The 282791-nt window shown below is 50.2% G+C and overlaps 7 protein-coding genes, 2 long non-coding RNA genes and 1 pseudogene across 22 annotated transcripts; 4 read left to right on the forward strand and 6 right to left on the reverse strand.

Annotated features, from left to right (window-relative positions):
• The first annotated feature begins 1177 nt into the window (after window positions 1-1177).
• Window positions 1178-75250, forward strand: POR (cytochrome p450 oxidoreductase). 6 transcript variants are annotated; one of them, XM_082429583.1, is made up of 17 exons: window positions 1178-1280; window positions 3690-3849; window positions 47706-47897; window positions 63075-63123; window positions 66481-66609; window positions 68200-68349; window positions 68832-68956; window positions 69367-69456; window positions 69842-69940; window positions 70973-71089; window positions 71196-71314; window positions 73200-73381; window positions 73496-73645; window positions 73978-74248; window positions 74330-74475; window positions 74555-74640; window positions 74741-75250. In XM_082429583.1, the coding sequence occupies exons 3-17, from the start codon at window positions 47719-47721 to the stop codon at window positions 74883-74885; spliced, it is 2037 nt and encodes a 678-aa protein (XP_082285709.1). In that variant the 5' UTR covers window positions 1178-1280; window positions 3690-3849; window positions 47706-47718; the 3' UTR covers window positions 74886-75250. The 6 variants fall into 6 exon arrangements, with proteins under 6 accessions (XP_082285709.1, XP_082285708.1, XP_082285707.1 ...); XM_082429582.1 differs by lacking the exon at window positions 1178-1280 and having other exon boundaries at window positions 3838-3860; XM_082429581.1 differs by lacking the exons at window positions 1178-1280; window positions 3690-3849 and adding an exon at window positions 7577-7605.
• Window positions 25594-44872, reverse strand: LOC309646085 (large ribosomal subunit protein uL6 pseudogene; annotated as a pseudogene). The gene is made up of 3 exons: window positions 44761-44872; window positions 43738-43742; window positions 25594-28342 (listed from the first exon to the last, which is right to left on the reverse strand). The product of its transcript is annotated as a large ribosomal subunit protein uL6 pseudogene (transcript).
• Window positions 75251-75406: 156 nt separating the features above from the next.
• TMEM120A (transmembrane protein 120A) lies at window positions 75407-81291 on the reverse strand. 3 transcript variants are annotated; one of them, XM_082429594.1, is made up of 12 exons: window positions 81070-81291; window positions 79340-79458; window positions 78964-79080; window positions 77293-77352; window positions 76981-77076; window positions 76814-76903; window positions 76546-76611; window positions 76386-76447; window positions 76187-76279; window positions 75999-76063; window positions 75838-75906; window positions 75407-75688 (listed from the first exon to the last, which is right to left on the reverse strand). In XM_082429594.1, exons 1-12 carry the CDS (start codon window positions 81148-81150, stop codon window positions 75650-75652), a joined length of 957 nt encoding a protein of 318 aa, XP_082285720.1. In that variant the 5' UTR covers window positions 81151-81291; the 3' UTR covers window positions 75407-75649. The 3 variants fall into 3 exon arrangements, with proteins under 3 accessions (XP_082285720.1, XP_082285719.1, XP_082285721.1); XM_082429593.1 differs by having other exon boundaries at window positions 75407-75763; window positions 81070-81287; XM_082429595.1 differs by lacking the exon at window positions 75838-75906.
• A 1347-nt stretch (window positions 81292-82638) lies between these two features.
• Window positions 82639-145632, reverse strand: STYXL1 (serine/threonine/tyrosine interacting like 1). Of its 4 annotated transcripts, none has more exons than XM_082429598.1 (9): window positions 142448-145632; window positions 130981-131084; window positions 112997-113058; window positions 109294-109435; window positions 105650-105795; window positions 98706-98851; window positions 89971-90068; window positions 88353-88465; window positions 82639-82878 (listed from the first exon to the last, which is right to left on the reverse strand). In XM_082429598.1, exons 2-9 carry the CDS (start codon window positions 131081-131083, stop codon window positions 82747-82749), a joined length of 942 nt encoding a protein of 313 aa, XP_082285724.1. In that variant the 5' UTR covers window position 131084; window positions 142448-145632; the 3' UTR covers window positions 82639-82746. The 4 variants fall into 4 exon arrangements, with proteins under 4 accessions (XP_082285724.1, XP_082285723.1, XP_082285725.1 ...); XM_082429597.1 differs by lacking the exon at window positions 142448-145632 and adding an exon at window positions 141662-141897; XM_082429599.1 differs by lacking the exon at window positions 142448-145632 and adding an exon at window positions 141796-141852.
• MDH2 (malate dehydrogenase 2) lies at window positions 141901-155703 on the forward strand. Its single transcript, XM_082429596.1, has 9 exons — window positions 141901-142084; window positions 145639-145807; window positions 147331-147414; window positions 147907-148016; window positions 149371-149496; window positions 152523-152600; window positions 153454-153553; window positions 153896-154047; window positions 155391-155703. Exons 1-9 carry the CDS (start codon window positions 142019-142021, stop codon window positions 155520-155522), a joined length of 1017 nt encoding a protein of 338 aa, XP_082285722.1. The 5' UTR covers window positions 141901-142018; the 3' UTR covers window positions 155523-155703.
• A 16808-nt stretch (window positions 155704-172511) lies between these two features.
• Window positions 172512-227432, forward strand: SRRM3 (serine/arginine repetitive matrix 3). The gene is given in 17 exon segments (XM_082429578.1): window positions 172512-172590; window positions 193380-193644; window positions 200745-200846; window positions 208825-208953; window positions 209054-209134; window positions 209622-209651; window positions 210107-210169; window positions 210297-210332; window positions 212202-212252; window positions 212826-212930; window positions 213279-213456; window positions 223026-223396; window positions 223908-224132; window positions 224213-224350; window positions 224736-224781; window positions 224783-224815; window positions 225963-227432. Coding segments are annotated over 16 exon segments (2379 nt in total). The 5' UTR covers window positions 172512-172590; window positions 193380-193411; the 3' UTR covers window positions 226521-227432.
• On the reverse strand, window positions 184062-193369 carry LOC309645067. Its single transcript, XR_014254719.1, has 3 exons — window positions 193231-193369; window positions 192744-192930; window positions 184062-189309 (listed from the first exon to the last, which is right to left on the reverse strand). It is a non-coding gene; the product is annotated as an uncharacterized lncRNA (long non-coding RNA).
• LOC309645065 lies at window positions 202663-237572 on the reverse strand. Of its 3 annotated transcripts, none has more exons than XR_014254715.1 (4): window positions 237043-237572; window positions 229405-229566; window positions 228788-228842; window positions 202663-205496 (listed from the first exon to the last, which is right to left on the reverse strand). It is a non-coding gene; the product is annotated as an uncharacterized lncRNA (long non-coding RNA). The 3 variants fall into 3 exon arrangements; XR_014254716.1 differs by having other exon boundaries at window positions 202663-206109; XR_014254717.1 differs by having other exon boundaries at window positions 202663-206109; window positions 237040-237572.
• Window positions 234188-235851, forward strand: HSPB1 (heat shock protein family B (small) member 1). Its single transcript, XM_082429601.1, has 3 exons — window positions 234188-234689; window positions 235374-235437; window positions 235528-235851. Exons 1-3 carry the CDS (start codon window positions 234338-234340, stop codon window positions 235715-235717), a joined length of 606 nt encoding a protein of 201 aa, XP_082285727.1. The 5' UTR covers window positions 234188-234337; the 3' UTR covers window positions 235718-235851.
• A 13512-nt stretch (window positions 237573-251084) lies between the features above and the next one.
• YWHAG (tyrosine 3-monooxygenase/tryptophan 5-monooxygenase activation protein gamma) lies at window positions 251085-278039 on the reverse strand. The gene is made up of 2 exons (XM_082429811.1): window positions 277732-278039; window positions 251085-254498 (listed from the first exon to the last, which is right to left on the reverse strand). Exons 1-2 carry the CDS (start codon window positions 277816-277818, stop codon window positions 253842-253844), a joined length of 744 nt encoding a protein of 247 aa, XP_082285937.1. The 5' UTR covers window positions 277819-278039; the 3' UTR covers window positions 251085-253841.
• Between the last annotated feature and the right edge of the window lie 4752 nt (window positions 278040-282791).

Below are 282791 nucleotides of genomic sequence, written 5' to 3' on the forward strand. Positions count from 1 at the left end.
GCAGGTAGGGGCTGGAGAGAACATCAGGCAGGACACGTTTAGCTGTGAGTAACAAAACCCCAACTCAAATTGGCTTAACAAATGAGGACCTTCATTATCTCACACAGAGAGAAGTCCAGAGGCAGGTGGGCAGTTGGTGTGGTATGACCAGCAGTTCAGGAACCCTCTGCTGTACGATCCCCATCATTGGCTTTGTCCTCTGGCCAGTTCCCCTCATGGCCACAAGAAGGCTGCACGAGTTCCTATGTCACCAGTGGACATGACAATATCCAGAGGCAGAAAGAGGCCATTTCCTCTAGTATCTTTCTCTTGGGAGCCAGGAACTCCCTCCCTGCAGCCTCCCAGAAGACCTCCCCTCCTGCTTCATTGGCCAGAGCCAGGTCATGTGCCACTCCTAAGCCAGTCGCCATCAGGGAAACCACCTGGGCACAGGGGCTATTGGGAGGCAACCAGCCAGACCAAGAGGGAGTCACAGCCTGACCATGAGAGGATGTGGGGGACATTTATGGATGGAGCTGGGAAATGGGGAGAGACTTTGGCACGTTTGGATCAAGCAAGGTGAGATGTTGAAGAAATAAAGTTGCTAAGGATGGGTCTCCAGACCCCTCCCAACCTAGTCATCTTTCTATTCATTCATTCATTCATTCCTTCAATAGTGATTGAGTAGCTATGTGCTAGGTCCTGGGTCAATCCTATGAAGTGAGTATTATTATTTCTATCTTAGAGTGAAGAAACTGGGCCCAGAGATGGCATAACTTGTTCAAGCTCCCAGAGTATGTGGGAATTGTCATATCTGTCTGGCTCCTGATGCAAAGGTCTGAGTCCCCCCAAGACAGGACCGCAGGGAGCTGGGGAGGGTGTGTGTCCCGAATGGGCCTCACTCCTCTAGGCCCTGACCAGCCCCCCAGGAAGCCCGGGCCTGGCTGGCTGGGGCTTCTGTGCTGTTTGTAAGGGGCCAGGGCCTCAGCCAGGGGAGAAGCTGTCTGGGAATCAGCTCCAGCCTCAGCTGCCTGGCAGGGGCACTCGGGGCGGGGGGGGGGAGGGAGGAGGGGGAGGGGGAGGGGAAGGGGAGGGGAAAGGGAGGGGGAGGGGGAGGGGTGCATTTCTCAGGTACAGATACCGATACACCAGGCTCCACCCCTAATCCATCACAGCACACCTCTCTGTCCCATAAAAGGCCACCATGGGCTCAAGCCCTGGGAAGGCAGGACGGTCCTCAGCCCAGGACCTGCCCCAGTTGTTTGGCCCTGCCCAGGGCGCCCACACCTCCAGCTGCCCAGGTAGGTGCTTTCGCAGCATGCGGCAGGGCAGGGGGGAGGGGGAGGGGGCCAGAGGCTAAGCACTGGAGGTGGCAGTCTTGCCACTCCACCCCTCCTTGGCCCTCCTGGGAAGCCAGGTTCAGGGCAAGGAGGGCAGAGAGCAGGCTGCCCGTTCCTGGCAGGTCAACCCAAACTGAGACTGAGAGCAGCTGAAGGCAGGAGGTGTGAGGAGGCAGAGTAGCTGGCTGGGCTCTGCCCTGCCCTCTGTCCTGTCCTAGTCTGTGGGGGGGTAAGGAAAGGGGGGAGGAAGGAGCTGGTGGGGGGCCTATCCCCCACCTGTGTCCAGATCTAGTGGTTCAGCAGGGAAAGTCCTGGGCTCTAGTCCCAGCCCTGCCATTCATTTACTGTGTGACCTTGGGCAAGTGCTTCAACCTCTCTGAGCTGAGTTTTCTCATCTGTACCATGGGGAGGTTGCCTGTGATGATCTTGAAGACTCTTCAGGGCTGACCATCTCTGCTTTAAGTTTGTGGTGGGACTGGATGTGGGTGACCCGCCCTCTTCCATCTTCCGCCTCATCTGCTCTCACCCTCATCCCATCCTGCAGCCATTTCTGACTTCCAGCCTTGGGTCTCCAGGCCAAGGACTGGAGACTTTGGGTAACTTTTCAGGGCCTTGTGGGGCCCAGATCTTCATGGTCATCTTCTCTCTTCCCCGGAGGCAGGCTGGGCAGGCATTTTTATCAGAGAGAAGGGGAGCGGAATGCCCAAGGCTGCACAGCTGGGGAGGTACAGGCTTGGCCTGTGAAGGGCGTGGGGCTGAGTCCCTGGAGAACCACCCCGAATTTCTCTAGCTCTGTGCTTCCTGGACCACCAGCAGCATGCAAATGTGTGCACCTACCTGGCCCCTGGCCTCCTGAATGGGACTCCTTGGCATGCACGGTGCCTGGGGGATTCCTCTGCAGAATAGTTTAGAAGCCACTGCTCTGGAAGGCCCAGGAAGGGGTAGGTAGTGAGACTGAGTCTCCTCTGAAAGCAGCCCTACAGAGATGGATGGGGGTGACACTTGCAGCCTGGGAGGCTCCTCGACTCTCCGGGAGGTGGGCACCAGCAGCATCTGGAACTGGGGGCCCCCAGGCACCCGGCTTAGGCCAGGAGTTAGGGTGGTCTCTGGAGACCTTTTAAAAAGGGGAGGAGGGGACTTCCCTGGTGGTCCAGTGGTTAAAGCTCCGCGCTTCCACTGCAAGGGGCGCAGGTTCAATCCCTAGTCGAGAAACTAAGATCCCGCATGCTGCGTGGCATGGCTGAAGGAAAAAATATTTTTAAAATAAAAATAAAGGGGAATAAGTGCTCAATAAATATTGATCGAAAAAGATAAATAAATAAAAAATAAAGGGGAGGAGGATGACCTCGACAAAGGAGGCACCCTCTGCAAAGCAGGGCCCGTGGCCATGTGCAGGCTGGGCAGCCCAAGGCACGGAGGGAGTTTCTAGGGCTCCTTCCTTCTCCTGCTAAACACTCATCCCTCTTGAAAAATACATTCTGGGGAATGAGGCCAGAGTTGTTTTAATTTCCTGACCTACCACATCCTTTTCTCTTGGCAGACTTGGCAGAGCCAGTGTTGCTAAAATGATTAAAATAATCCTGTTATCATCCCCCTGGCTCCACTCAAGAGGCTTTCCTTCCTTGTGGGACATGACCCCCCAGAAGCGAAGGGTCTCTCGCAGGCCCTGGAGAGATACCTCTGGGGTTGAAAAGTCTCTCTGATCCCAAATGTGGGCACAGCCCCTCCCCCAAGAAATTGCATTGAGGCCCACTTTGCAAAGAATCCTGTGAAAAATAAGCCTGAAAAGCAAAACCCAAAAACAGTGATGGGAGACAAGGGGATGTTCCATTGTCTTTTTCTAGAGAGCTGTCCTCCAAACTCACTGGTTCTACTGGTTCTGTCCCAGAGCTCCAGCTGTGGTCTCCCCCAGGCAGAATGCTAAGCTGGGATTCACTTCTGCCCCTCTTCCCCTCAATAGAAACAATCAACCAGTTTCCCTCATACCCAGACTCCAAGCATTCATCTTCAGAAATCAGATAATATAATAATAATATTAATAACATAATAATATCTCAGCAGATGATTTCCCCTTCCGTTAGCTTGTTTAATTCTCAGACCAACTTTGGAAGGTGTCTAGGTTCACCCCCATTTTACAGATGAGAAACTGAGGCCCAGAGTCAGAGGCAGATTTCCACGAAGCTGAAGTCGCTTAAGTTTCAAGACCCCCATTTGCTGAAAACAATAATATATGTGAAATGATCACTGAAGGTGCACTAAGTGAGTTTTACCTTTTCTGTCCTTACAAACCATCCAACTGTGACTTTATTCAACAAAATGAAACACGTTCTGGAAGATCGTATTTGTAATGTCGTATTCTTTTTCTCGAAGGGGACTCCTGTGAAAACTGCTGAGGTCCTGCCAGTGTCTCTTGGGGAGGAAGTGGCAAGACGGAGGCTCCAAGTCAGCGATCTTTCCCTCCACCACCTCCTGCCCTTCCTCCTGCCCCTTTCTACTTTCACCTCATCTTGTTGTTCCTACTGTTTTCAAGGTAATGGGTTGGTATGTTCTACCTGCCTTGTTTATCCGCAAAGGTGGGTGGTAGATTCATGGGAAATAATTGGGATAGATTTTCTTACTTTAAAATAAGCCTGTAATCTCTGTTACGGGGGATTAGACTAACTCATATCGTAAAAGGTGGAAATTACACGGGGATGGATGTCAGCTCATTCAAAGGGAAACTTAAGCCCGTCAGAGCTTTCACAGATGGATGGGCTGCCTGAAAAGGCAGTGAGTGCCCAGTCACGGGATGTGGACAAAGAGAGGCTGGAAGTCATTCGTTGCCGAAGAGGTGATTCCAAATTTAGGGAGGTGGGTGTTCAGGCAGATGCTGTGTAAGAGGGGACCCTGAGAGTCTGCGGGGGCAAAAGCGAGGAAAGAGACCAACCTAGCATGCAGGTGAGTGAACACAGGAGAGAAGGTCTCAGGATTGGGGTCGGGCTTAGAAGCCTGGATGGCCTCGGCTGGGGGGCGTTATGTCAGCTCAGTGTCCCCACATTTGGGGCAGGTAGTTGTCACCAGGGCTGCTGTTCTTTCTGACCCTACTCCCAGCTCTTCTCCGCTCCCGTTGTGAGGTTTTCATTTCTGCCTGCATTGTCACTCTGCCCCGACCCTGCTGGACACAGTGTTAAGATACCTCTATGTTTCTCCAGCCAGGATCCAGGAAAAAGTATATCTGCTCATTACCTTATCACAAGTGCTGCAGAGGTAGAATTTGACACCGGGAGGGACCTGAGAATCCAAACCCTTCATAAGCTGTCAGCTAGTCTGCACACAGAGCAGGACAGAGCCTCCGTTCCCTCATCTGTGATACGGGAACAATAGACCCCAGCTCTTGGGATTGGGTGAGGTTTTAATTAGATCTGTGGTCCTCAAACTTCAGCCTGCATCAGCATCACCTGGGGGGCTTTTGTTAAAAGCCAGATTTCAGGATCCCCTCTCCCCCAGAATTTCTGATTCAGTAGACTTTGGAAGGAGCCTGAAATGTGGCATTTCGAACAAATTCAAAGGTAACGCTGATGTTCCTGGTTTGGGGACCACACTTTGAGAATCATTCAACTAGACCAGTAGATTCTCTATCTTGGCCCGGAGACCACCAGCCCCTTAAAGCCAGGGACCAGCTCTAACTCATTTCCATTTCCGCTAAGGCCCACGGTAGGTGCTCCCAGGCAGTGCCGTTGAACTGAATGTAGATGGAAGCCAAGCAGCCTTGCCCTCAGAGGCTCTTTCTCAATGGCTGTCACTGGGTTCTGGTTGCCGTGTCAACAGCTGGAGCTGCTGCAGCTGGGCGATATGGGGAACGTAATCACGGGGCTCTTTGCAATAGTGAGGAGAGGGGCGGAGGGCCTGACCTAGCAGCACGTGGACGAGAATAGGGAGGTAGGCAGGGAAGACGTGGCTTCCGAAACCTCCCGTTACAGAGTCTCCCTCCCATTGGCTTTGCAGCGGCCCCAAACCCAGGAATAATTTAAACCTTCGTTGCATAACAGAGAAAGGAACAAAGGGAAGGGGGCTGGGCGGGGGAGGGGCTCATATGTAGGAAACAGGAAAGAGGAAGGAACCCTGGTCCCTGAGAACCAACAGACACTTGGCTACTTCATGCCCACTAACCCATTTACTCCTCACCCAGACCCCAAGGGGCCGCATTACAAGGACCCACAGTACCCGTCCAAGGTTACACAGCTGTCTGGGCCTTGGCGGCGTCCAGATTGGGAATCCGACCTGCTGTTGCCAAAGGCTATGTTTGTTCTTTCATTTCAGGGCTGCCTCTGAAATTGTTGAACTTTGGACGAGGTTAGAGGACTAGGAGCGTGGGGTGGCGGGGAGGCTGTGAGGAAGGTCTGGGGAAATTTTCACACCCCGGGGAGCCAGGCCAGTCATCACCTGAGCTTCTCCTTCAAAGCAACCACCCCCTCCTCTTTATCTGTTTTTGCGTTTGGGTCCACCTGAGGTGTGCCTTGCCGTGGACATGCCACCCTCACCCCTGTTCTGGCCAAGTGAGCCCCATAAGGCAGTGGTTCTCATATTCCAGTGTGGATAAGAGTGAAGCTTATTCAAAATGTCAATTTCTGCCTTGCCTCTGGAGAGTCTGGTCCAACAGCTGGGGGTAGCGATGCCCTAGGAATTGGCAGTTTTAATAGGCCCCATGATGATTCTGATGTATGGGGCCTGTGAACTGCCCTTTGAGACATCCAGCCAGGGCCTCCGCTATCTCCTGTACTTTCACCGTCCCTTCTGGAAGCCCCCAGGTTTCAGTGACTTCTCATTCTAGCTCCTGCTGCCCCTGCCCTCTCGTCCTCTCAGCTGTTCCCTGGCAACAATTCACGTCGTTGCCAGACACTGTCTCCAGACAGGATATCCACAGCTGCCCCCCGCTGGCCAGCTCACCCTGCAGCCAGCAGGCCCACACACACCCAACTGGCTTAGTAAGCCCCGCAGCCAGGGCCTCTGCTCTTTCTCATAAGGACCTGGCTCCTGACCAGCCAGGGAGCCTTTGGGCAGACTGAGCCAGCTGCCCCTGAAATCAGAGGGAACTAGGATGTCTGCCCTTTGTAAAAGAGGTTTGGGCAGAGAACCATCCCATCAATGGAGAAAGAACAGACTTTGGGTGCACCAGCCAGATAGAGCTGCTTTATTTCGTTGCCTTAGTTTCCTCATCTGTAAAATGGGGGCAAGACCAAGTGCTCATCGGAGAACTTCAGGAAGTTCAGAGTCCCCCTAGGCACGAGGTCAGGCATGAGGTTTGGCCAGAGGCTTAGAGGTCGGGGAAGTGTCTTCAGGCTCCTCCCCTTGCTCCTCTTTGACAATAAGGCTCACCTGCGTCCCTGCCTTCCGCCCTGCTGTCACAAATCCATCCTTTGCTCATCACCACGAACCTCAGAACACCTGGGAGAAGAGGTGGGGCGGGACAGGGTTTTTCTCCCCATTTTGCTGATAAAGAAACTGATTTCTTATCCAGGGAGGCCGTGCATCTGGTTAGCAGTCAAAGCAGAATTTGGCTCCTGATTTCCAGATGGAGGTTCTGTGCCTCTGTGCTCTGGTGACTGCCGCATCCCTGGCTCTATAAGTAGACAGGGCAGCCCCTTTCAACACACCTGGAGTGAGTTCCTGCTCAAGGCAAGGGGTTGTGAAGTGGTCTCGGAGACTGTAAGACTGTGCACCCCGAGAAGGAGGAAGCCGGAGTCAGAGGGAGCAGGGAAGAGTCAGGCTGACTGGGACAGGGGCCCTGAGAGGCTGAACCCTCCAAGGCAGAACTGCCCTGGGTGGGGCTGGGGGGAGCCTCCACCAGCGTGAGAAATGGTAGCACTCCGAAGCAAGAGTGGCACAAAGCCCCCCTCCTAGGCTGGGTGAGTTCCCCCAGGGGAAAGGACGGCTTCCAGGGTTGGGGTGAAGTGGGAAGGGTTTGGATGTGCTTGACACGCTCACAGGTGGGTAGCAGGCCCCAGTCACAGTTTAAACACTTACTAGTTGTGGGATCTTGGGGAGCTTGGGACACATCCCCTCACCTCTCTGAGCCTCTGTTTACTCATCTGTCAAATGGGAATCATAGTGTATACTTTCAAGAGAAGATTTGCAGTAACACCTATAGACTACTTAGCACAGCGCTCGGGATCTAGTTGGTGCTCAATAAATGGTAATTAGCTCCTCCCTTCTGTCCCATAGCAAGTGGGAGCCCATTGCAAGTGCTCAGCGAACGTTTGGTTCTATAGAGCAAGGAAAGGCTTCAAGGGATCATGGCAATCAAAAGGTATGCATACAGGGTACAGTCCTTAGCTTTGTGGGATGTTTTACGTGTAAAAGCTTCTGCTGTGGAGAGAAGCTTTGCTTTAGGGGTCAGTTTCTGGCCCCCCAGCCCCTGAGCTTTCTGTCTGTTGTAGGTGCTCTGAGCTTTCAGGTTGTTCACATTCAGAAGAATCTTGTGGGAAGAGGGTGTGGGACGGCAGAGAAAGGCCCTATCCTGATGGCCCCCATCTCTCCCTTAGAAGACCACATCTTCCTGATGAGCCCTTAATGCAGTGGTGCCCGCACCTTCACCTGGACAAACCTTCTTCCATTCTGTTCAGTGGAGGGACACAGCCCTTCCAAAAGCAACAAAGCAGTGGCCTGCACAGGTCACAAAGTCCTTGTTCTGCCCTGACCGCAGTCCATTTCCCTGTCTCCCTCTCATTCCAGCCTTGGCTCTGGCACCCCTGCCCCTTGGACCCTCATTCTCGTTCACCCAAGCCCAAGCCCCTTAACTCCAGGCCGCCTTTCCTGAATCTTCTGTGGCTCATCCCGCAAATGCCTCCATGCTGCCTGCATCTGGCAGAACCTGGGGGTTGGGAGGCAGAGAGAGAAGAGGCTTCTGAGACAGACCTGCCCTGGAGACACTCAAGACTGACGAGACATGATTTAAAGAAGGAAATACTCTGGGCCTTGGAGAGCTGGACAGTAGTGAGGGAGCCATCACTTCTGGAGGGATCAGGGCATCTTCCAGAGGTGGAAGCATTGGTAGGAGATGGACATATAAACATGGAAGAGAACAACATTCCTAGTGGCTCAGAGGAATAAAAATGCACAGCATGTACAAAACTGGATTCATCCAGTTTTGCTACAGTGTAGAATTTGTGGACAACAGTTATAAAGATCAAGCTGGAAAGATACGTTGGGGCCAGATTTTGAACGCTCTTTCTGCATTCCAGACTAAGGCAATCCGTTCATTCCACAAACTGTTGTGCCCCTTTATGAGAACCGAAACACAGATAGGAATCAGCCTCGTCCTTTACAGTAACCAGTATGGATGGGGGCTGGGGTGTGCCTGAGAACCTTGGAGGGAGTCTCAGGAAAAAAGCTTGATACACCAGATCCCTGGAGAGATTGAGGATCTGTTTCTTTTAAATTGTGCCGGGGGGGAAGAAAATGAACTTTCAGAAAGAGGACGCACAGCACGAGCCCTGTAATCATAGGGGTGGTTGGTTCGGCTGTGCATCCCCTGTACAATGTGTCAACAAAGTCAGTGCTGCTTGATGACTTGACTTTTAGGCTCAAGGGACAAAGCAAAGAACATATTATGTACAATGCAAATGTTGTCAAGCTCGATAATGAAAATATGGAAGTTCAGACAGCTAAGTGGGGAGACAGAGGCGGGGGTACAGAGCAAAGGGAAGGGCAAGGATGCTGAGAGCTTCATGGTACGGCATGAAAAGATACTGCTTGCGGTGGATGGCTCAAGAAATAAAGGTCCAAGGCTATTATTTCAATTATAAAAATGATTAACAGAGGAAGTAAAATAGGTATATAAATAATTATGTTGACATGTGGGCAGGGGAGGTGGGCTGTGGTTTTAATAACCTAACTCACCATTAGCAGGACTCTAGAGGTAACACCTAAAATTTCAGACAACATGCAGCCACACAAACATTTATTTACCAGCATGGAAATAAGGACCAGAAGCAAGTGCGAAACGAGGTAAGAAGTGATTCTTTCCGAGCAGTGAAGATGAGGCGCAACAGAGGGGAGTTGGCAGGAAACTGTTGTCTGTAACCCCACACGTGTTGAATTTTGATTTAAGAAAAATGAAGGGGATAGTCACTGTTCTTTACCTATTGGGAGCCAGTCAAAGAGTTGGTTCTTTGGCCAGTGACAAGGTTGTTTGAGTATTTTTAGAAGTATTTACGTATTTGACTTAGAATACATAAAACATTCATAAGGCACAAAATGTGAAAGATACAAAGGGTGTACAGTGACGCTTCCTTTGCCCTTGGTCCCGGTTCTCCCATTCCTCTAGAGACAACCAATGCTATCTCTTTTTTTCTTTCCACAGAGGTCATACACATACAACCAAATATATATCCACAGTGTGTACATTTTTTCCTCCACTTTCCCCCACTGCAATGCTTTCAAAAACACCAACAGTAGCATTCCCTGCCTGTTGGCCATCACCTTGTATTTTTCGTTCATCAATTTATCTGAGAGATTGTTCTGTGTCAGCAATGAGCTTCCTTATTTGTCTTCTTTATAGCTGGATGATATTCATGTTTGGATGGGGAAACAATAAATGACAGTGTCTTTTTCCACACAGCTCCACCGACCCTGTGTCATCAAACTTTCAGATTTTGTCATCATTGTAGGTGAAAACCAGTATCTTGGTCAACTTTTAATTTGCATTTTTTCTACGTGTGGGGTTGAATAACTTTTCATATGGTTAAGGGCCATTTGTATTTTTTCTTCTGTGAACTGATGATTCCTATCTTTTGCCCTTTTATATTAATAAGTCTTTTCTTATTAATTAGTAGAGGCTGTTTATTAGACAAATATTTCCTCCTGGTTTGTCCTTTGCCTTTGGACTTTGCCTGTAGGTCTTTGTCACACATTAAGTTTTGATTTTTTTTTAATGTTTACCTTTTTTTAAAAATTTCGGCTGCTTTGGGTCTTCGTTGCTGTGCGCAAGCTTTCTCTAGTTGTGGCGAGCGGGGGCTATCCTTCATTGCAGTGTGCAGGCTTTTCATCGCGGTGGTTTCTCTTGTTGTGGTGCACGGGCTTCTAGGCACATGGGCTTCAGTAGTTGCGGCACGCAGGCTCAGTAGTTGTGGCGCACGGGCTTAGTTGCTCTGCGGCATGTGGGATCTTCCCGGACCAGGGATCGAACCCGTGTCCCCTGCATTGGCAGGCGGATTCTTAACCACTGTGCCACCAGGGAAGTCCCAAGTTTTGATTTTTATGTAGTGGTTTTCTCAGTCATTTATGGCTTCTAACTCAGAAAGTCCTCTTGGAGATTAACACAATTCTCCTATGGTTTCTTGTAGAACTTTTCCTTTTTCTTCTCTTTTTAAAAATTGTTTACATCTTTTATCTATCAGGAGTTTATATTAGTGTAAGGTGTGAGATGTGTCTCCAACTTACATTTTTTTCCCCAGCTGGCTAGTGAGAGTATGTTTTGAGGAGGAAAGTTTAAGGGACAGGAAGGTAGGGCACTGAGCAGAGCAGTATAAGAGGAAGTTTCCCTGGTATAGGTATAGAAGAAACTGGAGGTGGCATTCGAGTCAGGAACTGCTGAGATCATCCAGGTGAAAGGTGAACCCAGGTAGGCCTAAACTAGGGCAGGGAGAGCAGGAAAGATGAGAAAGGGGGAGGGTGGTCCTGGAGATAGAATCCCTAGGACTCAGCTACTGGTTTAATGGGAAAAAGTAAAAGAAGATGCCTGTCTCCTGCCTCAGAGATGCTATCAGCAGAGAGAGAGAATTCAGTGGTATGTGTTCTGGCTTCACAGAAGGCAGGGTGCAAGGATTCAGAGGCAAAGTTTGAAGCCTCTCTGGGACACTCAGGGAAGATTGTTCAGCAAGGTGGTGAAAAGGCGAGAGGGAGTATCAGAGATCTGGGGGATGAATTTCCCTACTGCTCTCTTGAGGGCCTAGCATAGGAGTTACACATTCAGTCCCTTAGTTAGACAGGGGTACGCCCCACCCTGAGGGCTACTGCATTCATCCAACCTGTTGGAGGGACTGATTCAATGGGGTGAATCAGACATGTTCCTGACAGACTGGAAAGATGGAAGCCTAAAACTGGGGCCACGGGAATAATCCTCTCCTTATATAGGCCTTTAGTATTTTCAAAGTAATTGGTTGTCGTTGGTGGGTACCATTTTTAAAGATGGAGAACGGGTTCTGAACGAAGTGAGTTGCCCACTGTTCCAAAAGGAATTCGCAGCAGAGTCTGTAATAATAATAACAACAACAACAACTTACATTTCTAGAGCACTTACTATCGCACTGAGCTAAATTGTTTATGAACATGAGTTATATCATCTAATCTTCATAATCCTGTAACATAGGAACCACGGCAGGAGGAAGAGGTGGGCTTCTTACCCCCGACCAAGACAGCCTATCTTTCCAAACCCGAAGTGCCCTCTGCCCCCTCCTGCCTCTTCGGTCCAGTCCTCGCCCCCTGCCTGCTCACTTCCTGCCCCTCGACCCAAGCAGGCCAGCATTCCAGTCCCAGGCTGGAGGGACCCCCGACACTGTTCATGCAGGTTCGCCATTTTCAGGCGAGGGCACTGAGGATCGTGGAGGAGAAAGAGTCGCGAACACACGCGAGCGGCGGCCGGCAGCAGGAGGCCAGACGGCGCGGCTCACGGCTATTGCCCCCACGGAACTGTCAAAGGCGTGAGGAGACTCCCGCCCCCTCCCGGACTACATGCTGGGCTCCGAGGTCCCTCTGCTGAGCTGGGACGCTGAGGGGGCGTGGCCTTCAGGGCCGTACCAAGAGCGCGGATTCGCAGGGGGGAGGCCTGGCCCCAGAAACAAGCGCACGGCCGGGTTGGGCGGAGCGGCGCCGCCGTCGGCCACGCTCCCACCCCCGCAGCCGGCGCGGGCGGTGGTAGCGCCTCAGTGGTGTGGGCCTGCGTCCTCCTCAGGTGTCCGTACTGCAGCCGGCCGACCGTGGTGAGTACGTGCGTTCGCTGGTGCTGGATTGGCGGGGTCCGGTCGCCAGGACTCTGGGTGCCCGGGCTCCGGGGCCCGACGCCTTCTGGCCGCCTCGGCCGCCCGGGCCCTAGGCATGGGGGCGGGCTCTTGGGCCGGGTCGCTGCCCAATTCGCCCGACGCCGGCGCGGAAAGCGCGGCTCCCATTTCGGCCCTTCTTAGGGTGGCCCTTCCCCTCGAGCTGACCTCTCGCGGAGGCTTGAGGGTCGTCGTTTCCACGGCCGAAGGCGCCCTACCGGCCCTTCGGCGGAGGATCGGGTCTCGGCGTGAGAGGGCTCCAGCCCCCACGCCGCCACCCTTGGGCTAAGCCAGTTTTCCTCTCCGAGCCTCAGTTTCCCCGTCTGTACAGTGGGCCTCAGGAGGCGGCCAATTATTGGGTTCACTCACGTAGGACGCGCTCGATGAGTGTGGGTGGGACCCGAATCTGACCCCGCAGCATCAGGTGGGTTTAGTCGAGCCCGCCAGCCCTGCCTCTCCTGGGAAACGTTCTGCGTGCCGGCGGCATCCCTGGGGGACAGTGCTCCTCGCGGGCAGGTGCCTTGGCAGGTGCTTTGCCGGGCTCTGCTGGGCAACCGTGATACCCTTAGCTCGTGGGAGCAATTGGGAAAGAGGTGGAGGTCTTCTGGGCGGCGGGGGCACTTGACCTCGACTTCTTGCTTTTCATTTCTCGATGAGAGTCACCACTGTGTGAGCCGGTGACCAGTACTGAGAAGTTTGGGGCCATTTCAAAGAACGTGGCTGCCTCCTCTCTTAGACCGACAAAATACAGCCTTCCTTCTGAGCTTGGCCGAAGTAGGGAATAGTGCTAAGACCAAGGGAGACAGGTCTGGAATGGGTAGTCCTCGGTTGGAACCTTGGCATCTTGGCAGGACACAACTTCTTGGAGCCTCTGTTTCCTACTCAGTAGCCCAGACAGTGATACAGCCCACCCTGTAGGCCCCCACAGGGTTGAGGTTCTGAGGCTCAGAAGAGAGGGTCTCGGAGGGTGACGTTGAGAACTGTGACATTCCACGTAAGTTGAGCAGTTAACTAACCCTCTGGGATCCAGTGTCCTCACTGTGCAATGCTGTAATTCACAGGCCCACCTGTTTGGGGAGAAATCATTGATTCATCAACCACTCACAAGTTCTGTCTACACAAGTCCCCTTTGAGTGGTTGTGGGGTTGGCTTGATCAGGAAAAAAGTCCAAAAGTCCCAGTTAGTAAAGCAGTGAACCCAGAAGAAACCACTTTCTTTTCTTTGTGTCCCTCTACGGAGTTCTCATTTTCCTTTTGAGAGAATGGTCAGTTCTTGAGCTTCTCATGATTTTCATACCACCTAGTTTAATCAAGTCTAAAAAAGTGGTCTGCATTTCAGAGAATAGAATATTGGCTTCCAGTTGGGTTGTAGTGTTGAAAACTTCAGAGTGATCGTTAACTCTCCCAAATCCTTCGTGTCTAGAACTTGAAAAAGTTACAGATAGGTTTGAGCACCTGGAAATAGCAACCTTGATTGCAGTCAGCATGAGTAAGGCAGGTGAAACTCCTGAGTGGTATGAGTTTGTAAACAATCATGAGGTGTATGAGGTGCTTGTTGCCAGACAAGCCTTAAATTTTAGGACATGCCAGTGACTCTGAATTGATCCTTCCTTAACCCCTTGAACATCAGGATCTGAGTTCAATAAAGTTCACGTGTACTTAGGAGATAGACTATTTGAAATCAGAACTGCTTGGCAAATCCAGAACATTTACTTGTTAAACTCATGGAACATTTCAAGTTCATAAAAATGTAGCTCTTAAGCAACTTTTTTTTTTTTTTTTCCTAATAGAGGCTTCTGTAATTGTGGGACTTTTCGTGGTTCCAGAGGGCCCAGCTGCCCCGGCAACATCTGCTTCCTCATGCTTTAGGAAGGAGGAGAGCCCTGGATGGGGTGGAGGGTGGGGTGTCAGAGGACCTGAGCCCCAGCTCGGGCACTAGCACTGTGTGCTTTTCACCAAACCACCCCAGGCCCGGGGACCTCAGTTTAGTGCTATGGGATTTAACTTACATGTCAGATTCATTTAAAAATTAAAATGAGAAAAAAGTGAAATGGAGAAATGACTTTTTATAAAAATAGATTTTATTCTGTTTACAAAATTACTAAGTGCTCATTATTTTTAAAAATACTCATATCAGAAGGAGAAAAACAAATACCGTATGCTAACACATATATATGGAATCTAAAAAAAAAAATGGTTCTGACGAACCTAGGGGCAGGACAGGAATAAAGACACAGACGTAGAGAATGGACTTGAGGACCTGGGGAGGGGGAAGGGTAAGCTGGGATGAAGTGAGAGAGTAACATTGACATATATACACTACCAAATGTAAAATAGATAGCTAGTGGGAAGCAGCTGCATAGCACAGGGAGATCAGCTCGGTGCTTTGTGACCACCTAGAGAGCTGGGATAGGGAGGGTGGGAGGGAGACACAAGAGGGAGGGGATATGGGGATACATGTGTACCTATAGCTGATTCACTTTGTTACACTGCAGAAACTAACACAACATTGTAAAGCAATTATACTTCAGTAAAGATGTTAAAAAAAAAACTCTTATAGAAATACTCAATATAATAGTGAACATTCCTCGTAGCCTTACACTGAGACAAAAAAATTACTGCTAGTGGTGTAGTATATATTCTCCAGATATTTTTCTTCACAAATAAAAACATGTATTACCTAGATTTTTTTTTTTTTTTACTTAAAACAGCAGGAATTTTTTACTATTTAAATTTAAAACACAGAATTAAGATGAAACTAGTCATGCTGTTCTGAGTCTTGCTTTTTATTACTTAACATGATGTCTTTCTATAGCAGTATGTAAAGATCCACCTCATTCCTTTTTAAAAACCTCATTCTTTTTAAAAATGACAATATCCCAGTAACCAATATTATTGAAAAAAATGTATGTTGTTTGCAGCCTTTTACTGTTATGAATTCTGCTACAATGATTAGCCTTGCTCTTTATCTTTCAGCGACTGGACAAATATTTTTGCATAATGAATTCTTAGAAGTGGAAGAACTGGAACATTTATGAGCTTTTAAATGTATTCATTTAACAGATGTTGATTACCTATGATATATCAGGCACTATTTGAGGTGTCGGGCCTATAGCAGTGAACAAAACACACAAATCCACCACGGCTCTGACACATGGTTTGTCAAATGATGATATAATTTCAGATTTAACTTTTTACTATGTGTCAGATTCATTTGAAAATTGAAATGGAGAAATGACTGTTTTTTATAAAAATGTATTTTTTCTGTTTACAAAATTATTAAGTGCTCATTATAAAAAGTCTATTACAGAAATGTGCAATATAGACAGCGAATGTCCTTCATAGCCTTACACTGAGACAGTTTTCAGATGGAGAAAAATAGTACAGAGGAGTACGTGTGTTTGTAAAAATGGGGTGACTTTAAACGTCAATAGATATTGCTAAACTTCCCTCCAAAACTGATAATCTTGTTATGTTCCCACCAGCAGAGACTCATCATTTTTTTTTAAATTTTATTTATTTTATTTTATTTTTGGCTGCATTTGGTCTTCGTTGCTGCGCGTGGGCTTTCTCTAGTTGCGGCGAGCGGGGGCTACTCTTCGTTGCGGTGCGTGGGCTTCTCATTGCGGTGGCTTCTCTTGTTGCAGAGCACTGGCTGTAGGCGCGTGGGCTTCAGTAGTTGTGGCACGCGGGCTTAGTTGCTCCGCGGCATGTGGGATCTTCCCGGACCAGGGCTTGAACCCGTGTCCCTTGCATCAGCAGGTGGGTTCTTAACCACTGCGCCACCACGGAAGCCCAAGACTCATCATTTTTTAATTCATAATTCTAGGGCCAGTTGCTAACTGCTAATGGCAGAGATGCTTTTTTTTTTTTGGCCACACCGTGAGCGGCATGTGACCTTAGTTCCTGGACCAGGGAATCGAACCCTCGCCCCCTGCAGTGGAAGCATGGAGTCTGAACCACTGGACCGCCAGGGAAGCCCAGAGATGCTTTTATTTCAGGAAAATTTATGTGAGACCCTGAGCTAAGTTTGTATCAGGTATATATATATAATATATATTATATATATATATATATATGTTATATATATATATATTATATATTATATATATATATATATATATATATATAACATATATATATATATTTTTTTAAGTTCTTCTGATGACCCCAAAGGCTGGTGTTTCCGTGCCCACTTCACAGCTGGGGAGGCTGTCTCAGAGATGAAATCACTTGCTCAAGTCTATGAGGGTGAAACTAAGGCCTCACATAGGGCTGTCTGCTTCCAGAGCCCTCCCTCCTCTTTTTGTGCAATGTTATCTCACATTTTCTGACTGTAGAGGATTTTGGCGGGGGATGGGGGGAGGGAAATCTAATACATGTAATTGCTTAATAACATGATTGTTCCTCGCTTCCAGTACCGCAGTGCGCAAGGATGTCTATCTTGTATCTCTCACTGTACATTTCGTCATAGCGTAAGAAACTTAAATGAGTATCTTATACAGAGATAGACAAAGCCAGTTCTTTTATTATTATTATTATTATTACCATTATTATCATCACCATGATTATATAAGCTACAGGACAAAACTTGTTATCTTGTGCAGTTATCTGGCATGTAATAGAAATGTAGGCTCACGGAGCAGGTGGGGAGAAGCTCCTGGGTCAGAGGTAGCTTTCTAGCTTATACAGGCACCAGCTTGTAGTGGTCCACACCGGCCTTACATTCTTCATCCGTCAAGTGTAGGAAAGAATCCCTGCTCCACCTGCCTCCTGGAACCGCTCAAGAAGTATTTATTTTCGGTAGTGAATTCTCTTTGTTCTTGGAAATGTTTCCATCCCTGAGAAATGACATTTTAAAACACGTTTTTGGGCTTTAGGGTCTAAACTTCTGTGTTTAGGGCCTGGTTTAGCACTCAAGCACTCTGACGGGGAGAGGACCAAGCAAAAGTGAACAACGATGACAGAGTGTGTCGAGTTCCTTCTTGAGACAATGCGTGCGAGGCGTGTCCTCTCGGTGCTGAGCTTGCTGTGCGCGCTGGGGAGCACTCAGGACGAGCTGACTTTATTGGGGAGGGCAGGTCCTGCAAGGCTCCACGGAAGACGGGACATTTGAGTTGGATCTTGGAGGGTAGCTAGGAGTTCACGGATCCCACCAAGACACACCTGCTCTGGGGCGTGTAAGGGTGTAGGTTGCCTGATGCTTGGAAATGACTGGGGCTTATCTGAAGGGGTCTTGTGAACCATGCTGTGTGATGGGAAAGCTTTTCAATAGGTCTGTGATGTGACTAGCACGGAACAGTGTATTCTTTTCTTAGGTTTGCGGACTTTCTTACTTCTCTCTGGATGAATTCATCATTTAGAAATCTTACTCTGCCTAAATCTGTGTCATACCATTTCAGAGCTCTACATCCTGAAAGTGTTTTTCCTCCCCCAGCCCCCTCCCCAAGTGAGGTGTTTACATTAGTTGTGTGCCTGCTGGGATGTGTGTGTGTGAAGGTGGCGGAGGAGTCCCATGGCGCAAACCATGGCTCTTTGCGGACTGGTGGCTCCTGTTGGTTGGGTCCACTGGAGCCAAATCCATCAGCCTCTGTTATGCCTGATGCTGGTTGGCATGGCAACACGCTCGGGGATGTCGTGAACAAAGCAGCTGGGGGACCTGGTCCTTCTTCTGGGTGGCTTGTGGAGAAAGCTGCTGACATAGGGGGCTTACTTGTTTTACTTATAAAGAGGTGATGTGGTGGGGGAACATCTAAGAATTATCCTTTACTTGGAGTGCTGGAGGGTGAGGCATTCTGGTCTGTACGCAGCTGAGAGAATTGTACACGTGCTTCCCTGAAATTAATCTGTTTCAAAGCTAAACTAGAATAAAATGATGAGCCAAACTGTGGTGCCATCGGCCGTAGACTGTTTCTCAGAGAACTGGATTCTTTGGGAGATGTCCTGTAGTAGGAAAATAGGATGGAAAAAGCTGAGTTTTGTCCCCTGGTTGTAATCACGGAGGAAGATGGACTCTGTAAGGACACTCTGATGTGGGGTTGTGTAATCTGCTTCTAGGTGAAAATCAAGAATGGCGTTCAGTCATTTTTTTTAAAAATCTCCCCTAGTTTTGTCTTCAGTGCCTTTTCCTGTGGCCCTGTGCACCCCATTCCTTTTGCCAGAGCAGCCTTTCATATCACTTCTTCCTTTGACGCTTAGGTAAGAGCACTGTGACCAAGGTAACTTTGATCCTCATGGCACACACCATCGTTGCCCTGGGTAGGCTGGGTCTGTACAAAGGTTGGAGGACTGGGTAGGAACACATGAACTCATGCTCGCCTTCCCTGAACCCGGTGTGCTGACTCTGTATCTATAGGTCACTTGGGGTCAGTTTTCAACACTGAAAACAGGGCTGACGGTTCTCGAAAACACAGGAGAATGGATCAGCCAGTTGTGCCCGGCTTCTTTCAGAGGTGGGGTTTCGGGTGGGACTGTGGTCTTGTGAAGAAGGGCATTTGTTGGTTTCAGTTAGGGTTTCAGAACCTTTGCGATTAGGAAACCACATGGCATTACCTGGACATGTTGGACACAGTGCCTTATGTAATGTGACTTGCAAACTCTAAAAGGTCATTGAGCAAGACCGTCCCGCCTATCTGAAACCCCCACCCTGCTAGTGACCTCACCGTCCCCTGGTCCCCGAAGCTCTAAGGACAAAAGACATTTTCCACTTTCCCCTTGTCTTCACTCTGGGGTGCCTCCACCACACAGTTCCAACAGTTTTTAGTCTTTGAATCTCCTTCCACTGCTGTGGTCTTATTGTGGCCCCTGTCATTTCCTGCTGCGCCAGCTCTCGAATTGGCCTCCCTGAGTCCATAATTCTCCCTCCCCGCCCCACCCCATCACTTCTTGTGATCTGTCCATGGTACCATTGCTCATGAAGCCCAACTCTTATCAACCCTCCTTTGCTCAAGAATTTACAGTCACTCTCACTGTCTTACTGTTTTCTGTTTATTTTTCCTTCTTCTCCGTCTGCTTCCACCAAGAATATGGAAGTGGCTTATATTAAAAGGAGTCTCATTCTCCCTATCCCTAATGGCAATATGGGGGTTGGAGAAGAATGTGGATTCACTGAGAACAGAGAATTCCCCATCATTTCCACGAGTGTAGGCCAGCACATAGAATAGTGCCGGGCATGAAGTAGGCCCTCAGAAATGCTACCTGGATGAGTGGCAGATGAGTGCTTATGGTTTCTCTCTCCTGAGTGTACTGCCGAGCTTTCTCCTGCATATTGACTGAGGTGCCAATATTGGGTCTGATCTGTGTTTTTTAAGATTATTCTAAGATGCAATATGAACTTTTTGTAGGATTTTAGTTTCCATCTAGGTGTGAAATTTTAAATGTTTCAAGTTCCTCCTGCCATTGATAGTTTATTCAATAATTATTTTTTAATTGAAGGAAAGAAATGACTTGTGTACTGCCCCTCCATCATAGTATTCTATGTCTTTCTGGATATTTCTAGATCAGTTAACCTGGATGCCAAAAACATGAATAAATTTGTTTATTTAAAAAATTCTAATGAAATGAATAAAAGGGATCTAATCTAACCTTTGAGTGTCTTTTGTATGTCAGGTGTTTCATATCTCATGTGATGATCATAACACTGTGAGGATGGTCAGCAAGGAGACCGAGGCTGAATAAGCAATGTGCCCAGGGTCCCGTGGCGTGTAGGTGGCACATCTGGGGTTTGAACCAAGGTCTGTCTACCTACATGGAAGGCCCATGAAGAACATGGAAAAGGCCCATGTTCTTTTCATGGCTCAACAGGGTTTTATTTTAGGTTTGTTGAATTTCAAGGCCCACACCCTCCTCAGCAAAACCAAGAACCGTGGAAAGAACCTAGTTATTGAGAGAAGGCCCCAGGAGGCAGGTAATTATACCAAAAGACAGTCAAGGGAAGTCATTGTGATGGAGCACAAAATTCATCTCAGAGCTTCGTGGAAGGCAAGGAAAGAAGGACAGGATTCACAGCAAACATGATGGAAAAAAGGAAGCGCATCAGTTTATCACAAGAAGCACTTGTCCTTGGGGCTTCATATAACGGTCACGGAGTAAGGCAGGGGGCAGCAGCCTCCGTACTCAGGAGGCGTTTGAAGAGCCCCTCGTGTGTACCAGGCCCCCTGTGAGGTGCTGGGACTGCACTGTGTGTGGACAAGATCGACAGGATTAGATAGATGGCTTAGGCCAGGGTGGAGGGAATGTTCTAAAGAACAGAGGAGTGTGACCACAGGTCACCCTTTCTGGGACCCACTGGGGTAAAGGCAGTGAACTTCACACTCCCTTATAATACTGTCAGGGCAGTTTTTTGGGGGATGGGAGCCAGAGAATAGACCCAGAGTGGTGTATTTTATCAGGCAGGGGTAGAGCAGGGGGATCTGGGAGAGCGAGCGTGGAGAGACCCTTTGCCAGAGGCGGAAGGCAGGCAGTCCACAGTGGAGGCCCTGAGCGCATCTTCCACGCTGTGTCCGGCTATTTTGCTGTGGAAGTTGGAAAGCCTGGCTTGGCTTCTTGCCCCTTATCGGGTGACTGTAGGCAGAGCCGGGAGTTCTCAGCAGGCAGCACTTGTTGTGGTTCAGTGCTCCCGGCTGAAGGGCCAGCATCCTGTACCAGCGAGTGGGAAGCGAGAGAGGTGCTGGAGCTTTTGTGGATTCAGTCACGCAGCGGGTAGATGGTGAGCTCTGTGTCATGCCAGGCCTCCTGAGCACGAGGGCTCCTGAAATGCAGGGCAGCGCCAGCCAGACACCAGCCCAGCAGTGCTGTCACCTGATGGTATAGTCAGGATATTAAACTGCCAGGTGAACCCCAGGCCAGGCAGTGAGGCGGCTTCTGTCTACAGCTTTGCCTTGTTCTACAAAGGTGGTGAAGGGCATACAGGTGGATGATTGAGTGGCTCTGACGCCAGTGGGTCTGGGTTTGAATCCTGGTTCTAACGCCTATCAGCTCCCAGACTTTGGACAAGGCACTCTAATCTCTGTGCTAATTACAGCTCCTGTACCTCAGAGCGTTGCTGTAAGGAGGACATTAAGTAGTAGAAAGTCATAGTGTGAATGCTTCATACCTGGTAACGGCTGTTACAATTAGTATTTATTTAGAAAAAAATAGATACGATGGCAGGTGGGGACCTAGGGATAAGCTAGCGTATGGCTGCTCAAGGCTGTTTGGATTTGTCCCGAGTTTCCTGATGTCCAGAGCAAAGCGTGGGGGGGAGGCCTATAAGGGGTGGGAGTGGCTGCTGATGGGTACAGAGATTTCCTTTGTGGGGCGGGGGTGATGAAAATGTCCTGGGGTTAGCTAGTGGTGCTGCTTGTGCGATGGGTGAACATACTGAAAACCACTGAATCGTACACTTTAAAATGGTGAATTTGGGGTGGGGGGGGCGTGAATTATATCTCGATTTTTTTTTAAATAAATATTTATTTATTTATTTATTCTGGGACCCTGCGTTGGGTCTTCATTGCTGCGCACGGGCTTTCTCTAGTTGTGGCGAGCGGGGGCTACTCTTTGTTGCAGTGCATGGGCTTCCTATTCGGGTGGCTTCTCTTGTTGCAGAGCACGGGCTCTAGGTGCGTGGGCTTCAGTAGTTGTGGCACGCGGGCTCAGTAGTTGTGGCACGTGGGCTCAGTAGTTGTGGCTTGTGGGCTCTAGAGCACAGGCTCAGTAGTTGTGGCGCACGGGCTCTGTTGCTCTGCGGCACGTGGGATCTTCCCAGACCAGGGCTCAAACCCGTGTCCCCTGCCTTGGCAGGCGGATTCTTAACCACTGCGCCCCCAGGGAAGTCCCAATATATCTCGATTTTTTAAAATCAGGTTTATCAGTCTCAAGTCCTTGAGCAGCTAGACTCTCACTAGTTGTGCTACTGAGTCCCCATCACCTCGAGCGAGTTGTGCACACCTGCGGCAGACACATTCACTGCTCACGGCCTATTTCTGTCCCCACCCTCCCATCCCTTAGCCCTCTGGAAGTTAACCTCAGCTAATGCCCTGTGAGTGGGAGCGTGGTGTGTCCCCTCTGCCCTGAAGCATTTAAGGTCTGGGACCAGTCCCCCCCAGTCTTCTCACCATCACAGAAGCCCTGCAAGTTACGTGTTGAGTTGGTGGCATCACAAGGAAAAAGCTGCTTGAAGCACCAAGTCCCCTTAAGGAGGCCAAGAGCCTGGCAGAGACACCTGGCCTCCACTGGACATCATGAAAACTTATGCATTACATCACTTGGGGCATAGGGCAGGGCTGGGAGGGGGACACCTTTCCCTGGTGCTGTGGCCTGTGTCCTCATAGCCCCTCCCTCATGCGTGCTGTGTGAGGCGGGTCTTTTCTAACCGGAAGCCACAGCCGATGCACTGGAACCCGAGCGTGTCCCCACTGCTGGCTGCAGCCGAGTTCACAGCCCTGGCTGTCAGCGGGAGCATTCAGCTCAGCTTCTGGGAGCATGTCAAGTGATTGAGTGTACCTGCCCCGAGTGACAGTGTGGTGTAATGTCAGGCCAGCATTTTGTCTGCCTCCCCTCTAAGAGAACATGGTCAGGCAATCAAAAACTCTCAGCAGCTCCTGGTTTAGTGCAGGTGGCGTAATAATCGTGGACACTTTCACGGACGCCGTGAGACAGTCCTCTGTCCCCATGGGGTCTGGTTCTTACTGACTCGCTCATGCTGTTCTGTTGTGACCTTCGATAACCCCACTGCCCACATCCTACCATTTAAAAGCATGGTGTGACTCGGCAGGCAGAGATCACGGAGATGACCTTCAGTTGGTGCTCAGACACACTTGATTGACACCAGCCTTTAACGCATGGCAGTGGCCTAATGTCAAGGCGAAATGCAGGCAGAGCTGGGGATCAAAACAGTGCCATCCAAGGCCCGAGCCTGACGGCGGTCTGGCCTGACCTCGTGATAAAAGCTGGCCCCTGGGAAGTGCGTGGCCACGTGTCTATCTGCCGTCCTCCGTCAGCGCCTCCATCACCGTGTGTAGCTGCTGCCCGCAACAGCCTTGTGTGGCTCCTGTCCTCGTCCCTCCCCACCCCACCCCCGGCAGAGACTCCGTCTTTGCTGAAGGGCACCGTCTCCTGCTGGCCAAACCTAGGGTGACAGGCCAGCCTGGGAACCAACCGGGACGAAGATGAGCCAGGAGTTGGGCCACCCCCTTGCTCGTCTGCAGGTAGATGATGACTAGAGCCGTGACAGGAAGTGACAGAGAGGGTCTCGTATGGCCCTTAAATCTCCCTCTTTGAGTTGCTGGCTGTGAGACCTTCAGTGATTTTCTGGTTCCTTAGGTCTTCAAGTCCGTGTCTGTAAAAATGGGTGAAATATTTATCTAAACAGGCTAATCATAAGAGTCAAAAGAAAGTGGTTGTGTAAAGCACCTAGCGCGGTGCTCAGCACGTGGTGGCCGTGGGGTCAGTGCTGTCCCCGTGCCCGCCCCCTGCTTAGCGAGTAGGCAGCGCACGAGGTGCTGATGAGGACTGCAGCCTCTCTCTCCTGCAGTGCTCAGTGCTGGGTTTTTGAGAACCACGGTCCTTACTCAGGTGACGAGTAAGACATAACTTGAGCTTCAGGAGCTCATAATCAGGTCAGAGAAGTGGACGGGAAGGTAACTGACTATAACCCGAGACAGAGGCTGCCAGGTGCCGGAGCTGAGTGTGAGCGTGAAGCCGGCAGCCAAGCTTTTATGGAGGAAGTAGCATTCGAGTTAACCCATTAAGATATAGCTTTGATGGCTACGGAAAGAAAGCGAAGAACATTCTTAGGAGGGAAAACAGTGAAGCAGAAACAGGCAGCAGTGTATGAGGTGTGTCTAGGGGGGCTGATAGGAAGGCCTCACAATAAGGATGCTACTGGATTTTTTTTAAAAAACTTTTTTGTTTTAAACCAATTTTTGACTTACAGAAAAATTGCAAAAATATTGGGTTGGCCAAAAAGTTCGTTCAGTTAGCGAATACATTGTTCAATAAAATTCTTGGCAAAAATGAAAAATATGTCTTTTATTTATTTTATTAATTAATTAATTTATTATTTATTTTTGGTTGCATTGGGTCTTTGTTGCTGTACGCGGGCTTTCTCTAGTTACAGCGAAAGGGGGCTACTCTTCGTTGCGGTGCGTGAGCTTCTCATTGCGGTGGCTTCTCTTGTTGCGGAGCATGGGCTCTAGGCGCAAGGGCTTCAGTAGTTGTGGCACGTGGGCTCAGTAGTTGTGGCTTGTGGGCTCTAGAGCGCGCGCTCAGTAGTTGTGGCGCACGGGCTTAGTTGCTCTGTGGCATGTGGGACCTTCCCAGACCAGGGCTCAAACCCGTGTCCCCTGCACTGGTAGGTGGGTTCTTTTTTTTTTTTTAATTTTTATTTATTTATGGCTGTGTTGGGTCTTCGTTTCTGTGCGAGGGCTTTCTTCAGTTGTGGCAAGCGGGGGCCACTCTTCGTCGCAGTGCGTGGGCCTCTCACTATCGCGGCCTCTCTTGTTGTGGAGCACAGGCTCCAGACGCGCAGGCTCAGTAATTGTGGCTCACGGGCCCAGTTGCTCCACGGCATGTGGGATCTTCCCAGACCAGGGCTCGAACCCGTGTCCCCTGCACTGGCAGGCGGGTTCTTAACCACTGTGCCACCAGGGAAACCCATGTCTTTTATTTCTACTTAAAACTGAATGAACTTTTTGGCCAGCCCCAATAGTTCAGCGTTTTCTTACATTTCTCACCCAGCTTCCCCTAAAGCTGGGTTAGCTTGTTAGCATCTTGCAAAATTATAATAAAGTTAGCAAGAACAGGCAATTAAGACTGGTAGAATATCATTAACTATACACCAGGGGTCGACAAACTTTTTCTGTAAAGGGTCAGATAGTGAGCACTAGAGGCTTTGTGGGGCCAGAAGGTCTCTGTCACAGCTCCCAAGTCTGTTGTTTTAGCAAGAAAGCAGCCATAGATCATCTGTAAATGAATGAGCATGATGGTGTTCCAGTAAAACTTTGTTTTCAAAAGTAGTCAGCAGGGGGGCTTCCCTGGTGGCGCAGTGGTTGAGAATCTGCCTGCCAATGCAGGGAACACGGGTTCGAGCCCTGGTCTGGGAAGATCCCACATGCCGCGGAGCAACTGGGCCCGTGAGCCACAACTACTGAGCCTGCGCGTCTGGAGCCTGTGCTCCGCAACAAGAGAGGCCGCGATAGTGAGAGGACCGCTCGCCGCAACTAGAGAAAGCCCTCGCACAGAAACGAAGACCCAACACAGCCAAAAATAAAAAAAAAATTAAAAAAAAGTAGTCAGCAGGCTAGGCTTGGCCTGCAAACCACAGTTTACCAGCCCCTGAACGAAACCCTGCCCCTCATTAGAGTTTCACCAGTCTTTCCTCTCATCTTCTCTCTGCTCCAGGATCCTACCCAGGACCCCGCCTGGCACTGAGTTGTCATGCCTCCTGAGTCCCCTCCAGTCTGTATCAGTTCCTTCCCCTTTCATAACCTTGATGCTTTAGGAGATGGCTGGTCCATCATTTTGTAGAATGCCCCTAACTTTGGGTTTGGTTTTGTTTTGTTTGTTTTAATATCTATTGGAGTATAGTTGCTTTACAATGTTGTATTAGTTTGTGCTGTACAGCGAAATGAATCAGTTATATGTATACATATATCCCCATATCCCCTCCCTCTTGAGCCTCCCTCCCACCCTCCCTATCCCACCCTTCTAGGTCGTCACAAAGCATTGAGCTGATCTTCCTGTGCTATGCAGCTGCTTCCCACTAGCCATCCATTTTACGTTTGGTAGTCTCACTTTGGGTTTGACCAGTGCTTTCTTGTGATTGGAGCGAGGTTATGCATTTGTGGCAAGAACACCACAAAACTGGTGGTGTGTCCTTCTCAGTGCCTTGTCTCAGGGGTTCATTACAGGTGATGCCTGCCTTGACCTCTTGGTTAGGTTGGTGTCCGCAGGGTTTCTCCACTGCGAAGTTTCTATTTTTCCCTTTGTAGTTAATAAGTATCTTGGAGGAAATACTTTGAGACTATGTAAATCCTGTCCTCCCCACCCTACCCCGCCTCAGGACTTTTTGCCCACTGATTTTAACACATCCATTGGTAGATCTTGTCTGCAACAGTTCTTACTGTGGTATTTGTCTAATGGTAATTCTCTGTTTTCCTCTTTCCTTCTACATTTATTCGTTGGAATCCTGCTGTGAGGAAGAGTTGTTCTTTTTCTCCCGTTTATTTATTTCATTATTTATATCTGGACTCATAGATGTTTATTTGTTCTGTGGTTAAAAACTCCACTAGCAGTGAACAATCCAAAGAGGAAATTAAGAAAACAATTTCATTTATAATAGCATCAAAAAGAATAAAATACTTAGGAATAAATTTAAACAAGGAGGTGCACGACTTTTACACTAAAAACTGCAAAACATTGCTGAAAGGAAATAAAGAAGACTTAAATGGAAAGACATTCATCTTCCTGGATTGGAAGACTTAATATTGTTAAGATGGCCTTATCCTCGTGCTCCCCACCCCCACAAAGCAATGTACAGGTTCAGTGCGATCTCTATCAAAATCCCAATGGCTTTTTATGCAGAAATGGAAAAGCTGATTCTGAAATTCCTATGGAATTGCAAGGAACCCCAAATAGCCAAAACAATCTTGAAAAAGAACAAAATTGGAAGACTCATTAATTTCAAAACTTATTTCAAAGCTACAGTAATTAAGACAGTGTGGTACTGTCATAAGGATAGACAATGGATAGGTCAATGGAATAGAATTGAGAATACAGAACTTAACTCATACGTATATGGTTAATTGATTTTTTTTCCATAAGGGTGCCAAGGCCATGCAATAGGGGAAAAAATAATGCTGGGACAACTGGGTATCTGTATGCAAAATAATGAAGTTGAACCCTTACCCCACACTGTATACAGAAATCAACTCAAGATGGATCAAAGACCTAAATGTAAGAGCTAAACTATAAAAATCTTAGAAGAAAACATAGGGGTTAATCTTCATGACCTTGGATTTGGCAATGGTTTCTTAGGTATGACACCAAAATCACAAGCAGCAAAAGAAAAAAAAAAACAGATAAATTGGACTGTTATGGACTGAATGTTTGTGTCCCCTTAAAATTCATATGCTGAAATCCTAACCCCCAATGTGGTGGTATTAGGTGGGGCCTTTGGCTGGTAATTAGGTCATGAGCATGAAACCCTTGTGAATGGGATTAGTACCCTTATAAGAAGAGACATGAGAGTTTGCTTGCTCTCTGCTCTCCGCCATGTGAGGATATGAGAAAGCAGCTGTCTGCAAGCCAGACAGTGGGCTCTCACCACACACTGGATCTACGGATGCTCTGATCTTGGACTTGCCAGCCTGCAGAACTATGTAAATGTTTGTTGTATAAGCTACATAGTCTGTGGTATTTGTTATGGCAGCCTGAGCTTAGACGCAGACTTGTTGTTTCTGTAGCGGGATAACTTAGATCTTATTCATCGGTCTGCCGAACTGTTCCTGTTTCAGAAACATAGATACCATCCAAAAATTTTTCTGATATCCTTGTTTTGAACTGTTGTGGCTCGTGAATCCACGCAGCCGACTTTGATACACGTTCACCGCCGCCTCCTTCAAGAACTAACTCATCTTCCTGGGCTTGAGATAGTTAACAGGCGACGCCTGGCCTCATCCGAACCCTGCGGATGTATTTTTTGCCCAAGAAATTTTGGATTTCAACAAGAAGACTACTTTTGAATGATAGTGTGGACGGGGAAGTGAGAGTTCAGAGACCTCATCTTGTAACGGAAGCCCAGTGTGACAGCCTTGATCGTGTTCTGTATGTGACTACAGATAGTGCCAGTGATAGCCAGGTCCTTTCTGTTTCCCCACCATTCGTCACCCCGGAGCCTCTTTCTCTTTCCAAGGAGGCCGAGTTCTACATTAATGTGATTGAAGACCCTCCACAGGGTGCCCCTGGGGCCCTTCACAATAACCGTGTGTCCCTTCAGAGTGATGTCCATGTTTTCTGGAGTGTTAATAGTCTGTTAAAACTGGGCTTCATCCCCGCAGTAGATGCAGCAGAGAGGACACAGCTTTTTTTTTTTTTTTTTTTTTTTGCCACACCACACAGCTTGTGAGATCTTAATTCCCCAACCAGGGATTGAACCCAGGCCCTCGACAGTGAGAGCACAGAGTCCTAACCACTGGACCGCCAGGGAAGTCCTGGCATGGCTTATTTTAATCTGCTTCTGCCCTGAAGAATACGAATGGGAGAGAGAAGTAATCCACCAAGGTTCTTTGAGTGCCTACCATGCATTCTGTGCAGTTTTACGCATATTATCCTCCCAGTAGCCCTTTCAGAGTTATCAGTGATGATGATTCTCCATTTTAGACAGGAAAGCAGCTGAGGGAAGTTGAGTGTTGCCCAAAGTCATAGAACTGTAAGTGGCAGAGCAATTTTGAACTCGTTTTTAGTTTTCTTTAGACCTATGCCCCCATTTTCCCTTTAGGCCCTTCTGGATCCTCTTCTCCCCCTGCCCCCCCATCACTGCCATTTTGCACCCTCTCCCATCAAGAAGCCGTCCTAAGCCAGCCCCTGCCCAACCGTGAGCTGCGCTGGCCAGAATCTGTACTGTTCATTTTGGCAAGGAAGTAACTGTGGGTCTTGTCTCTTTCCATAGAAGGGCAGGGGACATCCCCTGACCTAGTTTGTCTTCGCCTGTTTAGCTGGCAGGGTGCTAGGCACGTGACCTACCTGATGGACGTGGAAGAGCCACTCTTTTTTTTTTTTTTTAATATAAATTTATTTATTTTTGGCTGCGTTGGGTCTTTGTTGCTGCACACGGGCTTTCTCTAGTTGTAGCAAGCGGGGGCTACTCTTCGCTGCGGTGCGCGGGCTTCTCATTGTGGTGGCTTCTCTTGTTGTGGAGCCTGGGCTCTAGGCGCGCAGGCTTCAGTAGTTGTGGCACGTGGTCTTAGTAGTTGTGGCGCACAGGCTTAGTTGCTCCGTGGCATGTGGGATCTTCCCGGACCAGGGCTCGAACCCGTGTCCCCTGCATTGGCAGGTGGATTCTTAACCACGGCGCCACCAGGGAAGTCCCAGAGCCACTCTTGATATGAGTGGAGTGTTTCTCCTCAAGGCAATTTCACTTTGGACAGTTGTCTTCAAATCAACATCACCATCAATATTTCTATGGTACTTTGCGGAATGTTTCCACAAGCATCATTTGTGCAAAAGCCAAACAAGGATTAAAGGTCCACCTTGTGGGCTTCCCTGGTGGTGCAGTGGTTAAGAATCCGCCTGCCAATGCAGGAGACACGGGTTCGAGCCCTGGTCCAGGAAGATCCCACCTGCTGTGGAGCAACTAAGCCCGTGAGCCACAACTACTGAGCATGCGCTCTAGAGCCCGCGAGCCACAACTACTGAAGCCCGAGTGCCTAGAGCCCGTGCTCCGCAACAAGAGAAGCCACCGCAATGAGAAGCCCGCGTACCTCAACGAAGAGTAGCCCCCACTCTCCGCACCTAGAGAAAGCCCCTGCACAGCAACGAAGACCCAGTGCAGCCAAAAGTAAATAAACAAATTTTTTTAAAAAAGCCCACTTTGTTGGCTAAGGCTCAGTGAGAAGTAATTTGCTAAGGTGGTAGTCAAGCCAGTCTCCAAATTTGGTTCTCTGAACTGCTGCCAAGTCCCACACCCTTTTCACTATGTTCCCCTGCCCCAGTTTTTCTGTTTTATAATCCAATGGACTGGAGAGAAATCAGAGAAAAGATAGGGCTGTTTGGTTCCCCTCAATGTTATGGTCCCTTCTCTGTGAAACCACTTCTAGTTAGAAAAGTCATGATTTTTAGTTGAAATTCGAATATTACTTTCGGAAAGTGGTCTTGGTTTCCTATGATATGACTGAAAAATAGAGTCATATTTCCAGAGTCAATAGATGATTAAAGAAAAGTAGTTACTCCCTTTCTCTAGGGGATACTAAATGGAGGCATTTGGAAATTTGATGTAACACTGTCATTGTGAAGGAATAAATAAATAAAGGTAGGTAGGTTTTTATTTATTTTGTTTTGTTTTATTTTCCTGTGAAGATGGTTTGGAACAAGGACAGGTTACTCCTCACGCCAGAGCAGACAGGTGAGTTTGGATAGAGGTGCCATCACCTTTCCATTCTGGTCGGTGGAAGTTGACAAAGACTGAGCTGACCTTGTCTGCTGATGGTAGAAAAATGCGGACAGAGGAGCACCGGGGTTTGGCAGGGGTTCCAAGTCCTAACCTGTGTGTTCTTAAAGCCCAGAAGTGCTGTTGCTGTGCCTTTTTGAGTCATTTCAGACCTTCCGAGCTCTCTTCTGGCCTGCCCTCTGCCAGGCACCGTCTCCTGTCTCCTCACAGTAGCTTCTGGGGCCTGTGTCCACCCCACCACCTTCCATCCCTTTAGTTAGAGGACTTGTATTGCATCAGATATAAGGACCCAGATGTAAGTCAAGGTGAGCCCATCAAGAATGGTTGAAAGATGATGAATTGAAACTCAACGTGCTCCTGTTGGCAGCGGTTGGGGGAGGCAGTGGGGGAGGGAGGGGTGGTGGTCCTTCCACTGCAGTTCAGCCTGAGGCAGGTCTCGGGACGAGTCCTCTGATGGCTCAGGTTCCCTGAAAGGCGGGACGGGGCAGACTCTGGGAGCTCTAGACGTCAGAACCCAGATGCTTACTTTCCTCTCAGTAAAGGTCGGGTTTCTCCAGAGCTTTTGGGTGTCTCCAGACCATATTTCTCTAAACTCTTAAGGAAATCCAGGAGTTTCTGGGAGTCACCCAGACTGGCTTCCAGGGGCAGAGCTGACGTGTTCTGGCATTTACCCGCATCCTCCTGGGTGTCGCACATCCAGAACACGAGGCGCAGGACAGAACAATAGTTAACAACGTCTTTCCTTATGCAGGTGTCACACCAGGCGCGTGTATTGTCTTATATAATTTCAGCAACAGCCCCTATGAAGTAGTAATATTATCCTTGTTTTACAAATGAAGGCACTGAGGCTCACAGAGATTCTAAGATTCGTGTGTGTGTGTGTAAATGTCGTGACGTAGGGAGTTTAAACGTATGATCTGTTTTTAGACACAAATCATCTGTAAATGATTATTGAAATGTGCTTTCCCAGGACTCTGGTTCTTTCTTTCCGAGTCACCCACTGCCCTGCCTTGACGGTCTCCCCTCCAGCCTTCACACAGAGGCGGGCTTAGGGGACTAAGGAGCCGGTGATGAGTAACTCACAGCAGGAGGAGAGCTGAGAGGTGGAACTAGTGTGTCTCCAGGCTGTGGTCCCCAGGTTGGTGTGTGGTTGTGACCCTGGGCCTGCACCTCCCGCTGCACACCTTTCCCACTTAGTACCACAGAGGGTCTCGTTTACCGGGTATGGTTTCCGTGGTGGAGAGGGCCCATCTTGTCTGTATATCCATCTCTCCAGTTTCTTCTCTTTGCCCATCCTTCTGGGGCACAGGTGTTCTGGCCTCCCTGGAGTGCTTATTGATTCTTATATGTAGGGGTTTTTTTGTTTTTGTTTTTTAAAGAATCGATTTTATTTATTTTGGGGTGTGTTGGATCTTCGTTGCTGCATGCGGGCTTTCTCTAGTTGTGTTGAGCGGGGGCTACTCTTCATTGCGGTGTGCGGGCTTCTCATTGCAGTGGCTTCTCTTGTTGCGGAGCACGGCCTCTAGGCGTGCTTGCTTCAGTAGTTGTGGCTCATGGGCTCTAGAGCACAGGCTCAGTAGTTGTGGCACACGGGCTTAGCTGCTCCGCGGCATGTGGGATCTTCCCGGACCAGGGCTCGAACCGTGTCCCTTGCATCGGCAGGCGGATTCTTAACCACTGCGCCACCAGGGAAGTCCCCATGTTTTTGTTTTTTTACCTTACTTCCCTCCCAGCCTTCTGGGGATGCAGTGCTTTGTGGAGTTACTCTCACCTCCCCAGGTTAGCAATATGTCTTGCAGAGGGAAGGCTGCAGAGAAACGTTGAAAATAAATTGCTTTTTGGAAAATAATTTGACAGTGAGTCAAGAGTCCTAAAAATATTTATTCCCTTTGATTCGGAAATATTTCTAAGATATATTCAGAAACTCAATAATCAGAGGTGCACAAAGATTTATCTTGAAAAGATATCAGTTATCCTGTTTATGGTGGTGGTGTTTATAATAGTGAAAATATCCAGTAAGCTGCTCTATATTCATAGGCTGGAAGAACATTTGAGATTTTTTAAGCTTCACAATTTAATAAATGAAAAAAGCAGGACAAAATTATATGTAGTATAAAACCAATAATGTTAAAAATAAATATATTTTACAATATACACGTAAAAAATGGGTGGGACAAAAACAAATAGGTGTTTGGGTTATGTTTTCTTTATGGTTTTAAATTTAGCGTATTTTCTTCAGTAAGCATGTATGTATGTATTCATTTATTTATTTATTTTTAAAATTTATTTATTTTATTTATTTATTTTTGTCTGCATTGGGTCTTTGTTGCTGCGCGTGGGCTTTTTCTAGTTGCAGCAAGCGGGGGCTACTCTTTGTTGCGGTGTGCCGGCTTCTCATTGCAGTGGCTTCTCTTGTTGCGGAGCACAGGCTCTAGGCGTGTGGGCTTCAGTAGTTGTGGCACGTGGGCTCAGTAGTTGTGGCTCGTGGGCTCAGTAGTTGTGGCTTGCGGGCTTAGTTGCTCCGCGGCATGTGGGATCTTCCCGGACCAGGGCTCAAACCCGTGTCCCCTGCATTGGCAAGCGGATTCTTAACCACTGCGCCACCAGGGAAGCCCCACATGTATTTATTTTTAACTTTTTTATTTTGAAATAGTTTCAGATTTACAGAGAAGTTGCAAAATTAGTGCAAAGAATTTTTGAATACTCTTTACGCAGATTCCCCAAATATTACCATTTTACCTTATACTCTCTCTCTCTGTCTTTTAAAATTGAAGTGTAATTGACCTACAGCTCTATGTTAGTTCCAGGTGTACGACATATTCTATACATTACATAATATTTCTGTACATTACAAAATGATCATGATAAGTCTAATTACCGTCTGTCACCATGCAAAGACATTACAATATTATCGGCTCTGTTCCGCATGCTGTGCATTTCATCCCTGTGACTCCTTAATTTTGTAACTGGAAGTTTGTTCCTCTTAATTTCCCTCAGCTATTTCATTCATCCACCCGCCACCCGCCCTCTCCTCTGGCAGCCACCTGTTTGTTCTCTGAATCTGAGTCAATTTCTGTTTTGTTTTTTAGATTCCACGTATAAGTGAATTCATATGGTACTTGTTTCTCTGTCTGACTTATTTCACTTGGCACAGTGCCCTCTAGGTCCATCCATGTTGTTGCAGATGGCAAGATTTCATTCTTTCTGATAGCTGAGTAATGTCCATTTTATACATATACCGTCTCTTCTTTATCCATTCATCTATGGAAGGGCACTTAGGTTGCTCCCGTATATTGGCTGTTGTAAAAAATGCTACAGTGAACAGAGGGGTGCATATATTTTTTTAAATTAGTGTTTTTATTTTCTTTGGGAAAATACCCAGAAGTGGGATTGCTGGATCATATGGTAGTCCTATTTTTAGTTTTTTAAGGAACCTCCATAGTGTTTTCCACAGCGGCAGCACCAGTTTACATTCCCACCAACAGTGCACGAGGGTTCTCTTTTCTCCACATCCTCGCCAATGCGTGTCTCTCTCTCTTTTTATCATGTCTTTTCCTGACCTTTTTGAGGATAAGTTGTACATATGGACATATGAATTACTCTTAAGTACTTCAGTGTTTCTTTTCTAAAATTCAAGGGCACTTTCTTACATAGCCATAGTATAATAATCAGTATCGGGAAATTAACATTGATATACTATGTTGTCTAATCATAGCAGTTATTCAGATTTCCCACTAATGTCTTTTATAGCAAAAAAAAAAAAAAGATCTTTTTTCTTTTTCTTGGTCCAAGATTGCACTGAACTGTAGCCACTCTTCAGTTTCCTTTGATCTGGAGCAGTTCCTCAGTCTTTTTTTATCTTTCATGACCTTGACATTTTTCAAAAAGTCAGGCCATCTCTTTATAGAATGTCCCTCAGTGTGGATTTGTCTGATGTTTCCACGTGATAAGATTCAGATTATGTTTTTCGGGGAATGTCACAGAAATGGTATTTTGTCCTTGTGCCAGTATTGGACTTTGATCCCTTGGTTATGGTGGTGTTAGCTAGGCTCTCCACCAGGAAGTTCTGGTTTTTTCCAGATGGAATCAATAGCTTCTCATCAGACTTTTACCCACAGGTTTTAGTACTCATGATTCTTGTCTGAAACAGTTATTACTATGGTGGTTGCCAACTGGTGATTTTCTAAGCCCTTCATTCTTTCTGCATTTGTTAGCTCACATTCTACTCTAAGGAAGAACTTTCCTTTCTCACCTATGTGTTTATTTATTCATTTATGTATTTATATCAGTATTGACTCTTGCATTATTCTTTGACCTTTTGGGTTATAGTCTGTCACTGACGGTATTTATTTTAATGCTCAAGTTGTCCCAGATTTCCCAGTGGGAACCCCCTCATGTAGACTCCTGTGTTCTTTAGCCATGTCCCTGTCATTCTTCAAGCCCTTCCTTACCCTTTGGCACAGCAAGGTGATCCAGGTTCATCCACTACTTTTCCTGCCCTTATTCTCGAGTCAGCCATCTCTCCAAGGAGCCCTGGTCTCTTTGGATGGAGAATGATGTTTAGAAACCAAGATTTGGGTGCTAGATGGCTCCTTGCTCCTAGGGTATCATTACTTCTAGGCCCTCTCAGCAGACAAAACTAGGAAATACACACAAATCACATGCATTTCTATGTGCATCTTTATATATTAAGAAACCATTGTGTATACTGGTGTCTCCAGTTTCAGTCCAGCCCCACAGCGTTCATTCCCCAGTCTCTCTTCCCGTATTTGTACCTCCCTCCTTCAGCAGTAAGAAATCCAGCTCCCATGTATTTAATTTCAGAAGTAACACGTGAATACCAACCATCTCCTTAAAAAGAACAGACAAAGCAAAGGTCCCTTTAGACACCCCAATCATATTCTAGGTGTTTCCTAGAGGAAATCACTATTGTATATATCTTCCTGGATCATATTTCTGGAGAAATACCTAATTTTTCTTTTATTTCATTAATGGTTTCCTAATGAAAATATAACTTTCTTTTTTATTTAATATATTTTGTCAGTCTTGCAATGAGAGTACCATTAGCTCCGCTTAACTATTTTTTAACTGTTGCATAGCATTCCATTACTTGGAATGGAAAACGTAAGCATCCAGTTTGGGGCTGGTACAAGCAGTGCTGGGCTCAGTGAGAGGCACAGTTCAAGAAGAGAGTCACCAGACCCAAGGATCTGGGCATTTTTTTTTCCCCATAAGAAAACAGCTTTAAAAATATTTTTCTGATTAGGTAAATAGCCATTATTTTAAAAGAAGCAAGTAATACATTAAAAATAAAGTGGGAGTCTTCCCTGGTGGTGCAGTGGCTAAGAATCTGCCTACCAATGCAGGGGACACGGGTTCAAGCCCTGGTCCGGGAAGATCCCACATGCCGTGGAGCAACTAATCCTGTGCGCCACAGCTACTGAACCTGTGCTCTAGAGACTGTGAGCCACAATTACTGAGCCCACGTGCCACAACTACTGAAGCCCACATGCCTAGAGCCCGTGCTCCGCAGCACGAGAAGCCACTGCAATGAGAAGCGTGCACACTGCAACGAAGAGTAGCCCCGCTCGCCACAAGTAGAGAAAGCCCCGCACACAGCAACGAAGACCGAACGCAGCCAAAAATAAATAAATAAATAAATAAATAAATAAATTTATTTATTTTAAAAATAATAATAATAAAATAAAAATAAAGTGGGGGATAAAATTAAAATCTCACCCCTGAGATAATATTTTGGTAATCCTTTCACATATCATCTTATGTATATACATACATAAATATTTCTACATCATTGGGGCATAGTACCTATGCTGTTGTATTGTGGATACTTATTTTGCAGTGTGACTTATATACAGTGTATATACTTATATACAGTACGATCTTTAATGATGAATTCTTACGTAGATAAACTCCCCTGTAACTATCACCACAGATAAGATACTGCACATAGTCCAGCATGCCAGAACCTTCCCTTGTGCCTCTTCCTCCACTTATGACTCTTGACCCAAAGGGAACCACTGTTCTGACCTCTGTCACCGTAGATTTTTTGCCTTTTCTTGAAGTTCAGCTATAAGTGGAATCCTACAGTAAGGTACTCTCCTGTGTTCAGCTTCCCTTGTTCAGCGTTACGTCTGTGAGATTCATCTGTGTTACTGCGTGCAATAGTTCATTCTTTTTCATGTCTATGGGTACTTAATACTTCTTCTTGTTTACTTCTTGTCGTTCAAAGAATTTTTCATAGTAGTAACAGCTACATTTATTACAGCACATACTCTGTGCTAGGCACTGTTCTAAACCCTTTACAAGTTCAGCTTGTTTAATCCTCACAATAACCCAGTGAAGTGGGTACTACTATTATTATAATAACATGTCCATGACTCTTTATCAGGTTGAAGAAGTTCCCTATTATTCCTAGTTTACTGAATTTTTTCATCATGAATAGATGTTGAATTTCTCCATCCATTGATAATCAGGTGGGTTTTTTAAAAACCTGTTTATATAGTGAATTACATTGATGTTTGGATATTGAACTAACCTTGTATTCCTGGAGAAAACTCCATTTGATCATGACATAGTATCCTTTTTACATATTGCTCAATTCGATTGACTAATATTTTAGATTTTTGCATCTGTGTTCACGAAGCATGTTGGTCTGTAGCCTTCTTTTTTGTACTGTCTCTGTCTGGTTTTGGTATCAGAGTAATACACACCTCATAAAAGAGTTGGGAAGTCTTCTATTTTCTGAAAGAATTTGTACAGAATTGGTATAATTTCTTCCTTAAATGTTTGATTTAATTCACCAGTGAAGCTGTCTGCTCCTGGAGTTCACTTTTGGTGAAGGTTTTAACTAGTAATTTGAATTCTTTTAGAGAGCTCTTCAGCTTATCTGTTTTTCTCAAATGAGCTCTGACAGTTTGTGCCTAAGGAATTTGTCCATTTCATCTGAGTTATCAAATGTTGACATAAAGTTCATAATTTCCCATATTACCCTTTAAATGTCTATAGAATCTATTGATGTCTTTTTCATTCCCTATATTGGTGATTTACGTCTTCTTTTCTTCCTGATCATTCTGCCTGAGGTTGATCTATTTGAGAGCAATGTATGTGTCAAGAGTTCTAAGAATTCAAATCTAGTCAAGAATTTAAGGATTTTTTAAATTAAATTTTTTTTTTTTTTAAACTTTTGGCTGCATTGGGTCTTAGTTGCTGCGCGCGGGCTTTCTCTAGTTGTGGCGAGTGGGGGCTACTCTTTGTTGTGGTGCACGGGCTTCTTATTGCGGTGGCTTCTCTTGTTGCAGAGCACGGGCTCTAGGCGTGTGGGCTTCAGTAGTTGTAGCACGGAGGCTCTGTAGTTGTGGCTCGTGGGCTCTAGAGCACAGGCTCAGTAGTTATGGCTCACGGGTTCTAGAGTGCAGGCTCAGTAGTTGTGGTGCACGGGCTTAGTTGCTCCGCAGCATGTGGGATCTTCCCGGACCAGGGCTGGAACCCGTGTCCCCTGCATTGGCAGGCGGATTCTTAACAGCTGTGCCACCAGGGAAGCCCTAATTATTATTTTTTAATTTTTAAAATTTATTGATTTTGGCTGCACCGGGTCTTAGTTGCGACACGCGAGATCTTCACTGGGGCATGTGGGATCTTTAGTTGCGGCATGCGGACTCTTAGTTGCAGCATGCATGTGGGATCTAGTTCTCCGACCAGGGATCGAACCCGGGCCCCTGCATTGGGAGCATGGAGTCTTACCCACTGGACCACCAGGGAAGTCCCCAAGGATTTTTTTTTTTAAAGAGAAAGATTTTTGTTTAAAGATACTTTTCTTAATATTATTTAGGGAAGAAATCAGAATGGACGTCAGTAACAGACACACATTTTAATTCAAACTGCACCCCTCACCAGCTGTGTGACCTCAGGCAAACCACTCAAACCCACCTGAGTACTGATGTCATCGTTATAAGGAGAAAATAGTAATTTCCGTGTAGAGTGGCTGAGACATTGACGTACACCCCAAAAGTGCCAGGCCCCGTGCCTGCTTACATGGGCACCCGTGCATCTGTTACTCAGAGTGAGAAGTTGGAGACAACCCTGCCAAAATCACCCCTGCGTGCAGTGTGCCCACGTTTCCCTGGAGCAGCTACTCACTTCTCCCCTCTGTCCCCACAGCACTTTGTAAACAGTGGTTTTACAGCATTTCTCACATTTGACCGCAGTGTCTTCTGTGTTTCCTTGACCAGATTGCGCACTGCTGCACAGCCGGGCCATGTTTTTCTCATCTTTTCTCTCTGGTGCCCATATAGATTTAAGTGCTCAAAAATATTTTAATAAACGCAGAATAGGAAAGTCATTACATAATGGTACGTCAAATCAGTGGACCATCAGGCAGCCAAAGAAAATATCATTATAAAGGATTCTTTAGCAACGTGAAAAACTGTGTTACAAAGTAGAATACGTTTTATCTACTTTTTAAATGAGTGTATGTAGATGCGTGTGTATAATGTATTTATATATGGAAAAAATGAAAGAAAACTCTAGAGAGAAAACAGCCCTGTGGGTAGTTAGCCTCTGCCTGACCTTTCATCCTTTAAGATAACCATTTGAGCGGGGTGAGACTGAGATGGGAGGTGCTGAGTCCCCTGTCGCTAGAGGCTGTACAGGCACAAAAGGAATCACTGGAATCGCGGGGCACAAAGGGCTCTCGAGGTGCCTGGTCCAGGAGGCCTGAGGCAGGCATTCCTTCCCCGCCACGGTTTACCAAGTCCTTCCTCTTGGGGCCAGAAGGAGCAGTGAAGTCCCATCAGGGAGCAGCACTTGTGTCTGTGCAGAGGGAGTTGGGTTTGAAAAGATGTCATACAGACATGATGGTGGTGTGCTTGGGGGCTGAGAGACTCATTTACCCCTGAAGATGCTCCTCCTTAAAAGCCGAAAGCCCGGCTCTGTGGGAAGCACGGACTGTTCTTGGGACCAGTTTCTTAATCGAAAGAGTTAGTACTTCCCCCTTTTTTCAGAGTCTGCCCTGTGCCTCCCCGTCTCTCTTCCTATTTCCTGAGTCCTTAGGATGTGCCGTGGATCACATGTCACAGCTTCATTGTCTGCTTTCGCTTTCCATAGCTGCTCTTGTTTAACATGAACTAGAAGCGTGTGTGTGTGTGTGTGTGTGTGTGTTTCAACGCGCTCAGGGAAAGAAGATCCAGGAATCAGTGTTGAAGTATTAACTCAGGTCAGAGACTAGGGGTTTTCCTCCTGGCATCGTCACCAATCAGCCGGTTCAGTTTAATGATCATTAATTTGGCAGGTCTGTGTCCCAGGCCCCTGGGGTGGCAGGCACTCTGTCATTAAGCACAGTTTACCTAGCCTTGTGTTGACACATCTCCAGTGATGGAGGTGGGGGGCCACGCCTCACAACAGCTCATTTTCTTTCTACATATTTTTGTCAGAAAATTCTTCTTGGAGAGTGTGTGAACCTCTGTCTTCCGTTACCGCACAGGGTAAGGGCTCAGGCCCTCAAGACTGCTCCCCACACCCCGCTTCAGATGCCAGTCACAAGCCCAGGTTGTCACCTGTGCTTCTTACCAATCAGCTGTAAATGTGGATTCCCACAGCCGGCTACTCGGGTTTGATGAATTTGCTAGAGCAGCTCACAGAACTCAGGGAAACACTTACTTATATTTACCAGTTTATTGAAGGATATGATGAAGGATACAGATGAACAGCCAGGTGAAAAGATACATAGAGTGAGGTCTGGGAGGGTCCAGAACCCAGGAGTTTGTGTCCCTGTAGAGTGAGGGTCACTCTCCCAGCACATGGATGTGCTCACCAACCTGGAAGCTCTCTGAGCCCCACACTTCTGGGGTTTTAGGAAGGTCTCCTCATGTAGTCATGATCAGTTACTCACTCTATTTCCAGCCCCTCACCCCTCTCTAGAGAAAGGAGTGGAGGCAGGGACTGACAATTCCAAGCTTCTGTTCATGGCTTGGTCTTTCTGGTAACCAGCCCCTGCACAGGAGCCTACCCAGAGTTGCATTTGAACAAAAGATGCTCCAAGTGCTCTTATCACCTAGGAAATTACAAGAGTTTTAGGAGCTCCGTGCCAGGGGCTGGGGGCAGAGACATATATATATGTGTGTGTGTGTGTGTATACATATATATATGTGTGTATATATATATATATATATTTTTCTATTATCTCACAGAACTCCTGTGAAGTCTCTTGTACCCATAAATTGCCTTGTGCTAACTTTTAGTAGGGTTACTAAGTTATACCCTCAGAATGCCCCAGAGTACATTGCCTTAGGGGATCTGTGGGTTTGCCCCACTTGGAGTTCAGGCCAGGTGGCCGAGGCCCCAGAGAGGCTGATAGAAACAAGCGCACGTGGCTGTCCACGACCGGCTGCAGTTCCTGTGGTCAGCGCCTGTGGGGCTTTGTCAGCCGCATTTGTGCTGAGTGATGCTAGGTCTTCTGCCTGCTTCTCGCCGAGTCATGCTTTCACAGATCCAGCTCCCCTGGCTGCCTTCCTCTTTCACGTCACTGCATCAGACACAGTGCCAGTCATGCGTCTCCACATCCCACCCGTAAGCCCTGTTAAGTGGGGGAAAGGTCGTCAGCTGGGGCATTTGGGCATCTGCATGGAATGTTGAGAGTGTTCTAGTCTAGGATGCCTTGGTCATAGCTCCATGTCTGCATTGATCCTTTGGGTGTGACCACTGTTCAGGGTTACCACCCTATGACATGGTTCTAATCATGCCACACCCTCGCCCTGTCACCATCTGCAACCAGGGCTCAAAGACCTTAGACACGTAGAGGGCTCCTGGGCCCTTTGCAAACTGGTCTTAATCTGTTTTTAAAGGTCATTCTCTTCCTCACCAGCCTTTTACCCATACATACACATGCATCTCATCATACCACTCTTGAGTCACACTAGATTCTTGTAACTACTGCTCTTTTATCATTTACACCTTGGCATGTGCTTCCTCTGTCTGGAACGACTCTTACCTCCTTTTCTTTTTTTTTTTTTTTTTTTTTTTGGCTGCATTGGGTCCTCATTGCGGCATGCGGGATCTTTTCGTTGTGGCTCATGGGCTTCTCTCTAGTTGTGTGTGGGCTCTGTAGTTTGTGGCACGCGGGCTCTCTCGTTGAGGCACGTGAGCTCAGTAGTTGTGGCTCACGGGCTTAGTTGCCCTGCGGCTTGTGGAATCTTAGTTCCCTGACCAGGGATCGAACCCACGTCCCCTGCATTGAAAGGCGGATTCTTTACCACTGGACCACCAGGGAAGTCCTGACTCTTACCTCCTTTACCTGACTGTTGGACCCTGGTCATTTTTCATCACCCGGCTCAGAGGTTGGCCCCTGGGTGACCCTTCTTTGACTGTTTGGACTATCTGACCTTCTTCTTCCTCAGAGCTCCATTTTCCCCTACGCCTGGCCTCCCCATGGTGTTGAAAGCATTGGGATATGCCTACAAATCACAGCAATGAGTTGGTGCCCTCCATCTCCCACCAGCGCAACGGTGGAAGAGGCCTGACAAAAGAGAGAATTTAAATAAGATTTAGAGACTTATAATACCCAAAACGTTCGGGATACAATTTTAAAAATCACCATACTGAGAACTAGGAAAATCTCAACTTGAGTGAGAAAAGACAATCATACAAGATATAAAGAAGAGCCAAACAGACATCTTAGAACTGAAAAATACTATAACAAAAAAAAATAAAAAAAGAAAAGAAAACCAGAACTCAGTGTATGGCACCACGGCAGAATGGAGACGGCAGAGGGAATCACCAGTGAGCTTGAAGACAGAACAATAGAAATTAACCCAGTCTGAGCCACAGAGGGAAACTAGACTGATAAAACTGAACAGATCCTCAGGGACCTGTGGGACTAATAACAAAACACATTTATGTCATCGTGGTCCCAGAAGGAGAAGAGAAGGATGGTGGGACTGAAAAAGTATTTGGAGAAATAATGGCTGAAGAGTTCCTAAACCTACAGATTCAAGAAGCTGAGTGAATCCTAACCAGGATAAACTTAAAGAAAGCCGCCCTGTCTTGTCTCGGTTTAGGTGACTGACGAGGTGGACACTGTAGCCAGAGGGGAATGTGTGCCGGCTGCAGTGCTCTCAGCAGGCTGCCCTGGGGAGGCACTTTCCCCTGAGTATCTCTCAGGCCCTGCAGGATGAGCTATTAGGCAAGAGCAGGCTTGGTTTCCCGGAGGATTTCCCCCTGTCTTAGAGCCACTGAACCATGGACGAGTTTTGTGACTCTGAGCAGACCCTGCTCCCACTGCAGCTGGGGGGATCTGGGCTGCCTGGAGGTGGCAGTGCCTGTTCGCCTGGGCTCTGTGCTTGCTAAAGGGGCCGACTGACTCACTCGCTGGCTTACTTCCCTCCTGTTGCTGCATCCATGGCCGGCTCTCTGTGATGTCAGTGCCAGCTTGGTTGATCAGTCATTTACTGACCAGAAGTTACGTACAGCGAAGGCAAAGCCACAGATACTCCCTGGAGGATGATTTTACGCCCCTGGTGTTGTAAACAGTCCGATGGAGAAAGAGCCCTTCTGTTCTTGCCTCGTTTGCCCTTTCAGAAGCTGACGAAGCTCCCACCATGTTCTTGGCCTGGGCGGCCAGCAATTTGTCCGCCCTGCTCTGCAGGGTGTCTGGCTGCCTGGGGACTGGAGTGGCTGCCTTTGACCTTCAGCATCAGTGGGAACTGGCTAATTGGTGAAATTCAGGAGGAATAGCGCCCGTCTCTCTATCTATCTTAGGTATCTATCTATCTATGCCCGTTTCTGAATGTACATTGTCTTTATGATAAAAGTGAAAACTTACGTACAGACTTACTTTGTAATAAAAGATCGAATCAGACCTGCCCTATTTGGGGTGGGCGAGACCTACTTGGCTAGTCTTTTGATGTACCCCCTTTTTCTGTGTCTAACCTTACAGATGAGGACATGAACGCCTACTGCCAAGTAAGGGATTTGCACAGCTGGAGGCAGAGCTTTGGCAAGAGCCTGGTCTACTTAAGAACGTACTCTATTTTCTCACGGCCGTTTTGGGTTTTTTTGTTTGTTTGTTTGTTTTCTGTTGCTGACAAATGTTGCTTTTGGCCCCATGAGCTCTGTAGTGTTTGGCGTTCCTCCTTTCCACTAAGTGTAAAAGAATGGATGATTAATGGGCAGAAAGATCACACAGGGCTCCCAGAGGCTCCTTGGAGGGCCTGTGGGGACCTCAGACTGTCTCATGGTCACCCTACCACACCTGAAATGGAGGGACGCTCACCAAGCAGGATGGTCAAAATTTTCCCATCAGAATATTTCACACAGCAGAAGAGAGTGATTTTATGTCACAGGGTCTTGTTTCCCAGACTGTATCAAGGTGCCTCAAGGCACCATAGCCGGCGCCCAGAGGTTCTCAGGGAAAGTCCACGTCTGTCCTCGTTGGTGCAGCTTGGGGTGATTCTCAGTATCAACGGTGGGATCTTCTACATTCCTTTGATCTTCTACATTCCTTTTGATACTTTGTGTCTTTGCAAAGCTGGGTTTTCAGGGGTTGTTTGGATCCAACTACTCCTAAATGGAACGATTAGGTATTTCTCTTGGCCTAGGGATACCATGAAAATTTCACTGAAACACCAGGGGTTCCATGAGCTGAGAAAGTGTCCTGGAGGATTGCCACACGGGCACGCTCCCAGTCCCAAAGTTCTTTTCAGTCTGCAGGCTTCACGTTAGTGGTTCATGCAAATTTTACATTCTGTGTGTCGTAGTGAATTCACCGACTCCCTTCATTCATTCCACGGGGAGTCATGGAGCACTAGATTATGTGCCAAGCACTGTGCCAGGAAAGTGTGACGCCTGGAAGTGACGGTCGAGCCGAGGTCTGAAGACTGAATAGGAAGCAAGTAGAGGGGGGAGCATGCCAGGCACATGTAAAGGCCCTGGGGCAGGGACGCAGGGACGCAGGCTGGAGAGATGGGTAGGCGTGTTCGTGTGCCCTTCAACGTGACGATGATGGTTTAACAGCTTGTTCTCGGCTTCAGCCCCCACGCACGCTGCTCCGCTCCGAGTGGGAAGCGTAGGGTGAAGGTTTTTCCTCCCAGGTTGACTTCCTTCTTGCCAGCCTGCCAATCCTTCCTTCCCACCGTGTGCCAGGTGCAGAGGTGCCTCTGACACAGATACCCGTGTCCGCTCAGCCTCCCCACTTAAACGGGTAGCGAGCACAGCCCTCCCCTGGGAAGCTGGCGCCCCTTTCTGGTTTGCCGCTTGGGTGAGCTGCTTACCCCTTGGACCCTCCGACTCCCGGTTGTAGGTCAGATGCTCTCCAGGGTCCTTCCCACTGCCCTTCTGCAGCTTTTGTCTGTCTGACCTCAGAGTTAACGCTGCTGGGGACATTCTCAGGTCTGTGGAGACCTCAGGTCTGAGTGCTGGCCGTGTCCAGCATGCTGGTGAGGGCCTGCTGCAGGGGGCCAGTCACATTCCCTGTGCGCAGCGCCTGGTCGTCTCCGCAGTGGGGCAGGAATTCGTGGTGTCCTGACTCTGAGCTCAAAGGGAGAGGCCTGGGATGCTGAAGGAAGCAGCAAGTCAGGTGTTCGAGACAGAGGGAGAGGGGAGAAGGGTGAACATAGCCTCACAAACTGCACTGTAATCACGTGCCTGTGTTGTGCTTTCCAGAATCTAAAACCGCTCCATGATTGTATGCCACGCTTTGCCAGCCCAGCTACTCTAGAATCCGATGCTCATTCATTGAACAGTTCTACTCAGTTGCTATACCTGATGCTCATTATCTGCCCTTGTGGGCTGACCCTGTAGTCAGGGAGATGGCCAGTGGGGAAAACGTATAATATGATGTCAGGTAGTGATCAGGGCTGCGATGGGGGAAGGGCAGGGTGAGTGACCAGATACTATAGCGAGGCCAGGTCTCTCTGAGATGGTGACCTCTGAGCAGAGACCTGAATGAAGCGGGGGAGAGAACCCTGCAGGTAACTAGAAGAGAGTCCAGGCAGCCGTATTAACATGTGCAAAGGCCCTGGGGCACGAGCAGGCCGGGAGACTTGAGGAGTAGTAAGGAGGCCAGCGTGACCGTGAAGTGCGAGGAAAGGGGAGAGCAGTGAGAATCGGGGTGGGAGTGGTACCCAGGGGCGAGATCGAATGGGACTAATCGACCAGGTTAAGGATGTTAGATTTTGTGCTGAGTATGACATGAAGTCGTTTGAGGGTTTTGATTAGGGAGGTGACAGAGTCTGACTTACTTTTTCAAAGCCTCCCTCTGGCTACTGTGTGGAGAACGGCCTGTTAGGCACCTCTCGCAGGGTCGGGCGTGCGGGAAGGCCGCCACGCAGCTCCCCTTGCTCTGCGCGCCGTTGCTTTAGACACCTCCTCCAGGGCTGCGCTTTCTCTTCTGATTGCTGCAGTCGACTGGCGTGCCTGTCAAGAAACAGTCATTTCGTTTGGTGGGCATCAGTCCCCCCTCGGTAAAGTAAGGGGGCCGGGTGGCCTGAGTCAGAAAGATGGCCGGACAGGGAGCGGGCGGTCGTTGCTGCGATGTGAGGGGCGCCAGCTGGGGGCTCTCCGGAGTCAGCACATCGGCCCTGCCCGGAACCCCCAGCCGCTTCCAGCCGGGCTCTGAGATCATGTGGGACAGGTCCCCTCCCCTCCGCTTCTCCATGGCAGTAGGCTTGTGGGCCAGATGACAGTGCCACCGCCAGGGTTGGATAGAAAGATGTGACTAACATTGAATAAATATTCAGTGTGTTTATAAGTTAATGCTTAAATATAAACAGTACTCTCTGAGCACTAGATTGTCCTTTAACGTCAGATATCGAAAAGGGTAAGCTGAGATGACTCAGGAACTCAGCATGAGGAAAGCCCCTCAGATTAATAACGAAGCCAAGAACCAGGCTTGAGGGCCGTCCTGAACGGCCCGTTCCCGGCGGGTTGCACAGGTCAGCAGGGCTGATGCCCGGCCCTCCGATGACAAGGTGCTCGGCTGCAGGGCCCACCCTGTGGCTTCCTGGAGGCAGTGACAGCTAAGGGAAGTCAGATGTGAAGTAATCTCCCATTGCCCAAGTTGCCGAGCTGTGACTAAGGCATTCCTGACCGAGTCTGGAGCCGTGGTTGCAGTGAGAACCACCCACTCGGTGACAGGGCACAATGCCGCTTCCAGAGCCGAGCCCGGCCTCGGTGATAAGAGGCAGAAATGCGCTGCTGGGGTTTTAGGTCCTCTCACCTCGGCCTTTGTTGACTCATATCTACATACCCGTCAGGTTTCAGTGGTGGAAGGACCAGTTGAGCACCTTTCAAGGGAACTAAGTAGGTTGGTGTGCTGGGGTCCCAGAGACCACCCTCTGGCTCAGTGATTCACAAGGACTTGCAGAACTCAGAAAAGCTGTTTTACTCCCAGTCACGGTTTATTACGGCAGAGGGAAACAGACTGAAATCAGCAAAGGAAGGACTCCATAGGACAGAGTCTAGCAGGAGCCAGGCAGAAGCTTCCAGTTGTCCTCTGCCAGTGGAGTCACGCGGCAGTGCTTGCTCCTCCCAGCAGCCACGTGTGGAAGCCCACTCGAGCCTTGGTGTCCAGGATTCTTATTGGGGGTCAGTCTTGGAGGCATCGGGCGCCCAAGTGCCTAAGCTCACCTCCAGCACCCCAGAGGTGACACCAGTATGTGATTCAGAGCCCCAGGTGTTCCCCTAAATCACATCATTAGCATAAGCTATGTGCGTGACCCAAGGTCTCTGGTATATGGAGACATCTTATCAGGCGGCACATTCCGAGGCCTCAGGGGTTATTTCCTTGGAGCCATCCAAGGGCCAGTCCTGAAGACCTTTGGAATGTGCAGGGTTTAGGGCATGCCGGGCCTGCCACACAGCTGGGGAAAGGGTTTGCTGTGAAGCGACCCCTCTATCGTGTGGAAGCAGTGCCTCTGCTCTGTCCTTGTGGGGCTGGAGGATGCTGGTACAGGGAGTCTGTGGCTTCCGTTCCCAGTGTTCGCAGGGGGCCCAGTCCTAGTTCCAGCCTTAGCCTGCACCCAGGTGTGCCCAGGGCTGTGCAGGCACCGTGCAGGCCACGTGCCCTCTTAGTCCTGGTCCAAGGCTGCAGCTGCTGCCCCGAGGCTGCTAGTTGCTGCAGCCCCTGGGGCGTGAGCCCCAGACCAAAGCCTTCAGGGGGCTTCCCAGCAGGCCTCAGATGGACCCTGCTGACGTCTGTCGTTCTGTCTCCCAACAGTTTCTTGATCAACATGGGAGACTCCAGTGTGGAGGCTGGCGCCACCGCATCTGACACGGTGGCTGAGGAAGTGTCCCTTTTCAGCACGACGGACATGATCATGTTTTCCTTCATTGTGGGTCTCCTGACATACTGGTTCCTCTTCAGGAAGAAGAAAGACGAAGTCCCCGAGTTCACCAAAATTCAGACCACGTAAGTGACTCGCTCAGGATCCCTCGAGAGCACATCTCTGCCATCCCAGCAGTGCTTGGGCAGGAGCGAGCCGGCTGAGAGATGCAGGGTCTCTCGTATCGTGTTGGGCTGCGTCTTGGGTTTTGCCTTATTGATGGGCTCTGCTTTGGATCCACCTTCATAATCCCTTATGTTTACTCTGCGTTTCACAGTGTTCAGGGTCCTTTGATACCTGTTTCTTATTCAGGCTTCACAGGAACCATTCAGAGTAGAAGGCACCTTGCACAGACAGGTAACCTGAGGCTCAGGGCGTTAAAGGTCATCAGCGTAGGGCAAGGTGTGGGGAAGGGGCACAGAGCTTCCGTGCCCCCTCTGGGGTGCCACCCTCCCAGCCCCTCCATGTGTTTGGCAACCCCGAAACTCTCCAAACCCCATCCTTTTGGGTTTTTATGAAGGTTTTGTTATGTAGGCATAATTGATTAAATCATTGACTATTGGGGATTAATTCAGCCTCCAGGCCCTCTCCCCTCCCCGGAGGTCAGTAACCCTAAATGAAGGCAGTGACCCTGCCCTCACCGGGCTCTTGTGGGTGACGTTTATGACGTCACCTAGCACTGGTTCTGCCGCAAGGCAGCTGCTTAGTGTTTGTGTCAGCAAGTATCTCGTACCAAGCAGTACGCTGGGCGCTACAAGTATGCAAAGGTGGCCTTCACATTAAAGAGGCTAAGAAGTCAGGACATTGAAAGATACTTTTTGAAAAATGGTTTATGAAATGCTTTCACGTGTATGATCTAATCAGGGCCTCTGCGACAGCAGTGCCCACTCGGTGGCGGGGGGCGACGGCCTCATCGCTCATGATGGAGGGAGAGGCCAGGCAGCCGGGACACACAGGCTCTGGGGACTCCAAGAAGGACTTTCCCCTTGGAGGGATCGGGAAGGTGTGCTGCTGAGGGGGGCCACACCCCGAGGCTTCGAGGGCTTTGTCAGCAGAGGGCCAGAGGGAAGCTGGGAGGCTGGGCAGGTGAGCAGGGTCCAGCCTGTTCCCTCGGGGTTGGGCAGGCCCATTCCTGGTGTGGCAAAGTAGTTTTGCTGAAAAGATATGGCACTCGGGATAAGGGGACCAGTGTCCCAGGGCCCAGTTTACAGTAGCCCTGCGCTTCCTTGTCTGTAGGATGGAGGTGTGTCCCCACCCCCATCCCCGAGTGAGGCTGAGCCGCGGGACAGCGTGGGGCCGCCAGCCTCCCCGTCCCCAAGATCTCTGGCCTCGCAAGATGGACTTGAAACAAAACTCCTGGACTTGTATCTTGTGGATTCTAATTGTTTCTCTTTGCCAGGATGCTGAAGCGATAGTTCCCTCTTCATAATCCTAAAATTTTAACCCTATATGTTTAAATCCCCTTCTCATCCCTTATTATGTCATGGTGAAGACCCCATGGCCAGGGGTTCTCCGTGTACACTGTGCAGGGAAACGGTTACAGTGCAGTGGTTAGTAGGGTCTAGGCCCTGACACCGGGTAATGCAGGTTTGAGTCCTGACTCTACCATGTATTAGCCGTACGACATTTGCCCTCACTTAATCTTTTGAAGTCCGTGTCCTCAACTGTAAATTGGAGATAATAATGGAACTTACCTTATAGGGTTGTAAAAGTTAAACGGCATAAACCGTCATAGAGCTCTTTGCCCAGGTCCTGGAGCCCTCCAATGGTATGTATTTATGGTGCGCGGGCTTCTCATTGTGGTGGCTTCTCTTGCTGCAGAGTACAGGCTCTAGGGTGTGTGGGCTTCAGTAGTTGTGGCACGTGGGCTCAGTAGTTGTGGCTCATGAGCTTAGTTGCTCCGCGGCACGTGGGATCTTCCCGGACCAGGGATCGAACCCGTGTCCCCTGCATTGGCAGGCGGATTCTTAACCACTGCGCCACCAGGGAAGTCCCTATTCTTATTATTAATACCATCTCCAGTCTTACAAGAGCCCTCCAAGGACACCATTATTACCCCATTTTGCAGAGGAGGAAACTGAGGCACTAGTGATTGAGGAGTTTGCCCGAGGCCACCTAACTCACAAGTAGCAGAGCTGCCTTTTGAACCCAGATCTACAAACTCCACACCCCCTGTTTTCCCCGCTTTGCCATGCTGCCTTCCGTCTCTTAAGAGGTAGTAAATATCCCAATTTCAATGATGAGAAAACTGAGACTCAGAGAGGTCACTTAGCTGATACATCTGGGCCACCAGCTAGATGGTGGCCGCCACCTCCTGCTAGAAATCCCGCACTGTTGTCCCTGCCCACTCGTACTTTCAGTGAACACAGGTGGTTTTGGCCGCGGCACGGTGCCTCCCTTACCCCACCAGGTCAGTGGAGGGTGATCAGTGGGCGCTGGACGCGCCCAGGGTTGTACCACGAGTTCTCACCACGACCCCCAGTGGCTTCTAGTTGGTCTTCTAAGGCCTTTCAGGCCTTCACCACCTGGGGTGGTGAGTCCAAACCTTGGGGCATGGATGTTTTTTAAAAACCAAGCCAATGGGAACAATTGTGTCTGAGCAGCAAGCACAGGACACACACCTGCAGCCCCCTGACCCTGGACTTACAGGTGCAGGGGATTCAGAAGGAGTCCCTGTGTTCACAGGTGAATCTCCCAGGCATGCTGGCCTCTGGGGCCCTCACCACCAGGCCAGATTTGGCTTGAGAACCTCAGGAGCCCAGGGAGGGCTTAGAGGGAAGGTCAGTTCTGGAAGGCCTCCTGGGTTTTTTTCATAAACGATTTACTGAAGTACATAACAGGCAGACGTAAAAGTATACAGATCATAAGCACACAGTTTGATTATTTATCACAAAACGGATAGAATCATGTAAGAAACGGCCCCTCTTCCCCCTCCAATCCCACCACCCCCAGGTCACCCACTCTCCTGCCCTCTCGTGACATAGACGAGTGTTGTCTGTGTCCCGGGATGTGTAGTATTTGGCCATTCTTTCTGAGATTTCTCCATGTCGTGTGTAGTCGTAGTTCTCTCGTTATCATTGTTGCACGGTGTTCTGTTGTGGGAATAAACTGTAATTTATTCATTCCCATCATGATGGCCCTTTAGATTGCTTCCAGCCTGGGGCGCTGTTACCAACAGTCCTGCAGGAAACATCCTGGTACGTGTCGATGTGGTTCCCGTGTGGATGTGGCTCCCATGTGGACGTAGCTCTGTTGGGTGTGTGTTGGGTGTGGAGTTGGGGGTCAGAGGGAAGGCTCACGTGCGGCTCTGTTAGATATAGCCAGTTTTCCAGCATCCAGTCCCACCCCCAGCATGTGGGGTTTCAGTTGCTGCCCATCCTCACCAACACTTATTTTTGTCAATTAAAAAATTTTAGCCATTCTAGGGAATCCCCTGGTGGTCCAGTGGTTAGGACCCCGTGCTTTCACTGTCAGGGGCCCAGGTTCGATCCCTGGTCAGGGAACTAAGATCGCACAAGCCATGCAGTGCAGCCAAAAAAAAATTTTTTTAATTGAAATGAAATAAAATTTTAGCCATTCTAATGGGCATGTGGTGGTAATTGTTTTAACCGCATTTCTCTGATGTCCAGTGACCTTTTCATATGTTTGTTGGCCACGGAGGTATCTTTTGTGACGGTACATTCAAGACTTGGCCCATTTTTTTCCTGTCGGGCTATTGGCCTTCTTGTTGATTTGTTACAGTTCTTTGTATATTCTAGATCTGAGTCCTCTGTTAGATATCTATGTATTGTCAATATCTTTCTGTAAAGTTGCCTTTTTACTCTCTTCATAGTGTCTTTTTGTGATCAGACGTTGTGCCTTAAACTGGCCCCGTTTGTCAACCTTTTGGTTGGCCTTCACCTTTATGGTTAATGCTCTTGTGTTCAGTTTAAGAACTCTTATCTTATGGTCATGAAGCTTTTCTTTTGTATTTTCTTCTAAAAGATTCACTCTTGTAGTTCTTATCCTTAGATCTGCCATCCAGCTGAAATTGATTTTGGTATCAGCAAATTGTCAAGGAGCTTCGAAAATCATTTTTTCCTGTGGTTATCCATCCACTTGACCCAGCACCATTTATTGAAAAGGGTTATTCTTTTCTCACTGCACTAAAGTATCCCTGTAGATATAAATCAGGTGACCGTATAGATGGGGGTTGATTTCTAGACTACTTGTTCTGTTGATCTGTTTTCTGTCCTTTTGCCAATACCACATGTTCTGCTTTCTATGATTTTATAGTAACTCTTGACTTGGTAACTGGTAGTCTAGGTCCTCCAGCTTTGTTCTTCTCTTTTAAGATTCTCTTGGCTTTTTTTGGGCCCTGGGCATTTCCATATAACTTCTAGAATCAGCTTGTCCAAGTCCACCAAAACAAAAAAACCTTCTGTGATTTTAGTTGAGATTGGGTGGAATCTATAAATTAATTGACATCTTCCAGTATTGAGCCTTCTAATCAGTGAACATGATTTTATCCCCCGGGGAGGTCTTTTGAATGGTTCATAATAGCAATTAAACACTGGTTAAAGAGGAGCAGTTATGAGCAGCGCATTCTCTTAACCATAATCATTTTAAAAGTCGCTCTTTCATCTCTCCTCCCACTGGCTCCTCAGCCTTTGCTCAGCTTGTACCTCTGGGCAGAGCACCGGGGCCAGGGCAGCTCCTGATGGAAGGGAGCCCAGGGGGATGGTGGCTCCCAGAGGAGTCTGAAGCTCAGGGAACCTCTCCGTGCCCCCAAGCGCTTTGTTCGTGCATGTAATGCAACACCCCTCTGGCTGGGTGGGAATTTGTTTCTATTTCTGTCTCCCATAATGCAGAGGGAGCATCCCATTCCTGTCTGGGTCCCTCGCTCTGTGCAGGGCCTGTCGGAGTGAAGATACTCAGAGAAAGGCCGTTGAATTAGTAAATGCTAAACCTGCATGTGTGTCTGCCTCTAAGGCAAACTAGCTCACAGTCTGGGTGTGGCTTATGCTAAAATTTTTTTAATTTTTAAATTAGAACATTGAAAACCCTGGCAATTCCATATAAAAGTCACTTATAGCTTCTTTTGGAAAAAAAAACAAAACAAAACAGAGGACCTGACCCCATGGAGCCCACCGTGACACCTGCCAGCAGAGGCTGAGGCTGAGCGGGGCCACCCTTCTAGATGGGGGCTGCACCGCAGCCTGTGCCCCCCAGCCAGCCCTAGCTGTGCTCCTCCTCGGCTCTGCTCACAGCCCCCCCACCCCCCTGCAGTCTGCTTCACTTGCAGCACCTGAGTGCTTTAAAGAAAAACAAAGCTTTTTATTATGGAACACTGCAAGCAAACACCAAAGCATGGAGCATAGGAGAGGGAACTCACGCACCTGTCACCCAGTTTCAACAACTATCCGCTCCTGGCCAGTCGTGCTTCCTTCCCCTTCCCCACTGTTGCTGGATTATCTTAAAGCAAGCATGTAATTTCATAATTAACCCTATAATTCATATGAATTATGAATAAAGAAATCATATGATTTCCTAGGAAATTGGAAATATTTCCTATGAAATTATGTGGAAATATGAACTACGAGAATATTTCAGTCCTCTCAAACTCAGGGACTCCCCTTTTTAAACCTAACACAGAGCTATCCTCCCACCCCTGTAAGTTCACAGTATGTCTCAGTATCATTGGATACTCAGCCGGCATTGTTCGTAGCTCCCTGAGTGACTGATGAATTTTTTTTAACCTTTTTTTTTTTTTTTTAAATTCAGGATCTAAACCCACACGTTGCAATTGACTACCAAATCTTTTAAGTCTCTCTTTGGGAGGTCAGGTCTATTGAGGTGTAATTTACATGCAGTAAAATTCACCTTTTTAAAGTGTACAGTTTGACGCATCCTGACAGGTGTGTGCAGTTGTATAACCAGTGTTGCAGTCAGGATACAGGACGCACCACATCCCAGAAAGCGCCCCCCCCCCCCCGCCCAGGTCCCATTGCAGTCGCCACCCCCCAGCCCCACCTCTGGCAACCACGGATCTGATTTTTGTCCCTGTAGTTTTGCCTTTTCCAGACTGTCATGCAAACGGGGTTATGTCATCACAGCCTCTCGTGCCAGGCTGCTTCCCCTTAACATAATGTCAGGTCTCTCTCAGTCCATGGGCTTCCTTCCATCCCTGTGATTCCCTCGCGGCATTTTCGTTGAAGAACCCAGATCATTTGTTTCCCAAAGTTTCCCACAGTCTAGAATTTTGCTGCCTGCATCCCACTGGGGGTTGCTTCTGAGAAGCCACAAAAGAGCTCATTTTCCTCCGTGACCTTCATTTGACGGCCTGCTCTTGCCAGAAGGGCCGGGAAAGCCAGGAGTCAAGGGTACCGGCATCATCTCTATCCATCTTTATCTCCTTTTTCCACACCCAGCTCAGGGCCACTCTTTCTAGAGAGGGGTCCTTGGCTCTGCCGAGCACGACGATAGAAACACCAATGGGTTTTACAAAGAGAAGAGCGCAAGGAAAGGCCCCTGTGGCCGTGGAGGTGGACAGTGCCCCAAGTGTCCTGCATCCGTGGAAATGGCGAGGCTGTGGGCTCAGGACATTCACGCCACCCTGCAAGCACAGGCGTGGGTTTTCTGATGCCACCTGACCACCAAGGGACCTCTCCTGTCCCTTGATGAGATTGGGGTAGTTTTGCTGTTCTAGCCAGTGCCCGAAATCTTGAACGTGGCCTGTCTGGGAAAGTGATGCAGAGCCGAGTGTCATCGGACCTTCTGACCTCTCTGGGCATTACCAGGGCACTCGGTGCTGGTGGCTCCATCTCTGTGGGCCGGGCACCAGGGCACAGGGACATGCGGCATCCTCGGGGGCTCACATGCAGTTGGGGCACGTGAGGATGGTACAATGACGATGCTCGAACAGCCCAGGGCGCCACCGGGGAGGGGGCTATGTCAGGATGGAGGTGCCCCCCGAGCTGAGTCTGGGAGGCTGAGTAGGAAGCTGGGCCAGGGCTGCGTGTGCAGAAGCCCAGGGCAAGGAAAGCAGGGCCTGCTCTGGGAAGGACGCGTCTTGGTAGAGCCTGGGTGTAAGTCGCCAAGGGAGTCAGGGGTCATGAAGGGAACTGAGATAGAGCAGAGGCCAAAGGATGGATCTACAGGGCCTTGGGGTTTTATCTGACCCTCGTGGGGAGCCGACGGGAGGGCTGGTGCCAGGGCAGCCCTGAGACCAGCCATTCCTGAATGCAGTTTGGAGTGGATTGGAGGAAGGTCGTCGGGAGGCATTGGCGCTGACCAGGGCCCGCGGTACAGATGGCAAGCAGGGCACGGAGAGCAGCAGTGCCAGTGGCCCAGAGAGAGGATGTGTGCTGGGGCTTTCTAATACTTTAATTCTTGCACCCCTGTTTTACAAGAGGCAAAGCTGATTCGGGGGGAGGTGAGTAGCTTACCCAGGGCTGAGAATGAATAAGCCCCGGAGCAGGACTTCACTCCCCATGCTGTTGCCCCGACTCCTGCTAGCCCCCCGCCCCGGCCCTGTCGTCGTCGCCCCTCCCACCCCACTGTCCTTTCAGGGCCACTTTGTCTGTGACTAGAGCCACGTCATCCCAGTGTCAGAGGACGTGGCTTTTCCTCTGTCCTGGACAGGCTGGGTGACCCTGAGCAGTTTCTTGGGCCTCGGTCTCTGCACAGTAGCGCTAGCCCTGCCTGGCACCCAACTGGCCCAAGAGAGGGCAGGCCACCCGGGCCACGGCACGTTGTGGAGTCCCGACGGGCACGGTGGTGAACACGTGTTGAAGGCTGTGTGGGTAGGGGGTCCACCAGGGGACAGCAGCGCCCTCGAGCCCGGAGCAGCCTAAGTGACAGGGAGGAGGCTCCCTGGGAAGGGCAGTGAAGTGCGAGCGGCGGCTGCTGTGTCAGCCTCCTGACCGATGGGGTGGCCGGGCAGCTGCAGCCTTGCTCTGCACGGTGGGAGCAGATGCGAAGCCGCGGGGGCCCGGGGCTTTCACAGGCTTGGAGTTGCTGCTTCAGCCCCGAGCCTCACTCCCCTCCGCTGTCTAATGGGGTAGAATCCTTTGCCACTTCACAGGGTGGGGACAATTAAATGGAGTAAAATAAAAAGCATACAGGAGGCGCTCAGTAAGTCGTAGTTCCTATTCCCTTTTTTGTCTTTGACCAGCGGCCTCTCACACCTGCTTCAAGCTCCCACCTGTCCTCACTGGCCTCCATTGGCGCTGGTTCCCGTTCTTGGCCCCGTCAGTGGAGAGAGCTGCTGTTTTTTCTTTAAGCTCCAGCGGACCACTTTGTCTTCACCAAAGGCAGCTCTTCCAGACCGTTAGCTTTCTGCCACGAGGCTCCGGGCCGGCTCTGCCCCATTCCAGCCGCCTGCTCAGCTCTCGTCCCCTCTCCCGTTGTGCTGCCCTGGGGACCAGAGAACTTGTCGCCACACGCTAGGCTCTGGAAGGGAGCCGTTCAAAAGCAACTGCCCTGTGTGTCGCCAAGGGCAGGGGAAAGTCTCCGAAGAAATCAGTTCCGCTCTGCAGAAAATTTAAATTTCAGAATAACCCTTCTGAGCCCTGCCTGGGACTGGAAACAAAATGAATCACGCTGGGCCATCGTGGTTCATCTCTGTCCAAGTGACTCAGTGCTTTTGTCCACCCTCCCTCTCGCTTCCCCACCCGGCGGGCTGCAGTTGACTTCCGAAGCCTGAACCAGAGACACTCCTGCTCCCAATTTGGGAGCAGAGAGCCCTAACTGGAACCATCTGTGCTCCATTCTGGAGCCGCGCGGTCTCTGGGCTCCGTGCCTGGGTCGGCTGCGGCCTCTCCTGATGGGCCGTTTGTACTTGGATGCCTTCCAAGGGGGCTCCTTACTTGCAGACGTCTCAGCAGCGAATGCGGTGCCCACCTTGCTGGGCGTTCCCCGTGCTGCGCGACAGGAGGCCGACACGTGCTGGTTCCACAGCGCACTCTGCCCCCAGGTGACTGGACCCAGCATCGTAGGCTCTGTTACCCACAGTTCTTTTGTAGGGAGGGAGGTGGGAACCAGATCTAATTCAGTGTGATCCTGAGGCGCCCCGGCAGCAGGCTCACTGCGCTCCCTTTATGGGGAAACGGCCCTGCCATAGCGACCTGCACCACCGCCTTCCAGTGTCCAGAGGAGCTTTGTTCCGCCTGCACGACTTACTTTTTTTTTTTTTTTTTTTTTAATGGGAAAGGGGGAGGATGTGGGGAGAAAGGGCTCTGATATAAACAGTTACCAAGGAGACCCGAGCCGGGGTTGGAGAGGTTTCCTCCTTCCCTCGGTCCATACAGAAGGAGGAGGGGTGTGTGCCAGACGCAGGGGCTCACGGGAGGTTCCAGCCCAGAGTCCTGGTTCCTCCCTGCTGGAGCTGCCAGACGCAGCAGCTTTCCCAGGCTGCGGGGACCGAGGCAGGCAGGGGCTCAGCAGGGCTTCCGAGAGGACCGGGGTGTCCGGGAGGATGTTCGGTGTCCGCGGGCCGGTGTGCCCGCTGCCAGCACCGGCGGAGAATGGACAGAGCCCGACTCGCTAGCTGCTGGCTCCCCGCCCGTCTCCAGGAGAGCAGCACGCTGCCTTTTCCCTCCAGTCCAGAGGTGAGAGTAAGAAACCATGGGGTGCACGTACTCATCTCTGCAGGACGAGCCCATCCTGAGAAGGTCAGTTCCAGACAATGTCCGGGCAGACGGCGTGGAGGCCCGCGGGCACCCCTACTCAGTGTGGCTGGAACTTCTTCCCCGGGCAGGGATGCCCGGAGGCACGAGGAGGGCGCTGTGTAGAGTTGACCGCAGACTCGGGGCCAGTCCTGGGGGGCTCGCCCAGGCACGGCCACCCTGGCTCCTTCGGTCCCGGTTTGCAGGCTGCATTTCTCTGCTTCCAGAGGAAGGAGTTTAGACCGGAAACCAGAAGGGCCCCCATCACCCACTCCTCGGCCTGTGAAAGATCGGGTTCCGAGTGCACATCCGGCACGAAGCTGTCAGGAGGGGTGAAGCCAGCCGAGGGCGCCCAGGTGCGGACCTGCTCGGGGCCCGGCAGCCGGGCGTCGCGGTGGGCAGCGGCGGAACCCGCCTGGTGTAACCGGTGGGAACATGGGGAGCTGCCCAGCGCCAGGCAGTGACTAGAGGCACGGACAGTGTCTAGAGGCACGGACAGTGTCTTCCCCCCGCCTCCACGGGTTTGCCTTTTCCCTCAGGGGCTCTGGGCGTGATCCTCCTTTTCCCCACGGGCCGAAGCTAATGACGGGACCGGTGCTGCCTTCAGAAGTGCACGCCCTTCTCAGGAGCGCCCTTCCCCTGGGGGCGGGCGCCCTAGCACCTCCTGCCCGCCCTCCGACACCCCCAGCGAGACCCGCGTGGAGGGCCCCCCCCCCGCCCTTGCTGCCGGCCCGGAACATCTGCCCCGTGCAGCTGCGTGGGCACCCCCCGGCCCTCCTCCCCAGAGCTCAGCTCCCACCCGCTGCTTGGGTCTCATCCAGGAGCCCCTCGGCTGCCGCTGCCACGGCTTTCCCTCCTGGGAGCCGCCTTCCTCTCTGAGAACAGAGCGCAGCCCTTCCGAGGGGCCTTTGCTGGGTTCTGCGGCCACAGTGCCTCCCTCAGGAGCCCCGTGGCATGGCGTCCGCTCCGTCCATTAGGTCTTCGCACACTTCACCCTGTTGAAATCACAGAGTGACCCAGGCAGCTTTCTTCTGCCCTCCTTATCCTCGAGAGTTAGACAAGTTCCAGGTGCTGAGCGAGACCGTGGGGTGGCTGCAGACGCCGAGATGCAGTGTTTTCCATAGAGGAACCTGAGGCCTCAAGGGGCCCGACTTGTCCGGTCACAGGCCCATTTGGTGGCAGAACCAGAATTTGAACCCAAGTCCCTGCTCCTGGTGCGTGGCCCCTCCGCTTCCTCCGTGATTCTCCTAGGCTCTTTCTCCAGCCTGGCGATGGGCCCTTGGAAGGTAGAGGCTGCCTCGCGTTTAGTCTCACGCCCTCGGCACCGCCCAGAGCACACGTCACCCGGAGATGGAGAAAGGGCAACCGGGCGCTCCCTGGGCGGTGGGGTCCCTCTGGTCCCTTTCTTCAGCAAGGCCCCAAATCTGCTCAGATGTAGCTTCTGTGGAAACCTCTGTCCTTTGAGAAAAGAGAGCTTCTCTACTGACGTCAGACCCTCTCAGGTGGGTAGGGGGGCCTCCAAAGGCCTCCAGGCCACCTCAGCCAACCTTCTGCTGGGCAGAGATTCAGGACTGACCTCCCAAGAAGCCCATAAAACGTCATGTGCTGAGTGCCGGGCATTGTGCTGATTGCAAAGAGATACACAGATAGCTCCCCCCAGATTGTGAAACCCAGGCCTCAAGTTGAGCAATGAGAATACGCTGAGGCAAGTGCCTGGACGGAGGCCTGAAGACGTACTGAAGACGGTGACAAACAGCCTCATGCCTGAGCGGCAGGGAAAGGTGCTCTGGAGAGGAGCTTAGGGCTGGTGTCTTCAGGGATAAGCAGGAGTTGGTGGCAGAGGGTTAGAAGAAGGACACTCTAGGCCAAGGCGTGGTGGGTCCAAGGGCACGATGGAACCAGGGAACGGCGGGCTGGTCATTGTGGCCAGAGCATTTGGAAGGTGGAGTGGGGTGGATTCTAGACCGGTGGGCCCCTTTCTCTTACTTAGAATAGCTTCTCTGATGTGGGTCTCTACCCAGGGTGTAGCTACTCTAGTCATCCTCGCCAGAGCCTTCAAAATCAATCCATCTATATCCGCGCACAGCGTTTCTTAAAATAGCAAGTAATTTGTATCTTCTTAGTACAAAAGCCTTACATTTTCATTGCAGGAAAGAAAAGAGTGGAGGAGTTGGGAATAGAAATTAGCGAGAAAAAGAAACAAAAAAGACTCATAATTGCTCAACCTGAGGACAGAACAGCTCTTAACACATCAGCATCTACCCTTCTGTACCTTGCTTTTACACAAAAACGGGATTGTGTCACCTGTGTTACTTTGTAGCCTGCCTTTCCCATTTGACAGGAACGTCAGGTGATGGTCTGTGCTGTTCGGTACAGAGCGGCGTGCGTCACAAGGCACTAGGCTGTTCAGCCTCTCCCCTGTCTTCAGACGTCTGAATGTGTATTTGAATATAAAATGTATTTTTAATTATAAAAGTAACAGAAAACAAAAATTTGGAAAATTAGGGAAACCCTCTCACCCGTTATCCTAACGCTCCCGTGTCCTCTGTCTGAGATGCTGGTGTGTTTCTCTTCAGGCCACTTTTCTATGAACAGTTAATCATGTGCGTTCTACTTCTAAGGACACAGATTCTGCTTTTCCTAGAAGAGGGCAAGTGTGAGGGAAGATGCATTGGTTACCCTGCTGGCTTGTTTCTCGCTTGGCTTTGCGTCTAAATTTCTCCCGGAGCGTCCGCTGTGGCCCATCCACACATGGAGAACTGGCAACGGTCAAGAAATTGATGAAGAAGAGTTCCATATAAGTGAATATTCCAAAACTCAAGCCTGGCCCCTTTTAGGTGTCAACTGAATGCATTTACTTTGTTTTCATTTTTTTAATTGAGGTGAAATTCACACCCCTTAAAATTCATGGCTTTCACCATTTTACAGTGTATAATTCAGTGGCTTTTAGTGCAGTCATCGTGTTGTACAAGCACACCGCTACCTAATTCAAAACCTTTCATCACCCCAAAGGGAAACACTGTCACTCCCCACCCCTCCCCCCAGCCCCTGGCACCACAAGTCCACCTCCCGTCACTGTGGATTTGCCTATTCCAGACGTTTCCTATAAATGGAAATTGCATTTAGTTTTGTACCTGCTTTTTTTCTCATGATTTTTCATCAGAAACATTTGTCTAGGTTGCTGGTATTTAACCATCAGTTTAAATTTACATCTGATCTTATGTTTAGTGGGTAATATATTCTCATGACTCAGAATTCAAAGCTACTCAGTGGTGGAATTCGCGTCATCGTGCGCCTTGCTTCCTTTCCTAATGGTGTGTCTTGGTGAGCACGCCGTGTTAGTGCTCATACAGACAGACAGGGTTGTAGGTTATGTTGTAGTTTAGGCTGCACACAACTAGAGGGTTAGTGAAGACGCGGCCATTCGTGGCTGGGCGCGGGCAGAAGTTGGACATGTGGCCAAGATGCTAGACACAAGACCCCTTTGAAGTGCAGGTTGGAGCTGGGCGTGGGAAGATGGGGCCAGGCCTGAGCGCCTCTGCTCATTCGTGCTCCTGCCCTGGCCCTGCTGAGGTTAGGGATGGGCTAGCCTGGGGATGCCGGGATAAATGGGGAGTCGGGGATGGCCTGCTCTGGGTTCCTGTGCAGCTGGGCCCTCGCTGGGTGGGAAAGGCTGGGTGGCCAGCCCCCCACTGTCTCCCTGCTGCCCCTCGGGGGGCTGTTGCACCGAAGGGACCTCGGGACGAAGGAGGGAGGCTGGAAGTGGCCAAGCCGGGCACCGGGCCTCACCTCCCCCTGCGGCCTACTGTGATGTTATTTAATGCTAAGACCCTGAAAATAGCATTAGTCCTGTACCTACTGACCTAGTGAAAAACCCAGCGGGGGCCTAGACATGAAACTGCTGATACCTTTATGTTTACGAAATACCTGTCTGAACAGCTTCGCAGGGGCATCCTTAAAAGAAACCTTCAGTTACATAAGTCTTTCCACGGACTCCAGGCCTCTAGCTCTGACAGACATTGCTTCATGCTGTTGTGATGAGTGTGTGTGTGTGTATGCGTGTGTGTGTGTGCGCGCGTGCGTGTGCACACACACGTGCATGCTGGCACTTCACTCTGTTACACTCTACTGTGCACAGGAGGCAATGGAAAGAGCAAAGAATGTATGTCTTTCGCTCCCTGGGTATGAATGCAGTCTATGGGGCGTGTACCAGAGAGTGAATTGCTGGGCTGTAGAGTCACAGGAGGTACTGCCAAGCCGCGTTCCAAAGTCGCCGTGCCATATTGCCCTCTCCCAGCTGCGTGTGGGAATTCCCATTGCTCCACAACCCCACCTGTTTGAGATCTTGTCTGTCTTTTCAGTTTTAGCCATTCTTTCTGGGTGTATGATCTCACTGTGGTTTTAACTTCCTTTTCTCCGGTACCTAATAACGTCGAGCACCCTTCCCTATGTTCTTTGGCTGTTTCGATGCTCTCTTTAAGAAGGTACCCGTTCAAGCCTTTTGACAATATTTCTGTCGCAGTATGTGTCTTTTCTGATTGATTTGTAGGGATTTCTTATATTCTCAACCCTAGTCCTCGTCAGTCAGGTACGTGTACATTGCAGACACCTTCTCCCGTGCTGGGGCTTGCCTTTTATTCCCTTAATGGTGTCATTTTAAACAGAAACAACGGTATTTTAGTGTTCAGATTTGTCGCTTGGTTCAGACCGGCCATATTTCAAACATCCTAAATATTTACCATCCAGAGGTAAATCACCTTGCTGTCTTAGGCCTGAGAGTCCCTGGGGAGGCTCACTGGGTTGCTTCAGGTGGCTCTGCAGGCCTGGGGCAAGGACAGAGAGAAGGAAAAGGACCAGAAGTGGAGAGGGAGGGGCAGGAGGCCAGAGCTGGGAGGTGGAGAGTGGACGGGCATGCGGGGCAGTGGTGCCGCTCTCCGGAGGGGATGGGGTCCAGTTCAGGGCTTTAGAAGGTGACAGGGTCACAGAGAGGGGAGCAGGTAAAAGTGGTCCCAGGGCAGGGGAGGACTGGGGGGTGGGGGGGGCGTGTCTTGGGAATCCCAAGGGACTTGCTATTCAAGTGGGGCCTTGGTGGGGAACAGGGGTCTGTCGGGTGAGCAACTGGAGTGAGGACGCTCTGGGCGGAGAGAGTGGTGTTGACAGAATTCTAAGGACCATCATGGAGGGCTGGTGTGTGGAGGGGAGTGGCAGGCGAGGCTGGGACAGGTTCTGACGGGACTTGTGCACCCCTGGTCCTGTGGGTCATGGGAGCCATGGAAGGTTTCAGCGCGCAGCAGTAGCACGGTCAGAATCTTATTTGGGAAACTCCCGGTTGCCTTGAGGTGGGGACCATTGGCTGTGGATGGTGAGCGGCCGGGGAGTGAGCTTGACCCTTCGTTCTCGTGTTCTCATGTACCCGGGTGGGTCAGCCCTGGCCCTGCGAGGCGTTGGATTTGGACTTACCAGGCCCCGGAGCCTGGGTCCTGCCTCTTCCAGCCCCGGCACTGGACCAGAGGCGGCTGCTGGCGGGGGCACCACAGAGTGGAGCAGGCGGAGCTGGAAATGCCCCTCGCTGCTGCCATGTGCCTCCCGTGCCCATCAGACACTTTTATTTTTCAGGACCTCCTCTGTCAAAGACAGCAGCTTCGTGGAAAAGATGAAGAAGACGGTGAGTTTTCTCTTCGTGCTCGGCCCTGGTGGGTGTGCGGGGGCATCCAGAAGGCAGGCTTCACTGGACGGGAGGAGAAGCAGGCGGGAACCCGGCTCAGCTCCCTGTGTGTGTACTTTCTGGGCTAACCAGAGCCTCGAGGCTGCTCTGCTGTTGCTGGGACAGTTTACTCTGCTTTTTGAATGTTTACTTCTTGAACAAACCAAACTGTAAGAACAGACCCTCCCTCTGACTCAGATGCCGCCCCGTCTCCTCCCTCCCAGACCAGGCTGTGTCCATGAGCATGTGTAAACCTCACATAGCTGTGGTCCTAGCACAGCTACAATTTTATCTGTTTGTTTCTTGTTTATTTAAGTGTTGAATTTTATGACCAGGTACTTCATTCACACGGTGAAAATCCAAAACAAACTATTTAGTGGAAAGCTTCTCTCCTAGCCCGTCACCCATCACTGTCCTTTTAGTATTTTATAGATCCTTCTAGAGCTTCTTTATGCACATATAATAAAAACAAATATAGACTTTTATACTTTTTAAACACAAAAGGTGGCATATTACATACACTGCTATAGACCTTCATTTTTTTCCCATTTAATGATATGTCTTGGAGCTCTTTTCACAACAGTTCAAAGATACCTCCCGCATTCTTTATTATAGTTGCGTGATGATTCCATGTGTGGCCACAAGTACTATAATTTGTTTTAATACTGCCTTGTTGATGGGCGCTTGGAATATTTCTAATCGTTAGCTCTTACAGACAGTGCTGCTGTGACTGTGTAGGTCAGTTTGCATATTTGCAAATACAGTAAAATCCCAGAAGTGGAATTTTTGGATCAAAAGATATATGCATTTGTGATAGAAACTGCCAGATTGTGCCCCACCCCCGTAGAGGTCACGCCGCGGGACTGTCACTAACAGTGTGAGAACACCTGTTCCCCACAGCTTTGCCGACAGAGTCTACTATCAAAGTTTGGGATTTTGCCAGTTTTCTAGGTTACAAAAAAGATATTTCTGTGGAGTTCTAATTTGCATTTTTCCTATGAATGAATTTAAGCGAATTTTCACGTTATGCTGGCATTTCTTTTTTTTTTTTTTTTTACAGATTCTCTGTTCAAATCTTTTGCCCACTTTTCTGTTGGGATTGATCTTTCTCAAGGAACTCCTTAAACTTATTAGAGTGATTAACCCCTTGTCTGTGATATGAGTTAAAAATATTTTTCCCAGGTAACAGTTTGTGTATCATTCGGCTTATTGTGTGTTTGCTTGTTCGTTTTGCCATGTTAAAGTTCCTTAGTCCATTTAACTATTCTGTGACTTCTGGACTTCGAGTCATCATTTGAAAGGCTTCCCCACTCTAAAGAGATAAAGGAATTCTTCCATATTTTTTTCTAGTATTTTTATGATTTTGTTTTCCATATTTAAAATTCAATCTGTTGGGAATTTATCCTGGTGTAAGATGTAAGGTATGGGTCCAACAATTTTTTACACAGCTGTCTAAATTCCGTGTAATAAAGTCCATCTTTTCCCCACTAGTTTTATCATAAATGTAATTTCCATGGGTATTTGAGTGTAGTTCTGTATTTTCCTGTTCTGGTACTTTGATCTAGCTGTCTGTGTATAAACAATATCATACTGTTTAATTATTTTAATGTTGTATAATTATCATAACTTGTTTTAATATCTGTAGCACTAGGCACTTCCTCCCTCCCCCCCATCACTCTTATTTTTCAGTTTTCCTGGCTGTTACTTCATACGTATTCATTTATTTTAGGTAACAGTTTTATTGAGATATAATTCATATTCCATACGGTTCTCCAATTTAAAGTTTACACATCAGTGATTTTTAGTATATTCCCAGTTGCACAAACTATCACCACAATCCATTCTGACACTTTCATCATCCCCAGAAGAAACCCTATGCCCAGTAGTAGTCACTCCCCATTCCCCCACCCTGAGCCCTAAGCAACTATTCATCTTTTTGTCTCTATAGAGTTGCCTATTCTGGACATTTCATGTAAGTGGAATCATACAGTATATGGCCTTTTGTGGCATCTGTCACTTAGCATAATGTCTTCAAGGTTCATCCATGCTGTAGCATGTGTCAGCACTTCATTCCTTTTTATTGCCAAATGATGTTCCAGTGGATGGATTCGCACTTATTTTTCCACAGGATTTTTAGGATCAAATCGTTGATGAAAAAAGAGCTGTTCAAGTTTTTATTAGGATCGTGTTACATTTCTGTATTGATAGAGGGAGAACTGACATCTTGTACGCTGAGTCTTCCCGTGCAAAATCAGAGTGCCTTTCCATCTGGTTGAGTCCTTTATCACTCGGTAGCTTCTCACATGTTTCTTGTATGGCTTATTTCTAGGTACTTTATATATTTTGATGCTACCATAAATATTTAGCTACTGTTTTATATCCTGTTTTGCTCCCTTGACATCATAAGCATTATTTTAAAATACCTTTTTAAATGATCTTTAAATGATTTGTAGAAAATTCAGGAAATGTAAAAGGTATGAGTCCCTCCGTTTTATTTTGTCATTTGTACCTGTCAGTTAGGGCTCTGTGCCAGGCCAGAGACCCCTCTAGGCATTTTGGGCACTGGGAGGCTGCCGCAGAGAAACCTCATGTCTACAGAAAGGGACCGGGGAGGTGGCCTGTGCCTTGCTTCCACCTTCCAGATCTTGCAAAGCACATCTGGACCTAATTTGCTGCATCCCTGGCTGCAGGGAGTCTGGGGGATGGAGTTCCAGCTTTCCCAGAGTTGCTGCCGTGGGCACAGTAGGAGGGTGGGATGAAGAGCCTGTGAGCCAGTCTATACGGTACCTTTCCGCATTGTCTAGATGTTTATAAAGCATATGCGTTACTTTTGTAAACATCCAGAAAAACTCACCCATGATTCCCCCTTTAGAGACTCTTGGTATATTTCATGCCATTCTTTTTCCCTGTGCATTTATATGTATAAACACACACATATATGTGGAGTGGGTATGTAACAAAATTGGATTATGCTATACATAGTCTTTGATCACTTTTTTTTTTTTTTTACTGAATGTCATCTCTGCATTTTTACACATGTCCTTTAAAAATCTGCCCAGAGTGTGACTTTGAGCAGCTTGTGTGTGTAGGATTATCTTGATGGCTCCAGCTGAAGTCAGCTAGGTGGCCTCTGACCCCATCCGCTGCAGTGGCTGTGGCAGTGAGATGCTAGCCCCAGAGCGACTTAGAAAGGACCTGAAGCAGGCAGGAAAGAGGGTGCCCTTGAGGGACGTGCCTGCCCCTGTGGTCACCTAGAGCCTCCAGTGAAGCCTGTGGCCCTTGGCCCCCCACTGATCCCGCGTGTCTGCCCGTCCCTAGGGCAGGAACATCGTCGTGTTCTACGGCTCCCAGACGGGGACCGCCGAGGAGTTTGCCAACCGCTTGTCCAAGGACGCCCATCGCTACGGGATGCGGGGCATGGCGGCAGACCCGGAGGAGTATGACCTGGTGAGCTCTCGCCGCGCCCTGCCCCCTTCCTCCCATGCAGTGCAGTCCAGGGCATCAAGGAAGTCGCGTCTGGATCGTGGAGACGCTTAAAGGGCTGAGTTAGCCAAAGGGACAGACAGGAACAGGCGTCTCTTGCCATCTGTTCCAGCAGCCAGGTGGCCCCAGTTGTAAGGACATTAAGAACACCTGGCCCAGGTGTGCGCATACGCGCGTTCAGCAGCGCTCACGCTCAGCCTTCCAAGCCCTCCGTGCTGCAGGCTTTGCAAGTGCTGGGCAGGTGCCAGCAGGAGGGACTCGGGCACCTAGTGGATTGGTTGTGGCTTAAAAGATGAAAGGGTCTCAGCAAGTCAGGAGAGGAACCGTTTCTCATCTCCCCTCAACCCCCACCCGAGAACTGCAGTTCCAGGGGAGCTGGACCGAGGAGTCGGGGGGTCTTGGCTCTAGTGCCACTCTGCCCTGACTGCCCGTGTGACCCTGAGCGAGCGCCCACCGAAGGCCTTCCTTGACTCGTCTACAGAGAGGCGGTGAGGGTGTTGGGTGAGCCATCTCCAGGAACCCTTCAGCTGGGCTTTGAAATGAGGCTGTAAAGCCTCAGCTTTACACATGCTCGCATGTGTGGGCTTGGGGAGGGCCCAAGAGAGCCCAGGAATTGAGGGAAGGGCCCCCATCTGGAGCTGCAGGATCCCCGCCTTCTCCTGTCAGCCATCCTTGGCACGGGGCTCCTCCGGGCCAACACAGGACTGTCTGCAGGACACGGTCCCCACTTCCTGGCCCCAGCTGCACCCAGCCTGCCTCTGAGGGCGGTGGGGACCCGCTCACCTTGCTATCTCTCCTCCGCGCATCGGCTCTTTCTCCAGTCGTGGCTCTCCAAGGGCAGGAAACTTCCAGCAGTCTGCTTGCCTGTTTCTGAGACAGCCAGGCCAGCGGCCCCAGGTGGACTCAGTGGGCAGGGAAGGGGGGAGTGGCCCTTAGGCACCCAGGAGGGGCAGGGCTGGCAGGGAGCAGGCAGTCCTGGGAAGATGCCCCAGGGAGTTGCCTTCCTGCTTCTCCCCTGAAGGGTCATTGCCAGACATCGGGGTGGGGGAGGCAGTGTCGGGCTCTTGCTGCTCCAACAACATGATAAATGAACTTTCCCTTAGAACCACTCTCTTCTGAGGGCCAGCTGCTTCCCACATGTGCCACTCCGTCTCCCAAACCAAACCATCCCCCACCTACTCCACGCCCCTGCCTTCGGTCTTGGGGACGAGCACCACTACCCATCTGTCTTAGGACCTGGGTTTCGAGTTGGCGGACAGTTGGTTAGGAATTAGCGCGAGCCCAGGTCCTGCTGTGCCCCAGGGACTTTGTGGGATGATGCGGTTCTCCGGAGGTGGCCCAGGGCACCATGTTCCAAGTGCCAGCCCGTGGCCTGGAACCCAGCATACTTCTCTCAACACCCCAGGCCCTCACCTGTGCTCTTCTGGGCCTGCTGTTCCCTTTGCTCTTGAAATGCACCCCGTCCACTTGAACCCTGGACTCGCCCATCTGCACCCCTGCTGGGAGCAGGCTTAGTCTTGGTTGCTGGGCCTGGCCCTGCCTTTGTCTCCCCAGGGCGACCTGAGCAGCCTGTCAGAGATTGAGAACGCCCTGGCAGTGTTCTGCATGGCCACCTACGGCGAGGGGGACCCCACTGACAATGCCCAGGACTTCTACGACTGGCTCCAGGAGACGGACGTGGACCTCTCTGGGGTCAAGTACGCGGTGAGTCACCCGTGTGGGCTCATGCAACCTCCGGAACCCCGTGTCAAAGAGGAACTCCTCCAGTTCTCACCTCGTTTGATCAGCTAGGGCAGGCCCAGGCGCCAGGACAGGGGCTTCGAGCCGAGGGCCTGGTAGGGAGCTCGTGGCAGGGAATCCCAGGAAGGCCCCTCATGGGGCGACCCTGTCTTCCGCCCGGGCCTGGCCCAAGAGCTCCCCCTCCCATGCCCCAGCCCCACTTTGCTCGGGAGCATTTGCTACTGGAGACTGAAGGCAAGAAAAGAGCGGTGGGCTGACCAAGATTCTGCTGGGCAAGGAGAATCTTGAATGGGCGGGGTGAAACCCCCCTGCTGCCGCCAGGGTCAAGGCCGAGGTGGTTGAGGAGGGGCCTGGACTGCAGGTCACCAAAACAAAGCCGCCTCTGGGGCCTCACAGTGCAAGGGATCTGGCAGGGACCGCTGACCACTGGCCCCTCATCCACACAGGTGTTTGGCCTTGGGAACAAGACCTATGAGCACTTCAACGCCATGGGCAAGTATGTGGACAAGCGGCTGGAGCAGCTCGGGGCCCAGCGGATCTTTGATCTGGGGCTGGGCGACGACGACGGGAAGTGAGTGACCCCTCCAGGGCCCACGCCCTTGCAACCCACCCCCCCCCCCTCCGCCCCGGCTGTCGTGTGTCAGGAGCCACAGGTTAGGGCTGGCCGGGGCACAGGAGGGGAGGACAGAGCCATGATGTCAGCGCAACTCCGTGACCCGCCTCACCACGGGGGAGGGAAGGCCAACCCCCCCATCACCAGTCCCCACCTTCTTTGCTCATCCACACCCTCCCGGCTCACCCGGCTCAGATGGGGCCTCCCGTGGTTACTGCAGACCCTCTGGACGCTTCCTGACGCCCTGGGTTACATCACTGGGCGGGCTGGCGTGAAATGAACCCTCCAGCTCGGAGGGGTGATGGGACAGAGTCCGAGCTCTGCCGGCAGCCCCATCTGGAGCCTGGCTCATCCCCTCTCGTCCCCAGCCTGGAGGAGGACTTCATCACGTGGCGAGAGCAGTTCTGGCCGGCCGTGTGCGAGCACTTAGGGGTGGAGGCCACTGGAGACGAGTCCAGGTGAGTGTGCGCAGGTGGGCCGGGGCCTTGGGTGCTGCCTGCTGATGGGGGGACTGGCCTGGCGGGTGTGGTGGCGCTGGAGGAGGCTCCATCAGGGTGCGGGAGGCGCGCGGGCCCAAGCGCTTGGGCTGTGCCTGCAGGTGACGGTCAGGGCGGGATTCCTGGCCTCCTCTGGGCAGAGCCTCGGGCCTGCTGACGGGGCGCCCCGCCCTCCGAGTGCCGTGCTGGCCCCTCCTGCCTCCCACGCTCGCGCATCTCCTTCCTCGTGGGTCACGTCTGGCCCCGCAGCCCTCGCTGCACGTCCCATCGCCTCACAGCCTCACTCCCTCCTTGGGACCCAGCCCCCTCCCGGCCCCCGGCCTCACCCTGTGTCTCCCTTTTGCAGCATTCGCCAGTATGAGCTTGTGGTCCACACAGACATAGACGCGGCCAAGGTGTACGTGGGCGAAATGGGCCGCCTGAAGAGCTACGAGAACCAGAAACCGTGAGTAGAGAGCATGGCTGGGGCCGGACAGCTGGCCATCCCGTGCGTCCCTGCAGGGCCTGTCCTCCCAGGCCCCGTCCTGTGGGGCTTCCTTACCCCCACATCCAGGAGTGGGCCTGGGTGAGGGCACCTACGTTTCCATCTCCACCGCACAGGAGGGGGTGAGGCCTGGAGCAGAGAGAGATGGGAGGCTGCTCTGAGCCCGGGGCCCTGGGGACCCCTCCCCTCCGCTCCCAGCGGTACCTCCGCCCAGGGCGTGGCCTCAGGGGGACTGGCCCTTGCTCAGCTTGTACTTCATTTGCCCTGTAGATACCCTGGGGAGGGGGGTACCCACCAGTTCCTGGACCAGGACAGTGAGTTCAGCTCTGGGTCGAGGTGGAACTTGGGCAAAAGGGGTCGCGTCCTTAAAATCTGCCTCGATGTCTGGACGTTTTGTCCAGAAACATAGTGTTCCTCTCTGGGGTCCCTGACTTGCCCGTGGGTGCCACCCAGAATTCTGCTGGAGCCGCCCAGGAAAGACCTCCTAGAACCACCAGGCTTTGCGACCAGCAGCCCTGCTGCAGCTGTAGCCGGAAAGCCCGACATTTCAGTGACTTCACAGAGTGAAAGCGTCTCTCCTGTTCACGTACAGTCCTGGGCACCTGGGCGGAGGGGGCTTTGCTCCACACCGTCACTCGGAACCCAGGCCCCGTCTGTCTTGGGGAGCCACCTTCAAGGGCCTGGCCCTCCTTGTGCTCTGCTCACCAACGTGTACAGAGTGTGGAGGGTCCCCCAGGTTTTTAGGGACCAGCCTCAGTTTCCATGTCTGTAAATGGCGACACTGATAACCTAGCTCTACCCCCTTGCGGGGTGCCGGGAGCACCGCTGTGGATTAGGCTGGGAAAGCCCATTACCTAATTGGAGAGGTTTCCTCGTGACCCCTGGAGGCCAGCTCTGATGTTTCCTGTGTCCTATGTGGCCAGAAGTGTCCCTTGGGGTGGGAAGATTCAGACTGAAGGCCTGGCCAGTCACCGAGCTGCTCTCCCCACCCAGCCCCTTCGATGCCAAGAACCCCTTCTTGGCTGTCGTCACCACCAACCGGAAGCTGAACCAGGGAACTGAGCGACACCTCATGCACCTGGAATTAGACATCTCAGACTCCAAAATCAGGTATCAGCTGCTGCCACCCCCAACCCCCTCAAACCTTTCACTCAGGCATCCTGTTTGGGTGCAGAGCTGCCTTCCACCCTCCTCCTGAGCCTCGCATCTACCCCAGGTATGAATCTGGGGACCACGTGGCTGTTTACCCAGCCAACGACTCTGCCCTGGTCAGCCAGCTCGGCGAGATCCTGGGTGCCGACCTGGACGTTATCATGTCCCTGAACAACCTTGACGGTGAGTCCTGGGATCCAGGCCTCCCTACCTACCTGGGCCTGAGGTGGCTGGTGGGAATGGGCCCCTTGGCAAGGTCCATAGGTTGAGCTTCTGCTTAGGGCTAAAGCCTGGTGCCCTAGAAGCCCTCATAACCAAGACCCCAGTTACAGGTTGTAGAACAAACTCGGGGTCAGGGGAAAAGGTAGCTGCAGGGGCTGGCGCTCTCCCTTCTGGGGTTCCCCCATCCCCTTACTGCCATACTCCCTTGAAGGAGTGTGGGTGCCTGGAGACAGAGCCAGCCCCGTGTCCTACAGGGAAGAGAGCCACAACAGGCCACTGAAGGCCCTCTCTGGCTCCAGGGTCTCCTCACCTGTGAACCCAGGGATCCGAGTCAACAATCCTGACGGCCCTCCAGGTCCATTCAGGGTGCTCAGAGTGCAAGGGGCACTACCGTGGGGCAGGGCTGCCCGGCCTGTGAATGCCCCCAGTGCCCCCACTGTCCACTGACCTGGGGCCCAGCTCGGCCTGGCCCTGCCCCGCTCACTCTTGTCCTCAGTGACCTGAGCCTGGGCTGCTCCTTCTCAGCAGCTCCAGAGTCAGCCTTGAGAGGAGCTGCGTGAAAGGGGGCTGATTTCTATCAGAATTCATCGTGCCGGCAGTGGACGCACGGGAGTGCACGCGTGGGCCTTTCTTGCACTGGGGAGCACGGCTCTTGCGCCATCCGAGGCAGGACCTTGCTGGGGGTCAGGAGGGGTGTTGGTGCTCACTCTCCCCCAGGAGACTCCGGGCCCCTGTGAAGAGCCGTTCACTGCCAAGAGCTGCTTAGAGAGAGGGCTGCGGAGGCTCAGAACCAGAGGCACAAGTGGGGCTGCAGAGGAAGTGCCGCACCTGCCCCTGTCTTGCAAGGCCTGAGCCCTGCTTTCTGGGCTCACACAAGAGGGTGCCTGGGTGCAGGGAACACCTGCTGCTTGATGTAGGTGCTGGGTACACGAGGACTTTCAGTTCATGAAAATCCATCAAGCATTGCACTGTGACTTGTACACTGTACGTAGGTCATACTTCAGTACCAAGTTCAAACCCCTCCCAAAAATAGACCCAAACCCCTAAAGGCCGAGCCGTCCTGGGCCAGGCCCTCTCCTCTCCATGTGGCTCGGCAGCCTCATGGTGCCACGGGGCTCATTTGTGCACAGGAATAAACGCCCCTGCAGTCATGCCTCTAAGAGATGGAGTTGCTCCTGGGTCCAGTCCAGCTCTAGCCTGCTTGTGGGGAGCTGTCAGTAAAGCCAGCCTGTTGACTGTGGTAATGGAAGGCCCCTGGCAAGGGCTGGCGGGGGGTTCTGTCCCAGCAGCTGCCCCTGAGTGCACAGGATGCTGCCCCCAGAGCTTGGCCCTTGGGTGACCCATGCACAGACCTCCACGTGTGTCCAAGCATAAAAACTGACCTGGAGGGGGCTCTGCTGTCACAGCTGAAGGCCCGGTATTGGCATCGCACCGTCATGAGCCTGGAGCCCCCCCACAGTGGACCAGGTCCAGCCCGCAGCCAGGCAGGACACACGTGGGGAGCTCCCCCTCTGCAGCCCTCTCTCTGAGCAGCTCTTGGCAGGGGAAGGGGCCCCGAAGGGGCTGATTCTCCTGGGTGGGGCCAGCGACTGCCAGGCCTGCCCCGGCAATGCCCTGCCTCTGATGAAGACCGCCTGTCCAGCGTGACGCGCGAGGGGGGCCGAAGCCTGAGGCTTTGCCCCCGAAGTCAGGGAAGGACCAGAAAGAGCCGCTCTTGCTTCCAGTGTTCCCTGGGCTGCCCGCTTCCTGAGAGCAGGCCTGAGGCTTTGCCCACCCCATCCCGTGGCACCGTGCCCATCCCGGGGGCGGCCACTGACCCCGAACCCCGCCTGCCCTCTCCTTACAGAAGACTCCAACAAGAAGCACCCCTTCCCCTGCCCCACCTCGTACCGCACGGCCCTCACCTACTACCTGGATATCACCAACCCGCCACGCACCAACGTGCTCTACGAGCTGGCCCAGTACGCCTCAGAGCCCTCGGAGCAGGAGCAGCTGCGCAAGATGGTCTCCTCCTCGGGCGAGGGCAAGGTGGGCCTGCCACTCGCACCCCAGCACCCCCAGGCCATTCCCCAAGCTGCGTGGGCCCAACTTCAGCCCTGTCCCCTAGGTCCCCGTGTCTCACCTACGTCTGCCTCTCCCCAGGAGCTGTACCTGAGCTGGGTGGTCGAGGCTCGAAGGCACATCCTGGCCATCCTGCAGGACTACGCGTCCCTGCGGCCCCCCATCGACCACTTGTGTGAGCTGCTGCCTCGTCTCCAGGCCCGCTACTACTCCATCGCCTCGTCCTCCAAGGTGTGGGCTCCAGGCCTGCCCGCTTATAGAAGACATAGTGTTGGCTCCTTGGAGGGGCCGGGGTCCCTGGGCCACAGCCCCAGCTCTGCCCCCCGTGGCCAGGGCAGTTCACTCGAGACTCCTGGGCTGTGTGTCCAGAGCTGCAAACTGCTCTGCGGCCCCAGTGCCGAGAGCCAGTCAGGAGAGCTGCCAGGAAGGGGCCTTTGAACAGGTTTGGGCGCCGCGAAGGGTGTAAAGAGGCGCTGAGCAGGGACCCCCGCGGCAGGGTGGGTGGCAGGAGGGAGGGGGCCCGCGGCACCGCCACACTCACTCCGACCGTGCCGCCCCGCCAGGTCCACCCCAACTCCGTGCACATCTGTGCCGTGGCCGTGGAGTATGAGACCCAGTCGGGCCGCGTTAACAAGGGCGTGGCCACCAGCTGGCTGCGGGCCAAGGAGCCCGCCGGGGAGAATGGCCGCAGGGCCCTGGTGCCCATGTTCGTGCGCAAGTCCCAGTTCCGCCTGCCCTTCAAGGCCACCGTGCCTGTCATCATGGTGGGCCCCGGCACCGGGGTTGCCCCCTTCATAGGCTTCATCCAGGAGCGGGCCTGGCTGAGGCAACAGGGTGAGTGTACGGGCCCTGGGCGGGCGGGCGGGCGGCAGGGCTGGGACTGGGGTTCCACATCCCCGACTGCTGCCGCCCCAGGCAAGGAGGTGGGGGAGACGCTGCTCTACTACGGCTGCCGCCGCTCTGACGAGGACTACCTGTACCGCGAAGAGCTGGCCAAGTTCCACCAGGACGGCGCCCTCACCCAGCTCAACGTGGCCTTCTCCCGGGAGCAGCCCCAGAAGGTGAGGCCGCGGGCAGGCCCCCGCGGGGCGGAGGGCTGGCGGTGTGAGCAGCCCTCCTCACAGGCGCCCCCACCCCCAGGTCTACGTGCAGCACTTGCTGAAGAGGGACGGGGAGCACCTGTGGAAGCTGATCTACGACGGGGGCGCCCACATCTACGTCTGTGGGTGAGTGAGGGCAGAGGCGGGGCGGGGACAGGGCCTACCTGCCCGCGGGGGAGGGGGGGCCCCCACCCGGCCCCCAGCGCCACCTCCTTCCCGCCCGCAGGGACGCTCGGAACATGGCGAGGGACGTGCAGAACACCTTCTACGACATCGTGGCCGAGCAGGGGGCCATGGAGCACGCCCAGGCCGTGGACTATGTCAAGAAGCTGATGACCAAGGGCCGCTACTCCCTGGACGTGTGGAGCTAGAGTCACCCGGGCCCGCCCTGCTTTGCGCCTCACGCCCTACAGACTTGCTCCCCCATGTAATCGCTTTCCTCACTCCCTTCTGCCAGTCGCCTGGGTGGGTTCTGCTGGGCCCTGCCACAGGAGGCAGGCCCAGCGACTGACAGAGACTGCTCCAGGCCCGAGGTGTACCCTCGGACCCGCCGGCCCCAGGGGGCGTGGCTGAGGGTGACCGGGCCAATGCTCCGCGGACACCTCGGGCCCTCGGTGGCTGAACGGAAGGGGCGCCTCCTCTCAGCTGAGTGGGGCCTGGCCCCTCCCCGTGATTTTCAATGAGTGTAAATAATTTTAAATAACCTCTGGCCCTTGGAATAAAGTTGTTTTCTGTATTTACCTGGTATTGCTTGCATAGATCTGGGGCCTCCACCTGGGTCTCCTTAACTCAGACCCCAGAGAGACCTCAGGAACCCCCGGACCCCACGCTGTTGGTGGCACAGAGCCCCCAGACCCCTGTCTTACCAGCAGGAGAACACACACCAAGCCTCTCTGAGCCTCTCGCCCTTTATTGAGGCCGCTGGCCCCCGGCTCCCGCAGGCGGGGACACAGGCCCGGGTCTTCCTCTCCAGCGCCGCCTTCAGGGCCCACAGAGCCCACAAAACCCAGGGGAGAGCAGACAGACCCTCCCAGACGAGAGGAGCCCCCACCCCCTCAACACGTGGCGTTCAGAAGCCCCTTCCAGGCCGGGGGTGCCGTAGAGAGCTGTGCCGGCAGGCAGGGAAGGCCCAGCCTCATTCTTTCTTGCTCCCGTGCTGCTGGTGGTGGAACTTCTGGTGTACAACCCGCAGGGTGGTGAAGAAATTGCCGAGGAAGAGGAGGAGGAAGGGGAAGCCACACATGAGCACCTGGGGGAGGAATCGGGGTCAGGACAGAAGCCAGGCCCGGCCCTCCTGGCGTCCTCTCCAGGGGCCCGGCTCACCTGCCACTCCTTGCACTCGGGGTCCCGGGCCAGGTTGAACAACGTCAGCGCATTAAAAAGCTGCCAGAACTGGGAGGGAGGGCGGTTTTTACACACAGTCCCTGCTCGAACCAGAGCCGGGGACGGACAGCCCGATGGACAGGGACACTGGTACAACTTACGTGTCCAAAGAAGAGGAAGGGCAGCAGGAAGGTGAGGCCCCGCCACATCCAGGACTGGAAGCCCTCTGCGGGGGGCACAACCAGGACAGAGACGACCCCACCACTCAGACCCAGGTCAAGAGGAAAGGACTTTGCCCTTCCAGCTCCTCCGTCAGGATTCCAGAGAGGGGCGGCCACGCCCGACTCACCCACAGTGAGGTCCATGGTGTGCCTCTCGCCCAGGGCCCGCAGGCGGTACAGACAGCCGCTCTGGTAGTAATACTGGAGGAACTGCACAAAGCCTGGAGGGCAGGGGGACATCAGGACTGGGCTGGAGTCCCAAGTCCCTTTCCCGCCCCTCCCGAGGGGGGCCAGTCCTAAGCTCAGCAGGACCTCTGAGACACTCACTCTGGTACATGGAGAAGGACAGGAACTGGTTCCGAAACTTCTGGTACATGAGGCCATCGGGCCTAAGGCAGAGAGCAGAGGGAGGGGTCGGGGCTCGGGGATGCCACCTCTCCCTGCCCCGGCTCCCCCGGAGACCATGGGACCAAGCCGGCCCACTCACCAGGTCAGCATGACTCCTGACAGGAACGTGGACACGTAATGATGGAAAACCCACCAGCCTTTGATCCTGCATCAGGAAGCCACCGTCACTCCTGTCCCCTCAGCCCCCAGGATCAGTGCTCCGGGACAGGAGGTGGAAAGAAACCAGTACCCCAGCTTCTCACAGGGCCACGGCACCTGCTGCCCTCCCCTCCCCCGCTTTCTAGGGCAGCTCCAGTGTCACCCCCCCCACCCCCATCCCCGGGAGCCGGGCTCCGGCCCGCGCCCACCGGGAGCCGTTGTTGATGAGGATGCTCTCGCGGATGGTCAGGGTGCAGTAATACCAGACCAGCAGGAAGTTGAAGGCAGCGTCTGTCACCCTAGGGAGGGGTACAGAAGGTTGGTGCCAGAGCCTGGAGAGGGCACAGGGTCCAGCCCCGTGCAGCAGGACACCCACCTGGAGTTGAGGAGGAAGCGGCAGGTGAAGGAGATGAGGATGAGGATGATGGTGAGGTAGAGCTTGAACTTCTCGTACTCGTCTTTGTAGGCAAACCTGGGGAGGGGGGAGGGGTACACACTCGTGGGACACGCTGGGATGCTGGCAGGGCCCACCCACGCCTCTGGACACACTGCTGTGGTGGCATGGGGCCAGCATGGGGGAGCAGCCCCTGAACCCCAAGCTTAGCCAGGGAAGCTGGGGCAGACTGGAAGGGACCTGGGGCAGTGGACGGGGAGTAGGGTTGAGACCCCGCCCACGACAACAAATTACTTAGCCTGCTTGCTCAGGAGTGTCACGTTGACATTGCCCAGAACCAGGCTCAGATACAACCTGCGGGAGGGAACACCAGGTGAGAAGAGGTAGCCTTCAGCCCCAAGTCCACGGCAGCAACCCACACCTGTGACCACACCACCCTCCTCCCAACCCACAAGGGCCTCCTCGGAAACCCTGGCTATATTCTGACCCCCGAGCGCCCAGCCTCCCACCCACAAGGACCCTCTCCCTCGCTGACGCTCCCAGGCCCTCCTGACCCTGGTCTCCCTTCCCGAGCCAGCTGAGTCACCAAGCCCTCCTCCATTAACACGGAACCACTTTCTTGCCAATCCTTGCATTGCCATCACCTCACCATCTAAGCTTGTCTCATCCTCTGCCAGAGGAACTCCGTGAGGTGACTGTAGGTTACAGTCGTATTAAGCAGCTGTTCCCATATGGGCTCTTGTTCACGCTCGAGCCGTACGCACAGGCTCAGAGGGGTTCAGGGACTTGCCCGAGGCATGAAGAGATTATGGGGCACAGCTGGGGCTGGGGCCGGGCTCCCTCTCCCGTGCTCAGCTGTGGCCTTGTCCAACCCTCTCCCACATCCTCCATCCTGTCTCTCTCCGGGCAGGTGACATCTCCGCTGCCTCCTCACCCTCATCTCTGCAACCCCCCTCATCCCAGACAACAAGGGCCTACACCCACCCTTTCCCACCTCCCCAGGGACTTCCCTCCATTGTTTAGTGCACCTCTTCTGGGTCTCTCCCTCTGCTGGCCCACCTCTCAGCAGGTAGATACGCTCAAGTCTTTCCTATGTACAAAGTTACACACACATCCAAACAAAAGCCACTCCTCAACTCTCATGCCAAGTTCTAGTCACTGGTTTCTAGTTACCAGTTTCTCCTTCCACTCACAGCCAAGCTTCTGAAGCACGGCCTAAACTTGGCTGTCTCCTCAGCTCTTCTGTCATCCCCAGTATCAACTTCCACCCCTACCCTCCTGTGAAGCGGTTCTCTCCAAGGTCACCCTGACTTCCAGGAAACATTTCCCCTTCTGTATTGCATTTGACTGCCTCCCACGCTGCCCCGGGCCAACTGATCTGAGACTACTGGCCAGTCCGTCCTTCCTTGTCTTCTGGGACACGCTCTCTCCCAGTTGTCTTGCTGCCTGCAGTCTCTGCGGGATTGTTTTCCCTAAGCCTAGGCTTCTGCCATGTCCTCTGCTGTGACTGCAGCTGATCTAAGTGCATGATTGACCTGTCACTCTCCCCTGCCCACTGGGCCAGAGGGAAGCTCTGCAGGCTGGCTCCCCCTCTGGTCTCATTGCAACCTCTTACCTCCTACTGTGAGCTATGGCCATGACACCTACTATTTCTGCCTTCCCATGTCTGCCTGGCTCACTCCTCTTTATCCTTATGACTCAGCTCAGGCACCACCTACTCCAGGAGGCTTTCTCCGACCTCCCAAGTGGTTAGGTACCCCTCACTGTGCTCCCCCCATTCCCTACACTTCCCGCACAAAGCACTCATTGCAGTGAGCTGTCACTGTCACTCAGGCTGTCCCTGAGACAGGACTGTGTCTGACTGGTCAGCCCAGAGTGGGTGCAGGAAACCAAGCAGAGGAAGACGGTGCTTCAGGCCTCCCTCTCAGAAATGGCTGTGAACTGAGCTTGGGGGAGGAATCTTACCCATTCTGCTTGGGCAAGTAGGCCTCCATATCAAAGAAAAGGCCTTGTCGCTCCTTGATCTGGTTTTCCAGCTCCTGCGCAGCTTTCTCGGCCTCTGACGGGAGGGAGGGTTTACATCTGCAGGTGCGGCCACAGAAGCCAGAGTCAGAACAGGGGACCCCCACGTGTGATATCACACCTGACACCTGCGCGGCAGGAGAGCAAATGCAACCCAGAGAGGGGAAAGGCCATGCCCAGGGACATCTGGGAGTCAGTGCCAGCTCTCTACCCCACCAGGTCAGACACCCACCCCCAGTCCGAGGCCACAGGGTATGGGGGGGGTGGGTATGATGAGGTATGGGAGGGCATGAGGGAGTATATGGGGACAGGTCCTAACTTCTTTAGGACAAGGGCCAGCTCCTGGAGCTGCTTCTTCTGCCGAGTGATGGAGCTGGTACAGTTGTTCTGCAGCTTGGTCAGCTCCTCCAGCTTCAGGCGGTACAGCCGGTGGGTCTCCTGAGAACCAGGTCGGGGTAAGGCTCAGGCTGGCTAGGGGGCTCCCGAGCCAGAGCCTGCTGGGAAGGAGGTGGGGCATGGACTCCTCCAGGGCTCCTTGGGAGGGTCTCAGCAGGAAAGGAGACAGCCAGCTGTGCCAGCCCAGGGAACTCCCTGAGGGTACTCTCTCTCCAAGGCAGGCAAGGAGGCAGGGGTCTCCCTGTAAGCCCAGAAGCCCCCACAGTACCCCTCTCCCAGAAACAGGAGTTCTCTGAAGGTTTTCTTAGTCTCAGCCCATCTACTAGTTGTTCCCCCCCCGCCCCTCTGGCTTATCCTGAATCTGGATTCTAGGCTCATGGGTCTACCTTCTGGACCAAGCAGGCTACCTAAAGCCATCCCTGGCCCTCTCAGATCCTCCTGCAAGTGCAGGGGAAGATGAGGCTGTCCAAGATGCCTGCTGCTCTGGCACTCGCAGCATCTTCCTCCCAGAGTAAAGGTCATCAGGCTTTACCCCTTGGACCTCTTGCTATAAGACCATTCCTCTACCCTTCCCCCAACACCTTTGACCCAAGGCTTCCCAGAGCACTTTGCCCCAGTGGGTAAGTCTTGAGAAGGAACAGCCTAGAGATGGGGCAAGGGGCAGTGTGAGGAAGGTCAGGCAAGGGCTGAGACCAGGACAGTGGTGACCAGGCTGGGAAGCACTAATGGTAGCAGCTTGGCCGGGCCAGGGGCAGTCAAGCTTCAACGTGGACAGGAAAGGGCTGGAACCAGTCCAGGAGAGGCAAAGTCCTGATCAAGTGCCCAGCTGACCTGGGCTCTACCCTGCGTGGGTCTTGTTTCTCATGCCCAGGAGGGGCCACCTCAGCCTACCCCCAGCCACCACACTCTCCTGTCTGCCTTTCCACAGAACAGCACAGTGGCCCATACCAGCCAGGTCCAGACGATTCCTCCCTTGGCTTCCCACTGGTCTCAGAGAGATTCCAATCCCTGTCGAGCCCGTGAGGTCTCTTGGCAGGGTCTGGCCCACCCACTTTTCCCCTCACTCTCTGCAGCAGCCACGTGGTCCTGTCTCGGTGGGAGCTGTCCTTCACCCTGGATGGGCCCCGCCCCCATCCAGGGACTTCACCTAAACACCACTTCCCCCGACCTAGGCCAGGCTGCCTCCCGGACTGCTCCCCAGCCACACTCAGCCCAGACCGCGCGGCCCGAGGGTGGGGAAGGCGCTGCTCGCCGATCCGGCCCGGCCGGCGCCCACGGCGCATTTGCTCAGTGACTGACACAAGACTGGCCCCGGTCAGCTCGGACTCTCCTGGGAGGGGACCGGGTCGGAGTCGGGGCCTCTTTCCGAGGCCTCAGAGGGAGGCCGGAGGTCCGCCTGGGTCAGTGGGGTCACTCCGGGGTCGCGGCGGCCGCGCGGGGAAGAGGTACCGCCGCCGAACATTCATTTGAGGCCGAGAGGAGGGTCCAACCGGGGACACCAGGACCCGGGGCCTCGCCGCCGTCGGGAGCGACACCAGGGTCCCCGACCCCTGACCCCGAGCTCCCCGCTGCCCGACCCGGGGCTGCCCGACCCTTGACCCAGAGCCAGATAGACATGGCTCGGAACCAATGGGGGCCCGCATCAGCACTTACCTGGATGCCGTGGAAGTCCTGCTGGAGCTCCTCCCAGTCCCGCAGGCAGTCGCCCAACGGGCCCGGAGGCGGGGGATGCATTGCTGCCGGGCCGTGAGCCGGACGAGCCGAGAGTCGAGGACAGAGCCGCAACCCCGGCGGGCCCGAGGCGCCTCCGCCTCCGCCGCCTCCGCCGCCTCCGCCGCCTCCGCCCCCGTCAGCTTCCGGGCTCGAGCCGCAGCGACCACCAATGCGGAAAAGCCTGGAGCGGCGAGCGCGCTGGCCCCGCCCCCTGCCTGAGCCAATCCGGGACAGGGGCGGGGCCGGGGCGGGACCACGTGCTCCGAGGGCCGCTCGCCCGGCTGCTCCCAGCTTGGAGGGCGGTGGCAGCCCCCAACCGCGGCACTCCCGGTGGCGCCAACTGTGTGGTGCAGCCAGCAGTGTCCTTGCCTGTCAGGCAGGGAATAAACCAAGGCCCAGGGAGGTGCCACCTGCCTCAAACACTTTCTCCCTTGGGAAGCTGCTCTTTGGCAGGGAGGGAATTCCGAGCCTCTTGGATTTTTACAAGGGCCCCTTTACTGTCTCCCTGTCTCCAAGTTCACAGCTAGTGTCCCTTCCCACAGCCACCAGACTGCCCTGACTAAAACACAAAGCGAATCCCCACCATGTCCCTGCTGAAAACTTTACAATGGCTCTGCCCTTCCTGCCAGGAGGTCCCTAAGCCATCGCTCTGCAGCCATCCCAGGCTCTGTTCCAGTTCAAGTCCCGACTAAAGCCTGCACTGCCTGAAAAGCCCTTACCCCTCTGGCAAAACCCCAGTCTTTGAGGGCGTGGGCTCCTGTTGGGGCACAGGGGAGTGCTACTCTAACCCTCTGCAAAGAGTCCTAGGAGGCAACATGGCGTTCACCTGTATGTCCTCAGCCCTGCCCAGGTGTCAGGGAATGTTTGCTGGATGAACATGGACCGACATGTTAAATTCTCCATCAGTCCCCTTGTCTCCTGACTCCAGGCTCGTTCTGTGGGCGCTGCCAGCACTCAGAAGCACAATCACAGGAAAATTCCTTTTGAGACCAGAGGAATTTCTAGAAACCTGGTTGTGAGGGATGGGAGGGTGAGAATCTCTTCTTGGTGAACACAGCCAGGCAAAAATGAGTGAGGAGCAAGGAAAGGACATCTGTACAGGTGATGGAGCAGTAGGGAGTGCTGAAACTGGGGATGAGGCAAGGGTATGCCCTTGTGCCAGGAGCCTCTCAAAGCTGTGAAGCCTGCGGCCTGAGCCAAGGCTGAGCTTGGCATCTCTGGGGCTGGGGGATCTCCACCCATGGATGGGCATTGTGACTGTGGAGCAACACAAGGCTGGGGGAACCCTTGGAGCTCCCACCAGGCAGCCTCCAAAGGGTCCACGTTATGGGGGACATGAGCGGCAGCTGCTCTGGCAGCCAGATGCTCCTCCAGAAGCAGCCTCAGGAGTGCAGTGGGGGTGGGTCCAGGATGCCCCAGGGATGGGGGTTCTCGCTGAGTCTGAGCACCTCCTGTGCTGGCACAAATGAGGAACCTGGGAAGAACCACTGCGGGAGGCTGACACAAGGCTCCAGGCAGCAAAGGCCTTCTCATTCCTGGTTACACACCCTGGCCCACTAACCACAAAAAGCTCCCAAGGCAGGTTCTTCTGGACCCATAGCTGAGCCACAGAGAAAATCAGTAGAGTGGATCCAAGATGTCTGTGACGATGTCTCCAAGGACAACCTTCTCCCACTCTGACAGCTGAGCCACCAAAGCCCGATTTGGACGCATGTTGGTTTTACACTTCTTGACGTAGGCCCAGGACCTCTGTGAACCCAAGGAGAGAAAAGCAGGCTTCAGGATTGGACCTGGGCCCTTTCCACCTTGATCACAGCCAGCTCAGGAGGGACAGGAGGCACTTGCCCAGGGGTCAGCAACATAGCTTAAGGACAGGACAAAGAAACAGCAGCAGCTTGGGGTTAATAGATTAGGGCAAGGAGTTGTAGGAGCTGGCTCTGCCTGGGGCAAGCCCCTCTGCATTCTGAATATAGAGACAGAAATCATTCTTATGTCAGATGGCTCCAGTGAAGGTTGAGAAAACATATGTGAAACCTCCTGTGGACAGGAAAGCACCATGCCCATGCCTGGCACTCAGTGCTGCCTCAACAAAGATTTGCATTGTAAGTGGATAAATGAATGGAAAGGGGAAGAGAACTTTGGCAAATTCTCTGAAGAAGAAAAACTGAAGCTGCCTTCTTTTAGGTGCCCACCCCAAAATGCAGGAAAGGTTATTACATGAAGGAAGGTGACCAGCTGGTCTCCATCTGGATTGAGGATAGAGGAAAAAGGAAAAGGCAAAAGCAGTTCCTCAACAAACTGTGGAATAGAAGGAAACTATCTTAACATAATAAAGGTCATATATGAAAAGTACACAGGTAACATCATAATGGTGAAAGACTGAAAGCTTTTCCTCTGAGATCAGGAACAAGGCAAGGATGCCCACTTCCACCACTTCTATTCAACGCTGTACTGGAAGTTCTAGACAGAGCAATTAGGAAAAAAAGAAAAGGCATCCAAATTGGAAAGGAAGAAGTAAAATTATTTCTGTTTGCAGATGATATGAACTTAATGATCTTGTATGTTGAAAACCTTAAAGATTAAACACAAAAAAACTGTTAGAATAAACGAATGTAACAAAGTTGCAGGATACAAAATCAGTTGTGTATCTAACTAACAATGAACAATCCGAAAAGGAAATTAAGAAAATTTCATTTACACTAGCATCAAGAGAATAAAATACTTAGGAATAAACTTAACCAAGGAGGTAAAAGACTTGTACACTGAAAAATGCAAAATGTTGCTGAAAGAAATTAAAGAAGACTAAAATAAATGGAAAGACATCCCAGGTACATGGAATAGAAGATTTAATATTGTTAAGATGCAAATACTACCCAAAGTGATCTAAAGATTTAATGCAATCTCTATCAAAATCCCAACAGCGTTTTTTGCAGAAATAGAAAAATCCATCCTAAAATTCATATTGAATCTCAAGGAACCCCGGAATAACCAAAACAATTGTGAAAAAAGAGAGACAAAGTTGGGGGTCTCACACTTCGTTATTTCAAAACCTTTTAAGTTATTACAAAACTATGGTAAAAGAATGTGGTACTGGCATAAAGACATTTAGACCAGTGGAAGAGAATAGACAGCCCAGAAATAAATGCTCACATATATAGTAAAATGATTTCAACAGTGGTGCCAAAACTATTCAATGGAGAAAGGAGAGTCTTTTCAACAAATGGTGTTAGGAATACTGGATATCCACATGTAAAAGAATGAAACTAGTGTAACCTTACACCATGTACAAAAATTAACTCAAGATGATGGAAGGCATAAAGTAAGAGCTAAAATTATAAAACCCTTGAAAGAAAACATAGGGGAAAAGCTTCATGATATTGGATTTGGCAATTATTTCTTGGATGTGACACCAAAAGCACAGGCTATAAAAGAAAGAACAGATTGGTTTATATCAAAATAAAAAACTTCTGTACATCAAAAAAAAAAAAAAAACCTTCTGTGCATCAAAAGACAAAATCAACAGAGTGAAAAGGCAAGACAGAATGGAAGGAAACATTTGCAAATCATATACCTGTTTTATGTTTCAACCTTATTTCAAACCTTTTAAGTTATTATTACAAAACTATGATAAAAGAATGTGGTACTGGCATAAAGACAGACATTTAAGACCAGTGGAATAGAATAGACAGCCCAGAAATAAATGCTCACATATATAGTAAAATGATCCCAACAAGGGTGCCAAAACTATTCAATGCAGAAAGTGTTAATATGAGGAATATATAAGGAACTTCTAAAACTCAACAACAAAAAACAAACAACCCAACTAATAAATGGGCAAAGGACTTTGAATAGACATTTCTCCTTAGAAGATATATGAATGGCCAATAAGCAGGCAAAAAGATGCTCAACATCACTAATCATTAGGGAAATGCAAATCAAAACTATAATGCTATACTTCCTCAAACTGATTATGATGGTACTATAAAAGGAAAGAAAGAAAGGAAGAAAGGAAGGAAGGAAGAAAACAACTGTTGGCAAGGATGTGGAGAAATTAGAACCCTTGTGCACTGTTGATGGAATGTATTAAATGGTACAGCCTCTGTGGAAAACAGTATGGAGATCCCCCCCCAAAAATTAAAATAAGAACTACCATATGACCCAGTAATTCGTCTACTGGGTATATACCCAAAAGAGTTGAAGGCAGGGTCTCAAAGAGATATTTGCACAACCATGTTCACAGCAGCATTATTCATAATGGCTAAAACATGGAAGCAATCCAAGTGTCCATCAATGAATAAATGGATAAGCAAAATGTGGTATATACATACAAGGGAATATTATTAGCCTTAAAAAGGAGGGAAATTTTGACATATGCTACAACATGGTTAAACCTTGAGGACATTATGCTAAGTGTAATAATCCATTCATGAAAAAACAAATACTTTATGATTCCACTTATATGATGTACTTAGTGTAGTCAAAATTACAAAGACAGAAAGAAGAATGGTGGTTACCATGGGCTAGGGGGAGGGGAGAATAAGGAGTTATTGTTTAATAAATATAGAGTTTCAGTTTTACAAGATGAAAAGAGTCATGGGGCTAGGTGGTGGTGATGGCTGCACATTATGAATGTATTTAACACTACTGAATTATATTCTTAAAAATGGTTAAGACAGGGGCTTCCCTGGTGGCGCAGTGGTTAAGAATCCGCCTGCCAATGCAGGGGACATGGGTTCGAGCCCTGGTCCAGGAAGATCCCACATGTCGCGGAGCAACTAAGCCCGTGCACCACAACTACTGAGCCTGAGCTCTAGAGCCCGCGAGCCACAACTACTGAGCCCTTGTGCCACAACTGCTGAAGACCACATGCCTAGAGCCTGTGCTCCACAACAAGAGAAGTCACCGCAATGAGAAGCCCACGCACTGCAACAAAGAGTAGCCCCCGCTCACCACAATTAGAGAAGATAAAAACCATATGATCACCTCAAGAGATGCAGAAAAAGCATATGACAATATTCAACATCGATTTATGATAAAAATTCTCAACTAAGTGTGTACAGAGGGAATGTACCTCAACATAATAAAGGCCATATACGACAAGCTGACAGCTAACATCATACTCAACAGTGAAAAGCTGGAAGCTTTTCCTCTAAGATCAGGAACAAGACAAGAATGCCTACTCTCACCACATTTATTCAACATAGTATTTCAAGTCCTAGACAGAGTAAGAAAAAGATATCCAAATCAGAAAGGAAGAAGTAAAACTGTCTCTCTTTACATACAACATATATATAGAAAACCCTAAAGACTTCACAAAAAAACTCTTAGAACTAGTAAATTCAGTAAAGTTACAGGATACAAAATCAATATACAAAAATCAGCTGTTTCTATACACTGATAACAAACTATCAGAAACAGAAATTAAGAAAATAATCCCAATTGCATCAAAAAGAGTAAAATACCTAGGAATAAATTTAACCAAGGAGGCAAAAGACTTGTACACTGAAAACTATGACACTGATGAAAGAAATTAAAGAAGACACAAATAAATAGAAAGATATTCCATGCTCATGGATTGGAGGAATATTGTTAGAATGTCCATACTACCTGAAGCAATCTACAGATTGAACACAATCCCTATCAAAATCCCAATGGTATCTTTCAGAGAAATAGAATAAACAATCCTAAAACTTGTATGGAACGACAAGACCCCAAATAGCCAAAGCAAATTTGAGGAAGAAGAGCAAAGCTAGAGGCATCACGCTTCCTCATTTCAAACTATATTACAAAGCTATAGTAATCAAAGCAGTATGGTATTGGCATAAAATATATACACATAGATCAATAGAATAGAATAGAGATCCCAGAAATAAGCCCATACATATATGGTCAATTAATTTAGGACAAAGGAACTAATAATATGCAATGATGAAAGAATGGTCTCTTCAATAAGTAGTGCTGGGAAAACTGGACAGTCACATGCAAAAGAATGAAATTGGTGGGAATTCCCTGGCAGTCCAGTGGTTAGGACTCCGTGCTTCCACTGCCAGGGGCTCAGGTTCAATCCCTGGTTGGGGAACTAAGATCCCGCAAGCCGCACAGTGCAGCCAAAAAAAAAAAAAGAAACTGGACCACCATCTTACACCATACACAAAAATCAACTCAAAATGGATTAAAGGCTCAAATGGAAGACCTGAAACCATAAAACTACTAGAAGAAAACATAGGTGGTAAACTCCTTGACATCAATCTGGTGGTAACTTTTTGGATTTGACATCAAAAGCAAAGGCAACAGAAGCAAAAATAAACAAGTGGGACTACATCAAACTAAAAGGCTTCTGCACAGCAAAGGAAACCATCAACAAAATGAAAAGGTAGGGGCTTCCCTGGTGGCACAGTGGTTGAGAATCTGCCTGCCAATGCAGGGGACACGGGTTCGAGCCCTGGTCTGGGAAGATGCCACATGCCGCGGAGCGACTAGGCCCATGAGCCACAATTGCTGAGCCTGCGCATCTGGAGCCTGTGCTCCGCAACAAGAGAGGCTGCGATAGTGAGAGGCCCGCACACCACGATGAAGGGTGGCCCCCACTTGCCACAACTAGAGAAAGCCCTCGCACAAAAACGAAGACCCAACACGCCATAAATAAATAAATAAATAAATAAATAAATAAATAAAATTAAAAAAAAAAAATGAAAAGGCAACCTAAGAAATGGGAGAGAATATCTGCAAATCATGTAACTGATAATGGATTAATACCCAAAATATATAAAGAACTCATACAACTCAATAGCAAACAAACAAAAAATCTGATTTTTAAAAGGGCCAAGATTCTGAATAGACATTTTTCCAAAGAAGACATACAGATGGCCAACAGGTGCATGGATGGCAACAGCCAAAATGCACCTCCCTTGGAGAACCCTGAACAAACACTGGTACACAGATTGACAGCATTGGGGGACACACAGATGGTGCTGCTGGCCACAGCCTTGCACAGCCTGAGTCCCTGGGCCTGCCCTGTGTGCCCAGCCTCAGGTCTCTAACCCAGATCTCGGGTTGCCTCCCTTGGATGTGGTATGCTGGGTAAAGCCCTGGACTTGGGGCTCCCCTCCCTGACCCTTCCCTCCCAAACCCCCCACCCCCAATTAAGGCCCCAAGTCGGTGCTGGAGACCCATTCCTCTGAGGTGCAGCTCTGACCCCAACTCCTGGACCAGGGAATACATACCTTCAGGGTCTGCTCATTTTGGTGCATAAGGTAGGCCAAGATGGCCGCACAGCTGCGACTGATGCCCATGGTGGAAAAGACCAGGATGACAGAGCCAAGCTCCAGGTGAACTTCTGCAAATGGAAGGAAAGGTGTGAGGTTGTGTGTGGCCCCCTTCCTTGTGGGTCTGTAAGATGACTGGCCTCAGTGGGTCCAAGAGTAGGTTCAGAACCAGCACACCATGGTCTAGGCAAGTCACGTGACATCTCTAGGATACTGTTTCATTGCCTGGCAAACGGGGATCCTCAGACCTAGCTGGCAGTTCACGAGAATCACGCCTGGGCGTTCAGCATTATCATGCAAAGGCCTTTTCTGGGCTATGCAGCCTTCCTTCCCAGGAAGGTCTGCTACCAGTTGACCTCCCCAGGTGGGGATAAAAGGACTGTACCCCAAGGGCACTTGGGTGCTGATAGAGGCAGGGTAGCCTGAATGTGAATCACAACCAGTAAGTACTGGCTGTTGGGCTTGGGCACTCTAACCCACAGTTTCCTCATCTGGAAAATGTGATAACAGTATACTACCTACCTGATAAGATTTTGCACTGTGCTTAGCCCAGTGCCTGGCACACAAGTGTCAGCTAACCACACTCAATAACGCCCCTGGGACTGTCAATCTCACCCATTGAGGGGTGGGAAGGAAATCTAAGCTGGCATCTTAGGCTGGCTGGTAACCCCCAAGAACTGAAGATAAATATACCAAGTGCAAAATCACAGACTGTCAGAGCTGGAGGAGGACTCGGATGATTAAGGCCAACTGCCTCATTGTATGGATAAGGAAACTGAGGCACAGAGAAGTTAAGGGTTGGCTCAGAGCCACCCAGTGAGGTGGGGCTGGAGAGGGGGCTTCTTTGGGCCACAGGGCTCTGCCACCCCATGATGGGACCCAGGGCAAGTCTCAGTCTCAGGTCCTAGGCAAGTGATAGTTACAACCTCCCAGAAAAATACAGGATGTCTGGGCCAAAATGCCATTCTCGGGCTGGGGGCTGTGTTGGTGCTGAGCAGGCCGTCCTGGGGTGGGCCTCTAACCGGACACAACCTTGCTCTCTCCAGCGATCTTGCTCTCCTTAGGATGACTGAAAACTCCACCCTCAGTGAGGCAAGCGGCTGGTGGGCACTGCTGTGTGAGGTAGGAGAACAGAAGGGGCACTGGGCCCACACACTGGGGACCATGGAATTCAGAGATGGAAGGGCTCTGGAGTCTTCCTTCTACCCCACCACACCGACCAGATAGGAGGGCCGGGACAGAGTGATGCCGAGACTGGAGCTTGGCCAGGTGTGAAAGGGCATAGCGACCCATCCAGGGCCAGAGCACAGGGCACTCAATCCACAGTCTGGGGCTCTCATTTGGCCCCACTGCTCCCAAAGTAAACGCGTGGCTGCCCATATTGCCAAGGACCCCCCCCGGGAGGCAGGCTTGTCCCGGGGCTTGGCCACACCTGGCTGGGCATGTGCTGGGCCCTGCCCTTTTTCTCCTGAGTGCTGGGAGTGGCAGTCAGCAATAGGCATGTGGATGAGGTACCACAGCCCCTCTGCTCCCTGGGCACAGAACAGTTGCTGCCTGGTTAAAGAATGCTCCTTACCAATGAAGTGACAGAGGTGGCGTAAAAAGGGTGTAATGTTGGCTTCCAGGGAATCTTCTATCTGGATGTGCAGAAGCTTGTCGGCGTCACCTACAAAACTAAACGGAAGAAAAGCACAGGTAATCAGGCAAACTCACACAGAGCCCTACTGTGGCATCCTTCACCCACAGCAATGGGATCATAGGGGAAGGAGGCTGAACTAGCATCAGGGAGATCTGGGCAAATAAATGAACCCCTCTCAAAAAAACAGCACCTACCTCATAGGGGTGTTGTGTAGATTAAGTCAATTAATCTATGTAAAGCATTCAGCAATCTGCTTGGCACACAGTAGTGCCCAATAAATGTGACATTATTATTATTAAACAAACCTGGTGCTTTCCTAGAATACAGTGAAGATAGTGAGGGTGGAAAGGAATATGGAATGAATCTGCTATGTTAAATGGAGAAAGCAAGGTGAGAAGGATGGAGAGTGGTGGGCCTGCTGTTTTAGATAGGATGGTCATGGAAGGCTTTACTGAGGAGGTAACATTTGGGCAGAGGTTTAAAGGAGGTGACAGAACAAGCCAGGCAGTTATATGAGGAAAGAGTGTTCCAGGTAGAGAATACAAGTGCAAAGGCCCTGAGGGCAGTATGTTTCATATGTTTGAGAAACAATAGGGAGATCAGAGTGGCTAGAGCTTTATGAACAAGGGGGAAAGAGGAGGGAGATGAGGCATGTGGCATGTTTAATGAGAAGATGCCCGCAAGGATCTTGGCACAATGTCTAGTGTGCAGTGAGCACTTGGTAAATGTTATTTATGAAGACTAGGGCCTACTGGTGACATTCATTCACTGTGGTATGCAGAAAGTTGCAGTAGATTCAGAAATGAAAATATCCTGGTTTAGTTTCTGCATGAGCACTTGCTGTGACAAATACAAGCGCAATTCACCCTGCATTCATTCATTCGTCCATCCATCCTTCCCTTCCGCCTCATCCCTCTCTCCCTCCCCACCTGACCACCGATCCACCATCCATTCATCCATCTATCCCCAACCATTCATTCTTTCCTCAGATACTCACTCAATGCCTATTGTGTGCCAGACCTTGAGCTGGACCCTAGTGGACACAAGATGAATCAAATAGGGCCCCTCCCAGCTTCAAGGAGCTCCCAGTCTGATGCGGGAGGCAGACACATAAACAAATGGCCCCAATCCAACTGGCTAGGTTTTAGGATAAAGACCTGCACATGCTACTGAAGAGGAAGGGCAGGGAAAAGTCGAGGGAGCTGGGGAAAGCCTTACAATGGAGGAGACATCTGGGTGGAGAAGACTGAAGGATACAAGGTTAATATATACAAATCAACTGGATTTCTATATACTAGCAACAATCAGAAATTTAAATTTTATTTGATTTTTCTTGGCTATGCCGCGCAGTTTGCGGGATCTTAGTTCCCCGACTAGGGATTGAATCCAGGCCCCAGGAGTGAAAGCACGGAGTCCTAACCACCAGCGAATTCCCAAGAAATTTATAATTTAAATATACCATTTATAATCACATCAAAAATATCAAATACTTAGGAAGAAATCTGATACAAGATGTGCAAGAACTGTACACTGAAAACTATAAAACATTGCTGAAAGAAACCAAAGAGCAAAGTAAACGGAAAGATAGACCATATTAATGAATCAGGAGATTCAACATTTTTAAGATGTCAATTCACAAATTGCCCTATGGAATCCATTCAGTCCCAGTCCAAATTCCAACAAGCTTCTGTATAGAAACTGACAAGTTGATTCTAAAATTTTATGGAAATTCAAAGGAAACAACTTTGAAAAAGAACAACAAAATTAGAGGACTAACACTACCTGACTTCAAGATTTATTATAAAGCTACAGTAATCAAAAGTGTGGAACTGATAATAAGGCCCTACTGTATAGCACAGGGAACTAAATTGAATATCCTGTGATAAACCATAACAGAAAAGAATACGAAAAAGTATATCTATAACTGAGTCACTTTGCTGTACAGCAGAAATTAACACAACATTGTAAATCAACTATACTTTTTTTAAAAATTTATTTATTTATTTTGGCTGTGTTGAGTCTTCGTTGCTGCGTGCAGGTTTTCTCTAGTTGCGGCAAGCAGGGGCTACTCTTCATTGCAGTGCGCGGGCTTCTCATTGCGGTGGCTTCTCTTGCTGCAGAGCACGGGCTCTAGGCGCATGGGCTTCAGTAGTTGCAGCATGTGGGCTCAGTAGTTGTGGCTCATGGGCTCTAGAGCACAGGCTCAGTAGTTGTGGTGCACAGGCTTATTTGCTCCGCGGCATGTGGGATCTTCCCGGACCAGGGATCGAACCCGTGTTCCCTGCACTGGCAGGCGGATTCTCAACCACTGCGCCACCAGGGAAGCCCCAGTCAACTATACTTTAATAAAAATTTTTTTTAAAAGAGAAAAACAAGTGTGGGAAACTGGTATAAAGAAAAACATAGATCAATGAAAAAGAACAAAGAATCCAGATATAATCCTGTACACGTATGGTCAACTGATTTTCAACAAAGGTATCAAAGCAATTCAACAGGAAAAGGATCACCTTTTCAACAGTGATGACTTCCACATGCAAAACAATGAACTTTGTTCCATATCAGGCACCATATACAAAAACTGATTTCAAAATGTATCACAAGGGACTTCCCTGGTGGTCCAGTGGGTAAGACTCCGCGCTCCCATTGCAGGGGACGCAGGTTCAATCCCTGGTGGGGGAACTAGATCCTGCATGCATGCCACAACTAAGAAGTCCACATGCCACAACTAAGACCTGGAGCAGCCAAAATAAATAAATAAATATTTTTTAAAAAATGTATCGCAAAACGTGAAGGTTAAAACTACAAAACCTTTAGAAGAAAATATAGGAGAAAATCTTTGCATAATTCAAGTGTCCGTATATGCATGGGTCTGTGTTTGGACTCCATTTTGCTCCATTGGTTTATTTTTCTATCTTGCACCAGTATCACAATGCCTTACTTGCTGTGGTTTTTTTTTAAGTCTTGGTATCTGGTCAAGTAAATTTTCCCATTTGTTGTTATTCACTATTCAGCTATTTTTGCCCTTTGTATTTCCATATAAAATTTTAAATTACTATATCAATTTCCACAAATCCATTGGAATTTTATTGGCATTCCATTGAATCTATAGATCAATTGGGCAAGAATCAACATCTTTACAAAATTGATTCTTCTAATCCACAACTACGGTACAACCTCTGTTTATTCAGGTGATCTTTACTAACATCCTCTAGCTATTCAGATAATCTTTAGTAATTCACAGTAATGCTGTATACTTTTCTGTGTAGAGATCTTGCACATCCTTCAATAGGTATAATCCTAGATATTTAATATTTTTGTCCTATTGTAAATTATATGCTTTTAAAATTTCAGCAAACTTATTTAAGTCCAATAATTTATCTGCAGGTTGTTTTGGTTTTTCTGTGTATACAATTAGACTGTCTGTGTATAATGAAAGGTTTTTTTCCCTTTTGATTCCTATTTTATTTCTTTTACTTGCCATATTTCACCAACTAGAACCTCCAGTACAATGTTAAATAGAAGTGGTGATAGTTGCATCTTTGTCTTGTTCCCGGGCTCAGAGGGAAAACTTTCAACATTTCATCATTGTGACGTTTGCTATAGAGATTTTTGTAGAATTTTATTTTTAGATCAAAGTTCCCTTCTATTCCCAGTTTGCTAAGATTTTTTTAAATCATGAATGTATGGTGAATATTATCAAATGCTTTCACTGCATTTACTGAGATAATCCTGATTTTTCCTCTGCATTATCGATATGGTAAATTACATGGATGGATTTTTCAGTGCTAAAACCACCTTGCATCCTTGGAATAAACCCAATTTAGTCATCATGCATTATCCTTCTTATATATCTCTGTATTCAGTGTGCTAATATTTTACTTTAGGATATTTACATCTATATTCATGAAGAAAATTAGCCTATAATTTTCCTGTATTATAATGTCTTTCTCAGGTTATGAAATCAGAGTTTATGCTGGTCTCATGCGACAAGTTGAAAATTATTCCTCCTTTTTATTCTTAAAAAAAATTTTAATATTGGGTTTATTTCCTCCTTAAATATTAGGTAGAATTCATCACTGAAACTATCTAGACCTGGAGTATTCTCTATGAAAAATTTATATTAGTTATTGATCCTAATAAAATTTTCTATTTTGTCTGATGTCAGGTTTGATAGGTTGTATTTTTTTGTTCAATACATCTAAATTTTTATGTTTCTCACAATAAAGTTTTTATAATACCCTCAAGATATTTTTTATATCTGTAGGATATGGTAGAATCCCCTTTTACAGATGGTTATTTGTGCTTTCTCTCTTTTTTGTCAAGGGTTTATCAAATTTATTATTTTTGTAAAACTATTTTGACTTTCTAGATCCTATTTTATTGTTTCTAGTTCATTTTATCTGCTTTTATTATTCCTTCCTTCCTTATTTGAGTTTAGTTTGCTGTTTCTTTGGTAATTTCTTGAGATAAATGCTTAACTACTTGATTTTTAGCCTTTCTTCTTTTTAATAGATGCATTTAAAGCTATAAATTTCCCTCTAAGCACAGCTTAGCTACATTCCACAAGTTCTGATATATTCTATTTTCATTATCATATAGTTGAAACTATTTCATAATTTCCATTTTGAGTTCTTTTTTGATCCATGAGCTGTTTTAAAATTTATTTCTAAGCTTCTAGGAATTTCCTAGTTATATTTTCAAATTATTGCTTTCTACATTAATTCCACAGTGGTTGAAGGCCAACTCTATATGATTTGAATCTCCTGAAATTGGATGAATCTTGTTTTAGGGACTATCATATTGTCAGTTTTTATAAATCTATTTCTTTTTAAGTAAGTATTGGTAGCTTGAGTCTTTTGAGGAAATTGTTAATTTTTCAAATGTATTGACATAAAGTTGCTCATAATCTTCCAAATTATTCTATTTTTAATTAAAAATTTTATTGAGATCAGTGTAGATGATCATTTATAGTTTTTATCAAATTTGGAAAATTCTGGCCATTATTTCTTCAAATGTGTTTTCTGTCTCCCCATTCTCCTTTCCTTTGGAGATTCTAATTACACATGTTAGGCCACCTGAAGCTGTCTCAGTCTTACTGAAGTTCTATTCTAGTTTCTTTTTTTAAGTCTTTTTCTTCTCTATGTTTCATTTTGTATACTTCTATTGCTATGTCTCCAAATTCAGCAATCTTTTCTTCCACAGTGTCTAATCTTTTAATTCCATCCAGTATATTTTTCATCTCAGACTATACTTTTCATCCCTAATATAGGGCTAAGTTTTTCCTCACTACTGAAGCAGTAGTCTTCTGAGTACTCTGTATGATGCACTGTATACTGTAAGTTTTGTTTAATCTGACTGGAAACACAAACTCCTCCTGGTCCCACATAATCTCTGGGGATTGCACCACCTGTTCATTTCTATTGGTTTTTCTCCCTGCCTTGAGTAGTTTTCTCACATGCACGTGCTTATAAGTACTTAGCTGAAGACACAGGAGGACTCTCTGCAGATGTCCAGAGTCTTTCTTTGTACCCAGCTCTCTATTCTTCATGCAGGTCTCCTGCAAATTCTAGCCAACTCAACAGCTCTGAGTCCTCAACTCTACCCTCAACTCAGAAAGAATAATAGGATCTGTGTTGGCCCCCTCCCTGTACTGTGACCTGCAAACAATCTCCAAGCAATAAGCTGGTTTGATTGTGGAGCCCACCTTTTTTTTTCCTCTCAGGAATCATTGTCCTGTGCTGTCTGTTGGCCATTGTCTGAAAAACCCTCGTTTTAGATGCTTTGTCTGAGTATTTTTAGTTGTTTAAGGTGGGGTTGTAAATCTGGTGCCAGTTACTCCATCATGGCCAGAAATGGAAATTCTTCTCACTTACATCCTTTTTCTTAAATTTATTTTTGGCTGCACTGGGGCTTCATTGCTGCACGTGGGCTTTCTCTAGTTGCAGTGAGCGGGGGCTACTCTTCATTGCAGTGTGTGGGCTTCTCATTGCAGTGGTTTCTTTTGTTGCAGAGCACAGGCTCTAGGTGCATGGGCTTCAGTAGTTGTGGCACGTGGACTCAGTAGTTGTGGCTCACGGGCTGTAGAGCGCAGGCTCAGTAGTTGTGGTGCACGGGCTTAGTTGCTCCGTGGCACGTGGGATCTTCCTGGACCAGGGCTCGAACCCGTGTCCCCTGCATGGGCAGGCAGATTCTTAACCACTGTGCCACCAGAGAAGTCCTCTCACTTACATTATTGAAGGATATAGTCTCTGGGTACAAAATTGTGGGTTAGCAGTTATTTTCTTTCAGTGCTTTAAGATTCTATTATTTATTGCTGGATAACAAAATGTCCTAACACTCAGTGGCTTAAAACAATAAAAATTTATTATCTATCAATTTCTATGGATCAGGAATCTGGGAGCAGCTTATCTGGTTACCACTGGCTTAAAATCTCTCATAAAGTTATAGACAAGCTGTTGTCATCTGGTCTCATCTGAACGCTCAATTGGAAGCTAATTCACATGACTGTTGGCAGGATTCAGTTTCTCACAGGCTTTTTGACTGAGGGCCTCAGTTCATCACTAGCTGTTGGCTGAAGACCGTCAGGTCCTTGCCACATGGACCTCTCCATAGGACAGCTCACCGCATGGTAGCTGACTTCCTTCAGAATGAGTGAGCAAGAGAGAGTGAGCAATACTGATGCCACAGTCTTTCTGTGACCCAATATCAGAAGTGACAGCCCATCACTTTTGCTTTACTCTATCCATTAGCACACATCAGTAAATCTAGCCCACATTCAATGCTGTGAATGGCAGGAGGTGGGGAATCACCAGAAAGGCTACGGACTACAAAGACACATTCCATATTTCCTTCTAGTTGCAGTGATTTCTGTTGATGAGTCAGCTGTCAGTCTAATTATTGCTCCTTTGAAAGTAATGTCTTACTTCTCTGCTTTTTTTTTTTAATATTTATTTATTTATTTATTTATTGGCTGTGTTGGGTCTTCGTTGCTGAGCACGGGCTTTCTCTAGTTGCGGCAAGCGGGGGCTACTCTTCGTTGCGGTGCGCGGGCTTCTCATTGCAGTGGCTTCTCTTGTTGCGGAGCGTGGGCTCTAGGTGCGCGGGCTTCCACAGTTGTGGAACAGGGGCTCAGTAGTTGTGGCGCACGGGCTTAGTTGCTCCGTGGCATGTGGGATCTTCCCGGACCAGGGCTCGAACCCGTGTCGCCTGCATTGGCAGGCAGATTCTTAACCACTGCGCCACCAGAGAAGTCCCTCTGCTTCTTTTATTTTTATTTTTTTAAATTAATTAATTTTTTTTTTTTGGCTGCATTGGGTCTTCGTTGCTGCATGCAGGCTTTTCTCTGGTTGCGGCGAGCGGGGGCTACTCTTCGTTGTGGTGTGTGGGCTTCTCATTGCGGGGGCTTCTCTTGTTGTGGAGCATGGGCTCTAGGCGCATGGGCTTCAGTAGTTGTGACACACGGGCTCAGTAGCTTTCACTCGTGGGCTCTAGAGCGGAGGCTCAGTAGTTGTGGCGCATGGGCTTAGTTATTCCGCAGCATGTGGGATCTTCCCGGACCAGGGCTCAAACCTGTGTCCCCTGCATTGGCAGGCGGATTCTTAACCACTTCGCCACCAGGGAAGCCCTCTGCTTCTTTTAATATGTTCTCTCTTTCTTTGGTTTTCAGCAGTCTCACTAAGTGCCAGACGTGATTTTCTTTAGATTTACTGATTTTTATATAGTATTTTTTATGACCAGATGCCTTACTGAATTCTTGTGTTATTTATATAAATTCTCTCTGAGCTGAATTTTATTAGCTTTGATCAGGAGCTAGAAGAGGTAGGTTGTACAGTGCGGGGCCTTGGTGATCATGACTGGACACAGCTGGGAAGACACAGGCTGACAAGCAAGGCTGTGCAGAACTTTCCTGCTCTTTGAACAATGATGAGTGAGGGTGTGTGTGTGTCTGTGTATGTATGTTCCTAGCACCAAGGAAAATCTGAGGCATAAAGGTTGCTGTGTCAAATGTTTCTGTCCTCTCAAAATTCATACGTTGAAACCTAATCCCCAAAGTGATGGTATTTGGAGGTGGGGCTTTGGGGAGGTAATTAGGTCATGAGGATAGAAATTGAAACCCTTATGAGCGGGATTAGTGCCTTTATAAAAGGGACCCTAGAGAGCTTTGCCACTTCTGCCACGTGAGGATGCCATCTATGAACCAGAAAGCAGGCCTTCATCTGACACTGAATCTGCCAGTGCCTTAATCTTGGACTTCCCAGCCTCCACACCAGGAGAAAAATTCTGTTGTTCATAAGCCACCAGTCTACAGTATTCTGTTACAGCAGCCCAGACGGACCAAGAGAGGGGTCACTTCTCAGAGGGCCTGAGACAGGAAAAGCAGGGTAAACCAGGATATTTTACATCAGAATGTTAAGTACCAAGAAAGTATTACTTTTGGTAAGATTTAAGTATGGGGTATGGGGCAAGTGTGGGGTCTCAGTCAGGGGCAGAGGATGCCATGGCCATGCCAGGCAATGAAGTGCAGGCCAGGAATAGATGAAAATAAATGCAGACCCTACTCCAGTGTATGCTGACTTCCAAAAGCCCTTTCAATTCTGTCAATGCATGCCACTAGGAATCTTATATAAATAAATGATACTAATATTAAAAAAAAAAATGGTGTTTCTACTTACAACGGCCCTGTCTCCATGGAGACGTTGACATGTGCTTTGATTTTCAAATCCTTCTGAATTTTAGGGTCGCAGGCTTGCCTGAAATTTCCCAAGTAGATCCTGCCTGGCATTATCTCAACAGGGTACGGTTGGAAGGCATCCAGTTCCTGAGGTGGAGAAGGAGAAAGGCTGCTATGATAATAATCCCCAGAGAAGAAGTTGCTTTTGTTTCGTCTCTTGAAATGTGGCTCAGCAAACAAGCTTAGAAAGACAAACTGGGACAGTGAATGAGACTAACCCAATGTTCATTGTGGCACTATTTATAATAGCCAAGACATGGAAGCAACCTAAATGTCCATCGACAGAGGAACGGATAAAGAAGATGTGGTACATATAACACATGGAATATTATTCAGCCATAAAAAAGAATGAAATAATGCCCTTTACAGCAACATGGATGGACATAGAGATTATCATACTAAGTGAAGTAAGTCAGACAGAGAAAGACAAATATCATATGATATCACTTATATGTGGAATCTAAAAAGGTGATACAAATGAACTTATTTACAAAACGGAAACAGACTCACAGACATAGAAAACAAACTTCTGGTTACCAAAGGGGAAAGGTAGAGGGGGGAAAGATAAATTAGGAGGTTGGGATTAACATATACACACTATTATATATAAAATAGGTAGTCAACAAGGACCTACTGAATAGCACAGAGAACTCTGCTCAGTATTCTGTAATAACCTATATGGGAAAAGAATCTGAAAAAGAATGGATATATGTATATGAATAACTGAACCACTTTGCTGTACACCTGAAATTAACACAGCATTGTAAATCAGCTATATCCCAATATAAAATAAAAATTAAATTAAAAAAATTAAAAACAGGGACTTCCCTGGTGGTCCAGTGGCAAAGAATCCACCTTCCAATGCAGGGGACACGGGTTCAATCCCTGGTCAGGGAACTAAGATCCCACGTGCCGCGGGGCAACTAAGCCCAAGCACCACAACTACTGAGCTCACGCACCTCAACGAGAGAGCCTGTGTGCCACAAACTACAGAGCTTATGCACTCTGGAACCCGCGCACCACAACTACAGAGCCCACACGCCCTGGAGCCTGCACGCCACAACTAGAGAGAAGCCCGCGCGCCGCAACGAACAGCCCACGCCCCAACGAAAGACCCCTCATGCCTCAACGAAGATCCCACGTGCCACAACTAAGACCCGACACAGCCAAAAATAAATAAGTAAATTAATTAATAATTAATAAAGCTTTTTAAAAAAATTAAAAACAAAACTACCCTTTGATCCAGCAATCCCACTTTTGGTATATATCTGAAGGAAATGAAATCACCATCTTGAAGACATATCTGCACACGCCCCCAACCCCCGCCCGTCCAGGATCATTTGAGCATTTTTCACAAAAGACATAGACATGACCTAAGTGTCCATCAATGGATGAATGGATAAAGAAAATATGGCATATATATACAATGGAATGTTGTTCAGCCATACAGAAGAAGGAAATCCTGTCATTTGTGACAACGTGAATGGACCTTGAGGCCATTGTGCTAAGAGAATAAGTCAGAAAAAAACAAATATTGCATGATCTCACTCATATGTAGAATCTAAAAAAGTGAAAGTTGGGACTTCCCTGGCAGTCCAGTGGTTAAGACTCCACACTCTCAATTCAGGGGACACAGGTTCTATCCCTGGTCAGTGAACTAAGATCCCACATGCCACACGGCATGGCCAAAAATAATAATAATAATAATAATAAAATAATAAAATAAAATAAAAATAAAAAAGCGAAACTCATGGAAACAAAGAGTAGAGTGGTGGTTGCCAGGGGCTGTGGGGGTGAGGGAAATGGGGAGATGTTGGTCACGGTTATAAACTTCCAGATATAAGGCAAATAAGTTCTGGGGATCTAACGTACAGCATGGTGACAACAGTTAACAACACAGGGCTTCCCTGGTGGTGCAGTGGTTAAGAATCCGCCTGCCAATGCAAGGGACACAGGTTCGAGCCCTGGTCCGGGAAGATCCCACATGCTGCGGAGCAACTAAGCCCATGCGCCACAACTGCTGAGCCTGCGCTCTAGAGCCCGCAAACCACAACTACGGAAGCCCGCGCGCCTAGAGCCCATGCTCTGCAACATGAGAAGCCACTGCGATGAGAAGCCCGCGCACCGCAATGAAGAGCAGCCCCCGATCGCTGCAACTAGAGAAAACCCACGCACAGCAATGAAGACCCAACGCAGCCACAAATAAATAAATAAATAAATAAATAAAATAATTAAAAAAAAAAACAAAACAGTATTATGTACTTGAAAGTTGCTAAGAAAGTACATCTTAAATGTTCTCATGGGCTTCCCTGGTGGCGCAGTGGTTGAGAATCTGCCTGCCAATGCAGGGGACACGGGTTCGAGCCCTGGTCTGGGAAGATCCCACATGCCGCGGAGTAACTAAGCCCGTGAGCCACAATTACTGAGCCTGCGCGTCTGGAGCCTGTGCTCCGCAACAAGAGAGGCCGCGATAGTGAGAGGCCCGCGCACCGCGATGAAGAGTGGCCCCCACTTGCTGCAACTAGAGAAAGCCCTCGCACAGAAACGAAGACCCAACACAGCCATAAATAAATAATTAAATAATTTTTTTTAAAAAAGTTTAAAAAAAAAAATGTTCTCATCTCACACACACAAAAAAAATGGTAATTATGTGAGGTGATGGATGTGTTAATCTTATGGTAATCATTCTGCATATGTGTATCAAATCATCTTGTTGTAAACCTTAAATTTACACAATGTTATATGTCAATTATATATCAAAGCCAGGGGGAAAATTACAAAATTTGATCGTTTCCAAGGAAAGATTATTAGAGCACCAATCAGGTGTTTAGAAACAATTATCATCATATAATAAGACTAATCTTATAAACAAGTTGGAAAACAGCCAGAAAAGCATGCCAGTCTAAGACTGTTCTCAAAGCATGCCTCCAGGAGACTGAGAACTAATGAAAATTCCCCTAACGGTTTCTTGGGTGACCTATTACAGTTCAGATGTCTGTAATAAAACAGTGGCTACATATTTGTTGTTGGCATGGATTGAAAACTTACTTGTTACATTTAGTAAAATAAAACCTAGGCATAACCCCCAAAGAAAAAAAAAAAAGAAATTCACTAACATTGTATGAACTGATGTTTCTAATATGATCTGTTTAGAGACCCCTTTTTTCCCATCAGTTTTCCATGGGAAATGTTAACCTATATAATTTCAAAGGTCAAACCAGCTCTAAAATGCCTCTGGCTCCAAGTCTGACTCAGAAATAACATGTTAAGTACCTCAAGCTATTTTGCTGTCCACTTGAGCCTTTCAGAGCCTTCTGGCTTCAGCACACCTCCCCTCACCGTGAACCTACCACAAGCCCACATTCCTCCCAAACTCTTAGCCTCAAAAGCCTTTATCAATGAGCAGACACCACGCTGAGCCAACCCTCAAGTTTGTGAGACACACAGCCCTTCTACATGCAGGCAGGCCCACTACTTGCGGATGTGACCCAAAGCACTCCCCAGGGTTCAGGGTGACCCCGCCCAGAACGCTCAGCTTGCCGGGGGCCAAATGAAATCCTCCTGGTTTCATTCGGAAAATCTCACGCAATACCCACCACAAATCTGTCAACTCTTCCTGATGCTTTCGACCCAGCTTCCTTTCCTGCGGTTGTAACGGCTGTGGGGGAGAGGGTGTGGGACGGATAAAACATGCTCTGCCGTTAATTCTAGAGGACACGATTTTGACAACCACATTGACAAATGTAAAAGGAACTGGTATCACAAATTAACATGCCCAAACCGAGCCCACTGCCTTCCCCCGACACTACCACTGCCTCCTCCTGTGTCCCCTTCTCAATGAGCCACACCACTGGCCACCTGTCACCCGCACCTGAACTGTGGCATTATTCTAGACTCCTCCCTCTCCCAGGCCCCCCGCCCCATGTCTAATCAAAGCCGTTTCCTAAGTATTTCTTGAATCTGTCCTCTCCTCTTCATCCCTGCCTCCAGGCAGGTCTCCCCAGACCCACTTTGCCCGCATTGGTCTGGGCTCTGCTCCGCAATCACAGTTGATCTTTCTAAAGGGCAATCTAACCAGGTGCCCCTCCCCGGACTTAAAACCACTCGGTGGGGCTCACCAGCATCTCTCTCTAGTGTGGTCTTCATACGTGCCCTAGTCACAGAACCCCTTTGCTCAAAGTGAAATCTTATTTAAGGGGTGCCACATATAAAACGGGAAATTAGAAATCACTGTGTCTAAAGGAGAGGGGCAGTCTCAGAGCCCAAATTCTGTGCCTCCATCTCCCCTCGCAGGAGTTCCTTGGGGAGCAGAAGGGACACTCCTGCTTTACACTGTGTCAGAACACGTAACAGGAAGGGAGCGGGGCTTTCACTCTTACCCCTGAATTAGTAACAAAGGTCCCAAAGTAGGGAGTGGCAAATGCTTGGAACGTACATTCTAAAGAGGGAACAAGCAGAGTAGAACTCACCCATCCAGGCCCTGCTAGATACCACCAGCCACCACCCTACCCCTCTTCCCAATCTACTTAAGAAGACTGGGGGCAAGGACAAGTCTCAGGTGTATACACGTCAAAACTGACCAAACTGTACATTTTAAATAGGTGCAGTTCATCCTATGCCAATTCCACCTTCCTAGAGCTTTAAAAGGAAAATAAAGAAGGTGAGGTATCAGCATGTGGCGTCTGCAGACCAGAAAGACTCCCTCCCATCACTGCAAAGCCAGTAAGGGTGCTCCTCTAGGAGCGAGGAGGAGGGCCTGGCAGGACGGGGAGGCTGGCTGTACACCTGTTGAGCGGAACATCATAGCTCAGTGGAAGAAGGAGAAGAAGGCCTTTGGAGAACTTGACATATATACCCTGCATTTGGGAACAGGTATGACCCCAGACACAGGTCCCTACCTTTTCACACAGGCTGACTGGAGCAGCCAAGCCAGCAAGGCAAGAAGGGGCCTCCTTCCTCACTGTCACACTCCCCTGTGGCTCATTCTGGGATTCAGGTGAAAGAATGTGGACGCGGTGGGAGGTCATGAGCTACCAAGGGAAGGGAAGGGCATTGGGGGTACTCCTGTCAGGAATTCTCAGCTGGCTCTCTCTGAAGGATGCTCAGTAACAGTCGGGGCCCCCTGAACACAGCCCCAAGAAAACCAGCAACAAAGGCCAGCAGCAGCACACAGAACCTGGATGGGGCAGAATGAGAAGGCGGCACTTCCCCACCACTGACAAATAGCCAGTCATGCAAGACAGGGCCCACACTGGACCCCCCAGCACCAAAGGGACCAGACCCAGAAGAGGGGACGTAAGGAGGTGTCCATAAAGCTATCCCACACCCCTCCCCACTCCCAGCCCTCAGCCCCCAGCAAATGGAAGGCTGCCCAGCTCTGGAAGATGAGAAGAGGAGATTTGAGTTGAGATTGGAATGTTAAAGTAGCCTAGATTGTACTGGACTGTTTTTACGCCCTTTTCAAAAAATTACTTCAAAAACACACAAAAGTAGAGAGAATAGTATAACAAACCTTGGATCTATCACCCTTCTGCAAGCATTATCAACTAATGGCCCATTTTGTTTCATCTATACCCCTGACTTCCCAACCCTCCCCAGATTATTTTGAAGGAAATTCCAGACATCATATCATTTTAATTATAAATATTTCACTATGTATCTCTAAAAGATAGGGACTCATATTTTTAAAAACATAGCCATAATAATGTCATCACAACCTTAAGAAATATATAACAATAATTCCTTACTATCATGAAATTCCAGTTCATAGGCACATTTCCCCCATTGTTTTATAATATGACTAGACTGAAATTTTCCATAACCGGAAGCGGCCAGAAAGTATGGAATCTGCCCACGATGCTGCAAAGGGCAAGAATGAGAGCACAGGGCTTCCCTGGTGGCGCAGTGGTTGAGAGTCTGCCTGCCAATGCAGGGGAAACGGGTTCGGGCCCTGGTCTGGGAGGATCCCGCATGCCGCGGAGCGGCTGGGCCCGTGAGCCACAGTTGCTGAGCCTGCGCGTCTGGAGCCTGTGCTCCGCAGCGGGAGAGGCCGCGATGGTGGGAGGCCCGCGCGCCGCGATGAAGAGTGGCCCCACTTGCCACAACTGGAGGGGGCCCTCGCACAGAAACGAAGACCCAACACAGCCATAAATAAATAAATAAACCCAAAGTTTAAAAAAAAAAAAAACCTGGGACTGGAGATTATCTTTAAAAAAAAAAAGAATGAGAGCACAGTTGAAGGCAATTGCTGGAAAGAATGAAACCTCTGCAGGTTCACATTCCATTACATTCAGACCCTTCAAGAAACCAGATACTATAAAATGCCCCCAGGGACCAGTCCCTGCCTGCCTATCATTGCCACCCAGTGCTTGCCTTACCCTCACCCCATTCCCTTCTGGTTTGGCTCCAGGAAGTAAGTGCTCCTCTGGGCTCCAGACATCTGGTACATCCCTTGGCCACACCTTATTACAACCCCTGTCTCCCCCTTTTTACTGTATCCTCTGGACCCAGCCAGGGTTTGTGTGGCCAGACGGCTAAGGATGGCGAGGCAGCCTCGAATCATGATGGCCCTGCCTGCCCGTGTGACTTTGACTACGACCCACCATCCAGAACACCCTGCCCTGGATCCCTGCCCTCTGAACCAACTTCATCTATTAAACACTGCCCTGGATTTTGCCTGAACCTGGCGATTATAAATTCATCATACTGGACTGGACCTCCTGGCTGCCCCAGGTTCATTCCCGAGCCATCTTTGACATCTCTTCCATCTTTTCGATGTCATCTGTCTCCTTCTTCTCTTTCTCCAACCCTGCTCCCTGCCCCTCGGTCCCCAGGGGAAGGCCATGCTCCCATCCAAGCCTGCCTGTGCTCAGCACCCTGCCCTACCTGCGGCATCCAGATGATCTTCTGTGTCCGGAAGAAGTGGTACGTGGCCGAGAAGCTCTCGTAGCCTCCTCTCAGGATATGGATGGGGTGGCAGGTGAGGTGAGTCAGGGTCCTGCCACACTCAACGGCAGCTCCAAGCACAACTCCTAAGAGTAGAGACCAAAGAGATGAATGTCCCCTGCGTGCTCACCATTTGCCTAAAGGCCCGGTGGATAGGCACTCCATTCTGAAAAGCAATTGTCTAGAAAGCTGAAGCAAATATAAATAGAGATGAATGCTACAATTAAAATTTAAAAAGCAATTCACCACCAAGTAAGCTGATCTTTTTCTGTAAACTCCGAGATTTCATTTTTTTTTTTTCATATTGTCGCAAGGAAGGATGATTCAACATGAGGGGAATGTGTATGTATATATACAACATCACATATTATATACCATACAATTCATCTATTTAAAGTATATAAATTAATGTTTTTTAATATATTCACAGTTGTGTAACCATCACTGCAGTCAATTTCAGAACATTTTAATCACCCCCAAAAGAAATCATGTACCAGTTAGAGAGTTTCATTCCTCATTTCCCTCCAAACATCCAGCTCTAGGCAACCATTAATCTAATTTCTACGGATTGACCTATTCTGGACATTTCATAGAAATTGAATTATACAATACGTGGCGTTTTGTGTCTGGTTTCTTTCACTGAGCATAATGTTTTCAAAGTTCATCTATGTTGCAGCAAGTGTCAGCACTCCATCCTTTTTCATAGCTGAATAATATTCCACTGCGTGGCTCTCCACCTTTTGTTTACCCATTCATCTACTGATGAATATTTGGATGTTTCCATTTTGTGGCTATTATGAATAAGGCTGCTATGAACATCCATGTGCAAGGTTTTATGTGCACATGTTTAATTTCTCTTGGTATATACTGTGGACAAAGAATGTTGCTTGCCATATTAGTAAACAAAGGATGCTGCAGCCATCAAGCCATCAGCCACTGCAGCTGCCCCCGACTGTGCAATTTGCCATAAGTGGGCAAATTATACGCGTGTGGGTTTTGGTTTTTGTTGTTCTGTGGTTGTGATTTCTTACCGAGTGAGGATGGGGGCTCCATAGCACTAAAGTGAGGTCAGGTATAGACTGTAGAGGGCGTTGTCTTTACTGACCAACATTTCCTAGGATTTCAGGGTCCAGCCGACAATCCTAGGATTGCAGACTGGAGCCCAACAGGATGAGCTTAGGGAAGAGGAGACAATTTCCCGGCTAAGGACCTCCTGAGAAGACTGGTTTTATTAAAGGTGGAAGCCTAGCGCCACCCAGTGACTGCTGGTGTGAATGCCCAACCCATGGAACTCCACCCATACATATTAGTCACTGAGCCACAAGCAGCAGCAAGGGGTGGTCAGCCCAAAGCAGGGGCTGAATGGAGAATGCAGTGGAGCCTCAGTGAAGCAGATTAGAACTGACCACGTTCCAGCGTGTGGCTGGAGTGACTGCACTGTTCTCCAGCATCACTACCCTGGCCTTAGGAGACCAGACAGAGCCAAACTGCCCAGGTTTGAATCCTGGCCCCACCACTTACTAGGTGTGGTGGTTTAAAAACTCTCTCCACAAACCTAGAAAAATGGTACAGATGAACCGGTCTGCAGGGCAGAAGTTGAGACACAGATGTAGAGAACAAACATATGGACACCAAGGGGGGAAAGCCGTTGAGGGGTAGGGATGGTGGTGTGATGAATCGGGCGATTGGGATTGACATGTATACACTGATGTGTATAAAATTGATGACTAATAAGAACCTGCTGTATAAAAAAATAAATAAAATAAAATTCAAAGAAATTTAAAAAAAAAACTAATACTAAACTTTCTTTGGGTTATTTGTATGGAAATATGTTAATATAAATGTTTCAGACATTACATGAAATTCCTAAAAATCTTATATGTTCTGGTATAATGTTATAAGTCATAATTCTAGTAATTATTTTAAAATGTATGTCTCAGAAATAAATTTCCCTGTTAATTGCATTATTATGAACTTTCATCAAATCTTTAACCGTGGTCATTTTTAAGTCTTTTGTCATTTACAGACAGTTCTGGGTATACTCTGATGCTTTTGCAAAATTGTTCCTATAAAAGGGTTTCATCTTCAAGGAACTCATGGAAAACACTCTGACAAGTACAGGTTTCTGGCAACTGACTATACTGCTGAACTGGATGAATAAGCATTTTCAGAACTCTAATGGAAAACTGATGAATTCATAAAAGTGCTAACAGAAGATCAAGATGAAAAAAAAATTAATTACATGGGACTGAGTGAAATGATGAGGATGATTATAATTTTTGTGACTTTCCGTTTGAATAAAAAAAAAAAACTCTCTCCACAAATTCTTTCAAATGCCTCCCTTTAAAAGGTTGAGTTTAGGGACTTCCCTGGTGGTGCTCCCAATGCAGGGGGCCCAGGTTCGATCCCTGGTCAGGGAACTAGATCCCACATGCATGCTACAACTAAGAGTTCGCATGCCACAACTAAGGAGCCCGCCTGCCACAACTAAGGAGCCCGCCTGCCACAACTAAGATGGTGCAACCAAATAAAAAAAAAATTAAATATTTAAAAAAAAAAGTTGAGTTTTAATTCCCCTCTCCTTGAGGGTAAGCTGTACTCAGTGACTTGCTTCTAATGAATAGAATGTGGCAAGATTGACTATTTAAGTCCCAAGACTAGGTCATAAAGGGTACATGGCTGTCCCTTTCTCTCCCTCTTTCTTGGATCACTCGCTCTGGGGTACACCGGCTGCCCTGTCGTGAGGCCATCTAAGCAGCCCCATGCAGAGGTCCATGCAGTGAGGAACTGAGGACTCCTAGCTATTCCCATGTGAGTGACTCATCTCAGAGGCACATTATCCTGGCCTGGCCAAACCTTCACATGACAGCAGTTCTGGCTGACGTCATGACTACAACCTTAAGACAGGCTAGAACCTCCCAGCTAAGCTACTCCTGAATTCCACAGAAACGAGTAGATAATTAATGTTTATGGTATTAAACTACTGAGTTTTGGGGTAATTTGTTACACAGCAATAGATACCCATGGTCCCACACCTGGGGAATGAGTTACTTCACCTTCCTGGACCCCAATTTCCTCATCGATAAAGTGGGGATGTTACCTATTAGGGCATAATTCTCCATGGTCGTTCATGTTTCTACATATCCTCTGAACAAAGGCACTGGCTTTTCAAGGATATGTGTATAACAAACAGCCTTGGATGATAGAGACAGTTTCTGCCTCTAGAGCCAAGGGTGGGCAGGCTTTCTGCCCATTTGTTAAAAAAGATTCAGGCCCCCTAAGCTCAGAGTTCTCCATAATACCACCCACTGCATTCTGGCTACTCTTATTGCTCTGAGAAATAAAGCCCTTTGTCTCTGACCCAGGAGCCTCATGTCTTTTGCCAGCATCCATGAAACCACGGCAGGCTCACTTGTCATCTTGCAAGGAAGGAAAAAATCCCAGACCCTTCCCAGTTCCTGACATTGCCATCCTCATCGGGTTGCTCTGCAGATGGCATGAGGTGACCCAGGCAGAGCTCCTGGCCTGTGACCACAGTGCTCAATAACTTAGCTCATATTCTTGCTGCTGTTGTAAAAGCCCACCTTGATCGCCTTCATCAGTGTTGTCACCACCATTGTCACCTTTTAGGATTCCCTTCAGGGAGCTGGTGCTGTTATCATACACCACACAGTATTCCGCACACTCCAGATCCACAGACTCCGGGACAAGATATTCACCTGCCCTCTAAAGAAACCACAGAAGAAGGCTATTGGCGGGTGGGTTCGGCTGAACCCGTATTCCCTGTACACCAGCACTGGGAGGAGCCGGAGGCAGGACCCTGTCCATCTCCCTGACTGCACACAGGCACGGAAGGAAGCACTGAGAGTGGACCAGAGAGTCTGCTAAACTCCAAGGATCTGCCACACCCATATTCCCTCCTGGGGGAAGCTGACCACAGCTCACTGGGCCAGAGGTAACTGCCTGGCCAAAGAACAGTGGTCTATTGACCAGCCCACAGCCCATTAGGTGCCCTGGCATGAGTGCTCTGAGAGCAGTCGTGGCCACCTTAACTAATGACATTCCTGTCTGGGGGAGAGTGTTGGCGTTGGGGATCGAATCCAAAATCTGCCATGAAGAGGGCAGTAAGCAGAAGCCTTGAACGGACAGAAGTCATAAGCAAGCAGGTATAATGAGGCAGACTGTAAGCTCAAATGGAAGCTCTGAGAGAGCAGGAACTTTTGTCCCTTTATCGCCACTGATGTATCCTGAGCTTCCGGCACAGTGCCTGGCACACAGTAGGCCATAAATATGGTTAAAGGAAGGAATGGGCGAGGAGGAGCTGGGGACTGGCTGAGTCAGCATTATGCTGGACCACAAGGGCAGGAACAACAGGTGCCTTCTGCCAAGGAGGTGATGACCTCTCCCAGTACCACAACTGCCCAGGACTCCAAAGGCTGTCCCAGATCTCGGGAAGGCCCAGCTGGTAGCAGCAGAGAGGTGAGTCTTCACTTGTTCACAATGCTTCCTGAAAGCCCCCACTACTCAGGGAAAACTGAGCCTGGCTCTGTCCCTTGTGACCTGAACTGACTGTCGTAGAGGCCCTGACAGAGGACATTCAGGTGGGATAGGACGAGTGTGCATCTACTGTACTTCAAGGCAGAGCGGTAAGGCCCCTGGAAGTACAGACCCGGGACGTTCTCCAGGATTCTAAGGAGAGAAATCATATTCGTCTAACAGAATTGGGAGACAGATGGCGCTCAGAGGATGAGCAGGATTTAGACAGGTGATAATGAGGGGGTAGAAGGCTCTGGGTATGGAGGAGAGCATGAGCAAAAGGGGAAAGGTGAGCACAGCCCCTAGAGGCTTGAGCAGGTGGGAGCACAGGAGAGTTGTGGCCGAACATCCATTTTTACTTAAAAAACATTCATTGAGGACTCACTTTGCACTTACACTGTGCTAGGTTCTGAAATACGGAGATACAAAAAAAGAGAAAAAAAACAAAAAGGGAAATGCCTGAGTTGGCCTGGAGGACTCAGAAGGGCCTCATGGGACAGGAGGCATTTGAGATGAGGCTGTGAGGGCAGGTGGAAGTTTGCCACATGGACAAGGGCTGGGGGAGCATTCCAGGCTGAAGGGACAGATACCCATCATTCATTTTTTAGTTAACAAATAGGTCCCAAGCACCTACCGGATGCCAGGGACCAGAGTGAGCAGCCGGGATACAATGATGAACAAAGCATACACGTCCCTGGGTCACAGAGAGCAGTGTGTCCAAGGGACCACACATATTGTCATTTCCTAGATTGTAAGAGACCATTGGTTGTAAGATGCACCACCAATGTCATAACATCTGCAACCAGGAGTGTACACAGAAGGAGAGGTGTGTTGGCACATAACGCTACTTCAGGCAGGGCGGGGAGCAAGTGGTCCTGGGAAGACCTGAACTGGTGATCTAAAGCCCAGACCTCCCTCTTGGGCCCTGTTGCTCTCTGTGTCCCCTGCACACTGGGTTCACCTTCTCAGACCACTTCGTCCTGAAGCCTGAGTCACGACCACCAGCGACGCTCAGACTCCCATCCTCCAAACTCCACCACCAGAGTAGAAGGAGCAGCCTTCCCTAATGCCAGTTCTGATTTGCTGTTTTCTTCCCAGGCCAATCACCGTGGCCAGGGTCTGGATCCTATTCTAGGGAGCACCACTAGACCCCCATGATTTAAGCAGAGAGAGGAGGAGTTCCCCTCAAAAAAGTGGAAGTGCCAGGCAGAAAAACAACAGATGTTGGCCACATTCACTTTTGGGGGAAAAGACTTGTCACTTTAAGGTGCAAATCAATTGTAGGATATATTCCAACCTCAGAAGTGTTAAAATACAAGGACAAATGAGCATCTTAGAACCCAGGAAACACGGCAGGACAAGGTTGTGGAGGTGTCAGGGGAGAGTGGAAGCATGCCGGATGAGGCTGGAGAGGGAGGTGGAACCAGATCCGGTGCGTGAACACCGACTTGGGGGCTGTGTGTCCCGCTGATGCTGGGGTTCCCTTCCGGCCTTCAGGCCTGTAACCTCCTGGCCAGAAAGTAGGGGAGGGGAGGTGTGAGGTGTCAGCCTGGCTGAGGGGCTGAGGCAGAGGGAATGCCTCTTTTCCAGAGCTGGGGGTACTGCCAGAATCAAAGGAACACACAGATTTGAGAGGTGAGTTGGAGGCAGAAAGCCATACAGGATGAAGGGGCTCTGAATCAGCTGCAAAACACCAAGGAAGGCCTGAAATGGAGATGAAGAGCTAGGGTATGGAGCCGGAAAACTAAAAATCCAGAGAGGAAAAAAGCAGATAATGACACGCTAGGGCAGGGAAAGGGAGGTGTTAGGAGCAAGCTTATCCCAGAAAAATACTTGAGGCAGGGCACAGGCTCCCTGGCAAGTTGTGTGGGAAAGGGCCAGAGGTGGAGTGCATAGCAGCACGGTGGCAGTGGGAACAAGGAGAAGGGGGAAATATTGCAAGACAGAATTTTGGAAGTAAAATTGACAGGATGGCTAACTGCATGTGAACAGCTGAAGCTGTAAGCTTGGATGAAATCTCTGAAGAAAGTATACTGACCGACAGATATACAAGAACAGAGTAGTGGTTTCTTCAGGCGGCAGCAGAAAATGAAGCTGAACCAAAGAGGCAGAGAAGAAACCAGGGAAGCAAGGGAGAACCTGGAAGTCAAGGGCAGAGAATGTGGTCAGGATGGGAGGGGTCAAGGTGGAGCCCAAGTGAAGGCTGCCAGTCTCAGCAGTGACCAGAGAGAGAAGACTCCCCACGGGGCTGGAGGGAAGGGCTTCCCTGCAGGAGCGAGGCCGGTGACTGCCTGCAGGGCCCAGTCATTATAAAAGCTGGACCAGGAATAGGAAGACAGGATGGAAATGGAAGGGAGGGGAGGGAAGGGGCTTCCGTCTCTCGGTTATACTAACTATTTCTATGGCTTGCTGTCTGTTGCCCGAGTAGGAGAGATGCTCCCTGAGGCAGGGAGAATGAATTAAGGGCATCTTGTATTCTGTTGTATCCCCAGGGTCTGGAACATTGCCTGGCAAGTCAAGGAATTAAAGTAACATTTGCTTAATGAAGCTGTTGACCGTGGGGGGCAGTGGGGAGACCTTAAGGAGTGTGAAACAGTGTAGGAGACCCTCATGGTGGACGCACAAGGGCAGTCCTGTCTCTGCCGCCCACAGTGTCCAGTAGTAGGTGCTGCCTCCTGGACCTCGGACACAATCTCCCATTCTCCCCACCCTCCTGTAAGGTAGCCCCAGATTCTGACTCTGCCCATATACCTTCTTCACGAGACGGGCTGTAATCACATGGCTTTCATCATACTCCCGTTTGGAACGCACATCTGAAAAGGAAAAGTATTTAACTAATAACTGCACTTGCAAAGGAACACATGACCAAACTAGAGCACTTACATCAGCATTAACGTATATTTGTTTGGCAGTTAGGCAACAGTTGTCGCGAATTTAAAATTCAAAGCGTGTAGTTGTCCTATTCTAGGCTGCCCACATAACTCCCCTGCCCCCTCATATCCACACCCATATCCCCCGTAAGGAACAGTGAGACTCCGCATCTATGATTTAGGGGGAGCTCTCTCTGAGGCTGAAAAAAGCAGGGAGGGGAGAAATCAAAGTCAGGGTAGCCTCACACTAAATGCCCCATGGAATTTTAGACCCAAATTCAGACTCTAGAGCCTAGGAGTTGAGGTTCTAATGCCCCTGTGAGGACAGAAGTTGTGGTATTGATGTCCTCTAAGTTGGGAGGATCATGGAACATAAATCCTAAAAAGAACCGTTATGCATAAATCTTAAAAAGGACTGTTATCCAAAATACACCAAGGATTCTTAAAATACAAGAAAACAGTCAACTCAATTTTAAAATGGGCAAAAGATATGAACAGACACAGCATACCAAAGATAAATGGCAAATAAGCATATGGAAATATGCTCCACATCATATGTCATCAAGGAAATGCAAATTGAAACACGAGATACCACTACATGCCTATCAGAATGGCAAAAATTCAAAACACAGAACACCAAATGCTGGTGAGGATGCAGAGCAACAGGAACTGTCATTTGTTGCCGGTGGGGATGTAAAATGGTACAACCATTTTGGAAGACAGTTTGGCAGTTTTTAATAAAACCAAACATTCTCTTAACAGCAATTGTGCTCCTTGGTATTCACTCAAATGAGTGGAAAATGTATGACCACAGATGCTTATAGTAGCTTTTTCATAACTGCCAAAACTTGAGAGCAGCCAATATGTCCTTAAGTAGGTGAGTGGATAAATAAACTGCGGTACATCCAAACAATGGAATATTAATGAAACTGAAAAGAAAAGAGCTATCAAGTCATGAAAAGATATGGAGGAAAGTTAAATGCATATATTTGACAGAAGCCAATCTGAAAAGGCTTCATTTCACACTGTCCAATTCCAACTATATGACATTCTAGAAAAGGCAAAACTGTAAAGATCAGTGGCTGCCAGGGGTTAGTGACAGAGAGGGATGGATAGGCAGAACATACAGGATTTTTCGGTCAGGAAAACTATTCTGTGCGATATTATCATGATGGACATATGTCAATATATGTTTGTCAAAACCCACAGAATGTATCAATACATCAACCTTAATGTAAACTGTGGGCTTTAGGGGATAATGATGTGTCAATGTAGGTTCAACAACTGTAACAACTATACCACTCTGGTCTGGGATGCTGATAGTTGAGGAGGCTGTACCTGTGGGGTGTGGGGGGAGTCAGGGGTTATATAGGAACTTTCTGTACTTTCTGTTCAACTTTGCTGTGAACCTAAAACTTCTCTAAAAAACGTCTATTTTTTTTAAAAGACATAAGCAAGCACTAACCACAAAAGAAAACATTGATAAACCTAATCCTATTAAAATTAAAAATTTCTCTTTTCATTAAAATACAACATTGAGGGGACTTCCCTGGTGGCACAGTGGTTAAGAATCCGCCTGCCAATGCAGGGGACACAGGTTCAATCCCTGGTCCGGGAAGATCAACTAAGCCCGTCCGCCACAACTACTGAGCCTGCACTCTAGAGCCCACGAGCCACAACTACTGAGCCCACGTGCCACAACTACTGAAGCCCACACGCCTAGAGCCCATACTCCACAACAAGAGAAGCCACCGCAATGAGAAGCCTGCGCACCGCAATGAAGAGCAGTCCCCACTCGCCGCAACTAGAGAAAGCCCGCACACAGCAACGAAGACCCAATGCAGTCAAAAAATAAATAAATAAAAAATTTTAAAATACAACATTAAGAAAGCAAAAGGGCAAGCCAGAGACTGAGAGAAAATATACCTAATACAAATAACTAAGAAAATATCGTATCCAGAATTTCTAAAGAACTTACAAAAATTCAGACATCTGAAGATATCTTTATCTGAAGATACCTGTAATATGAGACACATTTAGAAACAGCTCAAGACCACATCCCTAGGCTGACTCCAGCCCAGTAAAGTGCCTGCCTGAGGAAACTCAAGGCTTCCAAAGAACTTTCTGTTTATTCCAGCCAACACCTGAAGATAGGACCCCTGTCTCCCAGGGCCCTGTGGAGCGTAAGAACCTAACTCAGATAAGCACCAGTTAGCAAACCCCCTGGGTTTCACATGGTCCAACTCCCATCCCCTTTTTGTAGTTTTTCGCTTCCCTGACTGAGTTCCACTCATCTCCCTCCCTACTCCCTCACTCTCCCTTTAAAAGGCCCACTTGCCTCTGTGCAAATTGAGGTGGAGTTCCATTCACACTGGACTCTTCCCTATGGCAATAGTATACTACCGATTAAACTCTGTGTTCACCACTCTGACTAGTGTCTGGCTTTGTTTATCTTTAACATGATTTAACAACAAAAATGAACAAACGACAGTATAGCTACATACCATAACATAAGCGAATCTTAATCATAATCTTGAGCAAAGGAAGTCAGAGACATGGTCTATATGGCTTAAAAACAAGTGAAACTGAGTATAGTATATTATAAGCTTGTTTCACTCATAAATATAGATGGGAAAATCTGAAATGAATAGGAAGCTAAACCTAACAGTGTTCACAAAAAATAATATAACATGATCTAGTAGGAACTCTGTCATACTAGAAAATCATACTAGAAAATCTTTAAGATATTAAAGAAGGGACTTCCCTGGTGGTGCAGTGGTTAAGAATCTGCCTGTCAAAAAGTTAAAAAAAAACAAAAAAAGAATCCACCTGCCAGTGCAGGGGACACGGGTTCAAGCCCTGGTCCAGGAAGATCCCACATGCCGTGGAGCAACTAAGCCTGTGCGCCACAACTACCAAGCCTGAGCTCTAGAGCCCATGAGCCACAACTACTGAGCCTGTGTGCCACAACTACTGAAGCCCGCACGCCTAGAGCCCATGCTCCGCAACAAGAGAAGCCACCACAACGAGACGCTCACGCACCACAACGAAGAGTAGCCCCCGCTCACCGCAACTAGAGAAAGCCTGCGTGCAGCAACAAAGACCCAAAGCAGCCAAACATAAATAAATAAATAAATAATTATTTTTAAGATATTAAAGGAGAAAAACTATGTTCATTTTAACAGATTAAGAAAATTTTCAATTCATGTCATGAAAAAAATTCTTAGTACATTAGGTATATATGGTAACTTCTTTAACGTGATAGGTAAATTACTCAGTATCTACAGTAAACATCATACTGATTGATAAAGTGAGAAACAAGACCAAATGCTCACTATTACTGTAACAGAGAAGAACAAACCTGACTCCATATTGGATCTATTCCTTTATCTCTAACCTTTGTGCTCTGTTGCCTCTGCTTAGTCATGCTGGCTCTACACCTTTGTAAAGGAATGTTGCCTATAGCATGAAGTATATATAATAGCCCTTTCTCAAGGTTCTGACTCCCAGGCTTGACCTTTAAAAGGTATAACGTTTGTCTTGTTGGAGGTTTACAGGAACATTGTGAGCAGACCTATGTGGACAGCTGCAAGAAGAAAGATTATTAATAATAATAATTATTATTATTATCCCCTCTGGAGTCTGGCCAGCACCAAGAAGTTTGCAATAACCAGCCACATGCCCTCCCCTTTTAGTATAAAAGGGGCCTGAATTCTAACTCAAGTAGGATGGTTCTCTGGGACACTAGTCCACTATCTTCTCAGTCTGCTGGCTTTCCAAATAAAGTCACTACTCCTTGCCCCAACAACTCATCTCTTGATTTATTGGCCTGTGGTGCAGTGAGCAGTACGAGCTTGGACTTGGTATCATCATTGTTCCTTTTTTTTTTTTTAAACATCTTTATTGGAGCATAATTGCTTTACAATGGTGTGTTAGTTTCTGCTTTATAACACACTGTTCCTTTTTAACACTGTACTGGAGGGCAAAGGGTATAGCAATGTAGTGAGATAAGAAAAAAATAAGTATAAGAATTGAAACAGAAGAAATAAAACTTTTGTTATAAGCAGATAAATGATTGTTTTACATAAAATCCAAGAGAATCACAAACAATTAGAATTAGTAGAAGAGTACATCAAGGTTGTTAGATACAATATATTTTAAAAATCAATAATGGTCTGAAAGTGGAGAAAAAAGAGAATGTTTTAAAAGAGAAAAAGGCTTGTAGTAATGTCTCAATGATCCAAGTGTCTACCAAAACTTGCAAATCAGCAACAGAGACTAAAGATGTGGATGTGCATACCGGCAATGATTCAGAAATCCTGTAAAACCAAGAAAAGTTACAAGAAAATAGAAGCTGAAGCCCATTCCATAAATGATCCTGTGAATGATGAAAAACCTATGACAAAAAAAGAAAAAGAAAAAGTTTCTACCAGAATAGTCAGGAAGTGCCAAAGGGTGACAGCAAAGTAGAGGAGAATAAAAAGAAAAATACCTGCATGAGAAAAAAAAGTAAAATGATAACTCTGGAAAGTAAATCAAGTTAAAAAAGCAGCAAGACTGCTCAGAAGGGGCCTGCTTGGGTGAAAACAACTCCTTCTACAGATCTTCTTCTTTACGTGGGGCCAATTCCCAAAAATGTCTCCTTTCCAAAAAGATAATAAAAAGGAAAAGTCCAACATGCAGAGTGAATCTAAAGTAAAATGCAGCATCTCTAGGAAAGTGCAGGTGCACAGGATCTCTTACCACGATCTCTTACCACTGCAGCCAAAGGAAAACTTAAAAGAGGAGTCAAAAGACCAAAAATTACTCTTCAAAGGGAAGAAAACAGGCTCCCCTTCAGAAAATAGCAGCAGAAGGGGCAGATAAGAGTCTTGCTGGTTTTGCTGCCAGTATAAAGGAATCTACTGGTACTTCATCCTCTGAATAAAACCTGAATTTCACCCAGGGGGTGAAATTTCAGATAGTTAACATCAGGCTGACATTATGCGCTGTAAAATGGAAAATGATCAGAACACAACAGAGAACCTCCCTGGTAAAAACTCAGCAGGTGGAGAACCAGTTTCACCACTGCTTCTTCTCCCACCAATAGAAAAATGTGGAGCAGTGTCTAGAACTACACTGGCATCACCTCCTGTTACCATGTCAATAGATGAGTCTCAGGATACTGATGAAGATGCAGGCATCCACAGTCATGATCGAAGTGACCTAAGTGACAACATGTCAGAGGGTAGTGATGATTCTGGACTGCACAGGGCTCAGCCAGTTCCACAAGAAACTAGTAGAAGAAACGCAAAGGAGGTCTTGGCAGTCTAAGGGACTGAAGGTGATTTTGTTTGTATCTTCTATGCTCCTTTTTTTAGAAAAGAAAAAGATCAGAGCAAACATTTCAATCATCCTTTGGTTAGTGTACACATCCTTGAAAAAGCAGCTAAAGGGAGAAGTAATTAAACTTTGGACAAGGCTTTAGTTCCTAGTTTGTAAATCTATTACATTTTATATTCATTCACAGTAATAGACAATCTTTTATTTTGAAAACTGCTTTGATAGTTTCCGATGTTGATTTTTAAGTGGTACTCTTTTCCTTAGGACTTTATGTATACCTATTGATTGTTGTATAAATTTTAGCAAATCCAAGGGAGTTAGTATGCTAAACCAGCAGACATCTAATCTGTTAGCTTCATGTGTTTAACTGAAATGAGAAGGCCAAGATGGCATTTTATTGCCTTGTGCAGCTACCACTTGTTTTTCCCCATGTCTATCTTTTCCTGTTTCACTTTAACTTATTCTCAGTTCCTTGTTTAGCATATTGGCATACTTAATAGCAAATTATTTGAAGAATTTGCCTGCTTTATATAATTTTAGCACTTAAAAAAATGTTTAGAGATGATAAGACATTTAAATTGAAGTAAACGTAAACCAAAATGTGAGTAATGGAGACCTGATTGAAACAAAAAGGTGCTTATTTGGGCTTTGTTAGGACTGCAGCCCAAGAGACACCGATTCAAGAAGCACTTGAATTGTGTTCCGCCAGATTACAAAATGGGGGAGGCTTATAAAGGGCAAAAAAACTTCACAAGGTTACATACATTGTTTGTCAAGAATTAGGATTGGAGTTGGCAAGAAGTAAGGGTGCTTGTTAAGCAAGGATTGGTTGGGGATTGAGATGATTACATAGTTTCAGTGCGGGAAGAGGGGGCTCAGACTTTGAGACTACAAGGTTGAAGCTAGCAGCTGCTAGCAGATACTGTTTTGAAAATGCTGGTGGTATCCGTGAGTTTTATATGGTTCAGAAAATTCAACTTCTCAGTGATGTAGGAACATGTCTAAAACCACATCCACAGTGGCCACCCAGATCCATTTTGGATGCCTGAACCATAGATACTCCATTTTCACTTTTAAATGATCTTAAATATGTCATCAAAAAGTTTTTCCAACAATTGACATTGTATCAGTCTAGGCATTTACTTCCTGAGTTTTGATCAATATTTCTTATTTGGGTACATTAATCACCATAAAAACAGTGATTTTGATCCATTTTTGCTGTTGTGGCTGCTATAATGGCTTAAGATGTTGCACATTGTCATAGTTTTAACCTATGTAGTTTTTTCTAGAAATAACATGTGTTGAACAGTAACACTTTATACCTATATACACATGTTTACTCTGGTCTCTTTGGAGGAATGCTTTTAGCCTTATTTGCAAAAGGTCATTTTTCTTTGCTGCAATTATCTTTTGCAGAATATTAGTGTGTGCAAGTTTGAGCAATGAAACACGAAATGTGCAAGTTCAATCCATTGAATTGATTTTCACATCTTTTCTCTATGCCAGAGTCTGTATTTTGTATGCTACTTATTTTGAATGGATGTAGTAAATTCACAGCTCTCAGCTTTTATTTTGCAATAACTCAACCCCTAGGCTCTATAGTGAAAGGATTTTCATCTCAAATACCAGCCATCAGTAATTTCTTTTTTTTGGTTGTTTCTTTTTGGCCTGTTTTGGTACAGCTACTTCCTAAATGACAGTGTTAAGTCATATATTTGAGAAAAACGGTTGGTGTCTATATGGCTACTCAACTGAATAAAGAACTCTAAGTGATATTTGGAAAGTGCAAACCTGGAATGAGGAGACATGATTATTCCTTCAAACTATACAGAATCTCACTTGTATAATAGCTATCTATGGCTTCAGAATTTCACAACAAACTCAGGATAAGAGAGACAGTATGACTGCTGGCAGACCAGCTGCAACTTCCTCTGAACACAATAAAAAAGACTAGTGAAACTCAAGTACATTCTAGATTAAAAATCCACACTTTCCCAGGGATCTTCACAAACTAGTACGTGTCCTGGTTGTCCCATTGAGACAGGCTGGAACCTGGGACCCTTTGCTGCAGTACTTGCACCTGGACAAAAGTCTCCTCCAGCAATAAATACAAAGAAACTATAAGGGACTAAAAATAACTACATGCATGCCCAGTTGGGGAAAATTATGAACAACAAGATACAAAAAGACCAAAAACCCAACTGCCACTTCTGAGGAGTTGGGAGCAAAAGCAGGGTGCTACACATGTACCCTGCACACAGCACTAACAAGGGGGCGGGCAGACCACCTTATTATTATAATTCAAATATATACTCTCTTACTGACAGAGTTGACACAAAGCAGAATTATAAGCCAAATATAGAAGATTGGTTCAAGATGGCGGAGTAGAAGGATGTGCTCTCACTCCCTCTTGCGAGAGCACCGGAATCACAACTAACTGCCGAACAATCATCGACAGGAAGACACTGGAACTCACCAGAAAAGATACCCCACATCCAAAGAAAAAGGAGAAGCCACAATGAGACGGCAGGAGGGGTGCAATCACAATAAAATCAAATCCCATAAATGCCGGGTGGGTGACTCACAAACTGGAGAACACTTATACCACAGAAGTCCACCCACTGGAGTGAAGGTTCTGAGCCCCACGTCAGGCTTCCCAACCTGGGGGTCCAGCAACAGGAGGAGGAATTCCTAGAGAGTCAGACTTTGAAGGCTAGTGGGATTTGATTACAGGACTTCGACTGGACTGGGGGAAACAGAGACTCCACTCTCGGAGGGCACATACAAAGTAGTGTGTGCATTGGGACCCAGGGGAAGGAGCAGTGACCCCATAGGAGACTGAACCAGACCTATCTGCTAGTGTTGGAGGGTCTCCTGCAGAGGCGGGGGGTGGCTGTGGCTCACCGTGAGGACAAGCACACTGGCAGCAGAAGTTCTGGGAAGTACTCCTTGGCGTGAGCCCTCCCAGAGTCTGTCATTAGCCCCACCAAAGAGCCCAGGTAGGCTCCAGTGTTGGGTTGCCTCAGGCCAAACAACCAACAGGGAGGGAACCCAGCCCCACCCATCAGCACTCAAGCGGATTAAAGTTTTACTGAGCTCTGCCCACCAGAGCAACACCCAGCTCTACCCACCACCAGTCCCTCCCATCAGGAACCTTACACAAGCCTCTTAGAGAGCCTCATCCACCGGAGGGCAGACAGCAGAAGCAAGAAGAACTACAATCCTGCAGCCTGTGGAACAAAAACCACATTCACAGAAAGATAGACAAGATGAAAAGGCAGAGGGTTATGTACCAGATGAAGGAACAAGATAAAATCCCAGAAAAACAACTAAATGAAGTGGAGATAGGCAGCCTTCCAGAAAAAGAATTCAGAATAATGACAGTGAAGATGATCCAGGACCTCAGAAAAAGAATGGAGGCAAAGATCGAGAAGATGCAAGAAATGTTTAACAAAGACCTAGAAGAATTAAAGAACAAACACCTAGAAGAATTAAAGAACAAACAGAGATGAACAATACAATAACTGAAATGAAAAATACACTAGAAGGAATCAATAGCAGAATAACTGAGGCAGAAGAACGGATAAGTGACCTGGAAGACAGAATGATGGAATTCACTGCTGTGGAATAGAAAAAAGAAAAAAGAATGAAAAGAAATGAAGACAGCCTAAGAGACCTCTGGGACAACATTAAACGCAACAACATTCGCATTATAGGGGTCCCAGAAGGAGAAGAGAGGGAGAAAGGACCAGAGAAAATATTTGAAGAGATTATAGTCGAAAACTTCCCTAACATGGGAAAAGAAATAGCCACCCAAGTCCTGGAAGCGCAGAGAGTCCCAGGCAGGATAAACCCAAGGAGAAACACGCCCAGACACATAGTAATCAAACTGACAAAAATTAAAGACAAAGAAAAATTACTGAAAGCAACAAGGGAAAAATGACAAATAACATACAAGGGAACTCCCATAAGGTTAACAGCTGATTTCTCAGCAGAAACTCTACAAGCCAGAAGGGAGTGGCATGACATATTTAAAGTGATGAAAGGGAAGAAACTACAACCAAGATTACTCTGTCCAGCAAGGCTATCATTCAGATTTGACGGAGAAATCAAAAGCTTTACAGACAAGCAAAAGCTAAGAGAATTCAGCACCACCAAACCAGCTCTACAACAAATGCTAAAGGAATTTCTCTAAGTGGGAAACACAAGAGAAGAAAAGGACCTACAAAAACAAACCCAAAACAATTAAGAAAATGGTCATAGGAACATACATATTGATAATTACCTTAAACGTGAATGGATTAAATGCTCCAATCAAAAGATACAGGCTCGCTGAATGGATACAGAAACAAGACCCATATATATGCTGTCTACAAGAGACCCACTTCAGACCTAGGGACACATACAGACTGAAAGTGAGGGGATGGAAAAAGATATTCCATGCAAATGGAAATCAAAAGAAAGCTGGAGTAGCAATACTCATATCAGATAAAATAGACTTTAAAATAAAGAATGTTACAAGAGACAAGGAAGTACACTACATGATGATCAAGGGATCAATCCAAGAAGAAGATATAACAATTATAAATATATATGCACCCAACATAGGAGCACCTCAATACATAAAGCAACTGCTAACAGCTATAAAAGAAGAAATCGACAGAAACACAACAATAGTGGGGGACTTTAACACCTCACTTACACCAAGGGACAGATCATCCAGACAGAATATTAATAAGGAAATACAAGCTTTAAATGACACAATAGACCAGATAGATTTAATTGTTATTTATAGGATATTCCATCCAAAACACAGCAGATTACACTTTCTTCTCAAGTGCACACAGAACATTCTCCAGGATAGATCACGTCTTGGGTCACAAATCAAGCCTCAGTAAATTTAAGAAAATTGAAATCATATCAAGCATCTTTTCTGACCACAACACTATGAGATTAGAAATCAATTACAGGGAAAAGAACATAAAAAACACAAACACATGGAGGCTAAACAATACATTACTAAATAACCAAGAGATCATTGAGGAAGTCAAAGAGGAAATCAAAAAATACCTAAAGACAAATTACAATGAAAACACAGCAATCCAAAACCTATGGGATGCAGCAAAAGCAGTAATAAGAGGGAAGTTTATAGCAATACAATCCTACCTCAAGAAACAAGAAAAATCTCAAATAAACTATCTAACCTTAAACCTAAAGGAACTAGAGAAAGTAGAAAAAACAAAACCCAAAGTTAGTAGAAGGAAAGAAATCATAAAGATCAGAGCAGAAATAAATGAAATAGAAACAAAGAAAACAATAGCAAAGATCAATAAAACTAAAAGCTGGTTCTTTGAGAAGATGTACAAAATTGATAAACCTTTAGCCAGACTCATCCAGAAAAAGAGGGAGAGGACTCAAATCAATAAAATCAGAAATGAGAAAGAAGTTACAACAGATACTGCAGAAATACAAAGCATCCTAAGAGACTACTACAAGCAACTCTATGCCAATAAAATGGACAACCTGGAAGAAATGGACAAATTCTTAGAAAGGTATAACCTTCCAAGACTGAACCAGGAAGAAACAGAAAATATGAACAGACCAATCACAAGTAGTGAAATTGAAACTGTGATTAAAAATCTTCCAACAAACAAAAGTCCAGGACCAGATGGCTTCACAGGTGAATTCTATCAAACATTTAGAGAAGAGCTAACACCCATCCTTCTCAAAGTCTTCCCAAAAACTGCAGAGGAAGGAACACTCCCAAACTCATTCTATGAGGCCACCATCACCCTGATACCAAAACCAGACAAAGATACTACAAAAACACAAAATTACAGACCAATATCACTGATGAATATAGATGCAAAAATCCTCAACAAAATACTAGCAAACAGAATCCAACAACACATTAAAAGGATCATACACCATGATCAAGTGGGATTTATCCCAGGGATGCAAGGATTCCTCAATACATGCAAATCAATCAATGTGATACACCATATTAACAAATTGAAGAATAAAAACCATATGATCATCTCAATAGATGCAGAAAAAGCTTTTGACAAAATTCAGCACCCATTTATGATAAAAACTCTCCAGAAAGTGGGCATAGAGGGAACCTACCTCAACGTAATAACAGCTATATATGACAAACCCACAGCAAACATCATTCTCAATGGGGAAAAACTGAAAGCATTTCCTCTAAGATCAGGAACAAGACAAGGACTCTTGTCACTATTATTCAACATAGTTTTGGAAGTCCTAGCCACGGCAATCAGAGAAGAAAAAGAAATAAAAGGAATACAAATTGGAAAAGAAGAAGTAAAACTGTCACTGTTTACAGATGACATGATACTATACATAGAGAATCCTAAAGATGCCACCAGAAAACTACTAGAGCTAATCAATGAATTTGGTAAAGTAGCAAGATACAAAATTAATGCACAGAAATCTCTTGCATTCCTATACACTAATGATGAAAAATCTGAAAGAGAAATTAAGGAAATGCTCCCATTTACCACTGCAACAAAAAGAATAAAGTACCTAGGAATAAACTTACCTAGGGAGACAAAAGACCTGAATGCAGAAAACTATAAGACACTGATGAAAGAAATTAAAGATGATACCAACAGATGGAGAGATATACCATGTTCTTGAATTGGAAGAATCAATATTGTGAAAATGACTCTACTACCCAAAGCAATATACAGATTCAATGCAATCCCTATCAAATTACCAATGGCATTTTTTACAGAACTAGAAAAAAAAAATCTTAAAATTTGTATGGAGACACAAAAGACCCCGAATAGCCAAAGCAGTCTTGAGGGGAAAAAAAGGAGCTGGAGGAATCAGACTCCCTGACTTCAGACTATACTACAAAGCTACAGTAATCAAGACAGTATGGTACTGGCACAAAAACAGAAATATAGATCAATGGAACAGGATAGAAAGCCCAGAGATAAACCCATGCACCTGTGGTCAACTAATCTATGACAAAGGAGGCAAGGATATACAATGGAGAAAAGACAGTCTCTTCAATAAGTGGTGCTGGGAAAACTGGACAGCTACATGTAAAAGAATGAAATTAGAACACTCCCTAACACCATACACAAAAATAAACTCAAAATGGATTAGAGACCTAAACGTAAGACCGGACACTATAAAACTCTTAAAGGAAAACATAGGAAGAATACTCTTTGATATAAATCACAGCAAGATCTTTTTTGATCCACCTCCTAGAGTAATGGAAATAAAAACAAAAATAAACAAACGGGACCTAATGAAACTTAAGAGCTTTTGCAAAGCAAAGGAAACTACAAACAAGACTAAAAGACAACCCTCAGAATGGGAGAAAATATTTGCAAATGAATCAACGGACAAAGGATTCATCTCCAAAATATAGAAACAGCTCATGCAGCTCAATATTAAAAAAACAAACAACCCAATCAAAAAATGGGCAGAAGACTTAAATAGATATTTCTCCAAAGAAGACATACAGATGGCCAAGAAGCACATGAAAAGATGCTCAACATCACTAATTATTAGAGAAATGCAAATCAAAACTACAATGAGGTATCACCTCACACCATTTAGAACAGGCATCATCAGAAAATCTACAAACAAAAAATGCTGGAGAGGGTGTGGAGAAAAGGGAACCCTCTTGCACTGTTGGTGGGAATGTAAATTGATACTGCCACTATGGAGAACAGCATGGAGGTTCCTTAAAAAACTAAAAATAGAATTACCATATGACCCAGCAATCCCACTACTGGGCATATACCCAGAGAAAACCATAATTCAAAAAGACACATGCACCCCAATGTTCATTGCAGCACTATTTACAATAGCAAGGTCATGGAAGCAAACTAAATGCCCATCGACAGACGAATGGATAAAGAAGATGTGGTGCATATATACAATGGAATATTACTCAGCCATAAAAAGGAACGAAATTGGGTCATTTGTAGAGACGTGGATGGATCTAGAGACTGTCATACAGAGTGAAGTAAGTCAGAAGGAGAAAAACAAATATCGTATGTTAACGCATATATGTGGAACCTAGAAAAATGGTACAGATGAACCAGTTTGCAGGGCAGAAATAGAGACACAGATGTAGAGAACAAAAGTGGCGGGGCGGGGGTGGGGGTGTGATGAATTGGGAGATTGGGATTGACATGTATACACTGATGTGTATAAAATGGATAACTAATAAGAACCTGCTGTATAAAAAAATAAATAAAATAAAATTCAAAAAATAAAATAAAATAAAAATAAGCCAAATATAGTATGGGCACTGAGGCTTTTCCCTTCTCTGTAGCCTCCCCAATCTGTTACCCTGAAAGGGCCTTTCCCACATCTAATTAACCAATAGTTGCTCTCAGGAAAGGATCTCATCCACCACTCCTTGGGAATATAACACTTAAGAATTCAGTGTATCATTTATTGTCTTGAAAAATGATAATAAACTTCTTGAAATTTATGACCTGGATATCTATTCATTCTCAGAGGGAATTATCATGTGTTTACTAAAATATACATGTTTTAGGCTGAAAATAAAAAAGCCCTGAACCTGATAGATTCACTGGTGAATTCTACCCAACATTTAAAGAAGAATTAATATCAATCCTTCTCAAACTTTTCCCAAAAGATTGAAGAGAAGGGAACACTTCCTAACTCATCGTATGAGGCCAGCACGACCCTGATACCAAAGTCAGACAAAGACACAGCAAGAAAAATACAGATCATATTCCTTATAAACACTGATGCAAAAATCCTCAACAAAATGCTAGCAAACCACATTCAGCAGGATTATACATCATGATCAAGTGGAATTTATTCCTGGAAGGCAAGAATGGCTCAACATTCAAAAATCAATTTAATTTACCACTTCAAACGAATGAAGGAGGAAGAAAAACTACATGATTATCTCAATCAATGCAGAAAAAGTATGAAAAAATTCAACACCCTTTCAAGATAAAAACACTTGACCAACTAGGAATAGAAGGAAGTTACCTGAACATAATAAAAAAACATATATGAAAGACCCACAGCAAACATTATACTCAATGGTGAAAGACTGAAAGCTTTTCTTTAAGGAACAAGACAAGGATGCCCACTTTCACTACTTCTATTCAACAGAGTGGTGGAAGTCCTAGACAGAGCAATTAAGCAAGAAAAAGAAACAAAGGGCATCTAAATTGGAAAGGAAGAAGTAAAATCATCTAAGTTCACGGAAGATATGATCTTATATGCAAAAAAATCCTAAAGATTCCACACACAAAAAACCTGTTAGAACTAATAAATGAATTCAGCAGAGCTGCAGGACAGAAAACCAACACAGAAAAATCAGTTGTACAGTTGACCCTTGAACAACATGAGTTTGAACTGCATGGGTCCACTTACATGCAGATATTTTTCAATAATAATTACTACAATACTGAACGGTCCATGGTTGGTTGAATCCACGAATGCAGAAGAACCACAGACACGGAGAGCTGACTATAAGTGATACACAGGTTAATCCCCACGTTGTTCAAGGGTCAATTGTATTTCTATATACTATCAATGAACAATCTGAAAAGGAAATTAACAATTCATTTTCAATAGCATTAAAAATAATAATATACTTGGGAATAAAATTTAACCAAGCACGTGAAAGATTTGTATTCTGAAAACTACAAAATGTTGCTGAAAGAAATTAGAGGCAAAAAAAAAATTCTGTGTTCACAAACTGGAAGACTTAATATTGTTAAGACGTCAATACTACCCAAAGCAATCTACAGATTCAATGCCATCCCATCAATATTCCAATGATGTTTTTTGCAGAAATAGAAAAATCTATTCAAAATTCATGTGGACTCCCTAGGGACCATGAACAAGACAGTCTTTTCAACAAATGATGCTGGGAAAACTGGATATCCACATGCAAAAGAATGAAATTGGATGCTTATCTAAACATCACATACAAAAATCAACTCAAAATGGATCAAGGACCTAAATGTAAGGCCTAAAAGTATAAAAATTGTAGAAGAAAACATAAGGCAAAAGCTTCATGACATTGGATTTGGCAACAATTTCCTGGATATGACAAGCAACAAAAGAAGAGATAGACAAATTGAACTTCGTGAAAAATTTTAAATGTTGCATATCAAAAGACAATATCAACAGAGTAAAAAGGTAACCCACGGAAGGGAAGAAATTATTTACAAGTCATTTATCTTGTAAGGAATTAATACCCAGAATATATAGAGAACTCCTAAAACTCAACAACAACAACCCAATTCAAAAATGGGCAAAGAACTTGAATAGACATTTCTCCAAAGAAGATATACAAATGGCCAATAAGCACATGAAAAGATGCTCAACATCACTAATCATTAGGCAAATCAAAACTACAATGAGATACCACCTCACACCCATTAGGATGGTTACTAAAAAAAGATAAAAACCCAGAAAAATAACAATGTTGACAAGGATTTCGAAAAACTGGAACCCTTGTACACTACTGGTACAAATGTAAAATGGTACAGCTGTTACAGAAAACACAATGGTGGTTCCTCAAAAAATTAAAAATAGAATTACCACATGATCCAGCAATTCCACTTCTGGGTATATACTGAAAAGAACTGAAAGCAGGGTCTCAAAGAGATATTTTGTACACCCATGTTCATAGCAGCATTATTCACAACAGCTAAAAGGTGGAAGCAACCCAAGTGTCCATCGATCGATGAATGGATAAGCAAAATGTGGTATATACATACAATGGAATATTATTCAGCCTTAAAAATAAAGGAAGGGCTTCCCTGGTGGCGCAGTGGTTAAGAATCCATCTGCCAATGCAGGGGGACACGGGTTCGAGCTCCGGTCCGGGAAGATCCCACATGCCACGGAGCAACTAAGCCCGTGCGCCACAACTACTGAGCCTGCGCTCCAGAGCCCACGTGCCACAACTACTGAAGCCCCTGCGCCTAGAGCCCGTGCTCCACAACAAGAGAAGCCACCACAATGAGAAGCCCACGCACCACAATGAAGAGCAGCCCCCGCTTGCCGCAACTAGAGAAAGTCCATGCGTAGCAACGAAGACCCAACACAGCCAAAAAAAAATAAATAATTTTAAAAAATAAAATAAAATAAAATAAAGGAAATCCTGACACATGCTACAACATGGATGAACCTGGAGGACATTATGCTAAGTGAAATAAGCCAGTCACAAAAAGACAAATACTGTATGATTACACTTATATGAGGCACCTGGAGTAGTCAAAATCAGAGACATAAAGTAGAATGGTGGTTGCTAGGGTTGCAGGGAGGAGGGACTGGGGAGTTATTGTTTAACGGGTAAAGGGTTTCAGTTTTACAAGATGAAAAGAGCTATGGAGATGATGGTGATGATGTACCACCGAACTGGACATTTAAAAGTGGTTAAGATGGTAAATTTTATGTGTATTTTAATCACGATGTTTTTAATTGTGGGGAAAAACATCATAATACAAGTTCACGCCAATCAGAGGGCAAAAAATTTAAAGGGTGACAAAACCAGGTATTGGTAGGTTTTGTTTCTTTCACTGCTGATTGGAGTATAAAATTGATACAATGTCTTCGGAGGGCAATTTGACAATAATGTAGTGAAGGTGAATGTGCAACTTGGTACTTCCATTTCTGGGAATATATCCTGAAAAAATTCTTGCACATGAATAGGGAGAGAGATACAAACTGTTCACTGCAGCACTGTTCATAATAGCAACACAATGCAAGCAACACATCACAATCAATTAGGAATGGATATATATTGCAACTACCAGTTAAAATAAACTAGATCTTCATATACAGAAATGGGGGAAACAGATGAACCAGTTTGCAGGGCAGAAACTGAGACACAGATGTAGAGAACAAACGTATGGACACCAAGAGGGGACAGCAGCGGGTGGGGGCGGGGGGGTATGATGAATTGGGAGATTGGGATTGACATGTATACACTGATGTGTATAAAATGGATAACTAATAAGAACCTGCTGTATAAAAAAATAAATAAAATTACATTTAAAAAAAAAGTAAGTTGCAGAATCACTGTACATTATGGTACTGTTTATGTAAATGTTTGAACCATACATTACTTTGGGATGCCTGCCTATGTAGTAAACGTGTAAAAATACAGAAGCAGTCATCTTCAGGGAGGGAAAGGAAGAGGATCAGGATGGAGTATAAAAGAGGGGTACATCTGTGTAACTTTTTATTATGTTAAATCTGAATGGTGGGTACGTAAGTGTTTATGTGTATTACTATGTGTTTGTTAGATGTTTAAAATATTTCACTAAAAACAATAGTAAGAGGACTCAAACATGAGTCTTCTGGGAACTTTTCTTCCAGATTTATTTAATCTGGCAATATTCCAAGTCATGTTACAGTTAATAGTAGCATTTTGAGCTATGCCTAATTAGTTTAATAGTTTTCTAAAGTAATTTATTACCCTTAAAAGTTTGTTAATTCATGAAAAAATAATCTTTGAAGGACACTGTTCACAACATTTTTTAAAGTACTTACCCAATAAACAGAGATAGTTGGGTTCAGTTAATCTGGATAGTTTTGTGACCTGATTCAAGATGTTGTAAAGCTCTGTTGGTTCACACAAAACCAAACCAGTCATCCTACAGGGAAGAATCAATCATATAAAAGCTTAGTGCATCTTTCTATTTTAGTTGAATGACCACAAAGTAAGATAATTAAACTCTTTCTTAACATGCCTTCAAACAAAGGTGAAAATAATCATGAATGTGATCAGGGAAAATTCCAAAATTTATAGTGAAATGTGTGTAGGGGAGGTAAACATTGCACACAACATATCTGAACCATATAAATACAAAGCAGGCTGTAAAATAGTCACCAATTCACTCTTTCTTTCAGTAAATAATTACTGAGCACTTACCACATGCCAGGCACTGGAAATAACTGTGGTAAACTAGACCTACCCTCATGAAGGTTACAGTATAGCATGGAATGCAGACATTGAACAAAAAAATACATTGTAAGTAGGAAAAGCGTTATAAAAGAGTCAGCATCCAGTGTCATGGGAGGTGCTAATAGGAGGGCCTCACCTAGCTGGGATCAGAGAAGGGCTGTCTGAGATGTGATTGCTAAGCTGAGACAGGAGGTTAGGCAAGACCTAGGCAGGTGGAGGAGAGAGAGAGGATGGAGGAGGTAGGAACTGAGAACAGGAGGGAACTTAGTACCTGAGAGATTTCAAAAGGAGCCTGGTGTGGCAACAGTGGGAAGAGAGTAATGAGTGAAGACCCTGGGGAGGCCGACGCAGGTGCCCTTGTGAGGGGCCTGTAGGGTTATGATGAAGATCATGATGGTCTGTGGAAGGAGGAGAATGGCTCACCTGTACTGACAGAACTGCCCAGCCAGCCTGGGCTCTGGCTCCTGATTACAGGGCTGCTCTTGGGACACTGGTTCCTTGGCACAACTGTCTCTGGTGCCCCATGGACACTGAGGGGGAAGGCTGGGCCTGTGCAGCAGCTTCCAGCAGAGAGGCTACCTTTTAGCTGGGGTGGGGGCAGCCAGAAGACCTCTGAAGGCCAGTCAAATCCGGGGGTAATCCTGCTCAAAATAGTTAGGGTTCCCTTCAGAATTACCAGAACAATGCTCCCCAGAAAGGCTAACCCCTGGACTTGGGCCCTGGATCCTTCTCACTTCCTCAAGGACTTCAGCTCTCAGCCTCCCCTCCAGCATCACCAGTTTCACCCTCCACACAGGTCATTCCCAGTGACACGCAAACATCCTCTGTACCAGTCTCTGTTCTCCTTTACAGCCAAGACTTCTCAAAAGGGTGGTGTTGACACTGCCTCTATTTCCTCACCTCCAAACTCTAGGTCCAAACCCCTGCTGTGCCACCTACTATTGGCTGCCTGACTTGGGGGAATAATTAGCCTCTCTGTGCCTCAGTTTCCACCTCTGTAAAATGGGGGTAAAAATAGTATTGCCATTTTGGTAAAACAAGGATAATAGTACTTGTGTGTGGAATAATGAAATTACACATGTAAGACATTCTGAGCAGGGAGGAAGTGTTCAGTAATTGTTAGCTATTGGTACAATCTTCTACCCTGGAACTTCTGACCCCAAACCACAGAAACTGTTCCTATCAAGGTCATCAAAAATACTCATCTTACCTAATCCACTAGTCATTTCTCTTTGTGCTCAAACATGGAGCCTCAGTAACCCAGCTGAGCGCTCCTCCTTCCCCAAACACTCTCCACTCCCAGGACACCCCACTCTCCAGGCTTCCCTCCTACCTCTCAGTTCCTGCTCTAACTCTCTTCATGAGAATGCCCTTGGGCATAGTCATCTCTTTTCTTCTCTATCTACACTCTCACCCTGGGACAGAGCTTCTCAACCTCAGCACCACTGACATTTGGGGCCAGATAATTCTTTGTCGTGGGGCCGACCCGTGCATTGTAGGATGTTCAGCAGGATCCCTGGCCTCCACCCAGTAGATGCCAGTAGCAACCCCACCCTCCAATTATAACCACCAAAAATGTTTCCAGACTTCACCAAATGTCCCCTGGAAGAGGGGCAAAGTCATTGTCAGTTGAGAACAAGCATCTAAGACCTAGAGTCTAGGTGATTCATCTAGTCCCTTGAATACCCCCTGTATAATAACGACTCCCCAACTATGGCCCCTACTTGACCTCTCCACTGAGCTCCAGGCTCCACTTGGACGCCTGATGGGCATCTCAAATAAAACATGGCCGAACGAAAATGTTTAAATTACACGTGCCCATACCTCCAATATGTCTTTTAGTCTTCCCTGTCTCAGTAAACAGCACCATTTAGCCACCTAGTTACTCAAGGTCACATCCCTAATCTCTCTTTCCCTCAGTCCCTCACATCCAATCTATTAGCTCTGCTACTTAAATATATTCCAAACCCAACTCCAGGGCTAGCATCCTAGACCAAGGTACCAGCATCTCTCTCCTGAGGATGCAATACTTCCCAACTGGGCTTCTTGCTTTCTCCCTACAGTCAAATCTTCACATGGCAGTCAGGGTGATCTTTGCAAAATATGAGTTTGTCTTCACCTGCATTATTGCACTCATTTGTTTGCTTGTTTTATCATCAGTCTCCCCACAGTGGAATATATGGCTCCTGAGGGTGCGGACCTTGCCCTTCTTGTTCACTGCTGTGTCCTCGCCCAGTGCCCAGGATTTCTGATGCAGACTAGTGCTCAGTAAGCATGTGTTGAATAACTACATTATTACTAGTCACCATTCCTGCCTTCACCAATGGGGCCATCCTGACCTGAGGCCATACTTCTAGATGCTACATAAAGATCCCTCCTAAGGACATCCCAACTCGTACCCCCAGGTCCTCTGCCTCTGAAAGTCCTGATCTCAGGCCATTCTGGAGGTGGTGAGCATAGGGGAGAGAGGATGGGTTTTGTGTCTAGTCCCACAACTTTGTTAAGCCAACCTAAAAGCTGGCTCCTAAACTATCTGGTCTATTGCTCAGAGCCCATCCTCACACTCCCACCCGCTTTCCCATTACAACCTCCATCTCTTTATTCACTAGCCAAGGGATTGTCTCTGGGCGTTCAGGTAAAGACCCAGTCCATGGGTTTCCCTGGTGGCGCAGTGGTTGAGAATCTGCCTGCCAATGCAGGGGACACAGGTTCAAGCCCTGGTCTGGGAGGATCCCACATGCCGCGGAGCAGCTGAGCCCGTGCGCCACAACTACTGAGCCTGCGCGTCTGGAGCCTGTGCTCCGCAACAAGAGAGGCCGCGATAGTGAGAGGCCCGTGCACCGCGGTGAAGAGTGGCCCCCGTTTGCCACAACTAGAGGAAGCCCTCGCACAGAAACGAAGACCCAACACAGCCAAAAAATAAATAAATAAATAATTAATTTAAAAAAAAAAAAAAAAACCCAGTCCAGCCCCAGCAATCAACTCCTTCAGACATCTCCTTCCCAAAGGGGGCACTCTCCCTTGTCAAGCAAGAGCTGCCTCACTGGGACTTCCCTGGTGGCACAGTGGTTAAGAATCCTCCTGCCAATGCAGGGGACACAGGTTCGAGCCCTGGTGCAGGAAGATCCCACATGCCACGGAGCAACTAAGCCCACGCGCCACAACTACTGAGCCCGCGTGCCACAACTACTGAAGCCCACGCGCCTAGAGCCCGTGCTCTGCAACAAGCGAAGCCACTGCAATGAGAAGCTCGCACACCGCAGCGAAGAGCAGCCCCCACTCGCTGCAACTAGAGAAAAGCCCGCGCGCAGCAACAAAGACCCAACGCAGCCAAAAATAAATAAATAAATTTATTTTAAAAAATAAAAAATAAAAAAAGAGCTGCCTCACCTGCTGGTAAACTTCAGGAGGGTAAGTACAGTCCTGAACCTAATGGCACACTTCTGAGAGAAGACGCATCCCTGTGAGCTGTGATGAGGAGGGCCACCAGCCCAGGTGGGTGGAGGACTGGACGTAGCTAACAGCCCTTTCAGCACTGCTCCAAATTCTAAAAGGTGTAAGATGTTCTTGGCTCCACCATTTGGGCCCTAAGAATATTTTGATGTTGAGCTTTTATATAGAACCATTAAACAAATGTTGATGAGGTTTTGCAAAAAGTATTTTTCTTAGATGAATTCCACTAAGCCAATTTAATCCCTTAATTGATTTTCTATATTTCACAGTTAACCAATTCCAATTTTTTCACTTTCAATTTTGTTTAGCCAAAATTATTTTTCCCAAGATCAAGTCTTGTTTCCCTGTGAATTTTACAATAAATATCTGATTCCTTAATCAGATTCTTATTGTATCGGATTTTACCGAGTATGGTTTCTGCCACTGTGAGTTTCATTTGTAATGATTATTTCTACCAAGTCTCATTCCCTGGTGATCTATTCAAAACAGTGGAGCCAGGATGGCAAGTTTAAGACATCCCCCTTTGGGCTCTTGTAGCACAGCACAGCTCTTAAGACACTTTCAGGGCATTTAGCGCAATAGTTCTTGCAAGGGTGATGGGGCAGGCAGGTGGGAAGGGAGGTCAAAGGGAGCACCTCCTGGGGATCTGGCTTAATAGGGTAAGAGGATACCAATCTTCCTATGAACTGACCCATCTGGGAAATCCACACAGATTTTTGCGTGGCAAGGAGCCACCTACTGTCAGGAGAGCAGGGTGCCAGCACAGGCCTCGTCTCTGCACACTGGACACCCACCAGCAGGAAGGTTCTTCACTGGCCTGAACTTCAACCTAGGGGGCTTGTGTGGGGCTCTCTCTCCGGGTCCAGACACAGCTGGGCTGGCGAGCTCAGCTCCAGTGAAAGACCGTGTCTATCTTTTAGAAGGGATGTTTCATTAGGGGTCATCATAGCCTGAGACTAAGGGGAAACTGGCCAGATCCAGGCCTTCTTGCCTCCTTGTGCCTGACCAATTCCATTCTGACTGATGGCGTCACTGTCAGAGGCTGGGCCTGACCCCATCCTTCTCACAGGCATTCCAGGGTACTGAGAGCTTGGTCTAGTGCTCAGGCCCAGACAGTCCAGGTGGACACAATTGATGGGCACTTGCTTCTAGTGGAAAAGAGGCATCACTCAACGCTCCTGGAGAAGTCAGACCGTAAGCTTTACTCTGGGTTCCTGGCTCGGGCTGAGCAGGGACCAGAGGACTGCACAGATATGAGTCAGGGTCCACAGCCAACCCCACTATGCCCTGGTCCTGCGTGGGAAACTGAGGCTGTGCCAGGATGACCCAGGCTTAAATACAGTGACAGGCATCAATGCTCTCACCTGTAAACTGAGGCAATAATACACACTGCAAAGGCTGTAGGAATGTTATGTTGAAATAACAAAAATAAATTGCCCAGAACTGGGCCCAGCACAGAGCAGGAGCTTAGGAAACAAGTTCCTTTACTCCTACTTTCTCTCTCTTTTCAATTTCGTCTAGGAGCCTCCGATGTCCAGTAGACAGAAAGCACCATTCAGAGAATCTCAGGCCAAAGACCAGAGCGGGAGCTGGCCAAGTTTGTAAGCAGGGGGGATCCAGTGATGCGGCCTGAGGGTCAGGCTCCTAAGCGATCTGGTATAGTCTTTCCTCAATCCCAACCAGACACCTTCCTTGTGGCCTGAACCCTGACAAAGCCAGAGGACACAGTCACAGGCCGCAGCACCCCAGAGCTGTGGAGGCTGCAGAAGTGGTCCTGAAACCATTTCTCAGCTCAGAGAAGCTCCAGGTCCTGTGGCTACTGAGCACCAGTATCTCCAGAGGCCCAGACCCAGCCACCACATCCCTGTCCCTTGTCTATCTTGCCTTCATTCCCATGGCCCCAAACCTAGGCCCACTACACCCCCAAGAGGTACCCTAGTGGTCCTGGGAGGGTGACAGGCCTACCCATGCAGCAATTCACCCATCAAAGGTAGCGGCTGGCGAACTGCTACACAAAGGCTGTGTGGCCACCAGGTCTGGTCTCACCTCCTCCAACTCTGTCTCCAGCACTTGTTTCTCCTCTGCTCAACTGGGCTAGTGCCCCACCTTCTGCACCTGACATGGGTTCTTGGACATGACCAACCTCTGGACTCAGCTTTGTTCTCACTTCCCTGACCTCTGGCTGGCCTGGAGGACTGCAGGCTTTGCTCCCGACTCAGATCTGCCACCATCGGCGACTCTCAGCTCTTGGGAGCTCCTTGCCAGCAGCTTCTTGCTGCCTCTGCTGTCACCAGTGCACCATCTCCTAGTTGCTCTGCTGGCACGTATCTTGGAAAACCACACCCTTTGACTTCCAGCGGGGCCACAACTGAAAGCTAAGCTATATATCTAAACAGTTCTGTTTTAAAATTTTATGTCCCCATTTCCCGATATTCTAGAGACCCTAGAGGAAAATAAAGAAAACTCTCATGCAGGTGGGATGATTACCACCTTTCTAATTCTTCATTTTATCTCCAGGGATCTGAAAGGAAAGATTTGAAATACTGCACTTTGAGGTACGATTTTAGGGTTGAAGAGAAGGTAGGTTAGCATAGAATATGTGCACCTAAGAGCAAAAATCTGACGGCTCGACTGTGGCCTCAGCCTATTGTAAGGAACAAAATGGTCAGTATAGGCACACGTGTGCGGCTTGTGTGGGGGTGTGGCAAGGAGGACATCGATGTATTTCTATACTGTGTATAAAAACATGCAATGAAGAACTATTGAAATTAATCTATGATGACAGAAGTCAGGAAGCAGCTGTCTGGGGGACTGGGGCATAAGGGAACTTTCTGGAATAATGAAAATGCTTCTATAGCTTGTTTTGGGTGGTGGTTAGAAGACTGCAAATTGTCAAAACTATCCAACTGCACACTGAAGATCTGTATACTGTACTGTATGTAAACTATATGGCAATAATTGTTTTTAATCCCCCGTATAGAACCATGTGTTTATGTGTTCAAGGATACAAATGTGTGGGTGTGTGGCCCACCTGTACATCCATGAACTTGGTGTGGGGTCTGGACTGTGAGAAGCCACATGAGCTTGGGCACACAGAAAGGACACACTGCAGACCTTCAGCTGGGCCCCCAGAGCCGCTAACGAATCCTTTTCTCACCGTTCCTGATTTTCCCAGCATTTCCCCAATGGCTACAACTGTTATCCAAACCTCCTCACCATGCAGCAACTTCTCTCATTTTCTAGGTCTTGCCTGGGAAGGCTAAGGCCACGGGACGCAAACTGCCCTACCTCACCAACTGCCCACTGGGTGCCCTTCAAGCTTCTTCCCAAAATCAAAGGGATAAGTGTCCTCTGACCTCATCTTTTCCCACCTAATCCTTTTCTCTCTTGACTTTTAGCATCTCAAAGCTCTTCACCTCTATCACAGCCTCTTTCTCCCTGATTTCAAATATTCACAAGTCTCAGCTTTCTTGAAGCAGTTCACGAAACCAGAAAGAAAACCCCTAGAATAGCTTGGCCTGTGCCCGCTGAAGCTTGTGCAGGCACAGAGGCTGGTGGTGGGCCCCTGCCTGGAAAAATCGGAGGCTGGTTAGCTGTTAGCAAAGAGTGGCAGCTGCATTTGAAACAGCCTACACCCCCAGAATTTGTTGGGGTGAAGGATACCTGTGTCTCTTGTAGACCAGATGTGGGCCAGGCTGGAGAGAGGGCCAACTAGAAGCAATCTTAAAGGGACTTTGCCCAAGAGGGCCACTTGGACAGACAATGGACCAATCCCAGGTACTGGAGGATTCCAGAAAACAGGGGTTGAGGGAGCAACTGGAAACAGCAAGGCTGAGGTGTAACCACCCAGGTCAAGGGAACTGCAGGTAAGAGAGACCCACAAAAGCACCACATGGAAGTGCCAGCCACAAACTCCCGTCAAGCTCAGAGAATTCTTACTAATGCCAAATGGACCTTTCCTACCCCTATCTTTATTCTCACAACCCCCCTCCACCAACACTGATCGGCCTGAAGCCTCAGTCTTCAGGGATGAGGGGTAGTGAGGAAGTAAGATGGAGAAATGGAGAAGTCAACCACTCTCCACTCCCAAGGTGGGAGCCTGAAGCAAGCTCAAGAGGGGAAGGGGAGAAGCTTTAACATTGAATTAAAGTTCAGAGTTTTGACTATTAACGTGAACAGGACATTTAGGCTATTGCAACAAATCTGTCCTAGTGGCTAGATGTAATCCAAGGGCAAGCAAAGATTTAAAGGAGGAACGGGGATGAAGACATACAGCCATTTTCTGATTGCACTAGGCTTCCTGAATGAGGCCGTGCATGTTCACTGTAACAGTTATACTTGCAAAGCAGGGCATGGTGCCTGGCACAAAGTCAATGCTTGATACAGTAGCTGCTAAGAGCGTTATGAACCATTTTGCGATTTAAAGGGAAGCAACTAGGAGCTGAATGTGAGGACGTTTTTCTAACAGTCAAGTGGCTGGGATGGCCCAAGTAGAGGACTTGGGAGGTAGTGATTCCCTGCTGTGGAGATGCTGACAGGGGCTGACTGACTTGGCAGGGATGGGGAGGAGTTCCAGCCCCAGATGTGGGAGTGAGCATATGAGAATGTGACTCTAGCTTCTCTCCCTTGGCCTCAACTCTCCCCTCTATAGGGATGACTTCAGCCCTGGCCTCTCTCGGGGGTTTCACAATCCCATATTTCCTCTTGGAGTAATTCCCCAAGTGTCCACTGATATTTCTATATGGACAACTCCCCATCCCTTCCAATGCAGCCCATCTAAAACAGAGCTCTTTACTTTTTCTCCAGCCAGCTCTCCTTCCACACAACCCCTGAATTCCCTGTTTCTGTACACATATACTTCTCTCAGGCTGGTTTCCCATATCACTTCCATTTGTTTCTTAAACCCAGATGGGCACAAACGCTTATCAATTCTTCCCTCTCCCTCATTTGGCCCCGCTTCACCATTTCTAAAACCATCACCGTAACTCAGATATTTATCATCTCATTAGATAGCCTCCTGAACAATCTCCCTGCCCTGCACATTTTTCCCTTGGAATCTTTAACATGCCAAAGTCAGTCTCATCTTCCTCAAACACAGTTCTGGTGGCATCACAAAAGCCTTTGATAAACACCTGCTTCCCGAGGAATAAAATACAAACTTCTCAGCTAACATTCGTTAAGTCCTGCACAATCTGGGTTTTCCAGCCTCGCATCTAAAACCACTCAACTCTCCCAAAATTCAGAAACCCACTCTCAGCCTGGTCAGGTGCTGGACAATAAAGAGATGAAAGAACCTGACTGTAAGATGCTTTCAGGTCTAGTGGTAAGATAGAGGGGTAAATAATCAGAAAGAACACAGTCAGTGATAAGATAAAGAACACTGTTTGTCCTCACGTCCCCTCTCCAACAGAAATTATCTGTTCACCGTCCCTTCCTCCAGGTTTTCCTTTGGGCTCTTTTCCCTTTCTTTCTCATCTGGACACTTCCCATTGTTAAACGCCCAACTCCTAGTGCCCCCCCTTTGGGAGATCCAAAGCCCAGGCAAGGATCTCTCCCTCCTGTGGAGGAGAATGGTCCCACTGAGAAACTCCTGCTCTTCCTTTACATCTCAGCTTAGACGTTTCATCCTCCAAAGTCCTCTCTCACACGGCCCCCACCTCCACCCCAAATCTGGGGTAGATGGACCTCCTTTGTGTTCCCACAGCCCCTCATAATTCTCCTAGTGTTGGCCATATCATGCTTCTTGCAGTTTACCTGTCTCCCCACTAGACTCTGAGCTCCCGGAAGGCAGAAAATGTCTGCATCTCGTTCATAGTTGAACACCCAGCTCCAAGATTGGACTGGCACATCTTAGTAGCTCAATAAACAAGGTAAAAAAAGGAGGGAGGAAAGAGTAAGCCAGTCACCATGCACTCCCTCCTATGGATAGGTTCTTCAGCACCTGTGCTAACTGTTCTTTTCACCGCTGGTTCCCCGACCACTGTTCCCAGGGAGGCGGTCACTGGTCCCCCCGCTGGGTTTGTACACTCCTCTAAGGTTAACAACCTGCAACACACCTACCTGTCCCACGTGACCCTGAACTTTTTGTGGGCAAGGAATTCTCTGTATGCCCAGAAAACAGCAGTGGGGCAAATGAAGCTTATAAGGATACTGATATATAAGCTTCTTGTGGGTAGAAACCGTATCTTTACTTTCTTTCTGGTAGACTCTGAACGAATCCACTTAACTGACCTCAGCCATGGTTTCTTGGTCCCTAAAGCAGAAACAGTGTGGCCAGGTTCACAGCACGGCTGGGCAGACCTGAGGGGCAGGGACTGAGTGACTTCGCAGGTTATCAGCTGGATACCTGTTTCCTCATCTGTAACGCGGAACTGCTTTCCTGTAAACTCGTAGAACAGTGTCTCGCGCCACGTCAGTGTCTCAGGGTCGGCCATTCTTGGTAGGGGTGTCTCTAAAGCTTTGTAAACTCTACTAGAAGGTCCTGGGCACCAGGAGGGACGACAACACTGGCGGAGGGACGACAACACTGGCGGGTGGACGGGGTGTGTGCGATCGGGGGGGGGGGGGAAGGGTGCACTGGAGTGACTAATTAGAGGAGCCTTCATCCTCCACCCCAACCCCGGGACTCTCAACCTCCCCTCCCCTCTTTCCTTTCCAGAGCTTTCCAGAGCTCTCCAGAGCTCGGAGCCCCTCCCGCCTCCAGGGACAGGAGGGGTGAGTTGGGCTGAGCTCGGGGGGCTCGGGCCGCACCCATTCTGTCGGGCCTGCGGCGCGACCTCAGCCGGTCTCCCTGTCAGAGCCTCGAGCCCCCACCTGCAAAATCGCTCCTCTAAGGCTCTTCCAGCCTAAAGCTCGTCTTCTTCCACCTCTAGGGTGCGGACTCTCCCTCCCACTCCGACCGCGTCTCCCCCACAGGCCGCACGGAGCCTCACCGCACTACGACCCACCCCAAGACTGCGCACGGGGAGCGTCCCTCCGCCGGCCTCCGCGACAGCGCGGACGCGGCCGAGATACCGCGAGATCTGGGAGGTGGGGCGCCGGAAGCCAGGCCACTCTCGCGAGGCCAGGCGGAGCAGAGCCGGGAGGTCCGGTGCAGCGTGGAGGTCGTTGGAGACAGTGTCCTGCTGCCAGCTCCTTCGCCGGCCAGTCCGCGCCCCGCCCGTCTCAGCCATGCTCTCCGCCCTCGCCCGGCCTGCCAGCGCCGCTCTCCGCCGCAGCTTCAGCACCTCGGCCCAGGTAGGTCCTGCGAGGGGCTGCCTGCAGGTGGAGGCTCCCCGACCTAGGCCACGTGTGTTCCTGGCTCGCGAGCAGCCTTGACCCCCGGGCCAGCCTGGACCGCAGGGCCGCCCAGTGCTGGTCCTCGGCTGTGGCGTCCTGGGCCGGCCCTGATACCGGGCAGGAGGTGCGGGGGAGAAAGCCCAGGAGTCGGGGGGGTGGGGAAGTAGTCCAGCTCCAGGACCGGGGCGCTTCTCCGAGCCTCCCAGTTCGCCCCCGGGTCCCCCAGAGGGTCTGCTCTTGACCTGTGCTCCTTCAAGGTGGAGTAGCCAGGTTTCTAGGGCCGAAAGTAACTTATTTTCCATAGTATTTTGAGAGACTAACCTCGTTCTTGCAGCGTCCGTACAAGCACTGTGTAATTTTTAACTCCATAGTGCAGACAGGCAGAGATACCGAGGGCAGAGCACTGGTCCAAGGTTACACAGTGTTTTGGCCAGAGGATTAAAATTCAGCTCTCCTGACCACTGTGAGTGACTTTTTTGGATCATCAAGCCTTTGCTCTAAGAACCTGAAGACTCTGCTTCCTCTTAAGGACCTTTTGAAGGCTCCTTCCTGCGGTGGGCGGACTGGGCCTGCCCCCGGGTGTTGTTAACTGCGCGGCTTGGCCTGGGACTACTTAAGCCTAAGCTATTTTTAGCTGTCTTCTAGGGTAGCGATTCTCAAACGCTGGTGTGTCAGAATCACCTGAAAGCTGGTAAAGATCAGAGGCCGAGGCTCATTGAAGGAGGGTAAGACCTGGGCCTCCGTGTTTTTTACCAAGTTCCCCAAGTGATTCTAATACAACCAAAGTTAGAACCCAGGAGATGCCCACATTGCCTCTTAGAGTACCACACCCCAAAAGGGAGGTGATTATTAAATGAGGTTCCACATTTCTTACTTAGCTTTTGTTCTTTAGATCAGTTTCCTGTGCATTCAGTTCATTCGAAAAAATAAATATACGAATGAGTACATTTGAGTATCCGTGTTGCCCAGAACTGTGCTGGGTGCTGCAGGTGATACCAGGATGAGTGAGAAGTGGCACTTGAGCCAACAGTGAGTAAACAAACTTAGGACAGGTGGAGGTGATAAAGATTGATGCTGAGTAGTGGGGGAAGGGGGATTAACTGCAGGTAAGACTGGGATTTGCTGATAACGATTTCATGAGGTGTATGGAGAGAAAGAGGAACATGGAGAAAACCAAGGCTTTGGGTTTTGGAGCTGAGATTTGCTGAGGTGGGAAATACTGCTAGAAGAGAGTGATTGTAGTGGGGTGGGTATCAGGAGCTCAGATTTGGATATGTTGAGTTTAAAATGCCTATTGGACGTACAGGTGGAGTTGTTGAAGTATATAAGTGTATAAGTCAGAAAGATGAGCTTGAGCCAGATGGTACATTGGCCTAGGGAGACTTCAACCTCAGTGTATTTATGTCTCTCCGTATGTACTAAGGTACTAATATGTATGACACAAAAAACAGAAATTTAAAAACCATAACAGATTAAAAAAAGCAAACTTACAAGTGAAGGAAGTGTTACTATATATCCATTTTCAAAGCCCCGTTGCTAAACAGTGTGCTGTTGACAACCACTCCTCAACGTGGAAAAAGATATGGAGTTTGGAAACAGCTTGTTTACAAAGAGATCATGAGCTAACCTGCAATACCAAAGATTCTTCTCATCTCACTGTAAAGATATCACCACTTACAAGTTATGTTTTTATAAATATTAACTAAGTTGATGAAACCTTATAATATACAAACAATAACATCACTTCATCACACTGAAAGCAATCCCCTCTTCCCTCTCCCTGTGTTGTGTTCATCTTGTGTGTCACATAGGACTGATTCACTTAAGGACCCTAGTTGAGAGCACCAGGTCAGTCAGTTTCTTGGTAGAGTTTAATTCTTCACCTGATAGATAAAAATAAAGACACAGCCTTGACATTGACATCCTGCACACCAAGGGAACTGTCTTATGCGCCCCACATTGGAGCCCTGGTCAGCCTTGGGAGCCAGGCCGAGTAATCTGGGCATGAGGAACTTGACAAGATTTTTACTCAAGGAAATGATTAAAACTTTGAATTTTTGGAAGGGTGGTTGAGAGGTGGAGCTGAGGACCTAAGTTAGATAATGGAATCAGGATGGAAATCAGGGGCAGGTTGGGAAGATGTTTGAGATGCCAAGTCCTTTCGTGTCCTAACTGGGTGTCTCCAATAAGGGAGGAAGCAGAAGATAGCTCTAAAGTTTTGAATTTGGTTGAACACACGTGCCATTTGGGAACAGGGATGGGAGAGGTAGTAAGGACAAATTTATTTACACAGTTGGGTTTGTGGGACCAGTGGTCTGCCTAACAGAACTGGGAATGTGGAGTTGGAATTTGAGAGTTCCTAGGATTCGGGACAGGATGTGGGAGTGATAATTGAAGGTCTGGAGGTGGGTGAGATGGCCAAACCTCAGGTTCTGGGTTGGTCCAGCTAGTTTTCTGTGAAGTCAAGGGTCCACCTTTAAAGCACCAACTTAAAAACAAACAAACGAAACCTGAATTCCAATCTTAGATGTAATATATGCTTTTTAGAGTTTTAGTTTCCTCGAGGAGATTACACTGTGTGTGGTTGTTTTGGTTTTGGCTTGAGTTTTGGTTTGTTTGGTTTGATTTTTGTTTTTGATAACAGAAGCCCATTATTACTAGCATCCGTTGCTGTGGAACACAGCGTGCAGTGATAATGTAAAGACCCAGAGTACACGGCTGCCCTAGAGGACTGCACGCCGTGCTTTGAGTTCTTGTGGCTGCTCTTCTCTCAGCTTGTCTTCTTCCCTGGCAGCTCCCTGCCTGCTTGCCGGGATAGGCTCCCCTTCTCATTTGTGAGTTTAGGTTAGAAACAGCCTCACTCGCAATGGTTAAGAATCCGCCTGCCAGTGCAGGGGACACAGGTTCGAGCCCTGGTTCAGGAAGGTCCCACATGCCGTGGAGCAACTAAGCCTGTGCACCACAGCTACTGAGCCTGCGTTCTAGAGCCCGTGAGCCACAACTACTGAGCCCGCGTGCCACAACTACTGAAGCCCGTGCGCCTAGAGCCCGTGCTCCACAACAAGAGAAGCCACTGCAATGAGAAGCCTGCGCACCGCAACAAAGAGTAGCCCCCGCTCACCGCAACTAGAGAAAGCCCGTGCGCAGCAACAAAGACCCAATTCAGCCCAAAATAAATAAATTTATTTAAAAAAAATAAAACTGCACATTGAAGGAAAGGCTTCTGTTACCAGTCGAAGTGGCGATTGAGTGAAGTTTGCTCCCCTTTCGGAGGTACAGGAGTATGCCCCTGACTGTCACAGCATCTAGAGACATGAGTTCTCCCCCATTTTCCTGAGGCAAACCTCTGAACTTCAGAAGGAAAGGGGACCTTTGGAATGGTAGGAATACGATTGCCTCTTCATTTGGTACTGCTGCAATAAGAGACCCAGTGCAGTACTCTGCAGTTTACCATGTGAATCCTTTTAATGCTGATTCCATCTTCACAGTCCTCTCTCTCTGCCTCTTTCTAGAACAATGCTAAAGTAGCTGTGCTGGGGGCTTCCGGAGGAATCGGGCAGCCGCTTTCACTTCTGCTGAAGAACAGCCCCTTGGTGAGCCGCCTGACCCTCTACGATATTGCTCATACACCCGGAGTGGCCGCCGATCTGAGCCACATAGAGACCAGAGCAACGGTAAAAGGTATTGAGCATGCCGACCCTGGAGAACTTACATCTCTCCTCCCCCGTAGGCCAGGATTCAGGTTTAGAGTGAGATTCTTAAGTGAAACTAGGTGTTCAGAGACTTGGGGTTTCCATGTTCATTTTACAATTAAATTTTATAAATTATTGCACCTTTTTTGACTTGAGTCTACAAAAATTTAAATAGTGTTTTTGAGAATAACAACGGTGCTCTCATCTTCCCATTTTTAATTTTTTATAATTTAACAAGTAATATGAGGATGGGGAAGAGGCAGCCTCCTGCAGGGGTGCGGGGGCAGTAAGAAATGCTGCCAGTTGCTCCCCACCCCGGGCCATCCCTCCACCCCAGGGTTTCCTTTGCCAGCTTCCTCAAAACATGGCCACCTTAGGAAAATCCAAGGGAAATCTAGGTATGTCATCCAAGAAGTCACTCATAATTACATATAATTATATATATCCTGCTTATTTTACCTTCACATTATAGCAGCATTTTTCCATGTCACCAAATTCTTGGTAAAATCATTTTTAAAGATGTACTATAATTTATCACTTATTTATTATTATACCCACACTGTTGACCATTGGGCTGTTTCCTGTTTTGCTCTACTGTAAATAGGTAAGCTGTGTAAACATCGTTATCTTTACATCTTGTTTCTTAGAATCCTTAAAAAAAAGAATCCTAAAAGTAGAATGAATAGGTATGACCATTGTAAAGCTTTTACTATAAAGTATCAGATTGCTGTGCAGAAAACTTATACTGCTTTCTGTCTCTGCTGTCAGTGTGAGACTGTTTGATGGTGTTTGCATGTATCTTCATTTGGTGTAGACAACACAGGAGATTGACTGTCAGCTCATTTGTTCGTGTGCCTTCCGTGGTCCCTCTGAATTAGTTTGCTCATTTTCTTTGGGCTGTATATTTGAGTTTCCAAAAGCTCCCGCAATAAGGGAGAAGTCAGATCAAAGCAGATTTTGGCCGATTTCCCTGAGATCTTTGAAAGTGGACCTTCTTTTCCTCAGATGATAGGAGTAAATAGAATGGATGCTGATATTTAGTCCCCGTTTATCAGCACGGGGATTTTCTCTCCTGGCCTCCACGGTGCCTTCTGATCTGACTCCGAGACAGAGCTTTTGTTAGGATGACCGTGACGTGGAATAAGCAGCCCTTACTGGGAGCCGAGAAGCACTTAGAAGTGCTGGCGAGTTGGGCTGGATAAGGAAAAGCAGCCGACTTGGCTGATTCTGTGGGAACTTGGGCGGTTACTCTGTTCCAAATCGGGGCTGGGCCAGTGAGGCTGGAGGAAAGTGGAGTGAAAGAGACTGTCCTGCCAGCCAGTGTCGTCAGGCCCACAGTGGTAGTTCTCCAGAAGAGGAACCCCTTCACGGGCGGGCCTTCCAGCCTGTCTTGAGGCCTGTGGCTGGCCTTGGACTCAGGTGGGCCCGTCCTACCCGGGCTCTGTCCCCACAGACGTGCTGACCTCTCCAAGTCGGAAGTGGTGAAATTGCTCACGTGGGTGTTTTTTCCAGGCTACCTCGGACCTGAGCAGCTGCCAGACTGCCTGAAGGGCTGTGATGTGGTGGTGATTCCAGCGGGAGTCCCAAGAAAACCAGGTGTGTGTTGAAAGCCTTGCCTAGCATCTCCCCACAAGTCAGCTGAGGATGTAGTTTTCCATGAAAAATGGATCTGGTCCGATCTCTGCTGCAGAAAAAATTCCAAAGGCTCCCCAGTGCCTGTGGGGTACGGATGAAGCCCTCCACCTGTCACTGGGTCCCCTCGCCCAGTCTCATTGTGTTCTGTGTGCACTTTTTTTTGCATGGAACGCCCTTCCCTCCACCTGCCTCCACCTTGGAAGCTGTACTGATCCTTGGTGATCCTCCTCGGGTGTAACCCCCCTCATTCCCCTCCCCACGCTCCACCCTCACAGACCTCTATCTTGGCACTTGTCACACTGGGCCGTTTTCCCTACAAGATAGATTTACTTGAAACAGGGACCCTGTCTCACTCATGTTTGAATTTCCCATAACAACAAACACACACAACTTGGTACACGTTTGGAAATTCGTCCTGTGCTTTATGAACACCTTGAATTGGATCGTTCGCAGGCATGACCCGGGATGACCTGTTCAACACCAATGCCACAATTGTGGCCACCCTGACTGCTGCCTGTGCCCAGCACTGCCCCGAGGCCATGATCTGCATCATTTCAAATCCGGTGAGTGCCGGCTGCTGATGCCTCATGAAAGTCCACAGTTAGCAAAAGTGTGCTTCTGTGCTTAGAGGGAGAACAATCAGGTTCATGTGCTGAAATGGATAAAGTGGATGAGCTAATAAAAGGCGCTTAGATTTATTTCCTAAGGATTCCTTCTGGCATAGACCAAGTGAGTTTTAACCTGGTTTTCCCATCGACCATGTGCCTTTGGGCAGATCGCTTCCCCTCTCGGTATCTTAGTTTTTCCACCTGGAAAATAAGCCCATTCCTGAGGCTGCTTCAGCCCTGATTGTGGTAGCCTGTTACCTCCTTTTACTGTGTTCTACTTGGGGTTTGCAATTCCTGCTTCCTGGCGTCCCCTCCCTCCTCACCCTCACACATGATCCCGTACGCAGCCCCCCAGGCCCTGCTTGCTGGTTTTTGCAGGAAGCTAGTTCTCCAGTTCAGAAACTCCGGGTGCTGTGTCCCTCCTGAGAAGTCGGCTGTGGCTCCCACGCCCGCCCTAGCAGGGCCTCAGGTTGCATTTGACAGCATCTCCTCCGGTCCTCCCTCCTGGTTGATCTGGACTCTGGTCTCCCAAGTACCAGAAGGATCTGGGTGAAAGTGCAGTGACACTGATGTTGACTCAGGAACGTGGCCGCTGATAAACACGCAGAGCTTGTGCCCGTGGCCTCTGAGAAGAGGATCCTGCCCTTTCCAACCAGCTCACCTTTCCTTGGGGGCAACTGGTCAGAAGTTCTTGGGGGGCTGATTAACCGGTGCCTAATATAAATCTCGCTGTTTTTGTCTTGTTTTTATTCTTTCTGTGTACCAGGTAATGTGTTAAGCACTTGCCATGTATTAAGTCACTTAATCTTCACAACAACCTCATGAGGTAGTTGTCTCCCGTTTTAAGAAACTGAGTTCTAAGGAGTTGAGGTAACTTGGCCGGGGTTACGACACAGAGTGACAGAGCTGGGACTGAGCTTGTAGCTTGTAGCTTCTTGCTAGGCTGTCTTTTTTTTTTTTAATGGCCATTCGGGCTAAGTCCCAGCTGGAGCAGAAGGTGCCTTGTGGAGCCTTCATCACATTTTTAAGTTGATAGTTGAAGGGTCATGTGCATGTTTGAACTTTGGGCTCAGAGGCCACCAAGGGGAAGAGTGCCTCCCTCAGTGAATGGTTTCTTCTTTCTCATGGCGGGGAAAAGAAGCAGTCTTTTAGAGTAGGGGGCCTTCCATCGTGAAGGTCGCTTATCAGGGCAATTTAATGTGACAGCTTAGGGCTTGTTAATGGTCTGACGAGAAGATTTTTCCTTCTGTCTCATGGCTCTGCTCTCAGAACGCAGGCAAATTGTGCCCCTCTCTCTTGGATTTACTAGGTTAACTCCACCATCCCAATCACAGCAGAAGTTTTCAAGAAACACGGAGTATACAACCCCAATAAAATATTTGGGGTGACAACCCTGGACATCGTCCGAGCCAACACTTTTGTTGCAGAACTGAAGGTAAGAGCTGCATCGGGCATCTTTCAAGTTACCTTTCTGAACCTCTCTGGCTATTCTTGGCTCATTTACGGGCATGGAAGACACCGGGGCCCTTACAGGTCACGTGTAACTGGAGGGTTTAAATGTCTTTATAGCTCGCCTCCTTGGTGGGAAGCAGCTTGCGCGTTTTCTTGGGGAACGCAGACGCAGGCCCCTGCAGGCTGAAACCGGCCAGCTTCCGTGTTGACCAGCTCGCTCTTCTCCCCGCTGCATCAAGGGTTCGGCTTTCCCTGGGTTTCTCACTGGCTAGGCTGGGTTGTGCTCTTCGTGTTCATCGGCTCGGCTCTGAAAACTGGTCCTAACAGGTTTTACCTGCTAATCATTAGACAAACGATAAAATCAGCAAATGTGAAGAACTTGGGAAAGTCCCTGAAATCACGTCAGAATTCTTGTCCCTGGTCTGTGTTCTGACTCCCTTCCTGGGTACCTGCAGTGACTTACCTCGGTTCTGCTCCCGCTGGCTGCCTGCTTCTTCCTGAGCCGCCAGGCTCGTCCCGGGGGGGGTTTGGCACCAGCGCCAGGTCTGGAGTCCTCGGTACCTTTCACAACTCGCTGTCTAGTCTGTTGGGTTATGGGCCCAGCAGAACCACTTCCTCTGGCCCAAATACATGTCCCTCCTGAGCTTCAGGCCATTTTTCGTGAACTTATGGGGGAGGGGGTCCTCCCAAGTCAGGAATAATTGTCGTGCACACAGCTTAGTGAGAAGGGCGCACACAGGACCGTTGACCTTCCTCTTCCTCCCCTGCGCCCAGCACTTCTCTTCTAGGGTGTGGACGGTACGGTGCCCCGCTGTGATTCATGCTCTGCTGTGTTCCTCAGGATCTGCTCTCCGAGTGGGGTCAGATCCCTGAGATGTGGCCCCGGGGCCTGGGAGCTCTGTGAGTGAAGCGGAAAGAGACACTTTAATTCCAGAGACAACTGAATCACCATTTCAGCGCACGTGTGTTTAGAGTGTGGTTGTCTTTGAGTCAGGAAAGGTTTTGCGGAGCGGGGCTCGGTGAAGCCGAGTTTGAACGCGCCCAGGCCGGGAGGCGGGGGTTCCGGCTTCCCGAGGCATACACCCCCGGTTCCTGGAAGCAGCAGTGCTCGTTCTCATAGGGCTCCTGTGGTGCTGCCAGCTCCGGGGGAAGCACACGTTTCCCCGGGGCCCCTAATCCTGCTGCAACAGTAGATACCTGTGGCTATTTGAATTAATTATAATTAAATTAGAAACTGTGGTCCTCTGTTGCACTAGCCACACTTGAGATGCTCCAGAGCCCCACGTGGCCGCTGTGGTCCCACAGAGAGTTCTGTCAGACCGTGGGGGCTTGGCCTCGAAGCTTTGCCACGTGACGCGGGGAAGCATGTCTCCGCCCTGGCCGGAGAATCTAGCGCCGGATGCGTCACTTAAGGAATGCGCCCTTTACCTCAGGCTGCCTGGCATTCTGAAAAGTTCCTGAATTGCATGGAGAATGAAAGGCTGCCCTTAACCTCGCAGCCTCTGGCTCCCCCCTCGGCCGTCTCCATCCCCGCCTTCCACTGGGCTTGCCCTTTGCACTTCATGCTCTGCTGATGGGACATGTTCTGTGAACCCCCAGGTCTTTGTTCTTTCTGCTCCTTTTGCCTAGAATACGCTTCCCTTGCTGGAGTCCTGCTCCTTCCCAGATGAAGTTAGGTCTGCCCCGGGAGGCCTTCTCCCAGGTGCCTTACAGAGCCACCCTGTGCTGGCTTCACCCATCGCATTGGAGTGTCTGTTTGTATCTGTCTCATTTTGGACAATGAGCTTCTCAAAAGCAGGGGCCCTTTCTGTTCGTGCCTGTGTCCCTGGTGACCGGCATGGTGCCCTGGCCTGTAGACACTGCCGTGCGTGTCCATTAACTCTGTGCTGCTGGGTCTGCCCACCCTTGTGGCTGGGCTCCCCAACCTAGGCAAGGCTGGTTCCTAACTTACGGTGTCTCTCTCTAGCAGCTGCAGCATTTGGGGAAGGTGGCAGCATTTTGGGGCTGCTCACCCCCTCCCGTTACTCCCACCAGCTTCTTTTTTTGACTGTGTTAAGAAATACCTGGTTCGACAGATGTAGAGAATGGACATATGGACACCAAGGGGGGAAAACTGCAGTGAGGTGGGGATGGTGGTGTGCTGAATTGGGCGATTGGGATTGACATGTATACACTGATGTGTATAAAATTGATGCCTAATAAGAACCTGCAGTATAAAAAAAACAAACAAAACAACTAATACTAAAATTTCATTGGGTTATTTGTATGGAAATATGTTAATATAAATGTTTCAGACATTACATGAAATTTCTAAAAATCTTATATTTGTATTTGTATGGAAATATGTATGGAAATATGTTAATATAAATGTTTCAGACATTGCAAAAAAAAAAAAAAAAAGAAATACCTGGTTCGCAGATTCTTGGGGGCATCGTGCCTCCGGTTTAACAGATGAATCAGCCGTCCCAGCAAGCCCCGCTTAATGAACCGTGGCGTTGTGACCCCTTTCAACTTGGTTTCCTTCTTTCTGTTCGAATCACTGTTTGAGTTGACAGCCTTCTCACCCCTGGGTGTTCTGGAATCTTGCTCTGATACGAGGGATTTGTCCTCTGTAACGAAGTGTAGGTACATAAGTCTGAGCTAATGCGTGGGGATGACATCAGGTGTGGGAAAGAGGATTGTCATCCTCTGATTCCAAGAAGCTATCGGACTGATGGGGACCAGTTGGGACCCTTCAAGAAGGCAGTTTTCAGCACATTGTGAAGGGAAAGCCTCAGAGTGACCTCACCAGACACCGAGTTACTCACTGCATGTGTCGAAACTGACGTTAGGCCGTGCAGGGGGGCCTAGTGGGACACGTGAGCACGGCTGGAGTCAGGCGGCCTCTTGCCTGGTTTTGTTGCGGGTTCTGTGGATTTTTCCGGTATTGGTGCTTTAGGTGCATATGACATGTTTTACACTCAAAGTGCTTGTTAAAAGTTAATCAAGCTTTACACTTTTGGTGACCAGGGTTTGGACCCGGCTCGCGTCAACGTTCCTGTCATTGGCGGCCATGCTGGGAAGACCATCATCCCCCTGATCTCTCAGGTGTGTGTGTCACCCTGCCCGGAAGCCTCAAGACCACGAGCACCATTCAGAGGTTCACTTTGGGGCCCTCGGAGCAGGCTGACAAGGCTCTCACCGTCTGTTGTTATTTTGAAGGGATTCCTGCTGTGGGGCTGTGGTCAGCGTCCACAGCTGTGGGAGTGAGTGTGGTCAGAAGGTGTTCAAAACGGCCAGTTCCTACACAGTGAAAACTGCCGGTGGAAACATCACTGCCTTCCTGATTAGGTCAGAGCAGGCAAAGCTGCTTTGTTTAAAAATGAGGAGAGACAAGGTAAACACCACTGAGAATAAGATAAATCACCTCATAACCTCAGGAGAAAATACTGAGGAAGCACCTTTTAAATCTAAGTTGGTGGACATCCTACAAAGCGAGCATTCAGTACCCTTGACAGATGTCCTGAAAGCCAGGGGAGGACTGCGGAAGCAGTCAAAGGCGAGATCCCTGGGTGCTGGTGGGTCCTGGGCAGGACCCTGAACAGAAGGGACGGTAGTGGAACAGTCGGTGACAGTTGAATAAGGTCTGTGGTTTAGTTAATTTCCTGTTCTTCATAATTGCACTATGGTTATGTAAAATGTTACCAGGGTAAGCCGGGTGAGGAAAATCTTTCTGCTATTTTTACAACGTTTCTCTAAGTCTAAAATTAGTCCAAAATAGAGAAAGTTTTTTTAAAATGAGTAGAGAACTCGCTACACCTCCCAACAAAGTTGGCTTTTTCTTCAAAGAAAAGGTCTTGATCTCCCACGTGGCAGCAATGCCGGGGCTCGCCGGGCGTGGGGCTGGGAGGTGACCGGAGCCTGGCCCTGCTCACATGATCCCCGTGACTTCCACTTGCAGTGCACCCCCAAGGTGGACTTCCCCCAGGACCAGCTGACCACCCTCATCGGGCGGATCCAGGAGGCCGGCACGGAGGTGGTCAAGGCTAAGGCCGGAGCAGGTAGGCTCTCGGGCAGCCCCGGGCTTTTAGAGGCAGAGCCGAAGACTCATGAGGGCCCAGCAAGGAGCGGGTCCTTTTCTAAGTTTCACGTCCATCTGCTTGATAAGCAGCCCCCCAGTCAGAGGGCAGCGCAGCTTGCTGGGGGGCGTGGAGTAGTGTTTGAGGTCAGCAGAGCTAATTCCATGCCATTTGCTGGTCTGTCATTTCAAGGGATACTGACCTAAATTCCTGATGAGACTGGAAAGCTGGAGGTTATGCAGATGGGGTTTTAGCTGGCGGGGAAGCTCACCTGGATCTTACGGTCGCCGCGCTAGCTTGGCTGACCTGCCTTTGTCCTCCTAGGCTCTGCCACCCTATCCATGGCGTACGCTGGAGCCCGGTTTGTCTTCTCCCTCGTGGATGCGATGAACGGAAAGGAAGGAGTTATCGAATGTTCCTTCATTAAGTCCCAGGAAACGGACTGTCCGTATTTCTCCACACCATTGCTGCTGGGGGTATGTATCCTGGAGGCCGGGTCTTGGCCGGAAGGAGGAGCATTTTCTGTAGCTGAGACTCAGCAGCTGTGCTCCGTGCGTTTGCTCCATGATTCAGATTTCCTTGTGCAGTAACTGCATCTCACCGCCTGGCCTGTGCTTGGATATTTGAGGGTAGAAGCATCACAGAATCAGGAGCAGGGAGAAACCTCAGTCTGTGGGGCTGACGGGAATCTCACGGCTCCAGCAGCTGGTCAGCAGCAGCCGCCTGGGTATGCTCCCCGATGAGACCCTCGTTGTGTCCCAAGGCGGCCCACGGACAGCCCTCACAGAAGAGGCTTCCCCGCACCAGGCTGTGCTTGTTGGTTCTCATTCTGACCTCAGGGCCTGCCGAGGCGTGTGCAGTTGGTAGGCTTTCCAGTTCAGGCATTCCTGGGTCCTGCTCCTCGTCCCACTGGTTTTCCTTCTTGAAATGCGCTGGGACGGGGCCCTTCTCTTCACCTTGCTGGCTTCAGCCAGGCTGGTTTTGGGCAGCCCTCTGGTCTGCTTGACTCCTCCCGAGTCTTCAGTGAGCAGGTTTCCACGTCTTAGCTGTGGGCACCTGCTGGAATCAGGCAAATGTGTGCTCGCCTTCCTCTCATGCCCAGAAAGAAGCCCTTCCCACAGACACCCTGGTGTCCAAGATCCCTGAGACCGACACTAGTCTCCAGAACTAACTGTGGTTAGCTCCAGAAGCAGCTGAGTGCAGGTGTGTGCAGCCTGGTGCGGCCTGCAGGAGAGGCCCCCGAGGCTGACGGTCCCGGTCAGGGAGGCTCCGAGGAGGCGGCCTGGACGCCAGCCTGCTGTTTTCCTAACGTCCGACCTGTATCTCCTTAATTACGTTGGATTCAGGTGGCTATTAAAGTGTTTCTTCAGTCCTTCACCAACTTGGGAAAAAAACTAGATCCCAAAAGTACACTCTGTGTCAGGGAGAATAACTCAGGCGCTGCTAATTATTGAGTTCTTCGTGTGCCAAGCAGCCTACATTGGTCCTCACAGCCTCCTGCGGGGTCGATAAGGAAACAAACTTGGTGGGTGCGTGACAGGTGCACACACAGTGAGTGCCAGAGCCCGGCTCCCAGCCCAGGGCTGAATGACAGAAGCTGAGCTCCTGGCACGGCTCACTCCCATCCTGCCCCATCCTGCCCCGTCCTGCCCCGTCCTGCCCCGTCCCCGGGGTGTGCGGCTCCCTCAGCAGGCTGCCCAGAAGCCACCGGTTAGACAGGCGAGGCAGGGCTGATGAAGTTACAAGCGGGATTTTCTGTAACAAACCCATTCATGGAAACTTTCTTGTAAAATCTTACCACCTCCCCTCTCTCCTTCAGAAAAAGGGCATCGAGAAGAATCTAGGCATTGGCAAAATCTCCCCTTTCGAAGAGAAGATGATCGCCGAGGCCACTCCTGAGCTGAAAGCCTCCATCAAGAAAGGAGAGGAGTTTGTGAAGAACATGAAGTGAGAAGGTGGTTAACGAGCAGGCCGTTTCCGTAACTTACTAAGGCGTCATGTCACCGTAAAGCCACTTCAGACACCGTTGTCTTTTCAATTTGCTTTGATGATGAGTATTGTATTAACGAACTACCCCTTCCAAATCTCGGGTCAGTCTGTCGGTGCATCAATAAAAGCAGGCTTTGATTTTCTTTTTTCAAGGTCTCCAATTAAATACTGCGCTTTCAGAACCCCGTTGGAACTGACTGCAGAGTGTGTGTCGGGCATCTCTTCCCCCCGAGTCAGAACTAGGGGTTATTTAAAAAGTAGACTGAAACGTCATGGTCTCATCCGTAGCTTCAAGTCTGTAATCTTCATCAGTAAGTGCTTCTCCCAGCCCTGCTCTTTGCACCATCGTGTCCCTCAGGTGTGTGAGCTGAAGGAAGGGCCAGCTTGGGTCTGATTCCTCGGTGTCCTCGCGCCTGGGCGGGTGGCAGCTCAGTGGCCGACGCTGGGCTGCTGTCTTCTGTCCCGGGGTCTTTCTGTGTGGTTTTCCTGGCCAAGCAAACAGCACCACTGGCTGGATTTCGTCTTCTTCTGATCGAGCCCTGATACTCAGTGGCAATGACTAGTCAAAGCCAGAATTGTGAGGAGGGCTGGGCAGGGGCAGGAACAACCAAACCAAAACACCAGCTGCAGCCGCAGGGCTGAGGACACAGGGGAGGTGGCTTCGTGTCTTCATCAGTGGCCAGAAGGGACTTCGTTGCATTAGCTGGGCTTAGGATACACGTGGGGAATTAAAGGGAGACCTGATTCCCTTCGGGTACAGTTTGCTCCCCAGAAGCCGTGGCCTCTGAAGTGGAAACTGAGAGCTCAATACCCAAGAAAGAACTTTCTGACAACAGGTGATGACCTTCCAGTGAAAGGGCAGGTGGTGATCAAGCTACACCCAGTAGACAGAGACCCATTTATCTGCAGCTTTTTTTTTTTTTTAACTAAAACTGAAGTGGATTTTATCAAGTATGACATCATTGTTTTCTTATATAAGTGATAATGTTCGTTGTTTAAAACCTAAAATGTAGCCAAATAATGCAGGAAATTATCGCCGATAATAGTATTTGTGCTCCTAATTTTGCATATTTCAAAAGTTGAGATAAAGCTTCTTGTGCCATTTTGCAACCTGTCCTTCTGGTTATTGCTGTGTAACACACACAATTCAGTTGCTTTTAAGCCAATGTTTTATTACGTCTCACGATTCTGTGGTTGGCAGGGTTCCGCTGGAAGGTTCTGCTCCTCCAGGTGTGGGGGGCTGGCCAGTCAGGCACGTTCAAGATGACGGCTCCGGCGCATGACTGCTGTTGAGGGGACGGTGGGACAGCTGGGCTCCACGAGGCCCCTACAACAGGGCGCACAGATTTCTTACTTGATGGCCTGGGGTTCCCAAAAGTGCAAAAGCAGAAGCTGCCAGGCGTTAAAGCTTAGGCTCAGAACCGGCACAGCATCACTGTTGCCAGATCCTCGTGGCTAAAGCAAGTCACCAGGTAAGCCCAGGTCCATGGTGGGAGGGGCCTCAAGGGTCCTTTGGGAGCCAACTCTGGAGATTCTCTACCACACGCGCACAATTCTTTTAAGTGTATCCGTGTCTTCCCATATCGATTGTTTAGTAGCTGGATGATCCTTAGGGTGAATGTGCTATAAAACGTATTCCACTGTTGGATCATTAGGTGGTTTAGGTTTTCTCTACTATGAAGACCATGGCTCTGAACGGCACGGTGCTGTCGGACTAATGCCTCCTGGAGGTTCTGTACGTGAGGCACTGTGCCGGCTCTGGGGTGCATTTGCTGCTTCCTGGCGTCCTTGTCACAACCCTGACAGGCAGGACCTAGTGTGATGACTCCGCAAGTGGTCTTGGTTTAGGGTGGTCAGGTCGGTGCCGGTCTCCGTACACCAGTGGTTACCACATAAGGCCCGTCCAAGGGGTTTGCTTAAAATGCAGCCCCCTCCTACACTGTTGGTGGGAATGTAAGTTGGTGCAGCCACTGTGGAAAACAGTATGGCGGTTCCTCAGAAAACTAAAAATAGAATGACCGTATGATCCAGCGATCCCTCTCCTGGGATATATCCAGACAAAACTATAGTTTCAAAAGATACATGCACCCCTGTGTTCATAGCAGCACTATTCACAATAGCCAAGACATGGAAACAGCCTAAATGTCCATCAACAGAGGAATGGATAAAGATTTGGTACATATATACAATGGAATACTACTCAGCCATAAAAGAGAACAAAATAATGCCATTTGCAGCATCATGGATGGACCTAGAGATTATCATACTAAGTGAAGTAAGAGAAGGATAAATACCGTGTGATATCACGTATATGTGGAATCTAAAATATGACACAAATGAACGTATCTATGAAACAGAAACAGAATCACAAACAGAACAGACTGGTGGTTGCCAAAGGGGAGGGGTTGGGGGAGGGATGGAGTGGGAGGTTGAAGTTAGCAGATGTAAGCTTTTATGTATAGAATGGATAAACAACAAGGTCCTACTGTATAGCACAGAGAACTATATTCAATGTCTTATGATAAACCATAATGGAAAAGAATATTTTAAAAAAAGAAAGTATACATATGTATAACTGAATCACTTTGCTGTACAGCAGTAACTAACACAACATTGTAAATCAATTATACTTCAATTTTTAAAAACATTTTTTTAAATGCAGGTTCCTGTGCCCACCCCTCAGAAGTTCTGATCTAGCAGTCTTGAGAGGAAGGACCAAGAACCTATAATATTCCAGATTCCTCCAGATTATGCTGAGGGGGATTGGGGTAGTCAGTGACCACACTTTGGACACTGGCTGCCCCAGAGCTCTTTTCACTATATAAGCCTCCTGCCTTTCAGGGCTTACAGATAAGTCAGGGACGGACGAGAGAATCAGAAAAATGCAGATCAAGTACCACAGGACTCAGAAGAGGACTAGGTTACTTCTGGACATCTTGGCAGAGGCCAGGATCAGAGAAGACTGCCCCATCAAGATAGCCAGGAGGGAGGAGGAGGAGATGGCATTTGAGCTGGCCCTGCAGGAGGGGTAGGATTCCAGCCGGCCGGCAGGGCAGTGTGGTCACGGCAGGCAGGCAGGCAGGCAGCAGAATCAGGCTAGGCTTAGGAGAATGGGCTCGAGAGGGTTTGAGGAATAGCCAGTGTTCTCACGATGAGGGGAGTGAGGCCATTTGGGGTTGGGGGGTGGGGCTCTTGAATGCAGGCTGCAGAGCTCGGACCTTGTCCTGTGGGTGGTGGCAACAGGGAGGGTAAAGGCGCTGAGCAGGCTGGTGACACGATCCTAGGAGGGGGCTTGTTAACATACAGATTGTGGCCCAGGAGCCTGGGGAGGGGTCCTGGTGATGTCCTTGCTGCTGGCCACACTTAAGTAGGAAAGATGTGGCAGCAGGGACTGCTCGGGACGCTTTGGCAGCAGAAGGGACAAGGGCCCGAAGCGGGGTGGCAGTGAGTGGGAAGGGAAGGATGACGGGCACATGGAGAAAACACCAGTATCTCCCAGCCCCATCTCTACCACCCAGAAGTCCATCAGCCCATTGGCAGCGTGGGTTAAACTAACCACACCCCGAATTTCAAGCTCCAATTATACACCTCCCAGTCTGTGAACTGGCTGTCATCCCCACCTTCCGGTGGCCTCCTGACACACGACTCCATCCCCCTCAGCAAGGAACAAAAACCCGGGGACTGAGTGGATGGTGTTAATGACCTTGATGAGCTGGCTGAGCCTTTGCCGGGGGAAGCCAAGAACCAGGGCCAACTATTCCTGGCAGCCCCTGGAAACCCCTATCGACTAAATCATCCCCCGAGTATGCAAGCTGTGTGCCCCTGTCCAGGCCGTGAGCACTTTTCCCTCTCTCACATTTGCTGAGCGCTCACTACTTCCCAGGCCTCCTAGTAGAGGCAGAATAATGGCCCCCAGAAATGTCCATTTCCTTATCCCTGAAACCTGTACATATGTTACCTTCCAAGGGACTTTGTAGATATGATGAAGTTAAAGATTTTAAGATGGGGAGATTCTCCTGGATTATCTGGGTGGGCCTAATGTAATCACAATGGTCCTCCTAAGAGGGAGGCAGGAAGAGCGGAATCAAAGTCAGAATCAAAGCAGTGGCTGTGATGGCAGAGGTGGTCAGAGCCAGAGAGATCTGAAGATGCTACATTTCAAGCCTTGAAGAGGGAGGGAGGGAGGGCGGGCCCACAAGCCAAGGAGTGTAGGCAGCCTCCAGAAAGTCAGGCAAGGAAGTATTCTCCCCTAGAGCCTCCAGAAGGAAAGCAGCCCTGCTGACACCTTGATTTTAGAAAGTCTGACCTCCAGAACTGTTAGATAATAAATGTGTTGTTTTAAGTCACTAAGCTTGTAGTCATTTGTTACAGCAGCCATGGGAAACTGGTACACCCTCCTAGGCATTTTGCACACATATTCCCTTTTATCCTCATCACAGTCCTCTAAGGTGGCTACATTAACAAGAGAAGTGATGCCCAGAGAGGTTGAGTAACTTTCCAAGGTCACACAGCAGGTAAAGGGAGCTGGGATTTGAACCTAGGCATTCTGGCTGCAGAGCTTCCCCTGCCCCAGTCAGCAAGGTGCCTGCAGCCTTGGGGAGGGCAGGGCCATCTGAATGTGGGGCGGTTCTGTGCCATGAAACCAGACCCTTGGATTTCTTGGGTTCTTGGCTCACCACGCTCTGATGTTTTATGTGCTTTGGGAGTTGGGGGGTTGCCCCGTGTGCCCCTCACTGCGAGACAGGATCTTGGGGAACCCCATAGAGGATGGGGCGAACATTGACCCCAGATCGGGAGCCTGAGGGGACCAGCCATTCCCAAAGGAGCTGGTGTGCCCTCAGGAAATCACAGACCCTGCCACTGCCCAGCTGCTCTCAAGGCCTGACAGAGAAGCCCCGCCCTGCTCCCACCCTGTGTGTCTGTCTGTGGGTGGGAGGAGGGGCTGTCAGCTCACACTGAGCCTTCTCCCCGTTTTAGAGCCATTTCACATTCTCCCAGCTGGCAACCCAGCCCAGTGGGACAGCTCTGGTAGGAAGTCTTGGCAAGTCCCTCTTTCCTTCTCTCTGTCCCCTCCCCTCCTGCCTAAGAGCTGGCCTGGTCCCCCTTAGGAGAGGCCACATTCAGGCTGCCTCAGCCCCTGACCTGAGCCCTCCATCACTCTGTGATGACTGCCCCCTGCTCCCTAAGCCACCAGCCCAGCTCAACTACAAACCCCACCTCCGTTGCCTAAAAATAACTCCTCCCCGCCCTGCTCTCTCCCTCCCAGGCTCCTGCTGATGCTAATATTCTCCCAGCCAGGCTGAGAGCCTCTTGCCAGGCAGACGCAGGCCAGTAATCAGGTTAACTCCCTTCCTGCCAGAGATGGAGGTCGGCTGGTTGCGGCTGGGGTAGGGGTGATTGGGAGTGCTTCTTTCCCGGGCTGGGGTGATTCTGCGTGATGTGTGTGTATGTGTGGGCTGTGTGTGTATGTGGGGTGTATGTTTTGGGGGACTGTAAGCTCTGAAAGCGGTGGCCGATGCCAGATGCACCTGGCCCGGGCTCAGGGAAAAGCTCTGGCTCAGGAAAGGGGTGGGGGGCAATGGGACCCTCAGGCGCCGCCCACTGAGCGCTTGGAGCGGACCAGGCAGTGCCTGTTTGCATCACAGAGCATCGTGTCCTCACCTGGAACCTTTCACGTCTCACAGCTGTTACAGACGGGAAAGCAGGGAGGGGCTGCCCAGAAGCACCCCCATTCCCCCCCCCCCCCGATGCGAGCCCAGTGCGGCTTCAGCCGCCTCTACCGGACGGCTACTCTGTCCCAGGCACCTCCTGGGCACGGGTACGTGTAGGATAATTAACAGACTGAGGCTCAAGTCAGGTGACCTTGTGGGTGGTGATTGGTGGGTGGGGCCGGAGCAGACCCCAGCCCGGGGCACTTTCCACGGGGGAGGCGCAGGGTCGTCCGCCAGCTGTTGGAGGGGGGACTGTCCCAGCAGCTGTGGGAGAGGCTGAAGGAGGAGGCCACCGCCCAGGCCAGGCCTCTCCCAGGGGCCCTGACCTGACTTAGGACGTTTATTGTGACGAGCGTCTCAAGGTCGGAAACGAGCTCATCAAGCCTGCCACACCCTGGGCAGCATGGCTCAGACAAGGCTGAGTACAAACAAGAACTGATTTCAAGAAAGAGTTAAATAGCAGCGCAGAAGGCACTCAGAGGAGCAGAAATGTGGAGACAGGACAGGAATTGCGGAAGTTTCAGTGGCACCGTGCTACGTTACAAATTTGACTCCATGCTTCCCAGTGCAACAGAACCTTCCAAAAGGGGAGTACAACAGGGCTGGAGTAGTCTAGAAGGACAGCCTGGGAGGTGAGGCTGCTGAGGGCCAGCAAGGGGTCACCTCACTCCAGACCCCAGACCTTCTCCCCATGCCCAACCCCCCAAGGCTGTGGAGCCTTGAGCAAATTACTTAACTTCTCTGGGCCTCGGCTTCCTCACTAGTAAAATTATGCCCATTCCCAGGCTTGCTGAGAGGATTTAGTGTCTAAAGTCCACAGCAAGGACTTCCCTGGTGGTCCAGGGGTTGGGACTCCGCCCTTCCACTGCAGGGGGCACAGGTTCGATCCCTGGTCAGGGAAATAAGATTCCGCATGCCACGCAGTGCGGCCAAAATTTTTTTTTAATTTAAAAAAATAAATAGAGTCCACAGCACACAGTAGGCGCTCAATAAATGGTGACCATCCTTGCCATGTTCCTCACTTGGAGGTCAGGGCCCTGCTGGGGCTCCAGGTCTGAGGGTGAGGGCTACTGGGAGGAGGGCTCTGGCCAGAGATAAGGAAGCCAGGATCCTGGGGACAGCCCCAGGCAGAGCACATGCGCGGGTCCCTCCCACCCCGCAGGGCTGGGCCAGCCTGGGCTTTGTCTGAGCTGGCCTCAGCTCAGGAAGCAAATTTAGCCTGCTGGGGTCCCCGAAGGGATCATTAAACACGGCCAGGGGAGAGAAAGAGGGAGGCTTTTTGGTAGTGTGCAATTAAATGCATCACATTTATACCAATCTCTGCGTGTGTGTACACACACAGGTCCCCCTGCCTTTCCCAAGTAGCCTGCTCTTTCGCCGTCCCCGCCTGACAGCCTGTCCCAGGCCCGCTGCCCTTTCCCCAGAGCAGTCGGAGTGGGCAGGCCCAGGGTGGTCCAGTCTAGGACCCTGGAGTTCCCCAGCTGCTCCCACCTGGCTCTGCCTTCCAGCCCTGGCCCCAGCTCACTCTAGCTGCCACTCCAGCTGGGGTGGGGCTGGGGGGCTTCTCTCGGGCCACTGAACAGTCAGGAAAGCCCCCATGAAAGAGATGGTGCCCAGGTTAAGACCCCCCTAAAGAGACCCTCAGTTGATCCCTCCTGCCTCTGGGTGCCTCGGGGGTCAGGTTCAGCGTGGGTGCACGCCTCCTACAAGCCGTCTCTAGCCATCTCCGTCCCAGGGTCTGACGTGTTGGTGGGTGTATTTATGCACAGACGCACATGTGTGGGGCCCATGTTGATGCGGGAGTGTGTGTGTGCTGTGTGTGTCTGAGGTTTGGGTCGTCCAGGTGTAGAGAGGTAACAATGTTCCTGAGTGTGTGTGTGTATGAGTGGATATGACATGTGTATGGGGCTGTGTACGGGACTTAGTGTATGGTGGGTTCAGGTGACTGGGATCACTTCTGCTGGCAGACGAATGTTGGAGATGAAACCGGGTCACAGCCTCCAAGACAGCCTCAGCTGCCATTTCTGCAGCTGCGTCCCCTCCCTGCCCGCCCTGTCCTGATCAGAACACATGGACCCAGGTGTGGCGCTCAAGGCCTTTAAGAAGAGCTCACTGCACACTCCTTGGGGTGGGGGTTCCCAGGCCAGGGGACCTGCCCATTGGGACAACCTGGATTCTTCCTGGACCTGGATGCAGTAGGTGCCCAGTGTAGGATGGAGAGACGATGGGTGTTGGGTGAGGGTCTATGGTGACCTGCCAAGAAAAGAAGGGAGGTGTACATCCCGGGCTACAGTGATGGGTGAAGGGGCAGGGCTGCCCTCTGCCCACCTGCACCCCTCCTGTCCCTCTGCTGACGTTCTCCTGTCTTCTTTTAGTCTTTTTGTCTCCTCACCCTAACCCTCCCTTCTCCTGGGCATTTAAATTTTTTTATTAAAATACAATAGTACATAAAGTATGGAAATCATACATATACAGCTCAATGAATTTTCACAAACTGAACACAGCCATGGACCAGCATCCAGTTCAAGAAACAACAGTAGGGCTTCCCTGGTGGCGCAGTGGTTGAGAACCTGCCTGCTAATGCAGGGGACACGGGTTCGAGCCCTGGTCTGGGAAGATCCCACATGCCACGGAGCAGCTGGGCCCGTGAGCCACAACTACTGAGCCTGCGCGTCTGGAGCCTGTGCCCCGCAACGGGAGGGGCCGCGATAGTGAAAGGCCCGCGCCCCGCGATGAAGAGCGGTCCCCGCACCGCGATGAAGAGCGGTCCCCGCACCGCGATGAAGAGTGGCCCCCCCTTGCCGCAACTAGAGAAAGCCCTCGCACGAACCGAAGACCCAACACAGCCAAAATAAATAAATAAAGTAGCTATTAAAAAAAAAAAAAAAAAAAGAACATTATCTTTAAAAAAAAAAAAGAAACAACAGTACCAGCCCTCCTACACCCCTTCTAGTCACACCCTCCCCAAGGACAACCACTATCCTGACTTCTAATACTATAGTTTTGTCTAAATAGTCACTTTTAATCCCAGTACCTGCCTGAGTCCCTCCCCCAACCCCAGAGCAACGTTAACTCCCCCCTGAATGGGAGAGGTGAGAAGAAAGCTGTGAGGTCACACTGTCTGTCCCCACCACCAGCAGGCAAATGCTGGAGCACCTACTGGCCCTTGTCACAGATGCCTGTCGAGGGTCTCCACAGCCCCTACCTAAGTGTTTCAGGGATGAGTTCCATAGCTTGGCAATGAATAATTAGCTTCTGTGAGTGTGTCACTTAAGGAAACACTAGCTGCTATAACAAATAAATTCTAAAATTTCGGTAGCTTATCGCTACGTATTATTTCTCATTCTCTAACAGTCCTAGGCTGATGTTCCTGGTCAGCAGGCAGCTCTCTTCCTCATGATGATACAGGGACTCAGGCTCCTTCCATCTTGTGGCTCCCTCTCCCCTCCCCCCAGGGCCTTGGAGTCCTGTACAACCTGCCAGCGAATGGGGGAAGAGAGGGGAGAGAGGAAAGAGAGGGCACACCTACTTCTCAGGTGCCTCTTCCAGGAAAATGGCACTTCTGCCTGCACATCATTGGTGAGAACTGGTCACATAGTCTATCTGCATGCAGGGAATGCTGGGAGATGTAGTCCCTGGATGGGCATTCACATCCCATTGACAGCTTGGTGGGCACCTCTGTCACAGTGGGCCTCATGGGGAGGCAGAGCCCAGAGAGGACACAATCTCTTTGCTCCTGCCCTGACCTTGCCTGGTGGACGGAGTTCACTGACTCAGTGCCTCATTCACGGATACATGTGAATGACTTCTCATTCATTCACTCATTTACAAATTTATTCACTAAGTTATTCACTCACTCATCTATTCCCCAGGCCCTTGACACACATTGTATCCACCCATCTGTTCACACACATCCATACACATATCTACACCTCCTGTACACCTGTAAGACCCCAAGGGGCAAAGTAGCTGGGCCAGCCAGAGTCACACCCACCATGTGGACAGCTCAGGGTGGGTTTAGGCTCTGGGCTCCCAAAAGGTCCAGGGGGAAAGGGGGACGCATTGAGGAGCCAGGGAATTGGCAACCTGGCTCTGGGAGGTCTGTCCCTCCCACAGGGCCCACACTGGAGGGTGAGTTGCAGCCTCAGGGAAGCGGAGGAGCTGTGTGCCCTGGTCAGGAGCAGGAAGAAGCAATAAGACTGTGCTCAGCTCTGAGGTCAGTGGTTCAGGGGACAAGCTTGGCTTTGCGTCGGACAGATGGTGGCTCAAGTCATCGCCCAGGTCACCGACGGGCTGGGTGGCTGCGGGCAGCGCTGAACCTCTCTGATCCTCAGTGTTGTCATCTGTGAGATGGGACAGTGACCCCCAGCTCAGGAGCTCATTGTGACGATTAGAGGTAATGAGGCTGAATGCAATTGCTGGGATAAGGCCGTGTTCAAAGTGCGGGTCCCTCTCACTCCGGCGCTCAGGCTGAGTGGGACCTGGGTCTGTGGGGGACTTGATTCCAAGTACCCAAGTGAGTGAGGCCTAGGCTGCTGACGACGCCCCCCAACTCCAGCCCAGGATGGCTTTGGGCCGGGGGGGGGGGGTGGGGGGGTGGGGTGGGGCTGAACCATTGAGACAATTGTGAGGCCTCGGTGGGAGGGGGATTCTTGTGTAAAGCTCTAAGGCAGAGGCAGGCAGGGCCCACAGCCTCAGAGCATAGCCCCCTCCCCTCCTATACCACTTCTTCCTGCGCCCCCCATCCCAACAAAAACTTCCCTCCTTCGCACTCCCACAGCCCAGGGATTTGCACCCTCTAAAAGGACCCTGATAAAGGCGATGCTTAACCCAGAGCAGTGGCCCCTTATGGTAGATTTACAGGCGAAGGAGAGGAGAGCCCAGGCTGGAGGGAGGAGGGGTGGCATGGGAGGCAAGCTGAGGAATGGGGGAGGCTGCCGTCTCTGCTCATTTTTTATTAAAGATCTGCTTCAAGGTCAGCCCTGCCCATCTGCCACAAGGGACTCCTCAATTTCCCAGGCTCTGCAGAGAAAATGAGAGTGATGTGCTGCAAGGAGGGGAGGGAAATGGAGAGGAAGAGGCCTGGGGTGGGCCAGGCAGAGAGGCACCGAGAGAAAGAGGTCTGGTGGTCCTTGAATGCAGAGTGGACTCAGCAGAGTTCTGGGCTCTGAGGAGGCCCACATGCGACAGGGAAGGGAGTGAGGAGACAGACATGATAACAGTAGGGAAACGCTTTTGGGTTGGACCAGGGGAAAGGAGTGAATAACTAAGGTATCAGGACCCCGACACCCAGGTTTTGTCATTTTCCAGATAAAAGACAGCAGAACATCACTGGCCTGTCACCTGTATTACCAATTCGCTGCAAGCTATGACCACGAGATGATCTATAATAATTAGAAAAGGAGCACAACCCTCAGAGACAGGTATTACTAGCCCCATTTTACAGATGAGGAAACTGAGGCTCAGTGAGGCTTAAATCACTTTCTCAAATCCACAGTTAGTCAGCAGCACATCTGGGCATCAGACCTGGGTCCTGACTCCAGAACCCACTCCTCCCACTGGGTCAGTCATACCTTCCCCACCCTTTGGATTCAGCTCGATTCTCCCTCCCAGGTTGTTCCAGTAACCGTGAGGCAAAGGAACAACCCAGGGGATGAGGAGTACAAGTTCTAGGGCAGATGAGGGCCATAGCATTCTTCAAGTTCTTCAAGTTCAGGGGCATGATTGTGGGTCTACCCCAAAGATGTGACTCAGTAGGTATGGCTGATTAAATATGGCCACCAGGACTTCCCTGGTGGTGCAGTGGTTAAGAATCCGCCTGCCAGTGCGGTGGACACGGGTTTGAGCCCTGATCCGGGAAGACCCCACATGCCGCGGAGCAACTAAGCCTGTGCGACACAGCTACTGAGCCTGTGCTCTACAGCCCACAAGCCACAACTACTGAGCCCGCGTGCCCCAACTACTGAAGCCCACATGCCTAGAGCCTGTGCTCTGCAACAAGAGAAGCCACCGCAATGAGAAGTCCGCTCACCGCAATGAAGAGTAGCCCCTGCTTGTGGCAACTAGAGAAAGCCTGTGCTCAGCAACAAAGATCCAACACAGCCAAAAATAAATAAATAATAAATTTATTTAAAAAAAAAAATTGGCCACCAACTCCTTGCCCCTCCTCCCATCAAGAGCAGGGGATCTCTGTCCCCTACCTTTGGATATGAGTGAGGAAGCACTACTTTAAATGGAGTGGGCTCCGTAACTGTTTTGACCGCTAGAAAACGGGGAAAGTGCTGTGCCTTCTGAGCCTCGGCCTGCCTTAGGAGTTTGGTAATGTCTACTTCCTCTCTTTTGGAACACTTGCTCTCAGAGCCCTGAGCTGCTGTGTAAGAAGTCGGATGACTCTTCTGGAGACACCATGTGGAGAGCCCCGAGATGACCCAGAGACGGAGAGAAGTGGAGCTGAGCCCAGCCCTCCAGCCATCCCCATCAGGGCCTGAGACATGGGAAAGAAGGCATCCTGGCATCCTGGACCTTCCAGACCACAACACATCCGTCAGCTGAAAAGCACCTAGTGATCCCATTTAATGCCTCGTGGAGCAGAAGAATCACGTAGTCAAGCCCACATTTCTGAGCCACAGACTCGTGAAATACAGTAAAATGGTTGCTGTTACGCAGCAGTAGATCACCATTAGAGTAGGTCTGGAGAGACTCAGATAGCAGCACATTCAACAAGCACTTCAGGTGGTTCTGATGCAGAGGGTAGAGGAAACACTTTGAGAAGTGCCAGAAGAGAGGGGCTGACTCCAAGGCCAAGTGCCCCAAGGTGCATGTCTACGTCACATCATACAGAAGGATAAGTGGAAAGAGACAGAGCCAGAGAGAAAGGGAGGAGTCGATTGTTTGAGGAGTGGAGAGGCAAAAAAAAAAAAAAGTGGGAGATGGGGACGGGGAACGGAGAACAGCTTGGAGGCAGGCAGAAGACCAGACAACTCAACTCAACAAGCAATGATCCTTGCCTCCTCCGTGCTAGGGTGGGAGATGGGAGATAGGCACAGTGCATCCCCGCCGTCATAGAATTCACATTCTAGACACAGGTTGGCACAGAGAGAGGGTGTCAGAGACAGGGCAGAATAAGAGAGAAAGGGAAGGGCCAATTCTGAGGTCAAAGCCACTGTAAGCCACTCTCTGGGCCTGGGAACTCTGGTGAGTGAAGCACCCCAGCCTGGCCCAGCCTGGCCTCTCATCACAGGGACTTTCCTGCTCTTGCCTCTGGACATGAGGCCCCTAGGAGGGGTGATCAGGCATGTAGGAGGGTGGGCGCCTGGAAGGGGAGCTCCCCCTGGAGCTGAGTGTTGAAGGACAGAGGAAGTAGGGAAAGGTGCTACCGTTGGGAGGACAGCAAGTATAAAGGCCAGTGGGGGAGGCAAGGGTTGCTGGGGAGGTGGGCAATGTCAAATTCAGTGACAGATTGAAGGCCAGGGAGTCTGGCTATGGGGGGAATGGGAAAATACGAATCTGCCGCAGGTGCAGGGCTCTGAATCAGACCCTGGATCCCGTGTCTGGAAAAGCTTATTCACAGCACTATTGTTCTCATAATACAAATGGCAGAATGGAAGACAGACAGAATTTTGGCTGGTGAGGCTCGGCAGAAATGGATGGAGAAAAGCATCAAGGGGAGAATTTAGACATTTGATCAACAGATATTTATTGAGCATCTACTGTGTGCTGGAGCTGGGAAGACAGCAGTGAGCAAAGGCCTTGCCCTTGTGGAGTTCAAGGCCCAGAGTGTGACAACAGGAAAAAACACAAGTGGATGAGTAATACGACGGGTGGGGATAAGATAAAAAATAAGGGAGGGTACCCCACAGAAGACAGACAAATAACCAATAAGCACACAAAAAGATCACATCACTGATCATCAGGGAAATGCATCAAAACCACAATGAGACACCACTTCACACCCATTAGGATGGCTATCCTAAACAACAACAGTGACGGAAAATAATAAGTACTGACAGGAATGTGGAGAAATTGGAACTCTTGTGCATTGCCGGTGGGAATTATAATGGTGTAGCTGCTGTGGAAAACAGTATGGCAGTTCCTCAAAAAAATTAAACATAGAATTACCATATAATCCAATAAGTCCACTTCTGGGTATTACCCAAAAGAATTGAAAGCAGGACTCAGACAGCCATTTGCACACTCATGTTCATTGAAGCATTATTTACAATAGCCAAAAAGTGAAAACAACCCAAAGGTCCGTTGACAGATGAATGGATAAACAAAATGTAGTCCTTCCATACAATGGAATATTATTCAGTCTTAAAAAAGGACATTCTGACACATGCTATGACATGGAAGAAACTTAAGGACATTCTGCTGAGTGAAATAAGCCAGACACAAAAAGATAAATACTCTATGATTCCACCTATGCAAGGCCCACAGAGTTGTCAGATTCATAGAAATAGAGAGTAGAATGGGGGGGGTACTAGGGGCTGGGGGAGTTTCATGGGTACAGAGTTTCAGCTTGGGTTTGGGTGATGGTTGCACAACACTGTGAATGTACTTAATGCCACTAAGCTGTAAACACTTAAAATAGTTAAAACGGCCAATTTATGTCATGAATATTTTACCACAGTAAATTTTTTTCAAGGAGAATAAGAGGGAACAAGAGCGCTGGGCTGGGAGACACTATTTTATGAGGTTCATTGGAAGGGTTCATTGATCGAGTGCTATCCAAGCAGAGATGTATGTTTCAGCGGGGAGTGAATGGGGAGGGAGCAGGCACTAGGCCAGGGTCCAGGACCAAGGCTTGGGCCAGGCAGACACCCTGGGGGTGAAGAAGAAACACAGTTCCAGTAGGTAGAAGGTCTGCAGGGAGAAGGGGGAATTGTAGGGCTCAAGGACTCACAGGGCTCTGGCTTGGAGACTGGACTTGAGAGGGAGGGTGCATGGGCCAGGGACCCAGAATGAAGTCGACAGCACCTCCAAAGGTTTAACAGAAGAGAGCCTGATGAAGGGATTATGCACTGAGATGGGGTGGGGATACGAGAATGGACCACCAAGGGATAGAGAAGCACCCAGAGACTTATAACAGCAGGAGCCATTACCACCTGTGGGCCTGAAGTGTCACAGGGAGGAAACTTAATACCAGAGCTTGACTAGAAGAATGGAGCCGTGGATGAGGGGACACTGGACCAGAGCTGGAGAGGAACTCGGCAGGAGAATAAATACTTAACTTCTTTCTCCTCCCGCCCTTCATTCTCCTGGTGATGCTTCCCCTTGGATGAACTCAACCAGAAGCCAAGAACAAGGGAACCTGGGTAATCAGTCTGCAGAGGTCAGTCTCCCAAGACCCAGAACAGGGCCGAGAAGGATGGGAATGGACCAGAGGGCCAAGTGGAGAAAAACCAGGGCAGATGGTGATGCCATTTGTTGAAATAAGTAACACAAAGGAAGGAGCTCTTTTTGGAAAGTTAGCAGGCTGGTCAGGAAACCAAGATAGAGGTCTATTCCTCTGAGCCAGGGCACAAGAGTGCAAGGGGTGAGGGGGCTACTGGGGCTGAGAGGCTGCCTAGGCTTCCAGGGCTCCCCCATCCCAGGTCTGGTAGAAGAGAGGGCCCAAGGCAGCTGCGGAGGTTTGCTTGCAGCCAGCTCGCAGGCCCCTCTCCCCTTCTCCCCTAAAGCAGCTCCCACTGTGAAGCCAGGGAGCAGGGGTTGCAGAGGCAGATGAGGGGAGGGCAGGAGGAGGTGTGCCCAGCCGGGGCAAAGTGTTCCCAGGCACTAGTCCCAAACAGAGTTGAGGCGGGGGCTGATCAGGAACCAAATCATGCGGTGAGGTTTCAAAAAACTAATTTGACTTCATTTAAGGCATGGGCTTCACTCTGGGAGGATGCCGCCTCCCTGCACCTCCTCTGGCCTCCTCCCCCACCCCCGCCCTCCCCTCCGCACACCCAGCCAAGGCTCCCCAGGCAAGGCGAGGCCGCAGGCCCTCCAGGGGGCCCTCTCCCAGCCCTTGATCTGCCTACTACCCCTCTGCCTCGGGAGGCCCAGCCAGGCAAAGGGGGCAGCCCCTCCCAGGCAGGGGGTGCAAACACACTGGTGCTAGGCCAGCTCAAGGCCCCAGCACATGAAATATTCATGCATCCAGAAGGCAGGAGACCAGCAGAGGACTCACCCCTGGGGCTATGGGGCTGCAGTAATGGCAGCAGCAGCTGTAGCCCAGCCCTCTCCCCCCACCCCAAGCTTTGTTCTGCAGACTCAAAGGGCCTGCAGTGCCAATATCCCAACCACACACACACAGACCCCAATATATACTCCAAGGACACAGGTAGGTGAAGAAACTTGGGGGAAAAGGAGAGAGGAGGGGAGGAGGGCACACACAGACAGGAATATAGAAACAGACACACATATATACAGCTGGGTGCACACACGCATAAACACGTGCAGATTCATAACAAACATTCATTTGAATGGCTCCCAGGGTCGTGCAAAGTCCTTCTTATAATCTGTGCCCCAGGTGCCTCGCTTGCCCCATCCTAGTCCCTGCCCTGCCTCAGGTCTGCTCTGGCACTTCAGCCCTGCTTCCTGAGACAGCACAGGGATACCACTGGTGGCTCCAAGCAAAGGGCTCGTCGTTCCTGGCCTCCTTCCTACGACAGAAAGGTCTCTGTGCTTTCAATGCTCCTTGCAGAGCCCGCCCCAGCCGAGCTCCCTTCACTCCACCGGCTCACCGTCCAGCCAAGGAAACGGAGGCGGGAGCCGCGGGACAACAGGCTACCAAGGTCCTGACTTGAACTCAGGATTCCAGACGGCCAACCCAGCACCACAGAAGGTCCAGCGATTCCAGTCTCAAAATCCTCTCCCCTTTGGGATGTCTCCCACCACCCCGCCTGGCCTCGGTCAGGCCACCAGGATGCACGATGAAAGAGGGCATCCCAGCGGGATCCCTTGCCCCGGGCGCCTGCCCCCACCCCTACCCGTAAGTCGTGGAGCAGGTCACTGCCGTGGAGGCTCCGGCCCCCGACAGACGCCCAGTCCCTTGGCTTGGCTGCCGTCGGCCTCCAGGACTGTGGGGGGCGCTGTGGACGCCGGGCCGCTCTGGCCGGCAAGCGGGCAGGGAGGCCGCCTCCATGGTGGTGCGCTGTCCAGCATTTCAGCAATCGGCGGCGGCGCCCGCGGGGAGACGGAGGGCGCGGGGCCGCGGAGGCGGCAGAGCTGCCCTGCCGAGCCGAGCCGAGCCGAGGAGGCGGCCCGGAGGCCGCCCAGACAAGCGGGGCCAGAGGGCCTGGCTCCAGCGCCGGGCGGAGCGCAACAATCAGCAGGGAGGTGAGAGCCCCTGGCGGGGCGGGGGCATTTCCCAGAGGGGCTGCGTCTGGGTTGAATCTTGGGCCTCCCCTGACGGGCCGGGGCCCACGGTCCACAGACCCCAGAGCAGAGGGTAGAGGTTGGGGGACTGTTAGTGTGTTTGGTCGTGGGTGCGAGGCACCTGGGGAACAGAGATGAGAAACGCTTTTCATTTCGCTGAGAGGGATGGAGAAAGTGAGAACCCTGCCGGGTCATGGGCAGGACTCCACTGAGCATAAATGACCATGGCCTGGCCCATAAGGATGCTAGAGAGGCACCCAACTGCAGTCCAATTGCCCTCCCCCAACTGAGGAGAAGGACCTGCTCCCGAGGGAAGGGAAAGACCAATGAAGGACCCTGTGGAGATGCTGGCCACTGGGAGGGATGAAATGAGCAGGCCCCCACCTGAATGCTGGGCTTCTGTCCAGCACAGGGTGGCAGCATAAGGGACAGTCTGGCCCCTTTCCCAGCTGTCCAAATGCCCCTGGGGAGGCAGAAGCTGGCAACGAGAACTGGGTCTCACACAGGATGGCATTTACTCTCTCACTGGGGAGAGAATGGAGGGCACAGAAGAGATGATAGCCAGTAGGAATTTAGGGGGGGTTCTCCATGGTCTCTCTGGATGCCCAGGGAGAGTTTCTGGAGCTCAGAGTGGGCCCAACCAACCCCAGAGCAAATTCCTGGTTAAAAAAAAAAAAAAAAGGAGAGATAGAGAAGAGACGCAGCCTCTTTCTTGTATCCTCCTCCCCCTCCATCCCAGAGCTCCTGCTTGGACAGTGTTGAAGCCTCCTGCAGTTCCTGCTCCTGGCAGCAGGTCCATTGTGGGGATGGATTGGAGGGGGAGCAAGAGGAGTACTGGTACTCCTGGTACCTGGTACCTGGTACCAGGAGTACCTGGTACTCTAATACCTGTGCTCTATCCCAGCCATAACTTCTCACTCTCCTACGACCTCACTCACTCATCCACCAGACCAGGGGCCTGGGCTGGTCTTTCCTCCTGTGACAAGAGAAAAGGCAGGTACTTTGATGGAGAGCAGGGCAGGGTTTGGAGAGTTTCTGTCTAGGGGGCATCTTAAGGTCACGGTCCCAGCATGTGCCAGATCCTTCCCCAGGCAGAAATAGGACCAAGCTGGCTAAGAAATTGCTCCCACACATCAGCTTTTTGGTTCCTTAACTTTATGCCCCATCCCACTCTCCCATGAGGGATGGAGGAGGAATTCTTGAAGAGCGAATAAAGAATGGTTTGGATTTTAAAAGGTGGGGTTGAAGGGGTAGGGAGTCATGGACTTTGAAGTGTGAGAGACACGGGTTCATATCTAAGCTATGTGACTTCAGGTAAGCCACTTAACCTTTCTGAGCCTGTTTCCCAATCTGTAAAACAGGTATAGCGTTAACAGTATCTACTTTGGTGGTCAAAGAAATAATCCAGCTATTAGATAGGAAACTAGCTGTAAGCTGTAAAATGCTGAGCAAGTGTTAGCAAATCAGACACAAGTAAGAATTTCTTATGGAGGAGCTAGACAAAGGTGGAAAAGTTTCCAGCACTGTTTGAAGTACGTCTTTCTCTTCCCAGAGGAGGTGGACATTGGCTGAGGGCCTCATACCAGGCTCCATAATAGGCACATATGAGGCTACAGTTAACTCAGTTCATCCTCACGAAAACGTGACAAGGAAGCCATCAATGGCCCTACTTCACAACTGAGAAATGAGACTTGAATGACTTTCCCAAGGTCATGAAGCCACCCAAGCTGTCTTCCCTGGGGCAGTTGTGGAGCTGATAACCTGTCCTGGCCCCTTGATATCAAGACCCAGTTAAATGCCAGTTTCTTGATTCATGAGGCCAGCTTTCCAGGTGAGGAGCCTGAAGCATAGGGGTGAGGGTGTGCCGTGCAGCGAGGCGCTGACTCCCCCAAGGTCAAGGTCACTGGGATATTTGGAGGTGGAATGTGCTTTGAATTATCCAGCTGAGTGCTCCCACCACAACCCACCCCCGCCACCATCATGCCTGCCAGAGGGGGAGTCTGGGTCTGGCAGGCCCCATCTGCTCACCTCCGCACCCACTCTCACCTTCTCTGCCTGCCAGCCTCTTGCTGACCTTGGCAAGCCGGTCACTGCCTGTTCCTTTCTGAGCAGTTAGCCCTCACCCCCTGTGATGGGGCCACGGTCACAAGCAACCGCCAGCAATGCTGGGGTCAGCCTTGCCTACTGACTTTTCCTCCGCCTGCTTCTTGCTGCCAGTGGGGCAGAATCACATCTCCTCCTGTCCCAGTAGCCAGCCATGGGTGCTGCTGAGGTGACGGCGGAGAGCCCACCCTCTCTCTCTTAACTCCTACACACACTCTGAGCCCCTGCCATGGGCCTGTCACTTCACATACAGTATCTCATTTCATCCTCACATAACCTGGTGCCAAAGGTGCCACTGTCTCCCTTTCGCAGGGGAGCAAAACAAGGCCTGAAAGTGACATGACTTTCCCAAGGTCACAGAGCAAGGTCTTGGTGCAACTCTAGCCCACTGCCTCAGGGGCCCAGTGTGGCTTCCACAGCACCACTCTGCCCTCGATTCTCCAGGCTCTCCCGAGTGAGGATCAGCCAGGGCACTGTGGGCCAGTAGGGGTTGGGGGGTGGCATGTGATGGAGTCCAAGGACCTTCTTTCTGGGCCCATCTCTGACCCTGGCTCCTTGTGTAACCTTGAACAAGTCTCTTCCTGTCTCTCGGCCTCAGTGTCCTCAACCATAAAATGATGGGGCTTGACCAGATGACCCCCCCGAAGGCCCTGCCAGCATTAAGGTTTTAAGATCTCTCTGCTCCATAAATCTGCGTCAGGAAGCCTGTGGTTCCATCAGCAGAGATAGAATTCACCTCCAGTGTTTGAAGCTTAGGTTTATTAATTGCAGCTGAGATTTAAAATTCGCCCATCCCTCCTAACTACAAACTTGTGGTCTTAACTCAAAGTGGGAAAATATGGCTTGGAGAGGCCCAGTGGCTCACCCAGAGATCCCAGGACTCTGTGGCAGAGCCAGGATTGAGCCCTCCTGGCCCAAGATTTAAGGTGACCTGCAGGGACACTGAAGATGCCCTCCACACACCTCCCAGAGTTGTTCAGCAATTTCCAGGAATCCCCCAGGACACACATGCTCAGGTCCCACATCCAGGGAAGCAGCAGCTGTACGGTGGTGGAGGCTTATTCATAGAGTCTTGGGGAGAGGGAGGGATTTTTGCAGCTGACGCTCTAAAGAGAAGATCAGGGCCCTGCCACGGGAGGGGGTCGCTACGGACACTAGTCCGGCTGTGTTGGGAGAGGAGCAGCCAGGCAAGAAATGGGGAAGTTCCTTCTCAATTCTAACACCTGGGCGCAGCGAGAGGGGGAAGCGTTTAAGGAAAGAAAGGAAGAGGTCACTCGCTGAAGGAAGGGGCCCCGTGGCATCTTGGAGGCTCCAGGAGGGGAAGGAGCTCAGGGAGGTGGTACTCAGAGAAGGGAGGGCAACCGATGAGTGGAGTGGAGTTAGAAGAGGGGATGGGGGCTCAGTAGGGGGGAGTGAGTTCAGAGAGGACGAGGCCGTTAGAGAGGAGGGAGAGGCGCATGAGAGCGTGGGAGGCCCAGAGGAGCCCATGACAGGGAGGGACCATTACCAACAGTAATAGGCCCCAGCCTGGCCCAGCCTAGGTCTTCGCTGTGGCTTAGTGCCTGCTGACACCTCTGGGTTCCTGTCTCTTCACCTTCTTCCGGGTCATGAGCACAGGCGGGTGACAGCTCCATCCCCAGAGGCCAAGCCCTGTTGACTCTGTGTCATCCAGAACGGGGCTCTCAGGGGGCCTGGGCAGGTGAGCCAGGCCCAGGCTGCCCAGGCTGCCCGCTGATCTGGGAGAAAGGCCTCAGCGGACACGTGTGCCTGGGCTCCAGAGCAGCCCCCAACCCCCAGGGTCTCCCCGTTTATAGCTAAAAGCCGCCAGCCCATCCGTCTGTGGTGCTGCTTCCTAGGCAGTCAGCCTGGCCTCAGCATCCTGCCGCCCCCGCCCTGGCCTCCTGCCCACTGCAGAGGCTGCTGTGCCAGCTGGAGCTGGCGGGCAGGGCCACAGCTCGCTCAGCATCCTGCCGGGGCCTGTGAGGACTAGAGGGGGGCCTGAGCCCAGGGAACCAGACCCTGAGGTCTGGCAGCTTACTGAGCTGGGGCGCTCTTGGCCTGCCTATTTGTAGTGTTCGGAATAGCCCGTGGTTCTGAGACCTCTCCCTATACTGAACCCCATTCCCACCACCATTCCCAGAACTCCCTAGGATGGAGACAAGTAAGGGTCATTGAATTCTTTTGATTTTAAGAATGGCACATCCTCGTTGTGCTAGACTTGAGAAATAGAAAACCAAGGAGAAAAAAGTCATGTGTGGTCCCACCACCCAGAGACAGCCACTGTGAACACAGAGGGGTATTTCCTACCAGGATTTTGTCCATGCGTTCATAGATACCTAGCATTAAATAACTGGGAACACCCTGTTGAGGGAAGTCGGCATGCTGTTTTTTACTCTATAGTGAGAATTCTCTGATGTCTTTAAAGACTCTGAAAAAAGCATACTTTTCAAGGCCATATGAACACTGGGCACAGGCGGACCAGCTTCCCAGGGAGCCAGTGAGAGCTGGGGGGAGAACTTGCCCCTCCCCTGCCCTCTTGGGAGGGGCACACCTTGGGGATCTGCTGTGGGCTGTGGGTTTCCCTTGGAGAGGATGGCTCTGAGGCCTGTGACAGGGTTAGCCGGGGACTGAGGTGGGCCTGCTTCCTCAGTACACCCCTCTGCCAGGGACCGAGGTGGGGAGGGCCAAGGCTGCCAGGGGAGGGGAAGCACGAGAGAGTCATACATCCCCTGTGCGGGGTGAGAACTTGGACGAACCCAGACCTTAGAAGAAGGAGCTCAGAGCTGGGATTCAGGCGATTGCCAATCTCCTGGCCTCTGATCACATCTAGGCCCCAACCTCCACGATCAGATCTGTTTCTCCCTCCTGTGAAATGGGCATAATAATACCCACCTCCAGGTGTGCTCTGACATGTGATTCAGGTAATGAGTGTGTAGACACCCAAGGAGAGATGAAACCCAGTGCACTGCCCAGAGGTGGCGGTCATCTGAATGTGTGAGGCCACACCGTTAACATCTATTGAGTGCTTCTGATTTTCTGGGCATTGTATGAACACCGGGCACATAGACGTGAATCAGACACCAACCCTGACCTTGAGGAGCTCCCAGACTAGTGGGAAAAGGACGCGTGAGTTAACTGACAGTGATGACCACTGATGTTCTGCTAGGACTAAGATGTCCACAGTGATGTGGGCAGCCAGAAGAAACTGAGGAGAGAGACCTTTAAGTTGGGCTTTGGAGAATGACAGGAAAGGTGCCAGACAGAGAAGGTAGAGGCAAGGCACTCCAGACAACAGCGTGGGCCATGGCACAGGGGTATGAAAAGTCCTAGTGAACTAAGGGGATAGTCAGTGATCTAACAGAGCCATGGCACAGAGGGCGTGCCCAAGGATAGAGCGCAGCCCCGGGGGCGTCGTGAGCCACGGCAGGTCTTGAAGGACCTCGAAAACCACCGTAAGCGCTGGCAGTCTATTTGGAAAGTGATGGGAGTCAAGTAGCCTTTGGAGCAGTGTCATGAAATGATCAGATTTGCACTTAAGGAAGCCTACTCTGGCTGCCTTTGGGAGGAGGAGGAGGATGAAGAGAAAGAGACCAAGGGCGAGAGGCCAGGGAGGAGGTGATGGCGCAGCTGCAGGTGAGACGGGTACCGGAGATGCACCGCTGGGAGGTTTGACAGGGGATGTGCACGTGCTCCAGGCTGGGCTCACCCGGGGCAGGGGCAGGGGCAGGGTGAGAGGTAGGGCAGCTTTGGTACAGCCGTCAGCACCAGAGAACCAGGTTGGGGAAGTGGGCTTCAGGACGGGCAGAGGGGCCCAGCCTCCTCTTCTCCCAACAGGGGGCCAGAGGGGGCCTCTGGGATGGAAGGGAAGCCGGGACACTTGGCAGGTCCTGCCTCCGGGCAGCCCTGTCCCCCCTCCCTACCTGGCATAGTCTAGCACATGCTTCTTGGTCCCTGTGACCCATACATTATTGTCCCCAGAACACCTCTCTTATCTGCCTCCCGAATTCTCTCTTCCTCTGTCCTCTGCTCCTCATACATCAGAAAGCAGAGACGGTCATTCCTTCATTCATCAAACATTTGCTCAGCAGCTCCTCTGAACTGAAACCTCAGTTATCCTTGTCATCCCCAAGCCCTGTGCTCAGCACTGGAGAAAGGGAGGAGCCGCCCTCAGTCTAGTGGGGAGCAAGGCCCATGAGCTGGTGAATGTTTAGGGGTGGAACATGGGTTATGTGGCACCATCCCGGGGGCTGCCTGGGCACTGGTGGTTGGGGGTGGGTAGTTGCCTGCCTGATTGACTTTGGAGCCAGCATCACAGATGGTCCTCATAGGATGAGTACAGGTTTGCCAGGGGGAGAAAAAGGGGAAGGGCATTTCTGGCAGAAGGAACAGCATGAGCAGAGTCACTGAGGAGGAAAGAGCCCCGGCACTTAGGGAATAGTGTGGCTGGAGAGTCCAAGGAACAGAGGACCACGCTGGAGAGGGAGGCCTCGTGAGGGGCCTTAATGCCAGTCAGGGGAGTCTGGCCTTTCTCCTGAAGGCAGCAGAGAAACCAAGGGGTGTTTCCAGCAGGTAAGCACACGGCCAGAGCTGTTTCAGGAAGGTCACCGCTGAAGGGCGAGCATTATTGGACAGATGGAGAGAACAGGGGGGCCTGCGGTATGCTTTTGGGACATGGGTCACATGGCCCGGGGCCTCCCCTGATGCAGCTCTGCTCCTCCCAGCCTGGGACACCCAGAAACCACGGCAGCCATGGTCTCTAGGTGCAGAGTACCTACCTGCCTTGGTATTTCCAAAACAGTCCATGAACAGCAGGTTCCTGGGACCCACCCATTCAGAATCTGAGTGTAGGACCTGGGAGGTCAGGATTTTTGAAAGCTCCCCAGTGACTACCCATGCTAGCGGGGAGAATTGGTGCCTCATTGCTTTGCAGATGCTGTTCCCTTTGCCTAGATGCCCTTCTTCCCTCTTCCTCTACCTCCTTGACCTTCAGCCTCTACTCCCACGTCTTTTGTGCGATGCCTCGTTCCAAGCTCCCTCTGTGTGCCCCCAGGTGCCTGGGACCACCTCTTTCTCAGCCGCTTTTATACTCTGTCCTGATGGTTGCTTACGCTTCCATCTCCCTCGGTAACCATCACGAACATTTGGAATCTCCCGTGTGACTGGCACCGCTGCAAGGGCTTCATGTGTCCTAACTCATTTAGTCCTCACAACATCTTATGACGGAGCCAGGACACAGCAGAGGATATTGAGGCACAGAGAGGTGTTTAACGTCGCCAGCATCACCCAGCTGAGATGCAGTAGGCTGCACTGTTCTGTGACGCCCCAGACGAGGAGCTCCTTGAGGGCAGCCGCCGTGTGCTGTTTATCGTTGCAGGTGCTCAGTGCAAGCACAGGGCCTGGCATATGGGAGGTGCTCAGTTTCCCCATCCGGGCTTAAGGATGACAAGTCCCCTCCAGGGCTGCTCTGCAGCTTGGGAAAGTCCATGGCCCTGGTGGGGGTGGTAGGCTATGAGGTGTGTGGTCTGGGCTGGGGGTTGGGATGGCAGCAGAGGCAGGGACTCCTCGCTAGGATTTTGGGGTGGAACAACTTCCCAGACAGGAGGCCTTTCTCCCTCCTCTGCTGTGCTGAGATTCAGCCTTTCTTATAGAAATCAGACCCTCTCAAACCTGGTCAGGGGCCGGGGAAGGGTTTGTGGCCGGGGTGGGGTCGGACGCCCTGATGAAGATTCTGGGCCTGATGGCAGAGCAAGGCAGAGACTCAGAGAGGCCACAGCTGCACGAGTAGCCTCCCACTCTCAACCTGAACTTAAGGGGCTCGCCTCTTCCCAGAGCAAGGAGGGCCCCCGCCCCCTGCCGTTCCTACCTCCCACCCACAATCCCTCGGGAGCCATAGGTTATTGTCAATGATGTTGTTAATTAACTGCTTAATTAACTATTTAGGCTAATCAGATTAATTGACATTAATTGGTTACCATTTGTCAAGGACCCTGGAAAGCTGTGCCTCTCAGAGTTGGAGTGTGTGACTGGGTCTGGGCAGGGGAGGCGGGGAGGAATTGTCATTGCACTGTGGAGCTGGGGGGAGCAGGTGGCAGGCAGTGGCAGGACCGAGGGCATCAGGACGGCTGCCCAGGGACTGTGCATCTCCCAGCAGCTCTCAGGGCTGGGTCCTCGGACTCCTGAATTCTGGGTCTTTACACTTTGGGAAGTGCATCACCTCTTCCTATCCCTTAGTTGCATTTTTTAAAAAAAGGTCTGATGAGGGACCAGAGGCAAGAGTGAGATACTTTCCATCCCCAAGGACTGTAAAGACCTCAGAGAGGGGAGAGACCTTAAAATCCTAAATAAGCCACGATATAAGTAGGTCACCACATAACAACTGTGGGGATGACTTGCACATACTCAGTTTTTTAAAAAGAGAAAGATGAGCAGTATAGGGTAGATCAAATATGCAAAATATTAAACTGTGATAAAATGCTCAGATCTGCATTATTTAGTCAATTACAGCCCCCCAAACCCACAGTACATTTTTATGCCTGTTTTAAAATACAACTTACAGTTTTAAATTATAGCACTTGAAACAAAAAAGAAAAAACTACTATGAAATGCATCCTACGTTTTGGAAAAAGAAAAAAAAAAAAGCCAACCCACTCAAAACTGGGAGTGTGAATTTGTCTTCAGTGCCATTCTCTCAAGATTACATGATTCCCACATCGAGTCCAATGCTGGGCTGGAAGACGGTAGCCTGCAGCCCCATCTGGACTTTTTCACTGACTCCTACCCCACACCCCCAAGGGTCCCTTCCCCTCTCTGGTGAATCCCTGGCCTGTCTTCCTGATAGAGTGCTTACATGGGACATAGGAGGTGTGGATTTTGAGTATTCTGGAGATGAATACAAATGTGAGAAGAGAAAAGAGGTCTGTTTCGGTGGGAGGGTCAAGTTCCCAGGATGGGGGGCCCTTCCTGGGCAGGAGGAGGGCTCCCGGCTTGGTGACAGAGATCTCTAGCTTGGCAAGGGGAGAGCTAGAGAATGAACGTGGGGTCTCTCTCCCCCTTTACTGCCCGATCCTGCCGCCCCTGGGGGAGGAAGGACCAGGAGAGACTGGAGACTGTTGCCTAGCAACAAGAGGCGCATCTGGATCGATGGGAATGGCAGATGAGGCTCTAGCCCCCAGCCCGGCTCTCTCTTTGATCTCACCCAGCCCAGCAGAAACCTGGTGGGGGGGAAGCCCAGGGCAGCCTGCCTGATTAAAGCTGAGTCAATAGAGGGAATTTTCCATAATGAGATTGTGTGGGCAGTGGAGGCAGCTGCCCTGTCTCCCCACTTCACCCTCCCCAGTGGGTGGAAGGGGCTTGTCTGTCTGTCCAGCACACACCCTTCCTGCTGATAGCTCCTGGGAGGGCAGGCACATCACCACCCAACTTGGATTCTTCCAAGTGTTGGGCTGCCAGGGACTCAGAGCCCAGCCCTACCCTGACCCCACTAGTATCCAGGCGCTGGCACTTAGTCCAGATGAGGAAACTGAAGCCTGAAAAGGGAAAGAAATCTGGTCATACAGCTTCTAGCCCATCTTCCCCTTCCTCAGCCCAGCTCCCGGGTGTGAACCTGGGCGGGTCTGATCTTTTCCGGGAGGAGAAGCGGGTAAAGGACGTAATGAAGCCGATGACAGCACAGGGCTCCTCTGACTTTACTCCAGGGTCAGCCCTAGAGGCTAGCTTGGGAGAGTCCTCAGAGAGCATGACACCTCGGTGGCTCTCTCTAGGACAACCTCCCCAAGGCCGTCTGGCTTGGACCCTCCCCAGGACACAGAGATCACCACCTCCCTGGCAGCCCAGGCCATCAGTGGCAGCTCAGCCATGAAAACGTTCTTTCTCAGTCTTCTCCCCGCAATCCCAAATCTCCATTGGAGCTCAGGCAACCACAGGGAAGCTGCCTGCTCCCTAGCTGGAAGGCTACAGCTCCCTGAAGGCCACTGAGGGCCCTAAAAAGGAACAGAGTGGGCTGAGTGGGTGCAGGGATTCCTTTGTTCCACCAGAACGCAGGGGAGGGGAGACTAAAACACTGCTTGCTGCTTGATGTCAGTACTGGTCTATACAGGCTGCCTCCTGAGTTAAACTGGTCTGTATTATTTTCAATGACCAGTACTGTGTGTTCTGCTCTATTCCACTGGTCTAGAATACTGGTCTGCATTGGTCTCTGGGTTCCCTGATGTATCCAGTCTGAATTCCTGGCTCCTCTATGGCCTGTCCTGGGCTGCAGTGGTCTGCACTGATCTCATTTAGGCTATATTGCCTATACTGTGGGCCCCTCTGTAGGGAGCAGACAGCTGAGGCCTCTTTGTCCCTGGGGACCTGCCATCCAGATCCTCTGCTCTGGGAACCCAAATCAGAGCCAACAGGAATAAAGACAGGGCCCTGGCTTGATGGGCAGGAGCCTAGGTGCCAGGTGAGTCCTTCCTATCCGTTCAATGACACAGCTGGACTCCAGGGCTTACAAAGTATATGACAATGTGGCCTTTGCAAATATTAACACACATCAAGTCTGGGCATATTGAGAGCGGTAACCAGGGACCTTTCCCACTGAGGTCCCCAGAGATGGAGGTAGTTAAAAATATAAGTAGTGAGCTCCCCATCAGTGCCAACACAAGCCGGGTTTCAGTAAATATTCACAGATGGCTGCTTTGTGCCAAGCTCTGTGCTAGGCGGTAGGGACACAAAGATGGACACAACCCAGTCGCTGCCCTTGGAGAGCCCTCACTCGGCTAGGGAGCAAATAGTCACAGCAGAGCAAGGTAAACACTGAGAGTGGTAACCAGAGGGTGAGGCTCTGGAAGCAGCGTAGAGGCACATCCCACAGTGGAGGTCAGGGAGAGCTTCACAGAGGAGGTGATGCTTGAGCAGAGTACTACAAGATGAATGGAAGGGGAAGGGCATTCCAGGCAAAGGGAGAAGTCTGGGCCAGCATGTTCTTGGGTGGAGCCGAGTGCCGTGTTTCTGACATACAGGGGGCTGGACAGGTTGCCCAGGACGCAGGTGGCAGCTAAGCTGCCTGGCTTTCTCCTGTGGACAGGCCCTCCCTCCCTTGCCTACCCGCAGACACCCCACCTTGGCTCTGGGAACTGGGCCAGCCCGCCCCCACCTCCGTTCCACAGCACAGTCTGAGCCCGCAGGGAAGGGGATAGCTCCAAGCCTGCCCAGGCACGGCTGCCCCCCGCCAAACCCCGCAGCCCAGGGCTGGGGGCGTCGGGCAGGAAGGGCAGGAGCAGGCCCAGGCTGTGTGCAGGCCAGGCTGCCCGTCCCTCCTGCCACCAGCCCTGCCCCCAGCCCAGCCAGACCCAGCCCGGGGGCTCTGGCCAAGGGCCTTCCTCCGGCTCCATCGGGGCGGCAGGAAGCTCCGGCTGCTGAATAATTGAAAAGAAGGCTTTCAGCTTTCTCCCTCCCCACTGCAGCGTCTTCTCGAGGGTTGGGTAACAAACAGCAGTGCCAGCGCCTCCTGAGAGATACTCCAAGAAGGCAGGGAGGAAGCTGGCTCTGCTAATGCCCTCTCTGCCGGCCTGCCCAGCGCCTTCCTCCCAGGCCTCGCCCCGCAGCATCTTCTGACCCGCGAATACTGGTCTCTACGGGTCCGTGTGGGCTGGTATCTACTAGTCTTCACAAGTTGGCACTGATTTGGTACATTATCTACCTTCTGTGTTCTGATTTATACCGATCTATACGTCTTCCTGGTTAACTCATGCCTGTAGTGGTTTAGACTAGCTGGCATTGTTTATGGGTAGTACTAACAGTTAACACTTATACACAGAACTTACTACATTCCTGGGCACGGCTGCACTGTACATATGTTAATTCCTTCACCCCTAATGGTGGGGGTACTTATATTAACCCCATTTTACAAATGAGGAAACTGAGCACAGAGGTCAAGTCACTTTAGGGCACATAGTAATTGATTTGAATCCAGCCTGGCTCTTCTGTCACTTGCTGATCCGTACAGATCTGTCTTGGTTAATGTGGACCGGGCTGTCCCTGAGAGTCAGACCTTTCTCCAGGGCAGAGGCCACCAAAATCGAGGGCACCAGGCAGCAAGAGAGATCTTTTTGCAATGCAAAGCTGACTGTGACCTCCCCAGCTCAGCAGCCTTCACTGGCTCCCGACTGCCTGCAGGGTATGGTCCCAGCTCCCCCAGCCCCTCCTGGCCCACTGTGCCTACCTGTGCATGAGCCCATGCTCTTCCTTTTCTCCTCTCCAAGCCTTCTTCCCACATGCCCCACACTCTGTGCAAGACAGCCTTCCTCCCCTTCTACATCCACCAGCTCCTACTTATGCTTCAAGAGTCCTCCTCCAGGAAGACCTCCCAGCTTTGATCCTCCCCGAACACACTCCAGCTCAGTTGATGTCTCTGCCGCACGTCTCCCATCCCAGCACTTATCTTGCTACCTCACAATGCTTCTCCCCCTGCATCTCCTCTGGTGAGCCTCAGACTGGCCACTCACCGAATAGCTGTGACATGAATGAGTGGCCCGCCCCTAGAGCTGAGGGGCCATCTCCCAGTCCTGTGGCCCTTACTCACCAGCCGCACCCGCTTGGGCAGGGAGCACAGGGAGGGCCTCTAGTTTGTTCCAGCCATGACCTGATTACCTTTGCCACCTCCCCACGCTTGTGTTCACGGGCTGGAGGTCTGGAGAAGGGTCCCCCCGGGAAAGGGAGGGGTTGACAGGAGAGCCCCCTCCCCAGGGTACTCTGGGGACACATCCCCTGTTGTCAGGAGTACAGCCTGGCTTCAGGGCAGGGACTGGGGTGGGGAAGGGGCACACCCAGATTCCTTGGACACAGTGGAGATGGGTTTTCTTTGCCAGCTTCATAAAATATCTTGACAAAACCATTGTTGTTACGCACTTATTTTTACAAAGACCCAGACTTAGTTTCACAAGCTAAGTGCCTGGTTTCATGTGTGTTTGTCAGTTCCATCACGTTTCTGACAGTTACAAAGAACTCTTTCCTCCAGGAAACTCCGGAGGCACATCCCTCCCCACCCCCCTCCCCACACGGAGCTTTTTCTCTGGGCGGGCTCACCCTGTGTTAGTGGTCCCCACCTTCACGGGAAGGCTGTTCGCCATCATGCATCCCCCTCCACCCTGACCCTCTTAATCCCAGGTCCCTGGACCTCGCCGTACCCTTGCCTTCAGCCCGTGCCGTCCCCTGCTTGGACTCCCCCTTCCTTAGACTCATCCTTCAAAGGACCAGTGTAAACACCCTTGCCTTTGTGAAGCCTTCCCTGACCATCGCAGGCAAAGGTAGACCCTCCATGGTCTCTTTTTTGCTCCCGTACCATTGGGGCGGGGGGGCGGTGAGGGGTAATCAGGATCTGTCTTCATAACAAGCTTGTCACTGAAAGAATGAACAATCCCACCACCTTATGAGCTAGGGAGTATTGTCTCCATTTTACAGATGAGAAAACTCAGGCTCGGGGAGGTTTGGTGACATTCCCTGATCACCCAGGGAGAACTGGTATAACCAGAATTCAAGCTCAAATCTTCTGATTCCAAACTGGTGCTGCTTGTTCCTGAGCCAGCGGGAGCAGCAGAAGGACCTTAGTGGCAAGAAGGTGGTTAAACTGTGTATGACCACAGGTCAAGAGTTTACTTGAAGTTGTAGGAACCTGTACCTTTGAGGGTGCAGAGGCCCCGAGTCCTGACAACATCACCGGGTAGGTGGGTCTTTGGCAGGCAGGGGTGGGGAAAGGAGCCCCCAGGGGAGTGAGTGCTGCCCCTGGGGGAGAGAGGCTTCTGAGCCCCAGGAGCAAAGGGGGCCCCTGGGTTGGTGCCATGGGGGCTGGAGGCTGAGACACTGAAAGTGAGTTGGGAGGGGTTTGCTGAGGCCCGTGGGGATGGGGGAAGGTGGCCCAGGTCATCGTTGCCCTGGGCTCCGGCCTCTGCCCTCTCCTCCCTCCACAATCAACAACCGTGCTTACCCTTGGGTCTCAGTCCCCAGCTATGTGATGACATCCCCCAGTCAGACCCAGAGCTCAGCCTTCTGGACATCTTCATGTGGATGTCCAAGGACTCCTCACCCCCACCATGTCCAAAAGAGGACAGTCACCACTGACAAATAATCATCACCACTTATGAGACATTCATTGTGTGCCAGGCACTGTGCTAGCATTTCACATGCATTAGTCCTTTACCACGACCCTACGAGGAGGGTGCTGTTATTAGTTCCAATTCACAGGCAAGGAAACTGAGGCACATAGTTTAAGCCACATGATCAAGGTCACTCAGCTCATGAGTTCCCAAAGAGCACGGCCCTGTCTCCCCGCCTCAAACCATGTTCCCCGCGGCATGACCCAGTCTCCTTCTCAGACACATATGTGGTCCACTGTTCCCTCTCCCCAGACCTGGTCCAGCCCCTACCACCCTTAGCATCCTACCCCTCTGAGCCCCGGGGTGAGTGATGATCTCATTAGCTGAGAGGCCTCTGTGCCTGTCAGCAGGCTGGACCCTTCAGTACAGATGGGCTATTTCCCCTTCAATTAATCTCCACCAGCAGGACTGGACTTGCAGGTACCGGCAGCCAGACTGCGTTCCATCCTGTCCTCAGCCAGGCCTGCTCAGGGGACCCAGGCTTGGGACTGAGGGAAGGAGGCAAGCCCAGGGACTCAGCAGTGAGGCTTGGAAGTCAGGGCTATGGCCCTTTAACCACTTCCTGGCTGTCAGAAGGGGAGATGCGACCCCCCCACCCCTCCCCCCAGTCAGACAGCATTAAATTCATGACTTAATCTGCACATGCGTTTGACTGGCCCAGCATCTGGGCCTGCCCTTGGGACCTGACCCAGTGCTGGGGACAGCCTCAGGCTGAGCTCTGGGGGGAACTGATGTGGCCCTGGCCACTGGCTACAGCAGCAGGAAGGAGGTGGGCTGAAGGCTTGGCGGTATACATACATAGTCAGTATTACCTAGATTTCCAGAGCAGGAGAAGACCTGTGGGGTCTTTGAGTCCAGTCCCTCATTGTCCAGTGGGGAAACCAGGGTCCAGAGACGGCAAGAGACTCGCTCAGGGTCTCACAGCCAATCAGGGGTCAAGAAAAGACTTCCTATGTGCCACCCTGCCTCCAAAGAGACACAGCATCAATGTCCCCAAGGACTTTAACAAGTCAGGGTCAGGGTCAGTGTTATGGCTCTAGACCTCATAGCTGCCTGACTGACCCCCAAAAGCCCCTCACCCTTAACACAGCCCAGTTTGCCCTCCATATTCCCCATCACAGTAAATGGCTGCACCATCCCCCTGGCCACCCAAGCCAGAGACCCGGTGTTACCCAAGGTGCCTCCCTCCACCCCACACCCAGTCCGCCAACAGTCCTGCCCAGTCTGTCCATCTATTTCTTGACTCCTGGCCAGGCCCCAGCTGCTCTGGTGTCCCTGTCTCCAGCCCCTCTCACCCCTTCTGGGAAGCCTGCCCTGACCAACCAGGCGGAGATGCAGACACTCCTCAAATTCTCTTTTATCACACTACACCGAGATAACTACTGGTTTCCCAAACCAGCCTGTGAGCTGCCAGAGGGTCAGGATGGGGTCTTGCTTGTCTCCAAATCTCCAGCATTTGTTGCTGGGGGAGGGGGCGAGTAGACGCTGGGCGAGTGTTTGTTGTGTTTGTTGAGTGAATATAATAGTTTATCTCCTATTTGAGTAGTTCCTGTAATGGGGAACTCACTCATCCTGGGATGAACTGCTTAGTTTTTTAAAAGTTTTGATTGTTAGGGGAAAAAATCCTACCTTGGACTTAGCTGAAGTCCACTCAAGATGACTTCTCCGCAGGAGTCCTGGCTTTGTCTTCTGGAACCACCCAGACTGGCTAGGGGCTTGCTCCCCTCAGTGTGGTTCAAGGTCCAGCACAGGTGAAACTTGTTAGAAATGCAAATTCTCAGAGCCCACCCCAGATCTACCGAATCAGAAATTTCAGGAGTAGACCATAGCCATCTATGGTTTAACAAGCCCTCCAGGTGACTCTGCTGCCAAATAAGATTTGAGAACTGCTGCTGTAGAACCGGCTCCCAATTGCTCGTCCACAGATGGTCTATATCAGAATCACCTGGGGAACACTGACAATTTCACCCCCAGAGATTTTGATTCAGTAGGTCTAGGTAGGAATCACATATAAAATACAAGACACCCAGTTTAATTTGAACTTCAGATAAACAATGAATAATTTTCTTTTAGTATAAGGATGTCCCAAATATGAAATTCATGAAATTCAAATTAATTTAACTGTGCATCCTGTATTTTTATTTGCCAAATCTGGCGACCCAACCTACTTCTTTTTTAATAACTTTATTTATTTATTTATTTTTGGCTGCTTTGGGTCTTTGTTGCTGTGCGCGGGCTTTCTCTAGTTGCGGCGAGCGGGGGCTACTCTTTCATTGTGGTGCGTAGGCTTCTCATTGCGGTGGCTTCTCTTGTTGCGGAGCACGGGCTGTAGGCACGCAGGCTTCAGTAGTTGTGGCACACGGGCTTAGTAGTTGTGGCTCATGGGATTAGTTGCTCTGCAGCATGTGGGATCTTCCCGGACCAGGGCTTGAACCTGTGTCCCCTGCATTGGCAGGCAGATTCTTAACCACTGCACCACCAGGGAAGCCCAGCCCAACCTACTTCTAACAAGTTTCCCAACAGATTCGGCCAGGTTTGGCCTAAATCCTCTACAATCCTTCAAGTATCTGAAGATTGGGATTCTGACCGCTTGTATATTCTTATCACCTCACCATTCTAGACATATTTTTGTTGACGTAGCCTAAGATACCATGTACTTTTGGCAGCCACATCATGATACTGACTCAAATTGAGCCTGTGACCGCTGAAAACCCCTAAATCCTTCCTAAATATGCTGCTTCTAAAGTATGTCTACCTCATTCCAATTTTAGAAAGTTAATTTGGGATCCAGCTTCAGGATGTGGCATTTCTCACTATGCTGTTTCACCTTCTTAGACTCCTTCCATCTTTTCAGTCTGTTGAGTCCTTTCACATTCTGACTCTGAATTTATGAGCCTTCTCAAGTGGTGTCCTCAGTGAATCTGATCATCAGGTTATCAGAGTTCCATCCAGTCAATGGTGGACATATCGGATCAGATGTGGGTGAGGACAGAGCCCTGTGGTCTTCCACTAGATAGCCCCATCTAATGTGACATCGACCCATTAATCAGCTCCCTTTGAGCATAGGTTAATCTATCCACCAAATAAAACAGTACAGAATGTTAGTTCCCATCAGCACAATGTCTTTTTCTTCTTATGAAATCTCACAAGGATTCCGTAATAGATAATATCAGATACCCCACAGAGAGACTCGGTGCCTGCAGTAACTAACTCCCTGGTCTGCTGGTCCAGCAACCCTGACTTGGAAAGAAGTGGGCTCAGTGTGCAATGACTTGCTCTTAGGGTCCTGGGCTCTCCTCTAGGGGTTCAGGGGTCATTCTTTCAATAACGTGCCTCTGATTCCTGCCTGGTGCTCTCCATCACCAGGTGAAATTGCTAGAATCCACCATCTGTCCTAGTGAAAATCCAGACAGCATCTGCCCTCTGTCTTCACATCCCTCTCCTTTCCTTCAGTCACTCCTGAAAGATTGCCTTCAGCAGCCTAGCCATTTAACCCAGGCATTCTCCCAGTGTCAGGGATAGGATTTCTCAGGGTCTGGAGATCTGAGTGCCTTCAGAACTGCTCCCACCAGCTTCCCCTCCCCTGCCAAGGAGCTCAGGCCAAGTTCTAGGCTGGGGAGCCTCAGAGGGAAAGCATGCAGAGCAGCATTACTCAGAACCTGGCTCCACGGGCTCTCACTGGGACCCAAGCACTTTGTCCCCACACCCTCAGTGCACCTCCTGAGTTGCCAGGTGCTGGGTAGGCTCTGGGGAGCCAGAATGAAGGGATGGTCCCCTCCACTCAAAGGGCTAGTACAGGGGTCAGATGCAAACAATAAATTGAGCCTCAGTATCTAAAGAGGTGAGGACAAAAGCTGTGGGGGCACAAGGAGGGAATGACTCATCCTTCCTCAAAAGCAGGGAAGGCTTCCCAGAGGAGGTGACATTTGAGCTGGGCCCAGAAGGATGTGCCGGAGTTCCCCAGGTGGAGAGGAGAGGAAATGGAATTCCAGCACAGTGGAACCGCATGGGCAAAGGCACAAAGGAGTGAGAGCACATGTTTGGGGACAGATGACCCAGGCTGAGGGGCTGGATGTTGGCTACAGGATGAGGTGTGGCACAGGATGAAGTTGCAAGATAGTGTAAGGCAAAATGCAAAGGGATCTTGCAGGCTGTATCAAGGACTGCCCAGCATTCCTCTGTCCCACCTCCCTTTTTGCCTCCTCCTTGTTCCACCCCGGGGTGCTGGGCTCCACATGTTTCAGGCACTTTGCTGGCCCTAGGAGTTGAGGCTAAACTGCCCTCAGCCCTCAGGGGGAGCCAGACCTGTGTGCCCACAGTGACACAGTGAGTGGCTAGAGCTCCAGGAGGGTCGCACTAGCCAGAGCGGGGGGGGGGGGGGGCGGGGGCTTCCAGAAAGTGGGGAGGCCTGTGAGCAGTGACTTTGAGGTCATGCAGGAGGCAGGTGCAGAGCACCCCAGGGAAAGGGAGCAGCAGGGGGAAAGGCCTGGATGCAAGAGGGATGGAGAATCTGTGTGGGCGCAGCAGGGGGACGGCTAGTCCAGGAGACAGGCCATGTCACGACTTGAAGCCAGAGTGACAGGAAGCCACTAGAGGCTGTTAATCAGGGCATGATTTGCTGATTTGCTCCTGGACCAATCTCCCAGGTTGCTGATGGAAGATGAACAGAAAGAGGTCGGGGATGGGGGGACAGACAGGATGCTGAGGCCAGAGTGGACCAGAGGGAGAGGCTTGAACTGAGGCGGTAATGAGAGAGGAGGAGATGGATAAATGTGAGCAAAGTTGAGAAGAGGGAATGAGGGACCAAACTTGATGTTGGTGAGCTGTGGTGGGCCAGGACAATGGGGTTCTCCAAGCTCCATGCGTGTCCCTGGCTGGAGGCCGTAAGCTATGCACCGGAGCCAAGGCAGGTAGCAAGCAGGGATCCCAGAGCTTTGTGTGGCGCTTGGTGAGTGGGTGATGCCTGTGGGGTACCGTCGGAGAAGGCCTGGTGGAGCTGGGGTGCAGGGCTGGGCTAGGGACAGACGGGAAGCAGGGTTAGAAGAACAGCTTTGTTCCATAAATCCCCAAGAGCCCTCCTCTTCGGAAGAATCTGGGTGATGCTCCCAGGCACAGGTTGGGAACAAAGGCTCAGAGAGGAGCAGTGACATCGTCAGGATCACAAAGCAAGGAGTAGAGAGTAGAGAAGCCTGACCTAGAACTCAGACATGTGCGGGGATGGACGTGTGAAAGGAGCTTGTGTTCCCATTACCACTGTCACCTCCTTTCAGTGTCCCCTTCACAGCCTTTTTCCTTTCACAGCCCCCCTCTCTTCTCGGCCTTTCAGACTCCATGGCTCTGAACACCCCTCACCCCCCATCACTTTGAGGCCAGTGAGGGGAGTATGTGTTTGGGCGGGGAGGTTGTACCGAAGGAGGGCCCCATCTGGGATGTCCAGACATGCCCAGTTCCTTCTCTTCTCACCTCCCTCCACCCCTTCCCTCCCTCCCATCCCACTCCCTGGGAAGGAGGCCTCCCTGTTGCTTAGCAACTAGCAGAGCCTTGGAGAAAGGAAATGGAAATAGCTCAGGAGGTGCCTCCCCTCTGCTAAGATAAGTCCTTGGTGTGTGTGTGTATGTGTGTGTGTGTGTGTGTGTGTGTGCACACGCGCGTGTACATGCGCAGGGTGCATGCAGGCACATGCTCTACTTTGGGTCTAGCATGAAGCCACAGCTTCTCACCTCCCAAGCCATGCTGACTCCTACCCCATCCCAAGCCGGCAGGAGGATGTGGCTGCCTGGAGAGTTAATGTCAGTGCCACTTTTGGTCACATCCTCAGAAGCAGTGTTCCCAGAACAAAGGAGGGGACAGTCCTGTGGGCTTCAATCAGGCCCCTACCTAGAATGGGCTTTGGAAAAGTTAGCCAAATCCAAGTGGGAACTGAAAACTGCATCTGAGGTGGGAATGGAGTTGAGCCTGGAGAAGGTTCCATCTTCCCGTCTCGGCAGGGCTGACCCAGAGCAGCCTGGGAGGGGGGAGCACATGTGGTCTGTGACTCCAGGGGCCAGAACCAGGAGAACGGGTACTGGGGAGTGAGAGGGGGTGTTAAACTGAGCCTGAAGGAAAAACAAGAATAAAACCAACAAATTTTCCCAGAGACCGACTTGGTTGCCTGGGGAGCTGCCAGCAGGCAGGGGCCAGGCAGGCAGGCCCAGGCATTGGTACAAGGCAGAGAGGGTTGTCCTGAGTGGTTACTAGGTCCCTGGAGATGAGAAGGTTCCTTAGGGGCCATCTAGTCCGGCCTGAATCCACCCACCTTACAGATGGGGAAAGCCCAGTGTCCGATTCCCCCCTCATGCCCAGGGTGTGACCCAAAGGTGCAAACCTGCCACCAGCCCGGCTCTGCAGCATGAGGGGAAGCGGATTAGAGCCGTGAGCGGTCCTTTAAATCTCCAGGATTAACCCGCGCCGAGAGGAGCTTAGCAGGTGGCCGAGAAGTGACCATCCCGCCGGGTGTCTGTGTCTACCCCGCAGGGCCGAGGCCAGCAGCTCCGGGAGCAGCCACCATGTCCTCCACAGTGAACAACGGGGCGGCCAGCATGCCGTCCCCGCCCGACGCGGCGAACGGCTTTCCGCAGCCGGGCGCTTCGTCGGGGGCCTGGCCGCGGGCGGAGGAGGAGCTGCGCGGCGCGGAGCCCGGCCTAGTGAAGCGCGCGCACCGCGAGATCCTGGACCACGAGCGCAAGCGGCGCGTGGAGCTCAAGTGCATGGAGCTGCAGGAGATGATGGAGGAGCAGGGGTGAGTCGGTAGGGGGCGGGGCCGGGGCGGGGCACTGGGGGCGTGGAGGGAACCAAGGGCGGCGCCGGGGCGGAGCCAGCGTTGGGACCCGGGAGCCTGTAAGGTCAGAATCTGAACCATTGCAAGCCCAGCCGAACTTTCATTCATTTATTAGTTTATTCTACCAATAAGCCGTCTGGAACTCCTGCTCTATGTCAAGCTCTGACCTGGGCTCAGATTCGCAGAAGCCAAGGAGACACAGTCCATGCCTTCCAGAAATATCCAGCCCAGTGCAGGAGAGAGGCCTGTAAACATCAATGATAAATCAAGGCTTCAGTTTCCCCTTCTATAAAATGGGTGGATCGAGCTGCCTCGTCTCTGCCAAGCAGATGCTGCAGCCAGGCAAGAAAGCGCAATGGGCCCCTACTATGTGTGAGGGCTGCCTGTGGTTTCAGCAAAGGAATCTCACCCAACAGCCACACCCGGAAACTTAGGTTTCACCCTATCTAGTTCAGAACCAGTCACAGGGGCACACAAGTGTGCCAGGCACTGTGCTGGGCAACGCTGGACCCCAGAGCCGAATCAGAGTCACTTCCTCAAAGACCGCCCTCCCGATCTCTATTCCTTCCCCATCTCAGAAGGGAAACAAACATGTTAACAACCAACTCCACCATAAGACAGATTAGAATCATGGTTATAGGACAGGACAGGAGAGGGTCAAGTGCTTCAGGAGCTCAGAGGTGAGATTATGAGAGAAGACATTTGAATGGGCCTTGAAGGACGTGTAGGAGTTCGTCAGGCTGAGAAGGAGGGGTTGTGCATTAATCAGTAAGGATTTAGGGACCTCCCCCTGAAAATCCAGTGGAGACAGGACAGCCCTCACACGTGGAGCTAGAGGCAAAGAAACAGAGAACAAAGCCATTCCCATCTGTGCAGCTCCAAGGAAAGCTGGTACTCCCAAGCCTCCCTTTTGCATCTGCCCTGAGTACTTTGAAACTACTGGGCTGGCTGTTGATGGAGTCAAAGTGGGGAGCAGGGCCTGCCCATCAGGCTTGCACTGTCAGTGAGCTGAGAAATCAGAAATGCTCAGTGCATTAGGGCCTGGAGCCACATGGGGACAGACAGCCTGTGTACAGCAGTCCTTCCAAACCACATCTTTGTCTGTTCATCCAGGCCTCCTGGGCTCCCTAAGAGGCAGCCAAGACAAGGCTCACTCTCCCGTTGGAACCCAGAAGACACTGAGGCTCAGACAGAGATAGTCACCACCACCCAAGGCCCTCAGGAAGGCAGGGCCAAGGCTGCCAGGCAGGGCCGCTTGTAGGAAAAGAAAGGGGCACAGGGACTTGGTGTTCACCTCCAGGTGGGGACCAGGTGGGGGTGGGGAGGGTCCCTGCAGAGAGGGACGGATGGGTGGAAGGCTGCTGAAGACAGACAGTAAGGAGGCTTCCAGCTGGCAATGAAAACAGGTTTGAGGAGCTGTGGATGTGGCCAAAGAAATGAGCTCCCCAGGGGCAGGGTGGAGTAGCGGGTGCGGATGGAGTATCCTTCTGCAGAGAGAGTCCCAGACCTTAATTAAACCTGCAAATCCTGCTGAATTGGGAGACTCGAGGAGTGAAGGGAGTGTGGGCGTGGCTGGGGAACAGGGTGACTGGGACAGTAGAGTACCAGCCTTCTGTGCTTCATTCTAGGAAAACACCCCTTTCCCCTCCCAGAGCCCCGCCCCTTCCCCGTCACAGGGCCCCGCCCCCTTCCTAAGCCCCTTCCTCTTCACTGAACCTTCCCTTGTGGAAAGCCCTCCCCCTCACAGAGCCCCAACCTTTCGGGGGCCTTCCGTCCCCTACCGCCCCACCCCACCGGTTGCATCTCCCCCTGCACTGGGAGGCTTATTATCCGACGAGGGCAGCCTCAGGTGGAGGGGGACGGCATTTGGCCGTGTCCTTGGTGTCCGTCCCCTGGCATCAAGGACTTACGCCTCTCTAGGAAGCACCCATCAGGCCTCCAGATGTTCCGTCAGGGGCCCTTCCCCCACCCAAGCTCTCACTACAAGTGGTCCTCAGACTGGAGTCTCCCACAAAGCTAGCTCTCAAGTTACCATCCACCTCCCCTCCCCATCTCTTAGGGGCTGCGCGGTCCGTAGAGGGCACAGCCACTCTGGAGCCCAGCAACCCGGGCTTCCAGCCCTGGCCTGTGACCTTGGGCAAGTCACAGCTACTGGCCTGTTAAATAGGGAGTTGTTCTGGGAATTCCTTGGCCGTCCAACGGTTAGGACTCCACGCTTTCACTGCTGAGGGCCCGGGTTTCCACCCCTGGTTGGGGAACTAAGATCCCGCAAGCCGGGGCGGGGTGGTGGTGGTGGGGGGGATAAATAAATAAATAAAAATAAGAATAAAAAGTTTTAAAAAAAATTTTTTTAAAGGTGGGGGGGCAGTTGTTCCGAGTGTCCTGTGGACTAAGGGACATGCAGGGCTCCCGCACGCGGAGCCAATCCCCAGAAAGTGCTCCACAAACACTAGAGACCTTTGCTCTGTTATAAAATCCAGCCATTAATATCCATTTCTAGAAACGCTGGGTCATTCGCATTTATTTACCAGCTTCTCAGGCATTTGACAAATATTCCCACTAGTCACAGGAACACACACTCTTTGGCCCTGTTAAAAAGAAATCCCTTCCTTAATGTTGATGGATGGCGGCTAATTCACTGGTGATTGACGCTGCCTTCGGAGTCATCTTCCTGGGCAGCCGCCACGTGCAGCCGGCAACCACCTTGGGGGTGGGGACAGCGCCCCCAGCTCCGGCCCCAAACATCCCCCCACATCCTACCCATGCCCCTTCCCATTAGGACCCTGGAGGTGGACAGAGCACGGCTCTGCCCCTAGCTGGGTCTGGAGCTTTGAATCCTCCCCTCTCCCTGTTCTGTTCCCTCATCTGTAAAATGGGAATAGTAAGGCCACCCACCCCCCTCAGAGCTGTGGTGAAGATCAAATTAATGACCCAGGAAGTAATTATCTAGGAAATGCCGGATCTGGGCAAAGACAGGCAGAATGAAACATTTTCAACGCTGGGACCCTCTTTTAAAATGCATTGTCGGGACTTCCCTGGTGGCGCAGTGGTTAAGCGTCCGCCTGCCAATGCAGGGGACACGGGTTCGAGCCCTGGTCCGGGAAGATCCCACATGCCCCGGAGCAACTAAGCCTGTGCACCACAACTACTGCGCCTGCGCTCTACAGACCGCGAGCCACAACTACTGAGCCTGAGTGCCACAACTACTGAAGCCCGCGCACCTAGAACCCGTGCTCTGCAACAAGAGAAGCCACCGCAATAAGAAGCCCACGCACAGCAACGAAGAGTAGCCCCCGCTCGCGCAACTGGAGAAAGCCTGCGTGCAGCAGTGAAGACCTGACGCAGCCAAATTTAAAAAAAAAAAAAGAAATGCATTGTCCCCTCCCCCCACCCCAGCCCCAGAGGGCAACCCAGGAAGTCCCCAAGCAAAAATGACTTTGGCACATCCTTCCCGAAGAGTGAAGCGGCAATGAGGGAGCCAGACTGGCTTGGGAAGCAGCTGAGCCAGTAGGCTGTGGCGCTGAGACAGGCAGCCTTGCCCTGCCTACCCGCTTCCCCTGTCCAAGCCCTTGACTTTTAGCCAGCCAGGCCTCCTGCGTGGCCTTAAGTTGGCAGGTGCTGCCACATCCGCAGGGAGTGGATGATTTGGATACCAGCCTCCCTCTCCTCAGCCTTTGCCTCCTGCGAGAGCAGAGGGGAGAGGCCCAGGTGACTCCTGACCCGGGACCACGCTGACCTGGGAGGGGTCTAGGGTAGAAAAAGGCAGGGAGCCTGGGACGACTAGACCCTTTGTCCCCACAGCTCTGGGACAAATAATCCTCAATGAACTCCATTTATGGAGCACCTACTACGTGCCAGGCACTGCGCAAAGTGCTTTATATGCATCATCTCCCTTAATCCTGTGACGACCTTGAAAGGCAGGTTACTATCCCGTTTCACAGATGTAGAGGCTCAGGCTAAGAGAAGTAGGCGGACTTGTCCAAGGTCACAGAGCTAGAAAGTGGGGGTGCTGGGATTCGAAAACAGGACGGCCTGGCTCTTCTGCCTCTCCTCGTAATGTCTGTGGCCTCAGCTGAGAGGTGTGAGGGGAGAGGAGACTCCAGGTGGTGGTCACACTTGAGACCACTTTGCCCGATAACCAGATGTCCTCCCTGGGTCCCAGCTTCTCCCAGCAAGAAACCCCGGCGCATAGAGGGGTCTTCCTGAGTCAGGTCAGTCCAGCAACAGCGGCCCCCCAACAGCAGGTGCTGGCGTTAGTCACCTCGCCTTACACCTGCCGGCTCTGGGATGAGCCCTAAGTCCCTGCACACATCCTGCTCCAGGTCTTCATGAAATCCTGGGCTTCGCTCCCACCTCGCAGCCTTCACATGCTCTGTAGATCCCCAGGCATGCGGCTTGGACCCTGGCCTGGAGCCCCTCCCATACAGCTGGGGGTCTGGCCCAGCCTTGCTCTTGGTCCACCTCCTTCCCGACCCTGCCAGGTCCCAGGCCCCCTGCTGATGGCCCAGCCAGCTGGTGTCTCCCTCCCAGGGGTCTCTGAGTTGGGGGCTCGGCAGTGCTGAAGGGCCGGTACTGTTTTTCTCTGTGCTGGTGACGATGACAAGCTGTTCTCCTGAGGAGAAGGTGAGATGGAAGCAGTTCCTCTGAGCCTCCACTGCTCAGAAAAGGACCAAGGATATGACTCAGGGGATGTTTACAGCAGGAGGGATTCCCTCCTTCAGAGCCCGGTGACCGAGGGCTCTGTCCTGCTCAGCAAGCAAGGCCTAGGGACCTCCGGCTGAATGCTAAACAGGGACCAAGGTGGACACTTACAAGCCAAGGCCCAGGGCGGGTGAAGCTGGGTCAGTGGTGTCAGCACAGCAGGACCTGAGACACACACACTCCTGCGGAAACGGTGGGGGGTTGGAAGAGACGGGTTCCTCCCCCTGCCAGGCCGGACTCCATCCTCCCTATTGGGAGGGGTAAATTAGGAGATTGGGATTAACATATACACACTACTATATGTAAAATAGATAACCAAGAAGGACCTGCTGTATAGCACAGGGAACTCGACTCAATATTTTGTAATAATCTATAAGGGAAAAGAAGCTGAAAAAGAATATATATATGTGTATATATAACTGAATCACTTTGCTGTACACCTGAAACTAACACAACATTGTAAATCAACAACACGTCAATTAAAAAAAAGAAAAGAAAAAAATGGTTAAAATGGTGAAAAAAAATCCTCCCTATAGTGGGCCACAGAGGTGGCGAAAACTATAGAGGGTGACACCCCAGCTGGGGGTCAGGGGACACATGGTTAAGAAGTAGGTATTGCTCCCCTCCTAACGGCCCCCCCTGACATATTCAATCGGTTCCCGAGCCCCAGCCATTCTCCCTACCAGATGGTATTTCGTCCACGTCTCCCCCTCCATCCTCACGCCCACTCTCTAGCTCTGACCTCAGCACCTGCCCCCTGAACCCCTGCCGTAGCCCAGGGCCAGCCTCCCTCTCCTCCAGCCACATGGCCACCAGAGGCATCTTTCCAAAATGAAAATTCCACCTTCGAACTCTTCAATCCTCTCCATCACCATCTACTCATTTATCAAACATTTTTGGATGCCACGTGGGGCAGGCAAGGTGCCAGGTGCTGGGGACACAACAGCAACTCAGACAGACAAGGTCCCTGCCCTCAGGGAACTCCCAGGCCCGTGCAGGCTGCAGAGGAGTCAACGGATGATGAGTAGCACACGAACCACCTGCCAGGAACCGGGAAGCTCGGTTTGCTATGGAAACACAAACGCTGACACCTAACCTGGTGGGGGGGGTGGGAATCCATCCGCTGTAAACATGCCGTGAGTCACATCTTTGTGCTTAGCCATGGTTACTTCCGCAGAGTAAACCTGGAAGTTAATTTATGAGTCAAAAGCTGTATTCATTTTTCTTTAAGCCTTTTGAAAAGAATTGCCAAATTGCTCTCCAAAAAGGCGGGGTCAATCCCAAATGCTTGCTGAAGGAGAGGAAGGAAGGAGAAAAGAGATGGGGTCCCTGAGAGGGAACAACATACCATTTTCATGGACAGGCTGAGTGGGGCGGGCTGGGCCTGCTGTGTGCACAGAGGGTGGATGGTCAGATGACAAAGAAGATGGGACCCCGGTTCCTGTTTGGTCACCATATTTTCTGTCCAGGACAACGACCTGTAGCCCAGGAAGGGGAGAGGGTGGGAGCCTGGGACCCCAAGACTCAATCAGCAGCATCCACTGGAAAGCTGCGTGTGCTGGGCACAGGGCCGGGGGCTGGGTGAGCACAGAGCCCCCCCACCCCGGGAGCAGCATGGACATGGGCTGAGAGACCAGGGCAGCTGTCACAGTGGTGGTGTGAGAGAGGTTACAACCAAGCCCAGGGTGTGGGAACAAGGATGAGGGGTAGATAATTCTGGGCTTTGGTCCCTAGCCTCAGGGAGGGAGGGAGAGCGGAGTAGAGAAGTCGGGAGCTTCCATCCAAGGCCCAGACTTCATCCACCCCCCATCCCAAGCTGGGAAGCAATGGATCTACCCCTGGGATCCTGGGCCAGCCACCGGGCAGCCTAGACCTTGCAGAGGCGGGGATGCGCTGAGAATCTCCCCAGGCTATTGTGAGGATCACAGGTCCTTGAGGTCAGGAAAGCAGAAAAGGCCATGTATGTGTCAAGGCCAGGGGTCTCACTTGTCCCCTAAAATGTCTCCAGAGAATGACTGCAGCCTGGACGTGGGAGGGAGGCCTGCCCTGGGGTGGGGGAGGGCCAGGAGGAAGGACTCCGTCTCCCCTGGTGGGTCTCCCCACTTCTGGGAACAACACTTCCTTTAATTTATGTGTTTGTTTGGCTGGTAGTTTGTTTTAGTTGATTGGTTGGCTGAATTGGTGCAAAACGGGTAGGCCTTGAGCACTGAGAATCTTGGTGGTGGTGTGACCTTGGACAGGTCCTTGCAAGCTGGAAAGTGCCCGCATGACTGAGGGCTGGGGGGATGGGCTGGGGGGCGGGCAGGTGGGGAGAAAACCAAAGCCAAGACAGCAGTTCTCATCTTCCCTGTGCCCCACAGGTACTCAGAGGAGGAGACCCGGCAGAAGGTCAGGACTTTCCGGCAGATGCTGATGGAGAAGGAGGGAATGCTCACCAGGGAGGACCGGCCTGGGGGCCACGTGTGAGTGCTGCCTGGGTGGGGGAAGGGCACAGGGAGAGTGCAGGCTCAAGCAGCAGCTGGGGGCCAGAGGGACCTTTCCCAGGGCTCCCTAAGTTGGTCGGGGCTGGAGCGAGGGAGAAAGAGGAGGAGGAGGAGAGGGCATGGGTCTTGTCCACTGGAAGCTCTGGCCTGGCCCGGGGCGCTAGCTGGAGCCGCTGGGCACCTGGGCATCCCCGAGGCCCTCCCCCTGTGCCCTGGGTTCTATCTATCGCCCAGCAGTAGGGGAGGCACCCCAGATCTCAGCTCAGGGAATCCTGGGCTGCGAATCAGGAACTTGAGAAATGTTCTCACCCTAGTGTTGTCAGTGGCAGATAGGCTAGTCCCTCTGCCCCAACTACTACCACCTATGAAGTGGCCTCCAGAGCAAGCACAGACTCTGGAGAATAAGAACTAAGGCACCAAATGCCATTGCTGGCTTAGCCAAAGGCTTATCGGGTACAGAGAGCACGGGCTCTGCGGCGGTCACATCTCTGCAGCTGTCACAGGACAGGAGGAGCACCGGGGTGCTGTGGCCCCCCGGGTGGGCTTGGGATCAAACAGGGAAGTTATAGGGAGGCCGACTTTGTCTCAGATCACAGGAGAACCGTCAGCCACTCAAAACCATATGAAATGGCGCAGCTGCTGTAGGAGGGCGGGGACTGCAAGTGTCCAGGCATGGCTGGCTGACGGCCTCTTGCTGGGTCCCTAAGTCCCTGTGCACCTTTACTGGCACAAAAGTAAAACGACAGCAGCACCTTCTGAGCGATTTTCCTGTTGCCGTTGTCTTGAGGGCAAACAGCATGGCAGGAGTAGATGGACCTCGATGGGCAGCCGGGAAGCCCTTTCTGCAGAAATTCTAGACTGCTGGGGGCTCCCGGGGTGGGGGGTTCCCCTCCTAACCCCGCTTAACCTCACCCCTCTGGCTTGAATAGGAGCAGAAGCAGTCAGGGGGGCTTCGCTGGAGGTCCGGTGGTTAGGACTCCGTGCTTCCACTGCAGGGGGCGCGGGTTCGATCCCTGGTCAGGGAACTAAGGTCCCACGTGCTGCACAGCGCGGCCAAAAAGAAAAAAGAAAAAAAGAAGAAGCAGAGTCATGGCAGCCTCGGGTTTGTGGGGGGCTCATGGGTGATCTGGGGGAGCCTGGCTCAGCGGGCCTGCTCTCTCCTCCCCGGAGGTGGGAAGAAGTCATACCACCACCACCTCCTTCTCTCCAGCTTCCCAGAACCCACAGCACCCCTCAGCAACTGCTGTGCCCACCTCACTGATGCCCGAAGGTCCCCACCACCACCAAACAGGGCGAGGCCCTCCCTCCCTTCCCTTCTCAAACCTCCTGACAACCAGATGCTCCCGCTGCTTCCCGCACCACCTCCAAACCCACCAGGTCCTGCCTTTCTGACCTGTGTTCCTCCAGTTCCCCCCAGGGCTCCTCTGGAAAATCAGCCACGCTTTCCTCTTCCATCCAGTGTGAGGGCGGGAGGCCTCGTCTGGAAGCTACCTTTGCCACCTTCTCTGGGCCCTTCCAGCGATAACCGCCCCTCCAGCCCAAACCTGCCATCCTGCCTGCCCTCTCCTGGGTGCCTTCTTAATCTACTCCGTGTCCTTCCTCAATTCTGCTGTCTCCTCCAGCTTCCAGCCCACATGTTCCTCTCCTTTTTCCACCACATTTCTGCAGAGCATGTGGTACACGTTGTCTCCACTTCCTTAAGCCATGGAGCTCTGGCTTCTTGCCCCCATGACTCCGGTGACCTGCTTGGGCTGTGGCTGCCTGAGCCCTACTTAGCACGGTCCGGGCTCCTCTGCAGGCCTGGCCTCTCTCTGGCACATGCCACCACTGTACTTCCCCAGTGGAAACCTGCTTTTCCCCCTGGCTTCCAAGATTCAGTTCTTTGTGACTTTCCTCCTAACCCTCTGATGCCTTCTGCTCCTCCCTCACTCCTGCCCACTTCTCAGATGTTGGCTCCCCCGAAGGATCTGTCCTGTCCTCAGGTCTCTTCCCCAGGTCTGCCTTCCCTCTTCTTCCTGGGAATCTCATCCATCCCCCAGCTGGAACGCTCTCCTCTTAGTGGCTGACTCCCAAGTCTTTTCCAGAAGTCCTGATCTTCTCTTTCCTGGAATGAATGAATGAATGATGCAGTTAAGAACTGGGACACATTGGGAAGGATGTCATGGAGAGGTTCCATCATCAGAAGGAATGTCCTTGAGGGTCTGTGCTGTATGCCGAACCCTGCGCTAGTGCTATGAGGGGGGCGGGGGTGGGGGGAGGGAAAGAGTGCCCCTGCTCCCTGGGTGGAAACACAAACCTCCAACCTGAAACCAGGAATTACTGGCAGCCACGGACAAGAAACAACAGTGTGGCCACTTGAACAACTTAGTCTCAAGCTCTGTGCGTGTTTGGTGGGGGAAGAGAGACAGGCTAGGGTGGTCGGTCAGGAAGGGTTCCTCGGAAAAGGCAGTGTCAGGAAGACTTGACAGTCAAGGAGGACTCCTGCTCTGGAAGCAGAGGAGAATATAGACTTGGCAGGGTCCTGGGATCCTACTAGAATATTAGAAGACATTGAAGACAAGTTCATTATCAGTTTTGTTTACTGCTGTATCCCTGGTGCCTAAAACAGTGTGGTTTGCCCAATCTCCCCCAACGCCTCAGTTTCCTCCTTTACACAGGGAAGGGGTGAGACCAGAAGCCTTCTTCTAGCTCAGGCAGCCAAAATGGTATGAAAATAGTGTTGCAAACAGTGACTGCAGCAGTGACGGTGGCCTGGATTACTCCTGGGCTGGGAAGAGTTGTTTGTGGTGCTGAACCCAAGGCCAGAGGCAGAGAGGTGACAGAGGGCTAGCAACAGATTGGTCATATGCCTTCCTGTGGACCTGCCATCCGACCAGGTCTTCAGTTCTTAGTTCAGAGTACAGACTAGTGGAGGGAGAGTGTGTGCTCTGGCATCAGACACCCCACCTGTCTTAACCTCTAAGTTCAGTATTAACCCCCTGAGCTCTGTATCCCAGCTCCACCACACCCCAGCTGTGTGACTTGGGTAGGTCCTTGATTTCTGTGGGCCTTCAGTTCTTTACTTAAAAAATGCAGATATTAGTACCATCCTCAAAGGATTGTAGAGGAAATTAACTGAAACAGTGACTGTAAGTGTGAGGAGTAGTGGCTGGCACACAGCAGACGTGCATCACCACTGGATGATCACCACCACTGTCTTAGGCACCTCGGGCTGCTATAACACAGCACCGTAAACTGGGTGCCTTGATCTACAACAGAAACTTATTTTTCACTGTTCTGGAGGCTGGAAGTCTGAGATCATGGAGTAGTCCCCTCCAGTCTACTCTCCACACTGGACACCAGAACACCATACTGCGGTGTTCTGGGTGTGATCCCATAGAGGGTAGGAGCCAGTGGAAGGTTTTTGAGAGGTATGATGTGGTCAGACAGGTGTTCAGGGGCTTTCTCCTTTGGCAGATGGATCAGATGGGTGAAACTACAAGGAAAACAGTGGGGCAGCTGGCACTCTAATCTGGGAGAGAAGTGATGGAGAGTGTGGTCCCAGAGACACTGAGAGAGGACATGCTTTTGTCTGGAAACTGATTCATGTGGGGAGTCCTATTTTGCCCCAGAAAACTTCTGTGGTTCCCCACCCTCCAGGCAATCCAATTTGGATTCCCTGGCCTGACACTCAAGGCTCTCCACACTCTAGACCCAGCCTGGCTTCCCACTCCCAGTATCACGCAGTAGCCAGCCCGACCTGCTGGCAGCTCGCAGCCATGTCCTGCGCGTTCTCACTTCCACGCCTTTGCTCATCCTGGGCCCTCAGCCGGAAACACCCTTGTGCACGGGTTCGAATATACCCCATCATTCAAGGCTGCCTCTAAAAACCACTTTATTCCTGGGATAAAAGTAAAATCTTCTCCTCTGTGGGATATATACAATGTTTTCTTTACTTCTATGTCTGTTATCAGTTCTTTGTTCTTTTTTTCACTTTAATAGACAACCTTTAAGAATAATTGTTTTCATCACTATATAATGCACATCCCATATATGGACATAAGATTATATTGCATCTTGGTTTGTAAGAGCGCAGAACCATTAAAGTTTACTCTGGATACTTTAAAAAAAGAATAATTGTTTTCATAGTTATGTAATATAACAAAATGTTTGGGAGAGAGGGTTTCTGGAAAACGATATTCATATGCTACTTCCTAAAACAATGAGCAAATGCCAGTGTTTTTTTTTTCCATGTGTCTAATTTTATACATAGTGTGACCTCTCCATGCCTCATATTTTTGCTATGAGGATATCAATGATGATACCCACATCAGAGGCTTGTTGAGTATTAAATGACTGAATGAGATAAATATATGTAAAGTGTTCAGAACAGCACGCGGCACCTGCCTTAGATTAGTATCATATGCACTTGTCATATTTTTGCCCTGTGCTGTGAGGAGCTACAGGAGAGGCCCCAGGCCTGATGAGGCAGGAGAGGCCCTTGTTCCTGCCACCCCTGCCCCCTCCCCCCGGCCCCGGGCAGGCCTGGCACACAGGCTGAGTGAGTGAACGGAGAGGGCAGCCCCTTTGCCTGGAATCCTCCTCCTCTTCTGTCTGGATTCATTCATCTGTCAATTGGCCATTAGGCTCCTGGCAAATGGGAAACAGAACCAGTTAATTAGCGAAACTGCTGTCAGGAGGAAGAGCGTGTGGCTGGCAGTCTCTTCCCAGGTCGGAGCCCCTCCTGGGAAGCCTGTCCAACAGGTGTTCCATGCGGTGCTGGGTTCAACCTCGATTTGCCCTTGGTCCCTCTGCAGTGGACTCCAGCTGGGCTTACTTTGGTCAGCTCTGTGGGGTTCAGTTCGTTCTGTCACAGGGGAGGAATGCCTCCCCTGCCTATTCCACAGTCATGGTGAGGAGTAAACTAACTAACAAACGTGAACTTAAGAGCAGGAAATGCTAAACAAATCTAGAATTCAGTGCTCACACCCACAACTGTGTCTACAGAGCAGGGAGGGGACGGATGAGCTAACATCCACAGCAGGGAAGCCCAGCCAGCAGAGTCGAGGGCCGTCCTGTTTGCACATGAATTCTCAAAGCCAATTGCATAGGTGAACTTACATTCTTAATCAAAGGTCCCCCAAAATAGGAGATGTTCCTTTCCCTTTCTGGGCCTCAGTTTTCTCATCTGTGAAGTGGGGGCGTGCAAATTTCTCTAAATCAGGAACTGGTTCTGAGTGGGATTTGAACTGTGGAGAGCCATCTAAACATTAGAGAACATTCTTATTAGTGTTATTATCAGCCAGGAAGGTCAGGACAGGAGAACCCAGTGTTCTAGCCCTGGGAGAGCCTGCAAAGTGGACATAATGGTACCAGCTGCATAAAACCAGCAAGAGAGGCCTCAGCATAGGCCCATTTATACCCCTGGAACTGCCAGGCAAAGTCTTACCAGAAGGTTCTGAAACCTTGTGCATCTCCCTGAGCCTGGATCTCCCCACCCCTGTCTTCCAGTGCTCCCAGCAGACAAGATCAACCTCCCAGAAAGGACTGGAAAGTGAGAGAGGTCAAATGATAAGGTCCCAGGGAGGGAGGATGAGGCAGAGGGGCGGGAGCTCTGTCCCTGGGACAGAGGTAGAAAGGAAAGATGTCTCTAGGGGTGCAGCCAGCACAATGAGGAGGGCCCAGTGAGGGCCTGTATTCAGTGGCTAACCCACCTCGGATATTAGGAGGCAAGGAAGGATTCCTGCAGAAGGCAGGGCCCAAACTGAGCTGTTTTATTTTGTAAATAACCTTCATCATTTTTGTGTTAGGATAAACGGAAGCTCCCTCCTCCCACTGGCTCACCCACACGATGTTTGTGGTGCCCTTCAGTTTTGCTAAAGACTGCGTTTTATGTGTCAGGCGTTTGTGTGGCTGAGGGCTGTGGAGGGGGGGGCAATGGGCCCTGGGACAGGCCCAGGAGTTGGAGATTTCAGGGACAGGAAGTAGGAGGCCACTGGCTTCGGGAAGAGGAGCACGGGGAAGAGCAGAGAAGTTTGAATGAAGGGATGGGTGGGTGTTTGGCTCTGCAGGGGCAGGGGAATGACGTGAGCCTCCATCACCCCAGAAACACCTCCCATCACACCTGTGTGACTTCTAGGCTGCCAGGGCCAGGATAGTGTTTGGGATCCAAATGACATTCTTGACACGAGCCTCAAGGCTAGCTAACCCTGTCAGATATGGGTTACATTCTTTTTTATTCAAATCCAAAAATCAGTCTTCAAGGAGCTGCTTAGTGGGTGCTCTGCTGGAGATGTGTCCCTGAAAATTCTTTCACCTTGTGGCTGTGATCTACCTTCCTTGCTCTGTTTCTCTTTCATGTGTCAAAACCGCTTTTCTCCCTGGAAGAGCAGGTGTTGGTGTGTGAGTGTCTCACAGAGGTCCCTCCATCTAGCAATGGTGACCGTGTGTGCAGGACAACAGTCGCGGGCCAGGCCTCATGTCAGGAGCTTCATAGAATCTTACTTAATCCTCTCCTCAAAGCTGGGATATTCTTTTCCTCGTTGTATAGATAAGGAGCTGGAGGCGCAGTGAGCGTGGTCATGCCTGAATTCAGACCTGTCTGTGTGAATCCAAAGCTTATGTCACGTTCTTAATGCTCTGCCATCCAAGCCCTGGCCTCCCTAGCTCTGGGCAGGAAAAAGATGAGCCCGGTGAAACCAGGGCTGAGCCGCCATCTGGGAGGGGCACGGTCTGAGCCAGCACGGAATGAAAAATGGAAGATGTGGGTGGGGGGGGCATCACCCTGGAGCTGGGCCTTTGCAGGGTTATTTCCGGGCGTGTTCAATAAAAAACAAAGTTACACAGCATCTGGGACCTCAGTGAACTGTCCCAACAACGCTATGACGTAATTAGCATTCTCATCTTGGAGAAGAGGCTCAGAGAGGGAGCGTGACAGGCACTGGGTCACACAGTGACTCAGGGACAGCACATAATGAGGGCACATCTGCAGCTTCAAAGTTCCTGCTCTTGCCTTAAGCCCAGCGGCCTTTAGGAAAAATCTCCACTCTTCCAAGTGCCCGCAGGGAGCAAACATCTGTGGCAGAAGATGGCTGGGGGCTCCTCAGCCGGTAGCGGGGACGAGATGACGCGGTCCCTGCTGAGCGAAGCGGAGAGCTCGGCAAGATGGCTGGGGAGCATGGGGGGCGGGCAGAGTGCAGAGGCCTGTGCCGACTGCCACCGGGCAGTGATTGATGACAGCCTGGCAGCGGGAGAAGAGCCGCCAGGCCTCCGGAGGCTGCAGAGAGGAGGGCGAGGAGAGGCTATGAATATTTCAGAGATGCAGCAGGGGCCGGAGGGAGGCACTCCGGCAGGGGAGGGGGCTCAGGGACCGCGGGATTAAGGACGGACAGATATCAGAGAGGGGGCAGCTAAGACAGGGGGAAGGGGCTCTCTGAGAAAGCGGGGCTCAGTGAGGGAAAAGGGGAGCTGGGGAGGGGACGGGGGCTCTGAAATAGGACGCTGGGGTTAAGGCTGCAGGGATCAGTGAAAGGGGCTCAACGAGGGAAGAGGGGGCTCAGTGGGGGGGACTGGGGCGCATTGAATGGGACTGAGGGACAAAGAATCAGTGTCGGGAGGGGCCTCGGCGAGGGGAGGGGCCTCACTAAGGAGGAGGGGGCTCCCAGAGGGTGAGAACTTAGAAGGAGGAGGGCTAAGTGAGGGGGCAGGGCTCCGTACTCTTCTTTCTCTTTTGCAAAATATGGCATCGTTGAGGATGGGGACAAAATATAGCATCGTTGAGGCTGGGGCCCTGTAAGGGAGGCTCCCGGTCGGGTTCCCCAGATCCCCGCCTGACCCTCGAAAGGTCGGGGCCCCAGACCCGGGTGCCGGCGCATTCCGACCTTGCCGCCCGGCCAGGCCCCAGTGCGCCGCGCGGAGAAAGGGGCCGCCGGAAGGCCGGGCCGCGGTGGCGGGTGCTGAGCGTCCCTGTCGCCGGCAGCGTGGCGGAGACCCCGCGGCTGATCGAGGGCACCGAGCCGGGCCTGGAGTACGCGCCCTTCGACGAGGACGACGGCCCGGTGGACTGCGGCTGCCCGGCCGCCTGCTACCGGGGGCACCGGGGGTACAGGTCAGCGCCCGCCGCGGCGGGGGGGAGGCGGGGGGCAGATGGGGCCACCCCTCCCCCCTCACCTCTGCCCCACCCCCACCCCCCGCCCCTTCTCACCCAGGACCAAGCACTGGTCCAGCAGCTCGGCGTCACCCCCTCCCAAGAAGAAGAAGAAAAAGAAAGGCGGCCACCGGAGAAGCCGGTGAGAGCTGCCACCGGCCAGCGGGGGACGGGAGGAGAACGGTGGGGCCCCCAGGTGCCCATCCCTCGGCTGGCAAGGCACCAACGCCTCACTGTGGGCCCCGCCCCTCGCTGAATCCCTCTGCCCTTACTGAATCCCTCCCCTTCACTGCGCTGCCCCCCCAAGAACCCCTCCCCTTCACCAGGCCCCTCTCCCCACTGAGTACTCACCCCCACCACTGGCACTCACCTGCCCCAGAACTGGACACACTGACCTAGCCCCCCGCCTCGGTCCACCTGCTCTTCATCCCCCAGCGCCCTCCCCAGGGCTCCTGCCTCCACCACCAGCTTGAGTGGCCAGGGGAGGAGGGGTTTGGCTGGTGTCATCTGCGGCTCCCCGTCTCTATGTGCCTTCTCCCCTGTGCTAAGTGAGGCCCTGGCCAATGTCTGGGGCCCCAGCTAACACCGCCCAATTGTCTGTCTCCCCTTCTTTCTCCCCCGGCCCTCAGCAAAAAGAGGAGACTAGACTCCGAGTGCAGGTCAGTAATGAAGGCGGGTCAGGGATGGACGGGCTGGGCCTGGAGAGGATGTCTGTGGGTGGGAGAGAGTCCAAGGCCAGCCCCTAGAGGCTGGAGACCTGCCACCTCAGGGCCTGGACCCTGGACACAGCCAACATGCCAGCTTTTCCCCACAGAGGCCAGAAATTCCATCATTGGAGCCTCTAACCTTTGGGTTTGAAACAGTCCTCGCTCACAATGCCCAGAAGGCTGGAAAGGTGACGAGGGGACAACACAGGCAGCTCCATCAACTACCCTTAGGGACCTTGTGGACCCTCAGGGCCTCGGTTCATTCTGTACAATGGCAGTTGGCTTCAAGCCCTGGAATCCCCTTTCCAGCTTAGAGGCCCCAGGCACCCGGGGTTCCCCAGCCATTTCCACCGCCCCTCATCCCAGGGCCCCAGTTCACTAGACCCCCACCTCCACTGTGTCCGCAGCTGTGGGAGCTCCTCACCCCTGCGCAAGAGGAAGAAGAATGTGAAGAAACACCGCCGAGACAGGTACCCTCCCTCCCCGGGGGCCTTCTCTCACTTCCGCCGCCCCACCCCTGCCATGACCAAGGCTGTGCAGACCCTGTCCTCAGGCCACCCCAGGCATGCTCAAGAGAACACTTTTATGGCCCTACAGGTCTGATTCTGGGTCCCGGAGGAAGAGACGGCACAGGTGAGTGGCGCCCTTTGGAGGCGGGACAGGAGGATGTGGACAGAGGCCAGTGCCCCCCTGCAGGGACCAAGGAAGCCATGATGGGAGGGGTGTTGCCAGGGTCTCGTCCTGCTCCATCTTCCCACTCCAGGGACTCCTCCCCAGAGCCAGACAGGGGACTGGAGGCTGGGGGGCAGAGGAAGGCCAACTGCAACCCTTGCCTGCCCCATGAGTCAGCCTTGCCTTGGGGGCCCCAAGAATTCCCAGACAACACAGTATACTGGTCCAGTGTGCAAGGGGTGCAGCCGTGGAGGTGCCAGTCGGGAAGGCAGAAGCATCAGGACCCCAAGCTTGCAGGGAAAGGGCATGACAGGCAGAAGGACGTTGAGCTAGGAAGGCTCAGTGGATAGGAGACGGAGTGAGCGGGCTATGCCTACAGGTGGAGTTTCTGGGGGGCAGGTATCAGCCCCCAACAAGCCTGGCTGCCAGGCTATGAAGCCGCCACTCAGGTGGGGCTGGGAGCCAGCAGGGGCCTCCGAGCAGGACAGTGGCTTGCTCAGGATGGATTGCAGAGGGGAGAGGAGGTGTAAGGCCGGAACCGGGCAGAGGTAGGGGTGTGGAAAGGAGTGGAAAACTCGGCATGGAGGAAAGGACGATGTGGGGCAGTCACATCCCCACTGTTGGCGCTGGAGCCAGACCCCCCCCCCCCCCAGCAGCCCTGGGGAGGGGCAGAGTCCCCGGTCCCATTCCCGCAGTGAGAATTTGCCCACGGCCACTTGCAAGGTGGGGGAGGAGCCTAAACAAACACCTCCTCCTGTCCCTCCAATTTCCCGTCTCTCCCCCTTGTGCCCCCGCTCCGGTCCTTCAGGGTCAGTGTGGGCTCCTACCGCCCCCCAGTGGTCACCAACCGCTTGCACAGATCCTCTGTCCCGCTCCCATCGGTCCTGGGAAAGACCTAGAGGTGAGCTAGGGCCAGACCAGCTCCAGAGGGGGAGACTGAGGCCCGAAGCAGGCAGCACGAGTTCTAGAACCCACACCTCTGGACTCCTGGGCCTGCCCCCCACCCAGCTCTGCTCTTGTGTGAAACACATTCTGGCGTTTCTTAGCATCACCTCATTGTTTGGTCAGAAGGAGACATCTGTTCAGGACTAGAGGGACTGAGCAGGAATCTGGTGGCATCAGGGGGGGTGAGGCTGAGAGACCTACAGGGCGAGACCTGAGAAGCCTGATCAGAAACTTCTCAGTCCATCTGTCAAAGGCAGAAGGAGCTGGGCTGTGGGGCTCGCCCCAGAGAGCTGGATGAGATGAGATGGGGTTTGAGTAACCCCAAAGCAGGAAGATCATCATGTGCAAGGGAAAGCATTTCTTTCCTAAACCCCTGGTGAGCTGGCCCGAGGCTGGGCCACGGTCTGAGGGGACAGAGAGGCAGGAGGCCTGGACCCTACCCTAGAGAGCCCCATCTGAGGGAACCTGGGGCACGGGGGACGCAAATGAGGTGTGGAGGGGCCACCCCCACCGTGGCAACTCATCAGAGGGGCCTATCCCAAGACCAGTGCCAGAAGGAAAGGGCAGGTCACCCCTCCTTCTGGGGCCATAGCCACATCTCCTATGGCACTGCCAGAGGGAACAGCAGTTGGGGCCCAGGCAGGAGGTGATCCAGGCCAGGACTTACAGGAGAAGGAGGGAATAAGGCCTGGCACAGTAAAAGGGACAAAAGCAGTGGGGTGGGGTGGGCAAGCCCACGCCAGCCAGGGAGTCTCAGGTACGAGAGAGGAACACATCTCAGATCCACACCTGGACACAGCCAGCTCCAGAGCTCGAAGGCCCCGCCCTCCCCCGGCCAGCTCAGGGCTCAGGCTGTGCTGTCACGGTAGCCTCTGCTTTCTGTAGATCTCGAAGCCCCAAGAGCAAAAGAAAAGAAAAGAACAAAGAAAGGAAGAGGTGAGTACCCTCCACCCCTCTCCAGCCCCTCAGCCCGCTCCCCTCCCTCCCCGACACCGCACAGAAAACCTGGCCTTCTACAATCACAGAATCAGGCCCTTGAAGATAGCTCATGTTGTCCCCACTGCCCAGAAGGAAAAATTCAGACCCAGAGAGGAAGCCAAGAGCCCCCATGAGTCGGTGGCAGAGCTGGAAGTGGAACCCAGACCTGTGGCCTCCCAGGCCAGGGTCCTTTCAAGTTCAGTCCTTGTGACTCCCCTGCAGCACCCCCCCACCCCAGTCACAAGAACACCAACTGAGGGGCGAGTGAGGTCTTGGGGGGCCGGGACTGTCTACAGAAAAGGATGCCTTTTTCCTAATTCTGACAAATGACCACATGGACTAGCTCGCAGGGTTTGTGTTATTTTTGTATGAGGCTATTTTTGTAAGAGACTATTGTGGGGGGCTGGGGGGGAGACTATGGGGGCAGCAGCGGGGGGCAGGGAGGTCAGCAGAGGCTTCCATCAGGCCTTCACAGGGATCCCCCCTGGGGATGTGGGGCAGAACTCGAGTACAGCCTGATTTCTTTCCCAGGCCACATGCAGAGTCCCCAGGCCGGAGGTCCCATCGCCACAGCAGCGGCAGCCCCCACAGTCCCTCACTGTCCTCCCATTACAGTGATTCCAGATCACCCAGCAGGTAGGCTGCGGGCCACTGGGAGCGCTCAGGTGGGGCTGAGCTCCCTTTCCGCTGGAGGGAGGGGACCTGCAGTTTAAACACTCCCCCATCCCCAGGGCTGGGGAGCGGGGCTGACAGACAGCAGCCCAGCAGCGGGTAGAAATTTACCAGGGCTGAGCTGCTGCCCGCGCCCAAGGGCGCCCCAGGCCCTGAATGGAAACCGAGGCAGTGTGCGGGCTGGGGCCTTGCTCTCTCCATGCCAGGGTTTCCCGGCGCAGTGAGGGGACGGGGGTGGAGGTAGGGCTGCCTTTCGAGCCTGGCACCGGCCGCTTGCACACGGGGCGTCCCAAGCCGGCTCCTCCCATGTAGGCTGAGCCCCAAGCACCGAGACGACGGGCGGAAGACGGGCAGCCAGCGGTCCAGCGGGAGCCGGTCTCCTTCCCCGTCCGGCGGCAGCGGATGGGGGTCACCCCAGCAGAACGGCGGCAGCAGGCAGCGGAGCGGAGCTCACGGGGGCCGCCCCGGCTCGGCGCACAGCTCGCTCGATGTACGTACGCTTGGCTTTGCAGAGGGTTCCCGCGCCGCGCGTGCTGCGCCGAGCTGGGTCGGGGCGGAGCTGGGTCGGGCCGGGTCGCCGCGGGGCAGGGGCCAGTGAGTGCGTCACGGGGGCGGGGCCGGCCGCTCCCCCATCCCAGGCGCCCTCCCCGCACCCGAGCGGCCAGGAATGCTGGTTGTCAGGGTGAGGGGGGCCTGCACCCTTGACCTTGGCAAACTGAAGGCCAGAGAAGGTTGACCACAGGGGCGCTCAGCCAGTCGGGTAAAGAGCTGGAAAGGAAACAAGGCCTCCCGCCTCCCTTCCCCCAGGCATATTGGGGTGGGCAGGAGCATGGACATTGGTAGGGGTCGCAATCGGGAACAGGATTCAAGAGTCAGGACCTCCCCGGGGCATCACTTGGGCCCTGAGCCTCCCTCTCCCCACAAAGTCCTTTACCCCCCTGGAAAGCCCGTCCTCCCTCAAGCCCCTCATAGCCCCTCTCCCCCTCCCAGATCCCTCCCCCATCTCAGTCCCCTTGCTGCCACAGAGCTGCATTTCTAAAGTCCCTGCTCCAAGGAAAATCTGTCCTTTCCCGGGCACTGCCACACTTGGACAGGTGTCTCAAACCCGTGGGCTCCACTTCCCATGGCCCATCCTTCCTGAGGCATCTCCCAGCGCGCTCGCTGCTGCCTCAGAGATACTGTCCCCACCCCACCCCCGCCCCAGGAGGCGAACAAACTCCTGGCGAGCCACAGGCAGGTGTGGTGAAGGTAGGAGCTGGCAGAGCCTTTCCCAGGTAGATGAGCTGGGCCAGGGTGGGAGGCGGGGGAGGCCCACATCCCCTTTTGTCTGTCAGTCTTAGAGTCCAGGGTAGAGTCCCCTCAGGGAGAGGGGACTGCAGTGCTGGCAGGGGCACTGGATGGGCACAGGGGAATGGGAGTGAGCAGGCCTGCAGGTCCCCCCCAGACCTCCAGGCTGCCCCAGGAGCCTCAGCAGAAAGGGGGAGTCTGCCCCTCCCCAGACCTCAGGTCTCAGCAGCAAACATGTACGTGTTGGTCAGTTTCATTTTGATTTCTGGCTGTTTCCTTTCACTCCCTTTCTTTTCTCAAACACCCTAACTCTCAAGGCCTCAGGGAGGAAAGTCAAGGGCAGCTGACAAAAAGCTCTGAGTCTCAAGATCAATTTTTGTTTAACGACATTACCTGTCTTGAGACTGCCCCACCTGGACAGCGCGCCAGGCACCTGCGCTCCAAGGGACCTCGTTGGGCCACATGGGGAGGATCCTTCCCATACCCCTGGCCCTGTCTTGGGAGTGGGAGAGGGCTCACAGAGGTAGCTGAGGGCGGCCCGGACAGGGGCTGGTGCCACAGGCCACAGAGATGATGCCCAATCTGGGCAAACCTAGAAGACATCGTCCCCAACCCCAACCCCATGGGCACAGAGCCGGAAGAGCACAATGCCCCAAACACCTTCTCGTGGGAACTCCACATCCTCTGAGAGGCACAGAAATGCAGGTTCTCTCCATCAGGGCCCTCCCCCCCCCAACCCCGCCTCTGCCCAGGGCCTGCGCAGGCAGAATGGCATAGCGACTAAGTAAACCGCAGGAGAGAGCAGCCAGGGAAGGCGGCCTAGCTTCCGGCCTCGGGGAGGAAGCCTCGGCAGCCATCTTGTCTCCCTCCCAAAAAATGGGACCAAATTGGGCATCGCCCTGGGAGTTTTCTAGAAGACAGCACTTTGTTACTCTTCTCACAAAGCATGCTCCCCAAATCCTCTCCCTACCCTTTGGGCCCTTAGAGGTCTGGGACTTCAGAACATCCCAGGCCTCTCACCCTCACCTGATCCCCTCTTGGCCTGCAGATCCTTTCTGAGGAGCAAAATGAGACTAGTTCTCATTCCAGGGAGGTGAGATAGGGGCTGGGGTCACAGACTTGGCCATTAACCAAAAATGTCTTTGGGAAAAAGTACTGGAGGGTGGGGTGGTATTCTTGGACGCTACCATTAAAAAAAGAAAAAGAGAGAGAGAAACAAACGGGAAAAGAAAAAGCTCACCGTTTTTTAACCCCGTCTATGTTTTTGTTTGTTTTTTTTAGCCTCCCATTTGAAACGTGGTAATATTGTGATTCCATTTCTTGTTTAGCCGGAAGGGAAGAGGGTGGGGAAGTTTATGTAACTTTTCCTGTTATTTTGTTTCTGTTTGTATTTCCTTTTTTTTTTTTCTTTCTTTTCTTTTCTTTTTTTTTCCCTTTTGTAACGTACAGAAATGCAAAGCATCTCTCTGTTTTTTTTTTCTATCTTCTATGTTGTTCTAGAATTTTGCTTTTGTGCGTGTTACTGTGGGAACTTCTCCTAATGCAGAGATGGTTTTTGAATCTCAAGTGAACATTAGTCATATACATGTCTCTCTATATTTTTTTTCCTTTGTAATCAGAATTTAAAAGGGAAGATAACTTTAAAAACACGACTCCCACACCAATAGCTCCTGCCAAATCTTCGGCAGCAGCCAGCCCTCTCCTCAACACCGGGGCATGAGCTGGGACTGCTTCAGCCTTTAAATTAACAAGAGTGGTGCAGATGGTGCTTCTGTGTCTCAGTCTATGAGGAACCTTGGAGAGAAGCTGGGAGACCCAGGGAAGGGGAGAGACTTGTCCCAGGTCACCCAGGTTGCTTCCCAGAGCCCTGAGCTTCCTCAGTTCCAGTTAGAATAAGATGGCTGCTCAGCCCCTTCCTGCCAGGCCTCAGATCCTTGGGAGGCCCCAAAGGAGGGAGCTGAAGGCACCTGATACAGTTTAACTCAGGTGAGGGCTTCAAAGCCAGATACTCCCGGGCAAGAGAAAAAATCCATCCTGGGCTTGAGACTGAGGCCAGCGGGGTGCTAGCTCCCAACACATCTCTTAGATGTCCCATCCCAGGCCAGGGCCGAGCCCCAGAGGGATTTCTGGGTTCTGCTGCTTACTGCTGTCTGTGGCTCAGAGAGGTCAAGTGACAAGCTCAAGGTCACACAGCTTTTTAGAGGTAGATCTCAAGATGTGGGAGGGTTGTCAATAGAAAACACACTCCAGGAGCCCTGAGCAAGGGGAGGAGGACGTGGGAGGTGGCTGCTGGTTGTCTCAGCTCCTAGGTTCCCCCTGATGACCCCGCCAGATGTCAATGGCATGCTCCCAACTCTCCCGATTCTACACAATTGCTGCCTCAGAGACCCAGGGAGCCCTGCGCCCTCACAGTTCACACACATGTAGGGAAATAAATAGTGAGGCACAGAGAGGAAAGGGAGTGGCTCAAAGTCACACAACGTGGGACGGAAGAGTAAGATGACCTCACGGAACAAGCCCTTCCATCCTGTCTCACCTGCCTCCCCCCACCCCCAAGAACACAGACTGGTGCTAGCTTTGCCCTCCCAGCACATAGGCCAGAAAGGCTGTGCAGGGTTTGCACCTGCTTGGCTGCACCTGCCCCTAGCATCCGAAGCGTTGAAGGAAGCCTCATTGTTTGGTGAGGATGGCAGACGAGGTTCCCGAGCAAGGCCCCCGGGCTCTCTCTGGCAGCTGCCTTGGGCTCAAATCTCATCACTTAATGGGGAGCCTAGAATGACCCCAAGAAGAGGTGCCTGTGACTCTCCCTGACCTGCCTCATCCCAGCCTCCCCCCCTCGACCCCCAGGAAAGAGCAGTGACCACGGCTGCGGTGGGGCAGTCAGGATAGGAAGGGACATCTTGGCATTTCTTCCAGGATGAAGCCAGAAGACAGGAGGGATAAATTTTGCTAAAATGATGCTGAAGCCAGGGGGAAAGGGGAGTTGACTTGAGGCTGAGCCAATCCTCCAAATTCAATCTGTGGTTGCCTTCCCTTTTAAATGCATGATTCCCTTTCACCCCATCTGTCCACTCTGATTGCCCTTGTTTAAACAGCTTTTCTCTCTTCTGTCTGGGTCCACCTTCCCCTCTGTCTTCCTGCCTCTCTCTTTGTTTCCTTCTGCCTCTGTTTCTCTGTCGTCTGTCTCTCTCTCTCCCCGTGTCTCTCTGTCTCTTCCTGGCCATCTCTCTCCCCTGACTTGGGCCTCTCTCCCCCTGCTGCCAGCCCCTCCTTCACCCATGCTGTGGTTCTGTTTCCATCAGCTGCTTCCTGCATGCCCTCTGGAGGTTTTCTGTTGTTTGAAGGTTAAGGAAAGGTTGGCTCTTGGAGCCTGTGGGTTTAAAAAAAAAAAAAAGCAGCAAACAGAAATGGCTGGGCAGGAGCCCCCTCCCATCCCGGGGACTAGACCGAAAGCCGCATGGCTGCCCTGTGCTGACTCAGAGGGGGAGCGCAGCTTAGAGACACTGTCTTCCCCCGATTCTGCATTCCCAATGCGGAGACCTTCTTTTCTTTTTTATTATTGCATTCCCGTCCCTGACCACTGAGAAGGTAGGTATCCCGGCTCCGCTGTGCGCCGCTCCCATCTCCAGATAAGCCCCGCCACTCTGCTTGGTTTGAATGTGGTTTTCTTTCTTTCTCAATCTCTCAATCTCGCTCTGGTTGGTTTTCTCCCCCTCCCTTTTTCTTTCTTTATTTTAAAGACTACTCATTTGTAACTTGCATTTTCTCCAAATGAGCTACAAAGCTGTGTTTCCTGGTTTGTCGTTTAGTTTTCTTGACTTTTCCTGACAACTTTTCTGGTTCATTCTTCCCCCCTTTCCCACCTTCCCCTTCTCCTTCTTCTTCCTCTCCATCCCCGCCCCCATCCCCCAAGCCTCCCTCACGCCCTCTCTTTCTCATTTTGTTGTCCGAATGCATTTCTGTGTGGTTTAGCATTCCGAGTTTGTGTTCCCTTCCTGAACTGTATGCTGCGGTGAAGCCAATTTGATTTCTGTCTTCTGGAGTAGCTGCTAAGCCCCTCACCCTCACGCCTGCCGGTCCCCGGGGCCACCTTGGGCAATAAGCAATGGTGCAAGGGCCTGTGCTGGGCCTCTTGGCCTCCAGATCTTGGAAGAAGTTCTGGCTGAGGTCAGGCCTGAGGAAAGAGCTCTGTCCCACTCTCCAGGGCCTGCTGGGCTCCCACGGTCCTGCCCTGGTGGCAGGTGCAGCAGCTGGCACCAGGACTGAACCCCACCGCTCCATCTTTTGGGCGTCATGGTAGTTGAACTTCAGGGGTGACGTGAGCTGGCCAGGAACAGCTACCGGATGTAGATGACCTACTTAGCGAAGTCTCTGTGGGGGCAATTTGAGAGATGGAGGGGATACTCAGCTCTCCCACCCCGTGCCTGGACCACAACCCAGCCCAGTCAGGGGCCCCCTCAGTCCCCCAGCATCCTTCCCTCTTCCAAATGTGGGCTAAATGGGGTCCCTCGGTGCAGATGGTCCAGAAGGGACAGTCAGTAGGGGCCAGGGTCCCTCGAGATGTTGATGGAGAACCAGGCCTAGATCCTGAGACTTGTGACCCCCAGCCCAGAGCTCATCCAGCCACACTGAGGATACACATCAGGAGTAGGTCCTCAGGGACCCCATCTCCCCATACTTGCCCTTTAAACTGTTTCCTGTCCCACCTGGGAGCCGCTGCAGAAGTTTGACACCCCAGCCCTCGTGAGGCCTCAGTGGGCCTCCATCCTCAGCTTTGAAAAGAGAAAGCCTGGCTATTCATGCTCTCCTCCCCCCATGCTGGTCCCAGGGGCAGGTCCTGGGGAGCTCACCCACCAGAGTATCCCTCATCCCTGGGTGGTGCTGGAGGGCAGACAAGGAAATTGTTCAGGGAGGGAGAAAGTGCTGCCGGTCTGAGGGAGGAGACTCCGTCCCAGCCTGATGCGGGAGTGGAGGCCTCACATTCAAGGAGTACCTGATGTGACCAGGGCCCCCAAAATAGGATTTTCAGGTGCTGAGTTAGAGGGCGTAGCTGTTCCAGATGCTCACTTGTTCTTGTCCTTAAGGATACCAGGACTGGGCAAGCACCTTGTCCCTTGCTACTCTTATCTTTCCCCTCGAAAATGTCTTACATAAGCAGAAGATGTCAGGTAGCAGGTGGTACCAAGGAGCAGAGGGGCTCCTGGGAGCAGGGCTCAGAGGCAGGCGAGGTCCTTCATTCACTCACTCACTCATTCATTCATACATGCACACACTAGGCCAGCACATGCTGGCACTCCTCCGTACCAGGCCCCATCTTGGTGTCCATGCCAGGGGAGAGGCAGGCAGACCTGGGTTCACAGCCCCCGCCTGTCAGGCTGGAGGACTGATGAAGATCACTCAGAACGATGAGAGGGAAGAGCTGAACCATGGATGGGGAGCTCCTGCTGGTCACGGTAGCCCCAGCCCTGGCACAGGGCACAGTCCATACTAAGGGAAGGAACCATATGGCACAGTCCATACTAAGGGAAGGAACAAGGGTCTGTGGGATCATAGAAGAGAGCACCCGACTCAGGGTGAGGATCAGGAGAGGCTTCCTGGAGGTGGTGACCTCTTGCTAGGGTAGGGGGGTGATAGGCATTATCCAGGGGAAAGAGGCAAGAGGGACAAGAGTCACAAAGAGCAGGCTTCTGGGGATGTTTGGGGGTCCCTGGCCACCACAGGCCTGTCCGTCCATGAAGTTCCATGGTGTCTGGACTTGGATCTCCCTCAATTCCTGGGAAGAATGAGACCCAAGCTGGGGAAGAGGCTCACCCTCTGGCAGGATCACAGCGACTCTTTCTCCAGGGCTTCTGGAGGGATGTGTGGATAAGGGTGAGATTGGCTCTAGAAGTCTCCCCAGGGAGGTGCTATCTGCCACCCTACCCGGCATAGCCATCCTCCCATCCTCCTCCATCCTGGCACTTGGGAGATACCCATGGGGCCCCAGGCCTTCCTGCCTTGCTCTGACCCTATTCATCTGTAAGGGGACCATGAGTAAGAGTTGTTCTCTGAAACGAACCTCTCAGCCCCTATACAGGCCCACCTAGCAGAGACCCAGCTATCCCCCACTTTACCAGTGGGGAAACTGAGCTTCCCAGAGTTGGTCACTTCCTTAAGGTTTCACAGCAAACTCATATCAGAGCTAATCCCAGGGTGGTCCACTTTGCCAATTACTATCATCTGGGGCTCTAGCAGCCATTTGGCTTGAAGGAGGTGAGAGGGAAGTGGGGAAGAGCTTGCACTTCAAGACATGCTAGGCAGGAAGCACCCGGCTCAGCACAAGGAGTCTGGCCCAGGGGCTTGGATCTCAGTGCTTAGGATCCTGGAGACTTCTTTCTCATTTGCCTCCTCTGGAGGGAAAAGGATGCTGGATGACAGAACCTAGTTCTGGGGACTTGGGCGCTGTGAGGCACTGGCCGCCTGCTGGGGTGGAGGGGGTTATGTGTTAGGGAGGACAAGTGTCTCCTGGTCTACTGAGAATGGATTGCCATTTCAGAGGGGCCATGGCGGAACAGCCCAGCGTCCATCTCTCCTAGCAGAGGTGAGCTGGTAATCAGGAAAGTCAGAGGACTCAAGGGGCACCTCGGTACCCAGTGATATCCATTCTGCCTGCCTGTGTCTCCCTCTGCCCCTGCCCTATACAGAAGGCTCTCCCAGGTCTTCATGGCCCATTTGGCTCTGGACAGCTGCTCTCCCTGCTATGGCTGGTGTTCATTGGCTGCTGCAGCCACCAATCGAGAGCTAGGTGTGCCCTGCCGCGGAGGGAGCTGACTTCTTCGTCTAGGGATTCAGGCTTAGCACAGAGAGGTCTTAACGCCACACCCCCACCCCCTCCAGGAAGCACCCAGGGCCATGCCAAGGAAGCCACACTCTTTCCAGTCCCTGGCAGCAAGGTGCCCTGAGGCGTGGCAGCTGGTTTTGCTCTCTCCTCCAAAAAGGCTGCCAAAAGAGCTTGACCCAGACCCTGCCCCTTTCCTAGGACTCCCTGGTTTGGCCCTGGCCCTTGTAAGGGCATTTCTTCCTTCCTCAGCAAACCGCACTGAGGCCCTACTAGATGCCAAGTTCTGTGATAAAAACTGAGGTTACAAAGCTGAATCCAACACCACATTGGCCCTGGAGGTGCTCAAAGTCAAGTTGGTGCTGGTGATTGGGGGGTGGGGAGGGATGGGGGACAGACTTACAGACAGACAAGTGCAGTCAACTGTTACTGGATGGAAGCCCAAGGACAGGAGGAAGGGTCAGTTCTGTGGAGGGAGGGGGATGGAGAGGGTGGTCAGGGAATCCTGGAATATTTGCTCTGGAAGGGACATCCAGAAGCAAAGCCTGACCCTGACTGTCTCATTTTGTGGATGGGGAAACTAAGGCCCAGACTAGGGAAGTGACTTGGCCAGGGTCACTCAGTGAGATTGTGGCAGACTCTCAGACCCCTGCTTCCCAGCCAGGGCCCTTTTGACGGTACCAGGTGCCCTTTCTGGTTTTCTGTAGCCCGATGCTTGTGTCCTGACTCCACTTTCGGAAAAACATTCGACATCTCTATCCAGTGGTCACCCAAGAGGTGCCTGCTCAGGCCCGAGGAGCCGGGCACTGCTAATCCTTCCTCCAGAGGTGGCATGGCCTCCTCTCGGCCTAGAATGGGGTGGTTGCGTTTTTCTCTCTCTCTCTCTATCTCTCTTGCATTTTTGTGAATCTAATGATGAACTTACGCTACCACACTTTTCCCTTCTCTTACACATCTTACCTACTAAAGGAGGAAGTGCCACTTTATTGGTAAGTGGACGTTAACCAAGAGGGACTTAAAAATTCAGAACTTAAAAAAAAAAGAAAAAGAAAAAGAAAGAAAAAGAAAAGAGAGAAACAGAAAGACAGTCGGGTGCTACTGACAGCTCCACAGATCTCTGCAGGGCCGGAAAACAAAGAAAGAAAAAATGTTAACAGAAAATTGTCAGTTCCCCAGGAGTTCAGACATTGTTTTTGATTTCGGTATCTAATGACATTTGTGGATTTTGTTTTTTATTTCGTTTTTCCTCCCTTTCTTCGGTTCAGTTTTGAGTTCAGTTGTCCCGCCTCGCCCCCACCCCCATCTGTGTGCCGTGTGCCCCCTCCATCCCCTCACCCACCCCCAAGCGCTGGGCGGCCTGGCCTGGTGGGCTGGCCCTGGCCCGGCCTCCGGGTGCCCGCCCTCTCTCTTCTCTCTGCCGGGATCCTCCGTCCCGTCGAGGGGGGGCGCAATGCCAGCCCCCGTGCCCGTCCTGGATTCCCCCTCCCTGACAGCCCACCCCCCCCCCCACCGCTCCGTCCCTCTTGTGTTTTGCATGCCGAGAACCTTGCATGAGCTGCACTGTTGAGGCCAGAAGGTGGACACTCAGGAGAGGCAGAGGCAGGGCAGGCGCGGGGAACCGTGTGTGCGATGCTCCGGGACTGGCAGCCCCCGGCCTGGGCCCGGTGAAAGCCCCCTCTCCTTCTCTCCCCCCACCCCGCCCGCCCGCTCTCTCCCCCTCGGCCTCTCGCTCCTTCTCTGGATCTGTCCTCTCTCTCTGTCTCTCCTCCTTTCCTGTCTCCGCTCTGTCTCTCTGCTTCTCTAACCTCTCCCCGTCTCTTTCCTCTCGGCTCTGCCTCTGCCTCTTCCCCTCTGGATTCTCCGTCTCCTCTGTCTCTCCGTCTCTGCCCGCCTCTGTCGCCCTCTCCGTCCCCTCTCCACCCCCTACGTGCCCTCTCTGCCTCTCTCCCCGTCAGAAGCCCAGCTCGCCCTCGCCCAGGGCCCGCGACCAGGCGGAGGCCGGCGTAGCCACGCCGCCCGCGCGTGGGAAGGAGAGCCCGAGCCCGCGCTCGGCGCCGTCATTGCAGGGCAGAGGAGGCCGCGCGGCCGGCGGGGCGGCCAGGCGGCGGCGGCGGCGGCGGCGGCGGCGGAGGCGGAGGCGGCGGCGCTCGCGGTCCTCGGCGTCCGCGCCCCGCCGCAGGGGCCGCCGGCGTGCCCGGCCCGCGCCGCCCCGGGGCTCGTCGCGCTCGCTCAGCAGGGCCCGCTCCAGCAGCGACTCGGGCGGCGGCGACCCCGGCCCCGGGCCCGAGCCCGGCTCCGAGCGAGGTCACGGCGGGCACGGGAAACGGTGAGCGGGCTCGGCCCCTGGGACCCGCACCGGGCTCCCCTCCCCGCCCCTCGCGAGCCCTCTCCCCTCCGCAGTCATACCCCCTCCCCGCGCACTGAGCGCCCCAGCACCGACCCCTCTCCCCGCAGCGGACCTGTCCACCCGCCCCCCGCCCTAAGATCCAGATCCTCCTCCCACAACAGAGCGCCCTCCTCCCGTACTCGCCCCCCCCCCCATGATCACTCTCCCTCGACAGCACGGAACAGCGTCTTCCTCACCGATTCCTCTCCCCCCCACCAGGGCCCCCTTCCCTCCTCCGGGAACTTTTCCCCGACCCCCAACACAACAACCTCCTCCTCCGCACTAACCCCATAGAACCCCTTCCCCTCCTGAGTCCTTTCCCCCCCGGGGCGCCCACTCTCTCCCTAAGTGAGCCCTTCCCTGTCACCGGGCCCCCCACCCCCCGCTCCTCCCCTGCCCGGGGCCCACTGTCTCCCAGCTGAGCCCCCCCGTCGCCGTGCCCCTCCTCCAGGGCCAAGGAGCGGCCCCCGCGCGCCCGGCCCGCCAGCACCTCCCCGTCCCCGGGCGCGCACGGCAGGCACGGCGGCCCGGAGGGGAAGAGCTCGTCGCGCAGCCCGGGCCCGCACCCTCGCTCGTGGAGCTCCAGCCGCTCGCCCTCCAAATCCCGCTCGCGCTCCGCGGAGAAGAGGGCCCGCAGCCCCAGCCGCTCGCCGTCGCCCAAGAAAACCCTGGGCCGGTAAGTGCGGGCCCAGGGGTGGCGGCGGGACCGGCCGGGGCTGCCGGGCCGCGTCGCTCATCTCGGGCCGGGCCCCGCAGGGACAAGGACGGCGAGGGCCGCGCGAGGCACGCCGAGGCCGAGGCCGCCCGCGCCCGGCGCCGCTCCCGCAGCTACTCGCCCATCCGCAAGCGGCGCCGGGACTCGCCCAGCTTCATGGAACCACGGCGCATCACCAGGTAAGGAGGGGCCGGGGCCGGGCCGCGGGGACCTTGGGGGGTCCTCGACCTAGCGCACCTGGTGCGGGGAGGGGAGGGCGCCGAAGGAGACAAGGCGAGGGTTGGGAGAGGGAAGAGGGCGCTCAGGCTAGGACTGAGGTGCTGGGGAGGGGTTGGGACCCGAGAGACAGAGGTGCAGGCTCACTTCGGGGAGGGAGGCCTCCAGAAGGGAAGCGTCCTGAGGGCCATGGAGGGGAGGGGCCCGGTTCTGGGGTCTGGGTACAGCAGCAGGCAAGGAGTTCAGCTCTGGAAGATTCCAGCCATCCCTCTCGGAGCCCCTCCCTCCTCCTTCCCTCCCCACATTCATCTCCTGGCAATGATGTGTCCTTTTCTCCTTCATCTCAAGGTCCAGCCTGCTGAGTGGCCTGTGGCCAGCCTGGGGGCCGGGTGGACCCCCTCTCCACAGGCTGCAGGGGAGATGTCCATGTGAGCTGACTGGCTCTGTCCGGCTGTCTGTCTGCCTCTCCTTTTCTCACTAAGCTCTCTGCTCACTTCCCAGCCCCCTGGGGGATTTGGAGGAGGGGGCACCGGCAGTCTGGTCTCTGGGGCAGCTGTGAGGGGAACCGGTCCCTCCCACTCTGCCCACACAGTCTGCCGGGACTGGAGGGTCTGGGCCTGGGTCTCCAGGTGAGATGATGGTCTGCATTTGTGGAAATCACCCTGCAGCCCTAGATCCCCGACATGGGGTAGAGGGCCACAGGCAAAATTCTGAGCCCAGCTCTGCCCTGGCCTTGCTGGGCAGCCACGGGAGATCAGCGTGCCTCTCCGGGCCTCAGTTCTCACATCAGAGCTAGAGGCCAGGCTGCCAGGCTTGGGACACTACCCCCCTAGATAACCCCGTAAGCAGGGGGTCCTAAGACAGCCTCCACACCTTCCACCTGGCACCCCCTTCAGCCCCCTCCCAGGCTGCCTCCTCCTCCTCCCACTAACATACACCTGTTTTCTTCCTCAGAATTAACCCCACGCAATGGGGCATTGTCGCCCCCTTAACTCTCTTTTCTTTTCTCTGGGTCACAGTCTCCTGGCTTCAAACTAACTCCGGGCCAGCGGGAGGTAGCTGAGTAAGGAGTGGGGGCCGGCAGGCCTGGGCCAGGGCCTTGGGCATGGGCAGCAGTGGCCAGGGGGCTCCTCTTGTTCCCTCTGAGTGACCTGAGAACCAAAATCCTCCATCCTGTGGGGAACAAAGAAGCAGGACTGGGCCATATTCACAAACCCTCCCATGCACAGAAGCCACTGCTTAGCTTGGCTGATGTGAGTTGTCTACACTTAAAAGTTGCATTTATTCAACAGATTTTTATTGAGCACCTACTCCAGTCAAGCAAAGACTTGGTCCCCTTTCCCTGCAGACAATGAGGAAAAACAAAGTGATCAACATAAAATTGGACCACTGCATGTCCAGTCTTGCTGGGGCAGGGGTGGAGGCAGGGAGAATTCCAAGGTCAAGGCTCAGGGGAAACTGAGGCAGGGAAGCCCTGGCCACTGCTGGGGAGGGGCTCAGGGCCTGAGTGAGGGCCCAGGACTGGCAGAGCTCAGGGCCTTGGATGGCCTGTAATCAGCTCTTCCCTCCCGGCAGTGCCCGAAAACGTCCCATCCCCTACTACCGGCCCAGCCCCTCGTCCTCCTCCAGCTGCCTGAGCAGCGACTACTCAAGCCGGAGCCCCAGCCCGGGCCACAGCCATGGAAGCTACAGCAGCCGCAGTCGGACCCGCAGCCGCACTCGCAGCCCCTCCCGGACCCCCAGTCCCAGCTACCACAGCCGGAGCAGCTCAGAGAGCGGGGGCTTCTGAGCCCAGCCGACCCAGTTTCGTGCCCCCTGGCACAGGGAGAGGCGAGGGGTCAGGACCCAGGAGCTGCAGGGGGCCTGCAAAGAGGTCCCGGGTCCAGGGAAGACCTTGAGGGCGGGGGCCCTGAAGACAAAGAGGAGCTGGATTCTGCTGCTTCTGGAGGGCCCCCGCCCTCACCTCCTGCTCACCCACCACGTCCAGGGAACAAAGAGCCGTTTCGAACACAGGGATCACCCTGCCCCGCTTCCTGCTTGATGCCAGCTCACCAGGCTGGGGACCTCAGCTCAGTGGACCCAGGGACACCTTTGACGGTGCCAGACCTGGGAGCCTCCCCTGCCACTCCATAGGACCCTCAGCTCCTCTCTACCACTGGGCGGACACGGAGATGGGACAGCAAGCCGGAGCTAAGTTAGACAGGAGGAAGAATGGCCTAACCCTTGGTGCACCACCATCCAGGCTGAGGAACCACTTCCTTCGAGCCGGCTGCAGGAGGACCCTGGCTGAGGGCTGGAGGCTGGCCCCAGAGCCTCCCCAGACCCCTCCCCTGGCCCAAGAGTGCCCTGACTGGGTGGGCCCCTAAGCCCCAGCCTGAGGGGCCAGGGAGCTCACCCTTGGTCGCACCTCTCCAGGCCAGGCTCTCCCCTCCAGCCCTCGCCCCATGCCCTGGGCCAAGGCCACGCCAGCCAGGCCTTCTGCATGACAAGAGGTGGGATATACAGACCACAGCTGCATCTGACCCTGAGATCAAAAGGGGTTCGGGTCAGGAGGTGGAAGAGAGAAGCGGTAGGTGGAGGAGGAGCCTGGGAGGGGAAGAGCAATGCAGTCGGCGGACTGAGCAGGCCTCGGGGTCCCGGTGTGCCCAGTGGCTGGGACCTGGGCCGGATGGCAGCAGGCCTAGGATGACGTGCCCTTTGGGGCTGCCCAAGGGAGCAGGGAGCCAAAGGGAGCACTTCCTCCTCCTCTTCCAGAGAGGGGTGCTACACCTCTTCGAAGAAAGGATAGAATCTAGACTGAGGGCCTTGGCCTGGGGCATGGATGGGGAAGCAGCGGCCCCCAGCCCTCTGCTGCTGCTCCCAGCCCCCTCCTCCCGGGGCCCTCAGGGATCTCACGAAGTCTTCCTCGGCCCAACAGGGCAGATGCCCTGGGCTCCGGTGGGGGGAGGGGTCTGGGGTCTGGTCCGGGTTCCCCCCCTCTGTTTCCCCCTCCTTCTCCGCGGTGCGGATAAAAATTGGACTCTAATAAAACACTTGGTGCCCGGATGGCAGGTGGTGAGACCAGGCCTCTGTGGATTTGGGTACCTGGGGAGTGTGGGGAAGGCAGAGGGTCCTCATCTGGGCCTCAGGTAGGGTTTGGGGCTATGGGGAAAGCAAACTTGGCCCTGCTCTGGAGATGCCACCTCTTGGAGGGGATGGAGGCATGAAACATACCTCAAGGTGGGCATGAAAGTTCAGCCTGTCTCACACGAGCCCAAAGCTGCCCCTTCCCCTTCCCCCCTTCCATTCCCTCACTGCCCAGCTGGACCGCCTTCCTCATCTGCACCCCACAGCCAGGCTGCAGCCAGGTGACCAGGCAGTGCCACTTCCTTTTCTGCCCCACCCCCGCTCCTGGCCTCTAACCACAACCCCTCCTAGGCCCACCTGCTCACCAGCTGGCCTGCTTGGGTCTGGCCCCCTCCAGTCCATCCCACCATAACTAAAATTCAAATCTGACCATTCCCTCCCTCTTTCCATACATGCTTACTCAACACCTACTATGTGCCATGCCCAGTTCCTGGCTCTGAGGACACAGTATTGAATTAAGGAAACAGAACGCCCCACCATGAGGATCCCGTGACCATGTCCACCAGCTTGTAGCACTTGGAAGGGCTTCCGAATGGCGAATGGCTCCACCTGGAATTGCCATCCTCTCCCGCCGCCACGCTCCAACCTCCGCTCCCATCACTGTCCTTGACTCCAGCGGACCCTCCTCCCGGGCCCCCCTCGGCCCCTCTCCACCTCCACAGGTTCCCGAGAGCTCGTGGTTCCAGGCGCAGCTCAGCTGCCTCCTACTCCTAGGAGCCTTCCCGATCCCCAGCTGCAGTGGCCACTCCCGCCTCTGGATTCCTCCAGCCCTAGGTCTGTTTCTGCCTTTAGGGTATCAAGCTCTTGATCCAGTTATTTGTTGGCGGGTCTCTCTCTCTCCCTAAATCTGTGAGCTTCTGGAGCCCAGGCCATCCCTTCTTATCTCTGCATTCCCCAAACAGGCACCCTTGAGATGTTTTTTGAATGAGTGAAGGAGTGAACGAGGCAACTATGGCGTGAGGGGTTCCAGCAACCGTGGGGGCAGGGTGGAGACCAAAGGCATGGTGGCAGCAGGAAGACCCTAGAGGGCGACAGAGAGAGAGAGAGGAAAAAAACCTGCTGGTTGGCGGCGCGCCAGAAGGGATACAAAACAGGCCTGGACGGAGAGGAGAGGTCCCTGGGGGAGGATCCACGGCAGCCTGGAAGCCCGGAGCTCTTTTCCTCAGCACCTCCCTGGCTACTTGGCGCCCGTTCCGCTGAGAAGGACAGGGAGGGAACCAGGCCCCTGTCCCTCCCGCAGACGGAGGGCTCAGACTGAACTCTTCTGCTCTTACCTTGGGAAAAGGGAAAAACACTGGAAGGCAGGCAGGAAAACAGGAAATTCCAATTCTATGTCGGGTAACAAGGAGGGGGAGACGGGGGCAGGGATGGGGGAACCTTAGCAAGATGTGGCATTTGGGGTGTAGGACGTCCTCTCCTCACCTCTCTCTCTGCACTTGGGGCCTCAGGGACCCCTCCATCCTTCCCCTCCCGGCACACACAGCAGCCAGGAGGCTGGACAAGGCTTTCCCGTGTCCTGGCAAATTCGCCCCTTTTTCTTAATCCGTTTCCTACAGCCCCAGACCCAGGGTAGCAAGTCACAAATGCACATGCCCAATTTGGGGGTCCCAGCTGACTACCCCCCTCCCCTGCCTCTCTGAGGCGCTCTTGGAAGCCCCCTGGCCTACTCCCCCGACCCTCCCACCCCCGCCTCTCTCAGCCGAGGGCATATTCAGCAAACCGGCCTTATCACCAGGCACCTGCCCTTCCTTTGCCAAGCCCCCCTCCACCTGAGAAAGGCTCTCAGGACACCCAGCACCGGAGTGCTCCAGCCACAGGGCCTCCCACCTCCACGGCCACCACAGGGGATGCCCCGTCTCCACGTCCCCCCTCATCCTCTGCATCGACTCACCATATACACATCCCTGGGCTGGGGTGGGGGGTCGTGGGAGGATGGGGGAGAGTAGAGAGTGGAGGAGAAACTGTTGATTCACCAGTGCTGGAAGGAGCCTTCGAGAACATCCAGTCCGATGGTCTCATCGCACAGATGAAGAAAATGAGTCACGGAGGCCGGCTGTTGGCCAAGGTCACAGAGTTAGAGACATATACGTCCCCAGACTCCCAAGCTAGATAGATTCTTTCTACTGGACAGCAGGGTGGGAGGGGTAGGAGGATGGGTCCCCAGCCCTCCCACCTGGCCCCTCCTTGGCACCTCTTCAGCAGTGATGGAGGCGAGGTGACCCCAAGGCCAGCCAGAAGCCGAAGGCCTAGGAGATGGGCTTTTGGAAATGGACTCCTGGAGGGGCAGTGTCTAGACACTTCCAGAAAGACCCAGAGCCCCCCGACCCCCATGCGCCCTAATTACAGCTGCCCACATTCTTAGTTCCCAGCAGGCCCAGCGGCAGGCACTTCATCAGCTGTCAGGCCTCTCCCGGGAGCTCGGGCAGCTGCCTGAACGCTCGCATTTTCTGAGGCTGGGCCAGGGAGGGAAGGGCTGTGGCAGCTGGAGTTGGCAAAAGCCTGCCAAGGGAGTGGCTAGTGTGGCCAAGTGCTCAGGCGCAGGGCCAGGCCAGGAAGCTGGGAGGCTGGTCTCGGAGCTGCGGCAGAGTATCCCAGACTCTGGGGCTAGGGATGGGGGGACGGGCCCCTCTGATTAAGGAATCCCTGCAGTGTCCCCCTGCTCCCCAACCCCTTGGCTTCTGGGAAATCCCTGCGGGTGGAGTTGTCCTCTTAATCCCAGAAAAACTACCCCTGGGAGCTCAGTACCCTAGAGGAAGGGTGCCTGGTCAGGGCTGGAAGTGAACCCAGAGAGGCTGGCCCAACCCTCCCTGTCCCACAGCTAACCCTGGGCTGCACACCTCACCCTGGGCCTGCAAGCCACAGCCCACGGCCCTCCCTGGACTGCCTGGGAAGTCCCCCCTGCCGGATAGACAGGCAGGAGGCCTGGGTTCCAATCCCTCCATCCTTCACCAGCTTTGTGACCTTGGGGCAGTTGTGACTCTCAGTTTTCTCATCTCCAGAATGGGACTCTGATAAGATACTTGAACGTGCTATAAAGCACATACAACCAGGTAATTCTCATTAATCTAAGTCTCAATATCCAAAATTAAAGGCCCTCTTTCCTTAATAACAATGAACACTTCTGAGCACCAGGCACTTCACGGGAGTTATCGTGTTATAGATTCACCGCAGCCCTGCAAGCTGGGTGTGTTATTAGCTATGTCTTGCAGATGGGGATGTGCCAGCTCAGAGAGGTCACCAGGCCCGTGAACGGCAGCAGGTTCAAGCCCAGCCTGTCTGACCCCAAAACCCAGTTTCTCCTTCACCCCTACCCCCTCTTACTACCACCCAGAGCTACCCAGGTCCCCTCCCTTGTGATTGGCAGCTCTGATCTGAGAGTCCCTCGAGAAGTGACCCATTGAAGATGGATGTGGGGAATTCCCTGGCAGTCCAGTGGTTAGGACTCCACACTTTTGTTGTAGCAAAAATAGAAATGAGACTTTTCTGATAAACAGGAAAATAAGGAAACAATGAACAGGCTGGGGAAACAACATAAACAGACCTGAAAGTGTTAAGCAATCTTGGTTATTCTTTAGTTGTTACTACTAACAAACACTTGTAGCTGGACTTGTCCTTCACAAAGATGATCATTACTCTCTGACTCCATACAAATTACCCTTTGCAACTGGCATTTCTTCTCCCCCTACACTCCCCTGTAGCACTCTTCATTTCAGAAAGGTCATGGGCCCATAACTTCAGGGACATCAGACCCGGTTGCTGAGCCACCTGATGCCAACTTTGGCCATGAATTTGCAGAAGAAAAGAAATGCAAGGCCTCCACTACTTTTGATCCTTATCATATACCCCGGACTGCGAGCCCCACATATAAAATCTTCTCCGACTCCCCAAGGAGGGGGCCCAGTTCTTGAGGCGTTAGCCTACTGTGTCTTCCCTTTGCCTGGCAAAGAAAATAAAAAGCCTCTCTATTTCTTATCTTCCATTTCTCTGTCTCCGTATTTTTATCCAGCATCGGTGCACAGGGAGCCAGATTTGGCCACACTTTCACTGCAGAGGGCCCGGGGTTCAATCCCTGGTTGGGGAACTAAGATCTCACGAGCCCCCAGGCGTGGTCAAAAAAAAAAAAAAAAAAAAAAAAATGGATGTGAATTCTCAGTTCTGCTGCCTCCACCTCCATGGGCTGGGTGCTGAGGGTGGAGCCCTGGGTTGCACAACTTCCCCTAGCCGGGGCTGCAGGGATTGATCCTCCCCACCTTGGTTTCAGGCAAAATGAAGGGAGCTCTGAAGGTAGCTTCTGTCTACAAGGTGCTGACGGCCAGGCAGGCAGCCCCCACCCAGAGCATGGCTGGGTCACACTTGAAGGCACCTATGATTATGTTTGACAGCGCCCGCTAGGGTGGGGCACTTGGGCTCCAGTCTGGGCCAAGGTGGGCAGGCAGGGACGGATGAGGGCCCTCCCTGGCTCCTGACCTCACCCTGACTTTAAGAGCTGGGGATAGGTGGGGTTGGGAGTGCCAGGGAGTGAAGGCCTGGGGCTTCCTGAAGCTGAGACCCTTGGGGGGGCGGCGAGTAGCTCCCCATGGAGACTGGGCTCCTGACGTGATCCAGCAAGAGGGGCGGGGCAGAGGGCAGGCATCCTGTCTGCCTCCTCTCCTTGGCCCATGAGAGCTCCAGGTGCTTAGATGCCTTTCCAGAGGTGACCTCAGATTTGTGGCCCAACCCCAGCTCCTTCCCGATGGGGAGCAGGTGGGTAAGAAAGAAAGACATCTAGGAGTGCTCTCTCCTGAAGAGGAAATCGAGGCTCAGAGAGGGCATGAGACTTGTTGCTACCCCAGCTCATTTTTTTTTAAATTAATTAATTTATTTATTTTTGGCTGCGTTGGGTCTTTGTTGCTGTGCATGGGCTTTCTCTAGTTGCGGCGAGTGGGGGCTACCCTTCCTTGTGGTGCGCGGGCTTCTCACTGCGGTGGCTTCTCTTGCTGCGGAGCATGGGCTCTAGGCGCGCAGTCTTCAGTAGCTGCAGCACGTGGGCTCAGTAGCTGTGGCTCGTGGGCTCAGTGGTCGTGGCTCGCGGGCTCTAGAGCACAGGCTCAGTAGTTGTGGCGCACGGGCTTAGTTGTTCCATGGCACGTGGGATCTTCCAGGACCAGGGATCAAACCCGTGTCCCCTGCATTGGCAGGTGGATTCTTAACCACTGCGCCACCAGGGAAGCCCTACCTCAGCTCATTGAGGCGACTGGACTGGAGTCTGGCTTTCAGCCCCTCAGGTGTCCTGGGCGGGGCAGGGCAAATCCTGCGTGGAACTGGCAGGAGTACAGCCTCAGCCCAGCCCCAGGAGAGGCGCAGCAAACAGAGTGGGTCTTGGAAGCAGAGGAAGTAAGGGACTCCAAGGTGGGAGCCCCATGAGGGTAAGAGCGCTGAGCACTAGAGAGGCTTGGAGCCTCTAGCCTTACTCTGCTAGTGTTTTACAGGAGGCCGTAGGCCAGTCACCTAATCTCTCTGAACCTCAGTTTCCCCATCTAGAAAGGAGGGATAACAAGACAGAAGTGAGGAGAAGGGAGGCTGGACTGGGGTCATGCCAATGAAGGCAGGAGAGAGAGGGAACGTTAGGATTATGGCAGGACCCTAGGGGCAGCAGCCTCTGCCCAGAGGTGGGAGCGGGGGCGTGGATCCCATAGGTGGTCAGATAGGAGGCGGGGCAGGCCTCAGGCTTCAAGCAAGTTTGAAGGAGCTGTACTGCCTGGAGCCCTCTCTCCCTTTGTGCTGTGGGAATATTAAACAAAAGGGGCTTTGAGATCATAATCTGCAAAGAGGAAAAGGAGGGGCCTTGGCCCAAATCACACAAAAAATCAGTGGCAAAACCCGGATGAGATTCAAGGCTGCTGTATTTCAAGTTCCCTGTCCAGGGCTCCTCAAGAAAAATAGATATAATGGGGAGCTTTGACAGTAACCTTTCTCCTGACCCCCCTCAGCACGGGGCCTCAGGGTTTGTGATCTGGGTCTGCCCCACTGGGAAGTCAAGGGGAAAACGGCCAAACCTACACACGCCACCGCCTCTGCAACAGGGAGACATACACGCTCTCCTTCCTCCCCCCTCTTTCCACTCCAAGGAGCTAATAATAACAATAATTCATTATCATGTACCAGGCCCTGGACTAAAATGTTTACTTTCATTAAGTGGCTGAATCCTCACACCAACCCAGTGATGGAAGCATTTTCATCATCATCATCATCATCATCATCATCCCCATTTCCCCGATGGGGAAACTGAGACACAAAGACTCTCATTTGCACAAGTTCATCCAGTGAGTGGCAGGACCTGCATGTGAACTCAGGCGGTCTGGCTCCCGAGCCCACACTCCTAACCATGCTGCTTCTTAAGACATTATTTCACAGACACCCTGGGGTCCAAATCCCGGCTCTGCCAATCCCTAGGTGTGTGGCCTGGGACAAGCAGCCTGACCTCTCTCTCGGCTTTACCCTCCTGGACTGTCCACAGATCGCGGCCTAGCGCTTTAGCACCCAGGCCTGCGAGCGTCCGGCAGTGGGCACTGCACCAGCACCGGGGCTCCAGTCATTTGTTTTCTAAAGCAAGAGAAGGTTCCAGATGTGGGTAGGGCCTTCCTCGCCCCGCCCCGCGCCCCGGTATGCAGTGGGGGGAATGCAGGGGGAGGGGCTGCTCCGGCCCGTCACTGCCATTAATAGCGACCTGAAACACGCCTGCTAAAAATACCCGGCTGGAGGCCCATAAAAGCGCTGCTGGGGCGGGGGCCCGACACTTCTCGCATTACTCCGAGCCTCAGCCGGACGCGCGCAGACCAGCCAGCATGGCCGAGCGCCGAGTGCCCTTCTCGCTCCTGCGGGGCCCCAGCTGGGACCCTTTCCGCGATTGGTACCCGGCCCACAGCCGCCTCTTCGACCAGGCCTTTGGGCTGCCCCGGCTGCCCGAGGAGTGGTCGCAGTGGCTGAGCCACAGCGGATGGCCGGGCTACGTGCGCCCGCTGTCCGCCGCCGCGATCGAGGGTCCCTCCTACAGCCGCGCGCTCAGCCGGCAGCTCAGCAGCGGCTTCTCGGAGATCCAGCAGACTGCCGACCGCTGGCGCGTGTCCCTGGACGTCAACCACTTCGCCCCCGAGGAGCTGACGGTCAAGACCAAGGACGGCGTGGTGGAGATCACTGGTGAGCCCCCCCCCCGGGGACTGGGGGCGCCGGCCCCCGGCCTCTCGCCGGTCCTTGGGAGGAGCCCTGGGCAGGGACCTGGGTTGAAATGCGGGGCGGGGGGCGGCGGGGGGGGCCTGGAAAGTGAAAACTTAGCCAAGGACCCGGGGGCAGAGCCGGGGGAACGGGGCGGGCCTCCTTGCCCTGCCCCTGGCCTGTATCCACTTCTCTGGAGTTGGGGGTGCTGGTAGCTCCTAATGGATCTTTTAGCCCTAAAAAGTCTCCGCTAAGGGAAGAAACGCCCCCTTCCAGCGGAGACCCCCACGGCCCAGCCCCACCCCCAAGGGACCCGGTCTCCCCGCGCCCACCCGCGCCTACCCACCCCGGCCTGCGGCTGGTATGAAGAGGGCGTCGCCGCCCGCCCCGCGCCGTCTCCGCCCATAGCCCGTGTCCGCGGAGGGGGCGTGTGCGCGTGCCCGGCGCTGCGGCCCCCCTCACCGCTCCCAAAGCCCCTGAACCGAACTTTCCAGAAGCTTCTGAGATCCCGGGACAGCCTGGGGCACCCAAATCCCTTAGTCAGTCTTGCCTGCCATGAGCCCTGGCCGCCAGGTGGGACGCGTTTGGATGTGCGCCAGCTGGAGAGGCCGCCCCTCCCTGCCTCCTCTGACTTCCTTCCCCCCGCCCCTCCACTCCCCTCTCCCTCAGGCAAGCACGAAGAGCGACAGGACGAGCACGGCTACATTTCCCGGTGCTTCACTCGAAAATACACGTGAGTCCTGGCTCCAGAGCTGGGGGGGCTGGAGGAGGGCGCAGGGACACACAGGTGTGTAATGCTTCTCCTCCCTTTCTGCGTGTCCAGGCTGCCCCCCGGTGTGGACCCCACCCAGGTCTCCTCCTCCCTGTCCCCCGAGGGCACGCTCACCGTGGAGGCCCCGTTGCCCAAGCCAGCCACCCAGTCGGCAGAGATCACCATCCCTGTCACCTTCGAGGCGCGGGCCCAGCTTGGGGGCCCAGAAGCTGGGAAGTCTGAACAGCCTGGAAACAAATAAAAGCCCTAGCCCAGTTGCCCACCCCACAGTAGCCATCACTGACCATCCCCACGCACCAAACCTCTGTACTCTTTTGATATCTTTACCTTCTGTTTTTCTCAAAGTTCAAAACAACTGCCCGCCCCTGCCTCGGACCCTGGTGTGTTTGTGGAGACATAGGGGTTGTGGGTGGTTCACACGCTCATCACCTTTGCTGAGGGCCTGCTGTGTGCCAAGGCCCACGCTGGGCCCTGTGGGTACAGTGGTGTCCATCACAGGGCACAGCCCTGCCCTCCAGTCCCTTGTTTATTAAGAGTGAAACAGTCATTGTTTACGGCAATTAAAACCACCCCCAGGGCTGGGCTTCCCTGGTGCCGCAGTGGTTAAGAATCCACCTGCCAATGCAGGAGACACGGGTTCGAGCCCTGGTCTGGGAAGATCCCACATGCCGCGGAGCAACTAAGCTTGTGCGCCACAACTACTGAGCCTGCGCTGTAGAACCTGCTCGCCGCAACTAGAGAAAAGCCCGCACATCAAAGACCCGATGCAGCCAAAAATAAATAAATAAATAAATTCATGAAGAAAAAACCAAACCCAGGGCTAGGTGTGGGATCAGGGGAAACCAGGAGATGCACCTGGCCCAGGCTTAGGCACTCAGGAACACCTGGGCAGGGGGGAGGTGAGGGGGGGACAGGGCAGGGTCTGGGGAGGGGAGCTTCCTGGGAGCTCAGAGTTCCTTCCTGCCCTCATCATAACTTCATTAATCCTGGGGAAGAGGGGCAGGACCAGGTAGATGGTATTGGGGGGGGGGGGGGTGTGGCCACCCCAGATGGCATTCTGAGGGGAGATTGGCCTCGTCAAAGGACCTTTCCCGCCAGGCCAGGCCGTGCAGGTAGCAGGGGGCCTGGGCCCTCAGGCCTGAGGGTGCCCTGCAGAGAGCGAGGGCAGGTGCGGCCTAGGTTTTGGTGGAAGAGAGGCAAAGACCTGCCAGGGGAAGCAGTGGCTGCAGGAGGGCCTGCCTTGACTGTCCCCGGCAGGAACACCCACACCTACCTCGGCCTTTGTCCTTGTCCTCCCCCCACCCTCTTCCCTGCCCGAGGAGGGTTCGGGGCGACCTAGGGGAGGGAGAAAGTAGATGGGGGCTTTGGAGCCCAGTCTGAAAGTAGATGGGGGATTTTGAGACCCCACATTCTCTCCACCAGCAAGGTCCCAGAGCGGGGGGCTATGGCCAGACGCTTCTGGGTGCACAGCCCTACTTTGTCATTCTGGGTGCACAGCCCTACTTTGTCAGGGTCCCTGAGAGGAGCAGCACCCGCAGGGAGGGGCCTGGGGCACCCACACACCACCTCTCACACCGTCCAACTTCTCAGTTTCTCCTCCCTGGTGTGGGCTCCCTGTTGGGACACCACGATCTGGAGCAGGCGTAAAGCCAAAGGGGGTCCCGGCCCTCGAGGGCGCCGCCGAACCTGGAAGGAGGCCAAGAGGGAAATAAACACCTGGAACAAGGACGGTTCTGGCCCAGCTGGCAGCACAGGTCCGGACCTGTCAGCCAGGACGCTGCCCAGTCTACCCACCCTCCCACCCGGTTTCCTGAGCTCTGATCGCCTAAACCTTCCACCCTCTCCCCGAGACACACCCCCCCCCACGTCTCAGATGTCTCCTGGACGCCTCCGCGCTCCCGTGGCCACGACCGAGAGTCAGCCTATCCAGTTCTCACCCTCGCTCTGCTGGCCAGTGCCCTTGTGGCTGGCAACAGGGTGGCCCTGACCTCCACGGGGGTGGCTGGGTGCCCCTATCTGGTCGGAGAGAGTGATTGCAAGGTTGCCGGGCTGCCAGCTCCTCCACTGGTGCCCTGGACGTGTGGGAGAGCTAGTTCCAAGCCTTTGACCAGGTAATCCTCACATCAGCCCCGAGAAGAGGTGCGGTTACTGCTGCTTGACAACTGGGCAGTGAGCCTCAAAGAAGTGAAGAGACTTGCCCAGGTTCACACAGCTCGTCCTGGAGGGGGCAGAGGGCCATCTGCGTCGCCCCAGACACGGGAGGTCAGATTAACTCAGACACAAGGCTGGCGGGGGCGGGGGGGGGGGCTCCACAGCTGGAAGTGCGGCCGCATAAGGCTCCGTGGGGCCTCAGGAGGAGAAGCACAGCGATGCAGCTGAGCCTGGGGGCCTGGGCCACTCGAGGGGGCGAGGCTGCAAAATGGCCCGGAGTCCAGGGCCATGGCCTGGGGTAGGCAGGGGTCAGCGCCTGGGTGCTGTCGGTGCTATAGGAATGGAATATAGGTCCGGGGGCTCAGGCCATCACTGGGGTCACAGCTGGGGCACGAGGGAGGTAGGAAGTGAAGAATTCAGTCCCTGCAAAGGAAACAGGCCGCAGTCTCCGTGGGAAACCAAAGTAGGAGGTGAGGCAGCTGAGGCAGATGCCCTATAGGCGGCCTGGGCCACACAGTGGGGGGCGGGGCAGAGGCAGGAGGGGAGCCTGGGGCTGGGCTGGCCCTACGCCCAGAGCTCCTCTCAGAGGACGTGGGATCTGGGCAGCACCTCTGGGCGGAGTGGTGGGTGGGGCAGGCCGGCTCAGGTCTGGGAGTCTCCACAGGGAGAGGCCGGTTCTGGGTACTGAGATGCCTGGTGAGTCGCTGCCCTACTGCTGTCCCCAGCCTCGCCAAGCCTTTCCCTGATTTTCAGTGGGTCCCTCTCTAGACGCCTCTGGTGACATTCAGGTCTGCAGACGCAGACACTGGCCTTGGTTCAGTGAACGCTAGCATCTGGGTCCCTCTGCTCAGCCGACGGGTGCCTGAGGGGCAATGCCCCCTGCTCCAGGCCAGTGGCAAAGGCACCCTCAAGGACCTCAAATCCCGGTGGCTGCGGCTCACCTCTCACCAGCTCCAGCTCCCCTAGGGACCCGTGGGGTGCACAAGCCGCTCTCAGTTCCAGGCCGATCCCTGGGTCTCTCCTTTTCTCTCTCCCTCCCAGTTATGAAATCTGCCCTCCCTGTTGGCTCCTTCTCTGGGCCCAGCACCCAGCCCGTAGGTCCAAGTCCCTGCTTGAGCTCAAAGGGGCAAGCGGAGGACACAGCCCAGTGACGAGCAGCATTCTACCATTAGAGAGGGCCCAGGACAGCCTGCGGAGTCTCAGTGGAGTGGGAAAGAGGGATTTCCAGAAGTGACCCTTGTGTGACAGGCAAGGGGGAGTTGCATGGGTGAGGCTGGAAGGCTGGTGCGGTCAGGCTGGAGGAGGGGCTGCAAGCAGAGAGGGCAAGTGAAGGAGCTGCGGGGGCCCCATCTTGGAGGGCATCGAAGGCCACGCTAAGTGCAGGCTAAGCAAAGGGTTTAAGCATCCCCGCTTTAGAAACAGGGTTCCAGACCTTAGAGGAGAGTGGTTGGGAGGGGCAGCCGTGAGGGGGGGCAGTGTGCTGCTGAGACGTAGTGGGCATGGGTCCTGCCAGGGAGAGGGGGATCGCACGCCAGGATGTGGCAGCAGCAGGCTCTGCAGTGTGGGGTGACACACCGGATGTCGGGGTGCTGGGGGGGGGGTGGGGGAAGGAGGGGACCTCTAAAGTCCTGAGCTCGCTGCCTGGGGCTTGCTGACTTCGCAGTCTCTGTAAGGTCAAGCAGCCACCAGACCTTGGCTGCTGGGGGAGTGAACTGTTTCCAGCTGCCCTCATCTTCCCTGCTACTGAATCAACCTAGGGTTTGCCAGGGAGACTGCTCTGTGGAGAGGGTGGGGTGGGGAATAAAAGCTGCCCAGAGAATGGCTGCAGAGGACCCCAGTGCTGGATCCAAAGGGTATGGCCAGAGCACCTTTGTGATGGGGGAGGGGCAACCAAGCGAAGGAAGAAGAGAGTAGGGTTGGACTGGAGCCCCCGCCCAGGGTTGACCAGAAGGTTGACCATTAGAGACCCCAGACCCCTGGCCAGCTGGCAGCCACACAAGCCCTACGTGCCCTGGCAGAGCCCAGGGCAGGGCAGAGATCAGCCTGGAGGGGTTTCTATCTGCTGGCCTTACCCCGGACCCCCTGCACCTCTACACTACACCCAATCCCCACATGCACACAGTGGCACCTGGGGGTTTGGGACAGCCCTGCAGCCAGGACTTGGCGACGGGTCCAGACGTGCACAGCAGCGACTGAGCTCCAGCTCAGGACCAAAGCAGGGAAGGAGGATGCAGCATGGGTGAGGGCAGCTGGGTGAGCCTGGGCTGGTCTTAGCCAGAGTCTGCCACTGGGCCCTGCAGCTCAGACTCTGATGAAATGGGGGCTAAGCCCTGCCCTCAGGCTGCTGTCCTAGGGAAGTGGGCCCTGGGAATGTGTGCCCCCCCCACCCCAAAGTGTGTACTGTCTGTCCATCTACCATGCCCCTGTGTTCCAGCCCTAAAGAGCACAGGAGCCTGGGGGCGGGAATTACTCCATCCCTGGCAAAGATCCTCTTAGTCAGGGGCTCTGGGTCCTCCCCTCCCTCCTCCACCTGCCCAGGTGACTTTGACTTCATTATATGCATCTAACTCTGCCTCCTAATTATGAACCATATTCTCATGGGCCTCTGATGAGACAGCTCTGCCAACAGCTAGTTGTGCAGGGAAAGCTGGAAGCATGAAAAATACCAGGAATCCCAGGCCTGGCTAAGAAGGGACGGCTCCAGATCAATAACAAAATCTCTGGATGGTCTCGGGTAGGAGCGTGGAGGGCGGAAGAGCCTCACTGGCCGGTCGGCCACTTCCATCTCTTCTGAAGGGCAGACTGAGGGCAAGGGAAAGTCAAGTACCCAGACAGGGCTCCCAGCTTGCAGCCCAGGGGGAAAAGGTAATGTGCGGGGACCCTGGGGAAAACTGACCTGCCCTAGGAGAGGTCCCTGCAGTTTAGCAACCCCCTCCTACCCTTCCTTCCAGCCTTGCACGCCGACCAGCTTGGAACACCTCCCTGCCCAGCCTAGGTGGCAATGGTTGGGTCAAGATGCAGCACTGGTGATCCAGGGGCTGTCTCAGTGGAAGGAAGTCTACCCTCACCCCCATCTCGGGGCTGAACAGGGCAGAGCCTGCCAGGAAGGTTTAAAGAATAGATAGGGGTTGGGACTTCCCTGGTGGCGCAGTGCTTAAGAACCCGCCTGTCAATGCAGGGGATACGGGTTCGAGCCCTGGTCCAGGAAGATCCCACATGCCGCGGAGCAACTAAGCCTGTGAGCCACAACTACTGAGCCTGCGCTCTAGAGCCCGCGAGCCACAACTACTGAAGCCCACGTGCGTAGAGCCCGTGCTCCGCAACAAAGAGAGCCACTGCAGTGAGAAGCCTGTGCACCGCAAGGAAGAGTAGTCCCCGCTCGCCACAACTAGAGAAAGCCCACACGCAGCAATGAAGACCCAACACAGCCATAAATAAATTTATAAAAAAAAAAAAAAAAAAAGAATAGATAGGGATGCAGGAGCAGCTCTGCGTTCAGGAAAAAGCACTGGGCTTAAGGCCAGCTCTAGGTTTGCGCCAGCTCTGTCCCTTTTGGAGGCATGGCCTGGGGTCCAGCCCCGCTCTGGGCTCAGTTTCCATTCTGAGGGGTCTGGGTGGCCCCTGAGGCCCCTCCTGCCTTGATTGTCTGTCAGTGTTGTCAGCTCTGTGCAGACCAGAAATCAAGGGGGAATCGCCAAGACTGGCAGCTACCCAGGGTACCCTAAAAATAATAGGAAGGCCAAAGTCCCAGAGGTGCCCAAGGGTATAAGCCAACTTTCTGCAGGACCAACAAGGGCCTGGCATGAGGAAGGCCTTCAGTCTTGCCTCCGACCCCAGGGCAGGTCTGGACAACCCTTTTCTTCCCATGTCATTCCCCCCTCATCAAGATGAGTTCATGAAAGTCCTTTCGAAAGTCCCTTACCAAAAACAAAACAAAACAAACAAACAAACAAAAACTGCAAATTCCCTGGTGGTCTGGTGGTTAGGACTCCGCACTGCCACTGCTGGGGGCCCAGGTTTGATCCCTGGTCGGGGAACTAAGATCCCACAAGTCCCAAAGCACAGCCAAAAAAAAAGTCCTTTAGGGATAGCTGTTTTCAGGCTGGGGAGACAATGGGACAGCGCAGGACAGGGGGATTGAGAATTTAGGTGAATGGATGACCAGAGCGGTCCCTGAGCCCTCCCCTCTCCTCACCCAGCCCTCCCCCGCCCCAGCCCCTTCTGAGCTCCCATCCTCCTTGCTGGGTCTCCCTGTCCCTCTCTGATCTGGCATCTCCCTTACTTCGCCCCACTCCCTCACATCACTGCACCCCTCCCAACACCAAGCCCCTTCTCCCACGCTGAAACCCCCTCCTTTCTGGGAGTTCTCCCATCTTCGCTGAACCCCCAAATCCATCACTGCATCTTCTCACTTCACCAAGCCCCCCTCCCTTTTGGGAGCCCCTCCCCTACCTCTCTCTGGGCCCTGGTGGCTGAGCTATCCTTGCACAATGCCCTTGGTGGCCCTGTTGATGATCCCGAAAACCCCTTTCTCCAGGACTTACCAGCCGGAAGGAAAGCCTTGAACCCTAGGAGTGGTCCCACGGGCCAATCCCTCAGCAGGGGTCATGGAGCCCCAAGGCTCTGCATGGGAGGAAGAATGGCTCTGGAGGAGTGACCAATCCCCACCAAGCAGGCAGCAGGCCCCGCCAGCTCAGGCCTCAGACTGTACCGACTCCAGAAAGGAAGTCTTGACCCCACCTGTAAGGAGGATGGAGCAGGGCCAAGGTAAGTCCCGAGGCACCCCCTCTAGGACACCCTGTTGCCGGGCCTCCCCATCCTCTCTCCTTTCCCCGAGGCCCAGATAGGACAGTAAGTGAGTGCCCCCTGGTGCTCTCCCAGAGACACCTAGATACCTGACACCACCCACCCCAGAAACTTTGGGAATCTCTGCCCAGGTTCTGGGTCCTGCCAGGCCCAGAGCAGAAATGGGGGCAGAAAATCCGAGTCTTGGAAAACACTGACGCCCCCTAGCCCTGCACCTACCATACCTTTGGTCATACTCTCTGCTCTGGGCCTCAGTCGCTGAATGCCCTCAAGCCTCCCGGAAGTTCCCTCATGGAGGACCCAGCTCACTTTCTCAGTCTGCCTTTGCAGGGCCTGGAGCCCAGGGGGTGAGGGAGACCTGCCACACCCTCTGTGCCTTTGCTGCATAGGTGTGCTGTTACTAATCACACTGGCTGGCGTGTACTGGGCACCTGCTAGCTGCCAATCACTCCTTAGCTTATTAAATCCTCACAGCAACCCCATGCCACTGAGCGGCAGCAGAGGATTACAGCTGTGCTTGTGGCCACTGGTCAAACTGCCTGGGTTCAGATCCCCACTGGGGCACTTACTAGCTGTGGGACCATGGGCAAGTTACTAAGTCTGTTTTTTCCTCTGCAAAATGAAGCTGATCATATGAACTAATACGCGTGAAGCCTTTATTTTTCAAGTAAGAAAGAAACACTCATGGGAATTAATTATGGGAAGATAACTTTGATCTTATTAAGATAATAATATGGAGATCACCCTAATTAGAGAGTGAAATCACTGGTGACCTTCCCAAAGTTGAGGGAGGAATTCCCTAGTGCTCCAGTGGGTTAGGACTGCACGCTTCCACTGTAGAGGGCAAGGGTTGGGGAACTAAGATCCCACACGCTGTGGGGCGTGGCCAAAAAAAAAGGTTGAGGGAAATAAGAGGAAATGGTAACCGTTCTTTCAGTTTTGTTACAAAAGGGAAGGAAATGGGACCTGAGCTTTAGAAAATAAGTGTAGAGATTTCCTTTCAAGACTAAAGACAGTTAATGAGTTTAAATGATGTGAAGATGGATGGAGAGAAGCAATGGAGAAGCTGATAATGGAGATTTAATTTATAATCAGGAATATAAAGTTCTGAGACAGATAGATAAGAACAGACTGTTAGGGAATTCCCTGGCGGTCCAGTGGTTAGGACTCCACGCTCCCACTGCAGGAGGCACGGGCTCAATCCCTAGTTGGGGAACTAAGAGCCCCCATGCCACACAGCACAGCCAGAAAAAAAAAAGACTTAAAAATTTTAAAGAAAGAAAGAAAGAAAAGAAAACGGAGTTCGAGTGGATGTGGCCATTCAGTATTAACGAGAAGAAAAGGAGTGTTAAAAAACAAAACTCAGCTGAGTAAATTTGAAGCTCTAGCTGGCTGTAGTCAATTATTCATGAATTAGGCAGCCTCGCATCTAGGATAGAAAGGAGCTCCCATAAGTAAAGCCTTGGAGCAGTGTCTGGGGCACACAGGAAGCATCCAGGCAATGTAGGCATCTTTATGAGGTAGTCTGTAATATTCTCATTTTACAGATATGCAAACTGACCTCTGAAGGACGAAGGAACTTGAGAAGTTACGCCTCACAACTAGGACAGGATGGGTTGAGAATTCAAATCCTAAACTCTTAAGCTTTCTACCACTGTGAGCCCTTCATTTGGAAAATGACACGTTTCTGAGTGACGCAAATCTCACTTTCTAAACAGTAGCCACGCTGAAGTTGGTCTTCAATTCCTAAATCCAGGTTTGACTGTGCCTTGGGCAACCCATCTCCCCTCCCGGCGTCAGATTACACAGCTCTATGTTGGGAGATGAGAAGGGCAGAGATTGGGGTGTCTGCGCTCCCTATCATTCCTGAAATCTGATTCTGGGGGAGAGCTCCGGCCGGCCACCACTCAATTCCCAGTGAGGAGCGTCTATCCGGGGAGTGTGGGGGAAAGAAGGGTGTTCAGCGGGGACGGGAGCTGGGCTGACACCGGGGGCAGACGGCAGGCGAGGCTGGAGAGGGGCTGGGGCCTGGCCGTGGAGGGCCTTGAGTACCAAAGACAGGCAGGAGCTGGCCTCAGTGTCCCTCTGGACCTTGGGGCCCGCGTGTGAGGTGATGGAACCTGACAGACCCCAGTCGCCATCCCCCTTTGAGCCCCTCCAAGTGCTCTGTGGGCCGGGCAAGCTGTAGAGAGACCCGGCTTCCTCTGCAATGTGGGAATAACGTAGACCTCCAGGGGCTGCCTCCAGAAAAAGCGATACGTAGGGAAGAAAGCATGACGAACCGCAGTGGACTTTAGAGGCTGCGTCGCTGTTCAGACGGGGAATCTGATGGGCAGGTACGCGGTCAAGGGCCCCGCAGGAGCCTGAGTTCCGCCCTCCCACACCAGCTCCTTCCACCGACCGCGGCAATGGACAAGGCCCACAGATGTCGCTAACGCCCTATAAGGCGTTGTAACGCCCTACAGAACCCAGGCCAGGTTACTCCGGGTGACAAACGCCCACACGGAGGGCAGAGACCAAGGAAAGAGGAGAAAATGGAGAAGGCGGGCGTGGGGGAAGGGGAATTATTAAAGCCCGCGGTGGGAGGAGCGCTGGGGCACCACCGGGCAGATTACGGCTCAGAGCCCTAGCAACAGGCCGACCATTGGAGGAGCGGGGCAGGCTAGCTGTGATTGGCTCTCGCTGCTGCCCGCGATTGGAAGGCGGCCTCGTCCCCGCCCTGCTCACATCCGGGTGTCTGGCCTGGCCTGGAACCTTAGCGATGGCGGGTTGTCAGATTTCTTTGGCCTACAGGGCAAGCGCCCAAGACGTGCCTGGCGGGCGCGCAGAGCGGTGAGGCTCACCCACGCGGAATCGCAGGTGCGGGTGCGCGCAGGCGTGCCCGCGCAGAACTGAGGTCCCAGGCACACGCAGACAGCGAAATCCTGCACCTGGGTCCCAGGTGTTTGCAGACAGATGACCGGAGAGAAGGCCGAGGATGGAGTTCCCGTATGGGTTGGAGCTAGACGTGGGCCGAGCTTGAGGGCCCTACTGCCGTCCCAGGGTCTGGGCCCAACCCGTGTAACGCGAAGGCTTGCAGGAAGCCGAACCCAGCCGACACCCGGGGGCCCGGGCCTGGGGCTGGCGGGCCTGCTGCAGAGCCGGGCGGCGCCCAGCGGGGGGCAGCAGAGGACGGCGCCACTGGAGCCGGCACATGCGTGGGGGCGAGGGGCCGGGGCCCGGAGGGCTGCTGAATCCTCCCAACTCCGGGGCCCTGCAAATCATTTGGTAACCCAAGTAAATAGGGCAGAGGCGGCCAGACCAGTCGCTGGTGTATTCTTGGGTCCTGAAGCCCTGAGGAATGGACCAAGGCTGTTTTGTTATCTAGGTTCGTTTTGGCCCTATCACCACTGGGCTAAATAAATTTTAAATCCTTAACATTTAGGATATTAGGGGAGTATTGCTCCTTTTGCTTTTGCCCAGCAGTGTAATGAAGTGTCTGTTTGATCTTGGGGATCTGGACAGCATTTAGGGAAATTACATGGAAAGGAGCTCACCCAAAATGCTTGCAGTCAGCCACAAGCTGCTCCTCCTTTATACGGGTTACCCAGCCATTACTTCCCAAATCTGTCTTGTGTATTTGAATGTAATGCCTAATTTTGGTCAAGAGAATATTTTTCACTTAGTCCACCCACTACCCTCTCCAACCTAGTACTCATCATTGAGGAACCACAACATTCTCCAAAAGGAATGTCTGTTTGAAAACTGAGCAGTTTCCAAACTGAGCAGGCAAAACCACTTATAAACCGTAATAACGTAACACCTCCATATTTTGGGAGGCAAGGACTTTTGGAAGGCAAAATGCTTTCATAACAAACCTAAGGGAATCCAAAATGAGCTTTCAGTCAGGCTTTAAAGAACTGACCAACCATCAAAACCCCGGCCCTAAAATCTGGCTTCAGGAGGCTAAGAGAATGAAGAGATGGAAGGTTTGATGTCCCGTGTTGGCCCCTTATCTGAGAGCCAGTAAGTAGTAGGGTAATTTGTCCATCGTGGTGGGAATAACCAGTTAACACCAAGACTGTGTTAAAAGTCTATAGATTCATTCTCCCAAGGTAGATCCAATATGAAGGCAGCCTCTCAGACATGATTGCAGCTTCCTGAAAACTCTGGGAGTGGTGGGCTGCACTATTTTGCCACCTCTGCCAGGCATAGGGGCAAACAGCTGCAGACCACCAGGATTCACCAGGTCAAGTGAGCACATGTATGAGATGGCTTGCTGAGTCAAAGCACGTGCTGAGTGGGCACCTACCTAGTTCTTTTTCCATCCAAGGGAAACAGGAGAGGATTTTGAGGAGGCAAAACACCCTAACCTAAAAGACTACTCAGAAAACAAGATGGTTCCTCTGGGTGACAGGCAGGCAGCTTTGTCCTCATGGGCTCAGGTCACAGGCCCCTGGTGCTGACCGCTGCTTAAGGCCATCTGATTCTGGTGGAAGAGCCCTGGGCCGGCCACCACTCAATTCAAATTCAGTTCCACCTGAACCAATGAAAAGGCTGGATGGAGGGACAAAGAAAAATCTTTACGCAAGACCAAAAAAAGTGCCCCAACAGGAATAGAAACAAATCATATGACACAGGAGGAAACAGACAAAACCCAGAATGTGTTAAGACCACCAAGTAGCCTGGTCTCTGGAAAAGTCAATGTTATAAAAGAGGTGGAAGGAGTAGAGGCTAAAGAAAACTATTATGAAATCCAATTAATCGATTTCATTGGATCAGAGGAGAGGGGGTTAGAAAGTGCTATCAAAGGCATTCTGGGTAAAATTTGGGGAGATCTGAATATGGGCTGGTATTAAGAGAATTATTGTGATTTCCTTAGGTGTGATAACAGTGTGGCCGTCATAAGAGAATGTCCTTGTTTTTAGGAGAAATATCAACATAGGGAGTGCAATGTCATTACTTTCAAGGTTCCACAAGACAAATAGAAAATGTCACAAAGCAATGGATATTTGGTTTATCCCTGTACCATTCTTTTCAACTTTTGTGTTTGAAATTTTTCAAAATATATAAAAGGTTGGGGGGGGGTCAAGTCCCCCGATACCACCTAGCTATCCTTTAAACAGGGTTAAATCTAACGCAAGAGGCAATTACTGGGACCACCGGTTTTCAAATATCCACATTTAAAAACCACAAGCCAGGGCTTCCCTGGTGGCGCAGTGGTTGAGAATCTGCCTACCAATGCAGGGGATACGGGTTCGAGCCCTGGTCTGGGAAGATCCCACATGCCGCGGAGCAACTGGGCCCGTGAGCCACAACTACTGAGCCTGCGCATCTGGAGCCTGTGCTCCGCAACAAGAGAGGCCGCGATAGTGAGAGGCCCGCGCACCGCGATGAAGAGTGGCCCCCGCTTGCCACAACTAGAGAAAGCCCTCGCACAGAAACGAAGACCCAACACAGCCATAAATAAATAAATAAATAAATAAAAGGCAGGTAACTTTATATATAAAAAAAAAAAAAACAACCCACAAGCCAGGGAATTTTCCCACGGTGCAGTGGTTAGGACTCCACGCTTTCACTGCCGAAGTCCTGGGTTCAATCCTTGGTGGGGGAACCAAAATCCTGCAAGCTGCACAGCGCAGCCAAAAACAAAAATCACAGGGCAAAAAAAACCTTATATGACCCACGAGTCACTTAATGCTCAAAAGCAGCAAAAATCCTTCCATCTCAAACTGAGGCAGGTTAGGAAGCACAGAGGACAGTCGCTCGTTACCTCTAGGAAGGAAAATGGGTGGCTGGGAAACCGCCATGGGAGACTTACTGTTACCCGATGTCACCATACTACTGTCCAGATAGTAAATATTTTAAGTTTCACGGGCAACATACTGTCTCTTTGCACTTTTTTCTTCCTTTACAGCTTTTTTTTTTTTTTTTTAAATTAATAGCCACTCTATTTATTTATTTATTTATTTATTTATTTTTAGCTGTGTTGGGTCTTCGTTTCGTGCGAGGGCTTTCTCTAGTTGCGGCAAGCGGGGGCCACTCTTCATCGTGGTGCGCGGGCCTCTCACTATCACGGCCCCTCCCGTTGCAGGGCACAGGCTCCAGACGCGCAGGCTCAGTAGTTGTGGCTCACGGGCCCAGGTGCTCCGCGGCATGTGGGATCTTCCCAGACCAGGGCTCGAACCCGTGTCCCCTGCATTAGCAGGCAGATTCTCAACCACTGCGCCACCAGGGAAGCCCTCCTTTACAGCCTTTTAAAAATATAAAGCCAGGTATGGATTAAGTATGAAGATGAAATACCAAAAATCCTATGAGCTGGTACTGAGGACTCCGTGAGTGTGACCCAGCCACTCTAGCCCCCAACTCTTCACCGACCACAGGTATCTGGTTAATCAGAGGTAGGGTTTGTGGCCATTCAGATCCAACCACATGTGCCCATACCAGAACTGGAAAGTTCAAACTAGCAGGCCAATTAAATTAGTAAGCTGGTACACCACATTTTAATGTTGATTAGGCTGGAGACCACTTAATGTCAGCTCCTAGAAATAGAGAACAGTTACCCGGCTTGATTCTCCAAGTCTGCTTTGGAAACTGCACAGGAAGAGGTAGCTGCCATTCTTAGCCACTCAGATCAACCAGTGCGAGTCAACAGGCAGGTTCCGCTCACCGGCGCAGAGGCCAGTGCGTGCGGTCGTTACATATAAAGAGTGGAGGGAAACTGCACTCGCTTCACCAGGCAACTTATCTGCTCCACTGAAAGGTTCCCTGCCACTAAGTTCCGTTTGATATCCCCTCCACTCCACCCGCAAAGTTCTAGGAATGCAGAACCCTGCTCTGTGGATGCCCGAAGCCAAGTAGATCATTCATTCCTTTACAATTACCCTCCTGCCCATCATCTTTATTTAATTCCTTCCCACTGTCAGTTATTTTTTAAGTTCTAGAGTGCGCTGAGGAAGAGGACCTCTATCTTTAGTGCCTAACCCGGGGTATCATTCAATTCCTGAATTAGAGCTTTCTTAACCTCAACTCTTCAGGGCCATTCTTTTCCAACTGCTTATCACTGTTATGCAAGCCCCCCCTCCCCCCCCCGCAAATACTTCACAATGGAAATATGTTACAGGAGACTGAATGCAGAAGGAGCTAGGAGAGTCCAGATGACTTCTACTAAGAGATCTGCGAAATTGTAAAATAACGCTACTCTTCTATTTTTTGTTTTAGAGAACAATTACTTTTCATGAAATTGTTATGTATCTCAACATGTAATAGGTTTCCATTATTTTTAAACAAATGAGTATTTTCAGTTTCTAGTTTTTGATACAGTCTACATAAGAGTTATGTAAAGAGGTCCTGAGATGAAAAAGTTTCAGAAACACTGCATCAAGGAACTTAAAACTGGGTGGAAATGCAGCAACAGACAGCATTTCATTTCAAGAGAAGTCCGTCTGTGGAAAATCCTCTGGGCAAATTCCAGTCTTATGTCAAATTCCAGGCACTCAAAATGGGACGTTACACCAAAGGAACAAGGGTGTAACAGTAACACCTTCCAGGAGCTACCTTTCCTTCTGAAGAGCCTTGGTGAGCCTGTGCTGATCTTGCCCATCTCTCAACTCCCCTGGCTGGCAAGATGTGTATGACTTGCCGCTATCCTAGTAACTCCCACACTGAGCTCTTGCTCCGTCAGTGCGCTGGGTGTTGGCTGCTGCTCAGTGTTATCGCCTAGAGGAGAAGCAGCCTGGTGTTGGGAGGCGAAGCTCAGGAGGGCTGAAGACGCGGGCTCCAGCATGGGTCATCAGTGAGCTGTGGGACCTCAGGCACATGGGTCACTTCTGTGTCCACAGAGGTGGCACTCTCAAGGTGATTCTGAGGGACAACGAGCCAAAATAGGTGAATTCATCAACATGGCAAAAGCCTAGTCACACACAGTGTTTCTCCTAAAATGTGAATTAAAATTTCTCAAAAAATTGAAAAGCTGTCCTCTTCCACTGCATGAACCAGTGCAGCCCCTCCCTGCCTTGCTGGAGCACACCCAAGCCGGTGGAGGAGGAACGCCTTTGCCCTGGTGTTCCTTCCTGTAGACAAACCCCTCCTCACAGCTGGTCAGGGCAGAACACCCCACATGTCCAGGGATGTGATCTGAGCCGCGGGCACATCCTGACAGCTGCCATCAGAAACAGCAGGCTGCTGAGAGCGCAGCCCACGTCAACTAAGGCTGCTGACCACCTCAGAAAGACTTAAAAACCCAAGACAATATAGTTATGAATGAACATCTTAAAATGCAAAAACCCACCTCACCTAAGACATAATGAGATCTCCAATGGGCACCTGAGAAATACCAAACCAGGCACGCGACCCAGTTTCCATTTAGACCTATATCCCCCACCCCCAGGGCTCAGAAGTTTAGTCATTTGCCCGAGAATCAAAAGGAGTCATGATTCAAACTTAAGGTTCGTTTCACAAGAGAAACCATGGAGACCCAAAAGGTAAAATCATTTTTTAAGGTCAGTAAACCCAGGTCTGATTCCCAGAGATAGGCACTTTCCAATATACACCGTTTTGCCCCTTTCCCCCCAGAGTCCAACCTTTTTCTTTGAGTGGGGGAGAACACCCATGTCCAATCAAACCTTCAAAAGCAAAGAATTTCAACTCATTAAATAAAACTAGCACTGACATCAGATCTGTAAGTTTATTTGCTCAATGTACGACAGCTACATAATGACTCACATTCATGATATTCCATCACTGAGGAAAACTGCTAAGAATGGTCCGTGTGTGAAATAATTCCTTAGAGAAACACGGAGTTGGAAAAATAATCACTGATTAGACCTTAAAAATAGTTCACTGCATAACATGACAAAAAGCACAAAGGCTCATTCAGAGAACATATTCGTTGTTCTCCTACACTGTAATAATTATAATTTCACCATGACAAACACCAGACATTAAGATTAAGCTAACACTGGTGTTTCTTTTGCTTCCCGCCCCCCACCCTTAAAAACAAAATATATAACTGCATGTCACTATAGCAACATCCAAAACAGATCAATTTGTTACGATCACTATTTGGTAGAGCAAACTTTACCCCCAAAAGGAAAAATTAAATTAAAAAAACTTTAAAAAATTTGAAGACTTAATTTTTTTTTGTCATAGGAATACATAACACCTACAGTATAAGTTAATAAATTTCAAGCTACTGTATAGAAATACAACACTAGCATGCACAATATTGTATCAATAGAGTAATGGAGGAGTAATCATTTCACTGGAGAGACAGCATCATAGGCAAGTGCATTTCTTTAAAAATAAAGAAAAGAAAATAAACCATTCAAGCTGCTTAAATATCAAGTCTCCCATTCCCTCCTTCATTTTTAGCCCTCAGGTATGGTTTTACCTTGCATTATTCTAAAAAGCAGCCAGAGCCAAAGCTGAAATTTAAATGAAAAATAGGTTTTGTAATTCCAGTAAATCATTTCCAAATGCTACAAGGAAGGACACAACACTGCTCACTGGACATGAAGATAAATTAAGGAAAACCCCACCTACCCCCCACCCCCGCAAATCTGTTCCCATCCGTGGCATTGACCTTAGGCCCCTGTTAGGGCACAGAAGCTATGAAGCTCTCTTCTGTTAGTTCTCCTGGTAGGTTTGGTTAGTTGGGACTTCCGCTCTAGCGTATGGAGGGGGCCTTCGAAGGAAAGTCATGCTGGGTAACTGTGCCACATTACAGAGCATCGTCACACTCTGCTATCTTCACTGCCACCTGGATCCTGGTCAACACGTGCATTTCACAACTGGAAGCTCCATTCTGGTTTTAGCAAAAGCAACTGTCAGGTTTTCCTCAATTACTACTCATTCCTCTCCCTGCCTAAATAAAACAAAGAAACAAACAAGTCTGGTGTCATTACCTATCTCAGCAGTTCACGCTGTTACTGACCTTAAAGAAAAGGCTGAATGCACATACAACAGGTCGTGTGTTAAGACTTATCCAAAATGAGAACCAAGGACCTAAGGCTAACTGAAACAAACTTGTGGAAATAGCATCGTGGATTCCTTCAATTCTAAAACGCGTACAGATGGCACAAATCAATTTCCAACTTCTATGCTTTCATTAAAAAGGAAAAAAATACATAAAAAAGTTTTGGTCAAATAGGAGTTAAGTACTTATTATCTGATAATTATTTTAGTTTATTTTCCTACAACGATTATTTGGGGAAGGATTGTTTTTAGGGAGGAAAAACTGACACACGAGGCTCCCGAAATTGGACAGAATGTTTATGAATAGAGCTCTTCCCTTTAGGATTTTTCTACCAGTAAGCTCCTAGCATCTGAATTTTCACACACTGCACCACAAACTTTCTCAAAACGACCGCCAACTTCTACAACCCAACAGCTTTTCAACCCACCCGAGTGCATGCCCTGGGCACAAGGTACAGTAGGGAAGACTCACGTGAGGAGTGAGACAGCAGTGCAGTCCCTGAGGAAGGAGCTATGGCAGCTGAAAAAAATCAGGATTTCTCTGGAAATATCAGCACAATAAATGACATACAGACCTGAATTTTCTCTATTTTTGTGGTGTTCAACGTTTCTATTAAAGTGATTAATCATTTTTGTGGTGGATTTAAGTTAAGAAGAAAGAAGGACAAAAATCCCACAGCCATCTGCCAAGCACCTATTAAACAAAACCTAAAGTAGCTCTGATTCTGCTCAGGCAAGCCTTTTGGCCTAGGAGATAGATAACAGCAAAACCAACCTGGATGAGGCTGAATAAGGATGTAAAAGCCAAAATAAGAAAAACACACAATCAATGGCTTGATGTCACATATGGCTGTAATGTAGAAATACTGTAAACTGCAATTTAGTGTTAATACTGTCAACTAATCAGAAACTTCTGAAAACTGGCAAGGCCTAAACCACAAGGATAAATATACCTTATGTTCTAAGTCTATCAGCTTGGGATTTTAACTATTCCATGGCTGGTAGAGTACACCCGGAAAAACAAAATGCACAGCTGAAACAGATGAGCTAGAAAGTACCCAGAACTTAAAAGATAAGAGCACATGTACATAAAAATCCTTACTGGAACCACAGAACTTACTGAATGAGGGCTATTCCGTTTAAGTTTTCTTTTCATCTCAAAACCCTATTTTCTAGCAATAAGTTAAATTAAGGACAGCTCCACTTGCATTAATCTACAGAACAGTCCATATGCCAGCGTGAGGCTGCTATTCCAATACCAGCACAGCTAGCCTGACTTTCCACTAGTGGTATTTTGGCAAAAATGTCAAAGAGGCGATCAAAGACAGGACAGGTCGTGGGTTTCTCCCTAGGAAGGTCATCGCTCCCTCTCCCTCCCCCACCCGACCCCAACTCATGGGAAAAATAAAGACTGCGGTCGTAGCATCAGCGTGCGCTGCCAGTCCAGCTGGGCCTTAATTGTTGCCGTCTCCACCGTCGTCGTCCTGCTGATCGCTTGTCCAGAGCGTGAGGTTGTCGCGGAGCAGCTGCATGATGAGCGTGGAGTCCTTGTAGGAGTCCTCGTTGAGAGTGTCGAGCTCGGCAATGGCGTCATCAAAAGCGGTCTTGGCCAAGTGGCAGGCTTGCTCTGGGGCGTTCTGGATCTCATAGTAGAAAACGGAGTAGTTAAGGGCCAGGCCTAATCTAATGGGGTGAGTGGGCTGCATGTGCTCCTTGCTAATCTCATGGGCTTCGCTGTAGGCCTTCTCAGATGACTCCACGACGGTCGCCCTCTTCTCTCCAGTGGCGACTTCGGCCAGGTAGCGGTAATAGTCCCCTTTCATCTTCAGGTAAAACACTTTGCTCTCATACTGGGTCTCACTGCAATTCTTGATCAGGTAGTTATCCAGCAGGCTCAGCACATCCTGACATACGGCCTCCAACTCCTTCTCTATTTTTTCACGGTAAGCACGGACCATCTCTATCTTCTTCTCATTACCATCTGCAGATGTCTTCTGCTCAATGCTACTGATGACCCTCCAGGAAGAACGGCGTGCCCCAACTACATTCTTGTAGGCCACAGAGAGGAGGTTTCTTTCTTCATTGGACAGTGGCTCATTCAGCTCTGTCACCTGTTAAGGAGGAAAGATAAAGAGCTGTTACGGTACAGATGATGTCAGTTGGGTTAATCATATCTTTATGCCACTAAAACACAAAGAGATCTACCAGTTGATTAAAGTAATCAACAAACAGAAGTTAGGCTGTGTGGGTATATGGAAGAGGGATGGAGAGGGAAGGAGCAACAAAGACGGGAAAAAACTGCAACTGGCTCAATGGTGCCTGAACCCCTGCTTTCTCCCTAGAGAAGGACACATGGGCTTATTATCACACAGCTGTTCCAGGAAAGAACTATCAAGTCTAACTCTTAGATGTAAAGTCAAAATTTGATCTAAATTACAAAAGGTCAACAGGTCTCTCAGGCAACATTACGTACATACCAATCCTAAGGATTTTAAGTATAGATGGCTTATATATCTCATCAGTTCTTTTTAAGAAAAAAGAATGACAGCTTCTTCCTAACCTTGCCCTGTCTACCAAAACGTCAGTCCCATCCATTTTGGGTGAGAGTATCTTGCCTACCGGGTGCGAACATAGTCAGTCAACTTCAAGTTGACTTTTGAGAAACAAAGAAGTTTTTCTTATGTTAAAATAACATAAATTACGAACGCCAGAAAGGAAGTCAAAATTGGGGGCACGGGATTGACTCTGATCACTGACATATTAGCAACTTGGGGAACGTGTTTGTAGTGTCTGAATACAACAGCAATAACATGGAGAGGTGAGCAAAGCACTTCTGAGCTGAGGTGGCCAACAGGAATTAATGCTTCTTTCAATTGTGCTAGGTTTTCATCATCTGAAACACCAAGAGCCTTGAGGACACTAAAGCAACGGCACACCAATGTTGTGTATTTTTATGACTACCAAACAACTGCATATAATAAAGAAATTAAATCAAGTGACTAAAACTATTTAATTTATATCACCTGATTTCTGTGATGTCAGAGCCATACACCTCTAAGTGTCTGACAACCATACGAAACAAAATTTTACAAGAAGGAGTGATTGAGCCCTTACTTTTTTCCTATTCTGAGGTCACATTTTTATTTGTCTGGTTAACTATCGTATCTCAACTGGTACATACTAAGTCAACGGCATTATCAGAAACCCCAGATCATGAGCTCTTTCCTATGACTTACAACAGACTAGATGCTTTCCTCGCCTCATTCTCTCATGTACCTGCGCTCCAGTGGTAACATGTTAATTGCAAAAACCTTCATACTTCTGCCCTTTGTTCTTTTGCCTCTGCCTAGAACAATTACCAGTGCTCCTGCCTGGAAAATACTTAGACAACTGTCAAGAACCAAGTTATACTCATGGCTTCTATGCAATCTTGCCCAGCTCTACTCCTCCCACCCCCAGTTAAACTGGCTACTCTCTGTTCCCTGTGTAGATCAACCACAGCATCCATGTAACATTATATTACTCAGAGATGTGCAAGGTACTGGGATGTAATCCAAAAAGATAAGCTGAAGTATCTGGGGGAGGAAGGGCTGGGATTCCAAGAGACTGACCTGCGTATGGATCGTTTACATTTGGTATGTATTCCTCTTTTATCAAGGAAGAGGTCGGGGTGGGAGACGATTATACTTAAGGAAACTGGTTGTGTAATTAAAATAGTTCCTCTCAGATACAATCAAATCAGAATGTAAACCATACATATTAGTTCATATGCTTTGCTTACTAATTCTCACAACATCCAGCAAATAACACACACTCAAATTCCTAAGTTTTTGAGTGGTTTTTCTTATGCTAACCTCTTACTATGCATTACTGATTCTCCACTCTAACACTAGACAGCAACAGTAGCTCTGCCAGAGGTGGCCTAGGGGAAACAGATGCAGAGTGGGGGAACAGGGCTTTGGTTCTACTGGACTTCAGAGAAGAAGGAAACCAGCACAGAGGTGCTTTCTACTCTCTGAGCGCCCCTCCGCCCACCACCGTGGAAACACTGCTTCCCCTGAATAGGAGGCTTATCATCTCACATCCAATTTTCCATATATTCTGGACTTTGGAGAAACTATTCCCAGCCCTCAGCCACTGTCACTCCTGTCAATTTCTGACATATATGCAAATAACCCAGAAGACTGGGGCTTTCCAGTCCCACCATTTACTAAGTGACCTTGGGGACAAGCCATTTCATCTGTCTGGGCCTCAGTTTGCATACAGATTTCTACCTCCTTCATAAGATTATAAGGGTGTATCAGATGAACGATAAAGTGCTCCCAACACAGTAAAGTGCTATAGAGATGTGAGCTATAGAGATGTGAGCATTTACTTTTTTTATTTGGCCAAGTCATGTGCCTGCGGAATCTTAGTTCCCTGACCAGGGACTGAACCCGCGCCCTCGGCAGTGAAAGCCCGGAGTCCTAACCACTGGACCGCCAGGAAATTCCCTTGAGCAATTACTTTTGAGAACACCTTGAATAACGTCTCTTTACTTTAATTCTCGCCATAGGAGGCCTCTGTATTTCTCACATCATCTAGTTTATCTTCTGCTCAACGCTACTAATGTATAAGAGATACTGTATCAAGTATCTCTTCTCCATTTCATGCTATTCTCTAGTCCTTAGCTCCCTTACATCACTTCCTTTCCATAAACTTTAATATCATATAGCCTGGAATAACTCCCAAGACTGGCTTTCAAACAGGCTGAGACGCCTCTGTAGGCCTGAGGCCCGCATACCATAGGACACCAGCCCATATTCACTGAATGTGCAGATACTGAAGACTAGCCGCCTCTAGAGTAACCTGATAACTGTCGCCAATGCAAGAAGCCGCGGTGCCTAAGGCCACTGAGATCGGGTTCTGGCCTTTCCCCTAAATCATGCTATCCTTATTTCAAGAGCCAGCAACTATTTAAAGCTCAAATTACCTCACCAGTACTCTATACCGTTAGGTCTCCTCCTGCTGCAAAAGTTGGGCTAAAGAGCCCAAAGGTAGCCATTTGCCTCAGACAAACTGGAACATGGAGATTATGAAATGCCAACATCACCTTTAGATACAGTAACTCAACCACATTTGGGACATACCCAGATGTTCTCTGCCACTGAAAAACTATGTTAGAGGGGAAAACCTTTAACTCTTAAAAAAAAAAAAAAAGTCTGCCCAAAGGAACTAAGATTTCTCTAAAAACCTTAAATCAGAATTTTTTTAAAAATCCTTAAGATCAAAATGACTTGTATGAGAGATAATCTGTGATTTTTACATTAAAATAAAATAGAGATCCCAACCATACTAGTTTCAAGTCAAGATAATTTTTTTAAAAGGTAAAAAAAAAGTATCCACATAGCGTTCAAAAAAGGTTTAACCAAGATAGAATGCCTATTCAGTGTAGGAAGATGTGAGATATGTATCATTTGGGAAGCAAGGTAATGTCTTTCGAAACAGTCACTGAACTGTTTCTAAGAATGCAATACTTGTATATATGGTCCCCAAAATTTACTGTCATGGCTACTGGAAAATGTGGACAGTTTGCAAATTCTCCAGTTTTATGTTCCGGTTAAAAATAAAATTAAGGTTTCTCTTCTCAACTCCTATGATACTAGCTCAAGTTCAAATTTCTTTCAGTGAGTTAGAGAGAGCTGTTAGCAAAAAGGTTAGAAAAATCTGTTATTCTCACCAACAGTTTAAGAAATAAAACTCCCCAAATCTCAGCTGCTAAGGCATCAGATATTAATTAGTTATCAACTGTCCTCCCCTAAGAGTTGATGAGGAGACAAATCTTCTCTACCTAAGATGAGCAACCCTTGAGATTCTTGGAAAGCTATTTAGATGACTTTCTGACCCTGTGTGGTCTTGGAGCACCAAGTCATTCACAATTCTTCAACTTACCTATCGAGAACCTTAAATTGTAATGAATGCAACTTCAAATGTTTAAACTCCTTAAATGAAACTTGAATTAAGCTTACTTTACTTAAAATGTATTTCTATCAAGCAGAATCTTGTACAATAACTTATGATGGTAAGACGCCTTGACTTAAGGAAAGCTGAAAATCTCCACAAAGAACAAACTTACATTCTGTTCACATCCAAAAAATAAGATAGGAGGGATGAACAGGCAGAAAAAAGGATTCTTAGGGCAGTGAAACTATTCTGTACAATACTCTAATGGTGGATACATGTCATTACACACTTGTAAAAATGCACAGAATGTACGATACCAAGACTAAACCCCAATGTAAACTACGGACTTGAATACTAACGGTGAGTCAGTGTAGGTCCATCGATGGTAACAAGCATACTACGCTGGGATGCTGACAGTGGGGAGGCTGTGCGTGGGGGGAGGGGCAGGGAGCATACGGGACCTCTGTGCTTTCCTCTGTGAACCTAAAACTGCTCTAAAAAATAGTCTATTAAAAAAATGAGTTAGCAGACACCAGGTATAACATTCGGTCCCATCAAGCATTTTCGGTCCTAGGAGTGCTATCACCTGAAAGGGCCAAGAGGCCATAAAAAGGGTAAATGCAGTGACTGCTATATATGAACACCCTACACCAAAAAGAAAAACATGACAAGGTGCAAAATGAGTATCAGTGTCCACGTAATGGACAGTTATCTATATACTGTGCAGGCAGCAGAATAACCCACTGCAAGTAAATGTGACACTGTTCTGCTTGCATATAATCAGTCATGTATTCTAGAGACGACCTGCTAAATCTCAAATCAAAATTTTTGAAAATAATCTGAAGTCATGTCTTGCATATGTGGGCAAAATGCCTTAAACTTGAAGTACAGTCTGTACGAAAAAAGAGTTAACACAACAGCCTTGAGACTGCTATCTTTAGAAAGGTCTGCCTGCAAAGTTGACCCTTGGCTAGCACCTGGAAGGGTTCCCACCATCCCCAATTAAGAATGGCTCACTGTCCCTAAAATGTTTGTCCAAACAATGTGGTTTATGCTAAACACACCTGTTTTCCTTCTACGAGTCTTGAATTTGGTATGTGCTAGGCAGAAAGTGCCTTTGTGAGCATCCCTCAATGGATGGTGGTGGGATAGGGAGGGTGGGAGGGAGGCTCAAGAGGGAGGGGATACATGTATGCATATGGCTGACTCACTTTGTTGTACAACAGAAACTAACACAGTAGTGTGAAGCAATTATACTCCAATAAAGATCTATTTAAAAAAATACCAATAAACATTTTAAACATCAAAAAAACAAAACAAAACAAAAAAACCCTTGGGTACTGAGTCTCTAATGAGATTCCCAGCAGACATTTCACACACACAATCTGTGTGAGTCCCCTGAGAGAAGACTCTGGAAAACTTGCACCTGGTTTACTCTGATCTTCGCCCCAAGCACCTTTTCCCTCTGCTGATTTAGCTTTGCATCCTTTCACTGTAATAAATCATAGCCAAGAGCACAGCTATATGCTGAGTCCTGGCAGATCACTGAACATGGGGCTAAGTCTTGGGGACCCTCAACACATATTCAAACTCTGCCTGGAAAGCTCATCAGCTGGGCTTTTAAAAGACACCAGCGGAACTTCCCTGGTGGCGCAGTGGTTAAGAATCTGCCTGCCAATACAGGGGACACGGGTTCAAGCCCTGGTCCGGGAAGATCCCACATGCCGCAGAGCAACTAAGCCCGTGTGCCACAACTACTGAGCCTGCGCTCTAGAGCCCGCGAACCACAACTACTGAGCCCTCGTGCCACAACTACTGAAGGCCGCACGCCTAGAGCCCGTGCTCTGCAACAAGAGAAGCCATGGCAAAGAGAAGCCCGCACACTGCAACGAAGGACAGCCCCCGCTCTCCACAACTAGAGAAAGCCCACGCGCAGCAACGAAGACCCAATGAAGCCAAAAATAAATAAATTTTAAAAAAAAAAAAAAAGGCTACACAAAAATTCACCAACTTAAAATAAATAAATAAAAGCCAGCAGCAATGACCCTGGATAAAAACTGTGCTGAAGGGAAACATTCCAGGAAGAGGAACATCCTAGAAGAATCATAAAACGTCCATGGCATATTCAGGGCCAAGCTCAAGGTCTCATCGATGAGAGGAGAGCTTCCTGAGAACCTGGGCTTTTCTGACAGCCACCAAATCCTATGTTCTTTTCACAACTACCCTAACAAGGTGGACATTATACTTTACAGGTGTGATGCAGAGAAACCAATAGACTTTTTCCCAAAAATCACACAGCAGGACAGGGACACAAACTCGGGTGCTCTGGTTTCAAATCCTGGGCTCTTTCTCCCATCCTGAGTCTCTGATGATGTAAACCTTGCAACATGTCACAGAGAAAGGGCTAGTTTCTAATAGAGGCTGTACCTTGTTTTACTGCGCTTCACAGATACTGCAGTTTTTCACAAACTGAAGGTCTGTGGCAACCCTGTGTTGTCAGACTAGCAATTTTTAGCAATGAAGTACTTTTTAATTAAGATATGTACTTTTCTACAACAAGGACGTACCGTATAGCACAGGGAACTATACTCAATATCTTTTAATAACCTATAATGGAAAAGAATCTGAAAAAATATATGTGTAATTGAATCACTTTGCTGTACACTTGAAACTAACACAACATTGTAAATTAACTAAACTCCAATAAAAAAAGATGTACTTTAAGACATGCTATTGCAGGGAATTCCCTGGAGGTCCACTGGTCAGAACTCCGTGCTTTCACTGCCAAGGGTCCAGGTTTGATCCCTGGTTGGGGAACTAAGATCCCACAAGCCTCACAGCGGCGCAGCCAAAAAACAAAAAACAAAAACAAAAAGCACCTTCCTAAAAGGAATTTAAGACCAATCAGTAATAGAAAAGTGAGCAAAAGGAATGGACAATTGAAAAAAAAAAAAAAGGAAAATATAAGTAGAGTACTCAAATTCATTCATTTTATAAATGCTAATTTTTCTCCAATCAGACTGGCAAAACTTAAACTTTGATGACTCACTGTGAAGGCTGATACTGTGGATAAACAGGCACTCTCATCCACTGTTGGAAACCGTAAATTAGTACAAACTTTATGGAGGGCATTTGGGAACAGCTATCAAAATGACAAATACTAAGAAAACTTCTGCCTCTGCCATTCCACTTCTAGAAACTGATTCACCGCCATCATTTGTAGCAGCTAAAGTCTGGAACCACCTAAATGGTCCTCGATGGAAGTCTGGCTATATTATGATACATCCATACAACAGAATTCTAGGTAGCCATTAAAAAGGAATTTCTATGCTCTCACTGTATTTCTAGAAGGGTCTGAAAACAGAGTGGCTGGGAGGCAGTCAAGGTTGAGGAGGTTGAAGTCTGACCTGTTACCAGTAGTACCTATTCAAACAAACCCTCTCCATAATTTACCCAGTTAATCACATCCACAATTAAAGTTCAAAGTCAATTATGAAAACCAAGTTTTCAAAAAAAGCTCAAAGCCAGCAGTTTTATGTAAACAAGTTTACTGATGTAAATAACTCAAACCCACATCTGCTGCTTTGTGCTCACCACCTCACTTCTACCAAGAATACCTTAAAAAACAAAACTTAGTTGCATAAAAATCTTTCATTATATCTTTATACAGAACAGGGCTGATATATAAAATTCACACTATAGATTTCAGCCCTGTTTCATTGAACTAATTACTAATTCTAATATTTTTCCAGTTTATTCCCTACTTAATTTTATGGTTTCCAAATATTACTTGTCCTTTCCCGTGGTTAGATTTCTTATACTGTATCACGTCTACTGCAAGGACAAGGACAATATTAGTAATGCTTATAATGTGCATCTTTGTTTCATTTTGAATTTAATGGAATATGTCCAGTGTTTCATTCTTAAATACCAACTCTTTGTTTAAAAGATACTTCTATCATGTTAAGAAGTATTCATCTATTCCGTATTTTTCTAAATAACTTTTGTAGTATCAAAAATGAGTTCTTCACTAAAATTATAATTCCTCCTTGGCCCTCCATATAACCCTTTATGATTCAGTATTGTTATTTCCATTTTAAAGTTTAGAAAATTAAGGCTCAGAGCCAAAGAATGGAATGCAAATCTCATGGCTCAAAATCCCATATGCTTTCCACTATTATGACTGGTTCTTAACCAAGGAGGAGCTTTTTGTAAAACACTCTCCTTAGCAGCCCTAACCCTCAAAGATTCAGTATTGCATGGGATCCACACGTCTATTTCTCCAGGTTAAGAACTGCAGGACAATGTTCCTCAAAATGTTGAGTTACCACATGACTCAGCAATTCCACTCCTAGGTATATACAAAAGAAATGAAAACATAAGATCCACACAAAAACTTGCACACAAATGTTCCCAGCAGCATTAGTTAAAACAGCCAAAAAGTGGAAACAACCCAAATGTCAACAGATGAAAAGGTAAATTAAATGTAGCATTATCCATACAATGGAATATTATTCAGGCATAAAAAGGAATGAAGTACTGATACATGGTACCACATGGATGATAATGAAAATATTAGGCTAGTGAAAGAAGCCTATCACCAATGACCATATATTATGATTCCAGTTACATGATATGTCCCAAGCAGGCAAATCTGTAAAAACAGAAAATAGATTAGTGGTTGCTTAGAGCTCTTTTCGTGTGTGTGGGGGGGAGGGGAGGCAGGGCAGAGGGCAGTGACTGCTTGCTAATGGGTACAGGGTTTCTTCTAGGGAGGTAACAATGTCCTGTATTTAGATACTAGTGATGGTTACACAACTCTGAACACACTAAAAACCAGTGAACTATACACTTCAAATGAGTGAACTGTATGGTATGTGAACTATCTCTCAATAAAGCTATAAAGATAAAACTGCTGCAACTATGCCAGTCTATATAGCACTTTCACATGTCAATAATTAATTAGCTTATTTGTTTGACAAGTTCAGAATTCCAAATACTTCATGCTTCATAACATGTGGGCTCTTACAAAGAAAACCCACTATAATAGAGCATGAACCTCTACCTCTTATTTAACCCTCCTCTTGTGCCTTCAAATAAACTATGTAGTTTGACGTAGCTTAACATTTCTCAATAGCCTCGCCAAAAATGAGAACGAAAGCGTTATCTTTATTGCTCAGATATAGTTAAGCAAACTTGAAAAGGGATAAGAATTTTACATTCCCTACCATGGGTATTCTTCATTATGAAGCAATTCAATTCTGCCACTATGGGGAAAAAAGGCAGGAGAGAAATATACTAAAATAACAACTTCTCAAATTACAGACAATCCACACACACAAACACATACCAAAGCAGTGCTCCCCTCCCGCTTACAGACCCTGCTGGGTGGTCTTCCAATCCTCTACTTGGACACCTGTGAGAATTCAGCCTCAATCCACCTTTAGAGAGTAAGATCAGAAGTACCTGACTTCAAGATAAAGCTAAGTTTATCTCCCCTAAAACTGCCAGTCGCTAGCCTTAAGAATTTTATTTCTTGGGGCCAGAATCACTTCTTCAAACAGATAGTCCTCATACTCCTAGGTCTTCTCTACTTAACTGTTTCTATGACCTGGATACAACTCCCCTCATCATCCGGACTCTTTCCCCCCAGATTTGCCAGCACTCTTTTGTCAGTACTCTTCAGTCTGCTACTTAGGATACAACACTTCACACTTTAGCTGGGCTATTTTCTGAATTCACCACAAATGAACTAACATTTATAACTGCTAGTTTTACCACAGATCTGCTTTTTTGGGGGGGGGGGGGGCAGGGGGAAGAAGGTAAACAAGCTGGTGTATTTGAAAGTGCTGTATAACCTATGATACAGTGCATTTTAAAAGCAGCTCTATTTAGATATTATCTACCGGGCAGAGGCCAGGCACGCGGGTGAACATCCTACAATGCACAGGTCAGCCACATAAAAGAGCAAAGAATAATTTGGCCCAAATGTCAATAGGGCCAAGGTAGAAAAACCCTGCTGCAAGTCATCAATACCCAGACCCAGGTCTCGCAGTCTTCCTCATATTACACACTCCTCTGCTATCATTCTTTTCCAACCACCTAAAACGCACTTCCAGAACTATGAAGAAAAATTCTCTATGTCATCTTTTAAGCCCTAATTCAAATACTACACTTACTTCCTGAAGCCTGAAAATTCCTCAGGCAGAACTACTGCTTACTCTGTGTGTAACTTTCACCTTGCAATTATACTGCTTATATCTAATGCCTTGTAGTATAACTGTATACCTTTCTTTTTCCTAAAAGGACTAAAGTCCTTAAGGGCAGGTAGCACACTTCACTCATCAGTGAATCACACCACAGTACCTAAACTGTCACTTCAGAATGTTTAAGTCACATGAATCTACATAGGCTGTATCCAGCCCAGACTGTTTGCATAAATGGCCCTAATAACTCCTTCCAACCCTGTGTATCTCTCCTTCCTTTTAAATGATTTCGTAGCTCCTTCCATCATGAACTGGAATATATTTCTCCAACTCTATAATCTGAACTTGATCATGAGACTTGCTTTGGCTAGCAGAGCATTAGCAAGTATGAGGTAAGCAAAGGCCTGAAAAGTGCTTGTGAATCAGGGCTCACTGCTGGGAACCTTCCCCAGGCAAAGAAGCCTGGGTTAACCTGGAGATGAGAGGCTATGTGAAGAGGCCTTGGCCTCTTCATAGCTCTTCCGGCCCCACAGGAGCAAGTCTAGACCCAAACTACCTGGCCAGGATAAAGAACTGTGATAAACAAGAAATATTTGCTTTAGGTAGTTTGATACAAACAAAAACTTAATGAATATTAAGATGGCTATTGTTAAGTGCCACCTGCACCAAATGTAACGAACAGTTGAATTTTAGGGTCAAGGTACAGGACTTGAAGCAAAAACAAGGCCACTTCATTAGCCGAGATTCCACCCATTGCTCCAGTCTGATCTCACTTTTCAACAACCGAGACAAATGCCAAAGCTCTGCAGCTCACCATTTAACCTCACAAATCAGGAAATAGATATACTATCCTCTAGCACTCCCTTGGCTAGCAATCAAATAACCCTATTCTAAAAATTAGTTAACCGGAGCCTCAACTAAGGAGCCCACCTGCCGCAACTAAGACCCGGTGCAACCAAATAAATAAATATTTTTTTAAAATAAAAATTAGTTAAATCAAAATTAGTTACGCAGGTTCTTATACAAGCCCATACTGACTCCCGCACAATCATCTTCTCTTTCATGCCTTTTCTCTGCTTCTAAAATTTCTTCTGCAATCAATGTCATGTTCACTTTCTTTGGGATTGTTTACCTGTATCCAGACCTCTGGCCCTACCTCCTTATCCAAGGCTACTCCCTCAAATTAATTCTAAACAACAGTTATCTCATCGATTCTGACAACTTATCCCCAAACCACATCTTTGACCTCACTCACAACCATTCATTTCTTAAATTATTTTATATTGGAGTATTGTTGATTTACAATGCTGTGTTAGTTCCGGGTGTACAGCAAAGTGACTCAGTTAGACATACACATGTATCCACTCTCTGCAGTCTCTTCCCATACAGGTTATTACAGGATATTGAGAAGGTCCTTGTTGACTTTTTTTTTTTTTTTTTTAATATTTATTTTTGGCTGTGTTGGGTCTTCATTTCTGTGCGAGGGCTTTCTCCAGTTGCGGCGAGCGGGGGCCACTCTTCATCGCGGTGCGCGGGCCTCTCACCGTCGCGGCCTCTCCCGTTGCAGAGCACAGGCTCCAGACGCGCAGGCTCAGTAGTTGTGGCTCACGGGCTTAGTCGCTCCGTGGCATGTGGGATCTTCCCAGACCAGGGCTCGAACCCGTGTCCCCTGCATTGGCAGGCAGATTCTTAACCACTGCGCCACCAGGGAAGCCCCTTGTTGATTATTTTATGTAGTGTGCATACGTTAATCCCAAACTCCTAATTTATCCCCCCCGCCCCAACCCCAACCATTCACTTTAAAATCAAACTGCTGGGAGTCCCTGGGCAGTCCACTGGTTAGGACTCGGCGATTTCACTGGTCAGGGAACTAAGAGGTGTGGCCAAGATAAATAAATAAATCTTAAAAATAAATAAAGCAAAAAGAAACAAGCAAAATTAAATAAAAATGTTTTTAAAAAGGGGAGTTTCCTGGTGGTCTAGTGGTTAGGACTTGGAGCTTTCACTGCCGTGGCCTGGGTTCAATCCCTGGTTGGGGAACTGAGATCCTGCAAGCTGTGCGGCACGGCCAAAACAAGTAAAAAATAATAAAACCAAACTCTTACCAATCCTTCAATGTTACCAGTCCTCACTTCCACCTACTAGACTTGCTCTTGAGCCCTCTCCTTTTTTCTCAGCCCCTTTCCTTTAGGTTTTATTTCCTCCTTGTAAGGTTCATCAAGATCCATCAAATTCAATTATTTTCGCATTAATATCAACATTCCTATGCCTTGTCCTTCTGCTATACCATCTCTAAAACACCCAAATGCTCAATCAATAGAACCACCCAGCCTGCTTTCTACTCTTATACCCAAAATATGGGGCGGGGTAGGGGAAAGGGAGAGAGAGACCAAAAAAAACTAGATTGTAGTCACTACAAATTAAGGCTTTTTAACCTCAGCCGGCCCTTAGCACTCACTGCCTGGCAACCCTTGCTCACTACTGCCTCTTCAAAGGAAAGTGACCAAAGGCCTATACTTGACAAACAACTGCCCCTACCACTGCCGCCTCCTCCCTGTATGCAAACAAGATGTTTCTTCCCTCTCAAGATATTCCCATCAGTTACTCTCTTTCCTGTACTTTCCCATTAACATGTAGTCCAAGTTGAGGTTTAAAATAAACGATGCCTTTTAATCACATCTGTTTCCTTCAAAATCAAGTTTCTGAAAATTAGCCTACACTTGTTACCGTTTCTACACCTTTCATTCACTCCTCACCCCATTACCACTGTCATCAACTGTCTTCCTACCTCACATATCCCATGTTCTCTTACGTCTTATTTTTTAATTTTAATTTTTATTTTATTTTTGGCTGCATTGAGTCTTCATTGCTGCACTCGGGCTTTTCTCTAGTTGCAGCGAGCGGGGGCTACTCTCTGTTGTGGTGCACGGGCTTCTCATCATGGTGGCTTCTCTCGTGGAGCACAGGCTCTAGTCATGCAGCCTTCAGTAGGTGTGGCACGTGGGCTCTAGAGCGCAGGCTCAGTAGGTGTGGCGCACGGGCTTAGTTGCTCCGCGGCATGTGGGATCTTCCCGGACCAGGGCTCGAACCCGCGTCCCAAGCACTGGCAGCCGGACGCTTCACCACTGCGCCACCAGGGAAGTCCCTTTCCTAATTCGTAAGGAATCTAACACTGCGGACCAATCCCCCTTTCTTGACACTCTTGTCCACTTTGTTAGCTTTCTTTCTTGGTTTTCTATCACCATCTACTTAGTCTTTTCTTCCTCATTCCAGTCACTACTGAAGTGGGATTCCCCAGGGTTCATTTTGACTTCAACTCTCAATTTTGCCTAGGTAACCTTATTATGCCTGGTAGGAGACTCCCACTAGAATGTTAGTTCTGTGAGGGCAGGGGATATTATATCCTCCAGGTCTGAGACTAGAACCTGGCCGTTAGTGGTTCCTAAATAAATATTTGTTTACTTAATGAATAATAAGTAACATTGAGTGCTTAATCTGTGCCAGGCCCTGTTTTAAGAGCTTTTCATGAATTAACTTGTAGCCATGCTGCTTCCATTTACCACCACTTAAATGTTTCCTCAAACACAGCATGACGGCAACTGACTTGATCTTCTCCATCATTTCTCCTTCCTCCTCCTGTCTCCAGCCATCAAATTCTCTCTCTCAAATCTGCCCTCACTGCCCATGTCCTGGTCCTCATACCTTCAGAGCAGACCCTGCAATACTAATCAGTCTTGTCCCTCTGCCACACTGTCCTCCTCTTCAACGTCCACACTGCTGCCAAGGTTCTCTCCAAACCAAAAATCGGATAATGATCCTCTTCTGCCTGAAATCCTTCAATGACTCTCCAAAGCCTAAGGAAAAAAACCCAAACTCCACAAGGCCCTTCATGAACTGGCCCCTGCCCCTATTTACCTCTCTGGACTCATTTCCTAACATTCTCTCAGTGCAACCAACAGTGACTGTTATCATCATGCAACAGATTCTGCTCCCTGTACATTCTGCAACTAAACAATGCTATTCCCTCTGCCTGGACATTCCTTCCTCCAGCCTTTCCCCTCCCCTCAACACCCCCCCCTCACCCCACCACATTGCTCTGCTATCATTTCTCTAGGAAATCTCCCCTGATGCTCAGGGTGACTTCAGTGTCCTCTGATACCACAGCACTGGGCTGACCTTCACCTTCTGTGTGTGGAATGTTCCCACAGACGTTCAATAATCCCCTCACAACTCTACCTTCCCTGTGTGAATTCTGGATCAGTACCATTCACTTCTTCCACTGCCTAGATCATCTACAAAATATTCCAGTTAACATTCTTTTCTTCCTTTGATCTTCACTTAAATCCCCTCAAAACATGTTTCCACATTCCAGTTTGTGAATTCCACACAAGACCATATTATCTTTGATGAACAAAAAAGTCACAGCTTCCTCCCATTTCTTTCAAGTGAGGTATACTCTTCCATTCAGTGTGAGTGGCATCCTTTCACTTCTTGGCAATTCCTTAAGACTCCAATGGTAAAACCATGGTACTTACCTCCTTATACTAAAAATTGCAAGTTCTCCTTTGTTAAATGGTATTTAAAACACACCACAATCATGGGACCAAATATTTTCTAAAAGAAAGATTACACTCATATTGAGTATTTCATCTTAAGGCTGCCCTAAAGAAGTTTGTTCTGTATTAAAAACCTGGATTACATAACAACCCTCTCAAGGACAACCAAATGGAAAAATATTAAATATACAGCAGTTTGAAGGAATTTCAAAGCTTCTGCAAACAATGGAACATTGACTAAAATTAATGAAAACAGATCATTGAGACAAGAGCTAAAAGATTACCAGTATCCATGTATACACTTCACCTATGACTCTTTTTTGTTTTTTTAAAATATTTTATTTATTTGTTTGTTTATTTTTGGCTGCACTGGGTCTTCATTGCTGCGCACGGGCTTTCTCTAGTTGCGGCGAGTGGGGGCTACTCTTCATTGCAGTGCGCGGGCTTCTCTGCGGTGGCTTCTCTTGTCGCGGAGCACGGGCTCTAGTCACGCGGGCTTCAGTAGTTGTGGCTCGTGGGCTTAGTTGCTCCGCGGCATGTGGTATCTTCCCGGACCAGGGCTTGAACCCGTGTCCCCTGCATTGGCAGGCAGATTCTTTACCCCTGCGCCACCAGGGAAGCCCTATGACTCCTTTTTGAAAACTAAAAAACCTTTTAAAAGAGGCCGAGATTTAGGGAAAAAAAAAACTTTTAACTCAAGCCTTATTAAGCAAATTACTTAAACATTTCCGCCTGTAAAATGGGACCATCACTTTATAAAACTGTTGTGAAATTAAATGGGAAAAGTATAGAAAGATGCTTCCCAAGTGACAGTAAATGTCCAACTATATTGCAATATTTTAATCTGAGAGTGTGTAACTTAAAATCTTGTCTTCCCAAAAATATTATAGTCAGTGCAGAAATCCATAGAACAGATGTGAAAAAAGTCATACCCAAAAAGTACACTAGGTTTTCCTCTGTGGTCCAGATGCGTAGTTTAACTCATCAACATTTCAGGGTAATGCTGTGCCATAACAGCTTAGTAAATTATAGTACTGATGTGATTTTCACAACAGATGTAAACACTTGCTAAAAAGCTAGTCTTAATCATCCTTCATTAAAAAATATATATGTATTTATACAGCCGGCCAGATTACGAAGAGAAAAACATGATGAAAATGCAAGAGTACCATAAATCCAAAATAAGAACTAGCTATAATTCACTCTGTTTTTGAGAATCTATATGCTAGACAGAGTTCTAAATAAGTAACGTTAATAGAAATATATTTTATGCAATTTTAAAGTTCAATTCATTACTATAGCTGTCTGAAGTTTACCATGTTGTTTTCTCTTCCTCAATAAACGGTTCCAAAAATCTAGCCTTTTTCTGCAGGACCTTCGAATGGTAAAAAAAATAAAACGGCAGTATACTCACCTAAATTATTGATATCATTAAACTAGTCAACTCCATACTTCTGAGCATGGACTTCAAACCCAAGGTGTCTGGGCCCAGACAGCTAGTGTATGTACTTATCTATCTACCTACCTACCTACCTACTCATACCTACAACCAGTACCATGATGACTTCAAGGCAAAAATGATTTTTTTAAAATGCTTGGCAAGCAACAAAACCGAACAAAAGCAAAACTTGTTTATCCACATCTCCCTCAACAACTCAATTGGGTTTTAGCACTTCTATCGGATTGGTGATAAAAGCCAGAAATGACAAAAGATATCAGCCTTTGTTGTCCCCTTCCCAAAAAAGGCAGTGAAAACGAACAGTCCTGTAATGATAAAACCCTTCTCTAAACCTACCTGACACAGCACCATCTCTCCCCACTCATGACCGATCCAGCCTTTCCTCCTCCTCATGAGCAAAGGCTGATGGGAAGCAGCACTGGGATGTCAACTGAAGAGAAACATTCCTCTTAAAATCAAGGAAAAAATTAAATTATCTGCCACCTGGATTAAATGCTTTAAGCAAGAAACTACACTTTGAGGTTGCCAAATCTGAACATAAAGAGATCTTGCTGGTAATTGGAACATCTGTAAGAAATAAGGCGTAATTTTAGGTCAATAAAAAGCCATCTTGCAAGATGGTAAATACCAAGGGGACCAGAACAGTAGTAAAGTATATAGATACAAGATTGGCCAATATGCTGACAAATGGTGAAACTGGTTATTATGGGGTTATATCATGCTATTATCTTTATTTTGCATATACTTGAAAGTTACCATATTTGCATATACTTGAAAGTTACCATATTAGTTTTTTTTTTTTAATTTTTTAAAAAGGTACTCATTCCAACCACAAGAAAGCAGAAGAGAGGCTTGCCACAAATAAGCTTGCAGTTAAACTTTCCCCTGTTTCAACCTCATTTTCTCTTTCTGGAGCAGAAAGGGCAATAGGGTATCCTTGAACTTTGAACCATGTGTATGTAGTATCTACCCAAACAATTACATCTTCCAAAACTTTTGAGATACATACCAGTACTAGTGATGGTTTCAAGTTCCTTAAAAATTCTTAGCAACTCTTTCAAAAATTCCACTTCTGGGTCTCTGTCCTAATATACAATCTGTGTTGAAAGCTTTAGCCACAAAGATATTCATGGCAATATTATTTATAAATTTGGAAATGGCCTAAATGCTAAATAAAAATTAAATTATGACACACCCACAGGATTGTTCAGCCACTGAAAATACTAATAACAGAAGAAAATATCCTTGAAATATCAAGTTGAAAAAGCAAGGTACAAAGCCCTGTAGAAAGACATGATGGAAATATCCCTGCATAGGGAACTATTATGGTGATACGTGTTATCTGTCTAGCGTCCTAAAGGCCAGACATTTTTGTCATCAGTGGTCTGTCCCACTGATGACAGCCTTCCAAAAACCAGAGTCCCTTAGAAGATCAGAGCATCCCAAAATCAAGATATTCTAAAATTTTTCTTCCCTACTCACTTGTCCCCACCAGCTTTCCTTGTCTGCAGAATGCTATTCTGCTGTTCTTATCCTATCTTGTTATTTCTCCTTATCCTCACGCATTGGGTCATTTTCAAACTACTAGACAAAAAATCTAGTGTCTAAACTTTAAGTCTCTATTTTTACTACACAGATGTAGCTAGAAAGACCAGAGGTGAGTCATATGTGAAGAGTGGAGTATGATTTGAAAATAACATCTATCCACCGGGTCTAGCCATGCCAGGCAGGCCCTCATGTAAGCATGTCCTGGCGGGAGTATGGGATTGTTTGCATGGCGACCATCCATGCTGGGCTTCTGCTGCAAAGACATACTCATTCACTATTTCATGTTAGACCCATACAAAAGGAGCATTGTGTTGAACCGAATGGTACTGAGTTGAAACAATTCAGTCAAAAATATTTTAAGCTTATTTCTACATCCTTAAAGTACTGGCACCATAGGCAACTTTGTTTCCTAGATCTTGGTTATTTGAATATGGTAGCTTAAGTGCCATATTAATAACTCCTTTCAGAAAGCTAAAGAAGTTTTAAATTATCTCTCTCTTCAAAACAAACCTTCATTTTTCAAAGCCTTCCTCTTGTTACCTCTTAGCCTTCTCTCACTTCTCACACCACCACAGCTGCTCTTCATACTCAGCGGTGGGGGAGGGTGGATGAGGGATTCCTCTTGCACTACCGTCATTACATGTTCAGCTGCCCACTGCTGTCACTGTCATATCCCCAGCTCTGGCACCCCTGTTCTAGCAACAGAATTATTAAGAGGGAAAAGCTGACACTACACCTGGGTCCTACTCACCAAGTTTGGCTTTACACCTCTCCAAAAATAAGGTATCGCTTCAAAGCTTAAAAGGATGAGACCAATGAGTTTATTTGGAATTTTTAAAAAATGTCATATTAAAAATCTAATATATGTAAGAACACTCATTTCTACCTACTTATTCACAATGCAACTAATGCTATGCACCACATTAACAGTATTCAACTTAGGTAAAGAAAAATCTACCTCTGTGGGACACTCTTACAAGTGATATGCTGATGAAAATTTGGTTTAGACTTCACGAGTTCTTTTAAAAGGAAGAAAAAAGACTCATGCGAAGTCTTACAAGATTTACAAATTTTTATTGTTTCTGCAAAATCATGGAACCAAATAAATTTAACCACTTATTTTAAAATTAAAGCTTTCTTTTGGGAATTTTTGTTGATCACTTTTCATGTACCTGTTTTCTTACGACTAAAATTCATAAATTAGTAAAATCAAAATTTCAAGTGCCAATCTAAAGCAAGATAATATAGTCTGGTACTAAACCAAAATGATAGGTAATACCTAAAATGGAATTTGGGGAAGACAGCAGAAAAATGATTATGAGAGGAAAGGCCATAAGGCAGCTCATGTTGGTAGCCTTTATAGCCTAGAAAGACAACAAATATAGGTTCCCTATAATTATAGTCTCGAATAGCTGGTCAAGCTCTAACAAACAGAGCTTAGAAAATAAGACAAAAGACAATGGTTTATATGTGATTTTTTTCCCTTTGACTCTTAAACATATAAAGTGGTCTTTGCTTCTTTTTCCCCACATCTCATGGAATCTGGTAGGAATACAGAAAGAATCAGATGCCCTGCCAGATAAAACTGTTAGGGCTGGTGATATTGGAGACAAGAAGTTGTTCCTGGCAGCCTCAGAAACACCAAAACAATGTATTTAACATGTTATTTAGGAGAAGCCCATGCTTGAATAGCTCAGCACTGCAGGAACCGGTGGCACACAGCAGGGCAAGTGTGTCTAACAAAGTCAGTCTTGGGGTGGAAAATGAGTGATAAGAACACCAGCAAAATTCCTATAATCTCCAAATAGTTAATAGTTGGCTCCGATTTCAGGTAAATTGTTCTTATTAATTTGTGTGAGCAACGTAGAGTTTTTAAGCTCTGTAACTTTTTAAATGGAAATACAAATCTAGCCAAAATAAGTCCCCTTTTCAATTTATGCTGAAAGGGTCAGATGTTAGAAAACAAAGAGAAAGGGATACTGATTACCATTGGCTGTGAGCCCTTCATTATTGACACATTCCTGAATCAGTAATGTGCTGAAATCCAGCCAGCTATAGCCAGACCATCATCATTTTTAAAATATCATTTTCCTATTTTTTCTAGAGGTGATGGCTGCACATCATTGTGAATGCACTGAATGCTACTGAATTGTACACTTGAAAATGGTTAGTTTATGTTGTGACTTTTACCTCAATAAAAATAAAATCATTTCCTCCACTTTTTAATAATTTAGAGTTTGGTTTAATAAATAAATAAGGCTTCCTCCAAGTACTAGGGGATGAAATCCTCCCCAGGGTCTGCAGTTAATCCAAAGAACTGTAATGAGGATGCACATTCGGTAACATCTTTTATCTCAATATAATCCAAAAGATACATATGAAATTGTTTAAATAATTAGAAAAGGCACTTAACAGTCATTTCAGTTACTGTGAAGGTTAACGTAAAAAGCAAACTGTCATCTGTATTCTTTCCACCCCAAAGAGAACAACTGAAACCACAGGACTCTGATTATAATAATGGCTGGCAGAACTCCACCTCTGAAGAGTCTACAGAGGTGTCATTACTCCATTAGTGATAATGGCTATTGATCTAGCCTCCTGGAAGAGCTAGTAGGAAAAACAGAATATTTAACATGGTAAAAACTTTTTAAGTATATCGATTCCACTACGAAGACTTTTTTATATAATTAAGATAGCCTTTTGCCACTAATGCCTCCCAACACACCTGAGTTAAACTGCTTAACCCAGTAACTTCAACAAAGTTAGTAGCCCAGAACCTTTTCTGCCCCCCCCCCCGCCCCCAGGCAAGTACCAGTAGCCTACTTAGAATATTAACTTCTCAAGAGGCTATTAAAATCCAAAGGACAAGTCAGTATTGTCTAACAAGTAGGAAACATCTAGGTGTTTGCTCTTTTTAGATACAAGCCTACATGTGTCTTAAAAGACTAAACTTCCTTCTTTCCTCCTTTCCAGAATACACACCATTTTATCCCTATCCTGGTCACCCACCTACAACTATCATAGGTCCTAACTCTTTACTACTAGGGTAACTTCATCAGATGCAAATAACTTTAATCATGCTAGCATCTAGATGACTTCAGTCTTAGAAGAGAACTCAAGTGGTAGGACTGAGTATTTTCTTTGTATCTTCCTGTATTTTCCAAATTCTCTGTTGAGATGATTTTTATAAACAAAGGAAGAAACAAAGTTTTATAAATAGTTACCTTTTCTAAAGCACCTACTATATTTTTTACTTAATCCCCACAACTTTTTCAAGCAGGTGTTGACCCATTTTACAGATGAGGAAAATGCAGGTCAGAGGTAAGCCTAATTCCTCAAAATCACGGTAAACAGATTTGGAAAAGGTCTGCTGTATTTTATAAACTGTTTTTTCCTCCACACTCAGTTAAGGAGCAGAAACATAAACACAGCAAAAGAGAACTTTTCCAAATCCCAAGCTAAATTGTTCAGTAATAGATTCTCATTCCCTAACATTTACAGAAAATGCCCCAGTAGGAAGTCATAATTTTGTTTAAGGTTTTTATTAAAACCTGCCAAGTTAATAATTTGCAATAAACCCATGTACAGCTGCACTATGAGCATAAAACATATTGTTTAAAATTTCTATCTTTATTCCTTCATTGCCCAATTTTAATAGTCAGACAAATGTTTAAAAACACGACTGTATCTTATAAACTTTTGAGAAAACTACAAATAGGAAGGTGAACAGGCATAGCTAGACGTCCCTGATTTGCACGTCTAAGGATAAATGAAATTCTTATTTGGGGGACCAATTCTCATCCGGTGGAAGATAAAATGCTCAATTCCACCTGGCTTATCTGCTAATTTCTGCACTACCTTGGACAAATGCCATTTGCATACTCCCTACCAATCCATTAGGTGCACTGCAGCCTCTGTGTCATTGTGTGTGACATCACTGGGTTGCTATGGATATAGGAGCGAGGTCACTCGCTTTCCGGTGAAACTAGAAATATGGAAAAATTAGAAGAGTCTAAGTAATGTGAACTAAAGATACTGATATCTGCTGAAGTGCAACTTACATCATTTGAGCTTTAAAGACAGCAACTGTGGCAATAATATTAATACAGCAGTGCTCCAAATTTCAGAATCAATTCTCTTCCTTAATGAGATAAAAATCTTCTTTGTTAATGTAGCTGGCTTAAATACAAAGGCATCAGCATTATCATCTTCTGTGAACCAGTAAAGTTATTCAAGAATTAACCTGTAATACCTATACTGCTTCATTAAAAAGGTTTAACAGGCAAGGTACACTCCTCCATCCGCTGCACACTGGAGATGCGTTTTAAAACCTTTGTTACATAAGGCAGGAAGTTAGATATGAAAACAGTGGGAGACCGAAATCATTAGATAATTTTACATTTCATTTAATAATGCTCAATACTTCCCCCATCCTCTAATATCAAACTGGTTGACCACCCATTAGATGAATATAGTGTTACTGACAAAATGGTGCAATACAAGCAGGAATCTGCAAAATGCGACAACTGGAGATCAGTATTCTCTTTTCATCAGCATTGAGGATGCGCTAGTTTTTTTTTTTTTTTTAAGCTTCAGATGCATCTAACAAAACAAATTAAAAAAAAAAAGAAAAAGACTTTTTCCTCTTTAAAATAACTCCTCCCAGCCTCCACCCAGTCTAGGCTCTCTGCAATACGACAAATGCAGAATCTTCTGGAATGACTTGATACTGCCTCCCACCACCTCTTTGTTTGCAATACCAGATCAGAGAATATTTTTTCAACTTATAGAAAATTCGACAGATGTGTGCCTATATTTAAAAAAGAAACAGCATATGTCACAAATTGAACCAGTCAGCTAAATTCACCACCTTTGTTTTAAAGACAATACCAACACTTTTCAATACGAAAGCCGTAGGAAAACATGGAGATGACATATTGAGAACAATCAATGAAAACGCTAGCGAGACAAACGTTCCCCCTTCCTAAAAGCAAGAGGGCTTGCTTTGGGGCATGCAGAAAGAAGAGCCTTTTGTTAAGAAAAACGTGAGCAAGGAGGTTTCGATTTTGCACCATTGAGCCCAGGTTTTCAGGACAGCCTACATTTTTCCCGGGGAGGTCCTAAAGGATCTGTCTGGAGAGGCAGTGGGAAGATTTGGGGAGGGGGGGAGTATTAGAAAACCGGGAGACCTGCTCAGTGAATGGGAAAGGCGCCGCCCAGACATCAGGGAGAAAAGAGGAACCGCATCCATGCGGTCCCCCGCCCCCACAAGGCCAGGCTGGGAGGAGGGGAAGTGGGGCACAAAGGATGCGCACAGCCCCTGCTCAGGTCCCCAGCAGACCCGAAGGCGCAGCGACCAGAGACCCCGCTCCCGAGACCAGCCCTGCAAGACCCCGCCCCAGCGCGGGCGCGTGGGGAGGGCCGAGGCGGCAGCGCCGCCGGCCCTGGGGAACGCTCGGGGAGAGGCCGCGTCACACCCGGTCCTCAGCGCTCTCAGGACCCTCCCCAGCCCCCTCTGGGGCGGCCAACCTGCAGGAGCGACGGGTGACTAGTCCCCAAGTCGACCCCACGGAAGCCCGCGTCTGCGAAGGGGCTGGGGCGAGGCGGCGGGGAGGGGGGAGGAGAAACTCACGTTCTTCATGGCCGCGGCCATGTCGTCGTAGCGCTCCGCCTGCTCCGCCAGCCGGGCTTTCTGCACCAGTTGCTCGCGGTCCACCATCTTCACGGGCTGGGTCGGGCCGGGCGAGGAGACCGGGGCGGCCTGAAGGGCTCGGAGAGCGGCTGCGGGCGCGGCTGGAGCCCGTGTGCCGGAAGGACCGACCCACGAAGCGAGCGGCTGAGGCGACGGCGCGAAAGCTGCGGCTCGAGCTGCGACCGAGGGACCGGGCGCGAGGTGGCTGCGGCTGCTGTGCGTGCCGCGGGCGGACAACCCCCTGCGGCTCCGCCCACGCCGCGTGACGCAGACGGCCCCGCCCACCACCCCGCGCACCCCGCCCCAGCCCCGCCCCAGCCCCTCCGCTTCTCGGGTTGCCCCTCCCCAACTCAGCTCGCCGCCGCCTTCTGGGTGTCCTTTTCTTCCCCGCTGCCCCTCAACAAGCCCCGTTTTCCCCTTCACCCCGGTTGCTGCGCCCTAGCTTTTCCAGACGACCTCCATCCCTCGCCATGCAGACCCCCGCCCTGCCAGGCCCCCGGCGCGTGGGCCCCTGGGAGTTGTAGTTCATCCTCTGGTAGGGTGCTACGTTGGGGAGATCAAGGACAAAGGAGCGGTCAAGACTACATCTCCCAGTGATCATAGCGCGCAGATGGAGGAGGATTCGGGGTGGGGGGGATCTAAGTCCGCGGCCGCTGGGGACCCCTGGCGGGGACGAAGGTTGCCTGTGTCCGAGCGAGTGCTGATTCACGGCCCCGCCCCATATTCTTTGGGAAATTACTGGGGGAGGGGGCCAGGGCCTCAGCCCTGGACCGTATTTCCGAGATAAAATAGCACGCCATGGGGGGATTGGGGAGATGGGGCGCGTCCACTATTGATTCAAACTGTCAGGGTGGTACCCACCTCAGGGATGGCTGAATTAAAGAGCCAAACCTTGGGGGACTGTCACCCTCCCCCACCCCCCACAAGGTTCCAGCTCCCCATCCGCACCTTGAGGTTCTTGGACCTGACAGGTGGAAATATGGAAAGACAAATACCAGCCGGGCATTCTGGTTAATATACAGAAAGGATGCAGCTGTTTGCAGGCTGACCCCTGGGGAGCCCCTTCTTCCTCTCCGGGGTGGAGCATTAAAGATTCAATTCAGTTACCAGGGCCAATGGATGCTTACCACTGGATTGTGTCTCGGGGTGGACCAACCCTTCTCTCCCCGCCTAGGATATACACGCTGAGGTCAGGCTGACTAATTTTTGCTCATATGCTTCCCTTTTTGACATTCCATGTAGCTCACACACCCCATAGTGTTGACTGCACATTTTATTTATTTCATTTATTCGGCCTTATCTACTGAGCATCTACTATGTTCCAAGCACTGTTCTAAGTAATGGGGTGCAGCAGTGAACAAAACAAAACAAAACCCCTGCCCAAGAAAATAGGCAAAATAAAGATAACATGTAGAGTGCGTTAGAAAATTATAACTAGTTAAAAAAAAAAAAAGATAGTGGACATGAAGCGTTGTTTATGAGAATAGAGAATGAGGGAGTTTCTGTGAAGGAATATTCCAGGCTCTATGCGAGGCACTGGAGGAAGAGGGCATGGAACCCTGCCCTCAAGGAATTCAGGCTAGATAGGAAGAGTTTCTTTTTTTTTGGCGGCGTCGGCAACTTCCCAACCAGGAATTGAACCTGGGCCCTCCGCAGTGAGAAGGTGGGAGTCCTAACCACTGAATCACCAGGGAATTCCCCAGGAAGAGTTTCGGAAAAGCTGGTAACACTTCCAACCCAGCCCTTAAAGATGTGTAGGATTTGATTAACAAATAATAATAATAATAAATTAAATAAAATGAAAAACAAAAAAATTTTTAAGAAAGAAAAACAAAAAAAGAAGAAAAAAAAAGATGTGTAGGATTTGAGAGCAGAAGAGGGCACAGGCAGGGGTCTCAGAAGCAGGTTCCTCCCTGACATATTTATTGATAGGCAAAGAATTCTGTATGTTTGTTGCCTGAAGTGACAGGTAGTGGGGCTGGGGATGGAGTCAGGAGCCAGAACATGAGGAGCCCTCAATGGCAGGCAAGGGAGTGAAGTCTTTTCTTCCAAAATAAATAGAAAGCCTGTGAGAGATTTTAACCAGGGCAGAAAAGGATGAGATTTGCATTTGATCTTCATCATCGTTGCTTCCTCAGTGCTGAGCACAGTGCCTGGCACACCATACGTATGCAGAACATGTGAAATGAAGAAATGAATGAACGCATGCATGCGCTTAGGGAGAGTGCTGTGGCATGAGTGAAGGAGATGGCCTGAGTGAGGAGAGGAGTCTAGAAATAGCTCTCTTCTCCCTTCCTCCAACATGGGATCTGGTCCCTCTTCTCTTACTACACCACCCAGCAAAATGCAATCCTGCTGGTGAATAAACCCTCCCACTTCCTTCTGTCTCTTACATGAGAGTTGGACAAGTCCTTCCTCTTCCTTTCTCTTCCTCCCTGCAGGCCAGGCCTCAACCATTCTGGCCTGGGCATCCCAGGTGCATGGGAAGGAACCGTTACAGCCAACCCTGGTTGTCCACATGTGGATTAAATGTGTCAGTGATTCAGGCCCCAGAAGCTAAATCTCAGGAACTTCCTGGCACATTTCAGGCTGCCTCTCTGACCTCTCCTTCCCCCACCAGTCCAATGTGAATTAAAGAATAAAATGAAGTAAAAAAAATTCCAGGCCAAATCTGTTTGGGGAAAAAGCAAAGCAGATGCAAAGAAAAGGATGTTCTAAAATCAAACAGGAATAACATCTGTAGTCTCCACATCCAGGCCTCTCTCCGATGGTGCAGGGGAGGGCTGGCCCTGCCCTCCTTTCCCTTTTGATTCTTTTTAAGACTCTAGGCTTAAAGCTGCAGCTGCCCAGCGGCCCCTGGCTGTTTAGAGGGCTGCTTCAGAGGCATGGCAACATGACATAGAGCAAATGGCTTAATATTCTGGCTTCCTCCTCCACGCCGTGGTACTGCTAAGAGAAACCTGGAGCAGGGAGGTGGAGAACTAGCATTCTGGCTTCTGCCTGGCCCCCAGGTCTATATGCAAGGCCTGTGCCCTCTCTGGGTCTTAATTTCCCCACCTTTGAAGTGAGAAATTAAATTCAATGAGCGCTAAGTGCTCCGCCCAGGTGTGACGAGTCATAGTTTAGATTCAGCCCGTTCCTCTTCTGAAATGGAAGGCTACTGACATTCTTTAGCTGTGGAAACAGGGAATCTGTACCTGCAGACCTGGGAGATGGTTCAGTCCCAGAGTTGAAAGGCTCAGTCATCTCTGTGTTTTAGACTTGGAGGCTGAGACACAGAGATCTCGGCTGTGTAACCAGTCAAAGCTCAAACAGCAATGACCAACAGAACCTGAATTCAAACCCAGGCAGATCTTCTGGACTCCCAGTAACAAGGGCACCCTTTCCTGCCCAGGCTATGAGAATCTACCCCTTGGTATCTGCTCAGGAAAGGAGGGGCCTCGCCCTTTGGTGACTGGCCTGACACAGGGGCACTGGGCAGGCACCCTGTATGGCTAACCCTTTGCCCCATCTCCAGTGCTGGAGGATGTGAGCTTTAGATGCATCCTCTCTGGGCTGAGTTGGCGGACACACAGGCCAGCCAGAGACATTACTGCTGTTTCTGTGCAATCATAAATCACCGCAGCCCCATCCCCTGGCTCCTGGCTTCCTCCTGCGGCTAGAAGGCTCCCTGATTGGTGTGGAGGCGGCAGCAGCAGCAGCATCTTCCGAAACAGACCAGCAGTGCTCCCCACCCTGTCCTCTAGGAACACTTCCCAGTCACTGCCCTAACAGGCTGGTCTGCAGCAGGGGCAGAGCACATGACAGATTCAGAGGCAAAGGACAACGTGGAGATCTCAGTGGGTTGCCTCTCCTCCTGAGGATACTGGAGCAGTGGAGGAAGGCTGTGCTGGGAGGCAGGACCCACAGGTTGAAGCCTTGACTTTGCTATTGATCTTGCTGGGTGACCTTGAACAAGTCGCTGTACCTCTCTGGGCCTCAGACTGTACATCTGTAATATAACAGAATTGCACGGATGCTTCTTAAGGTCTTTCAGCCTGTAGCAATAGCCTGCCAACTGCCTTACCATAGTGTCTTCCTAGCCTCTACAGTACAAGATCTGAAAGATCTTTCTATATGTGCATCCCATCTTCTCCTTCCCTCGCCTTGGCTCTGCCATGCATGCCACTCCCATTGCATATGGGCCAAAGTCCCTGCTTCTTAGCCTGGAATTCAAGGGCTTTTCCTGAGGCTCCGGCCTACCTCCCTACCTGCATCTCACACAGGACAATTGACTGGCATTTCCTGACCATGCAGTGCCCTCTTCTCACTCTGGGCCTTTTCAAAAGCTGTTCCTTTTGCTGGGAACTCCTTCTACTCCTACCCCCCATTCAATCCTACCTCTTCGTCTTTTAGACTCAGACACAGCGTGTTGAACTGACCACTCCACCTCGGTGCTCCTACCAGCTCCCAGCACAGGTTCTAAACCTCTTCACTGCACTTGTATGTGTGTGACTTTGTCTTCCCCTGTGGTCTTACAAATAGATTTCTCAAAGACAGAGATCCATCGGAGTCACCTCTGAGCTCCGAGCCCGGCATGGAGCAGGTGCTCAGGGAAGTTTTGTTCAATAAAAAAGACTCTGCTTCAAGAATGAATCGCCTGGTGATGGTCTTACCTCTTGAGGAGGACTTGAAAGATTTTGCCCCAAAACAAATGGCCATGGTCAAATTGCGGCCAAAACTCAGGAGGTCAGAACTGTAGACAATCCCAGGAGCAAATAGGGCCACAGCCAGAAAGAATGGTCTTGAAGAAGAGCCAGACAGATTTCAAAGAAAGCCTGTTGACCTGGCTCTGACAACTGGCAGAAATTTTCCGTTCTGAGTGTCTGACCGCTCCTCACCAAGCCAGCTTCCCTAAATCTATGGCCTCTCAGATCCCCTAAAACTGATTGGCCTGGAAGGAGGGAGAGATTGAAAAGCCTAAAACTTCTTTACGTTTTAAGTTTTGCATTCCCCTAAAA

This window comes from Balaenoptera physalus (assembly GCF_965194825.1).
Source record: "Balaenoptera physalus genome assembly, chromosome: 16".
Lineage (NCBI taxonomy): Eukaryota > Metazoa > Chordata > Mammalia > Artiodactyla > Balaenopteridae > Balaenoptera > Balaenoptera physalus.

Excerpts from the sequence above, each read along its gene's own strand:
- MDH2 (XM_082429596.1), top strand. The coding sequence starts at position 142,019 with ATGCTCTCCGCCCTCGCCCGGCCTGCCAGCGCCGCTCTCCGCCGCAGC. Across the intron at positions 145,808-147,330 it reads GACCAGAGCAACGGTAAAAG|GCTACCTCGGACCTGAGCAG; the intron begins GTATTGAGCATG and ends TGTTTTTTCCAG. Across the intron at positions 148,017-149,370 it reads TCTGCATCATTTCAAATCCG|GTTAACTCCACCATCCCAAT; the intron begins GTGAGTGCCGGC and ends TGGATTTACTAG.
- TMEM120A (XM_082429593.1), bottom strand. The coding sequence starts at position 81,150 with ATGCATCCCCCGCCTCCGGGCCCGTTGGGCGACTGCCTGCGGGACTGG. Across the intron at positions 79,459-81,069 it reads AGGACTTCCACGGCATCCAG|GAGACCCACCGGCTGTACCG; the intron begins GTAAGTGCTGAT and ends CCTGGTTCTCAG. Across the intron at positions 75,764-75,837 it reads CCGAGTGCAAGGAGTGGCAG|GTGCTCATGTGTGGCTTCCC; the intron begins GTGAGCCGGGCC and ends TTCCTCCCCCAG.
- STYXL1 (XM_082429598.1), bottom strand. The coding sequence starts at position 131,083 with ATGACTGGTTTGGTTTTGTGTGAACCAACAGAGCTTTACAACATCTTG. Across the intron at positions 88,466-89,970 it reads CCACCTCTGTCACTTCATTG|AAGTTCACCTGGAGCTTGGC; the intron begins GTAAGGAGCATT and ends TTCCATTTGCAG. Across the intron at positions 82,879-88,352 it reads AAAATGAGCAGACCCTGAAG|AGGTCCTGGGCCTACGTCAA; the intron begins GTATGTATTCCC and ends TTGGGTTCACAG.
- POR (XM_082429579.1), top strand. The coding sequence starts at position 12,030 with ATGCTGGGCTCCGAGGTCCCTCTGCTGAGCTGGGACGCTGAGGGGGCG. Across the intron at positions 69,457-69,841 it reads GCCACTGGAGACGAGTCCAG|CATTCGCCAGTATGAGCTTG; the intron begins GTGAGTGTGCGC and ends TCCCTTTTGCAG. Across the intron at positions 74,476-74,554 it reads CCCGGGAGCAGCCCCAGAAG|GTCTACGTGCAGCACTTGCT; the intron begins GTGAGGCCGCGG and ends CCCCACCCCCAG.
- HSPB1 (XM_082429601.1), top strand. The coding sequence starts at position 234,338 with ATGGCCGAGCGCCGAGTGCCCTTCTCGCTCCTGCGGGGCCCCAGCTGG. Across the intron at positions 234,690-235,373 it reads CGGCGTGGTGGAGATCACTG|GCAAGCACGAAGAGCGACAG; the intron begins GTGAGCCCCCCC and ends CCTCTCCCTCAG. Across the intron at positions 235,438-235,527 it reads TGCTTCACTCGAAAATACAC|GCTGCCCCCCGGTGTGGACC; the intron begins GTGAGTCCTGGC and ends CTGCGTGTCCAG.
- YWHAG (XM_082429811.1), bottom strand. The coding sequence starts at position 277,818 with ATGGTGGACCGCGAGCAACTGGTGCAGAAAGCCCGGCTGGCGGAGCAG. Across the intron at positions 254,499-277,731 it reads TGGCCGCGGCCATGAAGAAC|GTGACAGAGCTGAATGAGCC; the intron begins GTGAGTTTCTCC and ends CCTCCTTAACAG.